Below are 244,781 nucleotides of genomic sequence, written 5' to 3'. Positions count from 1 at the left end.
TTCTCTTGCAAAGCTGTCTCAAGTTCACCTTGCAGTCTAGCAACAGTACGCTCCAAAAGCTGTCTCTGTGTGGTCGCTGCCTCCTCAGCAAGGCTTACTTTCTGCCTGTATTTGCCATGCTCTGTACGCAAGGCCTCCCTAAAGAAAGAGAAATTAGCCAAGTTGGAGTTCTAGCACAGAAGATGGCCTCCATATTAAATACCAAACTAGCCCTTCTGTGTTAGGAAGTGACAAGTGCTAGAGAAGCAGAAATTAAGGTGGTGAGAATGCAATGGAGAAAGGGGAGAAAGAGGCTGCAGACTAGAAAATTCCTCACAGCTGTCTTTGAAGCTGAGCCCTCTCACACTGCACACTCTGCAGCTCTCCGAGAATGTTGGCATGGGCAGCGTTCAGAAGCGAGTCTTGCTCTTGCAGCTTATGAGTCTTTTCTTGTTCTGCCTGAAGGGGAGAAATTACCCAGGCAATAAGACTAACATCAGAATGATGTGGGATGAATAATTAATTCACAAAGCTGTTAATTTGTCATCGAGCTCCTGATCATCCCTATAGTTCTGCATATTGTGTTGTGATGCTTGTTGAATAGGGTGTCAAAGCTGAATTCACCTTACCTAGCTTTTATATATGTATTTAATCTCAGATCCTTATTACTTCCACTCAGCTTCTGCATTTACAGTACTTACAATGCTCATTAATTCCTATGTTCCTCTTTCTCAGTGGTTGTTACAGGATGTTTATACTGTTTAGAGAAACCGTATTATCATATTTACACTTTCTCCATAACATATGACTTTTTCTTCTGTACTGAAAATAAAGCTTTGCCAAAGAAGGACACTAACGCTTTTTTACCACGACCTTTATAGAACTTACACTGCTATATATAAAGTATTCTACTGTGTTCCCGCAGATTATCAGTATTAGGAATTAGTCTGTTGTTTAACGTCTGAGCTGCAGACAACATTCTTGGACTCTAACAGTAGGCTACATACCTTAAGCATGGTCTGATGATCTGAAATGAGTTTAGCATTCTCCATGGCAACACTTCGGAGTTTGGTGCTGAGCTCTGAGCATTGCTGGCTTAAGTGGTCATTAAGGACCTGGTTAGAAGGAGGAGGAGGAGGACAAACGTGTTTTCAGTGTTTTGGGGTTTTTTTTCTGCATAGTAGGCTGTCAGAAACTTTTTAAAAATCTCTTGCAGACATGGAAAAATCTATTTTAGGTAGAAAGTGTCCAAAAAAATTTGTTCAGGTAGTCCCAGTTTATGATAGACTTATTCCAAGGCGTTAAAAGTTTACAGTAGTGGGGGAAAAAAGAGAACATAGTTTAAACTACCAATCAAGCATAACTTACTAGTTTTAAAGTCCAGAAAAAAGTAATGTTTTTAAGGCAAAGAAGGTAAAAATTGAAAATGGACCCCTCTACTAATTGCATAGTTGAATTATTGTAGATAACAGAAAAATGGAACTTTCTGTGAAAGACATATCCAAATCCCATTACCAGTGAACACCACCCAATAAACAAGTATCTGTTGGGGGGGAGGGGAAAAAATAGAAAAATGTTTTCTAAAATATGTTCTAAAAACAGGGAAAGTAGAATAAATAAATTTTTTTAGAATGTACCGAGGTAAAACTTTTGTCACAAAAGGCAGAGGAAATTTTAGCCAAGCGGGTACTCCCCATTTGACTTATTAATAGAAATATATTCCTGTAGAATCTAAAGGTGCAAAGGAATATAAATGTACTACTTCAAGGGTAGATAGAAGAGGCTGCAGCAGTAGTTCTGCATGTCCTGGCCCCTGAGGAAGACACTTTCAAAAAAAGCTGATTCAAAATAAGTATTAAGAAGAAAACTTTCCAACCCTAAGGCTAGGAAATATGGAACAGTTACCTAGGCTAGTGATTGAATTCCTTCACTGGAAGTTGTTCATTAGCCCGCGTTACCTGAGGGTACTAAACTTTGTCTCCTGACCTGCATTTGAGGCTTCCCAATAAATGTATAATCGTTTCTCACTGTAATCACTCATTTTGTTATACTTTATTTCCATTTTAAAAACAAGAGTAGCTATTCTCATTACCTGTACTTTCTCTGCTGTTTCTCGCAGGGCAGTCATTTTAGACTGAAGTTGCAGGTTCTCTTTGCGTTGTTTGCTAAAGGACAGCTGTGCATTCTAAGGGGCAATAAAACAGAACGTCCGCTGAGAAAAAATTTAAATGTCATTTAGGCAGGCACTTCACAATCATCAAGTCTTTGTTTCATACTTGCCTATTTCCTTTAAGCTATTGTCACATGGCTGTCTGCTCTTGCAAGTACTGACATGGTTCCTATAGTACAAGCCTCTTTCTGAAATATACCTTGAAATAATAACCAAAGTGCTACCTGCTCTAACTTAGCTTTTAAAGTTGAGGGCGACTTCATACACTTCTGAGCTCAAACTTATTAGTCTCCACTACAATTAATCTCAGTACTTCTGAACTTTAAAAAATCTCCCTGACAGAAGTGGTACAATTCACAATTGAAGGAATCCTGTGCCAGCATTGTGAGACTCCACATCTAAGCTGAACTTTTACCTCACCTTCACTGAAACTTACTCTTTCAGAGGCTTCAGACAGCGATCACAGTCCCTACCTAGGCAGTAAGCATACCTCTTTACCCACTTAGTAAGCAGCTGATCAAGGTTGTTACTATTCTGTAGTATTATTCACCAATCTATCTATTTGTCTCTTTTGTATGCAATACTTGTGCTACCACAACTGTGTTTCATGGTCAGTTCTAGCTTTCCAGGGAAGGCATTCATATCACTGTTTTGATATTCCAGTAGAATATGAAGGTTAATCTTTCAAAACATAAGTAGGGCAAACCCAAACTAGTAACATAATAAAATAAGACATAAAATGGTTATAGCCTTGGTCACATTTGGCACTTGTCCACGTAAAAATTCTGCCTCTGAAGCGTGGCATGTTTGAAAGACCCCATATAGGCTGTTCTGATCTTCGTTTAGCTATTTTCCTCACCAATGCTTGTTTAAAAACTTACTTTCACTTCTTCTTCAAGCTGGGAAATGATACAGTTCCTGGAGTCTAAAAATAGAAAATAACATCAGGACATGCTTTGTTATCTGTTGTGTAATTTTAAAAGGTGACACTTTGATTTAATGTTTGAGTTTAGCTAAGTTACTGAATATACCACAAACAGGTAAGACTTCTACAAATGTTTTCTTCTTGATAACTTCAGTACTTCAGCATAATTACTTTCATTATAATTTATTTAATTTTAAAATTAAGCATGCCATCATGCCAGTCTCCTACACATACCACTTCTGTGATTGCTTGAGCACATCAAATCTCTCCATCTCTCAAAATAAGTCTCTTATTCAGCTGTCTAGCATGTAAGCAACTCATTTGTCCCGACTATAACCCACAGCCCATACGCAACTTTACAAGTTTTTGTGCATTGACAAAGAACAATAGTTAGATCCCGAATTAAACCATACAGATCTAAAAGCAGAAGTATTTTTGTTGGAACTTGAATCAACCTCTTATTCTGCTGTGCTGTATAACATACCAGAAGAAAAGGAAAACAAGAGACAATTCAGCATGAGCAGGGCAAGGAAGGAAATCTAGACAAAAATATTATGACATCCAAACTATCATCAAAGGATCACTCAAAAGTTCCTTCAATTAACGAAAAGAAAAAGCAGAATTAGTTGACATATAGTAAAGAAAATTTGTACGTCTCATTTAAATTTGTCATTTGCATATGGATTTGTTCTGAAGGAAAGAATTCTTCTGCCATCGTTATCCCCCATTCAGCCAACTCTGCCACAACAAGTTTCTCTCCTCTTGCCATGCCTTACGCAGAAATGCTGACTGCCATTTGTGAGCAACAGGTTAATTATTGCATGTGTGGTTCACAGAATAACAAACAAAACATATGAGAAATGTGAACGCTTCTGTAAAAGGAGTAGCTAGAAATCTTAAACAGGTCCTGAGGGAAGGATCACAAGAAAATAACTATCCTGTGATTTAGGCATGGTTACTGTGAGTTATTTGGGAATAAGGAATAGACTTTAGGTTAGGAACGTTTACCTTTAATTTTGACAATATGGATCTTCCCCCTACCCTGAAGTGCATTAAAAGCCACTTAGCTTCCTTATAAGCAGCTACTTTCACATCAGTAGACTGGGAATCTAAATGAGATCAACCAGAGAGGCTCGTCCAAGATGCTTGTCCTTATTCTGATGTTTAATAGAGCACATTTTTTTAATCAGCTGCAAAAAGACTCAATAGCAACGGGCATTCTACTTGCACATCCGTTCAGGAATCTTGTGTTAATGGTTACTTGCTAGATCAAGTCTCCTTTGAAAAGAATTTATGCTAATGGAATCTTTTCATATTATTGTTGTGTATTCATTACCCTGATTACCACTGGTGTTGAGTTTCCTCTAGGTAAGGAGAGGCTTTAGAAACATCACATGCAAACTAAAGGCCTTTAATATTTCATCACCTCTTAAGCTGCCCTCCATTCCTGTTGACTGGTACACCTGCCACAGGTCTGGAGGACCTCAGTGCTCATTTTCTCTCACTGTGGAAGCAGTGAGAGAAGTGCTAAAAAGATATGACAAGAACCCACTGTCATACCCAGCTCCGCTTTCAGTTGTGCGCAGTGTTGCTCCAGTTGGGCAGTTCTTTCCTCCTCCTCTTGCTGCCTAAATCGGGTGAGCTGGACATCTTTACGCAACTCTTGGCAGTCCTGCTGTAATATCTGTACCTGCAACGATATCACAGATTATTCTTTAAGATGCAGAATTCAGTCAGGCAAACCTAAGCAAATTTCAGAGCCTACAAGGTTGATCTAACTAGAAAAGATATAGCCTGATCAGCTTCTCCTCTCTTTCTGCTTGTCCCACTCTTATGCAGAAGACTTTTATGGTAAGCAACTCAATTTCTATATGTAACGCAGTGTATGCGTGCTTACAGTCGTCTTTATGTGACAGGCAGAAACTAACAAGTTTTCAGAATTCAAGACTACAGAAAAGATCAAGCTGTAAAAGAGGAAGGTGAATGCAACACTCAAGACACTTAACAGGTCTGTCTCATGCCATTTTGTGCGGAATTTTTTTTGTTTTAACACTAACTAATAAATATACCACAGGGTCAAATATAACCATCAGAAAGGGATAGATGAATTAAAGTAACCTTTGCTTCCCACATGATATATAATTCATATAGTTCAATAATGTATCCATCATTTTTCTGCTTCTGCTGTAGAAGAACACAAAGATGATAAAAGGCATGTAGGAAAAATATGTAGTAATTTCTAACAGAACTGTGCATATTTTAAGAAAAAAGAGACCTTGATGATCATCAAAAAATCAAAAAAAACCCTTAGTTATTCAAGTATTGGTACTTTGCTACTCACTTTATCCTTTGTAAACTGTTGCTATGAATTCAGAGTGTTGGAGTGACTGCATGTGGCTTGTGTGTGTGCGTGCAGAGGGATTGGTTTTGTTTATTTGAATTATGTGCAAGCCAGTTCATTTCTAGCATGAACTATGGCCCCTCGCCACACTCCACAATAGCTAGATAATACAACTACAGCTGAGAACAAAAATCTAGCTTTGTCATCGTGACAATTAATGGAGAAAACATTCTTACTCCCAGAAGGTTTTAGATGTCAACAGAATATTTTTCAGAAATTGTATTTTTTTATTTATTTCTATCTATTTATCAGTACCTCAACTATAAGGAGGCTTGTTCAGCCTGGCGAAGAAGACATTAAGTCAGGATCCAGTTGTGGCGCACAAATCTGAGAGGTAGTTACAAAGATTATGAAGTCAAACTCTTTTCAGTTGTATTGAATGATTTAAGAAGGGGCAGTGGTCTCAAATTTAAGCTTGAAACGTTCAGATTGGATGCTAGGAAAAAAACATCTTAACTGGAACATTACTGCAGCACTATAAAAAAAAAAAATACCTAAAGCAGCCATGGAATTACAGTCCTTGAACTCTGCTAGACAAAACCACCACTGCCCCAATCCAGTGTTTGTGATACTCCTACTTTGAGCAGAAAGTTTGACTACTTGATCTCTTCTGATTAACATTTGTACAAAATGTTGGAGTTAGAAAGTGTTTTAACTGGTTTCTAGCAATGACATTCAAGTTCTTGCTCTTCCTCCCAGATGAGAAAATGAAAATAGATACAAAAGAAGACAGAAGTTTTCTCAAACCTGCTTCCGTTCTGCTTCTACTGTTGTTTCCATGTCCTGTACATGACACATCACAGTTGCTTGGGATTCCTCCAAAGACTCCCGCAGGCTGATCTCCTGGGACAGCTGTTCTGTTAGCTAGAAAAAATAAACACTTTCTGACCCAGGTCTAATTAAGTAGATTGAACAAATACTTCGAGATCATATATAAAAGATATTCTGTCTGTATATTTAGTTATGAGCATGGCTGGCAGGTTCCTCTGGGTTGTGAACATTCCAGAATTGCACCCAGAAAAGTATTTAAGGATCTTCTTCAAATCTTTAGATAATACTTGTCAAATTCAGCCTCCTACTAAGCTCCTTGCTCTTGTACTTACCTCCTGAAGTCTACAGTTAAATTTCTGTTTTGTGTTTCTCAGTTCCTCTGCTGCAATCGCTACGTCCATCTAAAGAAGATGAAAGGAACAGATATTTTTATCCTTTCATGTTCATAACTATTGCAAAAGCAATAGGCATTATAAAACGCAACTGCCACGCTAACACCTAGAACTTGATTTCTATCTCCAGTCTGATGTTCTCTGTTCTGAAGCACTGAATATAAGAGTGCAAGCACTAAGAAGCAATGCATTCTTTAATACAATTAATGAGGTTGACTGACATACTCCATTGAAGTTCTCTTCACAGGAGATAGTAATAAAAGTATAAGACTGAAATCCAGAGAATTAAAAATTCCTGGAGAAACAGAAAAGCTATTGAGAACTCTGTGCATGAAAGCTAGGATGAACTTAAGTCACAAAGATGAGAAAATTACAAGTCTCAAATACTTTTATTCTTGATTTGCTTTCTTTTTTTTTTTTTAATTGCTGGAAGCACAGATTCTCCTTTTCAAAAGTGCCAGCAATATATCTTACTGCCAACAATATATAATAAACTCCGTTTTCCAGCTGAGTATACTTTCTGTTTAACTATGTCGGAGATGAACGTACTTAAAAACCAGTCTTTTAATACTTGAAACCATAAGAAGATCATTATCTTTTGTACCTTGGATGCAGTAGTAATCTCCAGAGCAGTACTCAGTCTCTGAACTTCTTCTTTTGCTTTTTCTTCAGCCTCTTTCATATCACTTAGGTGTTGGCGCAACTTCATTGCTTCTTGCTGTACAATCTTCATTTCTTGCAAATGCTCCTCGTGGATTGCATTCAGGCGGTGCTGCAACTGGGCTGCCGCAAGGAAAAGGCAAAAAACTTTCACTGACAGAAAAAGCATATGGAGGGACAGTGAACAAAGTGGTAAACCCCCAAATTTTCTACTACCTGCATGCTTTGGATTCAGTTCCTTTTCTGTCTGCAGCCGGAAGATGTTTAATTTCAGTGTCTGTACAACACTCTCTAACCGACACATTCGATTCACCAGCGTTTCACAGTTTCTCCACAGTGTGTTTTCTCCCACAAATGCTACCCTGGCCTGCACAGGGCTAATGGCTGGGTGACTGGCAGGTGTTTCTGACGTCTTTGAGTGGAAATGGTTGAGGCTGAAAAGGAGAAAAGACTGACCTACTCTGTGTATGCATACCTTACCCGACATTGCACGTATATGCATTACAGATGCGATTAGATTAGAAACCACATTTCATAGTGCTGGAAGGTTTCCTGTGACCCCAGGTTGTTGTAGCCTATTCTTGCTGTCTCCGCCAGTACCACTCCCTCATGGAGAGAAGAGCAAAGCATGGCAAATGAGTGTAAGGTGCAATAAGATAAGCAAAATCAAGAAAAGTGTGTGCTCTCCAAGAAGGAAAAAGCTTACCCCTCCCTTCTCCCTACCTCTGCCCATCGACGCCGAGTGCCTCCAGGTCTCGCACCAGCCCGTTGGTTTGCTCTTCCACCACCCTCATCCTCAGGTGGAGCACCATGAAGGCCTCGGGCGCGGTTGCCCTGACGCTCGTGGGGATGATGGTTGGCCTGGCCATTGCCGCTCCAGCGGCCTCCCTCTCCTGCCCTGAGGAGACCCGCACCAGCCATGCCTGAGGCACCCCCTACATGGCAGCCGCCCCGGTCCTGCGACACCCCCTCCCTGCCCGCCGCGCCCCCTCACCCCCGCCGCGCCCCAACCGCCGCCATGGCGCTCCCTCCCCTTCAAACCCACCCGCTCCCCGTGCGGCCGGCCCCGCATGCGCGCCCACAGCCGCGGCGGCCGTCCAGAACCTGGGACAAGGCACCCCGGGGGAGGTGTGTGTCCGCATGCGCAGCAGGCGGGCCGCCGGGGCACGCTGGGAGCTGTAGTTGTAGCTCTAGCTACAGCCGCGGGACGGCGGCTTAAGAGAAGTGCGTGAGGTGGCGGTGGCCGGGTGTTCCGGGGGTCCGGCGTCCTGAGGGTCCGGCCTCACCCTCCGGTGTCAGGCTGCGCCTCAGCCTCCGCTGGTGAGCGGCGTCCTGGGATGCGCACAGCAGGTTCTGCTTCTCCTCCCTCCGCCCCGCCGCGCAGCTCGCACCCTGCCCTCACACCTCGGTAGCCGCCGGCTCCCGGCCGCGGGGCCCTCAGCTGCTCCGCCGCCCTCCGGCCCTTCACGCCGCGGCCAGCGGCGGCAGGGGTGCTGTCCCCGGGCAGCGGGGTGGCGGGGCTCGACCCCCGGCCGGGCCCTGAGGAGAGAGGCGAGGCGGGGGGCGGCCTGAGTCCGGGGCACGCAGCTGGGCCTGCTCCCGTCACAGGGCGGCTGTAAGGCGGTTGCCCGTGAAGGGTTTCGATAGGGCTACCCGAATTGTGTGTTGGTTGCTTTTTGTGCTTAGGTAGTGCTCACAGCAAAGTGCGTTTTACAGCAAAACACAGAAGTATTTAGCGTTTGGAGGGGTTTAGAGGGCTCAAACCCATGTAGGGAGGATGCTCGGGAGGAGCATACTAACCTGTAGGCTAATAGTTATTTTTATACATGCGTAATTTACTACGTGTCAAGTGACATGTTCACTTTGGGCTGTAAGTAGGCATAGTGTTGTATACTTAATGGGCATGTGGTCATTTCATGCAGATCAGCAGTCTTACTGAATTATGCTGTCTCCACTGCGCATCTGAGGCGTCAGATTTTTGAAAACGTACCACTTAGGTCTGCTGAGTTTCATTTTTATACAGAGAGGGAAACTGACTTTGTAGCCTCCCAGTTAGACCACACAGCTGCAAAACTGGAAATGTGTTGTTTAGAGCAGGCATCAGATAACAGTGCTGCAGCCATTAAGCATTAGATATTCTGGGGACTCAAGCAAAGGTATTTAAGATATCCATACTAGAGATTTAGAATCTCGTTTTCATTTTTGGCAGCTCATCTGACTTCTGAGGGGCATCTGTGTACAGCTTAACTCTTCCCGTGCATTCAACAGGGAACATGAACACCTAATTCCCAGCTGAGCATTTTGCACAGGCTGCAGAACACCAAGGATCAAGCGTCACTCAGCGTGCAGTGTGGCAACATCTAAATACCTTTCGAAGACTATCACTTGGGCTCAGCTTTGCCTGAAGCTTCTAATATGTTGAGGTACTATATGTTTGGGTTGAGCTGGTTTGTAGGCCATGTTGAGATCCTATTATTAAATATATCTCTCGAAATGAAAAGTAGATTTTTTTAAAAATTCCAAATCTATCTGTAGATGGCAGCAAAGAGGAACTATACTCATTGGAACATCTAAACATGGTGACTATGCATTTTATCATTTGTGAAACTGCAGCTGGTGGCTATCCATTAATGCTGAAAATTTTGCATTCTGTTGATGAATATAATTGTTTTGATTTAAGGATCTTCTGGCTTGACTGTTTTATTTTGGAGGAAGAGTTGCAGCTTTTCTGAGCAAAGAGAGTGATGCTGCACACAGGCCAACACTGCCTTCAATCAGTAATGTGTATGTAACAAAAAGATGCTCAGCTGATGTAAAACTGTTATTGCTCCACTTGAGAATCTGCTCCAAGAAGCCTTTGCCTGGGGGATGTTGCCAGGAGGCTTGTGAAGAAACGTGGGATGTGAGGGAATATAAAGATCACTAGGGTAAAAAGGAGATTAAAAATGATAAATTAAGTAACTCTTAAGCTTCTCCCCCAATGGAGAGATACATAAATAACATTGAATCCTAAAAGTAACATTGATTTTATTGCATAGTTTCTTGGTAACTGCTGGTGTTGTACTTAGGCTGCTCTTTAATCAGAGGATATCGATACAATGGCAATGTAGGGATGCCTAGTGTATGCAGTAGAATAGCATGTACAGGAAGTGAGAACATAAAAGAGCAACTGATATGCAGGTCAACTTGAAACTATATTTCAGAAATCCTTTCATGAGCTGAGGTAGGATAACAATATTTGACAGAAAGATAGTTAATTCTGAAGACACTGTATAAATTTTGAAACAAACAGATCAAACACTATTCTTAGTTTAGTTTGCACTAAAAGAACTGATTGATCTGCGCTTTTTTATTCACATTCTTTATTTTACATTCAGAAGTTGGTGTATAGTTTAATGAGTAACTTCATATAAAAAATGTAGCAGTAAAACATACACATCAAACTGTCTGTAGCGTGTTTTCCATGGGAAACTTTTAAGAAGACCACCGATCAAAGAACTGACTGTTGGAAGCAGAAGTTAAACAATTTGGTGTCCTTTTCTGCTTCAAATATCCTGCTCAACAGTTTCACAGGAGTATTCAAAATAACCCAAAGATGATATTTTCTTTTATTTTTAATATATAAGGCAGTAGGACCACCTACTTTTTTCTTCAAATCAGTATAATTTCCTTCATAGTTTGCCACCTACATATATGCCTGGTGGAATCATTGTTGCTGCACAAATTTCCAAGCTAAAATGGGATAGAAAAATGTTTTGGTTTATGTTTAAGAGCACAGGTGGACTTTTGTTTCTTAGCGAAACACCTGTGCTTTGTGTGACGCGTACAGCAGCTCACATATCTCTGTAAAACCTTCATGTAAAAAATATATATAAAAAAGTGATAATTCATATAATTTTTAATTATTTCAGCAGTTTTATAGCTTCAGTTTATTTTTGTATATTGTCTTGAATCATCTTTTCAGTCTGATTTCAAGTTTTTGAGGGAATGGGGTTTTCCCAAGGACGTTTTTCCATCTTCCATTAGAGCTCACTGCTTAAAGGTGCTGTTAAATTTTCCTTTTCTGTAATGACATTTCTTTTAGTTATAGCCTTTTAACTATTCTGATAATTTATTTTCATTTCTTCTTAGATTTCCCATGTATTTGTAGATAATTATGTGCTACAACTGTCATTAGTTAATAAAAGTTTTATTCCAGCGTACGTAAAATACTTTCCTTCTTCATAGTTTTGTTGATCTTTCTTGAATTCCTTCTACTGTTTTGTGATAGGACTGAAGTCTTTGTTCAAGGTGGAGTCTGAGCTGTCAGCACTTCTGTAGTGCTTGTCTTTAGAATTCTTTTCATCTCACTCAATTACTTGCTTATGCAGAATGCTTTGGTATGAAGGTAAATCAGAGAGGAAATACTAGTACAAAGATCCCTATTTTGGATTCCTTGGCTTGTATGAGAGAACGCTGGAGCAGTAGGTGAAACTTGCAAATTTGAATTGAGAGGTGGGATGAATCAAATCTGCAAAATTGGATCAGTTTGTCCAGGTTAGCATTCTGCAAAGGAAGGTTCTTTGTAGGAGTAAGAGCCTCAACTCTATTCTATCACTGCTGCAAGTCTGCTTTCCTTGAGCGTTGCTTCGATAAGTTTGTCCCCTTCTTCATTGCATCAGATATAATCTGTGGAAATTGATAACTGAAAGCTTCCTCTTCAGAACCCTTCATGATTTTTCTTCATCCTCTTTGGTATGTTTTATCGTTAATGAGATACTAACTGAGTTTGCTTGACCCATGATGCCAGACTCCAACATGCATTAATTTAATTCTCATACAAGCCCATATGTGGTGTTTGGGGTTTTTTTATTCTCATAACTTCAACACTTAGAGGGGTATTAACATAAATATGCTGAAAGCACTATTCTTTGATCCATCCTTAAAACTCTCCTACACTGTTACATCTGCAAAACTTGGTGAGAATTCAGGTTATCAGTATATTTCTACCACTGTGGTGGTTTACTGGCAGTAACTGTACTTTGTGTTGCCCAGTCTGTTTGCATCCATCTGGTCTTTGTAGCAACCTGTCAGACCTTTAGGAAAGCTGGAGACCAGCTTTTGAAGAGAGTGTCATGAAAAGATCATCCCTGGCTTAGTGTTATTAGCTGCTATAGAGTCTTACAGTAAGTATATTACTAGATGTATTACATAATAATATAGCATTATAAGTATTCTATATAACATATTTTTTGTTCCATATGCCGCCGATATTGATAATCCTTATTTTGTATACCAGATAAAGAACAATATTCTGTTTTTATCTCTATGCTTACCTGCCTCTGATCTGCCATCCTTTTCCCCTCTTCCCTTTTTCTATACTAAGCTAACACAGTATTTCTTCAGTTTGACAGCTTTGTCTCAGACAAGGAGGAATAATAGTCAACAATGCAGCTAGACAATAGCAGAATCCTTAGATATCCAACTCGAGTGTTAAATCAGTGCTGCTGACAGAAATTAGTCTTTTTTTTTGCGAGTATGGTATAAGAATGTTTATTCAAACCAGTGAACATAATGTTTCATTGAAGATGCTATTGTATTAAAATATTAATCAGCAGAAGGCCACTTTTGTTTTTCAGTTTCCTACTTATCTTGTCATTTTTATGGCAGTGTAAAATTAATATACAATGCTAATACTCTGATTTAGTTCATATGGTGTAGACCAGAGCAAAAGGGAGTATGGACTAGGCTTTCAGGTGCCTAAACGTTTAGGCACTGTCTAGTGCCAATTTAGATATTGCAGGCCACTGAAGATATTCTCACAGGGCTAACAGATGTCATGCAAAATGTAAGGGGGTCCCAGGCCAAGGGAAGCCAGCTGGGATACTTGACATTGTCTAAAGTGGCACTAGACACCTCTCTGTAGGCAACCAAATTCTATTTGCGATGTCCGTCCAAGAGATAATTTGCATGCATCATGAGGAAGATAAATGTTAGGTGATTACCAGTGTTTCATTCCTCTTCCTTGAATTATTTTCTTTGTTTCAAGATCAGTTTTATGAAAAAAGAATTCAGATTGGTATGATTAATTTAAATTTCTTCTGTTTGTTTTCTTGTCTGAGGTAGTCTGTCATACCATCAGTATCTTTAGAATGACTGATGGTGATGTCACGCTGAGAATTATGAGTTCAAGGACATAAAGACGAGGACGTAATAAACTAAAACCAACAGATTTTTTTATGAAGACTAATGTCTTTAATAAGAAACATGCAAGATGGTTCTGTCTGTATATATGTGTGTGTATATACGTATATGCAGAAAATATGTTAATAAATTTGTATCTAAGTTGTTATTTAACTAAGCCTTCCCACTTTTTGATAGGACACACTGAGTTATTAGGTACTTTCCTTTTCCATCCTGTTGCTTTCTCCTAGAATACTGTTTTTTTAACGTGTGCTGTTGAGCCCAGACTGAAAGCTCTGAACAAAAAAAGTCTTGAACTTCGGATGTTCAAGACATAAATACAGATGTGACTGATGCTCACATGTAGTTTATCTTTACAGTAAACCCCAATACCTGTAGTTCAGAACACTGTCAGAAACACTTGAAATATAAATACAAGTTCTGCAGCTGTATTCTGTCTTTACTTTGTAGGCACATAAGAAGTCTCTTGTTAAAATGTTGCAAAAATAAGACTCATGTTTCTTCTGCTTTGGTTTTCCTTTCATTGTCTTAAAATTTCAGTAATTAAAAAATGAACATGCTGTATACATCATGTACAATGTTCTGGCTATGAAGGTTCATATTGTCTAAAAAAGAGAGGATGCAAAACTATTTCTCAGTCTTTTCTGCACAGCTTTGTGGACAGTGTAAGTAACATTCTTCTCAAACTTCATCTTAATGAATATTCCAATAAATAATATTTCTGTTGTGTAAATGCATATATGAGAAGTGTGGAACACTTGTAAAAGAATTGGTATTTTATCTGTGTTCTATTAATTCACTTGAAGAAAGATCTGATAAGATGACAATTTAAGTGGTATATTGATTCTGAATCAGAACACTCACTTTTGGAAATCAGGAAACAGGCTATAGAACACTAGACCAAGGGACAATCAATATCTGGAAAATGTGTCAATTTGCTGTCCAACTCCTCTCTGAGAAGTCTGCAAAATATGAGATGGCATCTGCTCCTTTAGGAGTATGTAAAAGTTCTATTGGGACAAGAAATAATGACGGCGCTTTGATATCATTCCTGTTTCACTCTGAGATACGTGAGCAGAATCGGCTTCTATCTTCATTAGTTCATATCAGCTTATCCAACCAACTCCATATCCTCAGAGGTTTAGCATTAAAAAACTAGTATGGCATTTCTTTTTTACCTTTCAGAGGCAAATACCCTCTTTTCAGGCACTGAACTAAAAGAATACAGAATTGAAGTGTAATCAAACTGTAATTGTACATGACAACTTAATGCATAAATTTCAACAGATTTAAAGGTAAGACAAGTCTAAATGACATCTAAAATAGTCAAACTTGATAGTTCTACAATGACAGAAATGTTTGTCATTATTTCAGTTGTCACCTTTTGCACCTCTTTCACCGAAATCAAATGAAATCATACCAGAACATTTGGTACACTTAGATTATAGAACAATGACCTACAGTCCTGCTGAGAAGCAATATTTCATGTAAGCAGCGTACAGTGAACTCTGTTAGGTGTTTGAATCCATTTTAAACACATTGTCAGTAGTACTCCTACGAGCAGTAATATTCCTTATTTACATCTGTCTAATTGAACAAAGTGTGAAACAATTGCATAAATTTTGTGAAAATGAAAGAAAAAATCTGTTCTTTGTAGAGTTCTGTCTTTTCTTGTGCTTTAAGAGCTGGCAGTGAAAATGTTGATTTTTAATCTAAGAAAAACATAAGAATGCAAAAAAAATTGTAATAGCTTTTATTGGTTTCCATATTATGACATTCTGTACATTCTGGCTACCTGGCTGAAAATGCCCAATCCCAGTATGCACTATCACAAGCTTCAGTTGTTAAATCAATAGCCATGCTCTTAGTAATGTCTTTTTCCTATTTTTAAATTAAAAAATTGAAAGCTGTAAATCCTATTTAAGTGCTTTTTATAAAATAGAATTAAATTCTGAGTAAGGGTTTGCCTCTTACCTTAATGCCAGTGGCACATAAAGCTTAGTGTATCTGCTGGCCTGTTTTTGAAGTGCAACAGTCTCTAAGGGTAAGACACTGACATGAGAGAAGAGGTAAATGACTGTTGTGTTTTCAATTTGTTCCTGGGAGAATGCCTTCTTCAGAACAAGTAAACAAGAAAGCAGGAGAACCTCACCAGATAGCAAGATAACTAGCCTTAGTTTTAAACCAGAGATGCACAGAAAACAAAGGCACCACACAGATTACGTTACATTTTAATTAACATTTTATGTTTGAGTTCAGGAATTGTTTATGCAGTCCTTAACGAGGAACATTTTCTTTTGGATGTAATCAAAAGTCAGCATATATTTTTGGGAGGGACTTTGCTTTCTTGTATGCTAAACCTGCATTGTACAATCTTTGAAGTGCTGTGCTATTTTTGTGTGAGACTGCTGCATAGCTTTGGTGAGCGTGGCCCAAATCCTAGGAGTTGCAGACTGACACGTGCTGTAAATCAGATGCTTGCACGAAAGGACGATACAGCTTGCCTTTTTTCACTTCAAATTCTTGTGTCCACTTTGTACAGAATTCATTCATCAGTGGGAGGGAAAGCGTCATTTATCTGCTTGAAGTTTAGGGTGGTCGTGTGGGGACTCAGCCACAGGACTGGGAGATTTGAGCTGGATTATGTCAGCAGCAGCAAAAAAGGAGAGGAGCGTAACATACACTGTTAGCATCCGTTTTACGCTGGGATCCTTGTGGGTCTGATGGAGTACTCAGTAGTGCAGTGCAAAATACCAGTTCCACACCAGAGAATCTGGTCTGTTATCTCTTAAAACAACTTGCATCAGTAACAGATATTAATGCAGCTAACATGTTTAGTTATCTCAAGTAGCAGGGTTTAATTTATATTCAAAACTTAATACGTTCAGCAAAATATGTCACTCTGCTTATTGTTTTGAACGTCCTGAAGCAGATTAATCTATCTAAGCAATATTCTAATATTAATTGTTTTATTTTTCTCTACGGGCTGTCATTTTTGTTGATGTGCTTGTGAAAAGGTGATAGTCTGATTAAAAGGCTTAACTGCATTTACAAACAATGCAGGGTTTTCTGTACTTCCAGTGGTGCAGTATTTAATTATGTTAAAATGCAATTGCCCTAAATACTGCTTTATAAACTACTATTTCTACCTTCAGACCTTGTTTCCTTAAATGCTGACAGATTTTACGTTCTTAACTCTCTGTGTCAAACTGCAGACAACGTCCTGGTTCCTGGCCAAAAAAAGTATTGATGAATAAATACTATTTATTTAAAGAGACCATAAAAATTCTTCTACTCACATTGACCTTTTACAGCCTGCTCACACCATATGGAATTTGATGTTTTCCTCATGATTTTTTCTTAAAAACACAGTATGCTAGCACTGGAGACTTTGTAAATGACTTTTCCTGCCACTTACAAAGATTCGTGGGATTAGGGAAAGAACGCACAATTGCATTCAACAGGGCAGTTGTTGAACAACACCATTAAAAAAAATAAATCACAGAGTTGGAATATCTTTCAGTAACTGATAGGCTGCGGGATGCAATGAGCACAGGTTCCTGATAGGCTGCCGGATGCAATGAGCACAGGTTCTTACCTGTTTGGTCAAAATTACTGAATTATAGAAAATATAGGCTGAATGAAATGTTGCTTTTAACTGAAGTCTCTAGCACTAGCTGAATTTAGTAGGACAGACTTTTTGTCCATTATATTTTATAATCAGAATTCATAACTGTATACCAAAAGGGTATAGTATGCTGTAATCTCACTGTGCGTTTTCAGGGTAATCACTATTCTTTATAGAATTTGTAGCCAAAGACAGCGGTCTGATCATTTGCTCTGATGTCCTGTGTAAAATACCTTGGAAATGGTTCAGTCATAATTCATTCTGCCTTAGGGTAGAAGGATGGACTAGACCTACACGAGTAAATCCATGGTCCACAGACCCTGATGGTAATCCTAAAGAAGCCTAAACATGATGGCCTCATCATGTGTCAAGAATTGCAGTTACAACAAGCAAAATAAAACCTCATACAAATACATTTTTGTGTGAGTTGGCATCTATGTGCCAGAGCAGAAGTCAGGTTTTTGTTGAGCCCCGCTGTTAAGGTAATAAAGTTTACATTAATCTGTCAAATCAAGAAATAGCATCTTCCCTGATCAGAGTTTAATGGAGCACATTGGGAAAGGTCATGGAAGTAGAATAGCCATCATTTGCAATGCACCAGTGTTATTTTGTAAACTACATGAACACCCATATACTTTTTGTATAGCGCTGCTGGTAAATTTGCAGTTGAAGTTGGTTTTAAGTAGTATTCTTCATTCCTACGTTACACCTGCTATGTTACAAGTTGCTATTCCAGGAGGTTTCAGTGAACTGGTGACATGGAGAAGCAGGACTACAGAAATGTTTTATGGTTTTATTATAGTAGAAGAAGCTATATTCCAAGATTTATGAAAATATGAATTGCAATGATGAGGTGACACTTAGGAAAAGGAAAAACAACTAAACAAAAACCTTCAGACAAAACCAATTGAACCCTTCAATTACGTTTTTTTCCCAGTATAAAAAATCAACAGGGAAAGTTTAATCCGTTTGTAGCAACAGCGACAGTGAAATCTGTTGCTACATTGAAATGGCGATTGCAAAGGAATTAAGCCTCATGGATTAAAATATTCTAAATTATGTTTTCAGTTTTTTTCAGTGGACTGAATAGATACACTCAAGTACATTTATAATAAACAAGCAAAAAACCCCAACCCCCTACCATCTGTCTATAAAAAGCAGAATTTAACCATAGAGTCCTACATGGAATTTAAAATTAAGCTTTTACAATTTAACGTAAAAGCTTTATGTTTGACTGACTTCATTATTGCCAAATTTTGGGTTAGGATTTTCACTGTAAACAATTTCCTTGTTACATTGCTGTTGCCTCAAATAATCTGATAGGAAAAAAATTCATGACCTACTTCAGTCTAATACTGTGTCTGTGTTTGAGTCCATTATCAAAAAAATGAAATATACAGTCTTAAATGAAAAAGTTACATCTTTTCCTACGCAGTCACAACATCCAGATCTTGATACCCTCTCCAGTGCTCACTTGATGAAATTCCTTCTGGATTCATTCTGAAGTTCTTATTTCTTATTCCACTCTTAGCACTTTTAGACTTGCAATCGCGGACTTGTCTGTTGTTCATTAATTTATTGCTGCGCTGGGGTGTGATGTAAATGAACTTACAAAGCATACAGCTAAAAGCAGAAGCAACCTGTCCAGGGAGTGGAAAACGGTTAATGTTTAGATTACAAGTCAAAACGTGTTAACAGCACTGGGCTTTCAAACAGAAGTTGTCTCATTCCCTTCTCCCTTGCCATCTCTTCCCAATCATGGGATCACCTGTCTGTCACGTCGGATTTGGTGCCACTCGGATTGCATGGTGATCTCATTCAATTTGCTAACTCAGCAATAAAATACACACTTTTACTGGGTTGGTATTCTGTCATTTTAGTGCCTAGAACATTCTTTGCCATGCAATTTGGTGGTTGCTAAAGCAGATGTTGTGGGGAGCTCGCAGGGATTTGGACCTCACCTTTTTGATGGTGCTGAGATGTTAACGCGGCTAAAGCTGGAACATGAAATTGTCTTTTTGTAGCTTTTATAGCACTGTTATATTTTCATTCTAAAATCTAGAAATGCATACCCAAGAAAATATATATTAAATAATTTTCCTCATTTCATTCGAAGATTTGAAAGTGTATCTTGTGTGAGTCCAGAAAATTGTATGTTCAGTTCTTGTCCTCTGGTTCAAAGATTTGAGAAGATCGCAAGTCCTGGACACATTCCAATCAGGGACTGATAAATCTTTGCTTAATTGAGCGTCAGCCATATGGTGCAGTTCAAAGGTCTAAGCAAAAATGTGCTGCTGATGCTTAATTTTTAAGCTTTACATTAGTAAAAATTATTTTTCTGCCACTTTCTCGTCATGTGTCAACCTAGCACTTCTCAGAAAAAAAATAGACCTAATACCTGAAATAAATATTAGCTTCAACAAGGTTCTCCAAATCATGTGTAACTTGAGGGAAATTAAGAGGTTTAAAAAATACATACTAATGATATTCTCCACAATATACCAAGTTGTAATCCTAATGGTTTTTAAACAGTTATATTACTTGGAATATTTTGTTCTTCTCAGAATGTTATACCTCCCTTTGTGTGAAAGTGGTAGCTTGATGCCTAAATAGCATTCATTATTCATAGGAATGTTATGTGGAGATGATGTTTTCTGCAGTTATATGTTACAATCCTTTACTGAAGTTATTCAGACACCTTTGATAATAATGTAGTAAATGAATTGAGTTAGCCATCAAGGCTAAACTAAGTAACATTTGTTCCCTTTTTTTTCCTGCTGCATTCAGCTTTTTGCTAGGAAATTAATTCCACTCATGCTTAATAAGATGCATTAGCTTAGAATTAAGTGTGCTATTCAAATCTGATTAGAACAGACTTTTCAGAATTTAGAGTCCTTTTCCTATTCACTGGTAAAATCCAGGTAAAAAATATTTCATCTTGCAGAATATTCACCTTGCAGTAATCTGGTCACATAATAACCGGATCACTTACATAGCCTAACTCACATGATCAAAAGTCTCCAGTATCTATTGTCAAGTAATGGTGTCTTTGTCCCCTGAACTAGAGTCCTTTGGGTGAGATAAAGTTTTGCATGTGTAGGCTGCACTCTGTCATTGCAGGACTGTTCTTCGTAAAATAATGATAGCATTCTACGCAGTCTTGCCTAAAAAAAATCTATAGTTACAATCTGTACAACACATTCAGACTTCACTAAAAATCAGGTGGTAGCATTTAATACAAGATACTAGGCAACGGAGGATAGCTCCTACAGGTTGCAAGTGCATGATGCCGTCAGTCCATCATCAGGCAAAACCTTGCTATGGAAAGCTGGATGCCTGTCATTGTGTAGTACGCGGGCTGTGTTGTTATGTCCATGCTTTCAGTCTGTCTGCTTGTAAATCCAAGTTTCATAATACATGGTTTGGTATTTTGCCTCAGAGATTAGAAAGTGGGTCTTTATTAAAAACAATATTTAGATAAATGGAGTGCGAGTGAAGTGTCTAAAGTCGCCTTGTAAAACAACTGGAACGATTGCCATGCGGTAGTTTGGATTCCTGCTCTCAAATCACATACCAGGCCAAAATCTTGCATAGGATTTAAATGGTTGCCTAATACAGTGATGTGAGCTCAACTGAAATCTGACAGATATTCCTGATCCAAATGTGCCAGGATAAGAGTGACTTTGATTTGTTCAAACTGCACTCCAGATATCCTTGCAGTGTGTCATCTGGATATCAGGATATTTAAAACTGTAAGTACTTGTAGAGATTTATTTTCGCCGTGCTTCAGTTTTTAGAGAGTTTGTGCAGCGATATTCCGGACTGGTCTTACTCTAACTATTTTTTCTGAGCTTTGGGTTTTTAATGTTTGTCTCAAGAATTCCTGTTCTTCTTGGCTCTGCTCTTCCAAAGCACCTGTGGGGCTTCAGGTTTAGTCTCCAGCACGAAGATTACATGAGCAAGAGCTACTGCATATTCAGCTGTATACAGCAGTATACACCACCACTCTTTTCTACGGGTAACACAGGCAGATTTGTGTACAAGGCTCAGCAGTTAGCTGTGCTGTTGATGGCTATGGAGTTCTTATTTGGGCCTTATTTCCTACTCTGTGTACTGTATTTTCATTTAATCTCTAAACTCAAATATTTGTTTGTTGTTCTTTGTCAGTGTGAAGATTTCTAATATTGTTGCTTCCTCTAATGTTCTTTGCTGCTATCATTTCTTCTGTATGTGACATCACACTCTTCTGAGCAGCTTTTGACTTTTGACTGAGATTTTTTTTCACAGATACATGTGATGTTTTTGCCTGTTGATATTTGGCTTAACTTGATGTACATGTTTAAATTTGTCCCTCTTCAGTTAAGCAGTGAAGTTTGTGCTTGAATTTAAGTGCATGCTTAATGCACAAGCACTTTGTAGCATATGGTACTATGCCTCATTGTGGCTTTAGTTTTGAGCCCTTATTTTTATGTGTTGTTCAGCTGAGGTCCCCATTGTTGGTCATAATAGTTGCTACGCCACCACATTGCCAGGTCTGGGTATTCAGAATCTATAAGCCTCAAAAATCAAATTTTTTGTTTGCATAATTTTTTTTGTAATACATACAACAGATGTTGGAAATCTGAGTAAAAATTTTGAGTTTTGTAAAATCTTTCTAACATAAGGCAGAGGAACATGTTTAAAAAAGTTATTTATATTATATTTTATGTAAACTTTCTAAGAGAGAGGTATACCTCCAGGCCTCTTTCTACACCTGTGGTTGTTTTCCGAATACTTCATTTATGAACAAAAGCACTGACTCACACAGTGGAGCTGCCCAGTGGGCTACTGTTAAATGAATGTATCATAGAATCACAGAATAGTTTGGGTTGGAAGGGACCTTTAGAGGTCATCTAGTCCAACCACCCTGCAGTGAGCAGGGACATCTTCAACTAGATCAGGTTGCTCACAGCCCCGTCCAACCTGACCTTGAATGTTTCCAGTGATGGCGCATCTACTGCCTCTCTGGGCAACCTGTTTGAGTGTTTCACCATCCTCATTGTAAAAAATTTCTTCCTTATATTTAGTCTAAAACTATCCTCTTTTAGTTTAAAACCATTACCCCTTGTCCTATCGCAACAGGCCCTGCTGAAAAGTCTGTCCCCATCTTTCTTATAAGTCCTTAAGTACTGAAAGGCCACAGTAAGGTCTCCCTGGAGCCTTCTCTTCTCCAGGCTGAACAACCCCAACTCTCTCAGCCTGTCCTCATAACAGAGGTGCTCCAGCCCTCTGATTGTCTTTGTGGCCCTCCTCTGAACTCACTCCAACAGGTCCATGTCCTTCCTGTGCTGAGGGGCTCCAGAGCTGGATGCAGTACTCCAGGTGGGGTCTCACGAGAGCGGAGTAGAGGGGCAGAATCATCTCCCTTGCCCTGCTGGCCACACTTCTTTTGATGCAGCTCAGCATACGGTTGGCCTTCTGGGCTGCAAGCGCACATTGTCGGCTCATGTCCAGCTTTTCATCCACCAGTACCCCCACGTCATTCTTGGTATGTGATGCCAAAGAAAAAACACTAGGTGAAAATTAACATTGAAGTTGTATAACACCTTGCAATAAGAGCAAGGTTAAAATATCAAAATACAAGCTCTTCCTTTTGCTTTGAGCCTCAACAGGGAGTGAGATTATATTAATGGCTGTTAGGATTTTGCAGTTATATTTGTAATGGTACTGGATATGGTTATGGCGACACTTCTACAAAGAAAACTGACTGAACACTGGCTTTAAGGTCACCGTCATTTGTATATTATGCATTCACTGAAAGAAAACCTTCTCCCTATGAAATCAGCAAGAGAGTTGTGGACCGTAAAGCCCTAGTAATTTTCACCATTCTGAATTGAATTCTTAGCCAAAATAACAGTCTCAGTATTTGTACTTTAGACAACTCTGTGGATTCTTAAATATAAACGTATAGTCCTTTCATAAATGGAAGAGGATATAATAGGTAAGAAAGCTATTGTGGATGGAAATCATGTCAAGTATCTGTTTTGAATGGGACTTTAAGAAGGTTTAGCTGGATTAGGCACAGGCAAAAAGCTTCTTTGTTGATTCTTCAGCCTTTCAGAGTGGTTTATTTTTCTAGCATTAATGTTTATTTGTTGTGTGCAGGATAAATGTGGCTCAAGCATTTGACAGTTTTTTCTCAGTTCATGCTAAGTTGAGTTTCCATTGCTGATCAAGCCTGTTAGTGAAATGTATATTTTTGTTACCCTGTTTGGGCAGTGAAGCACAAGCGTTTCCTGTAGAGAAGCTTCCACTTACAGTGAGAAAGTATATTATTTCTGCCACAGCTGCAGGGGCATTTTCCAGCTCTGCTAATTCCACATTCAATCCTATGTAGGATGCAGAAGGAATTAATGTCACTAGGGTAACCTGCTGCCTGGTTGCCGAAGAAATTACTGCTTTCTTCAAATCATTTAAAGAAAATTCATTGGCAGTATAGCTTGTTCACTTAATATCTGCTGTATTTGCTTACTAAATGCATCTATGTGGTAATTGTTGCTGCTGTGGGAAGTGGTAAGACTCCTAAAGAGATCATTTGAGGATTTTTAGTCAAATTATTAACCAAATATGTAATTCAATAAACCATTGTTTATTGTCTAGAGAGGTGTAAACTGATGTGAAGAGGGGCACCAGCTAAATACTCTGGGATTTGAATGCTAGTGATAGTAGTGATGTGGCAGCTCTCTGCCACCTGTTTGAGCCTTTTCAGCTCTCCCTTCACTGGGGAAAACGAGGAATTGTTCCACTACCATCAGTACAGATCTTTAAATTCTGCAGGGTTCTAATACAGGTTTATGATCCTCTTTTCAGCCTCACTAATGTCTTGATACCTTCACAAACTTTGTATCATTTGTCTTCTCAACATGATGTTGGACTGTTTCCTCTCAGACGCCTTTTACTTGCTTCAGCAAGACTATTCCAGAAGAACAATGCGTTCATTTTAATCAGTTATGGAAGCTTCCTGAATTTACAAAAGCATGGTGCATGGATACAGTAACATACTACCTCAATACAGCCTACATATACTGCAGGCTTTCTCTGTGGATTGGACTGACACGTTTGTAAGTCAAATAGCAAGATCATGAAAGTGTGTTTTACAAGTGACATTTCAGTATGACTTTGGATGCAGTGTGTATGGATCTAATCCTATATTACTTGCCTAAGGGTACAGTTCTAAAATTAAATCACTGCAAGTACCAACAGAAACTGACAATTGCTTTTATCATCATAACTTTAACCCCAATTCAGTGATCTTGATGCACATTTCAGTAACTATCTGGAAGCATTAGGAACTGCAGCAAATTTCATTTCTCTACCCAAGAACGATTTCCATAATTTCATAAAATGTTATTGGTAGGAGATTGCTTTAATATTTGCAGTTAATATACTTCTCACCAATGGTTTGAATTTTTTTAAATGAAAACTTGGCCATGTGTTTATTTGCTTTAGGTATTAATGTTCCTCTAGGTCTGAGACCAGAAGGCCAACTCAGGTAAGCGCTCAGAGATATCCATGGGAGTTTTGCCAGATTAGGGTCTGGAGATTTGAGCTCTAACCAGATTAGCGCAGATGGCCCTGTGCAGTGGGTCTCTTCTCTGTACACCAGAAGGGTGGAGAGCTGCTGTGAAGCCCCTTGACTCTCTGGCTGCATAAATGACTGCTCTGGCACCAGATTGTACCAGATGGCAACAGCTCCCAAGGCCCATGGACCAGCTGCAGGTGACTGGAGCAGCAAAACCCAGGTGTGCTTTCCCCCACTGTGTCCTCCCCTCTCTCTGCTCAGCTTGCAGGGGCGTGTGGCCTCCCATGGGGTGGACAACTCCACAGTCACTCAGGGACTCTTTTATGTCACAAAAATCACCAGCTGGGGAGCTGCAGATGGTTTTCACTCTCATTAAGTCTTTTGTGCAGCACAAAAGAGGCAGGCCAGGCCAGAGAATATGTCCTGCAGATTTTGGCACCTAGGGTGATTCTTTCAATTAATACTTTCACCTGCTGTACAGTAATCTGTCCAGAAGTCTTGTGAAACATTACATTTCCATTTGACATGAATGTTCTTCCAGTTGATCCTTTTAACCTTTTTATGTTTGGCTTTATAATGGTCATGGCAAAGAAACTCTTATTTTGGGTATTCAGCTTGGCCCATTGTCTTGCAGAGAATTGAATTGCTGGGAAAATATGACATCTTCGTATAATATAGAACAGCATTTGTTGTCTTTTAACACTTCTAGCTGTTGTAAAGGAAAGTTACCCTCTCAAAGGGCACTGCTCTTTGTTCACTCTACTGCTGATCACACGGTGCTAGACGATGACCTTCAGTGATGACTCATCAAGTCCTTCTTTGTTTGCTGTAAATGATAACCAAAAGGAAGAGAAAGGAGTTGGGAAGTGCTGGAAGATTGCTTTATTTTCTTTGTTTACTGTTTGTTGAAAAGTTATATTTTGCTTTTTCTGTACTTGTACTCTTACTTCTTAAGTAATTGTGTGGGAATTAAGTAATACTGCCAGGCAAAATGTATATTGCTTTTTAATATTAATGTCTAATTAATTAAATTAAGTATATGTCCACTTTTGTTGAGTTACCAATATCCAAAGTTAGAGCAGCTGAAAATCCCTTTTAGAGAGGGTGCACCCTTATGTCAGTATGACATATGTTTTCAGCCTGTACAGAACTTCAAGAGTATTGATTAGAAATGTTGGATGTCTAATTTATTTTTATGGTAAAATATTTTTACAGTTCATTGCATTTTGCATGTTTTTTACTAAATAATTTCTGGGGGTGACTGAAAATTTTTTTTTCTCCAGTGAAACCTTTTCCAAGAACATAATATAAATATTCTTTGGAAGTTTTAATATTCTAGTGCTACTGCAGTTATTTTTAGGTCCTAATCTCCACAAGAGAGTAATATACTTTTCCAACTTTCACCCAATAATAGCTTCGCCTCAGATACATTGTAACTTAACTTTAAAAACATGTTTCTCGGTCGGGAAAGGTGCTGCCGTGAGCTGTGCACTGCACATCTCTGTTACAGAATGTTATTAGAGCCCTAGTGAAGACAGTAGGAACGCCCACTTGGTCAAAGGTCATTTTGTATGAGTTTCTGTCGCATTGGTTTCTTTCATATTAACTTTTTGGCAAAGGAGATATGAGATGGATCCGAGGGGGGCAGGGAAGCAATAGAGTTGGAAAGAGGAGAAAAGACAGCCGTTTGCTCCAGAAAAGCAGGCTGGTTTTCTCTATTTTTGAGTCTGTTGAAGGTTAACTACCCATTGCCTCAGTGCACGGCTCTGAAAAGTTACCCTATTCCTTATCAGCATCATGTCTGTAGTGTGTAATCATCTGTGAAGACAGACATAGAAATTCCTCTATGAAATGTGTTTATTTTCTAGTGTGCACGCAATTCTATTCAGTTACAGCCAAAGTTACATCTGGGGAAAATAGAAAAGAATCCTAAAGCATACCAAAGACACGGGAACTGTTAATAAAGAACTATTCCTGTAGCATCACATATAATACAAATACATCAGAAATATAAGGACAGAAATCAACAGGTTTGTAATTACTGGAAAGCAGTAGCGCTGAATTTCTACAAATGCTTTATATTTTACTATTGTTGTGATTGCTGCTGTTTATGTTTGGAGGGAAGTCAAGGGGATTTAAAGATTGATATGGATTAACATTTTGTTCAGTGGAAATAGCATTTTTCTAGCATTGGGCGCGAGAACATTCTCAAGATCCATTTTGAGGGAAAGAAACTTGAAAATCTAGTGTACAATTTATGTAGTTTTTTAGTTTGACAGATGAGAAGCCTTAACTTAAAGACAGTCTGCACTTGTGTCACACCATCAAAGGGCTTTTACAGCTTGCAAATCCACTAAGAATAATTCATTAGCTAACAGTTCTCATCTTCTCGGTTTCTCATCTTACCATCATAAAAATGTCACGATAACCAAAAACAAAGCACAAATAATTATAAATGTTATGAAACTCCTGGCATTACACATCCTTATTTCTCTTTTCATCTTGTTTCAGAAAGTAAAGCAGGCATTATATTATCAATGCCAAGTCAGGGTACCGCAGAAGGGAGAGATGTATCTAAGAATGCTCAAATCAACACTAACCTATATCTGATCATCCAAATCTGAGCCTTTAATGGAAATCTAAACAGATTTATTGCAATGACACATCAGAGTAGTACTCTCTTAAGTGTAGAGAGTCAGGGAAAACTTGTATGAGAGTAATCAGTTGCACCCCGATCACTTGCACATTAAGCACGTTTAAGCTACAGCGTAAGTGCCATTACACAGAAAAGAACCAGAACAAAGTTTTAAAGCTTCAGATAGATGGAAGAGTGTTAATGACTTTCATAGCTTGACCTACTTTGGAATACAGCCACATACACTTGTATCTGGAGCAGTTTGTGTAGTATCACGCAGAAGGGCTGAAAAGCAAATTCCTTCCTTCTACTGAAGCCCAAAAGTGACATGGGCTTCAATACAGACAGCATTTCAAGCCCAGGGCTTTGAGAATATGCTACAAGCTATACAAAATTTATGGTGTATTTTGACGTACATTAATTTAATATAGTTGCGGTCTGGTTTTTCTGAAGAAACAGTGTCTACAGAAACCCATGTAGTTGCCCATATATTGGTAGAGATATCTATGTCAGAAGACAGATGTAGAATACAAAGTAGTTAGGACTGATGTGCTGCTTGCTTGTGGGAAGATTTTGCCTTCATGTGACTCAGAAAAGAAAACAAAGTGTGAGGCGTTGTCTCATAATAAGAACCAGGACCTGGATCACGCAAGAATAAGTCTAATGTGTCCATTTTCCCTGTCGTTGGCATTACCATGTTTTCGTTGGGCTGTGATTCTGTAGAGTTTCACATCACTGGTTCTCTGGTAACTCCTGTGTGTATTTCAAGTTTTCATTTCATTTACTTTTTTTTGTAACCACATTTTCCTATGAAAACATTCCTGAATTCATTGTGATGGACAAAGCACAAAGTAAAATTGCCGGAAAAGTAGGAAATGTAGAGCTGATCGCGCCTAACTGCTTTCAAATAGACAGGATAATTGAGAAAATGATAAAGGCTGGCTCATACCCAGGTCGATGGCACTGATAACTGTCAGGGCTAATAACCGTGAGTGAATTAAAAAAAAAAAGAAATTGGCATTTCAAAGCACCGTTTCCGTGACGCTTTCTCAGGAACAGCAGTTAAAACGCAGCAGCTGCAGGACCATTCCCGCCCCCCCGGATCCGTACGGGGTGGGCTTCGAAATAGGATTTACCTATTACGGGTGCACGGGCCGGGGCTCGGTGGGGCCCGGGTATCCCCCGCAGCCCGCTACCCTCCCGCGGGGCCCGGGCGGCCGCCGAGCCGCGGCCTGGCGGCATCCCGGCAGCCCCCTCCCGCCGGCGGGGCGACCGCATCCCGCTGCCTTCCTTTCGCCGGGGGGAGGCGGGTAGCGGGCGGCTTTGTTACAGCTATCCGCCCCCGGCGCCGCCCAGGCCCGCGGGGCTGCGGCCTCGGCCCCGGCCCTCCTCAGCCACCCCGGTTCTGCCGTGCCTGTCGGCGATCGCGGGGAAGATGCCGGCGCGGAGGCGGAGGCCGGCCAAGGGGCGGGGGGCCCAGCCCCGCCGCTGAGGCGGCGCGGGGGCGGGGGGCGGCGCGGGCGCCCCTGCGCGGGGAGGCGCTCGCCCCGCCGTGGGCGCGGAGGGGCCGCCGCCGCCACCGGCGGGAGCAGCCTGCTGCAAGGACGGGGTGACTCCGGTCGCCGCCTGGCTCCGCAGCGGCACGGCACGGCGCGGGAGCCGCCCTCCCCCGGAGCCCGCCACCGGGCGCGGATCCGCAGTGCGCGCCTCTGCGAGGTGAGTGGGCGCCGCCCGGTGCCGGCGGGAGCGAGGGACGCGGCTGAGCCCGGGGGGCGGCTGCAGCCTGAGGGGGACCGGGCCGGGGCTGGCCTTAGCGGTGCCGATGCCGCGGCAGGTGCGGGGCCCCCACGGCCCCCGCCCGCCGCACCCCCGGGGCGGGCCCGGCGCTCTGCGGGCCGGGGCGCCCGCTGCCCCCGCGGCGGGCTCCGCTCCCTCGCCCCAGCGGCCGCCTCGCCTGCCCCGTCATGCCGGAGGCTCGGGCGGCGGGCTGCCGCGCAGCCCCGCAGGGCTCCCTTCGGCTTCGTTTTAATCGCTTTTGGGCCATTTAATTATAAGTCGTTTCCTGCCCGGAGAATGCGTCCAACACTTTGTGCGACGCGTTTGTTTCCTCCGCTCTTTTTTTTTCCCCTCGCCATTTAGGGTATTTATTTATTTATGTATAGGGCTGTTCTCCAGATTTTATGTAGCAGTGTCCGCGGTGGGGAAGAAAGATCGCTGCAGATTTCAAGCATGTTGTTTTCAAAACAGTGGGGTTTAATGTGTGTTTCTGTTCTTGTGTGCACGAAATACAGCACAATGACACTGGGGGGAAAAATAGGCTTATATTCCTGTTCTCACCATTCTGTGGATTGTTTATTGACGTGGAGATCTCTTTCTCAGTACGCTTGTTTTTTTTTCTCTTAACCTTTTCTGTGCATGTCACTAAAAACCATGAGGGTATATTTAAAAAAGAAAAATAAAAAATTCTTTTTTGGGCTCTTTGATGTCAAAATACAGGGAGTGTGGTGTATGTAGACAGTAGTAGTTACATAATTTATTATCTCTTATTTTATTGCTGGATATATGTCAGGAGGATGGAGAGAGTATTTATAACTTTTTTTTTTTTCTTTTTTCTTTTCTGGGATGCTGTGTGAGGGAGTCTTTGCACTACACTACATTGCATTGGAATGTTTGCAAGAGGTTCAGCCCTAAATCCCTCCTGTACGGAGATCCCAGCAGGGGCCTTACCTTGCTTCACTTCATAAATGTCCAGGACCGCTTTCTGTATGCTTAAAAACTTCTTTTGGAGATTTTTTTTTTTCCTACTTCCCCCAACGATTATAGTATTTTTTTACTTTTTTAAGAAAGTCAGTCAAACCGTTCTAAATATTTCAGTAGTGATTATTCACAGCACTGAGGAAGAGAAAGAAATCTATGTCATGGATGGATTAAAAAAAACTTCTTCCTATACGCAGGTGAGCAGTTTGCCTGCTTCTTAGACTGCTTTGAAAAATTTTTTCTTAGAAGATGATAGTGTGTGGTTGCAGCATTGGGTCATAAGGTATGATGTCATTATTAGCATATGAAAGGGACAAACCTAATGCTGCCTTTCAATCACCGCTGCTGTTCAGGCTCTCAATTTCCAAAAATGTGGATGCTTTCATGTCATCTGGAGATACCACAGTGGATGTTAGATGCTAGTCTGCATGTGTGTATCTGTCTTTCTCTCCTTATTTGTGTCTTATGCTGGAATTTAAACAAACCACCTTAAAAGGCGCTCTGAGGTTGCATGGAGCTCATATGGTTGACTGGAGACCATTTTTAAAGTTGTGCTTAGTAGTAGTTTAACTTCACAGAATTGTTGTTGAACAGGCTTCCTTCCGTCCATCTGTCTCTATAAACAGCCTTCTGGTGATGCCAGTGCAAACTCGCGGTGTATCTTTCAGTCTTGATGGCACTATGGAATTGGTTTGGCTTGGAGCATTTGCCACTCTCTGTAAGGACCCTCTGCCTTCCTTAAAGACCTATTTACTACCTTGCTATTTATGTTTAAAGTTAGTTGAGCTAACGGGCATTTCTATTTATTTTATGCTTCCAGTGCTTTTTCAAATCTGGTAGAATTCACAATGTTATGCCTTTAAGAAGCGTGTAATAGTGCAATGGCTGCCAGCCAGAAACAATATACTGTTTTATCAGATTTCCTGAGAAGAAATGGAATTTACTTTGTGTTGCCCCCTTTATAAGGTTAAATAGTAATGCCTAACTGAAAAAAAAACCAACCCTTTTTTTCCCTCTATGTTCCAACACTCTTTAAACTGCAGCTAAAGCTCCAGTATGCTGCAAAATAAGGGGGCTTTCTGCATATGCAATCTGCAGATGACATTCTTGAATAATTAAGTGTAACTCCTTTTCCATTTTTTCTTTTTTGATCCAACTCAGCATTTTGTTTTTTCAATAACTCTCCTTTAATCAGACAGAAACAGGATGCTTAGGCTATTGCATTTACTCCATTGGCTAATGTGTACTGATACAAGGGAGATGGTGACAAAATGCTTATTTGGGTAATGTTGCTTAATCATGGAAAATGAGATGTAAATGTCCACTTCAGTAGCGCGTTCAAAACCCCTTGTTTGAGGCCATAGCCAACAGTGCTGCCTTTCATAGTATGAGATGCTCTGAGTAGCTGAGCCTAATTTTGTTTGATCCTGCTGTCATCATGCATGGCACAGTCATAGCCTTTGTCTTCACACTGTCCGTTGGTGATTTTTTGGTTATATTACAAAGGGGGAGAGGCTGGAGTGAAGTTACTCACTCACCAGTACAAAGAATATTAATTTTATTGCCTAACAGATGTAATGGAACTGAACATTTTATACAGAAGTCCCCCAACCGAAATGGAGAAGAGATGTATTCTTGCAACCTTGTGAGCTTGTGTTTTGGCACTTTGAAGCTAATGGCAGTACATGAGGTGTTTATCTAATCACATCAGGGCCCTTTGCAAGATGAGAATGGGATTAACTGTCATTGTTACAGATTATTTTGATATTTGAGTTTAGTATCTAAAAGAAGTTCCATGTCATTTCCATTGAAATTGAATTAACTGTGCACGGTTTACATAGACAGTGATACAGGGCCTCTGTGATCTTCCTCCATGTCAGCTTGTTTGTGATCAGCTGGAATATCAGTGGTATTGAAGAAAAGGTTGGAAATGCCCATTTCTCTGGCAATAAGATCAAAAATGGTGATAAAGCTTTGTGTAGCATGGACATGTGTTACAAGGGCACCTCTTCATGGGATGAGAGGCCAAGTAGGATGTGATCCTGAAATACTGTAGTCCTTGTAGAAGAGTTCAAGTAACACTTTTTTTTTTTAAATATTTTTTTTACAGAAATGTAGATGTCAGTGCCTGAAACCTGTGTGTTTTCTTAAAATTGATTGCATACTCAGTGAAAGTAGCACAGTACCCTCATTAAGTTTGCAGATGACACCAAGTTGGGTGGGAGTGTCGGCCTGCTTGAGGGTAGGAAGGCTCTGCAGAGGGATCTGGACAGTCTGGATCGATGGGCCGAGGCCAATGGTATGAGGTTCAACAAGGCCAAGTGCCGGGTCCTGCACTTGGGTCACAACAGCCCCGTGCAGCGTTACAGGCTTGGGGAAGAGTGGCTGGAGAGCTGCCTGGCAGAAAAGGACCTGGGGGTGTTGGTCGGCTGGTGGCTGAATACGAGCCAGCAGTGTGCCCAGGTGGCCAAGAAGGCCAACAGTATCCTGGCCTGTATCAGGAACAGTGTGGTGAGTAGGACTAGGGAAGCGATCGTCCCCCTGTCCTCGGCACTGGTGAGGCCTCACCTTGAGTACCGTGTCCAGTTTTGGCCCCCTCACCACAAAAAAGACATCGAGGCGCTGGAGCGGGTCCAGAGAAGGGCAACGAAGCTGGTGAGGGGTCTGGAGAACAAGTCTCATGAGGAGCAGCTGAGGGAGCTGGGATTGTTTAGCCTGGAGAAAAGGAGGCTGAGGGGAGACCTTATCGCTCTCTACAGCTACCTGAAAGGAGGTTGTAGAGAGGTGGGGGTCAGTCTCTTCTCCCAAGTAACGGGCCATAGGACGAGAGGAAGCGGCCTCAAGTTGCACCAAGGGAGGTTTAGACTGGATATTAGGAAAAAATTTTTACGCTGAAAGGGTTATTAAGCATTGGAACAGGCTGCCCAGGGAAGTGGTTGAGTCAGCATCCTGGAGGTATTTAAAAGATGGGTAGATGGGGTGCTTGGAGATATGGTTTAGTGATGGTTTTTGTCAGAGTTAGGTTCGTGGTTGGACTTGATGATCTGAAAGGTCCCTTCCAGCCTAGGCAATTCTATGATTCTGTGCTGTCTTCCAGGTGTCATGATAAAACTTCTGAGTAGTTGTGTTAAAAGACTGCAGTCAGATTGTGAGTCCTCATTGGAAGTGCAAGCCCTCGACTGTTAGTTCAACATGTAGTCACTCACGTTAGAAGTGTATGCGTTCCAGTCATCCCTTGCAACATCTAGGAATCCTATTACTTGTTTTGAAAAAGTCGGTGTTAGGTTTCCAAGTTCTGCTGACAGGATGTATGGATTTAGATTTTGAGGCAAATGGCGAGTCATATCTCTCTATCTTATTATGAAGAGCTGTTCCGTCTTCTCATGATACCCTCTAGTACTGGGGAGAAAATGAAAAGTGACTGAGGCTAAGTCTGGTTTGGATGTAGACAGTTATGACTGCTGTCTTAATTGTGCCAGAATTTTGTGTTATGTTACTTTTACACAGTTTTATGTCCCAACTGTATTGTTTTAAGTCTGGGGAGGACTGGTATGCTGATACCTGTTGCTCAATGGACATTAATACCTGTATTTCATAATTTATTTAGCAAATTTTGCCCTGAACTGGCATGCAGTTTTGAAAAAAAATAGATAGTTATGTTTAAAGGTAGTTTTGAAAGGTGAAAATAAGAGAGGATCTTTTCTTTGAAGTGTAGTCATCAAGCTTTCTACATGGCAGAATTGCAGCTTGTGTGTGTTCTGGAGAAGCAGTAATAATTGAAATGAATTTGAAATTGTAATGTGAATCCAGCATTATTTGTCCAAAAGACCCAATTAGTACAGTCAAGCCAAACTTAATGGTTGAAATAGTGCACTATTTGTCCTTTAGAATTAAGGAAGTACCCCAAAGTATGTGATTGATGGGTCATCTGAGCTGTTTGCATTTTGGGGGGGGGTTAAGGAGTCATTGTGACATAATTAATAACTTGGATTTTTGGTCTCTGTATTAGCACTGTAAATGGAAAAAATCTTGAAAATAAAGAATAGCATGTTGAAATAGGAAAAAAAAAAACCAACAACCCCAAACAACTGTACTGTCAGCCTGGTATTTCTTGATGCTGGCATACAATAAATCATGAGATCAGCAGAGAAACTGAGGAGTTGTTCAGATAGTGTTTTGATTCAGATTTCTTAAGGTGCGCGCCTCTTCATTTGTGAAGCTGTATTTACGCACGTATAATTTGACTTGTTGACTTTTAGTCATAAAAACTTTAATAACATTGTCAATATACCTATATGCCTTGTATTGACCACCAGAGAAAGATATTAGGTAACAAAAATTAACATTTTGATAATAAGGCCACCTAAATATTGCATGGAGGACAGTCAGATGTGTTTTGTTAAGTGCTATGGTGGCAAGGATCCATTGGCTAGGATCCACTTGAAAAATCAGATTAAAAGTTTATATGCTTGACAAATACAATGTCATTAGTTTAAAAATTCCCTGAAGGCTAGTACTGTAATTAGATGAGCCCAAAGCATGCAACAGTAAAACTCATTTTCTTCCAGGAATGACCAGCAGCATCTTTAAAAAAAGAAAACATTGACTGATCCTTGTCGGATAGAGTAACCACAGTAAGAGAGAAGAGTTTGCCAGGAATGACTGTGACAGCTGAAGCCACAGCACCTTATGGTGAGTGGAGTGGATCAGCCGCACTCTGTTGGGGAGCAGCGAGGAATGTAGGGATCCTGCTGAAAGAACGCTCAAAAATGATCACTCACTAGGTGCCCCAAATCAAGGGCTTCACTAAATTGGATATTACAGATGCTGAGTATTGGCAAAGTAGCAATAAAAAAAATTACAAAACCAGCAATTTCCTTTGGCTCCTTATTGTCACAAAAAGGCATATGCCCATCTTTATGGGATTCCTTCGCTCTCTCAAGAGCATGTGAGCTTTGTAGTGCTAGGCTGCAAAGTTCCAGCTCCAAAAGGTGCACTTGTTAAGCTGTGTGTTTTCTTTATTTAAGATGCATTTTAAAAACAGCTGATCTGATCAGTTGATCATGTTATTCTTCTGCTAGATTACCGATTGGAGTCTGTTTTGAGCGGGTAGTTTGCTAAGAGTTATTTTTCCCACTAGAAATAACAAAAAAGTAGAGATTGTAAACTTATCATCTCTTTAAAATGTAGCTATAGCTGCATAAAAACTATAATTTATGGTTCTTGATTCATTGCTCTAATAAAAATGTCTACATTTTCTTCATGAACATAAAAATTGTTGTCAAGGAACTAATCTCCCAAATATTTGTATTGCATAGGAAAATAGGAAAATTGCAAATGTAACTGTGGTGGGCTCTCTGAGACTTGAAAACCTTTCGTTGGGGTCAGCAAGGCTATGGCTGTACCTGCTGTCTGAGTGACTTAGTGCCTGAACTTAAATGCTGTCCCAAGGTTGTGGCACTGTTTTATTGTTAGTGGGCTCCTTGGCATGCTTTTGGCCAGTGTCAGCAGCCCAAATAAGGCACAACTCAGGGAAAGCCATGGACCAGGGACAACCCCAAAATGGGCTATGGATAAGACAGCCCCATTTTGTGAGAGAAGAGCATTTAGTGTGCGTGCTGTACTGCATGGCTTCAGCATTTGTTTTGTGGCCCGTTCTGCATATGAGTGCAGATGTAGCCATAAGGATGCTGCTGCATGTTTTTGCATAAGAAAAAGCTGCAATTGCATGTCGTTTACCTAGAGAAAAACAAAAGGCACTGTCATTTATGAGAAAGCAACACTTAAGAAAGTTTATTGCATATTGTTGTTTTCTATTTGTTTCCGTATTGGAAAAAAAACTATCATAGAATAGAGTGGGTTGGAAGAGACCTTAAAGATCATCTAGTTCCAACCCCCCTGCCATGGGCAGGGACACCTCCCACTAGACCAGGCTGCTCAAAGCCCCATCCAACCTGGCTTTGGACACTTCCAGGGATGGGGCATCCACAACGTTCCTGAACAACCTGTTCCAGTGTCTCGCCACCCCCACAGTAAAGAATTTCTTCCTAATATCTAATCTAAATCACTATCCTGATAAAGAGTCTGTCCCACTCTTTCCTGTAGGTCCCCTTTAAGTACTGGAAGGCTGCTATAAGGTCTTCCTGGAGCCTTCTCTTCTCCAGGCTGAACAACCCCAACTCTCTGAACCTGTCTTTATAGGAGAGGTGCTCCAGCCCTCTGATCATCTTTGTGGCCCTCCTCTGGACTTGCTGCAACATGTCCATGTCCTTCTTATGTTGGGTGACTCCAGACCTGGATGCAGTCCTCCGTGTGGGGTCTCATCAGAGCAGAGTAGAGGGGCAGAATCATCTGCCTTGACCTGCTGGCCAGGCTTCTTTTCATGCAGCCCAGGAAGCGGTTGGCCTTCTGGGCTGCAAGCGCACATTGCTGGGTCATGTTCAGCTTCTCATCAACCAACAGCCCCAAGTGCTTCTGCTCAGGGCTGCTCTCAATCCATTCTCCGCCCAGCCTGTGTTTGTGCTTGGGATTGCTGTGACCCAGGTGCAGGACCTTGCACTTGGCCTTGCTGAACTTCATGAGGTTCACATGGGCCCACTTCTCAAGCCTGTCAAGGTCCCTCTGGATGGCATCCCTTCCCTCCAGTTGTGTCAGTTGCTCCACACAGTTTGGTGTTATTGGCAAACTTGCTGAGGGTGCCCTCAATCCCACTGTCCGTGTCACCAACATGATTTTAAACAGCGCCTGTCCAACCCATGAGGAACACCACTCATCACTGGTCTCCACTTGGACATTGAGCTGTTTACCGCAACTCTCTGAGTGCGACCATCCAGCTAATTCCTTATCCACTGAGTGGTCTATCTGTCAAATCCATGTCTCTCCAGTTTAGCAACAAGGATGTCGTGTGGGACAACATCCAATGCTTTGTACAAGTTGAGGTAGATGATGTCAGTTGCTCTTCCCTTACCCATCAATGCTGTAATGCTGCCGTAGAAGGCCACCAGATGTCAGATATGATTTTCCCTTGGTGAATCCATGTTGTCTGTTACCAGTCACCTCCTTATTTTCCATGTGCCTTAGCATAGTTTCCAGGAGGATCTGCTCTATGATCTTGCCAGGCACAGAGGTGAGACTGACCAGCCTGTAGTTGCCCAGGTTCTTCCTTTTTTCCCTTTTTAAAAATAGGGGTTATGTTTCCCCTTTTCCAGTCAGTCAGAACTTCATCGGACTGCCACGACTTCTCAAATATGATGGATAGTGGCTTAGCAGCTTCATCTGCCAGTTCCCTAAGGTCCCACTGCTGCATCTCATCAGGTCCCATGGACTTGTGCACCTTCAGGTTCCTTAGATGATCTCGAATCTAATCTTCTCCTACAATGGGTGGTTCTTCATTCTCCCAGTCCCTGCCTTTGCCTTCTGCGACTTGGGCAGTGTGGCTAGAGCACTTGCCGATGAAGACTGGAGGCAAAAAAGTCATTGAGTACCCCAGCCTTGTCCATATCCTGGGTAACCAGGTCTCCCATTTCCTTCTGGAGAGGGCCCACTTTTCCCCTAGTCTTTCTTTTATCACTGATATACCTGTAGAAGCTTTTCTTGTTGCCCTTGGTGTCCCTGGACAGATTTAACTCTATCTGGGCTTTAGCTTTCCTAACCTCATCCCTGGCTGCTTGGACAATTTCTCTGTATTCCTCCCAGACTACCTGTCCTTGCTTCCACCGTCTGTAGGCTTCCTTTTAGTGTTTGGTCCTTGTTCATCAATGCGTGCCTCTCGGTGTTTTGCCTGACTTCCTATTTGTTGGGATGCATTGCTCCTAAGCTTGGAGGAGGTGATCCCTGAAAATATTAACCAGCTTTCTTGGGGCCCTCTTCCCTCCAGGACTTTATCCTATGGTATTTTGCCAAGCAGATCCCTGAAAAGGCCAAAGTCTGCTTTTCTGAAGTCCAGAGTATTGAGCTTGCTGTGTGCCCTCCTCGTTGCCCTAAGAATCTTGAACTCTACCATTTCGTGGTCACTGCAGCCAAGGCTGCCCTTGAGCTTCATGTTCCCCACCAGCCCCTTCTTGTTGGTGAGAACAAGGTCCGGTATAGCATCTCTCCTCATAGATTCCTATATCACTTGAAGAAGGAAGTTATCATTGACAAATTCCAGGAACTTCCTGGATTGCTTATGCCCTGCTGTGTTGTCCCTCCAACAGATATCAGGGTGGCTGAAGACCCCTCATGAGGACCAGGGCTTGAGAACGTGAGGCTGCTCCTATCTGTCTATAGAGGGCCTCACCCGCTTGGTCTTCCTGGTTGGGTGTGCCTGTAGCATACACCTACTATAATGTCATGTGTCCCTGCCCTCCCTTTAATTCTGACCCAAAGGCTCCCAGTCGGCTCCTCATCCATGCCCAGGTGGAGCTCCATGCACTCCAGCTGGTCATTGACATAGAGGGTGGCATCCCCTCCCTGTTTCCCCTGCCTGTCCTTCCTGAAGAGCTTGTATCCTTCCATTCCAACACTCCAGTCACAAGAGCCATCCCAAGGAAGGCAAAAGCCCAGCTGGAGCTCAACTTGGCCACTAACATAAAGGAGAACAAAAAAAGTTTTTAAAAATACATCAACAAAAAGAGAGTCAGGGAGAATCTCTGTCCCGTACTGGACGTGGGGGGAGAAGTTGCGACCAAGGACGAGGAGAAGGCTGAGATAATGCCTTCTTTGCCTCCGTCTTCAATAGGTAGACCAACTGTCCCCAGGGTGTTCAGCCACCTGAGCTGGAAGATAAGGATGGAGAGCAGAACAACACACCCATAATCCAGGAGGAAGCAGTGATCTGCTTCTGCACTTAGACTCGTGTAAGTCTATGGGGCCAGATGGGATTGACCCAAGAGTACTCAGGGAGCTGGCAGGAGAGCTCACCAAGCCTCTCTCCATCATTTATCAACAATCCTGGTCAACGGGGCAGGTACCAGATGACTGGAGGGTGGCTAATGTGACGCCCATCTACAAGAAGGGTCGGAAGGGGGATCTGGGGAACTACAGGCCTGTCAGCCTGACCTCAGTACCAGGAAAGATCATGGAGGGGATCATCTCGAGTGAGCTCTCATGGCAAGTGCAGGGCAGCCAAGCAATCAGGGCCAGCCAGCATGGGTTTAGGAAAGGGAGGTCCTGCTTAACCAACCTGATCTGTTTCTATGACCATGTGACCCGCCTTCTGGATGCGGGGAAGGCTGTGGACGTTGTCTGTCTGGACTTTGGTAAGGCCTTTGACACCATCCCTCACAGCATTCTCCTGGAGAAGCTGGCGAATCATGGCATAGACAAGTGTACTCTTCGCTGGGTAAAAAACTGGCTGGATGGCCGTGCCCAGAGAGTTGTGATTAATGGGGTGAAATCTTCTTGGCGGCCGGTCACCAGTGGTGTCCCTCAGGGTTCAGTTTTGGGGCCAGTTTTGTTCAGTATCTTTATCAATGATCTGGATGAGGGGATTGAGGGCACCCTCAGTGAGTTTGCAGATGACAGCAAACTAGGTGGGAGTGTTGATCTGCTTGAGGGTAGGAAGGCTCTGCAGAGGGACCTGGACAGGCTGGATCGATGGGCCAAGGCCAACTGTATGAGGTTTAATAAGGCCAAGTGCCGGGTCCTGCATTTCGGTCACAACAATCCCAAGCAACCCTAGAGGCTTGGGGAAGAGTGGCTGGAGAGCTGCCCAGCAGAAAAGGACCTGGGGGTGCTGGTGGATGGCCAGCTTAACATGAGCCAGCAGTGTGCCCAGGTGGCCAAGAGGGCCAACAGCATTCTGGCTTGTATCAGGAATAGCGTGGCCAGCAGGAGCAGGGAAGTGATCGTGCCTCTGTACTCGGCACCGGTGAGGCCTCACCTCGAGTACTGTGTTCAGTTCTGGGCCCCCCTGTACAAGAGGGACATTGAAGTGCTGGAGCCTGTCCAGAGGAGAGCTACCAGGCTGGTGAGGAGTCTGGAGACCAAGTCGCATGAGGAGAGGCTGAGGGAGCTGGGCATGTTTAGTTTGGAGAAGAGGAAGCTGAGGGGAGACCTCATGGCCCTCTACGGCTACCTGAAAGGAGGTTGCAGAGAGGTGGGGGTTGGCCTCTTCTCCCAGGTGAATAATGACAGGACCAGAGGAAATGGTCTGAAGTTGCAGCAGGGGAGGTTTAGGTTAGATATTAGGAAGAATTACTTTACTGAAAGAGTGGTCAGGCACTGGAACAGCCTGCCCAGGGAGGTGGATGAGTCACCATCCCTAGAGGTATTTAAGAAACGTCTAGATTTGGCACTTCAGGGCATGCTCTAGTGGCAGAGATTGTAGGGGGGGTTTTTTGTGTGTGTCTGGTTGGACTCGATGATCTCAAAGGTCCTTTACAACCATGAAGATTCTATGATTCTATGATCATGTCTCTGTGATGCCAATAAGATCACAGCCCTGGAGGTGTGCGCATGTCTTTAACTCCTCTTGTTTATTCCCCATGCTATCTATATATACACACATACACGTTATTTCATTTAACAACAAGCTCCTTATGTTTTGAATAACACCATGTTGAGTGCTGTCCAGATCTTTCCAAAATGCTGTTAGGGTCTTGTAAGCATGCGTAGCAAAGTATCAGAACTAGAATAAATGTCAGAGTTCATGGTTGTTTTACATGGTGTTTTTGTCTCAAATGCTCACCTAATAATCTCTGAGTGTGTAGATGACACCAGTTCTCTGTTTCATTTCCTAAAAGGTGTTTTGACTTTCTTAGAATGAAATAACTTCCAGCAAAATATAACTTGGTGCTAGCTCCATGTTTATGAACACATTCTATTAACTTGAGTAAGTGCGTATTATGAACTTGCTCTGAATTTGGATTATGTTCTGTCGGACTGTTAAGTGTGACAGGTTAATATTTTTCATTATGAAACTATTGGTTAATGTAGAGAGCCACTGTAAACACCGTGGTGCTGCTGCTCAGCGGTTGTAAATTGTCACCCTCCTTAATGTTCCACAGAATTCTGACAATTTCCACTTCTTGCCTTAGTTTGTGTCACACGTTTAGTTACACTGAACAGTTTAGATGTGGTTTTCTTCCTGATATCAAAGATGTAGGCTTTTTTTTGGGGGGGTGGAGGGGGGGTTTCTCCTTAGGCATTGTGTGAAACATACTGAATATTGCAAGTTATGGAAGGCTGATTTTTTTCTAGAGTTGATTTATGCATACCTTTATGAAAAATAGGTAAATAAAGCCAAATTGTCAGACTTAACGTTCTAAGCAGTGAACTAGTTGCTTGTTTAAAATTTTACCCCTATTTTTCTTAATTGAATTTGGGTGGGTGTTTTTTGTTTGTTTACTGCATTGAGGTGGGTGTTGTGTTAATTTTGCCTTGTAGTCCTGAAAATACTGATTTCCAGTGAGAGCCTGTGTCTTTTAAAAACTGACTCACTGTTTTGGAGGAAGTCTTTGCTTTTATGTTAAGTTGTTTCATTTCCACTTAATACTGATATTGATACTGACTGTGTGCAAAGGCATAGACTTAAGTACTGGATTTCTAGCTAAGGTAAGTTAATAGGTTAAATGCTTTAGCATAAATACACTACAAAGAAATCTGGTTTTGACTTATGTTGAACTTAAGACAGGTTTGCCTCATGATGATAGGATAAATCACTAGCTGTAACAATTATCTGCCAAGGCTCTAAGAGCATGAAGTCAGGAGGTTTTTAAAGCTTACTTATGCTTATCTCAGTTTGTAAAGAGTTTGAGGTACTATAGATACAAGAAGCATGTTCAGCACCTCTTGGCGTGAGGTTCATCAGTTGTCGGTAGCTGTATGGAGACAGCCCTTTATTAAGGGGGGGGGAAAGCTAAGCAGTTTTGTTTCTTGCTTCTGTAGATAAACTTATTTCTATTACATTTCTGGATAATAAGTGGGTGGGATAAATATAGCCAATATAAGGAGGACTAATGCATATATTTAATTTTTCTTTTTTCTTTTAATGGGAGACCTAACGTGTTGGCACAAAAGAAGCCTTTGTTTTAATCTTCCGCCTTTTTTTTTTTTTTTTTTACTGTAGATTGGTCATTCCTACACTGCTTGTTGGTGGTTTGGTTTTTTTTTTGTTTGTTTTTTGACACAGTCCATTTTGAATCTGTTCGTAGAAGAAAATGTAAACCTCAGGTCTTGTGCATGTTGCTTGGTCTTCTTTCCAAGGTTTGTGTTTTTATTGTTGCCATTTAAGTGCTTTTCTTTCCAGTGCTTTGATAAAAATCCACCCAAACAACTGGGAGACTGCTGTAGGGGAACAAAACACAAACTCTCAATTATTCAACCTGGAAAAACAGAAATACTTTCCCTCAAATCTTTCTTCTGTGTAATTTCAGGTTTTTTTTGGTGAGGCTCTAATACATTAAAAACTTTTCTGACAGATTAATGTGATTTTTAAATTAATGACATCCCTTTTTTAATGCAAAAGGCAGTGTTGGCTATCTGTATATTAAACAAAGACTTTGTAACTAAAATATGCATTGATTAACCACATGTGAAATATTTTTAAACAGAATAGACAGGATCTTCCTAAGTGTGGATGATGAGGAATTCAGTCTTCCAAACACCTCAGAAATAAGAAAGGCCTGGAACAAGTCATATATCCCAACTTAATTTCCAAAGGAAAAACGTGTTGATTTACTGTCTTAGCTGATTGTGTGCCATTTGGAAAACAAAAAGCAGTATTAAAAGGGTGAAGAATTTAGCTTTCTACTAACTATGCTTCGCGACTTGTGATGTAGGCTGTGAGTCAGCTGCAAGCAAGCCTTATTTGTCAAATAATTATTTTGATCTTAGTTTGCAACCCTAACACAAATTGATTAATGTTTACTCATGTAAGTAGCCCCATGAAAAATCAATATTGTAATCACTTCTTGTTAGTACAGAAATGGTTGTGAAGTCCCTCCCTGCCCCTGCAGCCTTGCCAGCAGTGGGGGCAGGACGGTTAGGATCCATGCAGTATCACATCAGATTCTGATCGTGTGCCGTCTTGCAGTCATGGATGTCTTATCCTTTTATTTCTCCTCTATCCAAAACACATTTAAAAGGCAAACATCATTCATTACCTCTTGGGAAACCGGTAATGAAATCTTTTACTTTCAGGTTGACAACCTAAGTCCAATGTGGATTGTTGAAGCCTAGAAATTGTGCCTTCTAAGGGAGGAGAAAGTAAGGGAAGTTTTGCATCATGTGGAGGAAAAAAATAATCTTCTCAACTGAGTTCTGTACTTAATGACTTGAATAAGGGAAGTTGGTCTTGTGTCTAATAGTATTGTTATTTTTTGAATGTTTTCAAACTTACTGAGGTTTACTTAAAAAGGAAGCATTCATAGGCCTGATTCCAGCTAATGTAAATGGGCATAACACTTAATTGGGCTACTGTGATTTACACTTCTTGAATCAGGCCAAGTACAGTTTAAATTGTTAAGTGGATTAAGAGAATGCAGTCTGCTTTGACTGGTGTATCTGATCAGTTTTTCCTTCAATCTGTGCAATGTAGTAAGAAACTAGTTTAAAAATTTGGTGAAATATAGCTTACTACAGCAAAATAGCAGATGTATTGCATGATACATTCACATTTCCTGAATATGGGGGAAAAAGTGTTCTCATATGAATATTCCACTTTCCAAGTTACTCACTGGGTATCAGTATTACTGCACATACTCTCATCTTCGTAAAACCTTACATACTTCAGTCTAACTGAACTTGATTGAAGACATTTTATTTCATTAAAATGTAAGCGTGGGTAAAAATACCTTGCATTTTTGTAGCTCTTCACTTAAAAGTTCAGCTTTTCTTGTTAGTTACCTGGAATTAAAACCAGTCCATACATGATCTCTAGAGCATGAATATTCCAATATTTATGTTGGGTGTTATAGCCACATTTTCTTCTGCAGGTGATATTTTACCTACCTATAGTTTGCATTAGATAGCATAGCTAGGAATCTTTACTGAGGTGAACAGAATATTAACTGTTTTACAGTTAGCAGGAGCTGAACATATATGAGTGCAAACTGTCTGCTTTTTTTTTTTTAAAGAAATATACAATAGATTTAAATATTTATCCATTATTCATACATGGAAAGGACCCAAGGAATAAAGAGTTACAAGTGATTATAGCGCTATTCCTCTTGGACCATGCAGGAAAAAATTTTGTATAAGCATTTGCGGTGGAAAGAATGAGTCGGATTGTGAACTATCCCATAGGTGTGCCGTTCTGGCATGATGCAGTTAGCAAAGCCCAGGATTAACACTGAAAGAACTGGGGATAAAACACTCTTGGTGGTAATGATTCAGCTATGGAACAGTGTTCCAAACCAAATCAGTGAAATCTGAACTCCTACAAATGCTTCTAGACTTCTGGTTTTGAGAAAGCCCTTTCATGACAAATGATGTCTCAATGTGAAAAGCCCCCTCTTGCCACCCTTATCTTGCTTTCAAAAAGCATGTCATATAAAATGCTACCCTAAACAGTGCTTTTATTTCTTAAACATGACAACCTCCACTAAATCTGTTGAGGACTTCACTATTGCTTTTGATTTACAAACACTGTAATATTGGTCATGGTGGTTGTGGTATAAAATCCAAAGACTAGAGCATACATCCTCCCGTTTGCTGTTGAAACAGGACAGGAAAGTAATGCATCCCCAAAACACCATCAAGCTTCATAAGCATCATACCTTCGTAGAAATAATGTTCTATAAAGAGTTATGCCTGACTTACCCTCCAATTGTTGAGTGATAGTTCAACCATTATGGAATTGATTATTTTAAATTTAGCTTGCTTATTGTAAGAGTCCAAGTGATTTTATGTAATATCAGATTGTGAGATCCTTTTCCCTCTGATTATCATTAGTGTGTGTTTAATGTGGCTTTTTAATTACAAAATGACAGAACTTCAATCAATTAAACTGCAGAACAAGAACAATTTGAGTTTTAAGAATATATGTTCTGAAATGTCATGTATCCATTATCTTTAAATTATTCTTTTGATTCCTTTCTTTGAAGTTTTCCTATCTTACCATCCTATATGTCCAAAAGTTCTTTCTCTTCTGATTTCCTTCCTTCACTGATTCCACACCCCCCTCCCCCCACCCCCCAGTTTTGTCTTCAGGCATCTCTGCAATTCTCTTGTCATTCTCATCCCTCCCCAGACCTCCGGTAATTTTGGATTTCTGCAGTTCTCTGCATACACATTCATTCTTATGGTCTTGGTCATCCTTTTCTTTCTTGTCCTTTTCTGGTTTAGTAAGGATGGGAGCCTGGAGAGTAAGGTTGAAGATTGATTACCCTTGTGTAGGGTAATAGAAAAAACGTTTTTTAAAAGGACATACTCTAGCTATTGGGGACAGCTCTGGAGACAGCCATGCTGACCAGCCATGGCACTGGCAAAATGTGAATTGAAAGGAGGGTTGTGCCCAGAAAATAGGGGATGTGATGAGCATTCAGCTCCCTCTCTCCTTTTCCTGGTCTGTAGCAGGTGCCTCGGGTCACTTTTTAATCAGTTGCTGAAATCTGCCAGTGCGATAACTTTTCTTAAAGATACTGCATCTGAGAGATTGCAAGTCTTTGATGTCAAATTTTCTCCCATGTGTCAGGAAAAGGTGGCACACACTAGCTTTTGCTTTCACCTCCAGCAGCTCCAGTGCATTAGCAGTACGGAGAAACATTCACTTGAGATTTTTTCCTCTCTTCCTTAATGGAAGAGAGGGATGCTGTCTTCCAAAATATGCAACAAGGCAAATGGAACAAGGAGTGACAGGGATCAGTCTGCAAACTCATTTGCTGCAGGTATGCATATGATTTTTTTTATCACTTGGAGTGAATTTTGCTGTTTCTTTTTTTTTTTTCCGTAGAACTTAGCCATAGAAGATTAAGGTTAGTATACAGAAATTTTTTTAGTCTGTTCAAGAAATTAAAAATACAGTGGTATGCCCACACACAGAATACTAATTTTAGGTTAAGATTTTTTTTAGCAAAATCACGAAATTGTTAGAGCCATTTCTGAGCTGAGAACAAATTTGTAACATTTTTACATTTTCTGCATACAGTAAATTTGAAGCATCAGTCTAGACGCGATCCACGATGCTTTATTAGGCTTTGAAAAGCAATTTTATCAGAAGCCAGGAGTGTGAGTAATAAGTAAATGTAAGTGATTTATACGTACTTATGCAGTCATAAGTATTGCAGAAATAGTGCATGTTAGTGGAGCTTCTGAGATTCCTGAATAATGAAAACCCTTTTCTGTTTCTTTTAGGACAGTGGTGCCTTAATTGCATCTGCTCTTGGAAATCCTTGACACAGGCAATTACATTTGTTTGGATTACTGGAAAAAAAATAATTGGCACTTAATGATGTCCAGAAACCTTTTGTACTCTCATTTGCTTTGTTAACTTTGAATATTATCATCAACACTTAGAAACTCTATGTAAGCTTACTTCACTATCATAATTGATCCTACTGAAATGTGCTTATGTCTAAAATTCTGAATTTTGATCCTTTTGGCTTTCCTATCTAATGGTCTTGTTGGAGTCAGTTGCTCACAGCAAAGAATTTAAAAAGCAGCTGTATAAGGATTTCCAGTCATTTACATCTATCAGTGTCCTCTGTTCTTTTGGTCTGCCTGAATTCATACGTTGCGCTTGACTGCGGTTGCTTCATTTGAGGCACAAAATTGTGGGTTATGCTCTTGAATTTCTATTGTACTTGATGAGGATTTGGCATTGGGTAATGCCTACTGAGCTGCAGCTATGTTTTGCCCTGCAAAATAACATACCAGGTATATAATTCGTAACAAGAACATCAGTTAGTAAAATTAGAATACCTTTTCTTTTGGAAATCTGTGTAAGCAAACACGTGGTTTCATGGGAGATGAACAACTTTTGCAAAATTAAAGGCAGAAGTCACAGTGAAATTGTAAATGTTTGGTATAGCTTGATAATTAACACTCTTGCTCTACAGGTGTGCTTAGTTGCCAGTTAATGGCTTATTTTCACTGTTATTAACGCACTCAGAAAAAAGCTTGGCTCTAAGGAAAGAGGAAGAGAACAAATATGTGTGTCAAAATGCAACTAATTATTTAGACAAAATTAGTTTGTCTGGAAAAGACTCTGGGAATTGCATAAGCCATGTGTTGGATGTGTATCCATTACTGGTTATAGAAACCAGCAGTACATGGCTGTAAAAGTGTGCTAAGGTAGAAGGCAAGTGCATTTCAGCATGGAATGTAAGATGAAAGATTGATTAAATAAAAGACGGAAATGCCAGAACACTAGCACTAATGCAGTTACTGGGTGAATTTCCTGGTACCATCATCACGCATTCTGTTTCATTTCTGTGTTTTGTTTTGGTTTTGTTTTTTCTCCTTGTTGTCATCAAAGTAGCTGCGACATATCCAATTAACAGTTTTATTAAACCTGCCTGACTACTGTTTCTGATATAGTTACTGCTACTATTTGCTTCACATTTTCTTTCTTCTCCACTATTGATCTGTGAGGAAGAAATGACTCTGGATTGTCTTTACAGTTAAAATATGTTCATACAAGTATAGGCAGTCAGTATCATTTTTAGGGAAATCACTGATCGACATTGGAAGTGTCTACCCATCACCTGAAATACCATAGTTGCCCTTGTGCACGTTCCTTGTGCTTTCCAAACGCTAAGTAAAAGGATTCTTTTAAACCACTATAAGCATCTTTTTAAAAACAATCAAACAAAAAAACCAACCCATAAAAATCCCACCAAAAAACCACAAACGAAACACAAAAACCACCAAGAGGTCAGTTGCAGTGCATTGCGCTGCATTCCGAAGGTGATCCAAGATGGACTTGCTGTGGTTTGATACAGTAAAATTCCACCTTCTGAAGTGGCATTTCTGCTTTTCGTCCTTCCCTTTGAGAGCCGTAAGTGTCCAGCTGAGAGTGGAGATCTGACAGGTTGCAGACAGAGAGAAGATCTCTAAAGTAGCTGTGAAGAACAGGACCACTTGTTCAGTGCAGGGAGCTGCTCTATGACTCAACTTTGCTTCTGTTGCTGATGATGGAAAAGCCAGCTGATGGGGTGGGGGTGTGTTTGCAATGTATTTGTGATCAGGGAAATATAAAAATAAATAAAATGAATGGGAGGATTTTTGAAAATGTAGTTCAACAAAACGGGTTGGATTATGAAGATTAAAGAATAGCAAATAAAAGCATCACGCTTATTGAAAAGAGTAGCAATTTAGAAAAACTAAGTATGTTGCAAGCCTTAATGAATCCGTACATCTTCATTTGTTTTCATTAAAATCCTTGAGTGCAAGCTAACTTAAAAAAAATAACGTATGTTTTATTGTTTAACTTAGGAGGTGGAAACTGCCATTATTTTGGTAAGTTTGTCAGCTTTTGTGGTTCAGAAAGAGCCTCTGATGTAACATTGTCTTGAAACTCTTAACAGTACCAGCTCCCTAAATTAGTGTCTTGCCCTGTTCTTACTATATTCATTAAGCGGGAGGGGTAACAAGTTTTCTTCTTTTAGCAGCTGAAGAACAGCAGCATCAGAAAAACAGACTCGGATAGCTTGTTCTTCTAGTACAGTGTCCAGGAGATTTTATGCTTTATACGGAAGTTAAAATCACAAAAGTATTTTTTAAATGTACTATCTAAATCTGTAGTAATTTCAGAATGACTAAACATCTTTTGTCTAGATCTGCTATATTCTTAAAAAGCATGAAATAGCTTTAATGAAACTAAGTTGAGTGGATCTCTTATTTTCTTGTAAAAAAAGGCCAGTGAGAAGGATATGACAAATACATATAGAATAATGAAAAATACAGAGAACCTGAATAGATTTGCGGTTTTTGTTCATGGTTTCGGATAATGTAAAATCTAGGAGGCATCTAGCAAAACCATCATGGAACAAGCTTTAAGAAAGCATAATTACTTTATGGTTGTCATAAAGTTTTGGGGAATCTAAACCCAGATACATTCCATGACACTAGTACTTGGAAAGGGCTCAGAGCGGTGCACAAATGTGGCAAGATCTGGGGGGAATCAGAGGTGGAAGGTACAGTTTATACTGAATGAGCTGGTAAGACTCGGGGGGGAATAAACAGGCTTTTGAATATAGAAGCCCTTTTTCAGACGTCAGGTAGCAGCACTAATCTTTGAAACTAAATGCACATTGAAAATAACAGCTCTGAGTTTAACTAGTAAGATAGACAGTAAGTTGGTCAGGTACCTGAGAATGTTATCAGAGATGACAGAATCTGTAAAAGAAATACCTGCAGTTTCCTTTCCTTGTTTGCAGACTGAGCTTACTGTTGTATTTGTCGTTCGAGGGCGAAGGATCTACATAATCCTACTGCTAGCATATTTTATTTTCCTCCTTTTCCCTCTTTGCCTGGTTGCTTTGTGCTTATTAATGTTTCATAGGACTGATATTATATCATTCAGCATGCGTTTTTTATTTTTTTTTGCTGTTGGTTTTTCACAGGGCAGATAACAGGACAGACAACTCTTGCTTTTTGCTGATTACAGGATATACGGGTAGCTGTACAGTTCTGGAACTGATGCTGTTGTCAAAGTGAGAACGTTGAAGGGTACACGAAATATATGTGATATTTTATAATTATTGTACCTCCAGTTGCATGGCTGTTAACTGCGTTCTCCTCTGCAATTTCAAGAGGATAATTCCATAGCCTGATGTTTTGAAAAATACCAAAGAAGATGAGTAACACATACTAGACACCCATGATGTTTTCTCCCATTAGATGGCACACAGCGGCCCATGTGATGTGGGCTATGGGGATGCATTAAACTTTAACTAACAGCTGTGCTCAAGGCCAGTTCTTAATGCAAAAGTGAGGGAAAAGAAGAGGTAGAACTTGACTGGAAATCAGTGTAACTATTGGTTCCCTGAAGCTACCTTTCAAAACAGAAAACCAAATTGACTGCTGTTGTGGTGAGACCCTCTTACTCTTTTTATGCTTAGCTTTCAGTGTGGAGGCTAAATGATACTTGCTTTGGAAATACTGTTTTATGTCAATGCATTCATGCAGTAATTCTGTGTAAGGGAAGACTTTCCTGCTGGAGAAAAGCTTTGGATAACTTAATCACATTTCAGCCCACTGGCAAGTTGCAGGTGGTGCTCTGGCTGCTCTTCCAGAAAGCAGTGACTCATCATGATCTACAGCAGGGTTAAGACATAGGTAGACCCTCGTTGCGCTGAGTTTTAGTTGAACTGAGACATACATTTGGGTTTTTTCCACAATGTTTTCTAGACAATTACACACACTCAGTTGTGATTCAATAGATGTTCTTTTTTGAAAGAAATGCCAAGCTTGTTAAAATGCTTCTGGATTCTCTAAGAGAAGTCTTTAAAATGCTTTATATAACTTACTATGATTAATTGTTTTACGAGGTGTTTCAGAATAAGGAAAATAAAAGTTGTGAGAAAAACTGTGTGAGGTTAACTGGCTGAGAGCAAAAAATAAGTAGCTACTATGCTTGGAAGGAAAGGTAAGTAGGGATAATTTAGCAGTTTTGCACTTGAATTCATGAAGACTGTTCACTTACAGTACTGTTATGACTTATGCAAAAATTTGCTGTAGATGTTGGTGAGAATTTTTGTTGTATTGCAAATTGTCTTCACTGAAAAAATCTTGCTTTGTTTTTTCTTATAAGCAAACAAAGCAGCCATAGATGCTTCTAGTGATTTGTTGGGATTTTCTTGTAAAATGGATTTTGATTTCTGTGAATGCACTAGTAGTGCACATCTTGAAGCTTAGCCCATGCAATTGCAGGGATATGATATATACAGGTTGGTCAGTATAGACCAGCACCCGTATAAGTGCAAGGACAGTGGGAAAGCGGGTCTTGTCAGTTGGGGACTGTGAGGAAGTGGGAAGGAGACATAAAGAGAGTTGAATGACTTTTAATTAAATTCAAATCTAATGGCCATGTCAAATCACCATTTAGTCTGTGGAAGGGTTCCTATGTTTGTCACGTGTTATCGGCATGTTAGCTTTATTTAACAGGCTAAAAATAGTTAAACAATGCAATTATTACTATTCGTTGTTCTAGTTTCATGTTTCTTCATTTCAATTGATGATTTTTGGGATGAGCAGCATTGCACAATTGCTTTCTATTTCAAAAACAAAGAAAATGGGTCGCATTTAAGTAGACACAATGTATTGGTCATATAAGGTAGCCTGTTTGGATGTTAAAGTAAAGGCAGAAGAGACGTTTCTCATGCTTTGATTCTCACACTGTCACTGTTGGACAATACCGTATTTCATATTGTCAAGAATCAGTCATATCAAAGCCATTGTGTACCACTTGATTTCTTAAGTCTTTCTGCAGTTCAGTTCCATTTCTGTGTTATTCTGACAATATTAAATAAATTGATATATACATTTAGCTTTTCCCTATATTGAGCCTAGTATACAATATTGTATGCTTTGATGGGTCCCTGTAAGCAAAAGTCTACTGTAATTTTTTTTTTTTCTGGTTCTGTAAGTACGTGTTCACACTTCCGTGACTTTAATCTGGAAACGTTTGATCTGTAGCGAAGTTCTTGTCACTGGCTATGGTTGAAAGAGGACCTTAATACTTGGTTGGTCTCCAAGGTATTTAGTCTTCATAGGGATATGGAAAAAAGTTGGAGTTCATCTAGAATATGATTGTAACAAGCATGTTTTTGTTTTGCTTGCATATTGTGCACAGTATAAACCATGCTCATTTTTTGAAAAACTGATTTCTTGTTTTAATTTCTCAGGATTATCTGCTACAGAGCCTAAGCTAACATAATATTGTTGGCTCAAAGATAGGAGGACTGGGTCGTCTTTTTTTCCCAGGGAATACACTAAGTATATAGGAACACTTTGTAATCATAAGAACTTGTTGTGACATCATGACTGTACTTGACTTGTGTTTAAATTTTCACATGTGAGTAGCTATTTCGGAAAATGTGAATGTGAAATTAAATGTGTAGGTAGCTCACTATCACAGACATGTTTGTATTTTACGTCTTTATAAAGCATTTATGTTAATAACAGTTTTCAGAACAAGAAATTGTAAAAGGGAAGTTATGTAAAATAGCTTTCCTTTAAGAAAGGAAAAAGAAATGGTTTAATAAACACCATGGGCATTCAGATTCTAGCTCTGATGCACTTTTCATGAAAAAATTGGCTTTAATTCAAGTACACAGATTTGTAGGGCTATGTAGTTGAACTTTGTTTCATAAAATGAAAGCAGTCTTAAGCAGTTTTAAAATATGTTTCTGATATAATTCATCTTTAGACATGAAAGAGGAACTGCAAAGCAGAAGTTAAATTTCATTTATGATTCTGATAGAAAGGTATGAGACACTGAGAGGGCATTGCACACTTAATTTTGAACCATATCTCAGACAAAAAGTCTTCATTTTCTTATGGACCTTGCAGCCAGAAGCTTAGTGCAGGACTGGGGCTCTGCATAATTTTTTTTATAAAAAATGTGTTGTGTACTTGATCAGCCTTCAAAAGGTAGTTACTTCTGTGGTAGAAATGTGGGACTAAAAATTGGTGGCATTATGGCAAACTCTGGCCAGAAGGAACGAAGATATTGTCCTTGTCCTGAACAAAGTTGCCAAAGAATTGTGGGCCAAATTTGAACACTAAGTGAGAAACCTGTGTTTTGTAGTGGAGCGTATTTAAGACCTGAACTGTTTTGAAGATGAAATCCCAAATCATCAAAGTATTGAAGCATGTTTTTCAGTCCAGTTTGGCAGAATGCTGAAGTGCCTACTTAATTTCCATAGATGCTTAATCAGATGCCTGGGGGAGAGCTGCAGTTGCAGATGTGAGTAATTTAAGTCAGACTCCTTCCTCTTTTGAAAATCAGCTCTATTTTTACAAAATAGAATCCCTAGATTATCTTTTAAAAGTAGGTTCCTATAAGGATTTTTTTTCCCTCTAGAGAAAAGGTTTTAGATCAAAAAAGATGGAGACTTTTCTGTTGGAATGGAGAAATAAGAGTTTACGGACAAAGTGAATACTAGAGCTTCCTATCTTTGAAATAGCTTTTGAAGACAAACACAGATAAATTTAGTGTGTTATTACTTAGAATGTTCTTCTACCTGTTATTTTCTTCTTGTTTGCTGTAGATCACTGCGTATTTAAGTGCTAATATTTTGTCCAGGTTAAGATTTATTCATATTACATGTGGGATTTTTGATTGATTCATGCCTTATGTGTAACACTCTGAAAATAAGTGAAATGCAGGTGAATGTTCTTTTTTGTGATTTTGTAGTATTTGGGGTCTAATGGGATTACTGAAGCTCGAGCCTTACCTCCTGCAAATCAGTAAATCAGTGTCAGTTTGGGTTCAGGCAGGTGACCACACTGACATTACACTGAACGGTTGTGTGGTTAGAAACCAGGAGAAGAGGGGTGGTAGTAATGCTCAGGTCCTGTCTGTTCAGTGTGATATCCTTAGACAATCCAGGTAACGGAGAAAAGCAAAATACTCCTTTATTGAATTCCCTGCTCCCTAGTCAAAACAGACACAAAAATACAAAACAAAGATCTAACAGTCTAATCGGATGAAATAATCTGTTCCTACACCAGATCTGGCAATCTGCTTTACTTCAGTCAAGTGCTCCACGTTTGTTTAAAGCATTCTGCAGGTTATCTGGGAACGTTTGTCTAAGGAACACGATTTGGGCATTAAAAGGTACCACCTTCTCTGTGTGGCTCACAAAGGAGTGAAGGACAATATTTGTAGATCAAGAGATGCAGATCCCAGAAAGAAATGCTGTTCATTTCACAACTTTTATATAAATTCTTCGAAAGGTAAATTAAAGCCTTCACTTTACAAAAATATGTGACACAGATTCTGCCTGATGGTAAACCTTGCATTTTTTTGTCCTCCGTCTTTCCCAGTAAACTGTTTCAAGGTTCAGCTGCAGTCACTGCTAGGAAATTGCAGGCTGTTTCAAGGTTGAATTGATCTAACTTTAATTGTTAGCTGCTGGATCCTATTGCGTTATTATCAGCAAGGTTGAGGAGGTCTTGCTATCAGATCTCCTTCTCAGTGAGTAAATGCTTATGTCTGGTAATCAAATGACCTCTCAGTAATCTCTTCATTTAGCTGACGTAGGCAGGACTCCCTAAGACATCAGAAAGGGAAAAAGGAGACGGCAGAGGAAAACAAATGTCAAATAATGGTAAGAGCGTAGGAGGTAAAGCAAATAAGATGACAATTATGAAACATCTCCCACTAAAGGGACAGAAAAATAGTCTGAGAAAATTTGAGTATACCTTTAGGTCTTTTCCCAGGTCTTTGAAGCCCTACACAAGATGTGAAATGGTGCCTGGCATGGCCAGGGGTGCCAGCGCGGATCTTGGCCAAACACTGCATTGCAATTTTCAATGACTGCAATTGCCATGAAACAGGAAGGCATTAATACAAACGTAAAGCTTGGCTGAGACACTGGGAATGATGTTTCTTTGAATTAGTATTTGGGATATTAATCCACATGTTTCATTAAAAAAAGCCAGAAGAAATATCATACGCAGTATATGAAAATGTTTAAACACATTTTCCCCTCCAACATTATGGACTTTCCATTTACATCTGTATCCAGCGTTGATTTAAGCTCTAATTTTGGGACCCTTTTTGTGCAAATTTCCATTACATTCCTTATAGATGTGCAGAGTCTGCAATGTTGTAATCCTCTAAATTTAGGGATTTGTAAGGTAACAGAGGAAGGGCTAAGAATAGCTGTAGGAAAATGGTGATTGAAGGTTGCTACTACCAGAACCATTCATCCAGCCTGCAGCCCACTCTCTGTGTGCTCTGCAGCTGTGCCAGAAAATATGCTGCATGAATAATTCGGACAGTTGTGGCCTATTCCCTATTTCTTGGCTCAGGTTCAGAACGAATCAGGAGGTGTGCGCGTGCACATGCTCTCTGGCAAAATACCCTTTTCAGAAGTGTTGGAGGAGGGTGTGTAACCCAGTAATGTGTATGCTTGGTGCACGCAGACAAGTTCAAGGGACAGAGAGGAGATGCAGGATTTGTTCTTCCATTGACACTGGAAGAATCTTGGGTGTCTTACCTGGACAGGAAGACTGGATATACCATATTCTCCTGCTGAGTACAGGTCAAAACTTATTCTAGTCTTGTTGGATGAGTTAATACACAGCTTCTGGGGAGGTGAGATGCAAGATTTAATGGGTGAGTTCTCCAGCCTGTGCCATGCTGCGAGGCAGATTGGATGGACTGAAATCCGTCCTTGGAAGCTAATTCTGTGGCAGTTGCTACATCTTCCAGGATCAGTGTATAGCCTTTGTACAGTTTTCAAGTGTTCTCATTTGTATTTTTCCCATGTTTTAAAATTCATTTACTGCATTCCTCTATTTTCCTTGTTATTCCTTCTACTAGCTTTCCTTTTGAGTCCTTTTAGCTTCTGCCAGTTACTGTTAGCTCTAATCCTGTTGGTGTAAATTTTTTTCATTTGAAAAAAAGTGCAACTTGGCTGGTGATATCTGGAAGCAAGCTAGTAACAGCTAAAGAACAAGTGGAAACAAAGTCTGCCAAAGCTTCCTGATTTTAGACTGTTAGATGAAACTGCCTGACTTGGATCTCATCGGTTTGAATTTTTCCTTTTTTTTTTTTTTTTTTTGAATGGAAGCTGTTATTTTGACTGTAAGGCTGTAAGATGATACTGGTGATGATGTCCACAGAACCACAAGCCTCTCAGATACCTGTTTTTCCTTGCCCTATGTGATTATTGGCGCACCAGTTGGTGATGTTACCCTGTAGAATCATAGAATCATTCAGGTTGTAAAAAAACCCTTAAGATCATGAAATCCAACCATGTATGTAGCACTGCCAAGTCTACGACTAAACCATGTCCCTGAGCGCCACATCTGCACATCTTTTAAATCCGCCTAGGGATGGTGATTCAACCATTTCCCTGGGCAGCCTGTTAGAGTGCTTGACAACCCCTTCCATGAAGAATTTTTTCCTAATACCCAATCTAGACCTCCCGTGGTGCAACTTGAGGCTGTTTCCTCTCCCTTGTTACTTGGGAGAAGAGACGGACCCCCGCCTCTCTACAACCTCCTTTCAGGTAGCTGTAGAGAGCGTACTAAGGAGCTCTAGAGAGCTGTACTACAGCCTCAGTGTTTAAATGAACATCTTCAGCCATGTTAGGTGTCTTGTGTTCGTGCTGTGTCACCCTAAGGAAATAAAAATTACCTACTGCTGAAGGGAAGAAAAAGCCTTTCTATTTTTCTGTGTGGCTCTGTTGCGTAAATAGCATAGCAGTGCAGCACTGCCGAAATTCAGAGTTCTTTGCTGATTAGTTAAATATACGCTAAGCTCATTTTAGTTCAAGTCAACAAGTATGCATATGTTTGGTGTAGAGCTGGTTAATGAGCAGAAAGTGAGAGTGTTGGGAAGTCAGGCCATGGGAACTGGCAAGCTTCTGCCTCGCGCCAAGGCACGCCGCATCCATCCCAGGGTGAAGGCAGGCTGTCTGTTGGATGTATTTGCCTCGGGGCGGATCATGGAGCACTAGAAGCAAACACTGTTAATAGTATTAACTTTGTATGTTATACTGGTGTTGCATTTGTATATGCTATGTAAAAATAAGAGGCTCTGTGTTTTTAGGAAAACCCAAAAGTATCAGGAAATTTGATGCATGTGTAGCTCAAGGAAGCTTTGTTATCTGAAAGCAATGGACGTTTTTGTTGAATAGGAATCCTCTCAGTGTTTGCAGGTCTTGTGAATTTTCTATTTTTTAATAATTCAACATCAATAGGCAAAATAGATGTCTTTCAAAGTACTGTCCCAGCTAATTTAGTGCAGAGAAAGTCGTCTTTGTCTCTTACTGCTTTGTTTTCAGTGAAATGCAAATTGGCTTTCAGGTTGAAAATAATACCATAGATATATTGCTAATAGGATATAATAAAGAATATGGATGTGTATTATTAAATAAACATAAAGCTTTGGTCTAAGGAGGAATTTTGAATCAAACTGTATATAAGCATTGCAATGAAATGCAGATAAATGTAAGATTTAACTCAGGGTTAGGCTTTAGAAACACTTAACTCGGCTTAAAACTTAAGTGATTTTAAAGGTTGAGTGAAATGTGTATGGCTTTAGATTAATGAGCTATATAATCAACATATCAGAGTTTAATTTATTCTGTTCTTCTGGCATCACTCCTCTGGTTTCTTTTCTTGTGTGGAGAAATTCAGGACCAGTATCTAAGGTTTAACAGAAATTTTGGATAATTCATTAGTCTGATAAAAAGGGAATTGACAATTGATATAATTTCTTCTTGAACTTACTATGTTGGAAGGTATCAGACTAATGAATATATTTAGTATCAGTGTAAAGATAAATATAAAATAGATAAATAGTTAAATAAAAGATAAATTAAAATCGTGATTAGCTTCGAACTTGTGTATAAGAAAACATACTTGCATGAAGGGGGGGGAGGTGACCCGTCTCTCCTCAAACTCCCATTAAACGAGTTTTGCTGCATAGTTGGTCCTGCTGGAGGATTCTGAATGTGGGATTAATGATCATCGACATGGCTTAAGTAACTATCTTCTCAGGGGTCTTCCCAGGCCTGAAATCTGCAGGAAAGACCTGTGTGTGTTTTCTTTTATTCCTCCCCCACTGCCGCAGCCGCCCCCCCCCCTCCCCCCCCCCCAAGTGAGGAATCATGCTCCTGATTATAATCTGTTATAAATTCGTGAGAGTTTCAAAGTAATAAGACCAGAAATTGAACCAGTCAAAGACGTTCTTGTGTTGGGTTTGGCTTGTACTGCTGCCAGTGATGCGGCTTCTAATCTTTCAGGAAAGATGAGTTCTGCATCTTTTATCACTGAGATAACAGATAATTGTTACTGTCAGGATCACTCTTCATTTTCTGTCTGCTTCCTTTCATTGAATGAAAATCTTTATTAAACTTTGCTGCATGTTAATTTTTATTTGATGTGGGTTTTGATTTTGTAGATGTTTATTCTGATTTCTTAGTTTTCTACTTCAGCATTTGTTGAGACTAATGGATAATGGTAGTCTTGCAAGTACAGCTTCAGAGTCTATACAACAACTAGCGAATTAGAGCTTGACCTAGAACAGTACCCTTCATCCTGTGGAGAGGACTCAAATACTGGTTTGCGGAGCTGAGAATGCTGTATTCTGAATCCAAATTTGCTGTCTGACTCTTGTCTACCATTTTCTACTTTCCTTCCAATCCAAATTTCATCTTTAACAATATACATCTTAATTTGGGTACACATTGCTTGCTGACCGATCTCCTTTTCTCTTTATACATGGATGCTTCCTGGATCATTTGCCATTAAAATTTTGTTCCATGTTCCAAGCAGTGAAATTTTAAGTCCCAAACTTTCTGTTCTGGAAGTCTGTGCATTCTCCCACTGCTGGCATAAACCCTTCACTGTGCTGCACAGATCCTGCACCACTCCAGTTTGTGTGGCACCCTTGCCATCAACATCAATAATCCCAGTTTCATTGTTTGCTAGGATAAGAGGCATTTCTTTTGTGGAGTGTTGGTTGTGTAATGCTTATAGTAGCATGGGTGCTTTTTGGTGAAACAGTGCATTCCTCCGCAATACTGGGTAAGCTTTTAAGAGTTACAAAGAAGCAGCTACAGGATTAAAATTTTTGAAAATATATGCCTGTCTCCTTCATGGGAATGAGTTTCATCCTGCCTAACTAGGCATGAATTACTTCCTCAAGTCCCTTCCAATCAGGATTGTGCTGTGATTCTATTAAGGATGCAGAAAAATAGGCCTTCCACAAATAAAATTTAGAAAAGGCAGCAGAGGCTGGTTTATACAACATGTATGACTTGCCTAGCACTTCTGTCTCCAGGGGGGCCTTATTTGTGAATCTTCACACGTTCTCTTCTGTGTAAATAGGCTGCACAAATGGCGTTTAGTATTGCATAGCTGATGTATTAAATAAGGAGAACATACTTCAGGATACCATGTGTAGTATTTTTTGTTATAGGGAGACGATACAAGAAAATCAGAGGATAGGTCCTCAGTCTAGAGAAATAGAAGCGTAGAAGGCAGGAGGGAGGAAGAACATATGAATGGATTCTACAAATCATAATTTTTAAGGGCTTTAGAAAAATAAACATATTTTCACAGATTCTAAGATGCTTTTGGCCTTTCATAAGCTTACTGAACCCTAGGGAGCTGCTAAGCAGTTGAAGGCTAAAAAAGTGCTCCTTCAGTGATGAGGTTTCTCTAGTGGTAAGAGGGCAAGGTCGGCCTTTCATCTGCGTCTTTAACTAAACACTGTCAGTTGAGAGCATGATAGAGCTATTCTTCAGCATTCTTAGTGCTCTGGTCTGGCAGACCTGCAGAGAAGAAATGTCAAGTCCTACCTTGGATCAATATATGTAAGTTCCCACTGATTTCTTGAAAGCCCAGTGCTTTCTAAAACGCAGGCTCTAGCAAGCTGGATATTGTTTTAAAGGTTTTTGCTGTGCTGTTGACCTGCTAGCTGCTTCTCATTTTGATATTTATTTTCTCTCTCTTTAAATCTCTTTTGTTTACATTCTTCAGGGCAGGAATTGTTCCTCACTGTCTAGGCAGAGCACCTTGCTCGATCCCTGCTTGGTGACCTTGCTCAGTATCTTAACACACGAATACCCCCTAGACAGTTGCTTCACTGTTTATTCCTGAAATGTTAGAATGATTTTTATTTTTTTTTAACAGCTCCATTAAAGTTGGATAGACCAATCTAAATTGAGTGTAGCCTTCTGTGAGGAATTCCAAATGGGAAGCTTCTCAAAGTTGATGCTTATGGATCTTTCCAGTCAATAAGTCTCTATTTGTTTAATAGAGATTTTTTTTGTAGTGCAAGCTGTCTCTTCCCAAGCATCCAAAACATCCTGGGCATCCAGGTTTCGACTTCTACCTGTTAGAGAACACGGTTGTGGTTTTTTTATTTTAGTTTTTTTTTTTTTTAAAGTTTGTTCCCACTGCCCAGACTGCTACCGTCATACTTCTGTCACCGTAAGGAATGTCAAAGTAATGGACGTTTCCCTGGGTTTTCTGGCGCCAGGCTAAGTGAAGATTTTTGTGTAATCCCAAGGTTCTGTAATGATTATGCCATTTTTAGAATGTATGTGAGTTAGCAAATTTTGGGATAGCTTTGCAATCAGAATAGAAAGCAAAACTTGAGGGTCGGATGCTTAGCTACATTTTTACCATGGCTACAGCAAATGAACCTTGAAACACACAAAGCAAAGTCCATCATGACAGTTCTGTATAAACAAGTAAGTTTACCTTTGCGAACATGGGAAAATAAAAATATTATGCTATAAAAATCTGCACTTCTGAAAGGTTGATGAATTTAACCAGTTCTGAAGAAGTCTAATCCCCTTGTGTAGTATATTTTTTTTGAGTCTAGACAGTTAAGGATTTCACAAGTGAAGTTTCCATGTCAGTGGTTTGAGAGTGCAGGTATACTGTGGAAATGTCAATGGAGAGCAGGAGTTGTTTCTCAAACAAAACCTGACAGCTTCTTTTTGACTCCCATTGTTTTGTGGACTTCATGCTGGGCAGCTCTAGTTACAAATTCTGACCTGTGGTAAACTATGGCATATCCAAGCATTACAAAAGGGGTAAAAGGTAAAGTACGAGGTCCTCATCAAGTACAAGCTGGCATAGCTCCTTGGAAAATCACTTACAATAACCTTGGTTTATGCCAGCCTACATATTCTTGGCATATGGCTAAGAAAGGTTCTTACAAATTGTATATAAAAATAAATTTCAAGGTGAATGGGAAGTTACTGTATATTTTATATACTTAATCTACTTGGATCAGTTTTTAAAGATTCTAGTTTTCTCCATTGAGAGTTCATCAGTAATCATGAATGTCACACAAGTAACACCTTTTAACTTGCTTTCGGGGTATGATACTATTGTATGCTGTGATTTTGGATATACAGGGCTCCTCTAAATCCAGGTTTTACAATATTATAAATCTAATTTTAAATAATGAATTTTATTGTGTCAATATACGTGATGTTGGTGAGAGTAACATTTTGTCTTTAAGATTTGGATTTTTAATACAGGAAGGAAAACAAAAACCTGAAAATCATAGAATCATAGTAATAATTTCATGTTGTTAGGGAACTTAGAAAAGTACCAGCAAAAGAAGCACAAAGAGAAAAACCTCCAGGAAATGAAGGGGGACATGAACTATGGAATAGAATATATTAAATAATATTACACAAGGGAAAGGATTGTTACTATATTGCAGTGGTATTAGCCTCTAACTATTGTTAGACATTTTAGTTGCTTGTCAGCAGAGTTCCTCACTTTCACCTTTTAATTTTGAACGTTTTGAATGAAATTAATTTTATTCCGACATCTCTCATTCCAGCGTATTTTTGTGACTTGCATGGAAACAGATTCTTTTTGTATTGTATTGTATTTTGCTCCAGTAATACCTGTCCAATGGATGTAATTTTGAGGATCTTTTTCTTCTGTAATGATGATCTGTCCATGATACCCGTCTGCTTTCATGTGGGGTTTTTGAGCATTGCCATTGTTTGTTATAAATACCAATGAACGCAGATACTGCGATGATTCACTGGTGGTAAATGTCTAATCTATAAGTGTCTCTGGAATATTATAGTGTTACAGGCTTCGTAAATAAATAGATCAGGTAGATGTTGCAAACATCTTCTTGTGGAGGTTTTCCACAAAATAATTATTAGCGTGTGGTAAAAGTCGAAGTGCGCATGTTCTACAGAAAGGAAGAGTGATAAGGAGTGTTTTGATATAATTCCCACTATGCCAGAAAAACTTCCTAAAAAACAACATTAGAAGAGTGAAGTAGCAGCTATCAAAAGTATTTATGTATTAGTCACTCACTGAAAATGGTTTTCCATTTAATCCTGGAAAAAAATAGATATGATATATAAAATTTGATAAATGTATGGGTAATTTAGGGTGAAGGCATATCCCTCTTCAAAAGAAACAAATGCTTTGTTCTCTAAAAATGTATTTATGAATCTAAAAAATAATCTTTGTGTGGGAGAAATGGCATAAAGTTATATGAAAGATTCTCCTAAACACTATTAAATATTTTTGGAGGCTCAACTCCAACAAGTGGCTATTATGAGCTCCTTCCTTCATCCATGCACTACTGAGTTTTATTTATGTAAAATATCTAGGAGTCTGTACCCATGTCCCACTGGATTTGAACACTTGGCATGAGTTTTGTCTAAGTGCCGCATAAGGATTGTATAATTTAACATCATAAATACATTAGTAAACATGGATCCATATCTTTTTGGTAGATGAGCTTCACTGGAGGAAGGGCCTCTACTTGCAAATACAAAACATCTTAATTTTTTATTTAGTTAAGCTTTTGAATTTGAGATTTAAAAAAATTATAACTTCCACCCTGACAATTTCCATTTATATGCTTATATATGTGTGTATAAATATATGTATGTGTATACACACACATTTTTTATAATATATATAATATTGTAAGCATGTGTGTATATGCCTACACAACACAGGCATCCTAGGCATTTTACAACAGAAAAACTGAAAAATCCAGAACTGAGACATAGTAGAACTGAGGCTCCCGTTGCCTTGGTTACAAGGGGGTTAAGTCTTTTCTGGACTGTTCACTCAGTGTATAGTATTTAAACAGAAAATGTATGAATATTTTCATAACAGTTTTGCTCACACACTGTTAAGGTGTATCAGAGCACACTGTCGCTAATAGTTCATTTCCAGTTCCCTAATGCTAAACTTATGAATGATTTACTATCCGCAGCAGCAAAAGCTGCATAATTTAAGAGCAATGTTGAAAAAGGATGGCTTTCTGCTTGTGGCAGTAGACACCCATGCATAAAACAACTTTAAGGTCATGCTGATTCTTTTTTCTATGCTCAGGAAATACCTTTTAGAAGTATGAATGTCAACGGGAGAGAGTAAAGGATGCCGGAGTCGAGCGTTCCCTCCTGACTGCACAGTTCAGCAGCTCAGCTCAGGGGAAGGGATGGCCCAGGGCAGGAGAGAGGAGAAGTGGGGGCTATTACAGTGAAGCAGTGGGCCCAGAAATGAATTGGCACAAAACATCAAAGCTTCTTGAAAGGAAATTGGAATACATAGCTCTTATGGAGTTTAAACGCGCCTGGGTTTTACTATCTGTGACACATCCTATCTGAAACTTCTTGAAACCTGCAGCTTTGTGAAAGAATCTTTTATTCTTTGGTTGGTTTGCTACTGTACTTGTGACTTACTGATATACTTGTGCTGGAAGGGTGTAATAATTTTTCAAAAATGCATTGCATAACTTCGTTTTATTATTTTTTCAACTAGGCTGTTGCGAAAACTGATTTCATAGTATGTTTGTTATCTCAGTACCTTAGTATGACCTGAGATATGTTCCTATGTGAAATTCATTCTGATTACAGAGAGCACCCATCCTTTGCAATCTAGCTGTATCGAACTGTAGAAATAGTTTTATGCTTTCCCCTTTGTCCTGCCCTCCTTAAATACTTTCAGGAAACTGATGTTTCTATAAAGTCAGTTTCATTACTGAGAAAGGTCTAAGACAAAAAAAGACACTCCAGATAAGAGGCAAATGACTGCTATACGTAATGCTTCTCTCTCCTGCCATCCATAGATGCTTTGATGTGGGATAAAATTAAATTGTTACTGATTAGGTTCAGTTCTTCTCTTAGATTAGAGAGATCGAGTTCATTAGATTATGCGTTTACCCAAAGTAGAAAGGAGTCCTCTTAAATCCCAGCTACAGTATAGCAGGATTTTGCCTACATTGAAAAGATATGTGTGAATTCACAGTAAGTATTTTGAGGAGGTTATAAAAAAAAATAAGTAGTTTATCTGAGGTAAAATAAATTCATTTACTCCTTGAGAATACTGTGTCTGCATCACTTTCAGTTTTTTTAAAAGGGAAAAAAAGTGTTACAGTAATTTCACTAATAAAAATTATTTAGGAGTGTTTCTGAAGGATGATCACACAGGTGCAGTGAGTTGTGTAGTAAAAGTAGCTAAGGTTTGCATGTTTTGTTTTGTTTTTTTTTTTAACCTGGTTTAGACCAGTATTTTTTATCAAGTGATGTTTAGCACGAGACTAACTAAATTCTGCAGGCTTCTGCTAACAAATAGAAGTGGTACTTTAGTCTGTTGTACTACCTGTCAGTTTTGTGCTTTTCTTAGAGTCAATTTCAATTAAATTATAGAATCATAGATTTGTTAGGGTTGGAAGGGACCTTAAAGATCATCTAGTTCCAACCCCCCTGCCATGGGCAGGGACACCTCCCACTAGACCAGGCTGCTCAAAGCCCCATCCAGCCTGGCCTTGAACACCCCCAGGGATGGGGCTTCCGCCGCCTCCCTGGGCAGCATGTTCCAGTGTCTCACCACCCTCATGGTGAAAATCGTCTTCCTACCGTCCAGTCTGAATTGTCCCTTCTCTAGTTTTAATCCATTCCCTCTAGTCCTACCATTACCCGACATCCTAAAAAGTCCCTCACCAGCTTTCCTGTAGGCCCCCTTAAGATACTGGTAGGCCACTATAAGGTCTCCTGGGAGCCTTCTTTTCTCCTGACTGAACAACCCCAACTCTCTCAGTCTGTCCTCATAGGAGAGGTGCTCCAGCCCTCTGATCGTCCTTATGGCCCTTCTCCGGACACGTTCCGCCACGTCCATATCTCTCTTGTAGTTGGGGCTCCAGAACTGGACGCAGTACTCCAGGTGGGGGTCTCACGAGAGTGGAGTAGAGGGGAAGAATCACCTCCCTTGACCTGCTGGCCATGCTTCTCCTGATGCAGCCCAGGATGTGGTTGGCTTTCTGGGCCGCTAGTGCACACTGATGGCTCATGTTGAGCCTCTCGTCTACCAGCACTCCCAAGTCCTTTTTGTCAGGGCTGCTCTCAAGCCAGTCACTACCCAGCCTATATCGGTGCTTGGGATTGCCCAATATAGGCTGATACTATTAAGTGATATGTGGCTAACATTTAGTAGGACACCAAAATAAAGATTCCAAAACATTATTTCCCCCAAAGAATGCTTACACGTAACTCTTCTGTGTTCTGAAATTGTTGGCTTCAAAAGGAAAAAAAAAAAAAAGCAGCCACCCCAGACCCCTAAGCGAACTTCTTTTAGATTTGTGAATAATCCTATTTTTTCCTATTTATTTCCTTCAGTTTACTACATCCAAAATCAAATGTAAGCTCAGTTTGCAGTTAATGGGTCAGAAGAGCCAGTTCCTTCTGCAGCTCCCTCTTGCAGTAGCAGTGAGTTGGGTTGTGTTCCTGTGTTCCTGCTGAGAGAAATAATGTAAAGGTCCTTTCCTTTGGTGATGAGTTAGCGATAGAGTTTAGGCTCTTAGGTCTGATATTTATTAAATCTAATTGCAGACCCCTAGCTCTGCGCAGTAGAAGGACTGGTCCCAGATAGCAGAGGAACTTCAGACAGAGCAGGAGTAAGGCAGTCTTCCTGATGGTGACTTTACAGAATGTGTTTTCCTTCTTCCTGGAGCAGATAGCCTGACGTATTGGTCTTATATCAGTCCTTCTGTGAAATGTGGAGAACAATATTATAGTCCAAGGTGGTTTTTTTGTTGCAATAATTGGAAAGCAGACTTCTCAAGGTTTTTTTTTTCTGTAGCTACAGATTTGGTACTTACGACCCTGAAGCCATATGAAAGTTTATTTATTTATTTTTCTCATTTACAGAAAGTCAGAACAGAATAATTATTCTCAAGTGAGAAAAGAGAGAAGCGGAAGGAACTAGTGGCATTTAGACACAGTCTTTCAGATGAAAAGACTGATATATGTTCAGCTTCCCTCAGGAGTGTTAACTTGGAATCGCCAGTTTGATAAATGCTTTTAAAAGAGAAAGTGTACTTAAATTCCTCTAGGCTGGAAGCTCTTGCTCTGTCTCTTTGTGGATATATCTTTCACCACTTTCCCATGTCACTGAGGGAACACTGAATATGAATTATCACTGGAGATTTTGTGAGGAGAAAAACCTCACGTCTAAGTGTTGTGGTTTTAATTCTGAAGGGAAGAAGGTTGCTGGGAAATTGTTTTACCACTAATAAAAAACAGCAGTAAAAGTCATTGGAGCTGGCTGTATACATTTAACCACAACATTTCTTTGCAATTGCAGTGTCACCATGGAAGAAAGCAGCAGAATTTTTCTTTTCCCAGCAATGGTGGTGAGATGCGGTGAGGTGCATTATGTGTAGTTAAAATTCATACTCTAGATTCTGTTTCTTCGTATTACTCCAAAGTTATGTTGAAAGAATATAAATTAGCTTTGTAAAGCTTTTTCATAAACCTAAGATCTCAGGAATTCAGAGCTCTGTGCATTAGAAATATTTCAAGGTATTGTATTTGTATTGAGCCCTGGCTTGTATTGGACAGGTTTTTTTAGCAATTGCATTTAGAGGTGCCAGTTTTGCTTTGCTTATTTATAGCATTAGTCGGCCAAATCAGGTTGTGTTCACAGGCTGTGTTGGGAGAACCGTAGAAATGTGCTTAGGTAACTCAGAGTGATGGTAGTAGATGATTGCAGAGACAGGCTGTAATACGAAGGAAAATTACAAACACAAAAAAGCATAGCATAAGGATGGTGAAGCATCATTAAAAGCAGCTCAGCTGTTTAAAACTGTTTCACCTTGGCAGCAAAATGTTATTTTTAATCTGCCATTTGGCATGTTTAGGTGCAACCCCGTTGGTTTGACTGTAAGCCTCCATTACAGTTTAGGTGTAGAACAAAAGAGTAGTTCTCTGAAAGTGATCAGTTGTGAGGCAGCAGCACTGAGGTCCCTTATGCAGGCTTTGGGTCCCTTTCTTAGAAAGGTGGCAGTGCCAATCTGGTTGGCTTTCATGGAGGGGGTGAAAAAAAGAGCAGAAGGATGCTCCAGCCCTCCTTTGGGGGGCTGCTGAAAGCTGGTGCCACTGCACCAAGAAAGCAGTGCTGAGGAGGGTTCTCCATCCCGTGTCCGTGTTGACAGAAAAGAATCTGCCAAAAAGTGGAGCAGAAGAAAGGAAAGCAGAGACAGTATGAGTGGGAGGCAGAGAGCGCCGATACTCCACACAGGGCGTGTTTTTTTGGCATATGCTTTACTAACCTTTTTCATTTCTGTTCTTCAAAAAATAGGGGTCTGCTGAGAATGAAACATTATTGCATGTGAATCAATACAGCGCTTTGCAAATACTCACTACAGCTTTAAAAAAATCAATGTAGTTATTGTTGGGGAAAAACTGATAAATATTTTGACACGAAAATAGAGAATGTCAGCCACTTACTGTGGAGAGTTTGGCAGTCTTTCCAAATTAGGCAATTTGGACTAGTTTTCCATTATTTTTGGCCAACTTTGCTGGCACTGAACTGGTCTATCAGAAACATCACAAATAATTTTACCAAAGTGAATTCTTGAGGAGAAATAAGATGGTACGCTTTTCTTTGTACAGAAAAGATCATATATCTGACTGACCTATGATAAAACAAATCTTCCTTTTACTTTTTTCACTGTGATGAGATATATCTTTGAGTGCTGGAAGGGTCGTGTGATTAGCCTCAAACTTACACATTCCCTTTAAAGGGCATCACAGGACATCAGGACATGCACTTGATTGCTGCAGTAACTTTTGGTAGTTAGAGGCATGGAAAAATAACGTTCCGAAAAAGCGTGTGAAAAGAGTTGAGACTATTATCTTTAGGAAAAGAAGGAAATAAAGGGAATGCCAAAAGCATACCAAATTATGAGTGTGTTTAGTGACTGTAGTTGTATAATCTAAACTCATAAATGCCATGCGAGAATAAGATACTGATGCGGTCAGGCTTGAACCAGATCCTTGTCCAACTGGAACATCAGCCCCTTAATTTAGTTTAAGCTTTTCTTACAAGAAGGGTTGGAGAAGAAAAGTTATTGATTGATAAGAAACTGTTCTAAAAAGAGTGGGTTTCTCCCAATAAGTAAATCGGACTTTATCAAAAGCACCACACTATTTGAGAGTAGTGCAGTTTAAGTATTTAAAGGGAACGTTGGCATTGTTGGAATTTTAGAGAGTCATTGCTGAAATAAACTTCAGTCTCTCTATTCAAATACTTAGTTTCAAACTATTGTACTTCTACACCCTGCAAGGCACAGATTAAAATTTTCCATGAGGCAAAAGAAACTGGTGAAAGTGAGGGCAGGCGGCAAGATTTGTGCTGTTTTCAAAGTATATCTTGACAATCAAAGCATGCACGTTTTCTCCTGGCTTGCAGACGTGGGACTAGATCGAATGAAATCTGCAAAGATTTCTGAGGATAAAAATTTCAGGAAAACACAAAAAGTATTAATGAAGAAGTTTTAACAGAGAGATCTCTTTATTTAGGATGTGCAAGAGAGCTTCCCCCTCTTTCCTTTGGTTTTTGGACATGACTTCTGACATGGTTGCTTTTTACTGAATGTTGACCAAGTTTTCCTGGTTGGCATATTCACTTAGTTGATTTTGTCCCCTTGGAGAACAAGTTACCCTGTTGTGTTTAATGACTAAAATAAATTGCTTGTGCATATAGCTTTAAAATGTCATACTTGGAGTCTACTGATTTTTTTTTCCTTTTTTTTTTTTTTGTTCCCTGACACGTTTCCTTTGTTAGACAATGAGTCACAAGCTGTCTTATCCTATTAATACCTTGTTAATTTTTTAATTTCAAAGTCTACTTTTGTAAATGTATTATATTCAGTAAATCATTAGGAGTACTCTGCTTCCCTAAATATCTAATAATGCGTTTCAAGGTAGTTTTATCAGTTTAATTCATTGACTACGTACAAATTGTATGGAATAACAAACAGCTTGCTAATAAAATCCTCTCTTTATTGGAGGGTGACAGCTTTTCTCTTAGGTAAAACATGGCTCTGGATAACTGTTCCTGGCAGCGTGGCTTGTGCATTGTGTTTTGTCATTCAGTTTTTCAAATCTTAGATCCTAGTGGTATGTATTAAAAATAGTTGGTAACAAGATCAACAATATGAACTCTGACAATACTCTTCAGTCTTTTTTCATAAATATTTTGAAAGTAATTTTAAATATTCACATAGTTGGTGGCAATACAGTACTAACACACATCAGGTACCAATTAGAGAAGCTGTCGGGTGCTGTGAAGGAGAAGTGAGGGGAGCTTTATATAGCAATTTTCAGTTGAATGTGTTGGGAGGGTTTAGCCCTTTTCTTAGTGTATCATACGTTGAAAAGTGTTTCAGGGATGGTTAAGATAATGTTGACACATACTGATAAGGAATCTTGAAGCAAATGGAGGAGGAAGAACCTCAAACCCAGAAAGTAATGAAAAATCTGCTTTAAAAGTAACAGTCATTTCTGTAGTTTTTATATTTATTTAACAGAATAACATTAAGATCAGAGATTTAGTTCTGGGACTCTCATTAGTTAAGAAATTTTATTGTGTGCACTCAGATTGCCTCTGATGAGTTCCTGCCTCTTTCACGCTCTGTTTTGCTCCCCTTCCTGCTCCCTAGTACAGATCCTAAAACCTGCCTCATAGGAATTTCAGTTCTTTTAGAAAAATATACCTGTTATTCTTATGTGGGGTTGATGTTAGATGTAAAATAGATTTGTATATCCAGTATCTCACCTACTTCTGTTTACATCTTTAACAAAAATAATGGCATGTTATGAAATGCAGGGTGCCTACACCATGGTGTTGACTAATTGGAAATGGTAATGTTTTACAAAAACAACACAAAAACCTCACCCCACAGAACAACTGTTTAATGCCCGTGAGATAGTTTGTTGTGTGAAGTTGAATATTCCACTGTTGATCTATTAATAATGGAAGAGTTCAGTCATATCTGAACCGTGACTGTGGATTAATAATGGGATCATTATGAATTCTAGGTAAGGAGGAACAGCAGCCACTTTATGGCTTTAATGTCTGTTATGAGGTTAGGCTTGGTGGTGCTTACAGGGAATGGCATCTTCAAATTGGAAATTCGAAGTGAGTAAAATATTTGCTACACTAAATGTATTTCTGAGGTGTGTTTTTCATTCTATGATTAAGAAAAACAAGATCTCAATTTTGTTAGAGCTTTTTTGTCACAAGAATGTTACTTTATTTGGAAGACCTAAGGCACATGGCGTTTTAGGCTTTACCCTAGCGCCGAATCAGCCCTTCAGTCTGGTCCTGATCCCAAGTGCTCTGAGGTGGCAGAGAGGCTCCCCTTAATTTCAGCAGGAATTGAGTTGCCTTTACCTGGTTGCCATATGTTTGTGTGCGTGCTTGAGTTCATCCACTAAATGTTGTGATGCAAAATACCCTCTGGCCGCAGTTGGAATGGCAGGGATGATGATTCACTGGCCACACTGTTACTGGGTAAATTGCATTTTACTCTGTGCCCCACCAAATACAACTGGAAGACGTATTTGTGCCTTAACACATGAAAGGTTCCTCAGTCTGTATGTAGATTGTAAAACAGCTGCAAAAGGTCATGCTGTATTTGGATCTGTTTGGTTATTGCTTATTAGACAGTATCCAAAATTATACTTTCTAGCAATAAGGAGTCATGCATTTTTCAGGAATTGTTTTTCTGGTCTCATATACTTAAATCACTTTATTTCTGTTGCCTGGCCTTATGACACCTTCTGACACCCTCTGTGGCATTCTGTAGTCTCTAGGAATTTCAGTGTCTATTATATCATGCATTCGTAATTAAATCGTGCCAGTAGCCTGTAGGTAGCAGAGGGTACTGTCCTGGTGGCTTAAAAGAATTTCCAGTAGAATTTCCTGATTTAAAAAAAACCAAAACAAAAAAAAAACCACACCCCAAAACCAAACCAACCAAACAAAAAAAACGCTCAAAAAAACCCCTAAACAAAACAACCCCACCATACATTTCTTAGCTGGATTCTGGTTAAAATGCGATGCACGTAAAACACTTTGTGAGCCTTTGTAGGCTTTTCTAAGTGCGTTGTTAGGGCATGAAACCCATGTGCCTTTCAGCCGCTGGGGCCAGGAGACCGCCTGCGTTCCATGTGCGCACCAGAGAACAAGTGGGACTATTTTAAGAGTGAAATGAAAGAATTGCAGACTCTGGTTAGCTCTGAAAGGCCAGTGACATGACATATAATGGGACCAATTTAATTTTGTGACCCACTAGAAAGTTCCCTGATGGATCTGTGGCAGGATTTTCTGATCTTTTAATTACCGTGCCTCTCCCTCTGCAAAACAGTCAGTTCAACTGCTAAGTTTGCTATTAACACTTTTTAAGAGCCTATCGATCTGTTTTTGTGTAACCTATGCTCCCTGTACATCTGCTGGTCAGGGCTGAACTCTGGTAGATCGGCACCAGCTTCCCCTGGCATTGGTGTCCGTCGCTCTGCGAGTGGTGAGGCTGATTCCCGACAGCGAGTACATCTCATCTTGGCGTACACAAGAACGTGCTGCCTCTGGATGTAGTTCAGGACCTGAGAGGTTACTACATCACCGAAATTCAGAGCCATGAAAGCAAATTCTAACGCTTAATCTTTTGTGGTCATGCAATACTTCAGTTTTGAAAGTGCTCATTGTTACTTGTGCCAAACCTTTGTCTTTATTATAAAATATTTGCCGGTTTGCTTTGAAGGTTGGCACATCATCGTAGCATTTTTTCCTTGCATCAGAAGGATCAGTTTGCATATCTTAACACTTAAGTGCCACAAGCGTGGTCTGGCACTTTAGGTGTACCTTTGCTAGGTCTTTTATTCCCATTTGCTTTAGGAACTGTAGCTCTAAGGTGTCAAGGAAGATGCACAATTGCAGTGGTGATCCAAATTTACGCTGCCAATCCACTGCAATTCAGATTGGTTTTGCTAACCCAGCAGTTCTGGTGCTTATTTCTAGAAAATGCCACAAAACAAAGTAATAGGTTTCAGAAAGTTATTTTCATGGAAGGTGTTTGGCATGAGTGTATGTCTTATATTTTCTGCTCAGAGTTGGTCATGACTTCTGGTAAACAGCAGTGAGAACTACTTTTACCTCTGTGTTAGGTTGGATGCAATTATAAAGCAATTTTTTCTTTACTGGTAAGAAGAAATATTAGAAAACAAGTGTGTTTGAGAATAGCATGTTTCATAATTGACACTCTACTTTTGTTCTAGACAAGATACAGCATCTGATGGGATGCCAGCAATGCTGGTATATGTGTTCCTCTGTGACCAAGGAGAAACTGATTTAAAGTAATTACATTTGTGTTGGTGACTTTAAAAATAGTCTGCTTTGTTTCATGCCATCAGTACTAGTGGAAACCTCTCAATTTCCGGTGAATTTCTTCTACTGATCACAAACTAGTGACTCAGTGTTATGACACTTGGATTCAAAACTTTTGCCATGTCCAGTAGGGTTATTAATTTGAAGTTAGCTAACACAGCCTGCGTTATGTTGGTACCGGAGGCTTGCTGAGCCATTTTCAGCACTCTGTGCTTTCCCAGCTGCAGTTGGCATCACCGGTGTGTATCGCAGTCTTGCAGGGTCTTAAAAAAGGCTTCCAGTGGAGCTTTTTGAATGGATGAGTGATCTGATTCCTCAGTGTCTATAACGCTATGGCACTTCAGCAGCAGACCTGTGTTGTCACCAGATGTGGTTGTGATGGCAAGAAGAGCTAATTGCTGCTTCTGATAGTGTTTGTGACTTTCTGAAGTGTTCGGCTCCTGGATTCTAGCAGCATTATTTTAACAAGTGTTTTTCTGTTGTATCACTGCTTTGTCTAATGACTGGTATTCTTTTGCCGTTGCAGCATCCTTCCTGAGTTTTTGATGTTGGCAGCTGTAAGATTTATTTGTATTTTAGTCTGAGGTTTGTGTATACATTACAGGGTGGGGTAGGATTGTTAGTAAAGTACGACAACATCCTCCGCTTGATTGGGCTGCTACTGCTGTTTAGGAAACACAACTCAAACTTGCTGCTCTGGAACCTGATGGAAGGGTGGTTGCCTAAACCTGACATTTTTTTCTTATTGAGCTACTGTAATTACACCATAGGGAGAAAACAATTTAGTGGTAATAATTAGTAATTTGACTGTAATCGTATGGTATACATAATTTATTAGACACATGATTAAAAAAAAATAAAGCAGTCTCAAACTACATAGAAAACCTCCAGCTAACTAGCAATGTTGATAGGAGACTTCATTCATATGTCTTAAAATGAGGACATTGTAGTTTTGGCAGACTATGGAGTCCAATCAGTATGCAGGTGTTTGTTTCTAGTGATTTCTCTTTAATTCTGCTCAGTAATAACCTACAGCAGAGGTTGGCTGTGACAATTTGGCACGAGTGGAGGCCTGACACAGAGGCAGTGGCATTATCTAACCAGAAAGCTGCATTGCATCTTACTTTTTGGGAAGGTGACCCTGTGAAGTTAACTTCCAAATGTGGGAAAATGCGGGGCATTTCCATTAACAGGAAAAAAATCCCCAGCCAACCAGGATAGGGTCTGACCACCTCCCCTTCTTCTCTCCCAAGACTCTGGATCCTGAACGGTCGGGGGGGGATGTTTGTTTGAAGCCGAAAATGCACCTGTGAATAGTAAAGGCACCAAAATCACAAAAGATGTCAATGATGATGTGGGTTTTTTTCTGGTTCTGTGTATTTCTACAGCTGTGGTAAAAGACCGATTGTTTCTGGAAAATCTCTGATCACTGTGACTATAATGTGTCATAGGAAAAACAAACACAAATCCTGAGTGTTTGCTAGGATGAAGCTCTAGCAGGGGAAGAAAAGTGTGCTTTGCCCATGATATTTTGAGCTTCCAGGAAGCCATGTCAGTTTTACTCTGAATTAGTGGTTGTATGTCTATGAAAACCTCAAATTTGAAATTGTCTTCACAAAGACTAAGCCAAGGACATTGCAGTGAAAATGCCTATCATCTTATCGCACCTTTTGTACTGAACTCCAGAAAAAAGATTAAAATGGTAATAGGTGATAAAAATATGGTTGTTTTGATAAACTGTTATTTAAAACTGCATATTTATCCATAAAAAGTTGAACATTAGCTCTGGTGTTTGTTGTGGTTTTATTGTTTATTTTTAATTAGGAATATATCTGTTGTGGATTAAATTACTTTTTTGTTTTTATACATTGAAAAATAGAGAAAGTTCAAAATCAAACCAGAATTATTTTTATAATACAGAGTTCAGAGTAAGTTAAGATGATACTAGAATGCAGTGTGCTACGATTTCTTTGTTTTTGTTTCCTTTTGCCACACAGCATTAGCAACTGGTAACTCAATATGCGTGCTTTGATTTAAATACATCAAGGTCATTTAACATGAGTACACAAAACAAAGTGTCTTAAAAATAGCAAGAAATTCCTCAACATAAATAAGTGTAGGAAATTTATGACTACAGATGAGATTGTCTTAACTTCTGTTTATATATTTGGTGGTATGTGTGCTAGGATTTCTTGGCTGTATTTATAAACACTGATTTCAATCTTCTTCCGTTTCCTGGTGCTGTAGCACCTACGCCCTGGGGTGGATTTATATAGAATTGTGCTACGTTCCAGAATGCGCTCACTCTCAGCCAGAATTAGAGCAGTCTTTATTAAAATCTATTGTTCATTTTTATCTGTAACATGACACGATGTTAGAAATGAATGCTAATACCCAAACAGAATATTTGGATTTGTTGCGTTTGGTTTCATTTTGGACTTCTTTCCTTGTTGGAATGATGAAGGAATGAGGAGAATATGTGTATTTTTTTAAATTAAATATTAAGATTAAAAAGTAAAGATTTAAATTGTTATTTCAGTTTTATTTAAGTCTAGTGGTTACATCTGCTGCTGTTTGTTACCTGATGCAGGAGTCTTCTTTCAAATGTATTCTTTCTAAACACACAAATGGGGGATGTGGACTAGGCTGCTGAGGGACGTGTGCCTGTTGGTAGATGGGTGAAGGGACTGTGAAAACCCACACAATTTGCTGTAGATTCCTTCCAACCTTATGGCAGAGGCTGGAGGTCTTCAGAATCCTTTATGCCTGGATCCCAGGGGCTTTTTTTGTATGCAACGATGAATTAGGTCCAATGACAACAATGTGAAAATGCATGGTGAGAGTCCTTTTAGCAATGGCCCATTTCTTCACAGGATGAAAATGAATGAAAATTGTACAGCCTGGAGAAACCCTGTGATACATGTCTCTATTTTTAGCTCTGCTTATTAAAAACTCATGCATATTTAATAGTAAAAGTATTAATTCATAATAGGCCTCATCTTTATATAGCCCACTTCATATTGTTGTCTTTTCATTAATTGTTCATTTAGATTCTGAAGGATTTCTGCTTCATCTAGTGCAGAAACCGAAGAAAGCAGCAAATGCAGCAGTAATCCTGCAAGAAAAAAAATTAAAGTGTATGATCACTGAGCTAAATAATGAATTGTAATGTGTACTCACAAGGCAAGGAAGCATGGGCGGTGATAGCTTTGATATCTCTAACTCCCTAGTGGTCTGCATTCTAGCTCAAAGAATTTTCTCACATAGAGAACACAGACCAGGCACTGACAAAGGCATATTGGGTACGCTTGCAGGTGATTCTATGATGGTGGTGGATGCGAGTTACCACAGGAGTAGAGTTTTTGTCATAGTGGAGCTCCTTAGGGCTCTTAAACATTTTTCTCTTGAGTGCAACTATGGAAACTATTACTTTTCTGTTAATTTCCCTTTTCCCTTCTAGTTCTTTCTTTGAAATTTAGCATGTGTCTCTGCTTTTAGCCTGTTCCTGAAGTAGACTGTGTTTCCGCAGAGCTGCGGTCCTCACCTCTGACGGTGTCAGCAATTACACTGCAGCTGTTCAGCATTAAGCAGACAGAGACTTCGTATGGCGTAGAGTATGTCCAAGTGTCCTGCTGATGTTCTTGCTACACCATAACAAGTGCAGGCATCTTCTGTTAATACTTAATTCTGCTAAGTACTCTGTTTCTTGAATGATCCAGCTAAAAATTATTTAAGTAGTGTTTTCAAAAAAATAGTCATAGAATCATAGAATGTGTTGGGTTGGAAGGGACCTTTAAAAGTCATCTAGTCCACCCCCCTGCAGTAAGCAGGGACGTCTTTAACTAGATGGGATTGCTCAGAGCCTCATCAAGCCTGGCCTTGAATGAATAGTAAAGTAGTTGGTGCGTAGGAATTCTGTTGTAGTGTCCAGGCGTGAACTTCTGAGCTAAATTATATTTCTGGGGAAAATCTGAAGTAGCGTATAAAGTTGCAGTTTGCATTTCCTTAAAACAGATTGTTAGACTTGGAAACGTTTGTGTGTTGTTGTTTTCTGGTTTGTAAAAGACAACCAACAGAACCGAAGTGTGTAGAGTATGAGAAGTGATGTATCCTGTGAGTACAGAGGGCAGTATCATCATATACAGCCCTACTGACTTTCTACTTGGATTTATTGAAGCTGAAGATCAGCATCTGTGCAAACAGTGGAAACAGAATGCAGAGAAATACCTGTTTTTTTCTCATTCTAGGCTCTTTTTTTGCAGTTTATAAGGAAAAAGTTTAAAAGAGTGTAGAGAAGGTAAGTTTTCTGGAGGAGGAAATCTTTAGGGCTTAACATCTCTTGTTTCTGCAAAGATTATATATTTGATTCTCTGCAATATTTGTAACTTAATGTACTGAACGTAGTCAGCATGGCATTTTAGCAGTGTGTTAGTCACTGTGGTAATGCTGTAAGTTCTGCTCAAAAAAATATATATGAGCACGGGGCTTAATTTTTACCTTTCAGCTACAAGCTCTTATGTATTTTGAAGTGTTATGAAGACAAGGAATTGAAGAAAAGCTGATTAAAAGAAATTCCTAGTAAATCTAGGAATACTGTTACGCAAATGACAATAGTATTGAAATATTTTTGCTGATGGCACCTCCTCCTTAAGGACGTACCTTGCACCGTCAGCAAGCAAAAAGCATTGCCTTTGAGCAGGCCTAACACTTCTGCTATTGCTAGTGTCAGGGACATCTTTGATGGCTGATTGCTTAGTATATTATCAGGAAAAAAGCTCCATTGAACTGTTGGCAAGCAGAAATGTTCTGACGTTTTATTTCAGCAATAAGTCTCCTCAAAGATTTATGGAAATGCAGGCTCTTTTGGGCGGAGATTATTAACTGGTAAAATGTTCCTAATTGAAATACCAGAAGGGTGAAAGGGGCAGGAGGATGGGTATTTGACTGTATACTGATGGACAGTTAAATTCACTCCAGCAAAATTTGTCAGTTTTTAAAAATAATTGTTTCCTGTTTTCCTGTTCTACTTGATTGTATCTGTAGTTTATTTATAAAACTTAGGTACACAAAGCTTTGGGTTGGTTTTGTTTTTAAGGAGACCAACTGAGTCTTTTTAGACATCTTCCACCCCTACTTTCCAGTCAGTTTTACCAGGCTAGAACTTTTAAAAATTGGAGAATCAGGGAAATTTCTTATCTACAGACTGGTGGGCACTCATTTTTATTCTACTTTTAGTCTGGTAGCATGTTTCAGTTATGGAATTCCTGAATTTGAAGTCAGTGAATATATGTATGACACAAAGAAATGCTGTTTTTCAAGTTGATAATATCCTCTTTGTGACAAAAATGAATAAATAACATGATGAATTGGTGTGCTGCTTTGAGAAGAACAGAGCATTCCTGTGTTTCCTTATAATGTGGGAATCTCTCAGCGTGACAGATGTACCTGTTCTGTGGTGGTTTGATACCATTTCAGTGAATGAAATCAATTTTACATGGTAGAAAACTGAGCTTGTACAGGCTTGATAATGGGAATGATTGTATTGGATTTGGACTTGGATGAGTGGAACAATGAATGCTCATTCATATTCATTGTGTATTCCAGGGATTTCCATCAGTATAGAATGGATTTCCAGTTTAAGATTGAGTAAAAATAAATTTATACAATTGCTTATTGCATTGTATATATGCTAGCTTTAAATAACTGCCAAATAAACGCTTAATTCAGGCTCTGTTGAGTATCACTAAAATACAGCTGTCGTTTATGGATGTGACACTCATTGAATAGTATCTGCATTGGTACAGATTGCAGAGACTTGGAATGAAACTGCAGAAATGCTCTGATAGTAAGTAGTAAATAATTGTACTACTACTACTGTCAAGTGCATTATTTTATAAACAGCTTTTTGAATTGTGGCATTTTTGGCCTGGCAGTTTTCCTTTCTTTTTTCAAAGGAACACAACTTTTCTTTGCTGTTTGTCAGGCTTTTTGGCATTGTACTCTTTCTTCTGGTTTGCGTTTATTTACTTTCCTGGGCAGACAGATGCTAAATTGTTCTTTTCTGTAAAATGTCTGTATTTTTGTGTTTACTGTCCCTTGTTGTGAAAAAGCCTTGGAGAAGACGTATGATTGGGGAACTCTGGGCTGGTGCTGCTGATGTTCTGGAAGTCCTAAAGACGGACTTTTTTGTCAGAGTTAGGTTGATGGTTGAACTAGATGATCTGAAACGTTCCTTCCAACCTAGGCGATTCTATGATTCTATTCTATGATTCTATAACAGGAGGGAGTTTCAAGAGAATTAAATGGGCTACCCATTTTTCCTGTCATTAATATGTCCTTGCAGGCTTTCACATATGTAAGTATGTGCCTATATTACAGTTTATTCACAGAATAATTAAATTCCCCTCCTGTGACAGAGTAGCTTCTCACAGAGATTATATTCTGTCTTTCTGGTATGGATATTTGAAGGGCGGCTATGTTTTTAGATGGATCGTGTGACCTGACATCAAAAGGCTAAACTGAGAGCAACTGCATCAGTACTTCAAGGGAAATTCTTCAGGACAACCAATCGACAGCAACTAGCAGCAGACATATCAGTGTCATGAACACTGAAGATCAAACCTCTGGCAGTGGGCATTCTGATCTTAAAGTTTATATAGGGTAATATTGTATTGTAAAATATACCAGGCCGTGGTTTCATGATGTGCTGGGTTTAATGGCTACATGTCTGTACCTCCAGTCTCTGCCTCGTTGGTGAACTCAGCTTTTTGAGGGGTGTTGCTGCAGGTAAGATTACTGAAATAAATGAACTTCGTTAAATTACTTGCCACTCCAGGAGGAGGTTGGGGGGCTGGGTCATACATATGGAGCACAGCCTCTTGACTATGAAATCACACTAAAATTTCCAGTCAGGCTTTGTTTCTTCATGTGAATAGTCTGGAGGATAAAAGTGTATCTGGTACGTTTCACTGAAATTTATCTGCAGTTTTTATTGCTGCTTCTGGTGAAAGGCAGGGATGAGTTTTAGGCCACAGACATCCTCTTGTATATCTGCAGAGCAATGCTACAACACATCTGCCGGCCAGACAGACCTCACAGCCTGGCAGCCGTACCAGAAAGGATGGTGTGAAACCCTCCATTATCTCTTCAGTGCAAATTCAGACATATGATCCAAACTCTTGGTGTTGAACACTGTAGTTCACCTGGCTGAGTTAGCTTGAAATGTTTCAGGGCTTGATTACTCCATCTTAGCAGTGGGGACAGCAGTGCGGCGACATGGGACGTTTGTAGACACTGACAACGCAGTATGTCAGTAGGTACACTCTAAAACTGGTATAACTGTAGACATGCCAAGCTATACATATGTGTATGTATGTACATGTACACTAGTCTCTGTGTACATATTTATGACCTTTTACTCTTTTGACCGGTGGCCAGATCCTCTGTATACTAGCTAGCTCCATGTGTGTGAGAATTAATACAATAAGTTGTACAGAAAGCACGGCAGTGCCTGATGGGCAGGCTGTGGAGACCTGTCAGAAATACCCAGAACTCTTCAGACTGCTGGTCCTCATAATAGACTTGGTCAGTAACTTACGCCTGATGTAAGGGCGTCGCAATTGGTGGGATGGAAGATGTAAGCCTTACTCAAGCAGTTAAGGTCATATGATAATAGGAGAGTGATATTTGTTTCCAGCCAGATACAAAAAAGATTGACTTTAGAAATGAACTGTACAAAAATGCATTGAAAAGGCCTAAAATAGATATTTTGTTACACTCTGAATTAACTCAGCTGTTCTCTGGCCAAATAATGTGCTGCACAGACTGTTTTTTAAAAATATATATTTATGCTGAAGTATATGCTTTTTCCTTAGGGAAGATTTTCAGCCAGTGTAAATTATATGGTGGTTTTGTAATCTGAGCTGATATTTAACATCTGAGCTGAGTCACCAGATTTGAATCCAAAGGAGACTAGAGTATGCATGCACACTTTCTCTCTTTCCTTCTCTTCCTCCTTCTTTATGGCAACATCCTTGTGAAATTTTAGCACAGTAATTTTTAGCTTTACCTTAAAACATCTGAATACAATTTCCAGAAGTAAATTCCAGTGCTAGTTGTGATTTCCCAGCAGTGAGTTCAGAGGATGAGTTAGCAGGCCGAAGGCAGGGTATTCTCAGCCCAGTTTACTTTTTTTGTTGTTTTGCCAATGGTATGGGCACGGCTCAGAGCAGGGTAACCAAGGAAACGGGCATCTAGACAAAATTCTCTCCTCTTTTGCGTGGTCTCGGGTTACTCCAACTACCTGCACAGATCAAGAGAGGGAGTGATTTGGGTACACTGAGTGGTTTTTCAGAGGAGCCTCTGACTCTTCACTGGGGAGGCCAGCTTCCTAGCACAGCCGCCTGCCCGGCGTAGGGCACATAATTTTATCTGGCACTCCTGCAGAGATCGTTTGAATGGAGAAGTCAAAACATTTCTCTTAGGAGAAGATTTACAAAATGCTGCATCTTTCATGATGCTTCTGTTGACTTTCTAGGCAATTTTCTTGATTAAAAAGGAAATCTGGTTGAACGATTGTGAGCATATAGGAAACTAGCAAGTTTATTAAATTCTTTCGTCGTCATTGCTTCGGGCTAAGCTGCTTCTAAGAGTATCCAGTAATTGTCCTATTTTGAAAGTCTAGGGGGCTTTGTTAAAAGAGAAAGTGAGCAGATCAGCAGAAAGTGTTTCTGAATTTAACTTGTCTCTTTGCACTTTTAGACAGAACACTTTGTATTTCTAGACAGTTACTATCCAATAACTTAAAGTTGAATTAAAGTAAATTTGAATTTTACTTAATTTAAAAAGGAAGAAACAAATTTAAGTACACTTAAGTACTTAAACTATATCTAAGTCCTGTGTCAGTTATGATGGTAGTTTCCTATCATTTTTAATATATTTTCAAATGAAAGAAATACTCAGAACTGGCTATTCAAGGAAAAGCAGTGAATACAAATTTACTGTCAAATGTGTAAATTACAAGAACTGGAGAAAAGAAAGAAACATCTTTCCCTTTTAATCTCTCTGAGATATCCTCAGTAGCCTTGTAATTAAAAAGAAAAATGGTGTCAGAGCTGTAATGATGTGATTTTTCAAGTTTATATCATCTCTCTTTTGCACTGAATTCAATCACAAATTCTCTAGGTTTAGAATGATCATGTTTTTCCCTCCAATATATCCATCACTGGACTTATTTGTATAAATTACCTGCATAATTTATTATTTAGAACATACAGACCTAATGATCACTCAGGCATTCTAGGTAGCAATATTGAACAGTTATGATTATATTTTAGCTAAAGGATCTTAACCAGTTTTCTGCCTGGTGTTGATGCTCGGAACTGTGCAGTTATGTAGTATAATGGTGGTTATATTTTTGAAATACCGAACTTCGTGGTCTACTGGAAAAATACTAAATTTCTGCTATATGATAGAAGTTGATTAAATCATCCTAAAGACTTAGAACATTGTCATGCTCATGTAAGTAAAGAGGCCTTATTACCCTCTACTTGGTAAACAGTGGAGAAAAATAGAGATCCCAAATAGCTGATTTTTCTTGGCTCTTGAATACTGACAGCTTTTACATTCCTCTTTATCCGGGTGGCTGAATAGGAAGCATCCAAACGTGTTAGCTTAACTCAGATCTGATAAAATGTTAGCTAATGAAGAAAAATCCTAATAACCAGACGGTGAAGAAATTCCGAATTTCTGAGAGAAATTCCATTCTGTGGATCGCAGGAAACCTGATGAGTAGAAATTCTTGGAAATATTCCAGGAGGAATAAGAAGAAAAGGACACCTGGGCAGAAAGATGAAGCTTTTTTTTCTTATTTCTTTCTGTATAGAAAAGGATACTTCATGTCAGCTTTATCTGATTTTATTATTATTATTTTTTTATATGGACCAAATCTGTCCCTCCAGATAGCCATTGGAATACTAGAATATAGGCCTGGAAGGAAATTTGAAGAGCTAGGGAGTTCATCTCTTTGTCTTGGGCAGAATCAGTTACTGATGATCTTGGTGAGTTGCTGGTGACTTTTACTGGGAGGGGCCCCTCTGTCCTGCTGTCAGAGGTACACAGCAGCAATAAAGGAGCTTGAAGACTTGAGTACTGAGAGCAGGATAAGTGCAGGCTGGTTAAGCATATGAGTTAACCATATGGTTAACCATCACCCAGCTTCTTAGGCAGGTTTTGCAGCTCGCAGTGAATTCTGACTATTCTCCTTTGGCCAGTTTCTAGCAAGTTTGAAGCCAGCGTATGGATAGCTGCAAATGCACTGTATCCCAGAAAATAGGCTAGTTTTGGGTTCTGTGGGGAGAAGAATCCCCAAATTCTGAATTTATTCAAGAAGCATTTTCTTTTCTTAGCTACTTAGAGCTGAGAGCTGGTCAATTTGAGCCCTCTACTTTATTGCAGCATTTGTAAATCTTTGTCCTGAAAAAAGCAATGTCACACAGTGTATAACTGGGAAACCAGCATGTTTTCTGTTCTTCATATCCTTAATGTTTTCTTTTGCCTGTATAATTATGTAGATTGCTTATCTCAGCAGGGGAGTGGCATTTGAGGGAGATACCAAGCATCATCTGAATGTGTCCAGAGAAGGGCAACGAAGCTGGTGAGGGGTCTGGAGCACAAGTCTTATGAGGAGCGGCTGAGGGAGCTGGCGTTGTTTAGCCTGGAGAAAAGGAGGCTGAGGGGAGACCTTATTGGTCTCCACAACTACCTGAAAGGAGATTGTAGAGAGGTGGGGGTTGGTCTCTTCTCCCAAGTAACACGTGATAGGATAAGAGGAAACAGCCTCAAGTTGCACCAGGGGAAGTTTAGATTGGATATTAGGAAAAAATTCTTCACGGAAAGGGTTGTCAAGCATTGGAACAGGCTGCCCAGGGAAGTGGTTGAGTCACCATCCCTGGAGGCATTTAAAAGATTTGTAGATGTGACGCTTAGGACGTGATTTAATGGTGGACTTGGTAGTGTTAGGTTTAGGGTTGGACTCAATGATCTTAAAGGTCTTTTCCAACCTAACATTGTAACAGGCTGCCCAGGGAAGTGGTGGAGTCACCATCCCTGGAGGTATTTAAAAGACAGGTAGACACAGTGCTTAGAGATGTGGTTTAGTGATGTTTTTTGTCAGAGTTAGGTTGATGGTTGGACTAGATGATCTGAAAGGTCCCTTCCAACCTAGGTGATTCTATGAATGAGGGGAAAATTTGGGGGCCAGTTGGGCTGGATGGTTCTTCTTGCCCACCTGATGTAGAGCAACGGAGATGCTGCAGTGCAGAGCAGTCCCCAAGGGCTCTCCCTGCTGAGCCGTGGCTGGCGGGCTGCCATATTGCACACCTCCTCGCCTCCCTCCTCTTGTGGGTGACATCACGTTACAGCGTGGTGACGTGAAGCCAATCCCCCAGTGAAACCTGTTAATCGTCGCTTTGCCAGCAGCACCCTCGGCCACCTGCGGGTGTCCGGCAAGTGACGGGTCATGCTCTCGGGGCCAGCACTGTAGAGTCAGTTTACAGTAAATGCTGTGGGAAGAGGCTGTTGGCAGGACCCGTAAGCCACACAAAAGATCACTACATAAACAAGAAATGAATCACCGTTATGAGTAAGATAAACAGGGCAGCATGTGAACTCTGGTTTGTTTTGCGTGGTGGGGTGGGATTTTTTTGGTTATTCCTGTGTTGGAGCCCTTAGACTTTCATTCATGTATTTTTTTAAACTAGTGAATGTTTGACTACACGTCAGAAATTGTTTGACATTTCTTTTCAATCTCCTTTAGTGAAGAAGGTTGGGCAAGGGGATTTTTTCTATCTGTATTTGATGTATTAAGTGGAACTTTTTCCGAACTCTGGTCCCTCTATGATTAGTAGTTGAGGAGTATATATAGATAGAAATAATCCTGAACTTGTGCCATTTAGAGATTAAGAGGAAGTCAGTCCTGTTTCTCTCTAAGCTTCTTGTCAAGTATTGAAGAAAATGCTGTGATATGGATAAGCAGCTTTGGTACAGGTTTCACTTTTCAACTAAAATACTTTGCTAAAGTTAGTATCTGCTGATTTCTCAAATGCCTATGTTTTCCCTATGCTTTTGACTCGGTTTCCATGTTTCAGCTTGCCTTCACGAAACAATATTCTTTGCCAGCTTGGTCTGATGCTTAGCGAAATTGCTGCTCTGATCACATTCAGCCTGATTAGCCAAAGCTTCATGGCAGGGAAGGCGCACACAGCTAATAGAGGGTATCGTCTTTACAGCATAGTCTGGGTGCCAATGCTGTTAGTGGCGCTTAGCAGGAATTGAAGGTGGGAGGATGATTCTTATTTTCAGTCTCTGGTAGGATATATATGTTAGTGTACTGTTAGTTATGTTATTAATGACAGACATTGGGAATTGTTAACCAAATGCCAGCTAAGCAGTTCCTTTTGTAGGCAGGAAGGTACTGTGTAAGGTTTTCATCCCATCTTCAGACTGAATTTTCAGAGCGTGAATAATTAAAGTAGTGGCTCCTGTTTTCCCTTCCATCACTCCTCGGTTTTATGGCAATCACCTTTTCCCCTTTTACAATATGAGTGTCATATTTCTATCTTTACAAATCTCCTTAATTAACCTCCCAGGTTACTGTGAGGTGCTACGTAGCAGAGTGCTGTCTGACACTAGGGCCGCTTTACGACTTCTTTCACTGAATTTAGTCAATACTCTAAAATCGTACAAGTCCTGCATTTTTGGAGGTATTTTTTCCATAATAAGAGCTCATTTCCTTGTGACTTTAACGTGTTCATTGCAAATTTATTTCAGTTGCTTTATGTCATTTGTTGGGATCATTGTTTAAATCATGACTTTAAGACAGTTGGATTTATGAGTAGGATCAGAGAAGTTACCCAGCATTTACATCTGTGGTTTACTTTACATTAAGAAACTGTAGTTATATCTGTGATTCACCAGAGTGATATCAATTAGGACTTAAGAAAATGGACTGTTGCAAAGGAGTTAATGTTTTTCTCAGGCTGTTCTCATCTCTCAAACTGTGGGATAGTCCTAGCTAGCACAAGTTAGTTCTCGTGTGTCCTTAAACATGGATGAATTTGTCCATCTGCCACATACAAGTTTTCAATATGTTCCAACAAATGCCAGTCCTGCCCCGGGTACAGCGTGTGGCTCTGCAGCTGAAGGAAATTTTTTCATCCCTCCTATTGAAACTTTGTCTTTAACTTGTAATCCTCCTGCATGATGCTTATTCTGCAGTGATGTTACTGCCGTAAAACCACTGTATACAACAGTACAAAATTACATAAATCTCTCGTTGTGGGACAGAAGAAAATTAACTTGCTAGTGCGCTGTCAGTCTGTTAATTAATCTCGCCTGATCTCCCGGTGCGGGGGGCGGTGGTACCCAGGCAGGTGTATGCGCGTGCTGTGGTGGGCAGGCTCAGGTGCAAATCGGGGCTCTTCGCTGTGACATTGAAAAATTAACTGTTGGCGTGTGCCGCTGCCCAGATCACAAAGTAAAAAAGAAGGGGGATAAAAAAAAAAAAGGTGGGGGGATCGCAGCAACTGGCTGATCCCTGCATGTTTCACTGGCTTGTGGGGAAGTTGGTGGCTATTTCTTATTTACCTGTCTGGTCTCAAAGTCATCCAGGATTTTCAGATCTGGCAAATAATACTCCGTATAGAGAAGCAAGATACTAACTTACCTGGCTCTCATTTAAGAAGGCCCTTTTTACCCAAGTTTCCCTTTTGTCAGTGACACTGGTGTCAGAGGCAGAGTGTGTAGGAACATGACAGAGAAGGAGTTAGTGAACCCCGCTGACGTCCAGCACCAAAAATAAAATCTTTTGTTTATGGAGCCAAAACATTGCTCATGTCAGGAAAGACTGTGTCGCGTACTTTGTGAAGTAAATATGGTAATCTCCATGTTACTTCCCTATATGTGGAATTATCAAACTGAATTTTTGTTTCTTTCCTTTTCTGTAATATTTGATGCCGAACCGTGTGCCGTGTGTGATGAACTGCATACGACTGGATGGGTTGAACTTTATTTTTCCCCTTTGTTGGTTCTTAATATTTCAAAACATCTTGAATTTAAGAAAAGCTGAAAAATAGCAGAAGAATTTGTGATACATTGGAAGAGAGCATACACTGAAATGTTATTAAACTGAAAATTGAAGATGAGTGGTAAGAAATAGATGTGAAGGCAAGAGGCAGTTTTTGAAGATGGGTCATATGGGAAAAGAGGGATGAATAGGAAAAGAAAACCCTCAAAATAGGAAAATGCCCCCCATTTTTTTTTTTTAAATTATTTTTTCTTAATCACATTCTTAGGATCTCCAAGTGCTCTACTTGTTTTTTCTTTTTAATAATTAAATGTCTTTTGACCTCTAGAGGCAGAGGTTTCTGTTTAATAAACCAGTTGTCAAACATTTGATTGATAGTGGTAGTGTACTGTAGCTCTAATTACAATTATAATACTATGGAAGTGGCCAACCAATCTATTCGCTTCTTGTGGGCTCTACCTAATTCTGCATTACAGGCTTCCTTGCTTGAAACAAGAAGCGTTATAGCAGGTGACAGTCAGCACTGTCTGACAATGCTTAGGTTATTTTAAGAGAACAAATGTGTCTGCATTATGATAGCCAAAGGCTATGACATGAAGAAGAAAGCCCAAGAATAATATACAGGTACCTCTTATTTGCCTTTTTTATATGCGTACATGGGCATATTTTTCTTATATGTGGTTATTTGTATACGTAAAAATAAGGAGGTCTTTCCCGCAGTATACATCCCTCACAGAAGATACTGTAGTGGAACAAATGATGTTGTCACTGATTAAGTTGCAATCTGGCCAGAAAAGTTGTAATAATATTTTCAATTAGTATGAAGAGTGTAAGGAGCCCAGGACACAATTTCTTCCCAGTGAGCTCTGGAGTTACTACTGGGCAGGAGGACTGCTTTGGTTTGCTTTGACTTTGGAGGAAATACATGATTCCTCTTCCAGGTGAATATAGTATGGAAGATCAGTTTCACAGTTTTCACTGAAAAACACATTACCAAAATATTCAGTTTCTTCTGAAAGCAAATGGTTCTGCCAGATGAGCACTGTTTTGTTTCCTCTATAAAATAAAGAAAGAATGAGTTGATATAAACTATAGCTTTGAAAAAGCCAAACAGCTTTGGTCAAAGTCACTTAGCCTAGATAAGGAAATTTTCAAATACCTTCAATTGCAAGAGGTTCCCCATCTCCAATTCTCCTGTAAGCTGTTCCCTCTCTTTTTCTATTTTGCTATTCTTGTCTTTCCTTTCTGATGATTTATCTCAACTTGTGAGTAACGTGAGGGCTTATTTTCAAATGATGGTACTTTTAGTAGCTATGGATAATGAGATGCAAGTTCTGTTTCTGAAGGTATAGTGTGATGACATTGGCATGACCATTGCTGTAAAGACTTTCTAGTGTCTCCTCAGGGCTAGAGGAAAGCTGTTAAATTTATAAGGCCTCTGTTTTCTGATGTATGGAAAAGAACAACAAAATCTGACTGCACAGGTAAACTGTCATGGGCTAATTGAATATATACCTGTAGTCTGAGGTACCCCAGTCAATGGTCTGACATGGGTTTGTATGATATAGAGACTCTCAGAAGCTATGCTTTGTATCTTAAAAAATAAAATCCTTACAAAATTATTTTATAGTAGCATAAATCTGTGATACCACATTTCTAATGAAATATTTCCAACCTTATTAATATCTTCAACAATGATACTAATTCTGAACATACAGTGCATAGAGAGTATTGTTGGCAACTAACGTATGTAAGTGAAAGTACCTCATATACTGATTTTGTTGGTGGAAGATGAGTTCATTATCTCTTCACTCTTTAGACTACTGCCAGACTTAAATTAGCTTTGTTACTGTGGCTGTTCTTGCTTGATAGATGGACTTGGATGTCTTGCTTTCTGTTGCTTTCTGGCTTATAAATGTTATTTCATGGTATGTGGTTAACTCTGAGTTTTGTTGGAAGTGATTCATGCTTTTTTCTTTTTTTTTTTTTAATGTACAGACACTCAGGTGGCTGCAGTGGTAAAGCAATGAAGTAAAACATTTTACTCAGTCCATTTTAGGCTTCTGTAGGAAGATTTTTGTGTAACTTGCTGCCTCATTTTAACACTTTCTTTTTTTCTTCCCCATGGTAGATCTTCGAACAACAACTTTTTCACGTAAATTGACAGAAGTGGAGAAGAGATGGCCAGTTCAGCCCGAGAACATCTGCTTTTTGTGCGACGTCGCAACCCACAGCTACGGTATACTCTGAGCCCAGAGAATCTCCAGAGTTTGGCATCTCAGGGCACCATGGCTGAGAACATGAACTTGCAGCGTGCCAACAGCGACACTGATTTAGTGACCTCGGATAGCAGGTCTAGTTTGACAGCCAGTATGTATGAGTACACCTTGGGGCAATCTCAGAACCTCATCATCTTCTGGGATATTAAGGAAGAAGTAGACCCGACTGACTGGATAGGACTTTATCACATAGGTAAGTCAGAGCCACGCTGGACTATTTCTGTGAGTTTCTTGCTTTTCCGATACCTGTTCTGGCACACTACGTAATTAATCTAAAGATAAAGTTGAAGTAAGACTGCAGAAAAGTACCTTGGATTTCTCTTTGCCTTTCTCAGTGCAGTGAACTGTGTAAAAACATGATTCTAATTAATGTAGATCTGGTTCCACAATGACTTGCTAGAAGATGAAATGCATTCTTCTTAAACAACAAATGTGCATACAGTTTGCTGGTGGCTGGCTTATAGATCGGAAAATTTGGAGTACGGTATTCATCATGTAACTTCACATGCTTACTGTCCAATGTTTATACAGTTTTTTTGACAAGTAAATTCTTAACATTTGTGAAAAGGTATTTTGTATGTCATTGATTTTGTAGAACTGAAATTGTACTTCAATTCTGAAGGAGCGAGCATTTCTATTTATGAAGAATTCTTGTAGAAGGAAATCCTCTAAAGAGATTATTTTATGTGCTTTTTTGTGCCGTTCAGGATATTTCATAGGAGGGAGCTGGAAAGAGCTCTAGGCTGGCGTGCCAGGGCCTGTGGGCAGTGTGTGCATTAGCAAATAATGTGTCTCAAAAGGAGTGGATCAGTAGGTCAGAGCAGTTGGTGCTGAGACTCTACCATCAGCAGCATATTTGGGTTGGGAATTTCCATTGTATTATCTTTAATCAGGTCCCTAGATCCAAACATCCCTGCTGTGTGTGTGGTTTAGAGCTGGCCGAAGGACAATCTTTATGTCCCCGCTAAGAACTAGAGTGTAGCTAGCAGGTAGCTGTAGTGGCACATGGGGTTTAGTTGTCTTCTCAAGGAATCCAGTTCGCGTGCACTAAAATTACCCTTTGAATTTAACCAGTGCTCAGTAAGTGGGACGCATCAGTTGATTTGTTTCCAAATTGCACTGCTTCTCTGAACCTAATTACTCATGTAGAAAGGAACTGCCAATTCAACCTGTACGGCAGAAACTGGTGGAAGTGGGTCTGACCACTGGAATTTTGTCTGTACTTAGAAGTAAGCTTGGTGCAATGAAATCGGTCTCAGCAGGATTTTGGAGAGATGTTTGCTGTGCCAGCTTTTTCTCAAGATGTTCCATCTCTGCATCACTTAATGTTACGTGCTGTGTAGATGGTGCTTCCAGTTCTCTCTTTCTTTTTTTTTCTCTTTTTTTTTTTTTGTCTGATATATTTTCCCACCATTACTGCAGTTCCACAAACTGGACAGTATTGACTTGTGCGGTTCCAGCGCTTACCTGGTTACAAAAGCTGTACTGGAGTTGCTGCATGAGGTGCAGTGTCTCCAGGGATGAACTGTGAATATGTGCTAACATTTAAGCCACCTAAATGAAGGGTCTCCATAATAAACAGAAATGAATCTTCCCAACAGCATTAGCAACTGAAGTATGATCTGTGCTGTAAAATGCAGACTGCTAAATGGAGCTTAAACGTTCTCATTTAAATACACTGAGATCTTCATCTGAATAAAGGTTTGACATCCCTTCCTGTTTGTTTTTTCATGGTTCACAGCACTTTAGGGTTGGTATTCAAGGTGCTGAAGTACAGCATCTTTCTGTAAAATTCTCCTTGGTTCTTATTGTAGGCTGTAAGTGATTTTTGTCCTACATTAATGATTAAAAATATTTCTACTTTCAGTCTGTTGAGCTCCTAAAGTACAAAACAATGTTAAGTTACCACAAGGTAAGAATCCTATAAGGAACAGCCAAATTTATGCCTTCCTGGGCCTAAACCCCTATCATGCTACTGTGTAATACCAGAGTGTTTGACTATGTTGGGTTTCCTGTTTTCTTGTTAAATGGTGAAAGGTCCAGGAACTCAGCTTTTGTCTCCGCTGCCACTTGAAATCCATCAGTGCTGGTGAGAGTTTTGTTACTGATTTAAAATAGATCAGAGCAGAGTCTTTCCTTTAAGACTTGTGGTTTTATCATTCTGAATGACGGAATTGCACATTTTTTACAACAGAGAGGTAAGGATGTATTCAGCCTGATAGGCACGCCTGTCTGTCTTTGATTTAGGTTTTTTGATAAGCTCTTTGAAGTATCTAGCATCTTTTACAAATAAAAAATGATAAAAATTGTAAGAGTACGATCTAAAAACTCGTAATTTGCGTAACTTTTATAGACATAACTAAGGTAAATTAAATCCCACAGGGTATAATCCAGGATTTTCAGTCCCTTGTAATAATTGCTGTGAAGTACCCTCTTACTCCTTTGGAAGTTCGGTCGCATCCAGAGGGTAGTGGTCAACGGCTTGATATCCAGGTGAAGATGGGTGACAAGTGGTATCCCTCAGGGGTCCACATTGGGACCAGTACTGTTTAATATCTTCATCAGTGACATAGGCAGTGAGATCGAGTGCACCCTCAGGACGTTTCCAGATGACAACAAGCTGAGTGGTGGGCTTGACACACCTGAGGGACGGGATGCATCCAGAGGGACCTGGACAAGCCCAAGAAGTGGGCCTGTGTGAACATCATGAGGTTCAACAGGGCCAAGTGCAAGGTCCTGCAGCTGGGTCAGGGCAAACCCCAGTATCAATATAGGCTGGGGGATGAAGGGATTGAGAGCAGCCGTGAGAAGGACCTGGGGGGTACTGTTGGATGAAAAGCTGGACATGAGCCGTCAATGTGCTTTCACAGCCCAGAAAGCCAACTATATCCTGAGTTGCATCAAAAGCAGCATGACCAGCAGGTCAAGGGAGGTGATTCTGCCCCTCTACTCCGCTCTGGTGAGACCCCACCTGGAGTACTGCGTCCAGCTCTGGAGCCCCTCAGCACAAGAAGGACATGGACCTGTTGGAGCGAGTCCAGAGGAAGGACACAAAAATGATCAGAGGGCTGGAGCACCTCTGCTATGAGGACGGGCTGAGAGAGTCGGGGTTGTTCAGCCTGGAGAAGAGAAGGCTCCGGGGAGACCTTACTGTGGCCTTTCAGTACTTAAAGGCAACTTACGAGAAAGATGGGGACAAACATTTTAGCAGGGCCTGTTGTGATAGGACAAGGGGTAATGGTTTTAAACTAAAAGAGGGTGGATTCAGACTAGATATAAGGAAGAAATTTTTTACAATGAGGGCGGTGAAACACTGGAACAGGTTGCCCAGAGATACGGGATATGCGCCATCCCTGGAAACATTCAAGGTTTGGTTGGATGGGGCTGTGAGCAACCTGATCTAGTTGAAGATGTCCCTGCTTACTGCAGGGTGGTTGGACTAGATGACCTCTAAAGGTCCCTTCCAACCCAAACTATTCTGTGATTCTAAGTTGAGGACACACTTCTTATTTTCTCTAGGAGAGGGATGTTTGTGGGTAAATATACTTAATAATAACAGCTCCGTTCTTGAACACATTAGTAATATTCAACGTAGTTGCTGGAGGTTATCCATCATGTTCTTTCTTTAAAATGAAAACCATCTCACTTAGAAAACTGTTTTCCTCTGGCACTGCCTCCTGAACGCAGTGGACATTGTGTGTGGACACTAAGAAAAGATAGCGCTGGGGCTGTGCCAGCCTAGTGCTGTTACCTCCAGTGTTCCCCCACGTCTTGTAGTAAAGCACCTTTTTTCAAGGAGCTAGAAAAAGGCAAATATTTTGGTCGTCTTTAAAAAAATGCACTGCATAACCAAAAGCGGAGTCCTGTGGCTTTTTTTTAAAATGTTGGTTGTACAACTAACTGTCATGAAAGCTGGAGCAATGTTTTGAGGGGGGGTAGAAGTGGTTCCTTAATTCTGTAAAGGAAGAGAAGGTGAAATCCTGAAAACAAGCGTCGTTCTGAGCTCAGGCATTAGTACAGAGAGAACTGGCAAAGGTCTGAGGCAAGCCAGGTACATTTTCACTTCAAATTAATTTCGTAGAATACATCCATTATAAAAGGAATTGAAAATGACTCACTGTGAAACTGTCTTGCCTCTTCATTCATTAATTTATTCAATTAGCGCTCTCTCATTAGTTTTCCATCATGAGGAAGCATTTCTGTGCTTCTGAGTGTGGTTTTACTGCCTGGTTAAAATTGAAGTGGCTCATTAGGAATCCCACCAAACTTATTACAGCCTTTTCTTTTTATGAGACTGACTACAAAACCACTGTACACATTCACCCCGGCGTCGCGTGGTGCAGTTGGTCACAAGACTGTCACTGATTAGCGTCACTGCCTTTACTATAGGTGGTTTGCAGATGATGGGCTTACGCTAGGGGACAGTAGATGGAGCTTTTTCTAGTGCGGTACAACTTCAGTGAAATCTTTGGCTTGCTAAATGGTTATGAAAATAGGTGTTATCTTTTTAAAAAGAGAAAAGCCTAAGGGGAGAACCACAGAATCATCTTGTTCTGAAGGACTGGTAATTTTTTTTTTTTTAAGTGCATGTGGATTTTTTTCCAGGCTTCTGTTTAAAGGAAAAAAAAAAAAAAAAAGAGGAGGATAATCCTCTGCAGTTACTTTAGTAACTCTTGGTCTTTCATTTTTAAACGCAAGAAATTGAAGCTAACTGTGAAAAATTCTAAATAGTTCTACATCACTAAATTCATGTTCAGATTTTCTAGAACTTTGTATCTTAAGGAATGTTTTTAGATACATGTGCACGTTTCCTAGTTTTAGTACCCTATCTGTATCTTCCTCGGTTTCATCACTGTGTACCGCTAAAATGTGATCTGTTTTCTTGTTGAGGGACTGCTTTGTACAAAGGGTGTTTTTCTTTTCTGGTGTGTTTCTAAGGATTACCAAAAGAAAAGTGTATGTGAGGGACACAGTGTATTCTGTGAAGGCAAACATCCTTTTTCCTGACTATTTCTGGTTTTGTACTGTCTGAACTCTTTACAGTGTCAGTAGCACTTCTTGAACAGTCTTGTCCATCAAGTTTTATTGAGGCAGGCTTCTAGCTGCAGAGGCGAAATGCATGAAGAATGTGGATAACATATCTATAAAAGCACAGAAAAGCGTCCCAGTGAGACTACATGCAAGGGAGAAATGTTATTTATGATGTTATTTATGAGTTTTAGCTCTTCTTCAGGTAAATTGAGTAGCGTTGCATGAAATGTAAAATTGTCAAATCTGAAATACAGACTTATCATTTTGAATTCAGCTTTAAGCTTTGCCTAGGATGGGCTTTTCATTTCTGCTTCAGGACCGGTTATAAGGACTGTCACTTGAGAGTGAAGAGGTGTGATGATATTCCGAGCGGGGGCTTTTTAGTAGAGGTATTGTACCTGTGCTTACTGTGAAGAGTAAAGGTAAATTTTCAGTCCTTCTGTCCTAGTGAGAAGGAAGGAAGAGGTCCATTGTCTTAATTTCTTTTTTTTTTTTTTTTTTTTTTTTAAGAGCTAAACTTGGATTTAGTCTAAAAACCTTCATCTTTTGAAGTGGTAGAAGACTACAGAATTTAACAAACAAACAGGTTTTGCATCCTGTTAGACCCATGAAGTTTTCTTGTCCAGTACTGACCCAGCTTTTGCTCTTTACATGTGTTGTTTTAAAAGTGTTTGTTCCGAGCAATATTTAAGGTACTAGAGTTTTACAGTGATTTTTTTGTCTAATTAAGAGGAATCTGAATCTTGCTATGGCAAGAGTGAACAGGCTCTGGAGTCCTGTAGTGAGTAAGGCTGGGAAAAGTATTGGACCCAGCTGGAATCAAAGAAGAGAAATGGATGGATATTCAGTTCAAAGGGTCTATAAGACATCCCAGTTTTCTTGTTACTGTGTACCAGGGTACTTGCAACAGGGTACCAGGGCTTCCTTGGGAAGTGGGAACTGTTGAAGATGAGCAGGTGGACTCTCTACTGCTTGTGGGATGCTGAGGAATGCGGAATCTTGAGGAGTTTTACGGGTTGCCATGAAGTCTCATATTTAAAGAAATCAGAAAGTACAAAATAAAGAATAAAAAGTCAGGAGAGAGAGGCAAACCCTACTTTTGTTTAAATAGATTAACTCCCATGGCCAAATTGCCCAGGTTGGCCTATTTTTGTCCTAATTTACAGAGTCCTATTTATGAGATGCATGCCCTTATTCTGGAGATCCTTAGCACATTTAAAATGCTGGTTATCAAAGGTCATTATATTTATTTCCATTAGCTGCTTTTCACAGGCTGCTTGGCTTTTTGTTATACCTACAGCATGGATCCACAATAGCATTATAAAAACAAACCAAAAATCAAAACAACAGCAACAAAAGAAAACTGATGCAAAGTTATATAGGGCAATTCAGATAGGATGTAGGTTTATGCTAAGCTTCCTAGGTTAATGGAGTTCGGAGCCTTTCCATTTCAGGTCAGACAAGATTAAAAAGAAAAAAGCTTTCACATAAACTGTCTTTAATACACTTAAAATAGTGGCTTACATTAGACAGAGAGATTATAAAATGTTAAGATACTTTATTCCCAGAAGACTTCTCTGGTTTCCATTATAGAAAACATACAAAGTAGTAACTTTATTATCTTTCAGAAAAGCCTGATTATTCACTTGATTATTTTTTTTCCTTCCTGTTTTAGCAATATGAGTACTTTTCTGTACTTTAAAATCTGAGCAGTACTGTTAATGTCTATTGACTAGTTACCAGGCATAATACTACTAATTTGTGGTTACTCCTCATTTTGGCTGCTGCTAATGTCTGCAAGCCATGGGCTTGACTTCCTATGTAGAAGAGTTGGTCTTTACCCAGCTGGCTTCACGGTAGTCTTTGGCTGAGCCTTCCACGAGGCTGGTGTTGCACCGTTTGTTATCAACCATTGGGGATTTTGGTTTTGGTTGTTTGTTTTTGTTTTGTTTTTTTTTTTTTTTTTTATGATATCATCTGAATATCTAAGCACCGTGGTGGTTTTTTTATCTTCAAAAGATAAGCAAAAGGAGTAGCTATGGCTCTGAAGCTCTGGAAGAGCCATACCTGTGTGTGTTGAGATGTTGGTGAAACACCCTCTGGAGACCTATGTGTAAATAATACATATAACAAAGCAAAATTCATAGTCTGCACTAAGTAGGATTACAGGAGAGAACCTGAATTTATGTTGGCATGCATCTGGGATTGGCGCTAGTCTGTGTCTGTCTGATGCTGATATTTGTGATAAACAAAAGTGTGTAGAAAAAGCTGCCTTGAAATACCTCATTTGCTGGTGACTTAGTACTATTTAGGAAAAGGCCACCTCTTGAGTGGGCTAATGAAAGATGAAGGCACTCTAGTATTGGAATTGTATCCTAAAATCATATGTGGTGAGATTTACAGCAATTTAAAAAAAAAAAAAAATCTGTAACAAACCGAGGGTCTTCAGAAGCTTACCCTCCAGGTACTGCATTTCAATCTTACTCTTTCCTTTCTTCCTGGATCCTAACCCATATGGAAAGCTACTTTTTCCCCAGCGCAGAATTTGGTGTTCCTCCTCCTCAGTTGTGAGCTAATAAATTTTGCTCAAGAATCAGTGTATAGGCAGGATAATACCTTCTCTTTACTACAAAAGTTAGAAGACATGAATAGAAAGTACTTTCTCTATGTATTTTCTCTGCATGCAGCAGATACCTTAAAAGATACCCTCACTACGTTAAAATACATTAATTGTATTTGTTGTAAGAAGAAAAGAATTACTTCCCTGCTATAAAATCTTGTAGGATGATATTTATGTCTGGAAGAAGTTCAGGCTGTGACAGAGAAAGTGTTGCCAGAACATCCAAACTTTTCAGTTAATTGTGTTTTTAAAGTTTTTGAGATACCCCTGACCTGAAAACTAGACAAACGTAGCTGCAGGGAGGACACTTTCAGCTGTGTTGTCAGTATCTTTCCACTGCAAGAGGTTTTGGCATGACAACACTTATAATCCTTTGGATAGAAAGCAGCAGTCTCCCCACCCTGCCTTTTTGATTTAAGTGGCTGTTCCAGCAGATGGGAAGATGGCAAATACAAACACTGGATAATGGAAAGCAATATACATTTCTGAATTCATAATATTCCCTTTTACCATAAAACTGCCTTGTGTTAGCTTGGGGTTTTATTTGTTTGAAGGAGGTTGGCTTTCATTTTATTTTTTTAAGACATTTGCTGAGCTGTTTTCTGTCATCAAATCAACATGCCATACAGTATTTTCAAAATAATTTGGGAAAAACAGTTATTCCAAATCACTGGCAACTGGGTTGAAAAAGTAGGTGCATTAATTCATCTATTCATTTGTTTCATGTAAGTAATAGATTATGGATTAGTTTTGCATTATGCACAGTGTTAGAATTCCTCCTGTAAATTTTTAATGAAGTTCTTGGCTCCTTCATCTGCACGTATTTATCAATGACTGTATGAATCTGAATTAATGGAGAAGTGTAATAAGCTGAACATTAAATAGAGTATGTTAAGGACGTGACTGATGTAGTTAAAACCAGTGTCACTTAAAAAGATGAGAAACATGCATATTGGGACTCTGAAACTAACACTGTATTGGTGGATATGTTTAATATAATCCTTTAATATATGCTGATATTGGATACACAGGTTCTTAAATTATAACTGGAGGAGGTTACTGAAAGTACCAATATTGATCTTGATCGGCCTCCTTTCCTAGGAAAGCTCATCAAGATGTATCTTGCAACTTACGCCACCTGAGGAAGAAAAAGATGCAGAGAATGGCCAGACCTGAGCATTTTAGAGCTCCTCTGGTATGGAAAAATTATCAGCTGGGTCTGAGCCGTACCCAGCCCTTGTACCATTTGCCATTTTGGCATAAGAAAGGTTCTGACGTGGGGTGCAGATGCTGCAAGAGTGCAGTTAAACTGACTATGCTTCGCTGGCGTTTACTCTTTGGGAAAAACAAAGCTCACAGACGCCTGCCTTGGCAGCGTTTCTTGTGTCTTTGCCCAGCAGCATCCAGGACTGCATTGCTGTCACTCTGGTGGGCAGCCAATTCCCAGGCAAGCAAATCCCGTGCTTCAGAGCTTTGTTTCAAGGTCTGGTCAAACTCTAATCACGAGATCTTGCCTCCTTTGTCTAGCAGTCATTCAGTGTTAATGTCAAACTGTTTAGTCTTCAGTTGTATTCCGAGTCACTAATCACTCGTTTCATCACTAATGTGTCAGTAGTCCTAGAAAGTTTATAAAAATTAGTAGATTCATTGCCCTTTTCACTCCTGTCCCAACCTTGGGAATAAATTAATCCTTTATATCTCAGTGTGTGGTAATGCAAAAAATGAACCTACAATTTCCATAAAAATAACATAGCCATTTTCCATGTACTGTAGTAAGGAGAAGAGGAAAAGAGGAACAAAGATGTGTTACTTTGCCTGAAAGAAGCGAAGTGAATATTGTGTTAAGTGAATGTAAAGGAGTTTATTTTGAAAATTTATGAAATATATTCAAAATAACTTGCATAGTTATGCAGGTAGATAATCAGATCGTAAGGGAAATAGACAAAGAATATTTATTCTTAAAGGGCATATTTAAGAATTCGATTTCAGCTTGATCTCTTCTTGCATGTCATTGTTAATTAACATCCAGCCCTCTTTAACTGTACACAGAAGAAGGTTTGATGGGTACAGGTTTCTAGTTTTCTTACAGAAAGTGTCATTAGAAATTCAGTTTCTGTTTTTCCCTGGCAATAATTCTCTGACCGTTGCTATTCAGTTGCCATTAGAAGTTTTCATTATTGGATGTGGTGTGAACTCTCATGCTCCACGAAACGCTTCCTACCTTGAGAATTTAAACTTTATCTGATGGTCATAAATGTGCTTCACATGAGTGGAGACACACTTGAGGATCATTTTCAACAGATTAAAACTGAAAGCTTGGACCTACTAGGTGTCATCTATGAAGAGGACAAAGAATTGAAGGCATTCAGTGTCATGCAAGATCAGGACCTTAATCGATGCTTTATCTTTGCCATCAAATGTGGAAGCGCTTTCCTGCATATGAAGTCAGTTAAGCCTAAATGGGTTTGACTTAGTAAGACAAAATATGTGTAGAAAAACATTATAGCAAAATAGCAGGCACATACCGTTGTCACTGAGATAAATATCCGGTAATGACCTCATAAAAAAGGAAAAAAAAAAATCTTTCTGTGTTCACTCTAGTTTAATTTGTATATAGAGTTTCATGCATGACATAGTTCAGCAGATGATAGCCTACAGGGAGAGGGAAAATTCAGTTCAAGTAATTTTTCAAAATAAATGCATCTCTGAATTTTAGTAGACTTACAGTCAGGCAGTTGCTTTCGAGATACTGAATGAGGATGCAACAATCTACCAAAGTCAACAATGAATAAGATTTCAGGAGTTATTGATGGAGTAGTATTTAATGTACAGGCAATAACATTTTCTTTGATGTATTCTTTAACTTGTAAATTAGTTGAGCAATAAGATGAAAAGTGCCTTGTCCAGTTTCCTTTAAAAAAAACCCCACACCCGTGATCTGTTTTCAGCAAGTAAAGTCAAAGACAACCCACCCAACATCAGTGGCATTTCACCAAATGATGTGAATAGCTTTATGACTTTTGCTGTCCATTTGGGGAGAGGTTCTGAGTCATTAGCACATAAGATTTCAATTTTGAAAAGCAGTCCTAATTACAGCACACTTAATTGAGTACACTGCTTCTCTCCTGCTCAAGCAGTTAAATAAAAATTACCGCTTTCCAGATTAGTGTAGATTACTGTCTTCAGTGCTCTATTTACTGGCCATTGGCTGAGCAGAGCTAAACTGGCAGAGCATATGCTCTCCCAAGAGTACCAACAGCTCCGTGCTGGTTTAGCGTCTTGAACGGGATGAGGGAGAGCAGCAGGGGTAGCTGCAGGGAGCCCGCAGGAGTGTGTAACCGGGAGTGAGAGGGACTCTCTCTTTGGCAGTAATTCCCCGCTGGACCCGCTCAGCTGCAATGTGCAGCGGTGACGCCAGCAGAGAGGGTGTGATGGGATGTGATTTGTAGGCTGCTGTAAGAGGAGTGCAAGTCTGAGTGCGCCTGTTGTCATCACTTATTTATGCTCTGGGTTTGCTTGTATTGCTGGGAGTAGCTGGGTTGGCGAGCCTTTGTTTCTAGTTGCATCTAATTCTAGGTTCTGTTCTTTGCTTGCGGAGTCACAGGGAATTACTGCTAGGAATTTAAAGGAAATAATGGAAATGTTGTTATCTGTAGGTGCTTTCAAGATATTTACACAAATAATACAGTTTCTTTGCCTTCGTTAGTCTACCCAGTTTTGTGGTCCTTTTTTGCTGCTGCATGTTAATGCTGCAAGAGAGACCTTTTAGTTCTGAGATTCCATGCTAAAATATTAAATAAGCAAGATGTTTATCTCCTTTTTTGACTTACAGTGATGATTTTAATATTATTGGCTTTGATATTTGGCACTGGTAAAATGATACTGCTTCTAAAGGATTGCCACATGACCCTTGTGTTTCTTATATCTTTGGTCTCATCCAGTTTAGTCTGCAGAGCCATTTAGTACTTGTCATAAGCAGTGTTCGGCTCCATCTGCTCTCATCTTTGTGACATGAACTTAAAGATTTTAGACGAGAAGTAACCATATCCTTTTTGTTTAAGAGGTAAATCTTAACCCTGAAGAAATAATCCATCTCATTACAAAGCTGATAAAGCATGTGTGTGAAGAGAAAGATTTAGGCAATGTATGTAGAAAAAAAGTCATTCCATTACTCTGAATATGATACAATGATGTTGAAGGGAGGTTAGTAGTTCTTGTGGCTATTACAGGAAAACTGTTTATATTCTCAGTGCATTACTCTGGACTTAACTTATCCTGAAAATTCTAACTTCTGCTGGAGTAGATTGTAAAGATCCTGGGCAATCTTCCAACTGCCTCTTTCACTCTTCTGCATCTACTGCGTGAGAGGTAATGAAGAATAGATTAGTAAGATGCTATTGCTTGGATAATGTCTTTTTACTTAGGATTGCTATGCAATTAGACATAATTCATCAGGACTGTGTCATAAAACACCGTCTTAATTTACAGTGGAAAACAGTCTTCCATTTAGCTAGGGCATGAACTGCCAGTTACTTTGAGGTAGGTTATTTGGTACTCGAGAATATTTACTAACATCTTGGTAATCTTCTTGATACATACTCACCGGAAACTCTGGTTATTGTGAATAAATTGAAGCTGTGTTTGGGTAGTTGGATATGAAGCACATTCTTCTAAAAACTGCATTTGGCTAAAAGCAGAGCACTGTGATTCTTTAAAGATGAGAAGAGCCTGTTAAATGTAACTGATTTCAAAATAGTGGAGCAGGACAAACTTGCTCTTTAGAGGTTGCTCACTATTCAAGGATCTGAATTACCACTTAGCATTACTCCAGTTCTCTTTTTGCTCGGGCAAATGTTGAGCAATTTCATTCTGAAAATTAACTTTCTGCTAATAAGCTACGTAACCTGCAAAAAGTATTTGGGGTTTTTGTTTGTTTGTTTTGAGGGTATTTTTTTAGGGATACATTGGCTTGCATTGAGTGTGTGATTTTTGTTTGTCTGTTTTTCTCCAGATGTCACTTCTCCTTCTCATATTTTTATACTGTATTTCTTCTGTTAAGGTTAGGAGGATTCTGGGAAAATCATTAAGATGATCAAGAAGTTGAATTTGCCTTGCCCTAGAGAAAACTAACACCACCTCCCTTGACTTTCAGTGTAATTTTGGGTTGAGTCTAATTTGGTTATAGGTTTCCTTTGGATGCTGGCTGATCTAACTTAGTGTGCATCGAACTGACTGTTTTGTGTGGTGCAGCATGGCAGGAGGCAGTGTGAGGCTGCTCCTCCACAGCCCGTCTGCTCATCCCGTGGTTGTAACTATTAGCTGCAATGTGAAACTGCGTCATTCGAAGAGCAGCTGGATCTCAGCTTTCCTGTATGAGATAAAGGCTTTAAAACAATGAAATATTTCTGGGTGTTGGGATTGGCATGTTTAGAACTTGTGTATGATGAAGGACTTAATGGATTGCACAGGGGTATGGTATGTTTTGGAAACCTCTTTGTTTGCCAGACAGGGTAAAGATGACAAATTATAGACAGGGAACAAGGGATATTCCGATACAGAGAAGTCATCAAATAGAAAAGTGAAGTCCAGGGCAATCAGCTGGAAAGACTGAACAGGCACTGATACAAACTGTAAAACTGTCAAGAGTAACGGAGAAAAGGAGAAGGAAGCACAAAGATTTTATTGTCTTGATGGAATCTGTCTGAAGAGTGACTTTGTGCTGCAAACTCAGGGTGCAGTTTCCATCTATTGTGAGAACCCCAGTTGACCATTTCTTGAAGAGTGGGGTGGTGTTGATTCCCTCTCAGAACTGGCTGGCGGTGCTAATGTGTTCTGGGAGATTCAGTACCACATCTGGACCATGCAACATTTCCAAAAGCTATATGTGCATATGGAGTGAGCCTTACAAGCGAAAGAAGAGGCTTTGGCACCTTTGCCAGCCCAGCACATGGACATATGTCGTCACTTGGTAAACGTCTGGCCAAAGGCATCTGTTCAGCATTGTCGTGTTGCTAAATTTGTGTCTAATAGACAATGGCATAGAAAAGTTTTAACGAAAAATTGCCTTTTTTCACTTAATGACTGAGAATACTCAGAATGCTTGAGTTTCACTCTTTGTGCTTCACAAGTATGCAAGAATCCAGAAAAGGGCAAAAGCAATTTGTAATAACTACTGTTTCATGAAGTCTTTATTGTTTGGCAGATGGATTTTTCATTTGTTCCTGTCATGATTTCGGATATTCAGAAACATGAAACCGTGGTGATGTATGGTTTTTGGAAAGGCTGTAGAAAAGTTTCTGGTTCTTTGCTTTTGTTTTCAAAGAGTTGAGCTTTTACAAGACAGTGCACTTGATTACCTTGCTGGAGACCCTTGAAGGTTGGGACTTTTTGCTTCCTTGTCCCTGGGTGATGACCCCCCAGGTCACCAGAGCTCTGTGATGAGGTGGTTCTGTGATGCGTTGCGCATCTCACTGAAAAGGCTTCGTCTTGGGATGTATAGTTTGACCATGGACTCTATGCCCCTGAGGGTAAGCACCAAAGACCTGAAATAAAGGTCTCATGAGGCATAACGGCAGCAATATTTTTAGTTTAAATATTGTGGAGAATCACCGAACTATTTCAGGGAGGGTTTTTTGTCTCCGCAGGGGAAAAAAACCAACAAGAACTGTGATACCTTCCTGATCAGCCATAGTATGTTGCTTTTAAAGTGGGCATAAGGAGAGTTACGATGATGGGAAACAAACATTGTTTCACAGAAAATATTTCAGGTTCTTTTAGAACTTCCTCCTGCTCATTTCTTTAGAAATCTAAGACTGACTTATCTTATTGTGTCTGTATTGGATGAATTTCTTCCAGGATGTGTTGGCTCATTTCCTTGAGTACTTCTAAATTTTCTGAATTTTTTTCAGTCACAACAGATAGCTGAAAAAGCTTTAAGGAAATGAGTCAACCTCCTGAAATAAATTGCTTACTGAATAGAGGATACTGCATTCGAAATCGTAGAAGCTCTTGATGGTTCTGTGGATACTAGTTTACAGATATTCTCTGAAAATCTATTATATGTACTCCATGCTCCAAAAGGATTTGGGAGAAAATATCCCAAAAGAGCACCTGAGCTTTGCAGTTAGAAGTGTAGAGTGTGTTTTCAGGTATCAGCACGAGAGAGGTGCGGGTAGGGAAGTGACAGGCGAAATCTCTAATGCAAAATTAAGGATGTCCCTGAACTTGAGTGTAAATTAAGAGGAGTAATGTAAAGATGCTGAGTTGAGGACTACCAAGCTTTCTTAAAATAGCACCCTGAAATCTGAAGGCTGCATAGGCGATGTTCTTCACTTCTTATTTCATCACTGGCAAACAATTTGCATTCTGATTTCGGGAGCCCTTTCTGACGGCGTCCTGCATCCCCTGCCATCACCTAAAGCAGGCGCGTTGGCCCTGTGAGGAAAGGCCCACGACATGGCCGCCCTCCCTCCTTCCTTCCCTTCGGGGCTGCAGGAGTCCCAGCAGGGAGTTTCTCTGCACAGGGCTTTGCTGAGTCGCGCCGCTGGCGACCGACTGGAATCCTACATAGTTAGTTTAAAAGTAAGTAAGAGGACACCATTTTAGTAACGTACATGTCTTACACAGTAGGTAGGCAAGGCTTCGGGATTTTCTTTGTTTCCCAAGAGTTACGCAGCAACTCAGGGACAGAAATGAGGACGCCAGCATCAAACATCGGGATTTTGGATTTTCTCTCTGATAAGTCAAACTAAAGTAAAACCAGATGATCCTGAATTTTTAAGAAGTTTGACATCTGGATCTGAACTTTGAACTTGGATGCAGCAGCAATTAGCTAGCTTGCCCTGCTTCAGTGTATTACACAGAAATAAAGCATTAAATACCATATCTCCAAACAGATGACATATACTGTCAGCTTTTTTAGGCACTCCGGGGAAAATCTGAATGCATGCAGATCACAACGGAGAGAAGAAAGCACAGATTAACTGCAAAGGGATCGACCCTGTTGGTATCTAAAGTGTCTCAAAACAATGAGAGTCGGATAAATGCAGGTGCGGAATAAAAATCCAACTGTGATGCTCTATCTAAAAGTTGCCCCCTCTGGACCCCACCCTGCAAAGGGAAGGAGTCGGAAGATGGTGCAGGTCTTTGCCTCTGGTTTTCTAGTTGTCATCAGTGTTTGTCCCTGACTGGCAGTCATGAACAATCGACTTCTACATTTCTCTTGTTGGAGCATGAGCATTGGCCATGGTAGTTTGATACTTTGATTTATAAACTTTTTAATATGACCTTTAGGAGTGAAATGGTGGTCTGTATTAGGAGTTGCAGCTGCAAGTTCCCCAGTGGTTTTGTCCTGGCGTTCAATGCAGCTGAAATAGTTTCTGAAGGAGGAGCACAGGTATTTTGTAGTTATTCTGAAGAGCGTGAAATGTAAAGGGTGAGGTGGAACCAGCAGACCTAAAACCCCTAAAACCAGCTATGATCATGAGCAATTGTAAAGCAGTTCAGTGTTGAGGATATAGAATAGCAATGGTGGCTTTTTTCCCTCCGTTTTGGGGGTATTTACAAAAGAGTATCATGTGCTATATCTGTTACAGTTTCTCTCCAACTCCTTATAAATATTTCCAACCGTTTATGCTTTCCTGATAAAATCTGACTACTTCATTTTGTAGTTAAGTTTTTATTTAATCATTCCCATTTCTTGTGGAGGTGGCAAGGTTGGGGCTCTGTGACTCCATGGGGAGAGAATGGCTGCTGCATTCCTCTTACCAAGGGCAAGCAAATAGGCAGAATACTCATGCTTTATTTAAAAAAAATAAATAAAACAAAACCCAAAACCCTGAAACCAAACCAAAAAAACCCCAGAAAAAGCTATTGCATTAGTAGAGGTGTCCCTGTTGAAGAATCTGAAGAAATTAGTGATTGTAATGTATTTGGCAGGAACGCAGGGAAGAAAAACAGTGCTTGACGCAAGATTGACTTGCAGGTCAGCATACGTACCTGCTTTCAGCTCCAGGTTGAGGCATAGGGGATGGTATCCAGAATGTGGTAGAGAAAATTGGCAAAAGTAGGTGGCTATAGCCACCGTGACAAACTGTTGGCACATTGTGACAAAACGGGTTTGGTCTCCTCAGCAAAGAACCGACAAGAACTTGTGAATTTCTGTCAAGTAAACAAGCCCCATGCTGCAGTCCAAGGGAACCTGAATCAGGTCAGGGACAGTACAAGAATGCAGGCACTGAGACAGAGGTGAAAAAAATTAGATTTCCTGTGCCTGTATACCTTGCAAAAATAGCATCTTTGAAAGTGTGTGTGCAAATTTAGAATATGCTGCGCTCCTGAACTATTTCTGGGTTATCCTGTGTCTGCTTGAATATTAATACAACGTATAACCCCACTATATTGTTTGGTGGAAATGACTGAAAAAAGCATGATGTGCTACTTAAAAGTGAACCGGGTCAGCCTTCAGTCATATGTGCATCCAAAAAACCCTTCTCCTTGTGTCTACAGTGTTTCCTTAGTTGTGCTGTTAAATTCTGCAATGTCAGCATGCTAGTGCCAGATCCCAAAATGGGATAGTCTGTGTTTGCAAGTAATCAATGGCACACAATATAAAATTATACAAAAATGCAGAAACCACAGCTCAGCTGAAAATTATGCCCCAGGGACTCAGTTCACAAATTGTATTTAAAAAGTTTTCAGGATCGGAGCTCACTATATGAAATTGTGTATAGTTAAGTGTAATATAACAGACCTCAACAGGGTTTGGTGTTTTGTTTTGTTTGTTTGTTTGTTTTAAGAAAGCATTTTTATATACTTTTAAAGCCATAGGTTTCTTTTTTGTTGTTTTTGTGTATTGCTTGTCTGCTTCTTGGATATACACTACCGTATTAAGTAGTGCTGGCTGTTGTCATCTATAAATATGGGAATAATATATGTCTTTGGGAACATTTAAAATATTTTATTTCAGGTGCAAAATTAGTAGTAAATGCTTAGAGATGATGTTTCACTTACAGCTTTTCTGGGCTTTGTAACAAACTGAGATTATCCTATATAATGTATTCATTCTGCTAATTTTTAATAGCCATATCAAATCTAAAGTGAATCATGAGTCCTTACTTCCAAAGCAGGAGGCAGGTAAAAGGAGGAATCTGGTCAGAGCGAGGAGTATCAAATACTTCTCGCAACGGTAAAGCATCTCAGCACGTTTGAAGTCAAATAATAGCAATGGCCTCATTAATAATTTGGAAAATATTATAATGTTTGGGTCTACCTTTATGCCAGTTCAGAACAAAGCTTTTTGGAATAAACTATTTTTGGGTTAAGTCACAGTAAAGAGCCTGGAAGAGCTTTTCAGCAGTGGAAAATCTCCAAGATGAGTGAATCTGCCATTAGATCTTGCCATCGTGAGGCACTGAGGGGGAGGTAGCTGGGGGAAGGCATTACTGGCCAGGAAAGTAAGTGGTAACGGTGACAAAGGTAGTGAAGGATAGTGATTCAGCATATTGCTTTAATAGCCTTCCTTAGCACGCTGCACCATGGGTGTGCTGTCGTTCTGCTGACCTATTATTCCTCTCTATCTGTAGGTTTCCACAGCATTACTTATCAGCCATTTGGATGCCTTAGCAAACATATACATATATAAATAAAATAGGAGGATGTTACTATTTGCTTAAGCTAGAGGTTATGTGGTTTGTAGAAAGGAGACGAGAAATTGCTTATGCAGAGGTATCCACAATATCACAGTTAATGGGTTCAGCTCTTAATAGAGACACAAGAGAGAAGCTTGTTTCGATCTTGGGTTATAACCTGTATTCTGGGGCTGTTACCTCTTTTTGTTAGTGGGTTTTACATTTGGTTTAGATTACCAAAAAGTTGAAGTGTGACAAAAGTGTGTTGTTTAAATATAAATATTTTTCTGTATTCCAAAGCAGTAGGCTCTCTGACTTTCTAATAAATTCCCTAAGAAACCTATTACCGTCAGATGACAACAATAGACTAGTTTGCATTCCTGCTTAAACAGCTCATAATATTGAAGATAAACTTAAAAAATAACAGCTGCTAAGGGAATGTTAAATCCCGCAAGATCCTTAAGAGATGTGTGCTGCAGAGACATATTTTATTGACAACTTTAAGAAACACGAAGGATTTCTAAAAGGCAGTGAGAAATCACTTGGAACTGGCAAGGAAAAAACCATTTTAAGAAACGTTTCTGTGTTAGACACGGGAATGGACTTGAACACTAAGAATGAAATGCCACCTGATACTGTGACTGTCAAAAGGCTGGAACCGATCAAGAAGAATATTTATTGGGCAATGTCAGAAAGTGCAAGCAATAATCAAATGCAATCAAAAGCAAAGCTGAGGAATCCAGAGGCAGTCTTTCCTTTCTTTTCAGTGATGAATCAGTTGTCTCCACCCAATGTTGAAGGATGCCACATTGCTGGAAATCCAGAGATATCTGTGCCATCACAATAGTTCCAGGGTTCAAACCAGCAACCATTTGAGAAAGCAAAACCCAGACTAACCTCCTGGATCCGTAGATGTCAGCTGCTGTATGTGGGAAAACTTTTACTGGGCATTTTTTCTGTTCTGGGGGTATGCTGCATCTAGGGATTCTTGTTTTAGCCCTGCGTCCGTCGCAATAAATAAACCTTTCACAGACACACACACACAAAAAGTCTAAATAAACACCAAGAAAAGCAAGGGCTGAACATACAGGAGTGATTGAGCGGTGAAATGAACCTCCATGTGACCCCTGGGGAGCGTGTCTGGTACTGACTTTGCTCCTTGCTGGTTCATTCCAGGAAAGAAAATAGAGCTTTGGGAAACCTGAAGGTGGGACTATCAAAAGCAAAATAAACCCACCCAACGAGCTGGCCATAAAATCGGCTGATGGATCATCGTGTGCAAAGGCTGGGTCAGCTCTTGGGGTGATGCTGGCTCTGTGGCTCAGAATATTTTGCACTCTGAGCTTTACGCCCTTAGTAATAATGAATTCATCTTTTTCAAATAAAAATCTTACGGAAAACCTGCAGTGATCCTGGCTGAAACTTTCACCTGCACAAAAAGCCACTTGTCGTCACTGGTGGAAGATATGCATATGTGGGTAGTTAAAACACTTAAGTCGTTTTCGTGGTTACACTCATTCTCCTCCGTGGCCATCAGCAGAACGTACCATCTGGCAAGGGAGCACCTCCTTCCCATTACACGCCTGAGAGCTCTCCGCAAATGAGATTTCAGCTCATTAGGATACTTCATACCCTTGCAGGAATTTAAGAAATACATACCTCTTTATCTCTTGTACTTTCTTCTGAGTTGCTTATTATTTGTTCAGTTCAAGGAAACAAAATATATTTACTGAACTTATCCTTTTTGTTTGTTTGCAATTTGCATATATGCAAATAAAGATCTTTTCAGAATTACTACATATACCTAATGAATCTATTTGGGCCTGCGGCTCTGTCATCGAAAGTTGTGACATTAATTGAGGATTAGAAGTGCAATCTCATGCTGAATTACAAGAGCTCTTGTGCTGATGGGTTCCTTTATTTTGATGAGTGAAGATCGTGAAGTTACTTTTCAGGTGTAGCTGCTTCTGGTTGGTGTTTTGTCTGTGTCTCTGCAGTGCCTGGAAGGTCTTGTTGCTCAAGATGTTGCACATATGGTAGGTGACAGTTCCTGGTCTGAAGTGATTGAGCTCATCCTTTGTGCTGTATGAATATTTGCTAAATCTTGCTAAAGTGTAAATAATCCTGCCAGTAATATGCCTGTTAGAATAGGAATGGAAAAAAAGCACATCAAGTGGATAACACACCAGTGAATTCAGGTCAGTTTTTACAGAATATAATTGCAGAAATTGAGGAATTTGTTTCACTCGAGTAAGTTAGAATGGGGCTTTTAAAATTATTGCTCATTACTGTGATCGATAACTAGTTCTGGCTTTCCAGCAGTTTTGAGGGTCATCTGTCAAGTTGAGGTTTTTGACTTGAAAAATTTATTAACCTATAAATTTTATTAATAAATTGTAGTTTCTTACAGTATATCATCATCTCAGTTTTAGGACCAGAGGATCAAAAAAAGGAAATAAGCACAATACTTGTCAAAAAGTGTTTGCAAAATTTATGTGAAATTTGAAAGTACTCGCATATCTTAATATAAGTTGTAGGGCATGGGAAATAGGATGGCTGCTGTTAATTAGGCCTGGGATGGCTCCTGTTAATTAGGGCAGGAAGTTTTGTAGTTTATTATACAGGTAGTAACAGGCTTGATACTTGCCTTAGATACTACTTAGGGTACCCATCTTACCACTGATAAGGTTTCTGATAATAATGTACCAGTACTACTGTAAATCCCTTATGAAGTGGGGTAATTTCTTCTGCTGTATTGCTGGAGGAAAAAGAAAAGGGAGCAGAAGGATGGACAAAAAGGAAATAAGGAAACTAGAAAATGTTCTGTGCAAGCCTACAGATCAGTAATAGCAACTATGCTGGTAATAAATTTATTCCGTTTCATGGAAAGCCAACATGAGGCATATGTAATCTGGAGAAATGGTAAGTACTCAAGCCCAATGTATCAGTAAGTTTTGGTGGACAGTTGCCAAGAACTTGTTTGCTGGTATCTGATTTTAAAATTTCATAAATACAAATAGCACAAAAGACACTTGTAACTTGTTTCAAAATACAGATTTAAAATAAGATGCGTATGTTCTAAAGATCTCTCTAGCCTGTTGTGCTTTTTATAGGTGTGCATTTCAGTGATGCGTATGATGTTTAAAGGGCAGATGTACATTTCATAACGATTCAAAATGGTGTTTTATTTTTAGATTTGCAAAGAAAAAAAAAAGTACAAATAGCACACAGTCATCTTGACTCTATTTTAAGGCCTCTCGGTTATGGCAATTGTGTTTGCTGACAGTTCCACAAGAAGAACCTCTTTTTAAAGGGTAAGTCAGTTACAGGAGAATTACATGTGGAATAAAGTGTACTTAAGGTTAGCTTATGAGCTAGTAATGGTTCTCAAATGAGCATAAATTTTACCGAAATTAAACCCAGAAGAGGTCATTACGTCATTCAGTCTGATTTCCTATATATTATGGGCCACTCAGTGCTATCCAAACTTTAACTAGCCTGAACATTCCAGTTCACAGAAAATTTAAAATACCTATCGTTGTCAGAGTGCAGCAGCAGACTGAAATTATAATAGTGATCTTATTGCAGAGGAGTTTTTCCAAGTGCATTTTGGGGGTTTGAAGGAGGGAGAGGGATGGGGTTGGTGACCCCAGTGGTAGACATGGCAGGGCTGTCATAACTCTCTGGCCCTTCCTGAAGTGATTTCCACAGTCTCCACTTCAGAAATATTTGACTAGAAAAAAACCAAAACAAAGCAAACAAACAAAAGAACCCCCACAGAGCAAAACCCCCAGTTTCTCTGGTACCTTTCTGCATACATAAGCAGACAGTGCTGGTCCATAAAGAAACCAGCATGAAGGCCATGAAATAAATGACCCCTCGCTTTTTCACTGGCTGTGACATTACATATGATCTGTTCCCAGACAGCCACACCAGAGAAAGCCCTCTCTGTAAGTGCAGCTGTGCTAGCAAAGTTGTGCTTTTGTTGGTAATGTTTATTTACCAACTGAATTCATCCAGGGGCAGGATAGGCTATGTTGACAAACGCACAGCTTTGCTGGTATCATGTCTTCCACAGCAGGAATACTTTGTTGTATTTTCTAGTTTTTCTGGCAAAGACTTGTGATGGGAAGGCGGTTGCAGATAAAAATGCATGCCCTTTATTCCTGGGAAGCCGCAATCCTCTTCTGCGCGCGGCTTGAGCAAGCTCAGCAGCTCGTGCACCGCCAGCAAACAACTGCTTATCTGACACCATATAAGGCTGCGGTCGAGAAGGAAAATGTTGAAAAACATTCCATGGTAAACTTACACTGGCAGATTAAATATGACACAGAAAAGCTTAGATACAGCTTGCTTTTTTTTTTTTTTTTTAAAATTTAGCTCTGATAGTATTTACCCCAAAAATGACCTTTTACAGTTAATTAGGAAAAATAGCTTGTGTTTCTAGAATTGCTAAACAGTCCCATCCCAGAATAACAGGATTTTAGGAGACGTGGACACACAGGTTTTGGTTCGGTTGGTTTTTTTTTGTTTGTTTGTTTTTCTTGGACTTGCTACCATTGAAAGCAGGAGATAATCACTTTTAGGCTACAAGGTTGTGGGAGTGTTGGGATGTGTTTGGGGATATGGTGGGGAACTGGATATCACAGAGAGGGGCGTACTGAGAAGGAATTATGGTTGTGAGAGTGGGTTTATATCAATAGTTTTAACAAGGTGTGAGACCCAGCAAAGCGCTTAAAAAAAGGAAAAAAAAAACCAAACCAACAAAAGATTTCTGAAAGTGTCATGGGTGGTGCTACAGGAGAGAGACAGGCTCTCCTCTCCTTTTCGTCAGTATATTGCTTGCATCTTTGCTGTCCTCCTATGATAGCCTACTAAATTAGACTAGAATGTTAGATTATAAGAGTAGTCCAACTTCAGTAGCCGTTGGTGGCCTAAATCTGACTTTCCAAACTCTTCCCTGCCTGGTGGCCCCTGCTTTTGGCTTTCCCCCTGAGGAATGTGCTGTCTCCATCTCCTGCAGATGTCATTTCCCCAAACCATCAGCAGCTGAGACAATTGTGAGCTGACACGAGAGGTGGTGCAGCTCTTGCCTCAGCTGTGTAAGGCTTCTTCAGGAGGAGGTGGAAGCATCCCTCACGCTATACTTACCCCCACATACAGCCAGCTGGACCTCAGTGAACTAAATGGTAGGTAATTTATTAGCATTTTGCAAATGTAGGGACTTTTCTGCAATATGATCAAGTGTCTAATAGCCTTTATGGCTAAGGGCGTGCCGTACCATCTGTCAGAGTTTATTCAGTGTTGTTCTCTAGCTTAATTTTTTGTCTAACATTATGCCTTTCTCAGAGTGTCCTGTCTTTTGTGGTGCGTTGCAGAAACACTCAAGTGGTGTGCGCCTGTGTTGCGTAGGCTCTGGCTTGCAGGTGAGCCTGGTCAGCTGGTGGTGACCCACGCTGTGTGGACCGCTTGTGCTGCGGGGCTGGCACGTATGTGAAAGCTGAAGTGTGGATGGGAACGGAATGCACGTCATTTTATGGAGGAGGAGGATTAATAAGATTTTCAGGAAAGAGGTTAAGCTTTAGGTCATTTCCTTCCTATTGTTACGCTTTTGAATTTTTGCCAGTGAGATGGGTGAAAGGATGTATTTTTGTCTTTGAATGCTTTGAATTTCAATGATGTCTTTACTTTGAATGCGGAGAAGTGGAATTCCACTTTAGTCCTGCCGTTGTACTGTATCATATGTCTAAAAAAATTACTCGTATTTTTTTTGCAATATCTTTCTTCTATATTCTAGGTAGCTAATCCTTGGAGCTGCTGCTGCGCCTTGAAATAGCACATAGTGTGAGGGCACATGGAGGTGCTCTGATCCCTACCTTGAAGTGTTAGTGTATGTATAGAGGGAAAGAAAATGTAGTCGTATAATTATTGAGAAAGAAGAAAATAGCTCATCTTATGGCAGCGTCAGAATAAAGGCTGTGTATGAAAATGAGAGTAAGGATCTTGCTACTCTATTAATTTAAGCTTCAATAGCAAAAAGGTTTCATTGTTTAGTGTTTGGAGGAGGTGCAATGGTATGGCTTCTACCTTTGCTCTCCTTCTGTAGGAGTGAAGTGTTAGAGAAATACAGCTTATTCCTGACCATCCTGCCAGTCACAGGTAGAAAAATGGATAATCGCTCTTGCTGTTTGAAGTAATAGGGTGCAGTAAACGTAATATACGTGGTATGTAGGGGGTCGCGGAGGGCATGCAAGGGAACGCAAATGGAGTCTTTCCTCCCTGTCCACAGCGCAGGGGCAGTAAGTGGAGGTATGTGAACCTGAATTTTGGTTGTGCGAGGCAACAAATTGCTGCTGTGCAGTGAGGCACAAACACCTCCCTGTTTTTTTGACCCTGGGTCATGATATTAAATATCTGAATATTGATGATGATGATGATCCTTCACTGCTAATACAGCAGGACTGTGTCACCAGGAGGCCGATATTCGTGTCTATGTTGGAGTTCAGAGTGTCACCCTGCAGCCTCTGGCAGTGCACCATCACCTCCATGTAGACCCCAGACAGCTGCTTCTCTCCTATGTGAGGCTGTGAGAGCATCTGTTGTACCTTTCTCCGCATCTTACTTTTCTGCTCTTGGTTTTCTCAGCTGAAGATTTGTGTCTTATATTTTCATTACTGTCCAAGTTTTCCAAAGTGTTTTAAAGAGTAATGAGATCTGTGATAGGATCTGGTAGGTGCTCGGGCAGCTTTTAAGACTGTCCAAGAATTTTGTTTTTCTCAGTGTTTTGGGGGGGTTGCTCTAGTGGCATTCAAGGGAGAACAGTTTCCAGCCATTTAGTACACAGCAGTGTTTTAAATTTCTCTTACAGTAGTCCAATTCTGGTGTTCTTTTCCCTCCTGTCCTTTGAAAATACAATTCCTAGAGGTGCTTATGCAAGCATGAAGTAATACAGTACTTTTCAGTTCTTCGTTAGCAAAAAGCCCATCTTAATTTCTTTGAAAGAAGCATTTTAATTTTTTTTCTTGGAAAGTCTTCAAGCTGAGTATGAATAAATATTCCTGTAAAAGTTGGGGCGTTTCTCCCTGTTTTTTGTTATCTGATTATTAGTACGAGAACCGAGATTTGCTTTCAGAGCTTGAACCTAGTGCTCCCCAAGGGTACGTACGGTTTCATGAAATGTGTGCTGCAGAGGACTCGATCTGCAGATCGTGGACCAGATTGCAAAGATACCCTTAAGTACCCTTTTTGTTCTTGCAGTATCAGGGTCGGTTTGGCACGGTTTGGGTCCTTGCCATAAGCTGAAGGAGTAGGTGAGCTGCCAGCATCTACCAGGGGGGTTGTGAGTAGTCAGAGTGTCTGGCAAAACAGAGCCCTGTCCCAGCCCCTGCGCTGAGGTGGCATTTACCAACCTGCAAGAGGAGAGGTAGTAATAACAGCTCTCTGGCACCTGCTTTTCCTCCTGCTCGGGGGTGCCCAGTGCAGCGTTATCCTGGGTTAAAGGCAGCTTCATCCCAGCCAAATGTCACAGAGCAGTCTCATCTTCTCTAAAATAACTGGATTTGTGGGGAAGTCATGCGGGAGAGCGAAATACTGAGTAAACAAAAGCCAGAACTTCCAGTGAGATCCTGCTGTGCTGGTTGCTGTGGCTGCCTTGCCGTCATTTCTAGGATTTAACCATCCTCCTGTTTACATCAGCCCGCCCCGCGCTGTGGGGCCGTGGCCGTGCCTCGGAATCCTCCCTTGGACAAGGCGAGGAAGGAAGTGGAGGGAGGATGGGGCTTCGGCATCCTGTACCCTTTGGAGGGGAGTGGCTGCAAATAGCTGAGCTTGAAGGACGTAATACTTTATATGTTTTAACACGGGCTCTTTGAACCTAGATAAACCCTTGATTAAAGGAGAAGAGGCAGACGATTGTGTGTAACTGCTAGAAACTGCCAGGGAGTTTGAGAACATCCTTCCAAACCCCTTTCCCTCAAATGACAAGAGGAAGGGAGAGGACAGACGCGCCTCGTGGAGCTGAGATTACACAACAGTGCTAATACAGAGCTAAAGCCTCCAAACTTGAGCTGCACAGGCTGAGTCCAGAAGGCAACGTTTGTGGAAGATAACATTTGTGATTGGGAACAGGAATGCTATTTTCAGGGTTTGTCCTGTGAAATGTTAATTTTCTTTTACTCATCGGTTTGTTAATTGGGCTCAGATGGAGAAATGCAGTTTAGGATCCACAGCCATCCTTTGGAACGGCCAGGTAAGCCTAGAAGGTACAACTACGTGTTGATCTTTAATTTCAGCAATGTACTGCATACACTAGTGCTGTCTTCTGTGAGAAATGTTTGGCTTTCACCAGAAAGCCTGTGAACTGTTCACAAACTGAGATGGGGAATTCTGAAAATCACAGAACATAGGCTGTACATAGTGGGTTAGTATTTGTTTGTACAGTAGTAACTGATACGCAGCGTATTTTAAATGGGTTGACATGATGTAATTTATTCTAATAATTGCTTGCAATGGAAGCTCTGCCTTGAAATTGTTGATTTACTTACTGGCTTTCCAGAAAAGGAGTGAGGCCTCAGGTAATAAGATTTGTCTTCTCCTTTAAATGTGTACTGATGCAGTTTTCAATTGCTTTTAGGCATATTTTGGATATAAGGGAGTAATGGATTTAGTTCGTTAGTTCAGTACCCATTGTGCTGCTACTTTAATGATTACCTATGGATTATTTTATTAATTTTTTAAAAAAATATTTCTGGAATTAAAATTATTAGAGGTTACCAAAGTGAAAATACTGCACAAAATTTATTGTTACAAACATTCCTATTCAGTTGCTCAAAATCCACAGTGAGTACTCTTTGGAATGTTCTTAGTAATCTTACATTTTGGTGACGGTCTATTTTACTGCTTGGAGGTCTGTCCTCACACCAAAAAAGCGGAATGCATTTACTGGCACTGGGACTGAGGTTTTGGAAGTCATGCAGTAAAATTCATGTAAATCAGATTTATGTTTTACATTGGAAATGCCATTTTAGAGATCTCCTGATGGTTGGCTCAAAATTAAGTTCAGAAATATCCTCCGATGCAGATTAAGTACAAACCTGTTACTTTTAAAGACTGAGTGAAATAACAGAATAAAATAGAGGATGATCATTCTCAAAAGTATGCTCATGAGAAAAACTGGTGGCAGATCGATGAATCTCATCTTGAGACAAAAATATATGTAGCCTTGCTATCTACCAGCCTTCCAGCTCCTCTGATACATACTGTAAGAGAACACCTGACAAGAGAAATAACATTTAGATCATTGCTTTATAAGCTTCCCTGGGCTGAGAACAAACACCCCTGTTAATAACGGGATGCATCACTCACATCATCTTCAGTGTCCAAGAATTTATTAAAATTAACCTAAAATGCTAAGGAAGACAGCATTTTGACAATGTGAGCTTAATTTAAAATTTTGAATTAAGAATAAACAATACAAGCACTTCAAAAGATTTTGCATAAAACATCTTCCAGAAAGGGATGAAAAAATGGAGATTGGGATGTAAATCCCAAATGAGGATAACAGAATTATGCAGGGATACAATGGTGTTACCAACATGATTGATCTTTTCTGAGCTAAGCTGCGCGGATTTTTTCAAGAGCTGTGAATTAGAATACCCATATATGGTAGTGAGGGATGAAAATTGTAAAATTGTGTATAATTAAAACCATTCAGTGACATTCTGAGTCTGTTAAGCATCACCTTCTCTCTGAGCTCTGCATATAAGCGTCTTTATAAATGTGTTACAGAAAAGAGATCAGTATGCAAAAGTTTGAAGCTCTTAGATTGCTATAGGGAACTTTTAAATTTTATCACGTAACCTAACACTACTGACCACAGAAACTGGGACCAGAAGACGAGTTTACATATGACCAGTCTATGCACTGGGACTATAAAGCTTGTTTCAGATATTGATCAGTAGCAGTTCTTGTTATTTATTTGTTTGTTTGTTGATTTAAGTTATGCAAGATGACTCTGTAAGGTGATGGATTTCAGGTAGTTTATCCTTTTTCCTAAGACAGAAACAGTGAAAGTGATAAGATGCAAAGACCAAAACGTGAGCTCCGCAGAAGCCTCCTGACCCCTGATGTCAGTTACTGGTTTAGCAGGGCTTTCACCACTGTCTCCCGTAACATCCTCATGCAAAACTGGGAGTAGCAGCTGATAAACCAGAAGGTTGTGCTGCCATCCAGACAGGCTGGAGAAATGGGCAAACAGGAATGTCACAAAGTTCAAAGGGAAATGCCCAGCCCTGCCCCTGGGGAGAAATAACCCCTGACAGCGGGACAGGCTGGGGGCTGACCGTCTGGAAAGCACTTTTGCAGAAAAAGACGTGGAGGTCCTGGAGGACAAGAAGTCGAACAAGAGCCATCAGAGTGCTCTGGACACTCACTGGCATCCTGGGGTCATTAGGAAGAGCCTTAGCCAGCAGGTTGAGGGAGGTGGTCCTTCCCTCTCCTCAGCACTGGTGAGACACTTCTGAGTCCTACTCCAGCTCTGGGCTCCCGCTACAGAAAAGGCACGGGCAAACTGGAGCTTTTTGTAACTCTTACTCTTTTATGGGCATAATTCTATTGCGTAAACTTAATTCTGTAAAAACAATACCTTCTTTCATTACACTGTTCATCCATTTATCCTGCCCTTCTGTATTGCTTTTCACATAAGACAGCTGTACCGAAGTGGCACGTGCCAGAGGGAGCTGCATCCCGTTCACTGTCACATCAGGGCAGCGCTGTGGACGCAGGTGGAGAACTACGATGCTGACATGGAGAGCACAAGCTGTGGGTATTACAGATGCCGTTGGTATCTAACTTATCTTAAAGGGTGTTGTAATGATGGCAAAGCCTAAAAGTGGAAAAAATGAGTTCAGTTCTTAATACCAGGTTTGGCTGATTGCTTAGCAGTTAAATAAAGAAAACATTATTACTCAGAACATGTTTGGTTTACAGTGATTTCAAGGAGCTCTAGTCAGTGTGAAGTTCCACACAGCGATATATTTATTACTACCCACTTTTCATTGTAGAAGATATCTCACGTATGGTGATCTGTGCAGGGGTTGCAGCTCTGAGAAATAAGTTACTTTCTGTAATATTTTGCGTCTAAGAATTACTGAACATAGAAAGATACTGTGCATCTTGCGTTGTTTTATTTCTTCCAGAAGTGTAGACTCACTGGACAAGATACCAAATGCAGTAAGACAGCATTTTGTTGCATATTTTATGTTCTGGGAAGGGATATTTATATCTACTCTTTGGCCCAGATTCTGGAACAGCCGCCAGTTTCACAAACAGCAACAATTATCTGCTAAAAGGGGACTAGAACTTCTCAGAATTGAAGTTCCCTATGGAATATACATATATAATGTGTGTGTGTGTGTGTGTATACACATGTACATACATATATATGTTTTTGGGGAAGAGGAGCGATGGAGTGGTAATTCTGACACTGCTTTTTGTGCTCTCAAACACTTTTTTTTTTGTGCAGCTGAATATTACTGAGGCTATCACTGTTTAACTGTTTTTTATTGCAGTGTTGATAAGTAAATTTCTGCAATATTGTGTACTTTATTGTTTTCATACTATTTGATTTTTTTTTTTTTGCTGTTCAGGTTTTTTTGTTAACTGAGGTTTGAAGTTATTTTTCCATATGCATTAGTAGTGTTGTATTTTTGCCCCTATGTGAATAACATCATAAAAGCAGAAACAAAATCAGCTGTTTCAGAAGAAAATCAAAGCTGTCCAAAATAAATTCTGTAATTTGAGTGGATTGCTGACAGGCAGTGGTCTGTCAGCGTTTTTTCATCCCTCTGTCTCTGCCACCTTCTGTTGCAGTGGCACCGTGCCTGTGGGCAGAGTATCAATGATGTAGTCTTCGTTGCTGCAAAGGAGACTATTCCTTCATGAAAGCGCTGAAAATCCAAGCACTTTCTTAAATACTGGATTTTATAAAATAAGGTGTAAGAAAATGTTCTGCTTTCTTGTACCTGTCAGCTCAGAATTCGAGACTCAGTTCATGTAGGACCTTTTCTGAAGCTCACTAACGTCCCTGTAAAAATTACCATTGACTTTACTTAGTTACTGATTTTAAAAAACAAAGAACAATTGCTCATGCGTTAATGTTGGAAATCTCACTGTTAAAGGCATATTTCATTGTTTCAGAGTTCCGTGATTTGTTGAACAAGGTAAGAATAAAAAAATTCATGTTTATAGTTAAAATATACCAAATAGCTGTCCTTCTGCTTAGAATGATGAACAGACTCTTTTCCAATTGACTGAATTCAGAAGAAGTAGAGCATGTCAGGGGGGTGGTTTTTTGTCATACAATACATCTATATTTACCTAGACGTAATGAGAACACTGAATAATTTATAATGATCTGTGATTCAGATAACTGTGGAATTTTTAAAGAATCTGCTCTCTTTGGGTAGCGATGGTTTGGATAACCAAGTTTGTATGGTGGACCAAAGTGGGCACTAGTGTAGATTTGCTGGAAGTTAAGCTTCATCTCACAGCTTCCCAGAGTACTGTCTGTTGAAAATAATACTGGGGCTTTGAGTTAGGAAGGCACATCGAAAAATAAAAAAGTAAATAAATAAAGCAACAGTGTATTGTTTCGTTTAAAGTGCCATTGCAAACTACATACAGGGATTATTTTTTTGGGAGGCCCGTGGGATGATTAACAGGATGTACTTTCAGAGTTCCTCTTTATATAGCTTTGAAAAAAATGGGAATACGTGGGTGAGATACAGCTTTGTTTACTCTGAAAGTTTTTCGCTGTAATGAAGAAGACGTATGCGTGTTTTAAGTTTTTACTGCCTTTGTGCCTGACTTTCTGGTGTATGCAGTTTAGGTACTATCGTGTTGATTCCTGAGGGTATTACGTGCTCGAGGATCACAGGTGTTAGGAGAACCCTCCTGTCCCTCCTCGTTGTCATTGAGATAATTACGAAACTGTTCTGGACTCGTTGGGATGTTGAGGTGTTCAGACCACAGCCTCCTAAAAATTCTCAGTCAGCCATGCCTGGAGGCATAAAAGTGCCAGTAGCTTGCCATGGCTGCCTCTTGACTCTCCAGAGCTCTTCCAGGTTGTGGGCAGGCTGTGTAACTTGCTCTCAAGCAATCACAGAAGTCCAGCATGTCTCTGGGAATTCTTTGTACGTCAGTTTGGTAGGATGCAAATGTACAGACAGCACTAATGATTCAGTACAGATATTGTGCATGCACTGAGAGGAGCAATCAGAATGAAAAGGAGGAAGGCAAGCTTTAGCGTAAGTTTTTGTTTTGTTCTGTTTTTAAGATAAAAGCAATAAAGCTGCATTGTTTGTTAATCTTTGATAAACAGCATATGGATTTCTAAAATGCAGGTGACAATTCCGTAATCTTATTTATGCGAGAGTTCCTACCGAAGTACAAAGAAAACGTGCTTGAATGGATAGGAGCTTCATGAACAAAGCCACAGCAGACTAAGTTCTTAGTGAAATCTTTTTAAGATTACAGAATGCACTTAAATGTATGTAATAAAACAGGATTTTTATTTTTTTTTTAATTTTAAGCCTAAGGGATATCACTGGAAAGAATTAGGATGTTGTGTTTGAGGTTGCAGGTATAATTGTCTAATTAAGAAACAGCTGCCTAAATGTTAATGCCTAAAACGTTATGATGCATACTTTTAAAGAACTTCCTGTGCAAAAGAAGTTAAGCTGGATTTATGTCAGCTTCTTCTGGCTCATCATAGCTAACTGTTGTGCCTGTTCAAACAGCTTCTCGCTCTGGTTTTCTTTCATTCATGCAGCATTCTGGGTGCCTGAATACAGGCTGGTAAATCAAAAACAAACCCCAAGACCTGTGTTTGTTACTGTTAGGACAAAAAGCTTAGTTTGGGAGGGGAAAATACTGATATTGCAAAGCCGATCTGCAGATACTTACTGTTTGCTTCTCTGTTCTCCTCTTTTGAATATATTTTGCTGGATCTTTCATTTGTATCTCTGGCTTACTATGTGACAGTTCTGCCCTTCTGAGCCTCTAACTCCACTGATAAGGAATAATAATACTGTACCTGTCAGAAAACTGAATATATCCAATTTTTTGGTGTATGTATAAAAATATTTTGTCTAGTTTCTAAAGCTTAAGAATATGTTAAAAACCTCTAGTTGCAATGCCATACTTTCTACTTAGGGCATGAATGCTCAATTTTCACATCGCAGAGCAGGACTGCTGTATAAAACGGTGCGGTTACTCTGTGATGGAGTTACAGCCAGCTATACACTCCCAACAGCACCTCTGTTGAGTTAGGGAAGTTTTGGAATTTAATACTTTACCTTGGCAGGTCACCTCCTGCAGGAAACCGTGTGTTTGCTTTGGCTGTATGTATGTCTGCCCACTCTGCATAAAATGATCTACGGAAGTAATTTATCTTTTGCCAGTTAGTTTGATTTATTTATTTTTTTTTAATACAAGTCATTTTTTGTATCTGGGCCTTTTGAAACAGAAAACCAAGAAAACTACTATCATAAGTACTACTTGACTTTTTTTTCCTTTCCTCTTTCAGATGAGAACTCTCCAGCCAATTTTTGGGATTCCAAGAATCGGGGAGTGACTGGCACGCAAAAAGGACAAATTGTATGGCGAATTGAACCTGGCCCCTATTTTATGGAATGTGAGTACCTATTTATCCAACGCATATCTAAAGGCGAGCATGCCTTTATGTCAAGGAAAGTCAACAGGATGGCATTTGATATCTATTTTGTCAGTCCCTCTGATAAACCAAAGGAATTGATTGTTTTCCTCTAAGGGGCAGCATTTTCCAGTGTGCTTGGACATTATAAAAGTCAAATTGAACTTAGATGTACATTCGTATTCTAGGAATGTTCTTAGACAGCATGTTTCAGTTTAAGGGAGGAAGAAATTTCCCTTATGCAATGTCATATAGTATATATGCATTGAAAGATGAAGTCCCTTCCCAAGAAGTTTAAAATTTCAGTTAGACAAATATTAATGGTAAATGCACACAAAGGACAAGGTAATAAGCTAATAGTTCTTGCTAATGTTTGTTAGTATGAAGGCTAGATTTGTCTCCAGGAAGTGCCAGCCTCCTGTCCAGTTGCATCAGGATTTCTCAGCTGAAGTTTTGTTGAGCTGGGAAATCCCCTAAGTAATTTTGAGGTATTGAGAGTCTCTACGTGACTGGAAGAAAAGGCCTTCAGTTGAACTCTGTAAGGAGTATTGGTAGCCAAGCTTCGAATGCAAGAGCTATGCCACTCCATTAGGCAACCAGGATTTATAGGAAGCTAAGCCACTCTGCTGTGTGCTTTTTTTTTAAAAAAAAATCTTTTTCTTTGTTTTTTTTTTTTCTTTTTCATGAAAAAGAGCTGTCTTACCATCTAAAGTATATGATCCCCTAAAGAAACTGATGTTCTAATCCTACGATGTTATGTCTGGGCTTGCTGAAAACTCTGATATGCCAAGCATCAAAGTGGCAATCAGTCCCAAAAGAGCTCTGAGCTGCTCTACCACCTGTTTAGCCTCACAGCAATGAATCTTCCTTCATAAATAAAAAAAAATAAAATAAATGCTCCCACTCTGTTACTTCACTGTACAGTGCAGTGCTGCTAACTGTAGATCTTGGCAGAAATTTTTATTTTAATTAACTGATAGAACAGCAATACATGTATTTCAAGAGGTGTTGTATACCCTGTACTATAAATAATTATTAAAACTTATTTCTAGAACTCATCATTGAATCTTGCCAAGTTACTCTATGTGTTATGCAGCATATTTCTTTAACAACAACAAAAAAGCTTTACTAGGATAAAATTAAATTCAATGTCAGGAGTTTGTTACAGGAAAAAATGATTGAACTAAAGATAAGGATCAAGACAATTAACTTTTGTGGTGCCAAAGACAGTGGTATATTAAAGCAGATTAAAATGTATGTTAGAAGAGTTCATTGCCTCATTTTTCTTGTGCATATCTGTCAGTATTGTTTGCCAATATGGCCAGTTTGACTTCAAGGATGTTTGTATATTTTAGCTGGTTATGAGTTGCTCCATCATGCACAGAGATGAGGGCTTTGAACATTTATTTCATGTGAGTAACCTAGGCTAATGCTTCAAGAACTAGTTTTGAGTTAAAATCAGCTGCAACCGACTTCACACTTCACAGCAACTGATAGAAAGAGTGCAGGATATACATTCTTTGGTTGTGGCTAGCTTTACTAGTGAACAGTTCTGCTGCCATACAATGAACAAGAGACAAGCAATTATGCAGCAACTGGGAACTGTAAAAAGGAATGTTTATAAGCATATGTTGCTATAGCACATAGTATGGCAGATAAATATGTCACCAGTGACACTTGTGTTTCTTGTGAGAGGCCAAAAATTGCACTGAAACACTTAAATGAATGTCAGATTCCACTTCTTAAACTAGAAGGCCCCATTGATATGTGACCATGTTTTCTCAGCAAGGCTTTTTCTTGTAGCTTAAAGGTGGCGAAGCGACTCTTGATGCAACTACAGGCAGTTGCTCTTTTTTTATTTTATTTTTTTCCCCCCTTTCTTTTTTATTCCTCAGATCACTAAATCACAGCTCAGGCAAATGCAGCAGGTGTTGCACAGTTCATGTGCAACCGCAGTGTTCCTGCCTCTGCGGTGCCGCACCAGGCCGGGTGTGGGAAGAGCTGTGCTGTCAGGGTTCTCGTCATGCTCTGCAGACAGTGACACTGCCCAGCCTGTGCCGGCCACGGAGACAAACGTAGCTCCCTTGTTAGCCTCTTTCTCCTGCTGCGGTGCTGGTATAATTAGTACTCTCAGTGTAGCACTGCGTGTGATGCCACTGCCATAGCAAGGGAGCAAGAGGGAGAGGCAAATGGAGAGGCTAACATCTCCAGGTAAGTATGTGCCTCATGTCCCTCATGAATACCAGGCCCTGGAGGCAAGGGGGAAGGTCTGGAGAGAGGAAGAGTGTTCCCCAGTAGAGGAAGATCAGGTTAGAGACCACTTGGCCAAACTGGACATCCATAAGTCCATGGGCCCTCATGAGATGCACCTGTGAGTGCTGAGAGAGCTGGCAGATGTTATTGCTTGGCCACTCTCCATCATCTTTGAAAGGTCACGGAGAACAGGAGAGGTGCCTGAGGACTGGAGGAAGGCAAATATCACTCCAGTCTTCAAAAAGGGCAGGAAGGAGGACCCAGGGAACTGCAGACCGGTTAGTCTCCTCTTAGGAAACTGAGGAAGTGTGGACTAGACGAGGGGATAGTGAGGTGCATTGAGAGCTAGCTGTGTGACAGGAATCAGAGGGTTGTGATTAACAGAGCAGGGTCGAGTTGGAGGCCTTATAACCAGTGGTGTCCCCCAGGGGTCAATAATTGGACCAGTATTGCTTAACGTATTCATCAATGACCTGGACGAGGGGACAGAGCGTATCCTCAGCAAGTTCGCTGATGATATCAAACTGGGAGGGGTGGCTGACACCCCAGAGGGCCATGCTGCCATCCAGCGTGACCTAGACAGGCTGGAGAGCTGGGCAGAGAAGAACCTAATGAGGTTCAACAAGGACAAGTATAGGGTCCTGCACCTGGGGAGGAAGAATGTCAGGCACTAGTATAGGTTAGGGGTGGACCTGCTGGGAAGCAGCTCTGAAGAAAAGGATCTGGGGGTCTTGGCAGAGAGTAAATTGCCCATAAGCAAGCGGTGTGCCCTTGTTGCCAAGAAGGCCAACGGAATTCTGGACTGCATAGGGAAGAGTGTGGCCAGCAGGTCAAGGGAGGTCATTCTCCCCCTCTACTCTGCACTGGTGAGGCCACAACTGGAATACTGTGTCCAGTTCCGGGCTCCCCAGTTCAAGAGAGACAGGGAACTACTGGAGAGAGTCCAGTGAAGGGCGACAAAGATGATTGAGGGACTGGAGCATCTCCCTTATGAGGAAAGGCTGAAAGAGCTGGGACTCTTTAGCCTGGAGAAGAGAAGGTTGAGGGGGGACCTGATTAATGTTTACAAGTATCTAAAGGGTGGGTTGAAGGAGGATGGAGCCAGACTCTTTTCAGTGGTTCCCAGGAACAGGACGAGGGGTAAGGGGCACAAGCTGGAACATAGGAAGTTCGATCAAATATGAGAAAAAACTTCTTTACGGTGAGGGTGACAGAGCACTGGAACAGGCTGCCCGGGGAGGTTGTGGAGTCCCCTTCTGTGGAGACTTCCAAGACCCACCTGGATGCAGTCCTGAGTAATGTGCTCTGGGCAATCCTGCTTTAGCAGAGGAGTTGGATTAGATGATATCTAGAGGTCCCTTCCAACTCTGAAGAATTCCTTGAAAATTCTGTGATTCCGTGCCTGATTATTGAAGTTAAGGTATCTCTGATGCTTTAATCTGCCATTATTTTCCAAATTTTGGAAAGAACTCTACAGTTGTAGATTTTTTGTGTTTAGAAATATCTTTGCTAAGAGGCAGAACATATCAGATACAGGTCATGGTATTAGGACTTTCTCATACTTACTCCTCACAGTAATGACATGCAGCAGACCATTGGTAACTTGACCGTGCTTCTCTAGAAATGAAAGAAGCAAGTGGAGAACAATCCCAGATTCAGCAGCTATGTCCCAGAATTTTTGAAGCAGTAGGTCCAATAAGAGGCAACAATGTCTGGGGGACCAGCGTGGACAAAATGTGTAAAAGGATCGGTCTAAACTCGTCTGGAGACTAATCACAGCATAGGAATGCTGGTTGTATCCAACCTCCTGCTCTAACTGGGTTCAACACTTGACCTGGTCAGCTGTGGTTTGTAAAACACAGTATTGAAAACCTTCAAGGACAGAGATTTCACAGATGCTGTAGGTAACCTTTTCCAGTGCTGCGGTATTGTTCCAGCCAAAAAGATTTCTCTGGCATCCAATCTGAATGGCCAAAGCTTAAATTTGGGGCTGTTGCCCCTTCTATAATCTTCTCATAGAACTGTAATGAGTAGAGTTTATAATATTTGTCTTGCCTTAACCTCCTCTTCACTAGACTAAACAAGGCCAGATCCTTCAGCCTCTTCTCATGGATCACATTTTCTCAGTCCCAACCATCTTTGTAGCACTCTGCTGTCCCCTCTCCATTTTGTCCATGCTCTTGAACCTAGGGACCCAAAACTAGGCACAGTTTTTCTCACCAGTGCCAAGTAGAGGGGTACAGTAACTTCCATCTATCTGCTGGCCACACACCTTCTAATGTAGCCTGTGAGGTGGCTTGTCGTATTTGCGAGGAGAGCACGTGCTGGATGTGCTGGCTCATATTCGCCTTGGTGTCCGTCTTGGGCCCAGTGCCGTTTCAGCAGGGCTGTGGCTTTGCCAGTCTGTTCAGAGGCTGTAGTGATGCACGGGGTCGTTCTACCCCGGCGCAGAGACTGGCAAGTCTCCCTCCTGAACTCGATGACATCACTGTTGACCCAGTCCTCTGGCTATTGCTTGTTCTCTGACGTGTAGAGAAGCTGCAGGAAGCTGATGACAAGCTAGGTATATAACTGAGTTGGAGCTGGGGTTATGTCACGACAGGGTTTTCTGTCTTAGAGCTGTTTCCTGTTTGGAGCACAGACAGTGCTTAATTGCCGCCACCTATAGGCTGCTATACCTGTATGATTGGCAGGCTCCTTGCTCTAACTATACGCAAGGAGAGGAGGGGGATGTTTGCTGCAAGCCTGAGAAGCCTTGAACAAGCTCTGGCAGTGAGGACTGACGATGCTTGTTAATAGAGTTACGCTAAATAATTACAATTATCCTTTAGGATTTCCAGTCAAAACTGGCCTGAAGTTGTCTGTCTTTTTGGCAAGAAAAGGATCGGAATTTACTACTGTTGAGTGATGCGTTGACATTAGTCAGCAAGCATGTTATCCCAAAGACTTTGGTTGTGTTTTTTCCCTAGGCGTGTGAGAGCTTAGGGACATTACATATCTTTTCACCAGTAATGTAATATCTCTGTAGGGCGAAGTGCAGAGGATGATAGCATCGCTAACAAGCCACATGCAAACTAATCTCACGCAGAAGGATTATTGCCATTTTAATTGCTTTCATATTAATCAGTGAGAGTCAGCTGGATTGGGCCTCAGATTCCTTCTATGATCCTCAGATTTGGATCTTTTAAGAAAAGCACCTTAGGTCTTAATTTGGGAAGCTGTTTTTCCATAAGCATAATTGTAAGCTTATTGATACTTTCACTGTGGTCTGTGGAATTTATGCTTATGTTTGAAGGTAGGCCTTAGATAAGCATTTTTCTGAATTTTGCATTACTGTATATCTGCAGTCTTGTAACTCAATTTTCCATTCATTTCCATTTCATTTCATCCCTGTGGATTCAGCATCTCCTGTTTCCCAAGCAAGTAACATATAAAGGAATAGTTTGCCATATGCTCTATTCAGATCAAGTAACCTGCAGAAAGGAGGGCAGGGAGAGTCTCACCATCTTCATACTAAAACAGACATTAATTCCCCCCCCAGACATCCAAAATTAGCAAAACAAGGACGATCAAAGAAAACTCTCGCTTGCTTTAGACAGAAATCAACACCAAAAATTCTGTAGACTCTACCCTTAGAAGGGAGAATCAAAGGAATCAACATGAAATAATGAGAAATGAACTTAATGTATTCCAGAAATACAAGCAGCCTCTGAGGGGAGGGGGAGGAAGAGTATGCAAAAGAGAAAGAAAATACTTGCAAGTACGAAGTCCAGCTCACCATCACAAACAGCTGGTGGTGTTAAGCTGTCACCTCGAGACAAAGTGAGTGGCTCCGAACTGCAGAGCCAGCCAGTACAGGGGCAGGTGTTCCTCTTTCTTTTTCCTGGGGAAGGAGCAGAAGTGCCCTGCAAGCATGAAAGGGAACTCAGCCATTTTAGAGATTCAAGAAGGTGAATCTGAGCATCAGTATGCCCGAGATGCTGTTTCCTTACGTAGTAGAGGTGGCTTTAAAACATCCTGCTCTGAGGCTTGCTAAAATCTGGGGGAAGGGAAACAATGACTCACTAGACGGCTCCCTCAAGTTGTTTGCTGTGTAAACTGCAGAAGAATTGCCAAACGTGGCTGCAGCTCTACAAACAGTTTTCATCCTTCTGCAAAAGGAAGGAACAAGTTCCAGGAGCATTATCCTGGGGAAGTGGCAATAGTGTGAAGGTGCAACAGAGCTTAATGCTTTCGCCTTTGGTATGGTCACCTCGTAATTACCATGGCATCAGACTGTTCGGTCCTTAAGTATGGCAGGACCTTTAGTCTCTGGTGCAAGAGAGGCTGCGATTGCCCCAGGAGAGGTTTTAGATGGCGGAGTATTTCTCTGGGTATCGCAGTCTGTGAGCTTGGGAAGGCAGGGGCTCTCTTTGGGGCATCGTGGTGGAACAGAGATGATGGTATTCCTTACGGAGAACAGAGCTAGCAGAAAGATGGAGTGAAATGATCCATGGAAAGGCTGGTGATACAAAAAGCATGTGAAAGGGAGCTTGAGTCTTGTGAAGACTAGTTGATAAAAGCTGCTGCTCGTTTATATACCGCTGCTTCTAAGACAGTTTTCTGCAATATGGGGAAGGAACGGCCAAGTCGGGGGTGCCATGGGAGGGAGAATCAGTGTGGTACAGTCACTGCCACGCAACAGGTAACTGGTGCTTATGCCCTTCCATATGCAAATCCCCCAGAGGTTAAAAGCGGTAAAACAGGCCAGGGGCTATTTTCTGCTGCTGGGAGCAAGTGACAGGCGTGACTTGTGCCTGTGCAGCCAACCCCTACCCCTGTGTCGGGGTGGTCTTGTGCTCGCTCTGGAGTCCCTGCCATGGTCCTGCCTGGTTTATTAGTACAGGCGTAGGCCAAGAGCCTCCTTTGAGACTGTGCTGGACTTGTATTTATAAGTTAGAGCCTTGGTCCCATGAGTAGTAATTACAGTATCCACAAGAAACACCTTCACCTACTTTACTTGTAGTGTAATGTCTTTGTTGTTATTTATAACATTTGATGTCATAGTCATTACCGTTAGCAGAATAGAAATATATTGATTTGCATATATTTTCTTTACTGATGCTATGACTTTATGTCTTGAACGGTAATCCGTAGTGGCAGCTGCTGGGATTCATCCAGAGACTGACAGTCTTGTCACATCAATCATTTCCAAATCACCCTTGGGATGTTTGTGGTTAAACTACTTCTGGTGCCACACTGCGATACTCAGATGCAGTGACTGCACAGATGCTGTCTGTTTTGTACTTAAAATCTCAGGTTTGTGGCATGAGTAGACTATGAGCTATATTTAGAAAACGTGGTAATATATGTGTTTGCGTTACACTGGTATGATATTACAAGTGAGGTTTTGTGTGGAGTTCCCTGTATTCAGTCCCTATTTCCATGAAGCTATAACTTTTGCAAAAATAGTGTATTGAGACTGAAACTGCCATACTTTGTAGCTAGCAGAGCAAACTCCCGTTTCCCTTTTTTATTAAAAAAAGCTAATATATATTGAAAGGAAAAAAATACTAGTTAATAATTGATTCTGATGTGCATTTAACTTTTAAGAGCTGCTGTAGCAAGGAGTTGTTACTAGAGATATGAGCAGAGTTTACTATTTTTAGTGGTTTTGACCAAAATGGTCAATGTTAATGAATGTTCTATCAACATAATTCATTCCTTGTATCCAGTCTTTATATTTTTTTACCATTTTAATTACATTCTGTAAAGGTCATTGTTTTCTTGCATGTTCTGTATTGTTTTCTCACATTGTTCTGAGTCTGGAACGCTTGTCTGTATAGTGCCTTGCAACCAGTGCCCTTTCAGTGGTCTGTCTGGGGACTCATGGTTATTGTCCCTACCTTATTTATAAACACATTCACTGAGTTAGAAATACTGCTGTTATTCTGCTATTTATATCTGTTGTCTCTTAACAGCTATTTTTGAGTATCACAAATAACTGAAACAGGATCAGGTCTTGTATTTTTACCTTTGTGGCAAGCCTTGTTGACTTCCTTAAGCTCCTAATACCCCCGGTGTTTTGTTTTAAAGGTTAGATTATAATGAAATGCTTTGCCAAACTGGAATATAATAGGCAATGCTCGTGACTGTAAATAAGAACATCTCCGAGTGACAGCAGAGTGAGCGGGGCTGGCAGGGGTGCGAAGGCTCTGTTATCTGAACAACCATTTGTCCAAGCAGTTTCCTCTGAAGCAGGATAGATGAAGAGAGACCACTGGGACATAAACATTTTCTGTTATTGATCCTAGTTTATCTAAAAAGCTTTCTGCAAGTCTACTTAAGTCACTTTCTAGGTTTCTTTTTTTATCATTCCTTCTGTGAAATAAATTCTATGATGTATGTGCTGAGAGAGACACAGCAAGTACCCTGAGGCAGCCAGCTTTGGCACTTGCGTTCTGCTGCTGTTTACTACGCTGGGCTGTTCCCCGTAGGAAGTAATCAGAAAGGTACATGCTTAAAGTGATGCAGAGAATAGAATGCTAAATGTCCAAGCAAAAAGTTTGTGTTCACTGAACTGTCATGCTAAGGAAAAGAAATTGAACTGGCGGGATGCGCAGAGCACTTCTAAATTGCTGCAGTAGTCTATGAGGTGTTTGGGTTCAGCTAGGAAAAATTAGAGTTTAACCCAGTGCCTTTTCCCTGGATTGCATCTCCCTTTATAGCTTTGTAAAGCCTGAATGTGAGTGACTTGGTTTGTTCTAGTGACAAAGTTTTCTTAACTAAGTTTCATAGAACATGCTTTTATATTTTTCAGCTGAGTTCATTTGATGTCAGCTTTTTCCTTACTGAACGTTGGAGGGCATACGTTTATATCTGCAGAGAGGCATGGATTCAGCCCAGAGAACTTCTGGCAGCTCTCTGCTGTGTCCAGGAAGTATTAGCTGCTGTGCAATTTCCATGCAGTTAGCCAGGAGCACTGTTTACCTCTGCAGACTGTTAAAACCCAACTAGGATCTGACTTGTCTTTTGGAGGTGTCTCTGCCCATCCCTTCTCAGTGGAATGTGGGGTGGTTCCACCTCTAATACAGGCATTTCGTTTGACTTGGGTATATCTGGAGCAAACTGTTCTTATAGCGAACCCATTTGTTTTCTTGAATTATCAGTCTCCTGGAAAGAATGCACTCTTCTAGAATTATCTTCATGTGTTTATGCATTCCAAGTTTATGTATTCTGAGTATCTTTCTATCCTAAAGTAATTTTTTGATAGGACAAGTTAGAGTATTAAGACAGTAAAAAGGTAGTTGAAGTGGGGGACTTTGGGGAATTAGTGATGTTTTAAAAGCAAGTTATTATTTGGTGTAGGCTGATCTCTTTAGTATTGAATAGGCAAGAGTGTTTGGTCCATAGAGAGAAGTACAACACTATAATTTCTTGCAGGAGTTCTTTTGAAATTCAAATATCAGTGTTTGAGTCCCAGAAACCTTTGTTAATTCCAACATTTTTATGTAACGGACCTAAGCAGCTATAAAACTATGGTTGTAAAATGATAACAGCTATTGGCTTTTAAAGAAGGGGATTATGGTTTTATGGAGTGTTCCGATTAATTAACATATATATAACTTTTTATGTGTGTGTGTGGTATCTTTTAAATAATCATAGCTACCTCAATTCCATTTTGGTCTTGTTTCTAAATGAAGATGGAATTTCTTGTGGCGTGTATGATGTCTGGAGGAATGTCAGTGATAATGGGGCATGTGTGGTATCAAGGACACAGAGCTAGGTACATTTATTTTTTTTCCCCCATGAATGAAAATACTTTTTGTTCTGAAATGTCATATTTTTCTTTAATGAGACAGCAGATAGTCCTGTGGTCAGGTACAGATGTCTTTCCCTTGCTGGATTTACTGCTATTAACTTTTTCATTAAAGATCACATATAAAGCAAGCTAATTACCTTGTTGAGGGAAGAAGTAGGAAAGAAAAAAGAGAAGTGCAAGTTTTCCCCTAAAGGAAATACATGAAAGCAAGATGGTAGGAGGAATGAAAGAAACTGGGAAAACTCGGTAGGTGACACGTGCTATTGTGCAGTTTGTAGTATGGAGGAGTTCAGAGGAAGCCTGTGTGTTAATACAGTATTGAACTCAACTCTCTAAATATTAAAGTCCTGTTTGCAGATAACTGAACTTACTGTTTCTGAGGAGGTCTGTGTGTATATGGGGCCTTATTTATAGATAGTAGGCTGAGATGTGTTCTATCAGGACCAGCCACGGATACCTGTTTTCAGTATATCTGGAGCTCAGGAATCCATCAGTCAAGAAAAAAATATTCTAATCAACACTTTTTTCTCTGAACACAGTACAAGAAATGTCAGAAAGCTAGATCCTCAGCTGCTTTGAACTGACAGGGTTCCTCTGAGATTTCTTCTAATGTTAACTGGGATTTCTAGTAGCATTAGCTGCAAAAAGCTTCCTTAGCTATCTCTGGTCCTATGAAAGGATTGTATTCTTGCTACATACAAGATCTGGTCTTGCAAGCCCATATTCAATTTGGCAATGTCTGCGTGCTTGTGATGCCCATTTTACAATTTTGTGCTGAATGTACAGCTTCTCTTGTGTTAATCCTGTCGACACAATGCTAACAGCAGGTCTGCCGTTCCTGTGTGTATAAATCCCAAACCAAATCAACGCTGCTTCTGTTGGGAAGTGAGAGAAGAAGTCTCTGCACTGTGTTTTTAAGTGCTCTGCTTTTTCTAATTAGTTCTAGAAATTAATCCTGACGATATTTATTTTTTAAAAATTTCATTTATATGAAAAGGGATCATCAGATTAAAGATTGTTTTGTTCTATCACCAGACGCATACAGGTATTGAAAAGTACTGTATGCTTGTAGAAGACATTGGGAGGAAGAAATTGAGGATCCAGACCTTGTAGCGCTGCGTTTCGGCCTTTCGGGGAATACACGTGTCAGTGTAGTGAAAATATATGACAAACTTCTGTCCGCTGTCATGTTATTGACTCTCTGTGAATAGAAGCAGCAGCTGATACCTCTCCGTTGCTAGGTTCTTTTCAGAAGTGATGAATTGAGAGAAGGTAGCTAGCGACAACAGACTGAATAAACAGCAGCTCTAGAAACTCTCTGAAAAATAAAGTTTGGGTCACATTAAAGTTGAGCAATGTAGCTAGAAAATAGAAGTCTTGGTGAAGTAATTCATTGTTTTACCATTCTCTCATGTAGTTGTAACACAATCACAGTGTGATTAAATGATGCTCAAGGCTGCGTCCTGGTTATGTAATATATGTATTTTACAAGGTGGATAGTTGAGCACTTGGTATAAATCCTGACAACTGTCACGAGTGCTCAAAGTCCCATTTTATGTGAGCCAGAAATTCTTGTGTGTTGATTTGGATATAAATATTGTTGGTAGGTCAAGAGAATTGCTCAGTTTAGGAAGAACCTGCAGGTCCTGACCCATCATTTTTAGGTCTGATGATAAAGCTTTGTAGGTGACTAGAAATCCTGTTTGCATTTAGAATTTTGCTGTAAAGCTTGCGGTAAACAGAGCACGTTTTGACTGTGTGTGTGAACTCAGCTGTGGGGAGCAGGAAGTGGGACCAGCAGCTCCTCCACCTCCTGAGTCCCTGGAGGCTCCATCAGCCAGTCACTTGCCTTTGAAGGGTAGTTCTGAGGTGCCTCCTCTTTGTTCTGGGAGGAAGATAGTAAATAAACATTGACCTATAACTGCAGCAAATTTAAAAATAAATAAATAATCCTTTTTGGCCTAGCAGGCTTGCAGGATGGATGTCTGATACTTCTGAGCAGGGGTAAGTGGGTATTTTATCTTGCAGTAATGAAATACCTCAGCCCTCAAGGAATGATGCTGTATGTCTCAAAACCTTATACAAAACATTGCAGTTTTGTATTTTAGAACTACTGATGTATTGTTGAACCAAGTCAGAGGAATTGAACTGCCCAAACTTTTCGTGCGCATCCTCTGGTCTGTCTGAATTGACTGCTGTAATTTCTGCTTGCCTGTGGCCATTTCTGTACCCAGAAGTAAACCCTTATCAACTTCACACAGAAGAGTTATCCCAATGGAGAAGGAAAACAGAGCGATTGTTCCAGATAGGGGAAAATCCCACAGGATCAAGGGCGGCCATAATTATAGCTGTTCTGCTGCGTTGGAGGAATGCAGAGGAACAACAGTGGGAGGTCAGGCTTCGGTTAAACATAATGCTCTTTTATTTGCAGTAAATGCAATTTAGCAAACAAAACTTTATTCGGGGGGACCGGAAACATGGTCCCACGTTCACCTTTCCTGTGTTCCAATATAAAATATATCAAGCTTCCTTCAGGTATGTGTCATGCAACTTCTTCCAGAGTCTGACAAGAATCATTCTAGTACCAAATGTCTTGGTAACCCTTTTTCATAGCTGATTATATTGAAATAGTAGCAGAAATCTAAAATGCAGAATTAGGTAAATTAATTTTTTTTTTTTTTTCCCCTCCCCTGTTAAGCAACAGAAGGTCCCAACACACAAAGGGGAGAGAACCAGATGCTCTGTTTTCAATTTCCTGTTGAAGTATTTCTGAAGGCAGATCATTGAATGATGGATGCCACTCATATAGAATGAGCTTTCAAGAATACACTGAACAGCATATTAACAGCTTTCCACCGTGGTCAGCCGTACTTGCATCTCCGCTCCTACCAGAATGCCAGAACACCTGTAGGGCTAATGCAGAATCCAGACTTTGAGCTTGCATTTCACAGTATTTTGTCACACCCTCAAGTTGTGTCTATTTATTCCCTTAACCAGGATAAAGGGTATTTTTGGTTTAGCATACTAAACGATTGTAAAAGGTTTGACAGGTTACACAAAAAATGAAATCCTATTAGTGAGGCCCTGGAGGAGTTAATAAAAGATGCAGTGCTTTTAAACACTTTCATCAGTGGTGTGAAATACAGGGTTCCCAGTGATTTCGTCTGTGGATGATATGAGAATTAGTGGAAAGGATAAAAATTGAATCACAGGATGGTTCAGGTTGGAAAGGACCTTAAAGACCATCTAGTTCCAACCCCCCTGCCATGGGCAGGGACACCTCCTGCTAGACCAGGCTGCTCAAAGCCCCATCCAGCCTGGCCTTGAACACCTCCAGGGATGGGGCATCCACAGCTTCTCTGGGCAACCTGTTCCAGTGCCTCACAGTAAAGAATTTCTTCCTAATATCTCTAATGTAAATCTACCCTCTTTCAGTTTGAAACCATTACCCCTTGTCCTATCATTACACTGCCTGATAAAAGATCCATGGAGGATGATTGAGCAAGCTAGGCACAGCCAAATAAAATTAATTTTGGTGTTGCTGGCTTCAGAATGAAAGGCACGTAGGCCATGTGTCCTGCATCTTAACATCAGCATGCTACGTAACTTGTGAACAAGGAGCTGTAATGCATTTCTTGGATATATAAGCAGAGAAGCATCTTGTAGGACCACAGGAATGATCGCCCCAACCTTGTCCCCTCATTCAGCTTTGTTGAGGGTGATGCAGGGGTACTGTGTGTACTCCTAGAGCCCATATGTCAACATTCACGTTGTGAAGGGAAGAAGGGGCAGCAAAGAGCACAACAGTGATCAGAGTAGGTGATCCAGTGATTTCTTTTCTCCTCCATCTTGTAAGAATCAACTCAGAGCAAAAAACACAGTTATCTTACAAATAGGGTTGTACTGTAATCCAGGAAAATATACCCTGAATCTCTACCCTGATTCTCTGCAATCCTGTTTTTGGCTGTGAGAGAGCGAGTGATGGGACACTTGTAGCCTTTCTGTTCCCTGTGCCGTTGGCTAAGGTTGGGAAAAAGAAGTGGAAGGCACGTTGTCCTGCTGCTGCTGCTGGGGGGCTTGGGGCACTTAGCACGTGTTCACCCGTGCTGCTCTCCCTTCTAGCACAATTACTGTAGGAGTACGTAGTTCACTTGAGAATTATTCCTTCCATATGAAAAAAGCCCCAAACTGTTCAAACTGCCTAAAAAGGATACCACTGTTTAAATCATCATGTCAGCATAATTTATGTTAATGCATTCATCAAAATATGTTACCCTCTGTTTGAGAAGCAAAAAAAGCAGTTGCTTTGACAATTTCATAGATTAACAAGGTACAATACCTTCAGTACCACCTCTGTGCGTAAGGCTGTAGAGAGAGGTCCCATTTCCATGTGACTAAATAATTTAAGAACAAAACATATGTGTAATTATTTTTTGGTTTGCAAATTACAAATCTGTTGAAAAATAACAATTCACATTATCCCTATAATGTTGAAATGAACTTGTCTTCAGAGATCTGTACCAGTCTCATTTCCTTCCCCCTGGACCCATACAAAACATACAGAAGTGGCTTTGTGTGAACTGCGGCTTGTGAATACTTAGACATTTCTTATCCAATAGTGACCGTGGATATCTCACTGTAAGAGATGGAAAAAATGAGCTGTTGGTTTTTTACTGACTGAGTGGAAACATAGTTAAAATTAATAATTTAGAAACAAAACCAGAAGGCAGCATTTACCAACTCTTTGGCTAAAAACTCTATTCAGACGTTTTGAGACAGGTTTCCAATTTTCTACAGGTTGAGAGAACATACATTTCAGTTACAGTTATTGCATGCTTTCACAACAAAGTGAAAGAACACAGAAGTCAGCCATGACTCCCTGTGTGCACGTGCGCCTTCCGTTGTCTCTCTCTTGCCCAGGGTCAGTCGTAAAGGGTTTAATGCGATTTTTGTTTTGTTTTCCAGCTGAAATAAAGATCTGTTTTAAATATTACCATGGTGTTAGTGGAGCCCTCCGAGCTACTACTCCATGTATCACTGTGAAAAACCCTGCTGTGATGGTAAGTGTAGCCTCGTTGTCAGACAAACCTGTTGATATAAGTCTCCTAGTTTTACCATTAACTGCAGTTTTTGCAAAAAGCGATATTGCCTGACAGAAATCATTAAAATTGGGAAATGCTTTTCTTGGTTTTGTATTTTTCATTGTAAAATGACATTGAAATCACTGAGCTTAGTGGAAATCTGTTATGCTGAGAACTTGATTTTGCTTGCTTTCAATTTTGTGGCTTTGTTTGTTGTAATTTAACACCATAGTAGAGTGTTTTCCCACTGGTTATCTGACTCAAACTGAATCCTTATTAAAAGTCTTCTTATTTCTTAATATTCAAGATGAAATTGTTGCTGAGGTAGCAACTATTAGTATAAAAAAAGAGACTGCAAAAATTACTGATTTTGTTGAGTGTTTGTATACCACTGAAATTTAGATAATTCTCTGACTATTGAAAATTATTGCTGCCTTTCTATGCTTTCATTATGAGACTTGTTCTTTTGAAATACGAAAAGTTTTAGAGGAATTTTTTCAGCTGTTTAAATACGTATTGGAAGAAGAGCCTTCCGAACTTGTATCCAGGTGCTTTTGATGGAAGCAATTTATCTAATAGGCTGGATCTTCAGTTGATGTGAAGTTTCACAGCGCATTTGATTCTTTGATATTAGCTGACACATATTTAAGATCATGTCTGTTAGGATGTTGTCTTGACAACTGCAATGCTGAAGATACTGTAGAGCGCAAGTTATTCAGACTGAGTAGCTTTTATTCTGATCCTGCACTTTTTCAGCGTTTTATGTTATATACAAGTGCATGTTATGGCTATATGGTATTGTATGTGCTGTACTAGACTCTATATCTCATTATACCAAATGTTTTTTCTTTTTCTTAGAATTATAGAACTAGGTGATAACATCATTTAATTGTCAAATCTTTGTCAGATCTGTCTATGAATAATACCATTTCGCAGCAGGCATGTGAACTCTTGATATTTTACAGAAGAAAATGTGTTACAGTTAATGAGCTTGACAGCCGCTGTCTTTAATATCAATTTATAAACTACAGACTGTAAGGTAGCCTGACTTTGAATAAAGGAAAAAAACACATCTTAAAATGGGCTGCGTGCTGCACTGTGGTGTTACTGAGAAGCAGAATGATTATGTTGGATGGAGAAACTGTTTGAACTTGTGTGTTTTCTTCACCTTGTCATAGTAGCCACCAATGTTTTTGAGATTCAGTGCTCAAAAGGACACCTGAATTTCTGTCTTTTAGTATGCATTTATTAACTTAGGAGCTACCTGAAGGACCTGTCTTTCAGAGTCATTGGTCAGTCCGGAGGGGTTCACTGGCTGTCACTATTTAAATTCCTTTCCTTTGAAAGGTAGCACAGGGTCCTGGGGATTCTACAGAATCTACACTCCTGCTAGAAGGTGTCATTTTATAGAAACAGTTTTATTTGTGCTAACAATATAGACTTCCAGTAATAGTGAGCTGTTAGTTTCCCCTGATGAGAACGTCATATGACAGCTCGGATGAGACTTCCTAAAAATACTGTATTGGGTTAGTTATACGTAAGCATACCTATTACTATGTTAAATACCTCACACCGTTTTCATGGTTTTGGTGTTGAGCTTAAGCACTGTGTAGTAGAGAACACTTTGTTCTCTTAGCACTGGTCGTGTCTGTTGCTACAGAAATGGCGTTTGTGGAAGTGATAAGAGTCACGGCATGCCCACTCGCTTTTTTTTAAGCTGCAGTAAGTTACCTGCTTACTTGGATGATTCTGTGTTTTCGCATTCCATGGTTTGGTGGAAGACATGTTTCTGGGTTTCCTCATATTGATGGCATATCACACCAGGTGTTTCAGTCCGTCTTGTTCTTGGATAAGCAGCTAGCATTCCATTGTGTTCATTTGAACCAGTGGAAATGCAGGGGTTGATCTAGCGCTGAGAAACACTGTGTTACGCTGGATGAGAGAGAGCCTTTGTAGTGCAAAAAATCTAAGCATGTATGCTGGGATGAAATTTTGTGCTTGGCTCAGAAAAATTGAAATTGCTGTTCAGGTCATAATGGAAACAGGAAAAGGATATATAGCGAAACTATGGAAGTGCTAGGGAACACCGTTCAATTCATTATATTATAGCTGCATTGCAGGCAATTCCTGTTCTCTATAAAATGAAGTAATGATTAACAATGTAAACAATATTTCTCAAACAGAATCAGTGATGTGGCAGAAAAATAGGTATAGAATGAGGAAAGCCTTTTTGTGGATGGATGACGTTTTTAAGAAGAAAACGTTGCACGTTAGAATGAGCCCAAAAGACTACACTGAAATACAGAGCGTTCTCTGGCCTTGCCTGGGCAGCATCACCATCCCAGGGGGATGCGCCCCTTGCTGCTTCCAGGGAATCTGCCTGTAGATGAAGGGACACTGATCCGGCTGGAATGAACCCATGGCTTTGGTGCCCTTGTAATTTGACTACCAGCCGTCACCGCCTGTGCGTCCATACAAAGTCACTGGGGTAATGATGTCGCTCTTGGTGGGAAAGTGACAGCGCAGTGTGCTCCCTCACGAGACCGCGGAGGTCCACGGGAACATCAGGCATCGATGTCATCACTGTTTCTTCATCACTTTGTTTGACTGCTTGTTTCATACAAAGTATTAGAGTTTTGCAATGGGAGGAGAAGTCGCTAATTCTGAAACGTTTGCTAATTCTGATGGAGTTCCAATGTACTTGCTGATCATTGTGGGAAGTATTTGAAAGCTAATGGTATTAAATAGCTTAGGGCAATATAAAAAGGAATGCAAAGTGGGTTCCTCACAGCTACCATGGCTCCAGAAATCATTTATCAATCCGTTAACTTCAAACTGCTGCTCCAGCTGCTCGGAACTGCTTTACATACTTCCTCTACACACATAGGTGTGCGAGTTTTTATCCAGCTTATTTTTTTTATTGTTCAATACATCAGGTTACTTCCTGTTCTGTCACTAGTACTAATCCCCAGCACCGTGTTTGGCTGAAGCTTTTTCGTCAGGCTGTGTCACCTCTTCTGCCTGGCAGTGAGCGCGGTGCCTACCTGGAGAACAGTTTGACTTTAAAGGTGGCTCCATTGATGTCTTCATGATAGATTATTCAGCTGGATGCACATCTCTCTCTCTCGAAGGACAAATTCTTCTGCCAGTTGAAAGAGATGGACATTAATGAGTCATTAATATATGAGAAACTTTTTGTATTTTGAAGTAGTGCTTTACCTAACGAGGGATTTCAGTAGAAACCAAACCATAAAATCTGTGAAGCATAAGCTTTTAGGCCACATTCATATTTAGATATCTGTTGCACTTTTCTATTAAAAGGAGCTTTTGTTCATAGATCCGAAGGCTTTTGTTAGTCTCTCTTTGATGTGTTTGCTTTTTTTGTTGCACAGTAAATGATCTGTTTGTGGAAAGTGACAGAAGTTACACATGCTGTCACTGACCAGCTTGGTGCTTTGGTATTACCAATCCATACTGTTGATTGTATTTTACAAAAAGGAAACCTGTAAGAAAATATAGTCTCTTTTTCTCTGGTTAATAGTGTCTGCACGTGTTATTAGCCTATACGTGTCCTGTTTGGAAGATTCCTAGTACTGGCGCTTTAGCACTGTGTGGCATAAATGATATTTTCCTAGAGACGAATGCTGTAGCTTTGCCTGTCCGTGGTAATATGCTGTAGTTGGTCAGATTCTTCCCCTACATACTACCTTACAATTGCATTATCATCCCCAAGCATATACAAAGCAGGTGAAAATTTCTGTGGTACATTTCTTTTTTTTTTTTTCTCCTCTTTAGATGGGAGTAGAAGGCACGGATGAAGGTGCTTCTGGAGCCCAGCACTCTAGGAAATTAGTCAGCTTTACCCTATCAGGTAAAAAACAGCACTACTCTGTGTTTTACAAATTATTGCTAAAAAAAAATTAAATTACTGTTTTAAATAACATCAAAGATAGGACACTTTTCCTTATTAGCCTCTGTAGGAGCACACTCTAGTGGCTTGAAAGATGTCATTTCTTTAGAACTTCTGTTTGTTGCAAACAAGTCAGTCATGAATTTCCAGGAGTGAAAGAAATGGATTTGATGGATCCCAGCATGAAAAATTTGGAGAGATTTCCTGTTTGCACAAGGGACAGTTCCTCTCAGATTGAAGAGTGGAAAACTTAGCCTCTAAATAAGATGCAAGCTGGTTCCATCACTTTGAAGTAGTAAAAAAACAATGACTGCAAATGGTGGTTTAGAAAGGAAAAAAGGCTTTACTTGTAACAGAGCTAAACTGTCACTACAGCAAAATAGCTGCAGGGGTACAGTCTACCAGCGTCACTTGTTTTGATTAGCACTTTATTCCACGGAAAGTCTTGTGTGAGACTGAAGCATATTCAGCTTGAGCAAAGAGAGAAAAAAATTTGCTTCTGAATCTTGAAGAGCTGACAGTGAAAACATTTAGAGAGTGTAGGGGTAAAGCAGAAAAAAAACCCCGCTTTTTGAAATGGTCTTTCAGCCGTTATCTAGGACAGAGCTGATTGATAGATTGTATAGACTCACATAGAGTACTATAAAAATAGTTGTTTTGTGAATTCTCAGAAACCTATTGTGTTCAATAGAAGGTTGTAACTGAGCCTGAGGAGTCCCCTAATTTAATTTTGAAAGGTGTATTGACTGATAGGTCTGTAACACGTTTCCTGGAACATTTTTTGGTTGCTCATTTGCACGTGCAAAGTTGTTGCTTTTAAAGGCAATTGCCCTTTATTTCATGGTATTTCTACTGTGTAGCTTAATTTTGAATGTTGGGTAGGATTTTTTTTTTTATTTTTTTTTACTGAATCCATAGCCGTGGCATTTCATTTTAGTGCAGTGACTTTTGCCTGTGCGTATAAACTGCTCATCTAAGTATGTATGTGCTGGTTGCATTAGAGTCATGGAGACTGCATGCAGCATATTGGAGTACCTAATGGAGAAAGACACTAAAATCTTGTGCTTCAGCAAACCTAAACAGAGAAATATTTCCCAGTTAAGTTTAAAATCTAATATTACATTAAAAAAATACCCCTTTTTTTTGCTCTTGTTGAAGCTTGCGCTATCATTAAAGTCCTGGGCATGAGAACGTGCACCTGAGGAAATTATTGTTGCAAGTCTTGGGGGCTGCGGTAATGAGGTTTCCCTAGGAAGAAAGAAGCATTTTCAGAAAACTTTGCCTCCTTTTATGTGAGATAAATAATCTTTTTCTAAGTTGAGAGAAAGTGTGCATCATACTCCAGAGCAAAGTCGATAATGAGTATTTGAAGTTATGTTTATCAAAGTCTCAACTTTGGGAAAGTGCGAGTTCACTATATTGCCTCCCATACAGTTTTTTATCTTGGCCCCTCCCCCTTACCCAGAAACAGAGCAAGTACTGTGTTACGGTTTTTTTGTGGTTTTGGGTTTTTCTTTTTAAGACTGGAAATACCTTACATACTGCGAAAAACATTTGTAGGTGAGTTACAAGTTCATGCTTTTTGTTTCACAAATGACTGGAGGCTAAAATGTAAATGGGGATGTTGATACCTTTCCTCCTTATGTTCTCTTGGGAAAACACTTGACTTCCTGCTTTAACTATCTTCTGTACACTGGATCCAGTTAACGTATAAGTAAATTTAAGCTGCTTTACGTAGTATTTTATGGTGAATTGATTTCCTGGATAATATTTCAGGAATGCGCTACTTTGTGAACTGGCTTTAATTTACTCAGTTCCTTTTCCCTTCCTTCTTGTTTTGCTTCATAGATATTAGAGCAGTTGGACTTAAAAAAGGCATGTTCTTCAACCCTGATCCTTATCTAAAGATGTCCATTCAGCCAGGCAAGAAAAGTACATTTCCTACATTTGCTCATCATGGCCAGGAAAGAAGGTCGACTATCATCAGTAACACAACGAATCCTGTCTGGCACAGAGAGGTAACGTATCCCTTTTGAGAGGTGTCTGCCAGCTGATGCAGGGTACCAGGCTTGTATTTTCTCTTTATGCATTAGTCCTTGCTCTCTGAAGGCTGTGAGCTTATTTTGTAGCTAGTCATTTAAACTGACACAGAAATTGTAGTAATTTTAGGAACCCTGTTGTTGGCTAGAAACAGCTATCATCTGCATATTTAAGCTGTGTATTTAAGCTGCACTGCTGTGAATTTTTCATTCCCTTCTCTGCGAACAAGAGTTGAACTCGCTCAACAGCTCTGAGATTTCTTGAAATTGCAAAAATAAATTAATTAAAATGGATTATATGTTGTGAGAAGACTCTTTAAGGAAAGGTACAATAAGTGAGTGTTTATGCTCAGTGATTGCAACAACTGTTCATTTGGAAATGATATTCTCATTGTGCGTAGCAGGTGGCAAGCTTTCAGTTTTGCCAGGCAGAGGGGATGCTCTTTGGTGTAGCCTCTGTATGTGTTGCTGTAGGAGGCATTACAGCACCACTCGGCAAGGGGGGAAAAGAAAGGCCGTTTGGCAGAAGCCAGTTTTCCAGATATGTTTATGTTGGGCAAGCCGTGCAGGTCTCGGAGAAGGAGCTTGGTCTCACAACTGTCTGTGAGCACAGGAGAGCCAGGCTGTGCCTTTGAAGATAAATGTTTACATGGGAAACAAGGTGAAAATACCGACCCGCATCCGTAACTGTTTCAGGACCAGTGAGCAGCGTTCTTGATCTGCGCCTGTTTTCTAATGAGCAGATGCCTGTACTCTGTTTGATGAATATTAATGTGTTCTTTAGGAACGTTGAAAAATTGAGTGGGCTTTGGAAAATGTTCCCACAGATCATAATGAAACCAAACAAGCAGTAAAGCAGAACAGCAGGGGCAGCTTGAGCACTGCTGTGGGGTACTTGGTTGTGGGAAAGACTGTAGATGTGTGGAAGTCTTAAAATCTTAATCAAGGTTCTGATCTCTGAATTGATTCTTCATCTTTCTGTCTGTCCATCCATCTGTTCAGTAGATAGAAAGAAAATCTACTCTTATTTTCCCCTTTTTTTCTCCTCCAGTTCTCCTTGGTTTTGAAGCTTATTAGAAAAGTGATAATGTTCCCTGGTGCACGTATCGTATCAGCTTGCTTTAACTGCTGTATCTTCCCTGTGGCAACGCTCTGACGACAGCAGCTTATGATCCCGTTACATATACTGTCCTAGTGGTGCAGAATTGATCCTGTTTTACATCTACTCCTTTCTGCAAAATAATTTGCAATTTTATACAAACTGAGAGTGACAATATTTTAAGTTCTTTTTATCACGGGAACCCAGCTCCGACAGTTGCCCAGCATGAGAAAGTGTGTTTATTCCTGACCCAATTTAATTGCTGTGTTTGAATGTATTTAGCTGATGTCTACAGCTGAAGTGTTGTTCCTTCTTTTGTTCCTTGTTCAATACATCTTTAGCTATCGTGCCAGATGCGTATTAAGCATTGTACTTCGGTTGCGATTTGCTCAGAGGTCGTAGAGATGGCAGACAGTAAAAGCATAAACAGATGGCCTTGGCTTTTCTGAGTAGGTTATACCATACTTTTTTGGTTTTTTATTTGAAATATCCTAAAATTTAGAGGAAAAATTAGAGTTCTTTTGTTCCTAAGGGAATTTGTTATCCCACTGTGCGTACACGCACACGTGTGTGTGTGTGTCTGCCAACATGCCTGCTCATGTATTTGCCCTGTATCACTTTTGAGTCTTGTGGTCATCTTCAGGCAGACTTGACAGAGCAGAACAGGTCTCAAAGGTGAAGCGTTCATAAACTTCATGAAAATGGATGCTAGACTGAAGAGAGTAACTGTGAAAATGTTCCCTCATAGGGAAAGGTGGAAGAATGATCTTACCAGACATCAGGAAGTCTTTTATGAATTAGCACCGTGTTGTTTAAAGGCCTCAAGTGCAGAAGAAGGTTCTTTTGGAGCTTGCTGAGATTTGTGAACTTTGGGGCAAAAATATATAGAAAATTATCCTCCTTTAGTTACAGTGCTCCTGGAAATACTGTAGTCACATTGCCCTTCTGACTTCATGTCATGCATACAAAAAAACTAATGAGAAGTGTGGTGTTGGAAGGGAAATTCGCTAAGCACAGCCTAGAATGAGGCATTTTCCGCCTTCCTCCTGCATTGACCTGGCTACTTATCTGTAACCTGATACAGTACAGCAAGGATTCCTTCTCTTTTTGCTTTCTACCATCCAAATTGAAGCCAGCACTAGGATAGATTGTATTCTCCTTTCTCAGGCATATCATGAAAGTGGTTTTATCCAGTGCAGTTTCTCACTGAGCAGTTATTTTCAAGGAACGATCAAAGGGTATGGGTTGCCTGAGAGGCTGGTTACATATGCAAAAATAAAGTGCTTAATAAATGATGTTGACATTATTTTGCAGTATGGAAACTTCCGTCATCAGTCATTGCTTTTGGAGCTCACTGCATGCTAGTAATAATTATGTACATACTTTCTGAATAAAGGTGTATTGATCTGGTGTCAAATATGTTCTTTCCTTCCAGAAATATTCTTTTGTTGCACTTCTAACAGATGTCCTGGAAATTGAGGTTAAAGACAAATTTGCCAAGAGTCGTCCGATCATCAAGCGCTTTCTTGGGAAGTTAACCATACCGGTTCAGAGGCTCTTGGAGAGACATGCAATTGGGTAAATTAAAATGTTCTTAATGCTAACTTCTGTTGATCCAGGAGAATCAGCATCTAGGATGCTGGTGCAGAGCTGGCACAGACCAGCAAATTTCTACTGCATCTGTAGTAAGAAATTTAGTAGGAATTTTAGTAGCCTTATTGCCTGACTGGAAGATGCCAGTGTTTCTAACCCTGTTCTGAATTAATGTACCCATGTTTGTGTTTATGTGTGTCTGTAATTTGTTTTCAGCTTAATTTCTTTACACAAAAAATGCTACCCTCGCAAAAAATCTTACCCTCTGTCTAGCTAGTCAAGAAGCAAGGCATTATCACAATACTACACGATTGTGTGCAAATTTTTTAGAAGAAGCAGATTTTGTTGTCTCACTTCTGTTAGAGTTCAACTATTTTTAATTGTAAGTTTAATAATCAGATACTTGATATCTGTTCAGCTAATTGGCCGGAACTGCAAGGCTATGACTCATTATTTTTCAGAGTGCTGATGGTACTACGCAATTAAAATTGCCTTTTGCTATGAATAGCACACTGAGGGGACTCCAAATTCACCTGTTGTGCTAGTTTAAAAATTTTCTGGTCATTTTTTGATAGCTAATTGTTATGGTATAACAATGCATATAAAGATGCAAGTCACTTAAAAACTTTTAAGAAGTTTTAAGATGTTTTATACTTCATGATGGTTACTGGAGGTGACCATAATATAGTCAAGTGCGTGATCCCGTGAGGCCTTCGTACAGCCATGTGCACTGCAAAGAGCCTGAGACTTTGTGGTCAGGCGCTGTGATACGTTATGGGTGGGAAGCAAATGGCTGGAGGTCTGCAAGAGATCCAGCAGTGTGTGCAAGAAATATAATTTTACATGTAAGACAGAGCAGTAATTGTAGAGTATATTATTTTGTTAACATCTTTTTACATTTATATGCTATATTTAACAAATTAGAAAAAAATAATTCATTGAAAGACAATGGGAGGAACTAAATTATTCAAATGTGTTTTGTATAGGACCTAACTCGAAGTGCTAAAGTTGATGTGTCTCCTTTAACTTTAAAAGGCCACTGGATGAGGCCCGTGAGGAATGGTGGTGAAATAAAATGCATATATTCTTCCCAGAAAGTTTAGGGATGTGGCAGTATCATCATGCTTTTGCACAAAAAGCAGGATATAAACGACTGGCCTCCTTTTTCACAGATATTGCCATCAAAGTAACAAGTTGCATAAATGGAGAAAATCAAATTCAATTTGAAAACAGTTTTCAGCTTAAAGTTTCCAAAGTGGTGGTTACACTGGTAAGTAAAGTAAGACTAAAATTGTAAGAGCAGCTTAAAATTTTGACGATGTCTTCTGATACAGAATTTATTTAAAAACAAAACAAAAAAACCCAGCAAAAGCCTGCCCACTTGTTTCGTAGTGCTATCCAAGGGCAGTCCAGGTGTATATACAATCTAACTTTTCTAAGAAATGCTTCGAGTTTCAACAAATTGTGATAAGTTGAGCAGGCAGCTTTTTCTAATAAATTTGCACACTGCGAGGCACTCAAAACCAGCACTGTGATGCAGACTGTTTTCAAAACCTAGTTCAGGCTGCTCATTTCCAGGCTAAACCCCAAAAAGTTTTTCTGCTCCGGGATTCCTGTGAACTACTCGTTTGCTGTGTTCGTCGCTTCTTGTCTGTGCTTTTCCAAACCAGTATTCTGGAAGACGTTTCCTGTTTTCTCCTCCATACTTCAGTTCTGCATATTTGATATATCAAATCCTTTTAGGAAAGGAAGGGCTGTATAATAAATATATAGGAAGAATATAGGTAAGTATTCAGTTTGGGTTTGCCGTGCTGCAGTTAGAAGTGACATTAAATCCGTCTTGCAGCTAGTTTTGCCTCTTCATCTGTAATTTATTTGTCTATTTACAGTTTTTGCATGCCAATCAGTTGCCAGAGTTCCTTTTTCCTAGATATTGTAAAGGCAGACAACGCTTCACCAGAAGCTTTGCAAAGGAAAGGAGTGGTTAAAATACACATGAAGCAGAAATGTACCAAACGCACAATCAACTGCTAATTCTCTTTTATTTTGTTTTTGGTTGAGCAAATAAAACATCTTCACTTTCTTCTTTTTCATTTTGGTGATGTCAAGGACAATTGAAATCCTCTCCTGGGTTAAAATGTGAACTTGAAAAGTTACCTGAACAAAGTATGCTTAACTTGCCCTTCCCTGTATTAATGATCAGTATTAATGAATTAAAAGGTGAAGTCCAGAACTAGCCGTTTTTACACAGACTGCACTGAAATTCTGCCTGCCTTTTATCTGTCTGCATATCTCACAAGTTTGCATAACAAAACGGCCAAGTGGCTTTAAATTTCATGGAAAATATGATAAACGAGCGTGAGAATCATCTAGTATTGATTCAAATGAATACAGAGCAGACATTATTCGTGTCGTGGTTTTCTCTAGTCTCGAATGGTCTAGAGTGATATAAACTTTATGTAAAAACTGTAGAAAACTCAAAGGGCAATCTTCTGAGGACGCCCCAAGTCTAGCTGAGAACTGTAATCGGAGTACAGTGATGAATCGCTGGCAGATCCTGGAGACACCACTATAATAATTTGACGTGCTATGGCCCACAGAGCAACATGGGGAGGCTGCTTTGCCTCGCATTGTCCGCTCCGGACTTTTTTTACTAAAAGTTAATGTTTGGGTGCAAACTGCTGCAGCTTATTTTAGTAATGACCTTGGCATTCATTGTAGTCTGTCACTCATATTGCAGTAGGAGTGCTCCCAGTAAGGGAGAGGTGTTTATACCAGTATAAATTTATTTGCATTAATAGCAGTAATTTCCTATGGAGGTCTTCAGCAGCGCCCCCCCCTCCCTTCAGCTCTCCCAGCTGGGCTGAGGGCGGCTGGGGCCGTGAATTCTGGCTGTGCCTAATAAGAACGTGTAGCCTAGGATCTGATCCTACGTCTCAAGCTGATACAAGTGCTTAATCAAATCTGAGTCCCACTGCCTTCAGTAACCCTTAAGAACGTATTTGAAGCTAAATCCGAGCATTAATAGCTTTTCTAAATAGGAATGCAGAAGTGCTTTATTGAATCAGAAAATGTGAAGAAACTATCTGTGAATTTTGTGTATAGTAAAAACCACAAGGGGGCAGAAGGTTTTAAAAAATGAAAGGTTTTGTTAATTATAAAACATATTTTGGGTGGGGGGAAGGACGAGGCTAGGGGAAAGCGGATCCTTTGCAATTTGATTTTTTAGAACTTAAGAGATTTAGGCATGTATAAGAATTGCTGGGGCACAGTCTGTATTTGGAAATGATCGGAAGTAGTTTGTTAGGCTGTTTTATCTGTTAACTAACAGTATTTTACACCATTGTTGGTGTTTGTGCTTTTCCATACAAGCCAGAGTATGTGGCTGATTTTAAGATTCTAGCAGAAATTACATGCTGTCACGCTGGCTCTTATCTGATAGAAGCCTCTGATAGAAAATACTGGGGCAAAAAAAGTTAAAATTGTAAAAAAAAAAAACCCCAACGCAATATCTTTTGTTTTTGCAGAGACCAGGTTCTCAGCTATAATCTTGGCAGAAGGCTCCCAGCTGATCATGTAAGTGGATATCTCCAATTCAAAGTGGAAATCACATCTTCTGTTCACGAAGGTGAGAATTTGTCAGTGATCTGTATCCCCAGGTAGTTGTATGGAGAGAGTTTCCATGTATTTCTTGTTTCCAGGATTTTCTGTGATAATAAACCTTCTCATTTGTGTACAGTGTCTCTATTATAGATTTTTTTTTCCTGATGGATTTCAAAGTTTAGATATGTCAGGTACTGCTTTGGAGATGAGAATAACAAAACACCAGCATTTACCGTATTGTTTCCTGTTTTGTTAGAAAGATTGTAAGTTAATCTGCTTATGATTCTCATTTAATGGGATAGATGGGGTAGTCAAACTCATTGTTTCCCTTCACTCTAACATCTTTGCTCTGTAACACCTTTGGCTGAGAAGCAGTTGCAAGGAAGATTCCACCTGTACTCTCCTCCCCTGCTAGTGTACCTGGAGATCACTCTGTGCTGCTTAGAACCAAGAATATCTGTTGAATATCTGTTATGTTTATGAGAATGCGTGCTTCTATCAGACCATTCTTTTATTCCCCTTTTTTCTTGTTCTGAAGGCAACCAGCAGAACCTGGTTGGTACAGTTACATGTTTATCACACTGTATGTGTCTATTTATGTGTTTGTGACTGTAGATTCTCCTTCGCTAGGCTTGGTATAATCTCTTTGGTGAGATATTGCTCTGTCTTTTAACTTGATGTAATCTTGTCTTTTTTTGTAGCTGTGTAGTCCTGAATCTCATCGATATTTTTTGCTCTGTCACCATTAAAAAAAACGCTTCTGTCTTCAGTCCTGTTTTTGTCAGGCACTCTAGTTCACTGACTTCACTGTTAAGGTTCTTGCAGATGTGTACAGACACAGCTGGATTATTCAACTCTAAGCCTGTTAATTTCCATGTGGGGAGTTACCATTTCATCTCTCAAATGAGATGGTTTATTTTCATTTCTCTTCAATATGTATTACCATAGCATACCTAATATCTCGTGAACTTTCCTTAAGTAGATTCCCATTCTTTACAGTGGAAAGTCCTATAAATTAACTCAAAATAAATGTTGTGTATAGAATTTAATATCTGTACACAACTTGTGATTCCTCATGTCATCTCAGATGCTAGTTTGCATGCTGCTAAAAGTGTCAGTGACTGGCTTTGTGTAAATTCTACTTTTGGATATGAGAGGTATGCCGTAGAAAACTGGTTCCTTGGTTGTGAGGCTGCTTTTACTGACAGTTGGGCAAGATGCTTGGCAGTGCTCTGTCTTTTGAAAGCAAAATAGGAGTCCTTTAAAGTCATACTTACCCCCCCATAAATAGTATAAACTTATACAGAGAAAAATCTGTAACTGCTGTTGCAATGCTGTAGATGCCTCTATTGTTTTAATTCTATTTTCTTCCCTTAGTTGTCTGATTGAAATAAGCAAACATCTTGAAGATGTGTATTTTTATATCACTTCTATGACGCAGAGAAAATAGAACAAACTGTCTGTTGCTGCCTTGTGTTTCACATTCAGTCTTTGTGTCTCTGCAGATGCTTCGCCAGAAACAGTTGGCACTCTGCTAGGAGTAAACTCTGTAAATGGAGACTTGGGGAGCCCCTCTGATGATGAGGACATGCCAGCAGGACATCACGATACGTCCACAGTGTGTTCCAATGGTCCGGTCCTTGAGGAATCTTCTGGAGAAGCAATCCTAAGACACCCTTTAAGGACTAGTACAACTCTGGAAACAGACCAGGATGAGTTGACCTCTGGTGCTTCAAGATCATCACCTACCAGAGGTCGCCAGGACTCACTAAATGACTATCTGGATGCAATAGAACACAATAATCATCCTAGACCCGGGACGTCTGCCTGTGGAGAGCGTCCACGTGGAGCCTCCCCAAAACTGAGGAGTAGCTTTCCTACTGACACAAGACTTAATGCTATGCTTCACATTGACTCAGATGAAGAGGAGCATGAGCTACATCAAGACCTGGGTTTTCCATCTTCCTTGGAAGACGATGGTGGCTTAGTAATGCTTAATGGTGCTACAAGAAATGTTGACAGAAACGGTTTAAGTTGCTCATCAGATCAGGTAATGCAAGGGCCTGCAGAGAATGAAAATGTTTCAGCCTCTGAAGCTCCTTTGCCGTCAACTGATGACCAGCAAGAGACTGTCCCAGAGCTTCCACCCTCACAGTTAGCAAGAGGTGAAAGTTCTCAAAGCGAAGCACCAGCAGACCAGGCTGGCAGTGAATCGTGTGCCGCTCAGGAGGCGGAACAGCCTCCTAGCAGTGCGGACGCAGGAGCTGCTGATGCTGCTGCTGGGAGCAGAAGGGGTGTTAGTGAAACGGAATCCATTGATCAAGGGTCTGAACCTTCCCAGATGTCATCAGAAACCGAGCAGAGTGATCCCGCTCGCACGGAAAGCGTCAGTGAGGCTAGTACCCGTCCAGAAGGGGAGAGTGATGCGGAAGGGGCAGACAGCTCTTGCAACGAAAGCGCAACTGTGCGACGTTCCTCCGTTGAAATGCGGTGTTCTTCTTTGGAAAGTTCCATGTTTCCTGAGACTCCTGCCTTTTCTTCTCAGGAGGAGGAAGAGGGAGCTTCTGCCACCGACGCGGCTAGAATTGAGCCAGGTGCTGAAACACAGGATGCTGCAAGTACTTCTGGTTCTCTGCCTGCGGTACAGTTACCTCAGGAGGAAGTACAGGAGGCTGAGGCAGGTGAATTACAAGACCAAGAGGATGCAGGAGAAATCTGGCAAAGAAGAAGAAGCTTGCAGGCGGCAGCTGCCAATAGCCAGTCTCAGGATGAAGAAACCGAAGGAGCGCAAGCGGCTTGTGAGGGTGCCACAGGACAGGTTGAAGGAGCTACTGGAGGTAACAATTGCAGGAGGCACTTTTCTGAAGTGACCTTTCTGCAGCCAGTAAAACTTATTTTAAAAAACTAACATCTGAAAATAAAGATCTCAATTTCTCAATTTCGTTGTCTTTCAAGATTTTGATGTTGTTGTTCCTTTGAGATTTATTCCCTTCCTCAAGAGACTCTTGGTGTTTTTGATTTAACAAAAAATCAAAACTGAAATATCCAAGATAAGTTTATTTTGAAACGGGATATATTTTAATCCTTGAGAGAGTACTGAGAAAGAGAATGAAGAGGAGGAACGGATTCCACAATATTACCCTCCTTGCTAATCAAAATGTTAATGGGGGGGAAATAATCCCAAAACTATGAAATGCAAGCTAGAATTTATATTTGGGTCTTTTCTTTGGTGTCTTTATAAGGGGAAGAAAATATACACGTGAATTAACGTTAAAACGTAAGGGTAATCAAAAGAAAGTGGGGGGGGAAAACCAAAATCATTTTTTGTCACACTTCAGGCTGTTTATCTTCTCTTTCCCAGTCCCTTATCTGTGTAGACAAATCCTAGCACAGCTGGAACCATGGGAGGAGTGCAATCAAACTGGATTTCTGAATGCATCTTTTTCATAACATTTCAAAAGTTTGGGGATCTGTTAGTTTCTTCCCTTCATAAACAGCTCTTTGATTTGGAAAGAATAATTTTGTTATTAATTTCAAATACTCTTAATATGGGGTTTTTTTGGACACAATTTTCTAGCCATTTGGGACTCTGTTAGGTGTCAGGTTGCACCGTGTTTTTGCAGATCAGTGTGGCTGCAGCAAGGAAGGTCAATGGGCAGTTTCACCTCCGACTCTTATAGCAGGGTTCGTGGTGTCCAGGTGGAGCTTTGTCCTTGTCCCTTGCTGGGATATGGCTCAGGCACAGGCTGTTGTTTGCGTGCCTTGGATTCTGCTGGTCACAGGTGGATGCAGAAAGACCAAGATGGACCAAGACTGCAGCGCATCCTAGAGAAATCACTTACCCAGAACTGTAGATGTAGCTTATTTTGCCCCCCCAAAATAGATGAATATCAGATATATCCTAAAATATCATAGTCCCACAGAAGCTTCAGCATGTCTTGTTCACTTTAGAGGCATCTCTAAGGCTTCCACACACTGACTGAAAAAATAATTTGTGGGCGTTTTAATTCCAGGTTCTCAAGCCAATGGCCATCAGCCCTTGAGGTCGCTGCCTTCGGTACGTCAGGATGTTAGCCGGTACCAGAGAGTGGATGAGGCTCTACCACCAAGTGAGGTTCTTCATACTTTAATTGGGGGGTAGGCTGCTTGGATCTCATTACTGAGACCTCATTATGTTTCTTTTTTAAATGTGAGAACTGAGAATGAGCAGCTGAGAATTTCCAAGTGAGGAGTGACGATGATTAAGTCTAGTGCTGTTTTGTAAAAGGCGTTGTGCTCAGTCTGTGAACTAGGAGGATGTGCTATGATAATTGTACCTGGTGTATACAGACTTGCGAAGTGACATTTGTGGAGAAGCAGGAAGGCGGAAGCGGTGCTGCCTTTTCAGTATGCAGCGCACATGGGTGGAGTGGTGAGGTGATGTACTGCGTGAGGCACTTGGAGGGAAAGATGTCAAGCACTCTGAAATCTCTGAATGCTTCTTGTATGGGGATGGTTCACAAAGAAATATAGAACATCTTTAATCTCTGCAGATTATGTGAAAGGTCTGTGTTTTTCCTTGCATTTTTTTGAGGGAGCGTGAAGACTTTTTAAATTAAAATAAACCTGGGTGTTAAGCAACAGTTAGATGAACGTACATTGACAGAAAATTGTAATTTCTCTAAAGCGTATGAAAAATACATTGCTCCCAATTGTTGGACTGATTCACTTGCTTAAACTTGGGGCAGTGAAAATCTATTCAGTATTAGATATTTAAAGAAGGGAGAAAGGACTGGAAAAAAAAGGTACACAGCCAATAGGTAAACATTACTTTAAAACAAAACAAAAAACAAAACCCAAAGAAAAAGTTAAATTTGGACCCACTGAAGTCTGTGGCAAAGCTGTATTAATTTAAAGAAGTCAGGAATTCAGATATTTAGGGTAAAATGAATAGATCCTTATTTCATAGTATGGAATGGGACTGTGTTTGCTCTGTAAGTGGAGAGGGGAACTGGAAGGAGCCGGATAGCAGAACACAGATATAACTGAATATTGGAAAGCCTGGGTGATGAGAAGGTTTTGCTCCCTGCTGCTTCTGTTATAATCAGTGCATATAACAAATCAGTCCTGCATGCAGATCCTAAAGTTAATTAACTGCCACCTCAATAAGCCACTGTTATTTTTTACAAAATTGTGCCTGGGAGACATATATTACAGTTGCATTTTTATCACTTTTCATACTGAAAAAGACAGAGAACACTACAGGAAATACCCAGAGATCAGTGTAATAAATGAGAAATGCATAGGGATAGCTTTTATAGTACCATGGTGTACACACAGATTGCTTTTTGTGTTTCAGAAGCAAACTATACACCACAATAACTACTTGGAAAAACTATTGGAATGTTAATGGATCAGGTTTGGCTGTGTGGTGTTCTAACATTCATGACATTTGCTGGGTTTTTACACAGTCACGCATGGGCACGCATATACACACCGCCCCTTTACAGTCAAAGCCCGATGCAATCTTTATGTAGATCATTCATTTGCTAATGTGAATAAAATCTTAAATACTAATTGTTGCCTAGATTCAGTTTTTCTCTCTAAAGCTCTCCTTTTGGATATGTAACAGTGTTAATATTTTAAGAGTGAAAAATTAGAGAAAACAGAATACGATTTTGAGTTATAAACTGTAATTTCTTTATATTTTGGGTTGTATTCTATTTGTTATTTCAAATTCAAATATTTGTCTATTTGAACAAGAAAAAGAATTGGAATATTTATCTAGTATTTCTACCTGTAACATGCAACATTATGCTCCAATTCCTACATTCCTAGGGGAAAATTAACAAATAAGCTTGACCACACAACCTTGATGAATTACAGTTTTGCGATTCAGCAAGCTAAGTTATTTGTAACACATTTGACTAACAACAATTTAACGAACAGAAGATATCCTTGTCCATCACAACACGGATGCAGGTGCTTTACTTTAGAAGCCACTGCCCAAGTGTTTAAACTTCTGTGTTTAAAATTGAATGCAGGCAAAAACGCTTTTCTTCTGCAAGACCACATTACAGAAATGGTGACTGTGTGTCAGAATTGGATGTATAATCACCACACAAAAAAATATATGAAATATTATACAGTGGTTTAGGGTTTGACACTTAAGCGGAATAATGAATTCACAAATTTAAACTGGTTTGGTGTTTGGGGTTTTTTTTCCCAATGAACAATTCTGTCCTTCTTGGAGTACTTCCATGTTTTGCTTTGTTTACAAACTCTGGTTTAAAATTTTGAGTATTTTTATTTCATCAGAAGATTTTTTTATTTTTTTTTTTAAATAGGACCTTTGCCCAGGAACATTTGTTTCAGTCATTTATTTTCTTTCTAAAAAATGGAAACACTTTTGAGAGAATGTTGAAATGTTTCAGTTTGCTTTTTTGAGATAGAAATGAAATTGTTTTTAATAACTTTCAAATGTGTTATATTTTGAATAGCAAATGCAGTGATTACGCCATAAGCTTTGCATTGATGTAATGTTGTTATTTTTAAACTTGTATTTTAAATTTAAAGTATAATACAAAATTTTGAATTTTTTTTTCCTGGAATTGAAATTTGTTCCTTAAACGGTTCTCTTTATTCCTATCCTCTTGTGCTGCTTTTTCTTTTCTTCCTCTGAGCTTACTTTCCTGCATAGCTCTTGTTCACACTAGAAACGCTTTAAACACTAATGGGCTGTTTTGGTTGTGCATCATAAAGACAGAAGAGTAATTTGCGTTGGGGCCAGCTAAAACACGCAGCTGTCGTGGGGAGATGACACAGTGAGTTTGTCTCAAAACCTGCCTTTCCTCCCTCTTCGCGAGTCAGCTCAGGCCCTGCAGTGTAACGCAGCGAGCCACTTGGCTGCCTCCGAGAGTTGACAGAAGTCATAGGACACATACAGCAGCAAAGCCTGAGGTTTTAAGACTGTCAGTATTAAATACTGTACAGGAGAGTTTAATTCTCCTTCTCTGCTGCCAAGACATTTTTATGCCCACTTTCCTTATGGAGCGGAGTTTGTTTAGGATTGGTTGCTTGCCAGTGGTTTCTAAAATGTTACTGCAGTGACTGATGTTTTCACCTAGACTTGCAATATAGGCAGTCTCTTCTAGAAACCTTCTGAGCTCTCCAAGACTGTTTTTCAACTGACATGTAAATGGTTTGCATGTTTTCTGCAGTTGCTGGTGCCCCAAGAATCAGGCCTGTCTGTTTCTGTATATAAAATATCTTAATTTTTTTTTTTGTTACGTGGTCCCAGCTGTGATCAGTGTTTTGGTATCATGCTTATTTTATAACCAGTTATTAGGCAGATAGTGTTTCTGACCCAAAAAGCTTCTGAACAAAGGGCTAGGTGTTGTGATGCACCTGGTTTCTGCTGAGCACTGTGAAGCCAGATGTGGTTGGGGAAAGGTCCCAGCGCTTTCGTCTCTGCTTTCCTGGTGTGTCTCTGGGGTCTGAACTTCTCACATTGTGTGTAGCTTGTGTTGCAAGACCAGTGGGCAGCATTACAGTGACCGCTTGCACAAGAAGTTGAATTTGATAAATTTGCAGAATCAGCAATTCTAGAACATACATTTAGTATATGGAGGAGTTTGATTTGTTGTAATTGTCCATCTTCTCTGGCAGGTCTGCTTACCTTTCATAGGTACATGTAAACCCAGGGAGATCGCTGGAATCTGTTTTATTACTGTTACTACTAGCTGGGGAAAAACAATGACAGATACCAATTTTTGCCAGGTTTTTGGTACTTATCCATTGGCCTTTTGCACTGGAAATAACCCTCAGAGATAGGGTCTTGAATTACTTCAGTCCAAGAGAATTAGACTAAGTATCCTGATACTTTCTCTTTTTTTTTTTTTTTTTTTTTCTTCCCTGGGACAATTACTGATTAGTGGGAAATAGAATAGAGAAATGAATAGAAATTATTAGATATGGATTCCACAGAAACTTAACTACAGTGGGGAATTTGATTTATGGGATAAAATAGAGAAAAGCCATGTCTCTTAACCCTTCAGTAAGAAAGTTCTGTGCTTGGAACAGTAGATTCAGTTACAAAGGTGACAGAGCTAAAATAAAGAAATAAATAAACCCCAAGCCCTCGATAATTCACAGTATTTTATTGCTACTTAGACTGGGAGGCTCGAATTGACAGCCATGGACGGATTTTTTACGTGGACCACGTGAACAGGACAACAACGTGGCAGCGACCCACAGCCCCCCCAGCCCCGCAGATTCTCCAGAGGTCAAATTCCATACAGCAAATGGAACAGCTGAATCGCCGGTAAGAATTACCCATGTTGTTTGTGAATTGTGTGTTTGCAAACCTGCATTCACCATTGTGAGACTGCGTATGGAGCCAGGTTCACAGTTGGTACTGCAGCTGGCCATACGTGTTTAATTTTATGTGGCTGTCCCTTTTAATTTGCATGTGAGCTTCTAGGGCTTTTATATTCCACCTGTGTTCGTAAGCTATGTGGCTAAAAAAAAACAATTCTGATAATGGTTTCTAGAAATTCAAAAGGAGAAATTAGCAGAAATTAAAGGTCAATGTCAAAAAGCAGAAATGAGAAGTCAGTGTATATTAACCTACATGGCCGAAAAGACAAGCAAGCTCCCTTGGATCCAGAATTGGATCATAGTTACCATATGCTATATATAAAGTCCAGTTTTCTAACCCTAGGTACCAGAGCATCCGAAGAACAATGACTAACGACAGGCCTGAAGAGCATACAAATGCTGTGGATGGAGCTGCAGAGGAAACTGACTTTCACCATTCTAATGCAGGTTAAAAAAAAATATATTTCCTTTTTCTGATTTCTTAAAGGGAGCACTCATCTCACAGATGATTTAATGAGAGTGACGTGGGCAGGAGTTAGGTTCTGCCTTCTGAAAGTCTGGGTGAAAATGAGACCATTTGTTTTCCTTGCTGTCTAGTTTTTGAAGACTATGGCTCATCCTTTTCAATACGCCGGAGAGATAAATGTGAGATTCAGAGCATTTTTCTGTCAGTACCTGACTGGGTAGAAGTATAGTCAGGAAATTTGCAGTGAAAAAGTATAAAATTGCGTGGTCTGGGTTATAAATATTTTGAATCTGCTACTGCATTTTGAAGTGGTAGAATATAGGACTAGAAAGGACTTTGGTCAGTCATCAGCTTCGTCTCCATGCTGAAGACAGGTAGGATGCGCTGTACCTAAACCATACTTGGCAAATGCTCTCTGGTGTATTCTTATAACATGTTCTGCAGTTAGTGCACATTCTGTAACTTTTTTAGACAGTCTACTCACATTGTTTCTCTTATAACAATCTTGAATAGTTACTTCCTAGTCTCTCCTGTCTTTCCTCCTGGCTTGTGTTTTTAGGTCTCCAGTTATTTTGTTGGCCTGCTCAGGATGGTCTTCAGTTGGTCTGCAGCTCCTGAGGAATATTTCAGACAATTAAATAAAGCTATGACTCTGCTGGACTGAAGAGACTGTGGAAATGTCACATGTCTTATGTACAACACTCCTTCTACGTTACTGCATAATTATTACTTTTTTTTGTCTGATAGTTTGACACTAGCCAACAGCGTTCGATCTGCTAAAGCCCGGTCCAGACCCTTGTGTGCAGAACTTCGGCACAGATGTCCGTTTTTCATCTGGTGTTTGTGCAGTTGATTTTCCCTACCTGCACGCAGGTCTTTGCGCTTTTAAATGTGTCAGTATGGTTTTGAATCTTGTCCATCCTGCTGTCCAAGTACTCCAGCATCTCCTAGTTGGAGCAAGTTCTGTCCTCCCTATCCAGTCATTAATAGAATAAGACCAGACCCAGCTAGATCTCAGTGAAACATCACTTGGTGTACTCTTTTTGTTTGACATAAATCATAACTGCTCTTCAGCACATTTTTGCAAACTGCTGCGTACCCCCTCCAGGTGATTTTGTCTGCTTCAGATAATTTTCTCCCCCCAAATTATTCTGAGGATATCAAATAAACAGTATTAAAGGCCTTATTAACATCAAAATATGTGGCCTTTACACCACTCAAGTAGTAGAAAATAACTTCATTAGTTGGTTATGGTTCATTCTTCAGAAATCCTGGTTATTTGTGTTTCTCCAGCTTGCTGCCTTCTCGTTGCTTTAAGTGGTTTGACAATTAGTTCATGTGTCTGAGAATAGAAAATATGTCAACTCATCTATAGTTTCCTTCATCCTTTTTTTTACCTATTCTTAAAAATGGATATAATACTTAGCCCTTTTCTTTACTTCTGAGAACTTCATCGGACCTCCAAAATCACCACCCATGTCTCAGAGATTGCTTCATCTAGGTTCCTAAGTGTGTTTGAGTATAATTCATCAAGCCCAAAGGGTTTGAAAATCTCTGATTTGCACCAGTCTTTAACCTGCTCTTTACCTATTCTAGCCTAAGAAGAAAGTTCTCTTCTGTTTATTAGTTCTTCTGGTGTCTGGTCGGTGTTAACTTTTTGAATGAAGACAGAAGGAAAGATCTTTTTCAATGAGCTGCAAGCATCATTGCTAGTTTTTCTTCTCGCTAAGCAGCACTCTCCTTGGTCATCTTCCTACTGCTAATTTACTAATACATTTATAAATTTAGTTTGTTACCCATCCAGTCCCTTGCATTAGTTGTGTGTTATTATGTGCTTTGGCTTTGTCTCTAGATGCTCTTGATATTCTCTTATAGTACTCTTTCCTAAATTAATCTAATACCCAAGCAATGCCACTCTTCCTTAAGTTTCAAGTGGTTGTAGAGCTTGTGATTTAGCAAAGTTCTCCCTTTATATATTCTTTTTTCTTTACTTCTGCCTTAGCTTTTTCCTTTTCTGTTTTTGTGCATGTGCGGTGAGATGGTTTGTTGTGCTGCAAACATACCAGTTTAAAGCGAATTCAGACTAAACCCTAATCAGCAAGTTCAGCTGAATAAGCTTTCCGTAAATCAAATTCCCAAGCCTCTAAACTGCAAGAAAGTCGCCTGGTGACACAATTTCCAGATTACCCAGACTGTGAGAGCAGACCTATCTGCAGCAAGTCACAGCATCTTCCAGGGTGTGAGAAGTGGCTGGTCTGGTGTACACCCAAGTTTTGTACGAGAGCTGACAAGCAACCGCAGTGCGTGCCTGGAAGACACTCCCAGCCCAGGTGTTCAGACATAGATTCAGGGGTCTTTATGCTACGCTGCTGTCGCTCCATAGACATGCTTCAGGTGGGAGGGCTTGGGGTCTGTTGTTTAAAAAGTGTCTCTAAAAAGCCTCTTTTTAATTTACTTTTCCTTTACTTCTGTTTTCTGGTTTCCTCTAATGCTTAGAATGAACATCTTTATTTACCACACTCCCTTTTATCAATAATGTCTACCCGTCCATATTTAGAATTTTACTCTGTCGTCTTTTCCTCCTCTTTCTAAAACTTTTTCTTACTTCTCCCTCAGTTTAGAGTCTCATTCACTGCCTCTTCTTCTTTCTCTGTCTGTGGGATATTGTTCTTTTATATCCATGGTAGCTGCCTTCTACATGATTAATGTTCATCTGTGATTTGATGGGGAAGCGTGCAAGTACTGCAATATGTAAAAGAAAGAAACTGTGCAATGTAAAAGATGGCATACATTTTAGAGTAAAATCACTGCAGACCCAATCTGAATTTGCAGTTTTTCATTCACATTAAAATATGCACCCAAATGTCCTGTTGATTTTCAAAGATAATTGGAGGGAACAGGTTTAGCACCATAGCAAATACTACTTCCAGTATATTTTCAGTTCCTGGTACTGTTGAAAAATCAGTGCACTTCTACGGTTGCTAGGAGAAGACCCAAATGTTTACTGAAAGTTGAAACTTGAAAGGTAGTTCCTTGGCAACCTGTTTCCTACTTATATAAGCTGCTTAAATACTGTATTGGGATTGGGGCTGTGTTAATGGCAGTGATTTTTTTAATTTATTTTTTTTTAAAGGAGGAATGAAACATTTTGAAGTGTACAATGACTTTTATATCCATTAGTTAGCATTTAAAAATTAACTTATCTGCATACAGTTACAGTGTAGTGATGTAGGCTTGCCACAGGGACCTGCTTGCATCTTATACACGGGCACATGTTTGGTAACCCAAATAATTGGACGTGAATTACTTTTTTTTAATGATTGTGCACCAAAAGTAACAAGTAAAAGTTACTGAACTCAAATTGTGGTATTTTCAGGAACTTCAGTGCTGTGTTAGAAGAAATTCAGGTACACTTGTGTGGATAATACTTAATAAATGTGAAGTAATTGTATACTTAGTGCTTTTCTTGCTTGTGGGATTCAAATTGATATAGTTGTTTGCAGTGATGTTTTGGTAATGATTATTACTGGAAGTCCTTTCATTCACTTTGCTGTTAGATTTTCGAAGAGAGAATGTGCTGCCTCACTCTACCTCCAGATCCAGACTTACTTTATTGCTCCAGTCTCCCCCTGTGAAATTCCTTATCAGCCCAGAGTTCTTTACAGTGCTGCATTCTAACCCTGTGAGTATAGCATTTATAGCTGAAAGACTTTCACAAATACGTGCTTAAAAATATAGTTGTCTTGTGTACAAAGATATTGCTCAGTGTTTGATGCCAAGTTATTGGTAGTACATAGGGAGGCTGGCTAAACTCAAACACTCATCATCGCTCCTTGCAATTGGTGGGCTACCAGAGTTGTCCTGGTTGGCATTATAGCTCCTACAGTTTTTATGTTTCACTCAATTCTTCATCTTTCTTATGATTTCTTATTGTTAACATTTCATTAAAGGTGTTTTAGGTTTGTTTTTTTTTTTTCAAACCCATAAGTATCTCTCCCTTATTCTCTCTCCTTGTGGAAAGAGAGAGGAGTCAATAGAAAGCACGTGCCATTCGTTTAGTGGCCAGTCCATACTAAACCTTGACATAATTTTATTACATAAATTACAAATGGACATGCAATGTTAAGAGTATTTTTGAAAAATCAATAGGTGGAAACAATATTTATGTAGATTTGTGATAAGTTCTACAAGCTTGTGTATCTTTGTCCTGCAGAAAACTTCACCAGCTTTATTGCTGTATTCTATGGCTACTTCTGACTCATTATTCCAGAAATTAGAAAATATCTATGAAATCATCTACTTTTAAAGCAATTTTAATGTTATGGGATCCTTCACAGTTCTAGGGCCAAGTGTGGTAAATGGAATCTGTAGTAGATTTCACACTTTGCTGAAGTGAGTCAATTACAAAATTTTGTATACCTCAAGCAAAATAAGAAACATCAAACACTTATCCTAAAACATCAGAAAGAGGACCTTTTTTTTTTTTTTCCTACTGTTGTGGCTTAGTTCGAGATAATTCTTAAGGTTTTATTGATGATCAGATGATTTATTTACAGTGGAAATGCTGTCTTTTGCAGTAAGAAGAAATTTTATCTTTTAAAAATATTTCCTTTTGTTACTTATTTTTCAGAGTGCCTACCGCATGTTTACAAATAACACGTGTTTGAAGCACATGATCACCAAAGTCCGGCGGGACACCCACCATTTTGAGCGCTACCAGCATAATCGTGATTTGGTGGGCTTCCTAAACATGTTTGCCAACAAACAGCTGGAGCTGCCGAGAGGTTGGGAAATGAAACATGACCATCAGGGCAAGGTAACCGTAATGCACATGCGGCTCTGGTTAGTGCTTGATCATGGATCTTGCGATGGAATCTTGAGATTGGAATTTCTCGTCTGTGCTGACAAAGCATTATATGAAAGGAGGAGGAGACTGGTAACTGTATGTTTTAATCGTTACAAGGAAAATTGCTAGAAAATCTGTAGCCTTTTTACAATGAAATAAGTTGTTTAAATTCCCTTGGATGTCTAGAACATCTTTTGAAATGAATTATCTACTGTGTAAATACAGGCAGTTCAGTGAAGTTCTCTGGAGTTTTGCTTGTGTACTCGTAAGATAATTTAGATATAAAGCTACTTTATTATTACCTACAGAATTTTTGTTATCATTGAACGATTTGTATTAGGTTTTTTTTCTGGTTTAACTGTCAACTTTTCAGGCTTTTTTTATTTTTTTCTTCTTCAACATCAAAGTCTTGAGTGGCATTCATTAGTGTGTGTTATTTGAACTTTTTCTCTTTAATAGCTGACCATTTTCCTACGTGAGTCCTCTACCCAAATGCTAAGTAGGTCCACTGTTCATCAGTTTCTGAGATAAAATGGATGCACTTAAGACTGGGATAGCTCTGGGGGTGATCACTCTGTTGGTTATGTATTGGTTAACAGGAAAGAAATTGTGTGTAGTAAGTTTCATTAGTAGAGATCTTGAATAGTTGTAAGTCTTACTGCTTTTCAAAAAAGGTACCGCTTTTCAACTTCTAACAAAATATTTTAAATCACAGACATTTTAATAGTAGTAATATAATTTTAATGTAACTGTAAACTGGTGTGTCCTCACTATCTAGAATATGATTTTCTTTGCAGAAGATAGGAAGGCTAAAAATAGACTGTGATTGGCATGTGAGGAAGTGATAAGGCTATCAATTCATCTGAGAAGTCCTAATTAGGACCATAGGCATATTGAGCTTCTCAGTTCTTAGGTTTATCAGTCTTGGTACGGTTAGCTGTGGGACTCCATATAAATAATGATCTTGATGCTTGAAAAGATTACAGGCAGATTCTAAACTGAAGGGTAGAAAAAGTGCTTGAGGGTTGTTTTCTTCTTGGGTTTATTAACTCTGGAAAGCACTCTGTTTTTTTCATTAGAAACACAATTAGGAATGTGCAATTACACTAACCTTGTTCTTTGCCTCCCTCAGTCTTTTCTGTTTTAAGTAATTCTTTTCCTGTTCAGCTCTTCAGAGGCCAGTTTTCTCCTGAAGAATACAGCGCTTTTCAATTGACTTTAATAGGCGCTCCAGAGAGAGAATTAGACCTTTGGATTTCTGGTGTGGTATTTGGTAACAGTGATGCTTACCACAACATTAATCAACAAGAAGCACTGAATAAATCCCCCCTGGGATTTATTCACTTTGAATGAGGCTCAGTATTGTTCATTTTCATGATGTTGAATTGCCTTTGTCACAAATAGCACTTGTGGCCAGTAGAAAAGCCTATTCAGCACTCAAGAGAGATGATGGCCAGTAGATGGTGACACCAGTGCTTCATGAGACCAAACCAAAACTGGACCTGCCTTTATTAAAGCATAAACTTAAAGGGAAACAAGTAGAAATTAGTCATGCCACAATATATTATTGTATTTCCTTTCCCTGGCTACTCTTCCCTGCTGAGACAAGGTTTTCCTTTATTTTTCCAAGTATATCATAGTAAGAGGCTTGGTGCTCTTGCTCACGAGGCACGGTGACCGTTCTGACCCTTATGCAGTGCTGAGTAGTAGAGTTTTTACTCCCCAGTGTCAGTGCGGTCCTGGTTGCTTGTCCTCTTTGCAGGCTGTCTTCAGGGTCGGCTGGGGACTGCCTACCTCTGAACTCCCTTCAAGGCGGCACAGCAAAGCCCGGTTGCCCACTCCTCTCTGACTCCTCCGTGTATCCCTTACAGAAGATAAAATGAGTTTGGCGTGCAGTTCTCCCTAAAAGGTCTGGCATAACTAGGGTGTAGTTCCTGATTGGCATTACGGAGGAACCTTCATCAGTCACTGACCACAGGGAGGCAGAAGACCATTGGAAAGAGTGGCAGCAGGACACACCATAGAGGCTAGCTTGGTCCACGAGCTCAACTCAGTCTGATGACTGTGTATACAGCAATGTAGAATTTCACGTGCATGCACACATGTATATACAGATAAGGACCCCAGTGCATGCGTGCAGTATATGTGTAAGCTTATGTTCATATTTTAAAGCCAGGTGCAAACATATATACTTCTTAATTAGATCTCTGCAAGATGTGCAAATGCAGAATAAGTTATTGTAGGGCATTTTTTGTTTTTTTTTTTGTTTTTTTTTTTTCCTACAATGAATGAATCCATTGTACTTGATTAGTAATGTCTTCAATAGAAAGAAAAGGTATTTTAACAAGCTTCATAGACTTTAATTGGAAAGATAACTTGGGCAACTGTCCGTATTTAATGGACTAAATATAGTTTTGGCACTACCCGTCTTATGTCAGTCTCTTCAAGCATCATAGATTTATGGATTATAGGTAGACAGGAGTTATGAGAGGAATTTTTCTGAATGGAGACTGTGAGCCACTGTGTTTTGAGCTCTGTGCCATTGTCTAGATTAGCTCAAAGCCTTGAAGCTCCAATGATTATCTTCACTGAAGCTTCAAAGTAGTAATTTATGCTTTAAAGTAGGCTGCTACTAGCTGACCTGCAAGCATTCATATTTAATAAGGCATGATTGTCTTTAACTTAATGTTTAAACTGAGTTGCTTATTTAAATGTAATGCCAAGGAACACTACATGCAATGTTAGATTGCTTCATTAACTCAAAGAACTGTGGAGCTCATTCTTTGTTCTGTAGCAAAGAACTCGAGGTAGTGCTTTCTCCTATGTTCAGTCAGTACCTTTTTTCCTTCTAAGTGATTTTGCAGTATGATGTTGACTTACTGAAATCAACTTTTGTTTTAGTGAAAGTGCTTCACATCTTATAAATACACACAGACCAGACTAGATAAAATAGTAGATAGAGACACATTAAAAAACGCTATACCGACCACTTGCTAATAAGTGAAATAAAGCTATCAATCAGGAGCAAAATTTTCAGAAAGCCTGGATATGTTCCAGGAGCCTCTTCCAGTCATTTTCCAGGCCCAGAACTGAAATTTCAGAATGGCTTTCATTCTGCTTTCCCACTGGTTTCATATTCTCTAATCTGTATATTTTTGCTGCATGTGACATCGTTACTTGTCAAGGTGAACAAGCCCTGCATTAGGCTCAAACGTTCCAAGGAAAACTGCGTTTACTGAATACACTTCTTAGTTGTTGGACTGTGTAACAGTCAGTTTCAATTTCATATCTATAACTATGTCAGGTGATCAAAATGGAGTTCTTCCTTACTGTTGGGGTAATGCGATTCCTTGCTCGTAGGCACAGGTTACAGGTGCAGGCCGTCGCTGTTAGGGCTGTAGAAGGTTTGCTGCCCTCTTCTGGAGCGTTTCTAAGGTTTTGCAACTTCTGTGTTCCTCCATATGCTTCTCCTTCCTTGGGAAATGGAAGTATGAACATTTTCTCCCACCACAATAACGGTATTTAGTTGCTGTTTAGCACGGCACACTGGTTTGTCTGCCTCCCTCCATAGCAGTCAGAAGAATTGCATTTTCTCTGGTCTGGCTATACCCAGCGGTCTCAAACAACGATTTCATGAATACTCTAAGCTGGCATCGCTGCCAAAAGAGCCAGTTCCGCTCTCCTCGCGTCCCTGGTGGACTGACCGAGGTTAGAGGGACAAAAAGAGAGTAATTTTAGCCTGGACCAGCTCCCCAGCTGGGCTCACTGTGTGGCTGCACAAACACTTGTGCCAACACAAGGCAGGAAGGGTGCGCGAGGGATGAAGCACGTGGTCAGGATGGGGGAAGATGAGAATGTTTCTACTGCTGACACCGCAGGACTGAATTGTTTATGAAGCTGTGGTTGAAGTACCTCACTGGTATCCAAACACAGAAATGGCTCCCGCAGTCCCCGACCACCTCTCTGCTGGTCCAGATTCTTTGATTCCTCAAACCAGATGTCACTTTCCTGTAACTCTCCTGCTCAAAACCAGGATCTTTTTTTGCCACTTCCGCATGTTTCCAGCATTGTGACTGGAAAAAACAAAGTGTGTTGAAATAGAACAGTGCTGCTTTCCAATTGCAGCACAGACACTGGAAAAAGTTTAAATTTCAGGGCTTAAAAACCTTTTTGGTTCAAATTGCGCAGAATTGTAGGAGGTTTTCATTTTCCAGGACATGTGCTCCTGTGACCTTGCTTTCAGCAGATGGCTGACTGGCCAATATGCGGTAGTTCTCACTGGTTGCCTGGTTTAAATGTTTTCGTTGCCATCATCTTTTTGTCCCTGACTGACCTTTCTTTTTGTGGTTTTTTGGTTTTTTTGTTGTTTTTTTTTTTTAATAAGGTTAGCGAACTTAGAATAGTTGTATCAGGAGGATGGCAGAAATGCCTCTTGGCCTGTAATCATAGTTCATCACAGGAATGCAATCATACACTTGACATACATACACACAATTGTGTTCATAATTACATGGTAGATAGTTTACAAAAGCGAATGGTTTTGCACGTAATGACATCTTTTTAGATGCTTATAAGGAAATGAAATGGAGAATACACCAGGATTACTTTTATTAAACATTTAAGTCGTCTTGACAATCATAATATAGCTTCCTACTTCTGATGCTTGTCAGATGAGAATTTCAAAGGGCTTTATTGACATGAATGAAGTAGGGCATTAAAGAATTCATCCCTTCAGTGAGATGGAAAACTGTTATCCCTCTTCTGCCTAAGGGAAATGCAAGCCATAGTAACGTGAGGAAAATTTTCCAAAGCCTAATGTCAGCGACTGAAACCTAGATCCTGACTAGACATTAACCTCGGACGTATTAGAAGAAGGTATTAGCTATATGTTCTTTCTTCTTTCTCTTTCTCTAGGCTTTCTTTGTTGACCACAATTCCCGCACTACCACGTTCATCGACCCCCGGCTTCCCTTGCAGAGTAGCAGGCCCACGAGCGCGTTGGTCCATCGGCAGCACTTAACTCGACAACGCAGCCACAGCGCTGGTGAGGTGAGTTGGATCTGCCCCTTCTTTTTGGGAACCACCGGGTTTTTAGGATCATCCTCTTTCACATTGTTCCGTCCACAATTCCATGTTGTGAGGACCATGATTCTCCTGTACTCACCCATAAATATTTATTATTTTATTTATTTATTTCATTATTATGTTATTTATTAATATTCTGTTTATTTATTTGCCAACCATTGTTGCTTTTGAAATGTATGAATTCGGAGGAAAAATATCAGACACGAGTTTCTCTTAATTTGCAGTAACCCTGTTTAACCACAGGAGAGCATCTGATTACAGATTACCAGTATCTGTATCCTGTCTTTCGCTGCCAAAATATGTATTGCTGTCTAGCATGGTGTCTGCCAAATATGTTGATATAACTCTGCAAATTAGAGGGGTACAAAAAAGTGCATGTGTGTATATAAATCTAGATGTGCAACTTTCTGAACAAGTATAAAAAAAATCTTACCATGTGTAGGCTTATCAAACTGTTATATGCATTTGCATATGTATTTCATCTCTACGTTCTAAACAGAAATACATGGAAAATACTATTTTGTTGTTATGTCCCTGTGGACCATTTTCACTGTCAGTCTCCATCTTGTTGTTGTAACATCTTTTTACTTGTGAGCCAGTGTGTATACAGTGACTTAGACTTCAGTTGTACTTTGTTTAACCTCCATACTGTTGACTGCACATTGTCTTTTCAGGGAAGGGCCAGGAACGAAACGCCAGGAATTATAGATAGTACAATTCAGAATGGCAAGAGAAATGCTCTGATTTATCCTTTTTTGTAGCTCAGTCTTGTGGCAGATGAAGTTCTGACAGAGGTCTGTTTTAGAGCAGGCATGAATCTTCTCTGCCACTTCTCTAAAAAGGCTTCCGCTGGGCTGCGGCAAGCGAGTGCCATACCACTGCCTGCATTTCTTGTCGTATCCTGTGTGAACGTGGTTTTATCACCCACGATACTTTCCACTCTCCACCCCCAATGTAAGGTATATTTTACAGATGGTTTTACATGGTATTTTGCATCAATTTGGTGATGTGATGTAGACAATGATGTCTTAGAGCAGGCAAGGAAGCTACAGGTGTCTTCATGTAGCTCTTTAGGTCCTCGATAAAGTAAAGCAAGTATTTCTGTTGCAACTGATTTATAACAGAGCAGAAACGTTTTTTTTCTTAACTTTACCAAATATGCACTAAAATTATCTTTCTTTAAGCAGTGTGCAGAAGTTCTGCACTTAAAACAGGGAGATTCATGTCAGCCATGCTGCTGAAGTAGTCAATGCTGCAAAATAAATGTAGTTTATCCTACAGGAAGTCATCACGTATATTGCATATACACAGTGCTGATTATCTGTCAGAATTTCCCACTCCACCTAGATACATGAAATTCCTTAAACCATGTTTCTACATCTAATTTTAGAAGTATTTCCTTGATACTGTTACAACTGTAACTTGAACTGAATAAAAGTATAATTCCAGATAGAAATCTCATACATAGCAATTCAATACAGTATTCCCGTTCTAGGATTAATGATGTAATGATGTTCATTTATATGCATATGTATCAATCTGAATGCCACTTTTTCTTCTGCCCCTATGACCTAAGTATTGCATATTTGCAGCTATTTTTCCTATTTTTAAACCATTGCATCAAAGAACTGTACATTATTGCAAAAGATGAATACTTAATGAAAAAAATTCTCAAAATACTTTCTTTGGATTTGCTTTGCCACGAACTTTGATGTTTTGAAGCCACTGACCCAGTTTTTACAGGGAGATGCGCTAAAGCAAACATGAACCAGTACAAGGAATGCCTTTTTAGCTAAAGCTGAACTGCAGCGGGAAGCTGGAGCTAATAATAATGGCATTCCTTTTCCAGCACAGTGCCTACAGGAAATAATTCTTCATTTTTCTGAGAGGGTATTATCAGAGACCACAAAGGTCTTGGGGGAGATATCTCAGGACTTTTGCTTCTTCGTGATTTTAGAGTCTGGATTTAAAAACAACCTTTACAGTTATTTTATCTTTTGCAGTTAGATGTTTTGGAGATCTTTGAAGCTTGGAAGTGTAGTTCAAATGCTAACCATTACATGTAGGCAGAGGAACTGAGAAATAAACATAAAGGTCCAACAGGGTGAAAAAGAGGGTGAACAAAATGTTTTATATAGAGAAAATACAAAATACTGACACTGCAGAAATGGCTGAAGCCTTGGCACACACAAAACTGCAGAAGTTGCCCTGACATCACAAATGCTACCAGGAACACTTTTGCATTGTGGTTCTACCCTAAAAAATGTTCGTATGCAACATTTTTTAATCTTAGAAGGTGAACACAAAAAAATCAGAACACTTTCACTGAATGATTGTAGGAAACATATTTTTACCAGTTTTGGACTCGTTTGCCTTGCCTGAACGTGAACTTCCTCCTTTATCCTCCTGTTTCAGCCACAGACTTGTTTCTGGTTCAGATTTAGGGAAGCTCCATTCAAGCACAGAGGAAATAGAGGTGCTAATGAGGAGCAGAATTTGATTTTTCAGAACCTTGGATATGGATAAAGGTGTCCATGAAGTACAAAAGACCCTCTGAAGGAATCCCAGTTTGCATTTTTTAGTCCCTTTTCAGAATGGGACTATTATTTAAAAATAGTAATAACCTTTCAATCCGTTTTGATTCTTCATATTAATAGGCACAATGTACTAAACAATGTTTTACTAATAACTAATTACGAATAATGTTTAACTAATAACAACACACAGCTGATTCCTGCTGCGGTGGTTACGGGGATAGTGATCAAGCAAAGCATTTACCTACATGCTTAGTTTTAAGCCATCTGAGTTCTCACTTTTACGCGCCCAAGTACGCGTGCTGGCATAGAGCCACTCATTGTGGTTACTTGCACGTTTTCAGGTCGGAGAGGACTCCCGTCATTCAGGACCACCAGTTTTGCCAAGACCGTCCAGCACATTCAACACAGTCAGCAGAGCTCAGTACCAGGACGTGGTTCCAGTGGGTATGTCGGCATACGGCCTCTTTACAGAGAAGTTCTCCGTCACTGAGCGTGTCACGTCAGCGTGCGCTGCTGGGTTTTTCATTTGGTTGGGGTGGGTGGAAGTTATCATTTGTTACGATTATTTCTGTCCAATGGCATTTCCCAATTGTTCAGTTGGAACCTGCTGGAATAATGATACCCAAAGTGTCTGTGCAGAACCAAATAACTGATGTAAAACTTCTACCTTCCTAGCTCGCTTACTCCACACGGCGACAGGAAGAGTTGAAGCCAGTAAGCCAAGTTGTGGACTCCCTCTATTCCCAGTGATTTTTGTACAACTTCTGAGCATCTATTTTGGCAGGATTCCAGAAAGTGCTAATCAGCTTGGAATTAGTCATTAGCTTAACTTCTGTTCTCGGTTACATACACACAAAGTTACTGACTTGTATGCCGCCAAGAACAGAATTTAGCTTACTGAATCTAACAGCTGTCACATTGTGCTAAATCAAGATAAATTAATCCAATTGACCGTAACTGGCTCTTTGTACTGTGGCACGTTTACTTGAAAATCTCTGCTAATTTAAATCCTTCCCCTTGCCATGGACATGGTGTGCATACACTGCAGGCTCAGCAATTAGTGAGTATTTGATATGGGTGTTTCCAATGACTGATTAATATTTGAGAGTGGATTTCAGTGCAGTGAAAACCAAGGTCCCTGCAATTTTATTCTAGCAATGAATATTCTAGTTTGACCTTGGCTAAGAGGGTGAGTGATAAAATATAATAGAAATTGCTAACAAAATTAGAGCTATTAATAGTGGGAAGGTCGTGTCACAGTCGGATTTGCTTCATAATCAAGAAGCGTGTTCCCCAAATGATAGTAGAATCAGTAGCCTTACACGAAAAAGCATTAACACAATACTGCTAAACTTAAAACCATGAAGAGGAAGTCCGCTGTCATTATTTTTTCAAAACTCAGAAGAAATGCAGTCTTGTATCTTGTATCTCCTTGTTTCAGCATGATCTTTCTGTTGATGTTTTCAGCTTACAATGACAAGATCGTTGCGTTTTTGCGGCAGCCCAATATCTTTGAAATTCTACAAGAACGTCAGCCAGATCTTACCAGGAATCATTCACTCAGGTAATAAAATTAGTGAAATCTGCTATTCTTATTTCAGTATAAAATGCTAATTAGAATTAGTTTCTTTCATTAAAATCAGCAGTGGAACATAGCACATGATAGAATTCTGGCCTGTTCAAACATATTCATAAAACTATTAAGAAATAGTTGTTTATTGTACTTCTGTGTAAGTCTCTGTAATAAGGTTTACGAGAACAGAGGTAATGCGTTATTACCAAATAAAGGTATCTACAATAAAATGTTTTGAACAACTGGCATAAGAGATTTGCTGATGTCTTCAAAATGTGCCAAGACAGCTGGATGGCACGGCAAATGTGCCCATTCATTTCAGTATGAGTACAGCTGGGACTGTGAGGCAGAATGGCATTTGGTTTTGTTCTTAGCTTCTTAGTGCGCATTTACAGAAAGGCTGTCCTGACCTAATGAACTTGGAGGTAATGTTGTATCAATCCGAATTTTTAGTGCTTCTCCAAAATTTAAAAAATGTGTAGCTACAGGTTTTTGCATCGTCCAACAAGATCCGATGAAGGATGATCTGTGATTGTTATATGGTTGTTATAGCTCCCTCGTATAGTTAGACTAGGAATGATAAAAAGTGAAATTCAGTAAATGGCAAGATCCATCTTAAAGTGTGTCCTTCACAAAGACACTTTGGTTCATGTACTTGAGTGTAAAAGATGGAATAACTAACAACTTGGATATTAGTGACTAGGGCTCAAATGACTATCTCTTATTCCTTGGGCATTAAATTTGAAAAGCACTGGTTTGATGGTTGCGGTCTGTCCTGTGCGGAGAGCTGCCAGTGAAGTGCTCTGTGTTCCAGGTGCCTATCCACTCTGGCTGGCGCAGTAGCCAGCACAGATTTTCTTTTTTTTTTTTTCCATTCTCATAGTGTTACTTATTAATCCCCTTTCCTCCATGTCCTGCAAGTTCCCAGAATTCAACAAGCTGCCCTGTTTTGCAGTTTCCCAAAGCATTGTGTCCTAATGAGTTTTGTGATGAGGCTTCTATGTTAAATATTTGGTTTACCCTCTAAAGAAATCCTGGCTGACAAACCTGAAATGACGTACTAGCAGAATACACATTCTCTAGAAAATACAGAGAAAAGGAGGAAAATAAAAATCTACAATTCTCAGCCTGTCAAAACACTTCCTATGTTGCACCCCTATCACTACAAGCAAGTTTGTCCCACCAGGCTTGGTTTGAAATGTGAGCAAACTAATCTGTTGGGAAATAGTATACCATTTCTGATTATTAGTAGTTTTATTATTCCTTTTTCCTTTCCCTGGGGTGCTTGGCTTCCTTTACTCTGATAGCAATCAGACTGTCATTTTCTTTACGTGTTTTGTGGTTTTTTTAGAGTTTCTATAATTTAAGAGTTCAGACTGTTCAAAAGACTTGTTTGTGTTATCACACTCTGCTTATTGTAGAACCTTGCTTCCTGACTACCGAATCATAATTTGCCACAAGCTGAGCCATTCTCAAGGGAAAAATGTTTTTCAGATTAAAAATGGAAGTTCGAAGGATAAAAGATACTGGTTTCTGTAACTCCTCATTTACTTGAGACTGTGTATAATAGACTGAAGATCTATGTCTAACTTGCCTGCTTTAGCAGAATGATTGGGGGTTTTAATGAACATAATTTTATTTTACGTCAAGTAGGATTGTTCAGAGAAGCCATTCTGTTAAGCCAAATCGTTCCATTCTAGCCTTAGTCTTCGAAGTTAGTATATTTAAGGTAAAGTATCTTCCATTATACCTCTCCTATATTCTTCTAAAGCTGATGCTTCAGTAACATTGCTTATATTTTTATAAAGATCACAAGTTCATTTCTCCTAGTTAGTCTTTTAAGACCCTGATTTAGCAAGTTATTGGAATCCGTGTCTATTTCACATGTGGTGAGAGTAAGCAACTCCAATGACATTGCTGTAACACTTGATGAATTAAGACCTAAGTGAAATCCCACACTATGAATTCTTTGTGTCATTTTTTTTTTAGTGTAGTGATCAGTACCACTGTCAGTAATCTATTTCTTTGAGGACCTCAGTGCAATTGGAGAAGAATGATGATATTAATATTGCTATTACTATTATAATTATTACATAGGAGAGGAGGAAAATCAGTATTTGGCCAGTGGAAGGGCACAGAGATAATTTGAAAAGATTTCTTACATTTTCTGTCTAAAATAATCTCTCATTCCTAAAAAGAATAAAGAGATAAGAAGTTGAGGGTCTATTAAAATATACAATGAAAGTATATTACAGGTACGAGATTGTTGTTCAGAGGTTTTATGGTGGAGTGAGAACATTGTATTTATCATACTATTATTAAGCGTGTAGCCAGCATCAAATCTTACTGCAAGCCACCACAGATGAAACTGTAAATAACGTCATGGAAAAGACTTCAGTCGAAGGCACCTGTTGTACATGAAACAGAATTTATATCTTAACAGCAGGTAAAAGGCATATATGTAAAAAAACACTATCAAAGTCACAACTGTCCCTGGTAGCCCCAGGAAGTCATGGACTGCATTCATTTGTAGGGCTGCATCTGTGAGTTAATCCAGAAAACATCCTTCTGGTTCCTGGTGTTGCTGCCAACTAAATGCTAAGATATATTTTGTAATCCACCATGTATTTCCTCAAACCTTGCCCTTTGGGCACTGGTGTAAATTGGAGTAGGCTCTGGAAGTGTCCAGAGGTCCCTGCCCTGGGCACTCTAGGGCCATGCTTTTGCAGGCTGGCTTTGGCTCGGCGCTGTGCTAGTGCAACCACTTGAGTCTTGACTGGCTGCAACCACAGCGTCGATGAAGCGGGTGCTTGACTCTCAGGACCTCTCTTCATGGCAAAACACTGAATTCCACACTCCTGCTACAGCCACGGCCGCCACCCTGGCGAGCTCTGGGCACAGCCTGGCTATGCCCTTTTTTCACCCTTGAATACGCCGTAAGTGTAGTGCAAGTTACCAGGCAACGTATGTTAGATCTGCTCTTTGAGAACGTCTTTATGCACCGTGATTTTAGAGACAGGTGGCAAGAAATTTGTTTTGATCCTTTTGTTGAAACTGCTGCACACGAAGTGATGTCTTCCAGAAATTCATCTCGCAGCTTAAACTGCGTGCAGCCACCAGCAGCCTTGTTACGATGTGGATTGCAGATCCACACAGATCAAAACAGGTCAAAACAGATCGGTTTTGACCTTCTTGTTGTCACTGTTGGTAATAGTGGGGTAGATGGACCTCTGAGCTGAGCCAATGCTGCTGTTTTTATGTGGAGTTCTTTACTTTTCTTTTTGTTTGGGGATTTTCTCCTTTGGAATTGGGACAGTTTTTACTACATGGGTTTGGGTTTTGTTTTCTTTTTTGAAGAGTAAAGCCAAATTAGAATTTCTCTCTACTGTACCATCAAATACCTTGTACTGCTAGAGAGAAAATAAAAAGGATGTTCTTCTGTTTTAGAATGCAGGAAAAAACTCTAAAGAGAAAAAGAACAGAAATCAGCCAAGGAATTTTATTCAATATAGATCCTAAAAACCTGTGTGTTACCATGCTGAGAGTTTAGGATGCGTAGATTCTACAGTAGTGACCGCGCTGGCTCTGGGAGGAAGGGTGTGCGCTGGGGTGGGACAGAGGGGGAGAAATAGTACAAGGGTTTTTCTGGAAGATCTCTTAAATGCAGGGCATGAAAACCCCGCTTTTAAAATCACAAGTGTGCATTGTGATGTATGGCTTGCATTTGTACAAAGGTTCAAAAAAAGACAGTACCTCTTTAAACAGTTCACTTTCGGAATAGTAATGACCTCTCACAGGGCTCAGCCTTCTACTTTGAATGCAGGGACACAGCTAGCGTGAACTTGAATGACTGATTTTTAAAAAAAATTATTTTTTTTTTTTTAACTGTTTGGATGGCTGTACTACTTGAAGCAGCCCGAGCATTGAAGAGATGAGGGCAGCAGGAGAATCACTCCTCAGCATAAATTAGCTTTTGGGTTGTAATATTTTCCTGCTCAAGTGGACGTGTTGTGGCAAGGGAAAAAAAATGGTTTTTGAAATACAGAAGCATAACCCAGAGGTTTTTATGGTATACCCTGTACTCTTTCTTGTTGCTGTGGTGTACATTGGTGCCTTATTTGCAAAAGATATTTTGGAAGTCTTTTTTCGCTTACACAGGGAGAAGATCCAGTTCATCCGGACAGAGGGAACACCTGGGTTGGTGCGTTTATCCAGTGATGCAGACCTTGTCATGTTACTCAGGTAGGCACTGCTGCTTTCGATGCATGTATGGAATATGCTGTGGCAGCTGCTGAGGAGCCTTTCAGTGAGTAGAGTGTGCTGATTTCGTGACCTAAACATTTCCCTTTCAGTACTCCGACTTGCAGCTGGAAGAGCTACAACTCAAGGGTCAGATACTTTATTTTCATCACGGTCAATTTCTAGATGGTAGCTGGAGGTCACATTTTTTGATAGAAGTGATGGAATGTGATGTTCTGTCTGAGGAAAGGCAAGTGCAAGATGGCTGTGCTTGCGATTTATATGGGTTTGCCCAGACCACCTTTCACTGTCCTGTTGCATCCAGCTCTGACGTTTGGAGAGGCGGTGCAGTTTAGACCTCTTTGCAAGAATGTGCCTCCTGCTGCTTCAAGAATGCACCTCTTTAGTTCCGTGGTTTGGGAATGTATTTGTGAACATTCATACTTGAGATGTGTTTTTATTAGTTAACGTCTTGCTGCCTCTTCACTATGCTGTCAAGCATTGTCCCCTTTAATAAAGGAAATACAGAGTTCACGAAAGGGGAAGCTGCTGCTTTAGTATTTTTCATTTAAACAATTAAATCAAAAAATCGGGCAGAGTTTTTGCTAGGATTAAACCCTTGTATCTTCACGTTGTATTCGCATCCATTCTAAAAGCGCATGAAGAAATTCATGAGTACATTTAAAATTGAATCTAGTGAAATAGGATTGGCATTAGTAGTAGTATTTTGAGGTCAGGTTGCATAATGATAATCCTTTCTGGTCCCTAAATCTCTGAATTAATTACAGCTATAAAAAAACCCTCATTTTAAAGCCATGCAGAAGCTTTTTTAAAATGCAAATATTGTTTCTTAATAAACCTTTTAAATTTTTGTTTTGATATATAATGCATGGAGATGGCACAGGTTTTACACAGAAAAGTCTGGCTTCAGCTATTTGTTTCTAAATAAGGGTTGCACAAATGATTTTATCATTGCTCTTTGAATGGGTTTTCTTCCCTCTAGTGTTCTGTTAACAGCAAAGACTGCAAATAACTTATAATGGAAATAAAGCAAATTAAAAATTTTGATTGCAGTCTTCCTTTTGTAGAAAAGTATAACAAATTTTTAAGAGAAAAGTTGTAACCAGTGCCTCCCTAGAATAACTTTATCATATTCTTCACATTATATTTCTCTTAATCTACTTTTCCCCCCCAAAAAAAAAAAATCTAACTGAAAAGCATTGCTTGAGGATTTTCTTCCCATTTTATTAATAATCTAATTGCCCTGAGGACATACTATTGATAAAATGTTATCTATGCATTCATTAGTTTCTTAAAATGTTGGATGCTAAACCTCAAGACTGGACCGAGTTATTGTGAGTAAATACCAGTGTAAAACTGAAGGTCGGATAAGTTAAAATACTGGTGTACTGAGGTGATGAAATGTCTTTTCTTACCATTATTTAGTCTCAGTGGATTTTTACTTTTAACAGTATCTTCCAGCAGGGTGTCATCATGACCCTTCTCTATGAAACCCTGAGAAAACTGCACTCTAATCACGACGACTCAATCTTCCTGGGGCTCTGGACACCTGGGTTGCGTATCTGGCTTGGCTGGTTGAATGACCTTAGGAAAGACTGTACCCATGTCCATGCCTCTGTTTCTTCAGCTGGGGGGGAAAGATATAATTGTCCTGTAGACCACTCTGAGATGTAGTAAATAATTGGGTGGAATTACTGTTTCTGATATCTTTATTGTTTGGGAACACTGTACATTTTTTCACATGCTTCAGTAAATATAAAGTTGCAGCTAACTTAAAGGAAACAAACCAACCCCTATGTGTTTAGGGACTGAAGGAAATACAGTGCATCACACTCTTAAAAATACTCTTAAGAATGGCATTACATTATGCTTCAGGCGTTAGGAAGAAAATACTTTTCAGTTTCTTCTTCCGAACGTGTTGTTTGTATGCAACACAAATAATCATCTTAACTCTTCGTTTAATCCAAGACTGAAGCAGTGGTTTATATTTCATCACATTTTCAGCATCAAAATGTAACTTGGAGAAAAAGAACACATGGTCATGAATTTAAAAAGAACTGCCAGAAAATACCCATTCCAAAAAAACCTCATGCAAAAAATTTTTCTAGGTATTTGTTCAGTGAAAAAACTTGGTGAGAAAAATCTTTTATTTGAACGTTGCTTTCACTGTTTGAGCTCTGTAGTAAAAGATTGGCTTGTGATTCTTTCTGTAGCTCAATTTTTGAAAATGAATTTTATATATGAGCTCAGCAGGTTATTCTTATCTGTGTAGTGTTTAACATCCAACATAGGCTTTGATATCAGATCCATTCTGATACTAGATATTCTGTCTCTTTTTGGATTTGCTTGTGTCAATTTTTGGGAAAAGACTGAAATTTTAATATAGATACAGACTCTATGTACCGGATGCAGTGATTAGGCTGCCAAATGTTTATTGGTTTTCTCTTAAAAATTGTGTAGCAATAACAGATGAAGCATGAAATAACTGAACCTGAACAGACTAGTGATATACCTGTTTCAGCAACAGTGTGAGAATTAAAGATAATATAAGGAAATAACTTGTTATGCCAACAAGCTTACTATTGAATACGCTCAACAAGTTCAGATGTGATTCTTAATCCTGGAGACGTAGAATGTTTGTCTCTGCTCCTGGTCTTTGTGCAGTATTGCAGATCTTTTTCCAGGAAAGTGTGATTAAGGTTATTGACCCCTTTGTCACAAGAACACAATTTAAAAGAACCAAAAAACCACATACCCACACACTCCCAAAAGCCAAACAAACAAATTTTAAAGGCGATTAATTATATTTCAACCTTGAAAACAAATACCATGCTATGTATAGTGATGTCCCACAAAAGTAGTAATTACTGTTTTCTGGTAACTTTCAAGGTCTGATTGAGGGAATGGCAGTAAAATATTTTGTATCACTCTAAGTGTGCACAGTGGAAAGGAAGCAGGCTAGTAACTACAGATTTCTTCACAGAAAGTGGAAAAATGCCATTCATTCAAATAAACGTGTTATTTCTGATTTGCTCCTTTTTACCAGCTTGTTTGAGGAGGAGATAATGTCATATGTGCCGCCACATGCCTTACTTCATCCTAGTTATTGCCAGTCCCCGAGGGGCTCGCCGGTGTCTTCGCCTCAGAACTCTCCAGGTAAGTCGCTCAGGCACAGCTTCTGCAGGGACTGTAGGAGACCGTTTCTCATTCTTGGTAAGGACCAGTTCCAGATCAGTAAAGTCAGTAGCATGCTCTTGCTGCCTTCCCCAAAGTCGGAGAACAAAAACAATAGAAAAATGGTTTGACTGTATTTTTTTGTTTGCTTTCCAAATTCAAAATCACGTCAGCCTAAAGCCAAGAACCTGCTGTTTGAAAGTATAACCTATTCCCCTCTTCATTCCCCAACCTTTAGACGGGTAAAGTTACATAAGCTGAAGCACCTTCTGAGTGGTCAGTGAGCTTGTCACTGCGGTACTTTCATTATGATGGTGTCCGTAAGGTATTGCAGTAGAGCCAGTCCCATGATTTAGTTTACATTATGCTGCATACAATGACCTTCCACCTTTCTGAAGATACAAGTTCTGTTGCTCCAGCAGCAACAAAGATCTAGTCCTATTTTTGAGCAAAGTCAACAAGTGTGATTGCATTTGACTGTCAAACTTGAACCTTTGCCTTGGGCTCACAAGATGTTTTGCCAGTAGAAAAAATTGGCGTATTACAGCTTCAGAGGTTGTGATTTTGTTCTGACTTGTAAAACATGCAAACCTGTTGTTCACTGATGTGAAACACCTAAGTGACTGCTCATGCCAGGATCCTGACGCCTAAAGAATTAAAAATATGAGATGTAATAACTGTACATTAAAATGCCAGTTTTAGTGGGGCTGTGGGGCAATGAGTGACAATTTTATGTAAAGTCAGATTGTTGTCCCTTAACATGAGTTCAAAAGATAGCACGTTGCAGCTGTCTGGAAATGCACATGTCAGAATGGAATGAAGTTGATCACATATTAACTAAGTTGTGGATCAGAACTAAATTATTTCAAATATGGCAAGTTTCATTTGACCTCTGAAGGCTAATTACAGCAATTTGAAGTTTATAGATGTCGCTATTCTTAGTTTTCTCAAGAAAGATAATAGGTAAGTAAAATAAAATCACTGCAGTAAATTGGAAGTGGCTTAAGGGGACTTCTACAAATTTGATAACAAAAGTATAGATAAGTGGAGAACATTCAGGATGTAGTTCGGGAACTACCTCTAGGTAGTTCCAGACAATAAGAAAATTTTATCTGAAAAAGTACTGTGATTTTTATGGGCATTTCCCAGCCCACAATCATAAAAAGCTTTGCCTTTTCAAGAAACCAGATTAAAACCATTCATAAACATGTCATGAGTGGTAGCTTTTCAAGCTGCTGGACCTCTGTAGGACCTATTTGAAGAAAGTATCCGAAAACCTTAATGATCTTATGGCATTCTGCAAAGCAGCAAAATATAATACTCACATGTATTGATATTTTTGGAAAATATATGGGTTAGATGTAACTGTTTCCCTTTGTTGAAAAGAAAGGAAGAATGAAATCTGGATGTTTGCACCTTATTTCCAACTGCAAACTTGGCAGTCTTTTATGAGTAAAACCAGCTTTGGCCTTCAGAGTCATAATTTCTTCATTATTAGTACATGCGCCGAAGCATGCTGGCAGGGCTTCACTCTAACAAAGTCATTTCAAAATACATTCAGTCTTTAACATGGTATTTTCATCTATTCCTCAAAGAAGCAGCACACAGTAAAGGATGAACAGTGATGGTTTTAGTCCTGTTCTCCTTAAAATTGTAATCTCTATTCTATTTCATAGAAAAATATAGAGAGACCATTGAATTGCCCTGTCAGTCTGCGAGTATGCGTGTTTGTGTTGGTGTACAAATGACTTTTTTGATGAGAAATTGTAAATAGCCCATCATTTCTATGAAGGCTCTGTGTTTTTCTGTCAGCTAAACTGGCTGTGCTGCACTGCAGGACGTTGTGTGTTAAGGATCCATTGTTCAGATCGGTCACAATCAGTTCTACTTTCTCTTTTGGGAAAGATGAATAGTCATGAAGATACTCTTTATATCTGCTTTAGAATATAACCTCTTTGAAAATCAAATACGATTATCACATCACTGGCATTTTTTAGCTCTTCCATTAACATCTTTTGTTCCCAAGGCGGACGTAATCACTGTAATTGCCCAGGAATTTCTTGGCATATGCATCTGATTTGCAATGAGGACTTGTCATGTGCTGACAGCATAATATACTGCTGATTTCTGAACCGTGAATTAATGTGTTACCAGGTTTATGCTCTGCGGTATGTCTCAGCAAAAACTTCCTTCAGGGGTTAAGATTAAAGCATGCTTTTGTTGCATTTTTTTGGCGACTATGTTTTTGTACCCGCTTTGACCCAAAGCGAAACAAACAAAGGAGAGGGAAAAGGCCAATAACCAAAAGGCTGATTACAGTTTCAAGTTTCTGTAAGTTTTCTAGAGAACTTAGCTGAGTGTACCTTTAGAAGCCCTTGGTGCTCTCAGTAAAAGAGGAGAACAACAATACATTAATCAATGACCGTCATTTGTTTTTCCAGAGGGGTCCTGCATGTTGGAGCTCTGAGGATTCCCTGACGCTTTCTATTCCTCCCACACACCACTCTAAGCCTAGAACGAGTGGCAAGTGTCTTTCTGGTCAGACAGGTCTTTCAAAGACCTGTAAATGGCACCCAGTGTTAATACTGATCTCGCTTGTTCTCTCCGTGATCTCTGCAGAGAGATCGACTCTGCAGCTTCTTCCAGCAGCCACTTCCGCAGGATGTGCTCGTCGCCTTTGCCGTCAGACCCATACGCTTTGTGGCTAAGCAAGCTGCTCTCTTTTCCCCTGGTCTCTGCCCACAGGCTGAACGGATACACGTTTTCTCTCTTTCATAACCTGAAAACGTTGCGTTCTCATGCCTTCCCCCATAGTAGCAAGAAATGTTTCTGTATTGGCTTAGTTTCTTACAGGGAGCCAAAAGAAAACTCATGTAAGGAAGTGACTGTCACTTAAAAGACAGAAGTCTACATATACGTGCTTCTAAACTGTTCATTTGTATTTCCAGTGCATTATGGGCCTGTTAGATGACCACCTGTTGCAGATAAGTAGTTGACAACCTATGTATATTGTAGGGCATGAGAAATTTTAAACAACCCCTGAGTTTTTGTGGGAGATGTCTACACAGGCATGCAGGGGAGGAATTTAATGTTAAAAAAATGAGGAGCAAGAAGAGGAACGTAAAAGGGCTAGGATTAACTGCTTATTTGGCACACTGTCTTGCAGTCAAATCAATTGAAGTAATATATCCAGGGAGGCAGTGAAAGTTCTAATGGTTGTAATATTCAGAGTAGATGAGACTAAATAACTAATTTGTATATACTAGGCTTGTGCATGCAGAGGTGAGAGTATGCCTTTTTTTTGGCAAACGATCTCATCTCTCCCTGCTTTTAAGAAATTGACCCTCAAAAATAGTTTCTCAAAAATAAATTCACTTAGACGACCATCACGTATGTTCCTGCAGCTACAAGTGAAAAGTTCCACAAACTTAAATTTGGTAGTCTTTCCATTCTTCCAGTATTTTTCTTCCTTTTACTTCCCCAAGGAAAAACTTCTACTAGGGAATTTCCAAAAGTCTTCCTTCTTCAGCTTGATGTATTCAACAGGGGCACAGCAAAATTACAGTCTGTTTATGCTTCGTTTCTGAGTTCCTGTTTTTCTTAGTAAGATTAAAACCAGAACAGAGCAGAACATTTATTACATGAGCTATTTTAAAGGTTATACGTAAAGTGTACTTCACAAACAAAAGTTAAATCTTTCCAGTGGATTGTGCTGGTTTTTTAGTCCATCTTCTGCATTGACCTGGATTTGCTCTTTTAAGAATTACTTTAGAAATATGATACTATTCAAAATGAGCAACCAAAAAGTCTTGTATGCAGAGCAGATTTGAAGATATTTAGCTTTTACTCTTTATAAAGGTGACTAAACCAAACACATACCACGCCTTTTGCTATTAAGGAGTCTTTTCAGTAGAGGATGGGACATTAATCGTTTCATATCACGACAGCTCATCCTTTGCGTATTGCTTCCTGCAGGTACTCAGCGTGCCAATGCCCGAGCTCCAGCTCCTTACAAAAGAGATTTTGAAGCCAAACTGAGGAACTTTTACAGGAAGTTGGAGACTAAAGGATATGGACAAGGCCCAGGGAAACTGAAGTATGTTGAAGAATCTCAATAAACTGGAGTTGTTTCTCAGGCAGCTTGCCTTCGCCTTGCACGTCTAGAGGCTTCTTCCCACTAGAAGGAATGCAGATGTTACGGTTACCCTTGCACTTCTGGAAATACAAAGCGTGTCATAAAAGACTTAGTGTCAGCATGTGATTCATAGTGGAGGACACAGCAAGTTCTAAGCACTTCTTTTTTTATGTTTCTTCCAACTATATTTTCATACAAATGTTACCAATAAAGTGCCAAAAAGCGCTTTGGGAAGAGGCATGCAGAACAGGAAGCATCTGAATTCTTCCATTATGGCAATTGCTATGATACAAACAGTTATATTTTCTCATGTCTTTTTCTGTTGAAAAAACTCGGTAGGCTTATCTTCTTTACATCATTGCCTGTATTGCTATCACAGTCCTCTTTAATAAAGAGGACTCTTAAGATTAAATATTATTAAATTCTAAGGATCGCCTTAAAAACCTGCTCATATTTTTACTTCAGCACTCTGAATGCTAGAGTGCTGGGAGTGAGGTCTTTCCTCCTTCATGTATCTGGTAATTGTGTGATTACATACTGTTGTGTTAAGGATCGTCATCATACGATACCTTCATAATTTTGTAAATTACCAAGTCTTGTACCAGGTATCGAACTATTATAGTTTGATACACTCATAGTAGCCCTGAGGCACTAGAACTTTATTTTTTAACAATTTCTTCTATTAGAACGGGGGGGGGGGGGGGGGTGTTTAATTATTTTTATTCCCCTCGGTCAGTCATTTCTTGCATTTTGCAGGAATTTGTGCAGAGCTCAGACTTCTTTTATATGAACTTGTTAAAAGTTTTCCACAACTGAAATGGGATTAAAATGGTATTGTTTAAACAATCTTAGGAGGCAGAGCTTGGACCTTGTCTGCATGTAATGTAATGAAATCATAAACACTTAAAGCTTAATCTATGAAAGTTCTGTCAGGAGTGCTGGGGCAAATAGCTGGTAGAAGAAGATGGCATTTGCTACGTGTAAGATCCATTACACTTCTTCCACCTTTTTTCCCTGACCTATTTGCCATCACACCGTGGATTTTTAAGCAGAACAACAGCTTGATTGTTTTAATAGCAAGTTTTCTCGGGGTTGCTTTCCCGGGTGTACGCTGACCCGCTACCTTTTTTTGAACCAGGACCCCAGTACGACTTGCATACTGCCTGGGTCCTCTTGTTGCCCAGGTACCTTGCCAGTTCCTGGCCTCTCCGCTTCTGTGTGCAATCTGTGCACACATCTCTGCACAAGCAGTATGGCCAGCAAGGGCTTTGCGGGAGGCTGTGTGAAGGGGGAAGCTGCCTCTGTGCAGGCAGCAGCAGCTCCCAGCTTCACTCTGACTGACTGATCAAACGCACACATAAGGCAGTATTTGAATATAAAGCATGCTAAGTTTCAGGAAACTAATTAAACACAGGTTTTTTGGCAGAAGATAAAATGTTTAAGTAAGGAGGATTCTTTCACCTCTTGTTTTAGATCTTTATGGCACTTCCTCACTTTCACAATTTTCTTCTAGATGATGTTTTCACATGCAATGCTTCAGTCTGGTTTTGGACAAACAATTGCATTCCTTCTAGACTTTTTGTCCCGTCACACGTACACTGGTGATAGTGTCAGGATATGTGATTCTGAAGTTACCATTCAGTGACTTTCCCACGGTTTTATCTTTTTCCTTGTTAAGAGACTGATTTTTATGTAAAAGGTTAGATTCTTGCTTAGAGTAAGACTGATTTAGAGGCCCAGCTTTACAAAAGGATTTTAATTTTAATGAAAATGCCCGCTTCAGGACCTTTCCCATTGAAGCCTTTGATTTAAGGAAAAACCAGGGTAGAAAAAATAAAGCTACGCTTCTTTTTTATGAGAGACATTTCATTGAAATCTAAAGTAGATCCATGAGGGAAATAGACTAACAGACAGGAGCTGCCTGGTCCGGATCAAATTATCCGGCAGAAATGTGTATCTGTCTGAAGTAACCCTGTTACCTTGCAGTGTAAATAGTGTGGTTCGTGTTCACGAGTTGCTGTTTCAAAATTATTTTGCTCTTCAGATTAATCATCAGGAGAGATCACTTGCTAGAAGATGCCTTTAACCAGATCATGGGCTACTCAAGAAAAGACCTGCAGAGGAATAAACTCTATGTCACGTTTGTTGGGGAAGAAGGGTGAGTAGAGCAGGGAAGTAAATGTGATCTCAAAACTCAGTGTGTCTTGCAGCTGCTGTTTCGCCAAACTTCTTGTGGTCTAGAGTGAAAAGAGGAAGGATTACAGTCAGGAAATGCCACATACATAAGCCTAGAACATACAGCTGTTCAAGATGACTTTTTAGGCATTGTGAAATGTAAAGCATTCTGCCTTTGCAGAAGTAATGCATGTGTTTATGTGAATTTTCACAATAGTTGGTGTGCGTTTCAGAATGTTGCTGGGAAAACAAAGAAAAAACAAGCAACTTTCTTATGTTATTCATATTTCTTTTCTGTCAGTGCTGACATTATATGCCCAGTGCTTGTCAAAAGACAGCTGCCATTTGTTGGAAGGAGGGTACTTCAAGAGTAAGCTAGAGGCTTAATCCTTAATTCAACTCCGGTCTGAGGCAATGGGAGCCGAAAGCCCTCAGTGCTACAGGAGGTGCTCGCTGCCTCTCCAGGCCAGGGCCTGCGTCACAAATAAAAGCAATTAGGCTGTTGCTAGTTTTCAGATAAACACAAATATTCCTGGTGTTTCAAAGTCACTTCAGGGAACACTCAGTCTGTGTCTAATGAAAGTTTAACGTGTTTCAGGTTGCGAGATGTGCATTGTGAAGCAAGATGTGGTTAGGTTTTCTTTGCAAGTGAAACTGGAACGATGTACTATTTGCCTCTTTTGTCTCTTCACCCCTTTGTCAGATCTTAAAGCCTACTGCCTTAGACGCATATATTTTTATTGATATATCTCATTAATGTATTTTATACATTCAAGACTTTATTCCTTGATATTTAGGAAACTGCAGCACACAGCTCTTGGAATGCTGTAGTGTGCATTATTGCCACGCGATGTGTGAGTCTTTAAAATAGTGAAGTTGTAGTAGAAACATCTCATACAAGATGAGATAAAATCAATCTGCCTTTGAAAACCCCTAAATCCTGTTGTTTGTTTAAAGTTCACCCTGAAGTGCTTAGTGCTAATAAGGACTCACTGGAGTCTTAAAATAAAAAATGTTGACAGCTGAGAGCCAAGTGTGGACTTGTTCATATAAATAATATCACCCTGCTGTCTGAGGAAAAACTCAGAACTGGAATGGCAAGGCTGGTGCAGGATGAGATTACACTGTATTGACAGAGCAGGGCGGGGATGCAGGAACGAGGACTGTCTTGCACAGCCCTACCAGCCTTTACTTTCACAGCTGCAACCTCGACTCAGATTTAAAAATGAAAGGGAAAATTTTACAATCGTACCTGAGATAGAGATTGATCCAGATTGATGTCTGATGAAAGGAGACAGTCTGGCTTTTGCATTCCACCACTCTGTACAGCAAGATGAAGCGTGACCTGGAAATGGGGGTGACACATCCTGTTCCCATTACATCCAGCTTTACACAAGGCTCTCTTAATGGAAAAGAATGAGTTAATTAAGAGCAAAGTCAAATTAAAATGACGTCAATTCTCTATTTACAAATCTCTGTTTTGAACGAAGAAAGGATGTGTGCAAACAGTGTTGTTTCATCAGAGATGGTGCAAGGATACGTATCACATCAAACTATTTATTTGTCTAGGTGTAGAAAGACAGGTCAGGGTGGAGGGGAGGAGAACGATGAGGAGGAGGAATACTGAAAGTTAATTGCTTCCTATTTGCTCCTCCTTTTCCTTTTTTAAGTTTTTAAGTGGGAGTTTGCTCCTGCATTTCTTTTCCTCTCGGTAAAGAGGTGTAAGTCTTAGAGTCATGGGTAATGAAATCCCCACAGATGAAAAGATTTTAGTAACTATTGATTTATTACTGTATAAATTAGTAAGTGGAGCAACTCAGGCATAGTTATTGCTGTTCATATGATTTTTATCATAAGTCTCATAATGTTTGGTATCTTCCTTGAACCTTCAATTTCTACAGTCATGCAATTGTGATGCTAGTTTAATGATTTTACATTCATACTGCACGTGGTGATAAATGAAGGTACAAAGTATCAAACTTCCTTCAAGTTATTTCCGCTAAGTTCTATTAACTATTAGCAGAAGCTGCTTTACATTTAAGAACAGTAAATCTGAAGTATTAATGGTACTTCCTAGGAGACATGAGTCATGTTGCCAACAACATATTTCTCTACTCCTGAATACCCAAATGCCCCACAGTGGCAGCTGTTGTGTGGTTGCATACCTCTCATATGAAGTTTTCTCACCCTTGTGCCAAGCCTTTAATTGTGGGATAAATCTGACTGGCAGTGCAGGACTCTCGTGATTGATTTATTTAACATGACTCACAGTAACTCTGTGTACAAAAAGATCTGTATGAAATGGCTGGTCGTCAAGCACACAGTTTCTATTTTATCTTAAAATTTCGTAGTCGGTCTGATTCTCCCAGAAGTTTGCAAGAGTCTTCCAGATGACCCTTTGCTTGATCCTGGTATTTGTGCCAAGATTAAGATCCAACAGTTGTCCATGATACCTAACCATTTTGGTGGGGTTTTTTTCTGCAATTTGAGGATGGAATCTGCCCTTCTTGCCAGGGTAAAGATCTGTTTCAGTACTTCACTTCTGAAGCTTAATAGAAGCAAAGTGCTTCCAAATGACTGAAGGGAAAATGGCTTTTATTCAACACAGGAAAGAAGCTTTGTCCTCAACTTGATAATGGTACCTAACCTTTACTTTCCTGACAACTTCATCCTCAGAAACAACTCTCATCTATGTTTGTCTTTTGTAAAAGTTCATGAGTCAAAACATTAGTAGCAGAAGTCCTATGTGAAAGCTGACCTTCTCTGTGATACATCCGTCTGTGCATTGTCTTAGTCAAAAGCAAGATCTCCTTAAAAGTCAAGTATGAAATCTTATATCTATAGAAGGTGTATCTTTATAACTCTTTGTTAGGATTCTAATAATCTCTTTTCCCCACAAGAAAATCTCTAGTTTCCCATTTTCAAACTCTACTAGAGCATTAACTTCATACTTAACTGAAACATAATGATGACCTGCAGCATAATGTCAAAATTCAGTCTCAGTGCTTTGTCAGCAATGAAGTTTGTTAATGATTCAGGAAGAAGGGGTTATTTAGATTCCTTGTTCATTAGTACCGGAATCTTGAAATAGCAAAAAAACCAACCCCAAACAACCAAAGGAAATGCACTCTCCAAAAGACATTTAAATGCGCTCAAGTTTGGAAGACAGACAAGAAAATTCAGACCAAGAAAGACAAATCACTGAAGTAATCTCAGATTATATTGCAGAAACAAAACAGAAAGATTATCCTGCAAATTGTCCTATTGTTGCAAATCTGCAAAGACAGAATATGAGCATTTTTCATTTTCATTCTTCATTTGTCAGATGCAGACAGATCTAATGTTAGCTCTTTTCATGTTTTCCCCCCCGCCCCCAATTATTTGGTAATATCCCTGTGGCAAAGAGGCCATTACGGCTGGAGCCAAAATTTTTGATGAGAGCAGCCTGCATGGAGCACTTCATTCCGGTCCTCCAAGCCATTCCATTTCAGAATAGCCCCATGAGGACTTCACATACCTTGGCATTAAGCAATCTTCAGGATAAGGGTTCTGGTTAAAATCTTAACCAATTTTAATTAAAATATAGCATAAGGAATGTAGATTTTCTGCATTTCTTTGCACACAGTGAACGCTTTATAGTAATGTCAAGTTTCTCTTTAAAGGTTGGACTACAGTGGACCTTCAAGAGAGTTTTTTTTCCTGGTGTCTAGAGAGCTCTTCAATCCGTATTATGGTTTGTTTGAATATTCAGCCAACGATACCTATACAGTACAAATAAGTCCCATGTCTGCTTTTGTAGACAATCACCATGAGTGGTAAGAATTATTTTTCTTTTTGTTTTTCAGATATGTTTTCTGTTGTTCTCCCTTGCAGACAACTGCTCATATCTGCTTGGACATACAACACAGAATCTGATCTTTTTAACCAGCAGCAACATAATCACATTTCTTTAGAGTTTCCTGATTTGTTTTCTTTTGTGGTTTTAAGTGTTCTTATTTCTCACAAGGTCAGCAAAACTATGATTTGGAAAGTGCACCATGGGATTGTCTCAGAACACAACTCTCTGCATTTCTTGTACATTAGCAGTCATTTCATGAAAGCAATATTAGCCTCTCGTGCATGGCGGGGGAAAAAAAGAATGAAACATTGGCTTTTTGTCAGCTGTGGAGATTAAGGGAGATTTCAAACAAGTGTTACTGTATATAATTTGTCTGAGTCTTCCTAAAGAGTAAAGTCGTCTCCTCAGTGGAAAGACCCAATATACCAATTGGAAGGAAATCTATGGAGGTATCTTAATTGGGGGCGGGGGGAAGACTGCTGATTACATAGCTCTTAAGCAAAGTCTGTACGTACACACAATACTAAAATAGTTATCAAGGATTTTTACTTAATCCCATTTTCACCATTATAAGCCAGTTTAAATCGCCCTCAGTTGATTTAAATCCTGGCATCACCAAAGTCTGTAAAGCTGTACTGTGAATATTAACAGAGGGTTCTGCTGTGTAGGTAGTTAGATGGCAGTAATAATGGAGTGACAGCTGTTCGTCTGTGTAGGACAGATAGGTACCGAGTTCTTATTTATTGGAAGCCAGTTATGAAGAATTCATATCAGAATGGAATTTCATTACTTGTTTTAAAAATTAATAGATAATTAAATGGTTGGCTGCATCCAGTTTAGTTAGTTGAAGCAGTCTACCTGTTGAATTACAATACTGCAATAATAGATGGCATATGCTGTACCGGAAAAGCAGAACATTCTGGCAAAAAGGGGAGAAAAAAACCCTTACGTGCTATGCAGCTTGTGCCAACGTTTTATATTCATCCCTGACTTCTGCAGTGCTGGACCAGAGACCCTGGGGGCAAGGGAGGCATAACCCCCCAGACCCCTTCTCTTTTTGGAGTGCTGGTGCCGGTGACAGCACTGGTCTTGTACAGGCTCAGGGGAGTTCAGAAAATGCAGCTGTGACAAGCAGTTACACATGGAAGGAGAGGGCTGTGCATGCCACATCCTCATCTTGCAAACCCTGTGTACAGGCAGGCACAATAAGGCCCTAATCTTTCCAAGAAAAATGTTCCTGAGGATGCATAAACAGAAAGTTTAAGAAACATTTTCTTTGAAAAAGAATACCAGACTTAAATTTAGTTCCAGAGATGTGGAGGTTTTTTCACACTGGATCTTTATTCTTATGGGAATTTTTGCAAAGGCCCTACTATTTCAAAGCTGCTGCCATCTGATCCCAAACCTATCAAACTCCTCCCCGCCCCCATCCCCCAACCCTCCTTACTCACCTGACAAAATGAAGATAATAGGGTAAGAGGGAGAGAGGGGAGAGGAGGAGATCATTTAGATCCCATTGACATAGGACTGGAGAGCACTGTGGAACATATAAAAGCTTCAGGCTGCCGTTCATGAAAATACATATATAGACCTCCATAATCACCAGTCAGAAGAGCGAGCGGAAAGGACAGAGAGCAAGAACCATCAGGCTGGGAAAGGGTAGAAAAACCTTTGGCCTCCCAGTAATGTGAAAACAAGCTAATCCTGTGTGGGGGTTTGTGAAGAAAATAGAGAGTGGCTACGGTTTTGGAAGATATGCTTTTATAAAGAGGCTGGTCTGGCAGGGGTTGATGGGGTTAATAGGGATTTGACATTTTTGAGAAGTTGCAACTTAGGTATCTGAGGGATTTTCCGCACCCTGCGGACTTGTGTTTTTTCTGTGCCTTACTAAGAATGTACAAGAAAAAAAAAAAAAAGAAAAAACCAAAAATACCACAATTCAGACATAGCTATCTGATTTTAAAATGCTGTTTGGAAATATATGTAAGTTTTGATGACAGAGCAGTGTAGAAACCACAAAGTTTCAGTGTAACGATTGTAACTCTTTCTCTTCCAGGTTCAGGTTTAGTGGTCGAATTCTTGGTCTTGCTCTGATACATCAGTATTTGCTAGATGCCTTTTTTACACGACCCTTTTATAAAGCCCTCCTCCGAATGTGAGTAGAATTGTTCTGTCTCCTTTTTTGTTTGGTTCCTTCCCCGTGGGTGATGCCATTTTGTGTATGGATAAATTATGGTGTTTTATCATCAAGCAAGACAGGCCATTATTTATAACTTAATCATTTTATTTCAGTGTAGGACTTTTTTTTTTTTTTTAAAGTTTTATTGTTTCCACTTATGGTTATTAGCCAGTTACCTAGTAACTCAGAATGTTGTTTCTGATTGGTATGAAAACCTCCTGTTTTGTTTTAGCCATGTTATCAGCTTTCTTCTACAAAATCTTACGTTTGAAGTTGTACAATGAAATGCTGTGGTTTTATTCCAGATATTAATAGAGTTCTTATTCATTTGTCTTATAATGACTCACAGGATAGGATATGAATCACTTTGTATCTTAGACTGCAAAACCCATTCTCAGAGGTAGACCGATTGTTGGCAATCTCCATTTTAAGGAGCTTTACTTTGATATACTTTAGACTTTGTTTTCAGAACTACTACTCCTGTTCTTGCTGAAACAATGAGAGCTGCACTTGCTTAGCATGGCTGGAATTAAGACCTAATGAACTTAAGGTGCTTCACTCTTTGCCCTCCATTTGAAAGCTGTTTTTGAGAAGTCTTGAAGGATATTTCTCGTATAAAACATCATACATTCTAATAGTGTGGAGTAATGCATCCATTCCTATTGCACGTGTATTTTGAAAGTACCTAAATGCTAACAGAATAATTTTAATAAGAATGAGGATTTAGCTCAGATGAACTTTAATACCAGTATTGTGTGCCTGCCAAATTAAATTAATTGTTTAGCTTAGTGGTTCTCTAAACAGTAAAATTAAAAATTATGGCGTGGCCACCTTTGTACACAGCCTAATTCATGCAACTTCTCCATCTAAACCCTGGGCCTTCACTTTCCTCAGAACTGATGGGCCGTGCAGACCACCTCTGCAGATGGGACATTGTGCCCAATCCATCAGCTTTGATGTAGGGGCTGTTACTGCAGGATGTCACTTAAACTACACTTGAATGTCTTCAAATCAATAAATTCTGGAGTTTTGTATATAACAAAACCACTTTGTGTCATACAGTAACTGCTATTACTATGCAAAACAAACAGATTTGAAGTAGTGTCTTCTTTATTCTATTGATTTTTCTCTTGGCTCCCATTCTCAGTCTGTTTTTCAGGACTGTCCTATCTGAGTTTAGTTACTGAGCACATGCTACTGCCATCATCTGTATGATCATCTGTGTTTTCTTCTTCTTTATGTTAGACTCTGTGACCTGAGTGACCTGGAATATCTCGACGAGGAGTTTCACCAGAGTTTGCAGTGGATGAAAGACAATGATATACATGATATCCTAGATCTCACGTTTACTGTAAATGAAGAAGTTTTTGGGCAGGTGTGCAAGATTCTTAATTTAATTTCCTTTGTGTATTCTGCTGCTAGATAAACATTTATTTGGAAGAATGATTATCATTCCATGGTGATTTTAACTTGTTTTTATAAAATTCTGGTTGATGAAAACAATGTTGAAATCTGAGTAGGGATTATTATTTGTATCTGGTCAAACATGTCTTTCTGGTTAAGGAGATTTTCTGGAGGCTATCTGAAATATCAAAATTTTGTATTGCTCTGCTGGAGGTAGTTTACCTGAATTTAAGTGCAGCAGAGTTAGTAGGCAAAGGTATTACAACACCTTAGTTACAATATTGTTTAGAAGACTTCACTACTTTAATAGTTGTAAAGACTCTTTTTTCTTCTCAGCTTATTCTTCATACTGAACATCAAGATTCTTCGGACTAAATGGGATTTTAAATATGATTTTATCAAACAAAAAGATTTTTTTGTATGTTCTCTTATTTCACATATTCCAGTTCGCTGAAGTCGGTCTTGGCTAGTGCTTTTGAGGAATTACTTCAATTTAAAAGCTTAAATTATTATAATCCTTTCTTTTGTCTTTATAATACTCTGTTGTCACTTGGTCATTTTCTTCACAAGATCACAGAACGGGAATTAAAGCCAGGAGGTGCCAACATCCCCGTCACTGAAAAGAACAAGAAAGAATACATAGAAAGAATGGTGAAATGGAGAATTGAGAGAGGAGTTGTACAACAAACAGAAAGTCTAGTTCGTGGTTTCTATGAGGTAAAAAAACTCCAAAATTAAATTTACTTTCTTCCTTTATCCTCCCAAAATATTTTTCTCCTCATATACATTTCCCAAATACAGAATTCCCCAAAACAGATACATATATAATCAGAAGTGTCTTTACACTATTGGGACTGGGGGGCGGTATCATTGTTAGTCGTTGACTTAAACACTATGGTTATATCTTCTTTAAACTGGAAAATACTATTGATCACTATTTGTATGATTAGCAGTGAGTGCTTGCTGAGGTGACCCATCTGTTTCTTTATTGGGCCTTTGAGGTTTTTTGTGCGTATGCCCTACTCAGTGTAGTGCGTTGGCCTGAGTATATTCCAAGGTATTTCTCTCTCTCCTGTTTTAACATGGATAATTAAATTGATGTATTGAACTTAATTTGTCCTGAAATAATTCAGTATTATTTGCCAATAGAATTCTCTCCCAATCACTGCGATCCTCTAATGAAACTGAATGGAACTGCAACGGAAGAAAAAGTACATTTATTTGCCTTTAAAAAGAAAAAGACCTTAATTCTTTCCATTCGTAGAGAAATGTTACCTGATAAATGTTTTAGTAGCAGACAAGCCTTTTATGGGGAGGCAGAAATCAATAAATGAAGAAACATTGCTATGCGTTTTACTTCCTTTCACAGGTGGTTGATGCAAGGCTCGTGTCTGTGTTTGACGCCAGGGAACTGGAACTCGTTATAGCTGGAACAGCAGAAATTGACTTGAGCGACTGGAGAAATAATACAGAGTATAGAGGAGGTAACCTTAATTCTGATTTGTTCGCCGGCAGTGTTGGGTGGCCTGGAAGTACCCCTTCCTAAGACACTAAAGAACCATCCCACGAGATACATCTTTAGTATCCTCTGAATTTCTGTGGTTAAGTTTGTGTTAGGGGAAGGTAACTTGTCCATTTTGGTTGCTTCATGGCTTCCCCATGCAGCTCTTCCCTTACTATTTTTGTCTGGACAGCCTAACAGAGCGGCCTTCTCCACAGAAGGTACTGTGCTCACCCGCACACTAGTAGAGTACCACCCAGACACTGGAGACAAAAGGAAACGGTAACCATTCTTAGGATCTACCTCTTCTCCACTGTCAAAGATGACAGGGAATTAGAAGTAATCCCAGTGACTGCAGGCTGGGATAATTTGACTGCAGTTGAGATAATTGGAGAACAATGGAAGATTTGGGAACTACTTCAAGAGAGATGGTTGCAGCGTCAGTTGCAGCATCGTTTGTAGCTTTAGATATATAAAAAGCACAGCACTGGAATATTTCAAGAATTGGCATTCCTGTTAGTGACCGATTAATGGGAGAAGTGCTCGCAAAAGCACTCCTAGTAAATTAATTCTCTGCCTTTAAGATTTTTAATGATTTCAAGAATAGTTGTCTCTCAGCTCTTAGCTAAGAAGTAAAATTACTGAACAGAAAGTTGGTTCTGTCAATCACTTCTGTAGCACTCAAAGGCTCTTCCTGTTGTAACAGGTTATCATGACAATCACATTGTAATTCGGTGGTTCTGGGCTGCTGTGGAAAGATTCAACAATGAACAACGACTAAGACTTTTACAGGTAAGAAATCAGCTGATCTGTGTAGAAATAGTCTGCAGCGTTAAAATTAGATGCTAAACTGTTTCCATCCGGGCATATGGCATCACAAACTTAACGGTGATGCTGCCTAATGGAAATAACCTTACAAGCCTTGGAGACTTCCTGTAATAATTCTAAGTGACTGAAGCTCACAACTATTTTTATAGTTTTCTAAGTTAAAAATACACTTAAGATAAAGTATCTGATGTCAATGATCCTTTACTATTGTTTGATTAAATGTACATTAAGACTAGTGAAGATAGAAAAGGAAGACTCTGTAACTGGTAGCTGATTGGGTAGAAATTTTAACAGTATTTGTGCAGCTTAGGAAGAAGAAAGCTTAGATGGAAATGAAAGTGCCTCAAATTAGAAAATTAGAAAATAATGATGAAAACCTGAAAACCAGCCCGATTCCATTTTCACTAAGTCAGCCTGCAGAATCCAGTCATCCTGCTGATGAAGGACAAAAACCTCTCAACAGAGGAGTATTTATACGTGTGGATTTACTATTGAGTTAATTTTTTTAAATTCAGGTTACGTCCATCATGCCTGTAAAGAAACAGACAACCCCCCACACCACACCATACTATGTTCTTGGTATTATGAAATCCACTGTTTTAACAATTCAGATTTTGCATCTGATCATTGAGTTACCTATATGAGTGTGATGAAGGATTTTCTTTTTTTATTTAAGTACTTTATAAAGGTCTGTAAAAAGCAGTGTGGGACATCTCATTTGATGGAGAGCCAGAGATGTCTGCTTATATGTTCCTATCACATCGGTTAGCCAAAAGTTTTTATCATATCCAGATCGTTAAAAATTAAGTATCTTCTGATCTGTCAAAAACCATGTTTGCTCTGTTCGTGACAGGTTCTAACTAAATCTGTTCAACAGACAGCATTTCAGCAAACGTCCGTGGGCATTCTACCTAACCTTCAGAATTTAGTCCTTTTCTTATAGTATTTAATAATGGTTTGTAAAGATATTGAAATCCACACAGCCAAAAAGGCATAAGAGGAAGCCATTGTCATACTTTGTTACTTTTCTATTAGTTCCTCTTAATACAGAAAAAAGACTGTAAAGAAAAAACTCATTTAGGCCTAAGTTTAAGTAACTTGATATCAAGAGTGTTTTATTCTACAGTGTTTCTGTAGCATAATTACTCTTCCAAAGAGAAACCTTTGAAGGAAATCAATCTGATAAGTTGTCTCTTCTAGAGTCCTGCCAGGAAATGGCCCGTTTCCCCTTATCCTCCATTTGGAGTAGCTTTTATTACTTGTGCCTCACAAATTTCCTTATTTTGTGAGCGCTTTTACATAAGCATTTGGACTTCAGTGGGTATGCTGACAGCAGTAAATTTCTAACCTGCACCATCTGTGTATCCAATATCCGTCATGTTTTGTTTGCGCTGGCAGTTTGTTACAGGCACGTCCAGCATACCTTATGAGGGATTTGCCTCTCTACGGGGGAGCAATGGTCCGAGAAGGTTCTGCGTAGAAAAGTGGGGAAAGATCACTGCTCTTCCAAGGTACGGCTGTGTGCGTATTAACGCTCGAGATACTTTAGAATATCAGTTACCGGGATAACAGATAAGCTGTTTGAGAAACATAAACGAGTTTTAACTGAATATGCAAATATACTATGGCTTACATGAAAATTTCCTTCTCCATTGTTCCAGCGTATGATGCATCCATTTTTCTTTGAACTCAGTTTTGTTCTCATAAGACGGACAAGGCAGTGTGACTGTGGTGGACATCCATATTGTAATGCTTTTTTTCATGGAAGATTATATTAGAATGGTATTTTGATTAGAATTTGATTTTTTTATATTTGATTAAATATGCAAGTATTTACTTCCTGAACATGTAGTTATCACTTAGGAGCAAAAATTAATAGGAATTAAAATTGAATAGCACTTGTGCCTGTGTCTGAGTGAAAGCTGATATCAGACTTTTTGCATTAGACACACACAGCCTTTACGGTATAGTTTAGTGATGTTGGTTTTATGCACTGTCCGATGTCGAGAGTCAACAAATATGGAAGAGGCAAGTTATGAACTGCAGAAGAGGTGTATTTTGACTTAAGAGGAACAAGAGAGAGTTGTTTTCAAAGGTCAACAGTAACAATACCAGGACTGCACTAATAATATACGAGTGATGCAAGAGAAATCTAGCATGGGCACTTCATTGACAAAAATTGTCACTTTCCAGTCTTTTCTATGTTGTGATCAGGCCAATATGTCTCTGGAAGATTTCCTTTCATCCAGGTCTATAATTCTGTAGCCTCTAGAATGGGTTAACAGTGGTTAGACATACAGATTAGTGTGCGGAGTGTGGGTGAACTAACTCTACTTAATCAGATCTCAGCTTTAGTATGCTGCTTATAGCCTGTGGTGGTAGTTTTGGGCTGGGCTGATCCATGGAGGAAATTCAACCCTAATCCTAGCCCATTCGTCTTAAACAAGATACCTCCAGAATAACTTGCACTCAAAGTCTCTTTTTAGACACAAGGCGCCTGTCAAACACGCAGAGAGCTTCTCTGACCAACAACCCTTAGCTTTTTCCTCCAGCGTAAAGTCAGAGGCAGAGACGTCTCTGGGGTTGGCTCCTGCCTGCAGGCAGCCGTTTGAACCGCACTGAGAAAGTCAAAGACGCAGAAGTGGCACTGTGAAATCCACAGGCACAGCAGGTGGCCTTTAAACAAAGCCATCTCGCCAGTTTACTGTACAAATGCAAGCCTGGCTACTGAGGATTAAAGATAAGCAAATTCTGGAAATTTCTTATTTCAAATCAAATGCTCTAATATCTTTTGGGGGCCTACTAATACCTTGTAGCCCAGTAAGTCTGCTTCATAGTTTGATTGTGATTGACCTATGGGCTAGGTTTGATTCTGTTCAAAAAGAAAAAGCTTTTATTTTTAAAAAATAATTTCTGACTTCAAAATACAAGATTTTCTTGTGAGTTTAAGTAAGAAAAGAGATTGTGGAAGTCCTTCTGTATATTCTCAAATACTGGAATTGCTGGTGCCAACACACACCGTTTGCAGCATGGCAAAGGTCAGGACGTGCCAGAACGGGATGCTCACAATTTCCTCTGAAAAGGATACGCAGAGCCCTGGTTGTAATAAACTGCAGAATAAAGCTGCTTCCTGTAGTGCAGCACAGACAAATGTGTCAAGAATCTTTGCTACCGTAAGATGTTCAGCAAGAGTAGGGAAATGCCAGGCCTTCATGTTTAGGAGAATGCATTGAAATTGAAATTTCATTATGATCCCCTTGGTTAGGAAACATTTGATGTTTTTCTCTGTGGATAGTTTTTAACATACAAGTGTGAGAATTAAAATAAACCAACACCACACTTGTTAAAATGAAAACAACTGTGCACGACAAACATCTACCGTTGTCATGAGCTGGCCGTTCCTGCCATTTGTATGTGGAACCTTGATCTCATAAAAAACAAATGATCTTCCACATTTATGCTTAAATGGGCTAAGCCCTAAGCAGAAAGCAGTATTTGCATTTCTACATACCTAGCTCCTGCGTGCAGCATAGCTTCAGCTTGCGTCTTACCAGCTTCAAAGACTTACTGTGCAAACACCAGGTAGTACTGGCTTGAAGGTAAGACATCGTTAACCACGACCCCGAGTAGCGAACTTTCCAGAGGTTTCCAAACAAGCCCTGCGTGTGTAAACACATTACTGGATCTGCCAAGAATGCTGCCCTAGGACTCTGTGACTCTTACTGATTCTCAGATAACTAAAGCATTTGTGTTCAGGCACCGTCATTCACTCGTAGCAGTGTTACAGTTTGCAAGTTGCCCTTTTGATTTCAGTGGGAGTGCTTGTGAAATTTGATAATGGTACGAGGGTGGCAAAAGCTAGGACTCAACAAGTCAGTGGACTTTATGTTTCTTCCTCTGTTTCTGAAAAAACTGCAGCACTGATGAAAACACGTAAGAATACCCATCCCCATCTCCTCTTCTTGATTTTGAGACACAGAAGGCAACTAATATAGTGACTTAGATATGCGATTGTGGTCTTAGTAGCTGTGAATATAAACACAAAAGCATGCACTAGATATTTACCCAGTTCCCACTGTTCTGCCTGCTGTGTCATCAGTTCTGCTGAAGCATAATAGTGAGATTTCGGTGAGGTGCGTGTCAGGTTGCCTAGCTTCTGTCACTGTCTTTTAGACTAATAAGTCAGGGGCTCTGAAAATATTGATTATTTCAGATTTAGCTTAACTGTTGCTATCCCTGATGCCGCTTCTACTTCCTTCTTTCACCCTGTATTGTACATTACACTAAATCAGCAGAGGGACTGTTACTCTTTCCATTCACTTACATGTTGAGAAGTTGGTTCCGGGTTCGTGATATATACGCGCATGTGATGATTCACATGCAAATAGTATTTATGTCTGACTGCTGGATTTTAACCCTAAGTCACTCCATTTTACTACTCTAATCAAGCGGAAGGGGAGATTAATTTCCATCCATCAGGAACCAAGATGGTTTTTCATGTTGTCATAAAATGTGAGTCCAGGAAGATGAACAGTTAGTGCCCGTGTGGTTTGAAATGTTGGAATGGGAAAATACTGTCCGGAGGGAAAAAAAAAAAATTTCTTCTTCAAGACTTACAAAGTTGCTTGCTAGGGTGAAAAAGGCATGTGTTCCCTCAGAAGACAAAGATCTTATGTTTTTGTCGTTTTTAATGACTTGGTTTTCCAAAGTAGGTGATTGCATTTTCAAAATTGCCCTCAAAATTAAGATAAAACTCAGTTCTCTTCATAAATGTAAACAACGTGCCGGCTCACTATTAAACCAGTTTGTAATGAATCCCTTGCTAATTATACACTATGTCTGTTATAATTTGTGGTTTTACAGCCCACACAGCATGATCCATAGTTCTAATGAGTGGCTGTCAGCCTCCTGCAGCAGAATCATGTGGTTAGACTGTTAATTGCCTAAGACTCTTCCACACTCTACACTGAACTCAAGGGATCACTGAGTTCCAGTTGCCCATTTGCTGCCGGGTCTAAATCAGTCTTGTTCTTCAAAAGGGAAATTTATTTTTTTCTTTTCTTTTCTTGTCTTTTCTTTTTTTTTTTAAGAAAAAAGTGTGGGAAATGGAATAATAATTTAATCTCTATCACACATACTACTTTGTAAGGATTTTGGAGAGGCAAATGAGGAGAACAAAGAAAGCTTTTCTCCAGGAGCCTGTGAGGGGTGGAAGGGTGGAGAAATTTTACCAGGCCCCTGGAGTACAGGGCAGGGAAATGCCCTCTCTGCTGTACAGCATAGCAGCGGACTTGAAAGCGTACTGTATTTGGGGAGGGTGCAAAATTCAATGCTTTTTTAAGTGATTGCATATTTGATGTTTGGACTGTGTCTATAATAATAGTATGACCTTCTGTAATGCGTATGCATTTCTTCAGCCCGATGTTTTTATGACACTATAAGGCTGTAACTAAGTGAATGTTTCGCCTTCAATGAGGGTTTGTTATGGACTCTTATGTTCTTAACAAACGCGATTAACCCACTTCACTTCATGTTCCATCCCCGTAGTTGGCAGCTGAGAACCACTTAAAACAGCAATTAATAAATTTGCTCCCATGGAAGGCAGCACTTTCTGGCTCAGTGGAAACTCGGTACAGGTCTGTCGTGGGCATTAGGATTTCTGGGAGTGGTTAGGTTAAATGAGGAGTTGCGTTTGCTGTGAGGAGGGAGTTTGTTCACTCCTTCCATTGACGTTATACATTTACACTTAATACGGGTCATACTGATGAAGGGCAGGTCACTGCAGGAAAACTTTGGTTTTCAGCTGGATTGTATTTAAATAACTCCGTGATGAGTTTTATTGCAAAAGAATAAAGTATTTGCAAACAGAGACCTGCCAAAATACAAAAAGGTTTTTATCCTCTAAAATCAGTCTGAAGTAAGGCTTCGGTACAAAGCTTCAAAGCAGAAAAGATGCTTCCTCCAGCTTCTCTCTGCATCATTTCTTCCTGAAGAACCCATTGCATTAATAGTTATGCTGTTTTATTTCACTAGAGCAGGTTCATCCACTAGAGTGCTTTAGAATTATCCTTAGCCTGCCCTGAGGTCAGGCCATGATATCCATTGTTCTGCTACAAGCAGAAACCTTTATTATCTCCCTTTTCATTCCCTGGAAGAGGTTTCAAGAGTCAGTTCCAAGTGTGTCAAAAACCTGAGGTAGGTGGTAGACTTCAGATACTGAGAAATAAACCATGTGGTTGTCCTCTTAAGCAAGCAGGGCGGTATGCTGCAGGTACATGCATAGTTTTCTGTAATCACAAACTGTATTATTCTAAAGGTCATTGGCTTGCGGGGCCAGATACGTACATAGTGTAAATCAACACAGATGGTAACTTTGCAAGAACACAATCCATATGCCAAGGAAACGTAGAAGGAAGAGCATGTAACTTGTCTGCCCTTTACTATTGGGGGACTGTTTCTGGTATATCTAGAGTATTTTTTAATATTTCATCAAATCTAATATCTTATGTATATTCAGTGTACTGAAATATCTTGTTTATGATTACAAATATAGTATTCAAGTATCAGTACAGAAAAAAAATACTGCTTCTCAGAAGATACATTTAAAGCCAAGATTCCAGAACAGACTATTTGAATTGTACCATGCTATATCATTCTTTTCTCATGCATATTTAATGGTTAAAATTTATCCCATGCCTTTTGGGCTGTCAGTGTGTTTCTAAAGAGCTTCATAAATGCTTCTTACTGGCCTATTTTAATTAGAAGAAAGTAGATTAAACCTCACTACCTGTTCAATTGGAAAACATCATTTGACAGAACAAAGTCTTCTGAAAGAATACTATCTGCCCCTCTCTATGCAAGCACATACCAGTCTGCATGTTCTCGTTTGAACTTTTTAAATAATGTGCTTCTTCACCTCCTCTTTTTTCCCCCCCTCAGGGCTCACACTTGTTTCAATCGTCTGGACCTTCCCCCTTATCCATCATTCTCCATGTTATATGAAAAACTGTTGACAGCAGTTGAAGAGACAAGTACTTTTGGACTTGAGTGATACACAAACCACAGTGCCCAGCTCATTGGACTTTTGTGGATCTGTCTTCTCAAGGAATGAATGAACATTTGTATTGGATTTCCTAGGGGAAAATTGTTTCACGGTGCAATTCAAATAATGAGGTTCCATGAAAGAGCTTATGAAGCAATTAAAAAGCATTGTGGTAGTGGCAGAATTCTCTACGGTGAAACTAGAGTGTGCCTGATGTGCAGGGAAAACCAAGTCTTGCAATCCATGGTTTTTCAGGACGGCCAAACTTCCTAAGTTTATGTTCTGAGCAAACAAGAAACGTGATCCCATGTTGTGATCAACCTGGCTACTGCAAAACTGACGTGTACCCGAAACCTGAATCTCATCAAAGTTGTTGAATAGAAAATCCAAGGCAAAATGTGAAATCATTCAGCCCCTTACCTACTCAGTAAATTATCACAAAATCATACCATAGATTTTATTATTTTTTTTTTAATTCATGAAGGTACATTACTTTATGCCATATGTTCTAATAGCGTATCCAGTGCTTGCTGCATGATGTGCACCAGAGTTCAAGTTCCTGGGGCAGAAGTGAATTGGAAGGAAAGTCAGCAACAAAGGGTGTCACAACAACGGCCTGCGTTAAGGAGGTTTGTGGAAATGTCTTTGCCAGTGGTGTGTCTGACAAAAGATGAGCTGTTACAATGAACTTAATAAGACTGATTTTATGCTTTATACTGCATGGAAACTATTTTAAGAAGAAACTAGCAATTTATCACAGCATATCAGGAAAAAAGCCCTAACACAGTGACTTCTGTTTATTTTTGTAGGTTCATTATATTATGTTTTCTTAGAGTGTAAACAGGAAATAAGCAAACTAAAACGCTATTTCTGTTTTTTTGTCACTTTCCATGCTTGAACAGACATTCTGCTAGTGTTTATTCTTTAAGCACTCTCAAGGGAAAAAAATGCCTTTTATTTTTATAAGAGTAAAAAAACTCCCAAAAATATTTTGCACTGAATGTACCAAAGTTGAAGGGACATCATGATCTGACTGATAGCAACCTGCATCACTATCAAGTATCTGTAAAAATGCTTAGGAACCAGGCTTTCTTCACGGTGCCATGTCTATAGATATCAGGACTGTGCACATAAGTAATAATTTTATAATACTATATATGATATTGTAATATGCATTTATTTTAAATGCATCTGGGTCATTTTTCATGCATTGGATAACTTAATGCAGTGGAGTTTAATACAGATATTTCATATGCTCCCCACAACTTTTTATTTGTACAGCACCATAAAACACTAGCTCATCTGCAAACCCACGAGTAACCTACTTTAAGGTGAGCCACTGGCCATAACGCCCACTGTCCCGTACCAGGGAGCACCTACAAGATGTAAACTGTTCATAGTGTCTAAGCTTGCATTTTCACTGATAAATAGTTTTCTTATCAGATGTTATTTGAAAGGGTTTTTAAGGCATATCAAACACTGCATGGACACCGATTTCTTTACACTTACTTTTGCTGAAATACACGAGGCTTGCTCGCGTCTATTTTTGGTACTTTCCTCCAGATGGTCTTGTGGAAAGCTTGTGCAGCTGCGCACCATTTCTTGTACAGCTGCTGTCACGCAGTGCATCCACCACATTTTAAAATTCCAGGAAGTTGCACTTGGATACTGGATGACGAGAACATGAGTCTAGCCTTGCGCTAGCCCTCTTGATAGCACTGAAGCACAGCAAGCCTTGTTCTGTGGGAAAAGTAGCTTTTGAGGTAACATTCTCGCTCTGGAGACTCTTGAAAGGGTATCTCAGGCTGGTATCCTGCTTGTTCTTGTGGGAGTCTTTTTCCAACGGAGGTGAACGTCTGTGGAGATGTCGTCAGCAAAGACTGCCACTCCACCCGAGTTGGAAGGCAGGTACAGCTGCGGTGGTGGCAGCAAGGACTGAGAAAAACCTTCGGGTTTACTGAGACAATGTTACCTGTGCAAAGGAGAACCCACTTGCAAAATCCGAGTGAAAGCATTCTTTTATTTCAGAAACAGTTGAGCTTCTGCATGACATCTGGGACTCGCTTAAGTAACAGGTTTTCTTACGCTACTTCTGGCTGGTATGAAGTAGCAAAGAAAAATCCAAACACGTCACCCTATTTTTACACATATATTTATCAGTCTTTGCTATGATTGCATGTCACAGATCGTAATGCACATCTTTTTTCAGAACACAAATGAGCAGTAGGCAAACTGACTTTTCATCAGGTCACTCCAGCATGGCTCATGTTTCATATGATCCATCCTCTGAGTAGCTAAAACTCTGGAACTTGAAGCAGAATGCAACTTTTGCTCGGTTGAAGGACTGCAGAATATTGATTTTTACAATACTGTGTTATCTGTGGTCTAAAAAAGGAGATTTCCCAAACTGTATCTACAAGTTTTGAACCAGAAACTCTTTGGAATGAAAAGTTTAAATATTTGGCACAAAGTAAGTTTATACTAGTCTGCCTTTTAAGTTATGCTTTTGTACAAATCGAAAACAATAAATGCATCTTGTCAATTTTTATTTAAATGTATTTACTGCACACATTTGTTCTATATTTATGCATTTATAAATAATAGAAATCAGTCACGATGATCCGCTATTCTGTAAAGATATGACAGGGTCAAAGTGGGGCGGCTGTCAGTTAAAAAAAAAAAAAAAAAAAAAAAGAGAGAATTTAGAATCCCTGTAGCGTTAAGACTGAGGGAGACCAAGGAGAAGCTGCTGCTTCCTATTTTGCTGCCACCATCACCTGGGGGACCCTAGAAAAATGCTGTTTGAAAGCGATGAGGAGTAACTGCCCAGATGTGGCTACCCTGTGGTGCCTTGAGCACTTGGCCGGCGCTTTGTGTTGATCTAAGTGATGCTGCGGCTCTGAAGAGATTAGCAGGGAGGGAATATACCCACATCTCCTGGCTACTGCGTGGAATATTGTCCCTTCAGTGTGAGAAGCCATTCCTGTTAAACATGACCCAAGTGAAAGCCAACTTGGACGTCCTGCAGAGGACTGCAACAGGCGACCACGGTGCTTTTGCTTATGATGTGCTGTGGCAGGCACGAGGGTCCAGAGAGAGGAGCTTTGCATTTCGGGAGGGGAAAAAAAACAGACAGCCTGAAGTAGACAAAAGGTTCCCTTCAGCTCCAGCGTGATGACAGCTTCTACTAATTTACCCGGCAGCATCTCCGTCAGACAGAGTCTGGCTGGGGAGGTCTCCGCAAGAGGTTAAGTGAGGTGCCCATGCTTCCCGCTCTGCCGGGAAGCGGAGCTGCACTTAAGTAAGGCATTGATAGCCAAAAACCAGCGAGCAGGTCCCCTGGCAGCACAGGCAGGAGCCAGTGGCCTTTGTCCCTGGCGCCCACCTCGTCCCAGCATCCTAGCCAAGCAGGGGTGTGCTTTGCTCACCTGGCACTGCCAGCAGTCAGTTGAACCCTAACACTCCTAAATACAGCGGAAAAGCTTGTAGTCAATGAAATTACGCAGTGTGGCCCCTACTGTAGCAAGCGCTTACCCGCTCAACACCTGTAAGGCAGCAGCAGTCAGGGCAGCAGTGTTTTCACCCACGGCAGGCAGGGGACAGCCATCTGCTGCCTCTGTCACACCGTCAGCAGCACCTTGCAGGGTGACACAGGGAATCACAGAATCGTAGGATTGGAAGCTGCCTTTCAGTCTGGAACAAAATCCAATTTAACACGCAGTCCCGCCGAGCAGAAGCAAACCTTTTCCCTCACCCCCTGCCTGCTGTTTTTCCTTAGTATTCATCAAATAATTGCCTTTTTTTTTTTTTTTTTTTTTTGCTTTTAAACATAATTGTCCTTATCCTTGTTGTGAACCACCATAAAAAGGTGTTAATATGACTCAGAGAGTACCTAGGGTGAAATCCGTCTGCGTACACAGGCCTGCTGGGCACCACATACACTCCGCATGGAAGCGGTTAACCTTGGGTCACGTATGGTGAATATATGGAATCTTCAGGGAAACTGAAAATCTCGGCAGTAGCGTGCTGGCAGGACATCAGACAGAGTTTCTGGCAGGAGTTAAACTGGCAGAGGCTGGGACTGGTAGTTTGCTCAGTTTAAAATTATAGAAAAGAGAAGAGTTTTGTGGTTTCTTATGTATTTTTAATCCTTCTAAAAGTAAAAGAAAAGCAAAAGCTTCCTTCTGAAGCACTCATAATGGTAACATCTGGTTGCTAAAGGTAATCTCAGCAGTATGAATTGCAGATGTTTACTGAATTTCTGCAGTGGTTTATGGAGATACTCGCAAGCACGCTGTCGCGGGACTGAGGGAGCTCCTGTGCTCAAAAGGGGTATGTGCGTCAGCTGTGTTTGAATAGCCTGTGTAAGTTCATTTCCCATAGCATAAAGCAAGTTAATTCTTTTCAGCAAATGAAAATTTTTTGTATTAGATTATACTAATAGTTGTGGTTTTCTTGCTGTTGTTTTTATGCGGAGGGGTAACTTATCTGTTAGCACTAATGGGAATTAAGCAGTAAGTTTGGTCTCCAGTCGTAAGATTACAGACGTAGCTCTAACGTTAACCTTACAGTATTAATACTGAACCACCACTGCTGTTTCCCCTTCTCATGCTTTCCCCCCCAAGCGAGCAAATTGAACTCCAAGCAAAATTTCAGAATAGTTACTCAAACCTGGCTTCTTAAACTGTTCGTATTTTGGCTCAATTATGCGGTATGAAACAGAACTGCAGAAATGTTAGGGCTTGACTAGCTCACCAATTGCAAGTAAAAAATCCTTTGCAGTTTTATTAGCACAACCACAGTGGCTGCTGTTGGAGTAGTCTAACTTTTTGCCTAAATATTTTACAATAAAAAAAAGGAGTTTAGGGGGTTGAATTTGAAATTACTTGTTTGCTGGAAAAATAAGTATACATTAGGTAAATAGCAGAGGGAAAGAAGAACTTTATTGTAAGGCCAGTAAGGCTAAAAGCCGTTTTACAACCTATTTTTGTTAGCAGTATGCAAAATTATAAAGCTGACCATATAAACACACAGTTTTCACAGTGTGTGTTGGTTTATGTTTTGCATCTCTTCCAAATAGACCGCGAGCTTCATAGTGCTTCTGTTCAGTTTCAGACTGACTAGTTTCGGCACTAGACTACTCCTATTTAAAATTTTCATTGCTATGAAAAGTTTTTTATTCAAACTTTTCTAGTATTTTCTAAAATAATTTTACTGTAAAGAAAGGTATTGCTCTGGTTGAAACTTCATTTAGGCTCTACTTCATATGCTTTGCTCAGAGCCATGTTATGCCATTGGTATTTTAAGATAAACTCATGATTAATTTGAGAGTTCCATTTAGTATCAGTGATATTATAATGACCTCCTGTTCCCTGCTTAGAAAGGCTCCTTCTGACTGTAGGTAAAAGGATGACAGTCAAGGATTCCTCTGGAATGGTTACAATCCATTGTAGTCTCTGTATGTATTCAAAATGCAATTAAAATATCTCTTGAGGACTATGTCAAATAATTACTTACACACATTGATTAGCCCCCTTCTAAGGCAATAATTGGAATTTTGAACTTGTTTCCTTTATGTACCAAATGCAGTCAGATTACGTTGCAGAACAGTAATAATAAAAATTTAACTACAGATGTATTCTGACAAATCTCTTAAAGTTATGGGGAATGCAAAAGGGACCTGAGCTGTGCTTCCTTCAGTCCTTCCTCCCCTTAAAAAGTTATGAATAATTAGATTTCTATTTTGTTTTTCAGTTGCTTCTTTCTTAGAGCTTTCACAAATTTCTCACTCGGCCCCTACTAGAAGGAACCTTGTCTACTTCGAGGGCTTTTGCTAAGCACTCAGGAGGTATATTGTTCCGCTAATTTAATGTAATTTTGTGCTGACATCAATGTAATCAGCTTTTGAATGTACAGACCTGCAAAACTTCACAGGACTCTGGTCTCCTTTATTCTGGGCTGTCTTCCAAAGGCTGGCTGTCCTCTCCCTTTTAACTGCACACAATCCTACAATCACGCAGAGACAATTGCTGGCCACCTACGCTGACTGCAGCTATAGTATCAGAGTGCGTTTGTTTATTTTTTCGTCAAGAATTAAACTGGTCTCCTTCGCAACAAGAGCAGCTCCCTTCGATCCAGAGAGTCGACAGGATCACAGTGACTCTGACATCTAGATTGTGAGCGGTTTAAGAAAAATAGTCCTTGAAGTTTTTTGGAAAACAGTTGATTAGATATCCAGGGGTAAAATCTCCTTTCATTTTGGTTTTGCGAAATTAATAACAAGGTAGGGGATTTTTCTGGCAATGTTTTCTATCGCCAGAATTTCTCAGCCCCCATGGGCTGCTTCAGGCTGTTGGCTGGAAGGGCGAGTGGCTCTTGCAGTGAGGCAGGTGAGTGCTGGTCCAGAAATCACGGCGGCAGGTGATGTGTTACCTTAGTGAGGACTGTGCCTTCTCCAGATGGAGGCTTTGTCATACAGCCCTTGAAATGCGTTCTTCCATATCTGCATCCGTATCCGCATTGCCTGCTAACCGCAATACGAGCGGCTCCTGACATACTCCATTGACTGCACCGCATCTCCCACTTTAAATGAGAATTACAATTTTTATAGTTAGAAATATTCCTCTACCAGTATAAATCAGGTCAATAAAAGAAGATTTTGCTGAGACATCATCTTTGATTGCCATGCTGGCTGCAGTCAGACTTTGGAGCTGAGTAGTTTTAAAATAGATTACTGTATGAATAAGCAAATAAATCTCCGCAGCCTCACAAATAATACTAAGGACGGAATGTAATTGTAGGTGCTGTAATGATAAGATACGGCAGTTTCACACAGCAGACAGAGCATACAGAATGCAACCGTGGAATAGTGCTGGAGAGAAGACAAGACTGAAAGAGAAGGGACAGAAAAAGGACTAGACTTTGCAAATAGTGAGCAGGACAGTGAGATGTCCTGACCTCTGGGTATACAAAAGGGGATACTCTTTGCTTGAAAATTAGGCTGTGATAACGTACGCAGGAAAACGACTATTTATCATGAAGTACATTAGTGTTACTGTAACTGCAAGACATACTTTACCTAATTATTAGGTTTTGAAAATCTAAAGTACACAATCAGAAAACTTACTTCTTTGTTGGTTTTTCTTCTTTTATTGGTTTTGGGTTGTTTGGGTTTTTTTATTATTTGGACTACTCTCAGGAAAGTGAAGGCTTCTAAATAAGAGTGGTGTCTGGAAGTCCTCTTTACTCTTACTGTTTGTGCAAATAATTATTGTGTTTATTACTAGCTGCATTCGGCAAGAGACATAGCATCTGATAAGAAGTTAAATCATCACTACGGAGGGTGACTTTCATTTGGCCTGTCATTTAGATGGTGAAATCTCTTAACATTTAGATGTGTGAAAATGTAGATTTTATTTTTTTTTAATTTTATTTTTTAGATGGTTGAAGTTGTGAGGTTATGGTTATGTAAGAACCATGACTTTTCACAAAGACTGTTTGACTGCTTTCTCATACTGGGATTGATATGATGTTCCTAAAGCTTATTTAAGGTAATGAAAATATCCTCAATTATGTAGTTAGCTTTGGCCAAACTGATGCAAGTCTTGACTCCATTCACACTCTAATAACATCATCAGAAAAAAACTGTGCCAAGAGGGTAGGAAGATTTCAGCACCTGGTTCTCTACCTAAAAGCTGACCTGGTTCTTCACCTAAAAGCCAAGACTATTAGATAAGTCAGTATAAGAGTCAGAAGAAGAATTCCTTGCAAGTTTTCTTCTTTAACATGGTAACTGGGGTGGTAAGGGTTTTATATAAACTTTAGGTCCTAAACTAGAAGACAACTAGCATGTTGGACCATAATGGTTCAATAGTTCCATATAGCAGGACACTTTTCTGCAATGAGTCTGCAACACTCAGGAGACTGCTGTTTATTATCAGCATTGCAGGGAGGAAGAAGAATTATAATAATATTAAGTACAAAAATCATTTTAGGAGGATGCTTTTCCTTTGTACTCTGTTTTTCCTCGGAATGACACAGCCTTGAGGGCATCCGTGAATCCTGATCAGCAAGGCTGCTTTTTGTATAAGTGACTGAATATTTGTACTTGTAAGGGCTGGTACAGTATGGAAAGGAAAAACTTGGAAAAGAAGGGACATGGTGTGGAATACTGGTACCCCCAAGTCAGTCGATATTCTTGCCCTTGTTAGGCTACAGTTTGGGTTATTCAGCATGTTTGAAAGCGCATATAGTATTACAAGTTTTTGTAGCGGGGATGCAGGCATCCAGAATCTAACAGGTATAGAGGTGCATCTCCCTCATTTTTGACAATTACTTGATATAATTTTATACCAAGTTCTTTGTTTTTAAAGAATTTCAGGCACTGAGAATACAGAGTGCGTATTTATTTCTAAGCTTTAAGTAGAACACATGTGGTGTATTTTTTAATCCTTTCCATACTTCTCAGTTAAGTGTTCACAAGATTGTATATCAAATACGATACCAAGTTTTTCTATCTTTCTACAAGCTAATTTAAGTTTCATCCGAATTTGGTATATGTCTTTCACAAAATACTAAATGGGGAATATGTGCTTCAAGCATTAAGATGGTGTATGTCCTTTTCTCCATTTCCATTGCATTACATCTCACTTTTTTCTTTGAGGCAGAGAGAGCAGATATGAAATGTGTTGAGGGTGTTACAGGGGCACACAGTGTGTTTCGTTGTGCCTGGCTTCTAGGAATGTACTGTAATGTTTGACTGCTCACAGATTTGCATAATTATCTACTCAGTTGAATACAGGACTGTTGTGTTGTATTTCCTGTTATTCAAAAACATTTGGGGAAAAGATTTTTCTGTGTATAATTTTATTTTCATACTGATCTCTATTTTGTTTAAGACCATGTTTCATCACGAAATCACTTAATTAAAATAAATCTTCTTACAAAATCCACTTTGGAAATCAACTCTTTTATTGTGCCTCTGAATATACCGTAACATTTTTTAAATGAGAACCTCTTCTCTCTAGTCCTTTGCAGCATTTTAAAACCTTTAGAGGAACGACAAGATACTCTTTCTTACATCACCTTCTCTGGTGGCCTGGCCTGTGGAGCCTGGCACGGTACAAACTGTAATTTTTGAAGCAGAGAAAGCAGGGCTTCTGCAGCCATACGCAACATAAGTTGAACAAGAACTACATATGAAACAAAGGCCATCACAAATGAAGCGAACAAAGCACCAGATACTACAGTCAACATGTTGGAGAGGCCCAGGCTTCACGAAAGAGTCTCTGCTTTTGAACGGAGCATCAGAACTGGCAGCGACACACTTTGCAACAGTGGCTGTAACACAAAAGAACACTGTATTTTCACAGGGAAATATCTTCAGGGAAAAATACATTTTTCTGTCTTTAATAAAAGTCAGTGGCCCCCACTAAAGATTCCCTCCTACTTTTATAACAGATTATACTAGTTCCAGCTAGAGATACTGGTCTTTATTCAACACTTACGCAAGGGTTCTCCCCACCAAAACAGTCCAAGGAGACGTTTGCTCCAGAATGGTTAAATGGCAAGTTGTCATTTCTCCTGTGTTTCACATCAACTCTTTTTAGAATCTAATGCTGAAGTGATTTTTTTTCTATTATTTTAAAACTTTTTCTAGAAAGTAATTTTGCAGGATCTTGCTGCTACCAGAAATGCAATCAAAGCTCAGCTGAAATGAAACCAAGCTCACCTAAATCACCGAAGGGGAGCTGCTGTGGGAAGAGCAGAGGCTTTGAGACTTGAGCCCTTTCGTAGTTCTTGATGGCAGACTCATGAGACAGTTTCATCCAGATCACTGATAACTGACACCACGTATTGAGCAATTGCTCATTTTTCCCTCAGTATAAAGACTGGAGTTTGTACAAAGCTCGTGCCGGGTGACACTGAGGCAATTCTGGTGAGCAGGGACTGGGTGAAATACAGAGACTATTTGTCCGTTGCATTGAGGATTGCCTTTTCTTACTTCTTTCCTATGCACAAATGTGGTGGGATTCTTGCAGAGATTTTGGCATGGGCAAAAAGTCACATTTTTTAAACAACCTATATTAAATAAAAACATTATAATTCTTTTTGGATGAGGCAGGTATCTGTATTCAATGATTATTTCTAGAACCGACTGTTGCAGGTACGGCAGGAGATGGCATGCTGATTCTGAGGAACCTATGGCAAAATGTTCTGTGTTTTGAGTATTTCATGTTTTAGGTTGCCATTGGGTATCGCAGAGGTTGCAAGAGAGTGCTCTCGTAGATGTTTGGGACATGGGTAATCTGTACAGGGCAGTGGAGTGTTGAGGGTTTTTTCTTTATTTTATCCCCACAGAGTGAGAGGAACAACAATCACTGTCAGTAAGTACAGGAGCATCACCACTAAGACAGCCATCTTTATGCTATAATGTGAGATGCACTGAACCAGCACTGAGCCAACACAGACACTAGCGGCCTTCCAGTACCTGAAGGGGGCCTCTAAGAAAGCTGGGGAGGGGCTGTCTGCAAGGGCATGTAGCGATAGGACGAGGGGCAATGGTTTAAACTAGAGCAGGGTGGGTTTACATCAGACGTTAGGAAGAAGTTCTTTACAATGGGGGTGATGAGACACTGGAACAGGTTGCCCAGAGAGGTGGTGGAGGCCCCATCCCTGGAAACATTCAAGGCCAGGCTTGATGAGGCTGTGAGCAACCTGATCTAGTTGAAGATGTCCCTGCTTACTGCAGGGGGTTGGACCAGATGACCTTTAAAGGTCCCTTCCAACCCAACACATTCTATGACTCTATGATTTTTCAGCTAGCCTACTCTGTGTGGTGTTCTGGCGTGCCAACTCCATGCTCTTCCGCCAAGCAAACAGCTGTGGGTACTTTGCACAACAACGATCATCCACTTCGCAGGCAGATTGGCTCTTGCTTCTTGAAGGCTGCAGTAGTAGAGGCAACATGTAGATGTGGATCGTTCCCCATGACGTTTAAACTGCAGGATGCTGAAGATGCTCATGTAAGGCTTTGTTTTGCATGTGTTGTCACATTACTTAAGCGTGTACTGCCCTGTGGAATGGTGATGCCACAAAGAGACTTAACAGCAAGTGGAATTACTTATTTGCCTTATGTTTTTTGAGGCTTTTTTTGGTGCTACAGATCATGGTTTTTCTTTGTCAATGTCTGGTCAAAGAAGTTACCACAAACGAGTCGGAGAAGGACGCTCTGACATTCTCAGCTTCCATCTAAGCAGCTCTTCATGTTGTCCACTTGTCCCCCACTGTAGCAATGCAGTTATCTGCTAAGAAGGGTAGGTTGCTGTCTATTTAGTCCAAACTACATCAACCCCATGATGGGTTTGAGTTGAAATCACCACTTCTTGAAGGAACTGAGCTTTTTCCACAAGGTTCACTTCCTAAAACGCCTATGGCTCTGATCAACGTGAGCTGTACATCACAGCTTTGTCAAATGGGTAACTGATGAAGAAGAAATCATTCTTTTGATGAAAGCCTCTAAAGACTGTAAAAAGCCAGCTTTGTAATGCATAGATAATGAAGGAAAGCAAGAGAAGAAATTATTGGTAAGAATGGGAATTATGAAGCTAACACCTTTGCGACAATTAAAAAACAGCAATGAATGACCAGGTGCATGCATTAGTAAGAAACACAGTTCATGATCTTGCAGCGTTGTGACCTTCAGCCTGCCGTTCCCCCTTCTCCACCCTGTTTGTCATTCTCTGTGGTGGTGTATCTAAGTAAATTCCAAAGTCCTCAGGGTGGAGTCCTGCCAATTATACCCTTCTCCAAGTGCCGTACATGTTTCTATGGCATATATAAACAGATAACCAAGACTACAATAACACGCATGTCATGAAGCATTTTTAGTATGTATTTGGTTTTCAGAACTTAAAGGGAGAGTATAGGAAATCCTGGCCTCGAAAAGGATGGATAAAGACACGCAAGCAGCTAAGGAGACAAACATAAGCACTGTCATTTACTTTTTGGCACCATGTGCTATAATAACCTAAAACATCTTAATTGTAGTCATCATTTAATTTTACTCCTGTGGATCATTTGGTATGTTTGGAATGCTGCTTGCTTTTCATACTGCACAAAGAATGCTTCTCAACAAAACCAAGCATTTCTGCATGTTGTATTTTTATTTGGCAGATGTATTTGAAATCATGTTGTAACGAAGAAAGGGTACGGTCTGGAGCTCTGCACAGATGGTGGAACTCAGTGGGAGAGAGCACAGATTTTGGACTTTTTCTGTCAAAAATATCCACAGCTAAGTGCTAAACATCTAGATGGAAAGTCAAGCATTACCAAGAGTTAACACTTGAGAAGCAGCAGCTCTTGTTCTTAGTAGGTATATCTTCTTGTGCCAGCTGCATGGTAGAACATACTCCAGAGCCTTCAAGAATACTTCCAATTTTCTCAAAGTGCGTATCTCATCTTCATTTATACTACTTTAACTAATCTTAGTGTAAGCATTGCTGTGGCACACAGCAATCACCCATTTCACTGGCAGTGCCATGGCATAAACAAAATTAACCTAGTAACTAATGGTATGCTGCTGAAATTTAAATTTATAACTCTTAAACTCTTATGCTACATTACTCTTACTGCCTTTATGGCAAGTCTATTATAAAACGGATGTTTGCAAATTTCTAGGGCAGCTGGTTGGATTGCTTCACAGAGGAAATCAATTTGGCAAACAAATTGCAGCTATTTTAGAACTCTGTCTAATTTCAACTTATTTCTAAATCATGCTTTTGGCTATTTTATATCCTCAAAAAGGGTCTTTGAAACCACAAGTTAAAGTCTTCTAACTTTCTCTTTTTTCCCTTGGGGTTCTTAAAGCAAGAGGCTCTGAAGACCCGGTTGCCACTTACATGCATGAAAAAAGGGATTGTCAAGCAGGCCCTGTGTGAGCTGTGTACTTCTGTAAAAGTAATAAAAAGTAGGTTCTGGTCCCGTTTGAACATGCATATGCAGATGTCAGGGAGAACTGGTGTACCGATTTCTATTTTTAACTGGACCTAGCCAGTAATACGGTCGCCTGAGACTTTGCAAGCTGCGTCATAAACAGCATAAAAAGCATAACCGCCTGCAGTCACTGCTGGTAAGCGCACGCAAGTTTTGTTCTTGTGGTTGTGGGTTTCTTTCTCAGATCCCCAGCTACGCTGGACCAGAAAGGAAAGAAAACGCTGCAGACCTGGCAGGTCTCCCCGCGGCCTCCCCGGCAGCGGTGCCATGGCTGGCTCTGTGCAGCTGGCCTTCGCACCATCGCTCCTCCCGCACCTTGCGCTACCCCAGGGCCTCAGCCTTTCCCCTTTGTTCTGGTGCTGCTGCATGCAGCAGGCACGCCGATAAGCCTCATTACGGTGTTTAGATTAAATACAGCCCTTTGACTAGGAGGTGCTATCGGTGCATCTCGCCCAAACCAGCCGCTCCCCTCACCCTGTGCTCCGTGAGGCGGCTAAACAAAATGGCTCTTCCGCAGCTGCCCCAGACGCAGACGGGCCGTCAGCCGGCGACTCACGGTGCCGCTCCGGTTCGCCTCACCGGCTTCCAAACAACCGGCCGGCCCTGCCCCGCCGGGCTCAGCACCCTGGGCCGGGGCGAGGCCGCCGGTCCGACTCGGCGGGGCCGGGCAAGGCCGCGACTCCCGGCACCGCGGGAGGACGAGGACGAAGAAGAGGAGCAGGAGCTCGTCCCGCCCGCGTCGGCGGCACCCCCTTGGCCCGCACGAAGGAGCTCGGACAGGCGGCACCTGCCACCCCCCCCATAGCCGCCGCCAGCAGCGCCCCAGCCACCGCCCCCGCCCCACCCCAGCCGCCTTCGAGGGGTGAGGGCAGCCGGGCGGGGGCGCTGCCCGGTCGGAGGGCGCCCCACCAATCGCCGGGCAGAGGGCTCGCCCCGCTGGGCGCGGATTGGCTCTCCGCAGCCGAAGTGGGCGGGCCGGGCGGGCGCCGCCGGGGCGGCCACATCTACCGGGCTGCGCTTTTCAAACCCTGGCTGTGCGGGTGCGGCGGTTGGCGGGTGCGCGGGCCGGCCGGCAGCGCGTGCGGCCCGTTGCGGTGACCGTTGGCCCGTGAGGGGTTTCCTGGGAGTCCGGCGGAGAGAGGTGAGCCTGCCCGAGCCTGGGGCTGCAGCTGCCGTCCTCGGCTGCCGCGGGTGAGGGCGGGCGGATCCTGTGGGGCTCTAGGTGGGTGGTGGGAGCGTCCTGCTGCCTCCCCCGCCCGGGTGTCGGAGCTCGCCGGTGCGCGTCTCCCCGCCCCGGGGAGCGCTGGCGGCAGCACCCCGAGGCGCGGGGGTGCCGGCAAGGAGAGCTGGGGCGTACCGCGGACATCTCGGGCCGGGTCCCACCCTGTTGCCGGCGGCCCGTCCCGACCGGGTTTCAGCGCACTTGGGAGCGGGCGGCCCCCGCGGGTGCGTCTCTCCGCCTGGCAGTCGCCCCTGCGCATCTAACGCTGGCCGCGGAGTGGGGCGGGTCGTCGCTGAAAAGCTAAAGCGCGGCTGAAGTGAGAAGGTGTGTGGGGACAGCCGTCTGACGGGGCTGGCGCTGAGCCGAGGTCGCCGCGGGGCTCGCCGGTCTCGGCAGGGCGCTGGGTGCCCGTCACCCCTTGCCGCCGAGGGAGGTGGTCGCCTGCGGTGTCGTCCAGTGACCTGCTGCTGCTCATCCGTGGTCCTTCTCCGCTGAAGCTGAGCGTCTTCCTAGCCCGGAGCAGGGACTTGACTTTTCTTGGAAACAGTTAAATCAAGTGGCTTTTTGTCCAGTTAAAGATAGTTTAGTGGGAAGTTTTCTCTTTGGTGGGAAGCTTGCAAATTTCTGGGAGATCCATACTTCTAATGTCTGTTACTCGGGGCTTTTGGTGCAATGTGTAGCAACACAGGTATCACTTTTAACTTCGGAAATAGTTCATGTATTAGAACTTATGACTTTTTTCACAGCTAATTGGATTTGAAACTGGATCTCATTCTCCTGAATAGATATGTGCCTGTTAGTGGGTTTGTGTCTGCTGTGAATATATGTTTTTCTCTATTTTTGATGACACCAAGCTAAAAAGAGGAGATGCGGTATCTTACCAGGCAGACAAACTTAATTCAACATGACAAAAGTTTTCCTTAATAATAACTTCAAGAATAGCAATATAAAATGAAAGCTTACATAATAAATTTGATAATAGTAAGCTCTTAATCAATTAGCCAACTGCCTAAAATAAATAGATCTTTTTGTGCTGAAGTACTGCAGTAAGAAGATAATTTTAACTGTTAAACTGTATTTAGTAAGTACAGCTCTAAGGAGAATCGTGTAAAACTTCAGACACCTGAATCAGTCTTTTAAATGATAAGGTGTCATATAATTGGGATAAAAGGAAGGGGTAAAAGGAATGCATATTTGTTACAAACAAGGCAATTCAAAGGTTGTATGTTAGATTGTATTCTTACACCTTGATAACTTTTAGGAAGTTATTTCATGCTTATCAAATGCTACTTTGTAGATATTCTTAAACTGTGTAGTTGTTTTTTTTTCCTGCTAAAGCATGAATTATGACTTAAATCCAAAGTAGTTCCAATATGAATATCCATGTTCCAAGAACTAGTAGTTGGAACAATGTTTGATGGGTACTGGATTATATTTGAATCATAATTAATTCGAGTGCTCCCCCAGAAGTTTCTGATAGTACATTTCTGTCATTTGAAAACTGAAAGTGTATTTTTGTAAGTTTGTTAACTGTATCTGAACTGTAATTTGCCTTGTGATTTTTTTTTTTCCCCCTTCATTACTAAAGGTAAACCTACTCTTTAACTTAAAATAAACCATCAATTAAGACTTCTGTTATCCTTCAGTAACCTTTTTCTGCTTTGCCTTTGCATTTCACCTGAAGAGATGCTTCAGGCCTATAAATGTGAATGCCAAAACCCAGTATTTTTTACTGTTTTTTTTTTTTTATAGTAGAAATAATGTGGGTGGCTGTACCATCATAATGTGCTGTTCTACTGGTTTATTAAGGTAATTTAATCAGGATTACTACATCATTTGATTCTAAATGATCTGAACTTGCAAAGAGGATGTTGTACATTCATGCTGCTCTCTGACAATTAATCTAGAGTTAAAATGAAACTTAGATGAGCTATGAGTGAGTTTAATAGGAAATGTGAATCTTCCCACTGGGGAAAAAAAACCCAAACCTTTTTTTTTCCTGTGGTTAGCTATTCCTGCTGTGTTGCAGACAACAAACAAGAAGGAGTTTTGGTTAAGCTCCCCAGGGATACAAGTTAAAAGTGTAAATTTAAGAGAATTGCTGTAATTTACCCAGAATCCAAAGAAGAGTTAAAGCTTATTCGCAGAAAGCTAAAAGAAAAAGAAAAAAAGCAAAGCACATATCATTAACAGGTAAGGAGTTATTAGCATTTTTACTAGAACTTAAGCTTATCCCTAATATTTTTTGGATATGCTCCAGGGGAAAAAAAAAAAACCCACACCTTATCTCAAATGTTAAAATTATTTATTATATAAAAAAGAAGTCTTTCTGTTAATTTTCTTAGCATGTCTTGATTAGTCTTCCTTTCCGGTTGTATTTTTTCAGTGATCAAATGTTTTGTTTTCAGGTCACTACTGCACAGACTTAAGGGTATTCTAGTCTGATAGACCTAAACTTTAATATTTGTATATTTTAATGCACTGTAATTATGGTATTTCCAAAACTCTTAATTATTTTGCTTTAACAGGTGACTGGTAGAAGAGAGAGTGACCTGTTCCTGACTATGTCGAGGAGAAAGTTGGAGAATAAAAGCCTTTCTGGCTTGTTAGCCACATCTCTGCAGACGCAAATCAAGACAGACAATTTCCACAATTTTTATATGCTTGAATCAAAAGAGCTAGGAAGGTAAGATTATTCATGTTTATTTTATTTTAGTAAGAGGAATTTCTACTGCAGGAGAAATCTTTGTGCAGTGATAGACCCTTTCTAGCAAACTTTTATGGTAACAGATGGGGAATGAAGTATGCCTCTCCCCTTCCCCACTCCCTTCTTTGCAGGCTCCAAGCGATTCTCTAGGGACCGGGAAAAGGTATAGTGAGACATAAGTTGCCAGCCTTTTCCATGTCAGAGAGATTTAGCCTGTTTTTGTAGGCATGTAGATCTGGGATTATGTTCCTTTTCTTCCATTTCCCCTGTCTGGTCACACATCACATTCCAGGTGATGGAATAAATTAAACATAAACTAAAGAAAAGATGACATAGGGTAAGGCTGCAAGACAAAGAGTGTGGATTTTGAGTTGGTTGTTTTGGTTGTTTTTGTTTGTTTTTTTAAATTTTTTGAAGTCCAGAAAACAAAGACGTTTTTCTCTCCCCCTCTTACCCTCAAGCAGTTAGTCTAAGTTTCTAACAACCTGCTCTTTCAGAGTAACTTTGAAGGCTGCTTCCCTTGGTCATGTTTGCAATGGTAAAATACGAAATAAAACAAAAGAAAAAAACCCACCTTGGTATTTATGGTATTGTTTCAGATTTCTGAGTTAATGCTTTTTTGAAATCATTGGGTTAATTCATACCTTGAAAATATTCAGGGACTTCGGTGTAAAGCCTTGCAATCATAATGTCATGGTCATGCTTCCAAGCTGCTTGAACAGAAGTGGCATAGGTCAGTCCCACAGTTATTGTGCCTCACTGTGCCACATAGTGATCCTTTGCACCTGTAACTTGTTTTGTCAGCAAAGATGCTCTTCTACATGTGATTTTACAAGCTCTTTAGCTTTTATTGTTCTGCTGGTTGTGGTTTGTTTGTTTGCTTTTTTCCTAGCGTGTGCTTTCTCTGGTACACTTTTATTAAAAGTGCACCTTGCAGCCCATAACTTTCCTCTTTTCTTACCCCTTTATCAGCTCTACTTTTGAATTCTAGGCTCTACAGAAGCAGTTTATATGCACCATCCTCTAGAACTCCACTGTTCTTAAAATGCTGGGTTTTCAGATTATACATACCTGTGAGATGATGTCTAAAGCAAACAAAAGTGTAGGTTTTGCAGGGATTCCAAAAAAACAGTCTTTAATACTTTCTGCATACGCAAAACTAGGCATAACAAAATAAGTGCCAAAATGCAAAGAAACAGAAGCAGAGTAGTATGTTTTCCAAACATATTTTTACTTTTGCTGGCCTAACAGTGTGAGTATGCATTTTTTTTTTAATGTTTTAAGGGTTTACAACACTTAAGTGATGCAAAATTCATCTTTCTTTGTAGCGTCTCTAAAAGATTTAATATGCTTTTCTTTTCACTTGCCACTTTCTTCTTCCTCTTCAGGTTACTTCATAAATGGTTCTTTTGTTCTTCTCTTAAGCTTCCCATGTCCTATTTCTTCCTCCCACACCCTTATCTTTTAGGTCCTTTGGTATTTAAGACACTGACTCATGAAGCAGGCAGGTTCTGTTTAGTGGGTTAAGTAGTTTTGTCCCCAGTGTGGGGATGGCTTGGCTTCTTTTGAAGTAGTTAAATTTCTGTGGTTTATAACTTGGGATATGAAAACAACTTGAAATTGTTTTTTATCTCGTAAAACTGGGCTCTAAAGTGATGGTTAAACAGTTGCTTTGCAGGCAACAAGGAATGGGAACCGCTTTGCTTGCTTCAGTGCAGCACTTCAGATCTCACTTTTTTTTTTGTATTTTTGGGGAAAGTCCACTGCTCTAAAATAATTTTGTGTCTTAATAATTTTGTCTTAATAATTGGCACACTACAAATACAGCATAAACAAGTAGAAAGTCTTACATCATCTATCTGATGATACTGCTGACCCTCAAAGCTGTTATCCCTGCAGTGACTAGAAGGAAGATGTGCAAAAACTATCAGGGAAGATCTTGCTGTTCTCATGAAACTCAACCAGTTCCCCTTTTTTAATTTTAGAGAAACTTTTGTGGTCGACAGATGTGATGTTAAAATGAGAATGTAAGCTATGGGGGAGTATCTTAAACTCTGGTGTATTATGAAATTCAGTTCAATAACTTCAAATGCTCTGCAATAATAAGCTGGTTTAACAATTGAGAAAGGACCTGGCCATTTCATGCTTACAAATATTTGCTAAAATGAAGAGTGTACATGTATCAGAATGTAAATAACTTTCACCTCTTAAATTAATTTTTGGTTTGAGTTTTGTACTCTTACCTTTCTAAATTTAGTGCTTTAAAAAAAGGATAAAGAAATCCAACAACTAATTGATTTTGAAATCATTTATGACAGAGAAGCTGTTTTGTTGAATTTATTTGTAAATAAGCAATAGCAATATGATTAAAGGTCAACTTTACACACTTAATAATTTAGTCAGACTGGTACAAAGTGTATTTAACATATCATTATTTGCAAATGGAAATCTGATTTTTCATGAGATGCTCATAGCTTTTATGATTAAACACTGAAGTATAGATTTTTCCAAAAAGCCTCACACATGCCTTTTTTTTTTTTTTTTTTTGAGATGTTCCTTTCAGGAATTAGGTGTTTTTCACTAGAAGAAAGGCTAAGCCTGCAGGGCAACATAGTATTTTCTACTAAAAAAGCTAATTTTGTTGAAAAAGCACAGGTCAGATAGCTTGTACTGACCTTCTTCATCAAGTTCGTTCTTGGTATGCTGTGATAACAAAAAACATGCATGGAAAGGCATTGTATTTTCAAAGACATAAGTGTAGATCTTATTCTTTGTACACAGTTTTGTACTGTTTTTAGAACTTTATGCAACTTATTTTACCCCTTCAAGTTGTTTTTCTTTAAATAATGTTTCTTGTGTTATTTGAAAACACTTTGCAAGTATGCAACTAGGCATTTCTGGGAATGCAAAACTTGCGATTATAAAACTTTGTTTTTTCTGGAGTTTATAACTTGGCTTAAAAAACTGCATTTTTTCCCCTAATTTTTTAAAAGGTCAGCTTGGTGTTTTAACTACACTATGTGGTTTTCTTTTAAAAACATTTCTCTGCCAAAATACATTTTTGTTTCCATACCTAAACGGTTGGCTGGGAAATAAAGCAGCGCACTTTGTCTAACTGTAATTGAGAAAGAGAATGCTAAGTAGTGAGTGTCTTTCTGTTAAGATGTTTTCAAACATTTTGCAGACACCTTTTTTTTTTTTTTAACAGTACTACGTAATTTATGGAGGGAAATTCTCTTTATGACTAAAGTTTTCTGCACTGAAAACCTCGCCCCTGCATAAATATGCTTTATTTTCTATGTTCGTTGTCTACATTTCACAGGGTTTTGTTTTTTTTATTACTGTGTCCTGTATGTGCTATATTGTGGTTGAGGTTTTTTTTAATATAATATTGCCAACCTGAACAAAGCCTTGAGCAGCTTGGTAGGATCTCAGAGCTGGCCCTGCTTTAAGCAGGAGATTTTGCTAGAGACCTCTAGAAGTCCCTTCCAACCTCAGTTATTCTATGATCCTACAGTAAGAATGTCCATGTAACCTGATACTCTGATTTAATGCTTAGTTAGTCTGTATAAAAGGAATTGTACTGGGTCTCCACAAAGCTTCATCTAGCTTGGTATCATTTCTCCTACAGTGGCTGAAAGTGAACGTTCAGGGACTAGTGTAAGAACAGGCCAAACATAGCACTCTTTTTTTTTTTTTTTTTTTTTTTTTTTTTTTTTAGTTTCCAATTATTTGCCATGCCTTTTTATTTCTAATGGCAATTTACATACTTTTTATGTCTTGTGACTTAATGTTTTCCCTTTTATTTTGTAGAGGAAGATGTGCTGTGGTTAGAAAATGTATAGCTAAATCCACAGGCCAAGAGTATGCAGCTAAATTTTTAAAGAAAAGAAGAAGAGGTCAAGACTGCAAAGCAGAGATTCTTCATGAAGTTGCTGTACTTGAATTAATGAAATCTAATCCTCGCATAGTTAATCTCCATGAAGTCTATGAAACAGCAAATGAAATCATCTTAGTATTGGAATAGTAAGTATGCCTTCATCAGATGTTCCACCTTTGTAGTTACAAATCTGTCAATATACTCATTTTTTGCATGAGTTGCCTGAACACCCAGAAGAATTACAACAATGTACTATATACATTATGATGCAAACATTTCTTTATGATATACTTTACAAGCTCTTAGGGACTTATTTTGTGTGATTTTTTTTTTTGTTTATGTAAATGCAAAAGTTGCATCAGTTGCTGTTAATTTGAATCTTTGGGTTTGTACGTGCATTTTGTTACATCCACAGCTAATGAGTTATGTCAAACAATATGGAATAAGGCATAAAACAAAATACACCAAAACTTATAGTAGTTCTGTACTCAAAATTTTTAAAAAAGAACTTAAAGATTTTTTTTTTTTTTACAAAAAGCTATCAAAAAATAGAGAGATTCTTTCTTCCCACTGCATAACTCAATTTCATAGAGAATTTCACTCAATTTCAAATTGAAATATTTTTTGTGCCTTTAAATACTGTCTCAGGAGGGTAATTTTGATGAAAACTTGCCTGTTTAATTAGAGCAGATTATTTCTTCTGCTAGTTGGATTATTGTAAAAAAGTTTTGATCGGTTTTCAGCTCAGGCTAACCTAACATAAAACCTGAATGCAAACTCTAAGGTGTACATTTTTTTAATTATTTTTTTTTTCCTTCAAGAATCTTTTATGCAAGCTGGCTGGAGAGAGTGTCTTGAATCTCATAGAAAGTGCATAGTGCTTTGATACATCTTAAATAATACTCCCCAAAATTGTAGCCCTGTACACAGGGGCTGTACACAGCCCAAGTACACAGATTTCAGAGAAGCAGAGCACGTCCATGTTCTGTGGACTTCAGTCACGCTTCATGCTTTTTGGTGACTGAAAACTTGCTATTCATTTGTGGGTTCTGAGCTTCTAAATTTAGTGGGTTTTGTTGTTTTAAAGCTGTTTGGCTTTTGGACCTGTTTCCTCAAAAATTCTCACTTCTTTTTAGATGTCCCTGTGGCTTCTCATTAGCTCTAAAAACAAGTCTAATTTGGGAATTTAATTTGAATTATCTGTTGTATTTGCTGTATATGTAAATTTTTGTTTGGAATGTAAGGAACATAAATGCAGTTTGGGAAATTAATTCAGGAAGTCTTTCTCTAGGATTTAAGTTTCATGTACAAAGTATTTGAAAAGTTAATAGTGGACTGCAAACACCATGGTAAATTCCTTCAATTTTTCCAAAGAATGTAGTTAGATAATCTTAAAAAAGCTTTTCTTCCTGGAACCAGCTGATCTCTAGAATATTATTTGTTGTTCTGAGAAGCATAAAATAATAAATAATTGGAAGACAAAGCCCAGATGACAAGTTTTGAACTTCTTGTCAAGTGCGAGTTTACATAAAAGCCATATTGATTTTACTGTTTCGTCTCAGCTGCCCTAGTCTTGCTTATTAAAGCTCTGTAATGAAACAAGTCCCTTGTACTACATTGGTGTTGATGGTCTACTTTGTAGTAATGCTCAGAAGTCTTGCAGTAAGTGTTCTATTGGGATAAGCAGAGGGCTGATATTACATTTCTAAATTATGTCCTTCTGTAGCAGAATACACAGATTTTGTTTGTTTGTTTCTCATTATCAGAACTCTGAAGCAGTACTTTAAAAGAATTGCAAGAAATTAGTTTTACTCGTCTTTTATAAGGATTTCCTATTTAGCCGTATTTTTCCTCCTACATATGGTCCTTGCTGTTGTTGGATTGTATTTGTGGGGTTCTTTGGAAGATGTAGTAGTAAGAATCAGTTTGTGTAAGGACACATTTTCTAAATAAAGGAGAGAAATGGATGCTAGTTCTTAAGGCCATCTCTGGAGAGGGAATTACTAAAGACATGAATACTTCTTCAAAAGCCTCACAACAGAGATTGTTACTCTTCTAATCTGGCGGTCAAAGGTAATTGGAGGAATCCAGTTATTCAGAGACAAACCTGGCAGCTGTATTAATTCATTTTACAGCATACCAGGCAGCTGTACTAATTTTCAAATCTATCTAGTTTTGTTCATTGAAGAACTAAGCAAGGCCCTACAGACTTAGATTAACTGTGTCTAATCTGCTGCCATTTCCAGCAATGGCTGTAGAGAGATGCTATGTAGGAAGAGTTAAGGAGCATATGAGCCTGTCCAATTCTTGCTGTCCATTCTCACTGTCCCAGCAACCAGAGGTATTGTACTGAGGATACTTCTCTGCCTGTTCTTTTAGTGTCTGTTTATGGACCTATAGTCTGTGAATCTGTTTTGTCCTTTTTTGGACCTGGTGATACCATCTACTTTGGTGGTAATAAACTCCAGGTGTTCATTACCTTCTGTGTGAAGAAATACTTTCTTTTCTCTGTTTTCAACTAACCAGCTACTTTCATCAGGTGCCTCCTAGTTCTCATATTGTGGGATTTGGTGAATAACAGTTGTTTGGTTATCTCTAAAGCAGCTTTAGTTTTTGTAAGCCTCATTCATAGACTCCCCCACAATCTTCTATCCAAACTGAAGAGTCTGTGTCCCTTTGGTTTCTTCTTGTAAAGCAACTGTCTGTCCTCTTGCTTGCCCTTCTCTGTATCTTCAGTAATCTTACACATTTGAAGATACAGAAGCCAGAACTACATGCTAAGGTCTTATACTGAGCATCATTTTGCTACATTTTGTTCCCAGTAACCTTCCTGATGATAGCCCTGTATGTTGGCTCTTATTTTGGCTGCTCTGCAGGTTGGTGCAATTATTTCAAAGAACTGTCAATCAACCTCGAGTGCTGCGTCCAGTTTTGGGCCCCTCACCACAAAAAAGACATTGAGGTGCTAGAGTGGGTCCAGAGAAGGGCAACGAAGCTGGTGAGGGGTCTGGAGAACAAGTCTCATGAGGAGCAGCTGAGGGAGCTGGGATTGTTTAGCCTGGAGAAAAGGAGGCTGAGGGGAGACCTTATCGCTCTCTACCTGAAAGGAGGTTGTAGAGAGGTGGGGGTTGGTCTCTTCTCCCAGGTAACAGACCATAGGACAAGAGGAAATGGCCTCAAGTTGTGCCAGGGGAGGTTTAGACTGGATATTAGGAAAAAAATTTTACGCTGAAAGGGTTATTAAGCATTGGAACAGGCTGCCCAGGGAAGTAGTTGAGGCACCATCCCTGGAAGTATTTAAAAGACAGGTAGGCATACTGCTTAGAGATATGGTTTAGTGATGGTTTTTGTCAGAGTTAGGTTCGTGGTTGGACAAGGTGATCTGAAAGGTCCCTTCCAACCTAGGCGATTCTATGAAAATTTCCTGAGCTGTACCTGCCAGTTCAAAGTTTGGCATTGCGTAGGATTCTATTTGGTTATCTTTCTGATTATGTCTTACGTTTACGTATGCTATGTGTCATCTGGTGCTCTTTTACTTGCTTTCTCAGTTGGTGCTGAAACTTGCTTGTTAATGTCTTCCTTGAACTGGGGAGCCGAAACCAAGATGCCACATTCTAGCTGTGGTCTGGCATGCTGGGTAGAGTCACTTGCCTCAGTCTACTGGCTGGGCTCGTTGTTATGGCCCAAGGTGCTGCTGACCTTCTTTGCTGCCTTCAGTTTGCTGTCTGTAACTCCCAAATCCTTTTCAGCAGAGCTGTTCCGCTCTGTACCCATCTGGTTGTCCACCTGTTCAGACCGTAATATAGTAACTTGGATACAAGAATACTATGGGAGACAGTGTTGAAAACCTTGTTAAAGTTGAACTAGATGACATCCACTGCTCTTCTCCTTGTTTACATTTTATCATAAATGCAACTAGGGGAGACACTACTGATACCTCACAGCTCCAGCAGGTTAGTGACTGTGTTTATCCATGTTGTCCATTATCTAGCTTTTTTTATAGACTCATAATTTTGCCAATGATGAAATTTGAGCTTACTGATCTGCATGAAACGAAACAGCCGACACTGCAGCAAAGTGTAGAAGTATAACTAATAAACCACATGCAACACAGTTATTTCCATGCTTCCTTTATGCTGTACTAATAGTAGGGTTTTCTGTAAGCAAACAAGAGCCTTTTTCCCAGGAAGATGTATTTGAGATGCTGTGTGAAAACATGAAGTTTGTCAATCTCATCTTTGTTGCTAGTGTGGAAATGGTAGATTTCAAAATGACAGAGCTGGGTCCTTGTATTTCTGAATATTCTGTGTCTACTAGAATTCTGGAGGATACTGCTCACTAACTGACTAGGCAACTGTGTATCTAATCAGCAGCACTGTACTACATTTTCTTCCTGGTACCTTTCTGATAGAAATACCTGATTTTTAGTCTTCTATCAGAATGGCAGGACCTAGGATGGCAAGTATGCAGTTTCCTCCTGCTCCAGAAATATCCTTCAGCGACTCTAGCTGTTCATTGCATTCTAGTTCTTACATTTACACCACAGTGGCACCATGTAAAAAACCAACCAAACAAAAAAAACCCAAAAAAACAACCCAACATCAAAAAAACCTCCCACAACATTATTTTTACTCCCAAATTCAGAGAATAAGAATACTGCTGGGCTTTCTTGATTTGGATTATTTACGGAACTGGTCAAATGGAAGAAATTTTAGATTTGACTTGAAGAGAAAGGCTGCTTCTGTTAGGGAATGATGACAGAACTCATCTTCCTAAAGGCATCTTCACACGCGCTTACAGGAAAGCATGCTTGAGGGTACCAACACATTATGAGGTTTTTCAGCCACAAAGTTCTGTTTCGCTGTCTGAACTGCTGTTGCCAGCTATGAGGAAAGAAAAAGCATCATCAAATTTTTATTTTTTTTCCTATTCTAAATGTCTTGGCATAAGTGTGTGTTCAAAAAAAAAAAAAAAAGTAGCAATAAGAATGTTCCCAGCCTCTCTGAGAATATGAATATGATAAATGAATATATATTATATAAGTTGGTACTATATATAAATTTTTTCCTTACTAAAGCTTGAAAATACAAATTTAATACGTAAGTGTTCTTGAATGTGTTTCAGTGCTGCTGGAGGAGAAATATTTGACTTGTGTGTCCCAGATCTGGATGACAGAATTGGTGAAAGGGATATTATAAGGCTTATAAGACAAATACTTGAAGGACTTTGCTGCTTGCATGAAAACAATATTGTTCATCTTGATTTAAAGGTAAGACTGCAGCAGACTTTTTATTGTAGTACTTTAGTATTATGATAATCAAAGTAGTTTGTTAACTACATAACAAGGATGTGAAAAAGATGTGTATTAGAGATTAAACAATTTAAAAAAATAAAATGTAGTAATAAGTATTGCATAATAGAAACTGAAATGTCATTTAGTATATTGGGGTCTTTTGTAGCTTATATTTTATTAATTGAGAATTAAATCCTTTCTATTCTAGCCTCAAAATATTTTGCTGAGCAGCATCAATCCTCTTGGTGATGTAAAAATTGTAGATTTTGGTATGTCTCGGAAGCTTGAGAATTCTAGTGAACTGCGGCAGATCATGGGAACAACAGAGTATCTAGGTATGGAAGAATTGCTTCACAATTCCTGATGTGCGGTTTTGAGAAGACAAAAACAGTTCATGTAATGTGCTTATCAACTTAACAGTCGTTACTGGAGAAAGAAAAACAAGACAAGGCAATGTGTTCTGAGCGGGTTCTTTTTTTTTTTTTTTTGAGTAGTCAAATATTTGCACCAAAAAAAATCCCAAATTATATCAATAAGTGCACTTCTAATTTCATGGTATAGTATTTGCTGTGATGCAAACTGTTAACAGCCAAAATTTCTTGTTGATTTAAATTATTTTGATTGTAGTTTAAATACAGCATTAGTACGCACAAAGAAATGTTCTTTGAATTAGGAATGCTGTTTAGTATGATGATTTAATGAGATGAAAATATTCCTCGTAAAGGGAAGAATTGCCGTTAACACTTAACTGTCTCCGAGGGGCGGCTTTCCTTAATGATCTGCCTGCACTCAATGTTAAGAGCACTTCAATCTGTAGTGAATAACTTGCTTTCTAGTATATGCCAACAGTCACAAAATTGGCTTGTTCATCTGGCCTTGCACTGTTAACATGCTGAAGGCTTTATGCACTCCCCTTAAAAAGATCTATACTTGAAAACTTCTTAGAAGAATCTTTTATGTGCATGCGTCTGATTAGAAAATATCTTGGGACTTGGACAGAATAGACTTTAGGCCATACAGAGCGATTTTAGTGTGAACCAGTTAAGCATTTGTATGTCTAATCAAATGGAAATAACTTTTTTCAAGCCTTGTGGCTTGAAAATAATAAATTTGGTTATTGAAACTGCATGTTTAGTCTCTAATAATGGTTGGCAAAAAAACCGCTAGAAATGTAGTGCATGATTCAAGGCCACTTGAGTAATATACCTATTAAAATGTTTTTCTTCCCCTCATCTCTTTCTCTAGCTCCAGAAATCTTAAACTATGATCCTATTACCACAGCTACAGATATGTGGTAGGTTGTATATGTTAATTCATTTTATTGAGGTAGGCGTGACCACTTAACAATCTAGGGGACAGATCCAGATTCTGATGCAGTTTTATCCTGCTTCCAAAAATACCCTTCTATTGGTGGGCTGACCAAAAGAGGGAGAGTTGGGAGGGGAGGGAGCCCTCAGGATATAAATTGGGGTTTACGGGAATTACTGTATATGGGTCTGTTGCACACCTAGTAGGGAATGCAGGTGGCTTTTGAGCATGCAGAGTATAGGTATTTGTTCTAAGGGAACAATAACAATGATTGCATAGCATACTTTAGCTATTAGTTACTCTCGGATGACATGCGTCAGGTATTAACTACTCTTGGACGCTTCTCCCTACCCACTTTTGTATCATTAAATAATTGTATTATACAATTGATAAGAAGTATCTTAACTTTCTACTTCTTATCTTTAGAGCAATAATTGCAGAGTGAGTCATAAAAAATGAGACAAGTACCTTAAACTAATCCACAACTTTATTAAGTATACCTTTGTAGCCTAATTTAATCAGCTATGTTAGTGTAAAGGCTAGCTTTGGGATGTTTCCTTAAAAACATAAAATATTCATATACTCTTCTTAAGCATCTAAATCATTAAAATTCCATTTTAAAGGTTGCTATGATCTAATTACTCCTTTGACATTCTCAACTCGTAATAGTAATTAAATGTTAGTGAATGTTTTTTAACCACTTATTTGTCTGCTTTTGTGGGAAGATATAAAAACAAACTATTGGCACTGTACTTAAAATGCCAAACCCAGTAGCATGTTTCCACACTGTAATGTGTACTAAGGTTTCAACTATCAGGTCACAAAACCATTTTTATTATGCATCAAGAAACCACCTAAGACTTCTAATAAATCACATGATGTGTGGTACTCACATTGATGTTCTTAGGGAAAACCATCTCAGCAAGAGGATATTGTAACACAAATGTCGATTGTACAGAGAGGTTGACTAAATATCAGTCTTTGATACTTCATCCAGAATTGTAGTGAAAGATGGGGTTTTATTTACGTGCAAATTAGAATGTCTATCCTTTTGCGGTTCTGTCTTCCAGAATTGCTGTATGTCCAAGAGCGGACTGTGTAAAAGTGATGTATTTTATTTTCCTAACAATCTCAATGGGAAGAAAATGGGGTATATTGAAAATAAGCGATTTTCAAAAATCCCTTCACTGAGATATATACATAACTTTCCTTGGGTGTGCATGTGGATACATGCTTGAAACATAAAAGTGAGGTGTCACGTGATGTTTCTAATTCTTTGAGTGTAGCATGCATCAGGAAGCTTGATCTGCAGCACAATAAATATGGGGGTATATTGTTTCAGTATCCTAGTACGATTATACGTTGTGTTCTTATCTCAGGAACATAGGTGTAATTTCATACATGCTGCTGACGCAAGAATCTCCATTTGTGGGAGCTGATAATCAAGAAACTTACCTTAATATATCTCAAGTTAATGTGGATTATTCAGAAGAAACATTTTCATCAGTTTCACAGCCTGCCAAAGACTTCATTCAAAAACTTCTCATTAAAAATCCCGAGTAAGTAACAAACTCCTCCGGGCAAGAATCTTATCTTTTATGTTTATGGAACACCTAGAAAAAGTGAATTTTAATTTGGAAGCTTAATACCACTGATATGATCAGTCAGACATCTTACAAAGCATTGGTGTTATCAGCTGGATATTTAAAAGTGTAGGTTTATGCTTTTCTATAATGTATGAAAAGGATCTTTGGTTCACTGTCTGGCTGTTATTGTAGTCAGGCTTCTGCTTTGAGTTTTGTATTTTAAGATTCTTTATATTTTCATTCAGAGGACAGATTATTAACAAATCTAATTAAATGTATTCTAGGAAGGTCATGTTCTTGTCTATAATTTAACATTTTATTGCACAATTTGGAGAGAAAAAATGCAATCTTTTTGATGCAGTGCTTTCTTGTTTCCTGACTTATCTTTAATATCTCTTTCTACTTTAATACATTTTATATAAGAACTTGGCTTGTCAAAGTAGCCGAACTTTGAGAAGATAGTCTTTGAGACTGGTAGAATTACAGACATTAACTAACTCTGTCTGTGTTCCTGTATAGCTTTAAATCTGGATTATTTTTTTAACTGTTACACGAGCACATGCAGTAAAAAAAACCCAAACAAACAAAAACACAAAGAAAAACACCCTAAAAGGTAAGTATGGGAGAACAGTCATGTTCTACTAGGCGTGGTCAGGTATTATCAAGTACAGTGCTACGTATTGTCATTTTTGGTGAGACAGTGCAGTCCCTGTCTTCTTCAGAGAGCCTGCAGGAAGTAGGAGTGACCCTGTTGTTTGGTTGAGAAAGAGGTTCTTTGATAGGAGGGGATGATGGGAGATGATATCCATGAAGTGCCTACTCTGATCAAATAAGGACGCCATATAAATTCATGTCTGGACAGGATCAAGGATTAACAAGTGTTTTCTATTTTGGCATCTCACATAGAGAGTTTGTCAATATCTGGAATAACTCATAAACACCATAATATCATAAGGAAAGCAATTATGAAGAGCCTGCTTTGATAAACATTGGTGTGAACCTGCAGGATGTTTGACGTTCTGTCACAGTTACTACTCGCTTTTTTGCTTCTGGGCATCTCAGAATCTTTATTATATCCTCAATACCTCCCCCGCCCCACCTGGACTTCAGGAGAGCAGACTTTGGCCTTTCCAGGGATCTGCTTGGCAGAATACCATAGGATGAAGCCCTGGAGGGAAGAGGGGCCCAAGAAAGCTGATTAACATTTTCAGGGATCACCTCCTCCAAGCTCAGGAGCAATGCATCTCAACAAAGAGCAAAAACGCCAGGAGGCCTGCATGGATTAACAAGGAGCTCTTGAACAAACTCAAACACGGAAAGGAAGCCTACAGAGGTCGGAAGAAAGGACAGGTAACCTGGGAGAAATTGTTTGAGCAGCCAGGGATGAGGTTAGGAAAGCTAAAGCCCAGACAGAGTTAAATCTGTCCGGGGACATCAAGGGCAACAAGAAAAGCTTCTACAGGTATATCAGTGATAAAAGGAAGACTAGCAAAAAAGTGGTCCCTCTCCAGAAGGAAATGGGAGACCTGGTTACCCAGGATATGGACAAGGCTGGGGTACTCAATGACTTTTTTGCCTCAGTCTTCATCGGCAAGTGCTCTAGCCACACTGCCCAAGTCGCAGAAGGCAAAGGGCAGGGACTGGGAGAATAAAGTACCGCCCACTGTAGAAGACCAGATTCAAGACCATCTAAGGAACCTGAAGGTGCACAAGTCCATGGGACCTGATGAGATACATCTGTGGGACCTTAGGGAACTGGCAGATGAAGCTTCCAAGCCACTATTTGAGAAGTCATGGCAGTCCAGTGAAGTTCCTGCTGACCGGAAAAGGGGAAACATAATCCTCATTTTTAAAAAGTCTCACCTCTGTGCCTGGCAAGATCATGCAGCAGATCCTCCTGGAAACTGCTAAGGCACATGGAAAATAAGGAGGTGATCAGTGACAGCCAACATGGCTTCACCAGAGGCAAATCGTGCCTGACAAATTCGGTGGCCTTCTATGACACGGTTACAGCATTGGTGGATAAGGGAAGAACAACTGACATCACCTACCGGGACACATTGGACATTGTCCAACAGGACATCCTTGACTCTAAATTGGAGAGACATGGATTTGATGGATGGGACCACTCAGTGGCTAAGGAATTGGCTGGATGGCCGCACTCAAGGAGTTGCAGTAAACGGCTCAATGCCCAAGCGGAGACCAGTGCCAAGTGGTGTTCCTCAGGGACATATTGGGACTGGTGCTGTTTAACATCTTTGGCGACACGGACAGTGGGATTGAGTGCACGCTCAGCAAGTTTGCCAACAACACCAAGCTGTGTGGAGCAGTCGACACGCTGGAGGGAAGGAATGCCATCCAGAGAGGCCTGGACAGGCTTGAGAAGTGGGCCCATGCAAACCACATGAAGTTCAGCAAGGCCAAGTGCAAGGCCCTGCACGTGTGTCAGGGCAATCGCAAGCACAAACACAAGCTGGGCAGAGAATGGATTGAGAGCAGCCCTAAGCACAAGGACTTGGGGCTGTTGGTGGATGAGAAGCTCAGTGTGACCCGGCAATGTGTGCTCACAGTGCAGAAAGCCAGCCGCATCAAAAGAAGCGTGGCCAGCAGGTTGAAGAAGGTGATTCTGCCCCTCTACTCTGCTCTCATGAGACCCCACCTGGAGTACTGTGTCCAGCTCTTGAGGTCCCTGTAATACAAAGAACATGGACCAGTGGGAGCAGGTCGAGAGGAGGGCCATGAAGATGATAAGAGAGCTGGAGCACCTCTGCTATGAGGACAGGCTGAGAGAGTTGGGGCTGTTCAGCCTGGAGAAGAGAAGGCTCTGGGGAGACCTCACAGCAGCCTTCCAGTACCTAAAAGAGCCCTACAGAAAAGGTGGGGAGGGACTGTTTATCAAGGAGTGTAGTGATAGAACAAGGGGTAACTGTTTTAAACTGAAAAAGGGTAGATTTAGATTAGATATTAGGAAGGAATTCTTTACTGTGAGGGTGGTGAGACACTGGAACAGGTTGCCTGGGGAAATTGTGGATGCCCCATCCCTGGAAGTGTTCAAGGCCAGGCTGGATGGGGCTTTGAGCAGCCTGGTCTAGTGGGAGGTGTCCCTGCCCATGGCAGGGGGGGTGGAACAAGGTGATCTTTACGGTCCCTTCCAACCCAAACCATTTTATGAACACTAAAATGTAGAACATGATCAAAACTGTAGTAGCGCTATAGTAGGTTATCCAAATGAATAGTTTTGCAAGTTTGTGGTTTGTTTGGTAGTAACTACATTTTGGAAGGGTATACACCAGTTTTTGATGAATTGCAAGAGTAAAAGACTGCAAAATGTCACATAGAGTTGGCGACATGTTATTTGGCCCTCCTTGAAAACCTAAAGACTGAATATTCATTAGCCTCCCTATTTACAGTGGTCTTCAAAAGCATAAGCATGTGCACATATATATACAATGTTGTAAACATTCCAAGGGACTATGAATACTAGCTGAGAAATAACTGTTCTTTGTTCTCATGAAAAGCTTGCCTTTCTGACACTCAGCAGTAGGGGAAACTGTCAACTAAAATTTAGATGCATGTTGCCAATACTTAACCTTAACTATGATAGGATCTGATGTGTTTTTCAAGCAGCAGTGGTAGTGGTGGAAAACCAGAAATATTAACTTTTTAATGCCAGTTCTGCTTAAGATTTCTTAGTATGCGTCAGAGCTATTTTAATTACACTTTCAGTATTTCTGAAATCAACTTAAGTAACTTTACCCTTTTCTTTTTCAAAGGGAAAGACCCACAGCAGAGGCCTGTCTTTCTCATTTGTGGTTGCAGCAAGGGGAGTTCATACTGTTGTGTAGCCCTGAAGAAACTTGTTGCTCTTCTCTGATGCCAGGACACACAACAAAATGCTCAGAAGAGCGGAGTGTAAAATCCAATTGTAATGGTACCTGTAGCCACAAGGAAGACAAAGAAAACATTCCAGAGGACAGCAGTACAGTCTCCAAACGTTTCCGTTTTGATGATTCATTGCAGTATCCCCAAGACTTCATGACAGACTTCATATGTTAATATGTAATATGGACTTTTATTAAATGAATTTAGCATAATCTATTCCAGTGGTGAATATAAGATTATGGCTTGCCAATTTATGCAGCATTGCAGCATTGGCATACTGGAAATGCACTTTGATTCTTTTATGCTGGTGCTTCCTTTTCTATCCATTGCTGGCAATGGATTTAACTCCTGAGAAATTGGAGTTGTTGCACCAATAAAATGAATTATTTTTTTTAAGAAGATATAATTAAATATTTTTGCACTTTTCAAGTTTTAATCCAAAATTGATGCCAGAGTGAACAAATTAAAACCTGAAAATGAGTTTGTTTAAACTCAAGCTTTGCCAAACAGTGGCTGAATATGAGCACGTTTTTATGACTAGCCTTAATAAGAAATTGGTCTAAGCAGGGAAACGGAATCTAGTTGCCTTACTGGGCTTCTTTGTGACCATTCTCACTGCTTTAAATGGAAGCTAAAGTTCGTATGTTTTGGGGCTATGATACATCTGTTGGGGCCATTTGTAAAACTGCTTTCTCTCTAGGATCATTAATAGTTAACAAGTGTTTCTGCCTTATAGACCTGTTCCACTTCGGCATTATAATGCATACTCTGTGTTTTTCCTGTGCTGGATCTCTGGAATGCTTGAATAGAAAACGGGTAGACTGTCAGTCCTTGCATTAGTGGTCCTTTACTTCTTATCAGGAAGTTATATTTGAAGAGGGTAAGGGTCCCATGGTCATGTAAATATCTGATGCACTTGTTAGTTTGCTTTCATCAAACCTCTGAAATAGTGTTGTCTACCTGTATTGACCTATTCCTCATCTTAAAAAACCAAAACCAAACAAAGCCAAATCACCAAAATACCGCAAAACAAAAAGCTTCCTTAGAGTTAAAAGTAATAACTGAATAAACTGAAAATAACCATTTTTGCCAGTGAAGCTGCAATTAAAAGCTTTTCATTATGCCCCTCTAATGTAGAAGTGCATCTTCCTGTCAGTTATTGTTATCCGTGGTAATTTAGCTTCATGCCCGCTCTGAGAAATGGACTGCAGTGTGTTAGTATTTAAAGACAAACTACCTAATAATTGTTTTAAGCCTTAAATTTGGGGTTTTTAGTGGGTTTATTTTTTTTAACTTCGTTCTTCCACTTCCTGTTTCTAGGCTCTGAGGAAATAATGCCTATGTTAAGTTTAGACTTAGAGCAAATACCAATCATGCCATAACAGCCCGAAACTAATACTGACAAGATAAAATCCTAATTGTAACACTCGGGCTGGAAGTCTTTTTGTGTAGGGAATGTATTAAAACTCTTATAAATATTTTGAGAGCAAATGGCACTTAAAAATACTTTTGGGTTTTTCCACTCCTCAGAGCTTAGTCTTAATAGTCTTGGATTTGGTTTGTTTTGTATAATAAAATATCACAATCAGTGTGCCTGTGGACTTGTCAATAGTTAGGCAGATTGAGGTTTAGGAACAACATTTGAATGAGAGGTGAACATAATGAGTGGTAGAAAGTTGTATTTTTATCTTTCTTTGCACAAGACAGGAACAGTTTCGTGGGTTTTTTAAAATAGATTTCAATATAAGGTATCACCACAATGCATGGGGGAATTCTGGACTATTGTCTTTATTTTGGGTGACACTCCTATCAACAAGTGAGAAGTTGATTGAGGTGTAAGGCATATAAGGCTATCTTTCACCTTATGTTTGTCAGAAGAAGTTGTTACAATCCAATAAAAATGGAAATTATGTTGGTTAGATTTCAGAAAGGGGAGGTGACATTTCTGATAGACAATTTACATCTAATTCGTTGTTCCATCTCACCTATCTTACTCTTGCCCATTTTAATTTATTTATTTAGATTAGTTGTCATGATTTTTTGAGTTGTGAATAAGAAACGTTAGGCCCAGAGGTTATCAGTCTTAACGAAAGTTTTAATTGAAGAGCTAGATTAGCGCAACCCACTATCAGTAACAACAAATCACAGTTAAAACAACAACCAGTATCATGCGAATATAATGATGACCTAGCACCCATTATGCTGCATGTCTTACACCTTAGAATAAATGTGAGATTAAAGGATACAGAAGCGAACATGGTCAAGCATCCTTGGCCAGGAAGTATTCACTGCACTAATGAATCGCTTCACCTGCCCCAGCCAGGGTACAGCCTTATAAGGATAGCGTTGCCTACATGCAGCCAGTCAGTGGATTCAAAGTTGGTATTTTGCTTTGTGGTTGCTCCAGTGCAGTCTGCATCCTGGCAGCCCTTCGGCAGCCTGAGTACAGACAGCTAGTAGTAACCTTGTCATATGGGGTTCAGATGCAACAGAAGTAAAAGTTTTCCAAGACTTAACGTCATGTGAAATGAAGTCACAGATATATTCAGTATGGATGAAGCTCAGATGCCTAGGTATAAATGAACCACACTGAATCTCCTCTATGTATTAATTCTCATGTAACTTTTTTCAGTGATACTGATAATATATATAATTATAAAATGACTTTGCTGGAGGCAGTTGTTGGATTGTGTTCAGGTACGTTATACCCTTACTCTTCAAAGTCCTTGGCTTTTCCCAGTTGGAGTCTTTTTAACCTTTTGGGTTTTTTTCATCAGCATGGAGTCTAATTTGAACCGGGTAAATTAAAAATATGAACTATTTTATGTGTACTCAGAAGTTAAAGTTCACTTAAGATAAAGAAGAAACTGTCAAAAAGCTATAATGGATAAAGGTAGAAAAGAATGTTTATAAAAATTTTAAATATTAAAATTCTGCAAAAATATTACTGAACTACAACAGAATTACAACTAGGAAGCTTGTGAAAGTCTTTGTACATTAGTATTCTATTTTTAACATCTGGAAAATAAAGCTGAAAGCATATGCCAGCACTTTATGACAAAGCTGTTATTCCTTAAGATTTTTTTCATGGTATCTGATGTTTACATTTCTTAAAACTTTTGGAGCTAACTTATCTTTAAATTTAAATACATGAAAATTGGTCTTATCCAAGGAACTTAAGTTTTGAAGACTTTATTTGTGCTTTATGTAAAATTTATGAATCAGATTTTGTTTGGATCAGTGCATTTGGTTTATTTAAAAATACTATTGTGCATGCAAAACTTCAATTGAATGTAAATACATACATTGTAGACGATTATTAGCCCGTCCTGCTTCTTGCCATATTACTGGGAATTACCAAGTGTAAATGAGTGATGAGTAACATTTTAAGATGACTGAAGTCATATTTCTATGCAGTTCATGACCTTTTTATATTAAAATAAATAAATACGTGTTGCCTTTTTTCAAAATGTCTGTGTTTTCATTTCTTCACAGAATCAAAAGGATGGTTGAGGTTGGAAGGGACCTCTAGAGGTCATGTTGTCCAACCCCCCTGCTCAAGTAGGGCCACCTACACCGGGTTGCCCAAGGACCATGCCCAGATGACTTTTGAGTATCTCCAAGGATGGAGGCTCCACCTCTCTGGGCAACCTGTTCTGGTGCTCAGTCATCCTCACAGTAAAAAAATGTATTTCCTTATGTCCAGATGGAACCTCCTGTGCTTCAATTTGTGCCCATTCCCTCTTGTTCTGTCACAGATCCCCCCGGAGCCTTTTCTTCTCTAGGCTGAACAGTCCCAGCTACTTCAGCCTTTTCTCACAGGAGAGGTGCTCCCATTCTGTAATCATCTTTTTGGCTCTTCGGTGGACTGTCATGTATGTCTATGTCTCATACTGAGAAGCCCAAAACTGGCCAGTCATTTCACCATGGAAGTTTTATCAAGTTGCTCAAGCATGACTTCCCTTTGGTGAATCCACACTGACTACTCCTGATGAATCATGAAACTTACCAGCTAACTTCCTGGAACTGTTTTATATATGCCTGCTTTTTATACATATAAAGTTGAATGTTCTAGTTATGTCTTGCAGTGTGTCTTGCAGAATGGTCTAGTTATATTTTGAGGTGATACTTTTTGTGTTAAATTCTAATAGCTTTTGCTGAATGACCGTGAAAGGAAATCTAAATGGAATGTTTGTTACACATATTACCCTCCTAGGGTACTAATTGTACATTTGTTTTATTTTCAAGTAGATGGCTGAATTTAAAAAACCAAAACAAAACAAATTTCCTTTAGAAAAGAAATTACACTCAAAAGAGGTGGTAACCCATTGTGGCCTGGATAATATGTTTCCTACAAAGGCATGTTTCATTGATGAAATGAAAGCTTTCTCATTGTTAGAAATGCACAAATGGGCTTTCTTTTTAGTGAAAGAAATAGTGTATTCATGTGCTTGGGTTGGTGGTGGTTGCAGCATTAAGTTCAGAAATTATCTGAATATATTTCCTGCATTGAAGGGTCTTATCAGGAATGCTGCCTTTTTTTTCTTTTTAAATTTTTTTAAGACATCTAGAAAACAAACTATTCTTTTTAACACTAGTAGTGATTTGAGACAGCTTGAAATTTGTCTTTTTAAAAGGCCTCCTAAGGAAGGAGACATGCTAGAAAAATACATCGTCTAGATATTAGCTGGCTATCTTCTTACCAGGACAGCTGTGCTTGTACTCTTGCCAGGTAAGGTAAGTTATGCTTGGAAAAATATATTTCAAAATTGGGGCAAGATAAAAGCATGTGACTAATGTGTGTTTGTTTCAGAACCAATCATCCTGTGCCTTAACAACCTGGCAGCTGACAGACTTGAAAATACTGCTTGGCCCACTGAGCATTAGAGACGCGAGCAAGATGCAGAATGAGTCAGTGCATTGAAAGTCTACCAAATTAATGGTAACATTACAGGGCTGAACTGCTGAGTCACCTACCGGTACGTGAGAGTATAAGGAAATTTCTTAATTAAAAGCAGGTACATGAATTATGACATAAAATTCTTATCTGGTTAGCCCATGTAGTGTTAGCCCCTGTTTCATGTCAGAGTGCTGGTTTTTGTTGCTTTCACAACACAAGAGGAAGATAAAGGATGATTTTTTGACCCAGTAACACCTGTGACAAAACTGTTGCTTTCCAGTGAAATGAAGACTTCACCTTTGAGAAGAGTGCGAAGAGAGGCTTCCAGCGACTAACAGACTTGCATCCAGTCAGTAAGTCAGCATATCTGCATGGACCACAAAGTATTCATGTTTCCTTTGGTGTTATGATATTCTTGATATCTATTACTATTCTTGATAGTAAATAAAGACTCATTTTGATTTTTTAAACTAGCCCTGTAGGTGCTCAAGCTCATTCTAGTGCTCCTTTGGAGTGGCTGTGAAGATGAAATAGGAATATGAGTTCTGGCCTGTAACTTGCTTTGTTTCTCTTGACATAGATGAACCCAGAACTCTTCACTGTCTTTCTTTAAAAATCTTTTCTGCATTGCAGTAACTGTAGGATTGTATAGTACGTCTCTGCTGTTACTGTGGTGGCTGTTCTAAAACAATTTGGAACGTGATCTTTCCTTAATGGTCAGTAGTTCCATTGTGATATGAGGAGAAGACTTAATCTGACTAAGCACGTTCTTCTTATAGCACAACGTGTTTCTGAGAATGATTTTACAATCAGTATGTAAATAACTACTGCTTTTCTTTTAGAGAGGAAAATGCTAGTTTAGTCCTGTCTTCAATTTTATTTTTATGCATTAATTGTTCCATACTTAAGAGATCTGTATAACAAGACCTGATCTAATAAAGATCGTAACGTTTAAAAAAAATATTTTCAAATGGGGGAAATTTTCTAGTATTTTGTAGGAATTATTTCTTACTTACAAAATCGCTACTTGTATTTGTGCTTCTATAATTTTAGTCTAGGTATGCCAAAAATAAAGTATACAAGAAAACATATAGACCTGGTTTTGTCTCTTAAAAAGATTTTGAGATGAAAAATGTATCCTTATTTTTTTCCCCCACTGAAAACTTGCCTGAAGTGTCATGTCTCACCATGAATGTGAGTAGAAATGTTAAATTCATTATCTTTTGAAATAATTATCACATCTAATTGTAAGTAAGTAAGTGCTGGCCAAAATTCACGTCCTGCCTATGAATGTAACAGAGTTTAAGTATCAACTCTTGATTTAAAGCCCTTAAACTTGAATTTTGATGACTAAAAGTTTTTCCTTTAGAGAAATAATTACCAATCATTAAAAAGTTCCCCACTATTAGAAGCCTCTCTGAAAAAGCTTTGCTTGCTTCATTAAAGGTCAGTACAATGTGAGATTAATTGCTTGTTTTATACACAACTATAGTGAGTCCATGAAGGGTAAATGTGAGAGAACTTAAAAATATATAGATGCATACATACTTAGTAAAAAACAATAGAGACAAAAGAGATTTTAGACGAAGTGGAGTACAAGAAAAGGTATTATGTGGAAATACATTTCAGTACGTACTCTTAGTGTTCAGTTGAGATTGCCGTAACCGCTGGAGTGATTTAGGAATACAACTTTGAGAGACAAGCTGTAGGCATTTAAGAAGCTGCAATTCCATTGCATTCAAACATCTTGTTCCATTTTCATGCTGGTTAATGTTTTTCGTTCTGTCATATGAAACCTCTGGGGAAGGAAAAACCCCTTCCTGAAATTATTTTTAAAGCAATACCCAAATCTGAGAACTTTTAATTTTTGTACACACAGAAGTTACTACCTTTGTTGTACTTTCAAGTGTTATTTATTTGCTCTAATCAAAACATACAAAGCTTACCAGTAACTACTTTGGTTAAAAATTGAAGGGTCACTTTTTTCACATTAAAAACAAAACATCTGGTGTTTTGGTACATGGTATTTTGGCTTAAGTTTTGTTAATTCCATGGAGTAAAGCACATTGTTAACTACTGTTTAATACTTTTGCCTCTGTTTGAAGGGAGAAAGAAATGTGTTCTTGATTACTGGCACTCTAGAATTTAACCGAGGCATCAATGTGGAATAAAAACCCCATATCATTGACTCTTTCAGAAAATGAAAACTTAATGATAAAAATGTTACTTACGGCCTTTTTTCCTTTCTGTATTTAGTTACTGCATCACTGATTCTTTTTTTGGTGCACTCACTCCAATCTTTGCTAAACTGTTTATTCTGTAACAATATAGGAACTGTATGATACTGACTGCCTATGTTCTGTTGACTTTGGCTAGTAATGATAGATTTTATTTTTTTTTAATAGCTTGCTCCATTTTTTAAATTGCTTTTAGTGCAGTTCTAAATCAGATGCTGAGGAGTACTCACTTAATATTTGTGTGTACTCCCTTCTTCATCCTTTTGTGATTTTATTCTTTTGATCTCTGAAGTTAGATTTACATTGCTTTATTAGGTATGAGTATGGGACTTCAGATGGAAGTGAGATGTTAACCAAACACAAGAAGGCAAAAAGCTGAGTTGTAAACCATTTTTTCCGCTGTGTCCTACTGTGACCTTGGAAAATCTGATTAAAATCAGCTGGTATTGTGTTTATGTAAATAAATTGTATTTAACTGGTCACTGCAGGAAAAGAGTGAGATGAGGGGGAAAAGGGAAAAAGTAGTTCTTGAAGTTCTAAGTTCTCTCTTAGAACTAAGAAGTTCTTAGTTCTCTGTAAGAAGAAAGTTCTTCCGATAATGAAAAATACTATATACACAAGAATTTTCTCTACAATGTTCCTAATATTAGCAACCTAAATGCATCTTTCCTCCTCTGAAGAGTAAAAGCAGTCGTGCTATTTCCAGTTTCCTAACCAGATAATGAAAAAACAAAACGTCACTTTCTAGCAAAAGACATCACAGCTCCCGACAGCGTATGGTGATGTGTGCTGAACATGCTACTGCCTTCTGTAGGTACAGTTTCTAATAGTTGAATGACTCAGTATTAAAGAGAAATAGCAAGGATTTCCCTTTGCGTGTTTTCCAGCTAGACCCTTGTATATTATAGGCACTACAGCGTACAGCTTGTTTGAATCTCCCTAAGATATGTTGAGTATGAGGGTATTTCTCAGCTCAAAATCAAAACCAGGCTTTGGTACTGTTTTAGAAAATGCACTGGGAATTCCAAGTGATGCTGAATTTTCTACAGCTGGACAAAGCAAAAAATACCCTACTGGTTCTTTGCCTGTGGTATTTTAACAACGGGGCTTTTTATGTTTAAAACTTGATATATAGACTCTTATAATGCTCTATGTACTGTTCACAAGGTTGGTTACAGGCCAGAACTCATTTACAGGGGTTTTCCAGTAAGCTAACTCCACTGTAAACTGTAGTGCTGCCTTTTATGTGTTGCTACTGTGAAAACATAACAAAACCTCTCCTTTAAAATTCACAAACTTCCTAACTTTGCAAGAGCTGTTTCAGATCCCATTGAAATCCAAACCTGCTCACAGCAAAGTGTTAGAAGTCATACAAACCATACCAGTATTTAGATTGGTCAAAGCGTCAGATTCATAATGCATGGAACACCCATTGACTACCAATGAAACAGAAAGAGACTTTTATTTGTATTTTCTTGTATTCTTTAATTTACTGACTTTGGGGGTGTGTGGAGGTGGTGGCAGATTGTTTAAATACTATGTCTGTTGTGCACGAGATGGGCTGAAGTACGATGTGGCACCGGAAAAATCTTCTGTTGCTGTTGCGGTTTAGACACTCCAGTCCAGCCACTAGAACGCACTGAGAATGATTTTGCAAGCACAGGTGAGTTGTTTTGCATGTTTAGTTGAAGCACACATGTCTCACTGCTTTGCCTAAAGACAAGCAGCTGCATTTGCTTATTGATACACATCAGTTAATTTAAAAGGTAGAAAGGAATGCCTGCCTAAACAGCAGTGCATGGTACATGCTACTCAAAGCAATTTTAACTATAATTTTCCTGAAATTGGCAGGCCTCAAAAGGGTGTCAAGCATTTTCTACGGGAAGACAATCTCAGTGAAATAACAGCAAAGGTGAAATTCAACTTCCTGTAGCTGCAAATACATTGCAATATCTTCAAAACAACCATGCAACGCTACAGGCTTGGGGAAGAGTGGCTGGAGAGCTGCCTGGCAGAAAGGGACCCTGGGGTATTGGTCGACTGGCAGCTGAATACGAGCCAGCAGTGTGCCCAGGTGGCTGAGAAGGCCAACAGCATCCTGGCCTGGATCAGGAATACTGTGGCCAGCTGGACGAGGAAAGTGATGTCCCCCTGTCCTTGGCACTGGTGAGGCCCCACCTCGAGTATTGTGTTCAGGTTTGGGCCCCTCACCACAAAAAAGACATTGGGGTGCTAGAGCAGGTCCAGAGAAGGGCAACAAAGCTGGTGAAGGATCTGGAGAACAAGTCTCAT

The 244,781-nt window shown here is 39.7% G+C and overlaps 3 protein-coding genes across 13 annotated transcripts in view; 2 read left to right on the top strand and 1 right to left on the bottom strand.

The window, feature by feature from the left end:
* Window positions 1-8,413, bottom strand: part of CCDC150 (coiled-coil domain containing 150) — a 20,156-nt gene extending 11,743 nt beyond the window's left edge. Inside the window, exons 1-12 of the mRNA XM_074594307.1 lie at window positions 8,344-8,413; window positions 8,022-8,196; window positions 7,515-7,732; window positions 7,243-7,421; window positions 6,579-6,647; window positions 6,223-6,339; window positions 4,635-4,764; window positions 3,031-3,074; window positions 2,072-2,164; window positions 987-1,094; window positions 317-438; window positions 1-138 (exon numbers count right to left, since the gene is read on the bottom strand). The exon at window positions 1-138 is cut by the window's left edge and continues 40 nt beyond it. Coding sequence (XP_074450408.1) covers window positions 1-138; window positions 317-438; window positions 987-1,094; window positions 2,072-2,164; window positions 3,031-3,074; window positions 4,635-4,764; window positions 6,223-6,339; window positions 6,579-6,647; window positions 7,243-7,421; window positions 7,515-7,732; window positions 8,022-8,167 — 1,364 coding nt within the window. The 5' untranslated portion in view covers window positions 8,168-8,196; window positions 8,344-8,413. The remainder of the gene's footprint in view (window positions 139-316; window positions 439-986; window positions 1,095-2,071; window positions 2,165-3,030; window positions 3,075-4,634; window positions 4,765-6,222; window positions 6,340-6,578; window positions 6,648-7,242; window positions 7,422-7,514; window positions 7,733-8,021; window positions 8,197-8,343) is intronic.
* Window positions 8,414-28,800: 20,387 nt separating this feature from the next.
* On the top strand, window positions 28,801-202,920 carry HECW2 (HECT, C2 and WW domain containing E3 ubiquitin protein ligase 2). Of its 4 annotated transcripts, none has more exons than XM_074593852.1 (29): window positions 28,801-29,021; window positions 88,565-88,905; window positions 121,576-121,683; window positions 136,721-136,815; window positions 140,632-140,707; window positions 142,595-142,764; window positions 145,320-145,462; window positions 149,005-149,105; window positions 150,586-151,917; window positions 153,094-153,189; window positions 157,232-157,382; window positions 157,782-157,885; window positions 161,462-161,586; window positions 162,535-162,720; window positions 167,665-167,799; window positions 170,714-170,816; window positions 171,840-171,936; window positions 176,104-176,187; window positions 179,252-179,361; window positions 183,355-183,475; window positions 185,559-185,672; window positions 189,352-189,504; window positions 191,584-191,682; window positions 192,952-193,081; window positions 193,681-193,827; window positions 194,480-194,594; window positions 195,318-195,403; window positions 196,838-196,950; window positions 202,379-202,920. In XM_074593852.1, exons 2-29 carry the CDS (start codon window positions 88,614-88,616, stop codon window positions 202,488-202,490), a joined length of 4,698 nt encoding a protein of 1,565 aa, XP_074449953.1. In that variant the 5' UTR covers window positions 28,801-29,021; window positions 88,565-88,613; the 3' UTR covers window positions 202,491-202,920. The 4 variants fall into 4 exon arrangements, with proteins under 4 accessions (XP_074449953.1, XP_074449954.1, XP_074449955.1 ...); XM_074593853.1 differs by lacking the exon at window positions 28,801-29,021 and adding an exon at window positions 34,637-34,754; XM_074593855.1 differs by lacking the exons at window positions 28,801-29,021; window positions 88,565-88,905 and adding exons at window positions 114,819-115,239; window positions 117,694-117,809.
* A 13,581-nt stretch (window positions 202,921-216,501) lies between these two features.
* STK17B (serine/threonine kinase 17b) lies at window positions 216,502-238,822 on the top strand. Of its 8 annotated transcripts, none has more exons than XM_074595247.1 (9): window positions 216,502-216,615; window positions 218,706-218,889; window positions 219,225-219,382; window positions 223,217-223,429; window positions 228,408-228,552; window positions 228,785-228,911; window positions 229,822-229,870; window positions 231,264-231,443; window positions 235,244-238,822. In XM_074595247.1, the coding sequence occupies exons 3-9, from the start codon at window positions 219,261-219,263 to the stop codon at window positions 235,524-235,526; spliced, it is 1,119 nt and encodes a 372-aa protein (XP_074451348.1). In that variant the 5' UTR covers window positions 216,502-216,615; window positions 218,706-218,889; window positions 219,225-219,260; the 3' UTR covers window positions 235,527-238,822. The 8 variants fall into 8 exon arrangements, with proteins under 8 accessions (XP_074451348.1, XP_074451344.1, XP_074451351.1 ...); XM_074595248.1 differs by lacking the exon at window positions 218,706-218,889 and adding an exon at window positions 218,449-218,505 and having other exon boundaries at window positions 216,516-216,615; XM_074595244.1 differs by having other exon boundaries at window positions 216,516-216,615; window positions 218,449-218,889.
* The last annotated feature ends 5,959 nt before the right edge of the window (window positions 238,823-244,781 follow it).

This window comes from Larus michahellis, chromosome 7 (assembly GCF_964199755.1).
Source record: "Larus michahellis chromosome 7, bLarMic1.1, whole genome shotgun sequence".
NCBI classification, from domain to species: domain Eukaryota; kingdom Metazoa; phylum Chordata; class Aves; order Charadriiformes; family Laridae; genus Larus; species Larus michahellis.
The sequence above is the reverse complement of the archived record's forward strand: the minus strand, read 5'-3'. Positions and strand labels throughout refer to the sequence as shown.

Coding starts and splice junctions, on each gene's coding strand:
- HECW2 (XM_074593852.1), top strand. CDS start 88,614: ATGGCCAGTTCAGCCCGAGAACATCTGCTTTTTGTGCGACGTCGCAAC. Junction 157,383..157,781: donor ATGGAACAGCTGAATCGCCG/GTAAGAATTACC, acceptor TTCTAACCCTAG/GTACCAGAGCATCCGAAGAA. Junction 176,188..179,251: donor GACCTTGTCATGTTACTCAG/GTAGGCACTGCT, acceptor CCTTTTTACCAG/CTTGTTTGAGGAGGAGATAA.
- STK17B (XM_074595247.1), top strand. CDS start 219,261: ATGTCGAGGAGAAAGTTGGAGAATAAAAGCCTTTCTGGCTTGTTAGCC. Junction 228,553..228,784: donor TTGTTCATCTTGATTTAAAG/GTAAGACTGCAG, acceptor TTTCTATTCTAG/CCTCAAAATATTTTGCTGAG. Junction 231,444..235,243: donor CTTCTCATTAAAAATCCCGA/GTAAGTAACAAA, acceptor TCTTTTTCAAAG/GGAAAGACCCACAGCAGAGG.